Source organism: Cololabis saira, chromosome 3 (assembly GCF_033807715.1).
Source record: "Cololabis saira isolate AMF1-May2022 chromosome 3, fColSai1.1, whole genome shotgun sequence".
Classification (NCBI taxonomy): Eukaryota; Metazoa; Chordata; class Actinopteri; order Beloniformes; family Belonidae; genus Cololabis; species Cololabis saira.
This window is the reverse complement of record NC_084589.1, coordinates 36,866,780-37,155,137: the sequence shown is the minus strand read 5'-3', so window position 1 is coordinate 37,155,137 and position 288,358 is coordinate 36,866,780. Positions and strand designations below refer to the sequence as shown.

Sequence of the window (288,358 nt, the reverse complement as noted above, 5' to 3'; positions counted from 1 at the left end):
AAGTAATAAAGAAACTCTTGAATAAACACAAAGCACGATAAAAGGTTGCAGCAGAGCGACCTTTGATCCGGAAAAGGAGACAGGAACATAAATAAAGCCAGACAGATCAGACTTTTAATTACAGTTGATGGTTGACGCCACATTTCAGAGGAAAATCCTCACTTTTGATTCAAACATATGCAAAGAAGCTTTACTTTTTATTCTATCTATTCTGGAAGTTACTGCTGAAAACTAAGGATTTATGCAATAACTGTACCGGAGGATGAAGTCTTAATCAGCAGTGTTTAGCATCTTACAGATGTGGAAGTGATAACGGCTCGCCATTGGCTGAGCCAAGTGTCAATCATATGCATAAACTCTCCTGACCTGGTACAAAATAATTCACCTTCCTCTGTGTTTTCATGGGTGTGAAATCGACAGTTTTTTGAATCAGGCTTTGGGGGAGTCAACAGAGATTGACCCACATTTGCAACCAGCCTCCAGTGGTCAGTCGAGGAACTGCAACAAACCGTGGTACCACATGAGACTCGACCGGAAGTATAGTTGGCACTTGGTTTGTATCAACCCAGCGTCACAGTAAATTCTGATTCCTAGAATCCATCCATCCATTTTCTTTACCCGTTTTTATCCTTTGCAGGGTCACGGGGCTCCATAGAGTCAAAAAGCTGGTGATGTCACAGTTTTCTCATGTTCTTTCACCAGAAGCATCCGTCTGTTGTTTGTACGCTTTTTAAATCTCTACATCGTTTCACAACATTTTGAAATTTCATCAAAATTAAATATGGTGACATCCGGATTTTTTTTTTTAACCTTTTAACCTTTGTATGGATTCAATCGCCCAATGAATACTATTTAATAAGTACACTTATTCAGTTTTTGTATTTTTATTTTTTATTTTTCATACTTATAATGTATCTTTACCGTCCATGTTGCCCTGAACATGTATCTGACTTTGAACTGCTGTAACCCTTGAATTTCCCCAGAAATTCCCCTTTAGTGTCGCTGCCCTACGTCTTTGGAATGCTCTCCCTGACAACCTATGGGCACCCAAAACTATGGACAATTTTAAAAGAGGACTAAAAACCTTTCTTTTTAGCAAAGCTTTTTATCACTAAACAATGCTGTTGTTTTTTTCTCTAGTTGCTGTTTTTAATTGTTTTATTCCCCTATCTGCTATGTCTTGACTTTTTATCCCTTTTATCTCTTATCTAGATTTCATTATTTATTTTTATTTTTTATTTTTTTCGTCTGCACACATATTAATGGTTAATACCATGTTGGTAAGAACCTAAGGCATATATATGTGCATTGTTAATATAAAATACATATGGTATTTTTTTATTGATATTATATATATATATATATATATATATATATATATATATATATATATATATATATATATATATATATATATATATACACACATAAAAACCCAGGTTTTTTTAATTATTTCTATTTCCTTTTGATTATCAAACTGTAGCACTTTGAGATTTTCAGTAATGTAAAGTATATTATAAATACAATGTATTATTATTAATAAAGGACTATATTTAGTCTTAAAAGTTTCAAATCACGTTATTTTATATACAACATAACTGTAGCAACGTGTTGATATGTTATTCACAAATTGACAAACCTATTTTGTTTTTTATTCTAGCGAAAACACGGCGTCTAGTGGCGTCAGCAATAATCTCCGGCTCAATAACTACAATTCCCAGAGTGCATTGCGAAGGAACCACCAACCGGAAATGGAGAGAAAAACACCACAGAATCAGCTGACTTGACTGCGTTGATGAAGGGTTTGCTGCGGTAGAAACATCTGTGTTTATTCATTTAGAAACATCGTTTAAAGGTGGTTTTTGTTGGGTCTCGGGGTCAGATATGCTGCGACCGAAGGCCCTGACGCAGGTCCTCAGCCAGGCCAACACCAGCGGAGTCCAGAGCACCCTGTAAGTCCTGTTCTGTAACACATCCATGGTCCTGTTAGCAGCACAGCTAACTGAGCCCCAACCTGGTTTATTCTGTTTATCTGGTTAATCCGTTTCACCTTTGAGCTTTTCTTTTTTGTGTTGAACAAACGAGAACATACAGGTTTGAAGGCGCTGTTTGTTGTTGTTAGTCATTCCTGGCCAAAGCTGAACTAATATTAGTGTTTCTAGCATCATGTGTTTCACAATGATGTGTTAAAAGTTTAAGTCTGTAATTTGAATTTATTTTATGCCCAAATCTTAATCAGAATCAGAAAGGGGGTTTATTGCCAAGTTTGTTAACACTCACAAGGAATTTGTTGTGGTGATTGGTGCAATACAGTAAAAGTAAAAATAAAAATATAAAAGCAAACAAGTGTATGGAGATAAAATAAGAGATAGAATAAAGTAAAATGTATAAACAGAAATGTACAATATGAGGATTAAAAAGTGCCGGATATGAATCTTTACAAAAAGTGACGAAGGATGGCAGATGACAGATAAAATGTATAAACAGAAATGAACAATATGGGGTTTTTAAAGTTTTAAAAAAAAGGCAGTTTATTGACAATTAAATAAAATGTGAAGGGCCTTGCAGCCAACACTTCTTCTTTATTCCTTTTCTATTGGTTTTATTATTTAAAAGTTGACTGTACAAGACTCTACCAGGCCTGCTCTCAGTAGTTTAATGACAATAACACCTGCAATAATAACAATAAGATGTGCAATATCTGTCTGTCTACCTCCCACACATTTTACCTGCTTTTTTGCACTGTTTTTCTCTCTCGCATTACCTCTACTTCCATTGCAATGTACTGTATATATAGTTTTTATCTCGTAATTATGTATATTTTCTACTTTTTTACTTTTTTTTTTACCCCTTCCCTGCATGTGTGTGTTAAGTGTACTGCTGCTAACAAGTGAGTTTCCCCATTGAGGGAGGAATAAAGGATTATCTTATCTTATTTTAAGTTACACAATAATTCACATGCTAATAATGTCAGTAGGGATGGACTAAAAAATTGATCACGATAATTTCTGGCATTTATCCCAATAACGATTAAAAATGACGATAAAAAAAATACCAATTCAACTCCACCTTTTTAACTATAAATCTATCACCACATTCAGTCTTTGGAGCCCCCAAAACACTGCTCTAAAAGAATACTAAATGCTACTAAACTACACCAATTAAATTGAATTAATAAAAACCAATTAAATTAGTACACCTGTACTGCAAAACTGTAATGACCCCTCGCTCTCAGATCCGCCATGTTTGTTACAAAAAAATGTCATCAACTTGATTCTTTCTTTCTTTCTTTCTTTCTTTCTTTCTTTCTTTCTTTCTTTCTCGCATACGGAGGAGCTACGAGGACCAAGTCCTATTAGAGCAAATACCTTGTTGTTGCTTCAACTTTCACGCAAACACAGTGACATAACTGACGTTTGCAGCGACGTAATGATGTGGCTCCCCTTAGCACCCGAGCTGTGGAAAAACAAACCGGTTCTCAGCTGGTTCCCAATTTGAACAAACTTGTGAACCAGAACCAGCCCTGAAAACCGGTTTGGTGGAAAAGGGGTACTAGGGACTAATGTGATGCCGTCCAATGAGATGATGCTCGATGGAAATGTGATAATCTTTGATTAAAAGCATCCGATGTTTCCACCAGACTACTGAACAACGAAGGTTCCCTCCTGGCGTACTCCGGTTACGGAGACACGGACGCCCGAGTGACGGCTGCTATCGCCAGCAACATCTGGGCGGCCTACGACAAGAACGGCCACCAGGCCTTCAACGAGGACAAGCTGAAGTTCATCCTCATGGATTGTATGGTACGTATTCACGACTCGCTCTGGTTACTAAATGAAACAGGAATCAGAAATGTTATCGTAGGGTCTCAGTTGTCTCATTGCATGACACAAGACCGGATTGGGGCCCCAAGGGAAATGTTTGGAGGCTCCCCACCCAAATGTATCATAGGTACAAAGGTACAAAACAACATGCTATTTAACTTGACAACCTTTATCAATAATAACAAATTGTACTGTAAGTATAGATACAGTAGTTGGACTCTGAGTCAAATAAAAAAAATTAAAAAAGTTCAACCTGACATGAATAAATATTAAATTAAAAAGTTCAACCTGAAATAATTAAACAATATTAAATTAAAAAATTAAACCTGAAATATAAAAAAAAATTACAGTAAAAACTTCAACCTGAAATTTAAAAAAATTAAATAAAAAACTTCAACCTGAAATAAAAGGAAAAATATTAAATTGAAAACTTCAACCTGAAATAAAAAAATATTAAATTGAAAACTTCAACCTGAAATTAAAAAAAATATTAAATTGAAAACTTCAACCTGAAATAAAAAAAATATTAAATTGAAAACTTCAACCTGAAATTAAAAAAAATATTAAATTGAAAACTTCAATCTGAAATAAATAGATATTAAATAAAAAAACTTGAAACTGAAATAAACAAATCCTAGTAACAAATTGCCATCAATTACTCATCAAAAGAAAGTTACTTCCACCACCTCAATCCCCCACAAAAACCTCAAAGCAAGTCTGAAATCAGGACTAAACACACACTTGCACTTTACAGATGCACACGTCTCTATATATTTATATTTGAAAACAACTAGTACTTTACAGACAGAAAACGAGTGACAGCGGTTCTATCTGACCTATCGGTAAGCCCCGCCCCTCAAACGCAGCTGAACCAATGGCTGCTGGGTTAAAGTGATTAAAGTCTGATCTTCTGCTCTCAGGAGGGACGAGTGGCCATAACTCGGGTGGCCAACCTGCTGCTGTGCATGTACGCCAAAGAGACCGTGGGCTTCGGGATGCTGAAAGCCAAGGTGAGAGCTTTTAACCCCTAACTCTTCACTGGTGACAGGGAACCGTACGACTGTGTAAAGTTTTCTCCCGGCGTTGAGTGTGGTGAGAAAAGGATTTTTTCACAATTGAAGCCTGATGCATGTTGGCATCGTTGCGATGAAAGATGTCTGTCTGGAGCCTTTTCTTCCCTGAAAAGCTGTTTGCTTGTTTCTAAATACTGAAACATTCCTTCTATAATCAGATCTCGTCAAACACTGAAGCGACTCCTGGTCAATCGGTCCTTCTAGACCAGGGGTGTCAAATGTGCGGCCCACGAGCCGCATGCGGCCCGAGAGAGGTTTTCATGCGGCCCGCAAGAAGTTTCCAACGCAAAAAAAAACGAAATGTTAATTTACTAAAAAGGAAGGCATAAATAATTGCCATGAATCGCAGCATATCCGATAATATATTTCTTCTACAAATCCATCGTTATTCCACAAAGAAAGCCGTTTTCGTCATTTTTTTTTGTTTTCTAGCATTTGCCGATTTTATTTCTTTGTAAACGGTCGTTTATTTTTATTAACTGACTACTATTATATATTTTCGCAGGAAAAATATCTCTGCTAAAAAAGATGATTGAAGATATTTATTCGGAGAATTTCAGTTTTGAATACGAGGATAGTGACAAAGTAAAAGAGTTAAAAAAGAAGTGCTGACTTTTTTGGCACACTGGCATAAATATCCGCGGCAATTTGTAAGATAAATACACTTAATTGTACTGGAAAAATCTCTAAATCACAAAGAAACACTCTGATGTAATAAGAAAGATTTTGCTTTTAATTAAATTTCCTATAAAAAAGCAAAATATAAAAAAAACATACTTGTTTCTGTTTATCTTTGTAAAATGATAGTAAAAGTATCTTACATAATTTGAAAAAAAAAACAAGAAATTTCAAGAAAAGATCCTGAAGAAATGTATTTTACATAATTAGAGTCTAAACAAAGTGCATATTTCCTTTAAAATTAATTAAACTGATATTGGATTAGATAATAGTAAAAAAAAAAAAGAATTAGAAAAAAAAAATTCGCACCGTTTTTGTTATTTTGAGCGTGTGGCCCGCAAGAAAAAAATTGGTCAAATCCGGCCCACCAAGCAAAATGAGTTTGACACCCCTGTTCTAGACTCAGACCTAGTTTCTTCCTGGAAGCTGTTGGTTCACCAGGTTCATTCTGGGCTTTAACCAGATGTTGGACGTAGTTTGAGTTAATCACCTGAGTCGTTTAAGTTTTGAGGCTGACTGATTCACTAATCCACTAATCAAAATAATTAATTGGTAGTTTTCCAATTAATTATTTTTTAGCCTCTATAAAATACTTTAAACTGGAGTTCGGTGGATTAATCAAGCTTTTTTTTTTTTTTGTGAACACAATTTGTAAACAAAAAACACACATTTATACAAACTGCTAGTGGAGGAAATACAATATAAGAAAATATAACATATTTTGGGAGGTATCATGAACAAGAGACATACACACAACCAATAAGGTAAACATAAATAAACCTAATAACAAAAACAGCAAGGCATTTTAAGGCAAATGGCATCAACACTTCAGAAAGAGATTAAAATAAAAGATACTTTGATACATCAGCTAATAATTTATTTGCAGTTATTTTGACTTCATTTTTTTAATAGAGACAAAAAAATGTTTGAAATCATTTAAAAAACATTGGAAAGAGGGGTTCATTTTTCTCCACTTACAACAGTGTATATGATTTTTAGCCAGTAGAAGAATGACATTAACCAAGAGAGACACTGATTTGTCAATTGTATCTATGTAAAAACAATATTGGCTATTTCCAATTTTGGGATGTCGTTCATTTTTAAAGATGGCCAATTTCTAATTTCACGCCAAAAAGTTTGTGAGACAGGACACAATAGAAAAATAATTAATAATAATAATTAATTGGTGTAGTTTAGTAGCATTTATATTCTTTTAGAGCAGTGTTTTGGGGGCTCCAAAGACTGAATGTGGTGATAGATTTATAGTTAAAAAGGTGGTGTGGAATTGGTATCTTTTTATTGTCATTTTTATCGTTATCGGTATAAATGCCAGAAATGATCGTGATACATTTTTTAGTCCATACCGCCCATCCCTAGTCTGGACGAACTGGCTGTGTCCCGCCTCCGGAGAACGCCCCGCACCCAACAGAACCCGGCGCCCGTTTGCCGTGTCCATGACCCGTGACTGCTGTGTGTTTGTAGGCGGAGGCGCTGGTCCAGTACCTGGAGGAACCGCTGACCCAGGTGGCGGCATCCTAGTGAAGATGGACCTCTGAGTTCGACTGTCTGCCTTCTGATCCGGGTCGTTCACGGACTTCTTCAACGTTCTGCTTGTTCACTGCGCGCTTCAAGTCTTTGCAGTCCTGAGTGAGGTTGTGAATCAGGGCCGGTCTGAGTGTTTCTGTCTTCAACCGTCCTCAGAGTCCACTCGGTCCCCCGCAGCGTTCCTGATCAAAGCTGCACGGAAACGGAACATTTTGGATCCTTGTCATGACCCTTAAAAATGCACAAGGTGACGGAGTTGTGTGAATGTTCTGAGAGTTTCTGTTTTAATAATGAAGTTCACTTTTTCTTTCAAAATTGTTCAATAAATTATCATTTTAAAAGCTTGTTTTACGTCTCTCTCAACTAATCTGTGGTAAGAACTGTATCAGGTCCGAACCCGTCCTGGGTCATCAGCTATTGGGTCTCGGTGATAGTGACGACCTGGTAGGATCCACTGAATTAGTAAAACTACGACTTTCCAACCACCATTTATTAAAAAAATAAATAAAAGCAATGAAACATCTAAATCTAGCTAAGGATTAACTGGGGTTGCCCAGAAATCCAAGTAAACATGCGCGACAAGACAATCGATTAGTGAGTGTGCGTTTGACTCCGCGACGCTAGGTGGCGCCACACGCACTTTTGCGTTGGCGTTTTTCTGGTTCCTTCTTTGTTGTTGTTCGTCTTCTTCTACTGTGTTGATATTCTGGGTTTCGCAGCGTCATCACTTCCGGAAGGGGCAGTCGCTAGCTCAGTTAAGCAACAGTATTTACAAACATGCCGGAATAACTCTGATTAGGACGCATTATCTGGCACCAACAGCTCAATCTCAAGAGCTTCAGTTCGGTTCTACTTCACTAAGGTGTTTACAACTCCGATATCGATCGGATTAAGACAGCAATTTGACTTTCTCTCAGTTCAATCGTACTCTTGACTCATTTTTCACCGAGTTCCCTAAAAAACGAGAAGTAAATCAAATTATTTGCGAAGGGATGTTTTTCACGTGGAAAAGCCTCAGCCCCCCAAACTTTAAAGCACTACCACATCTATTTTAATGATTAGAATAATCAATGACTTTTAATGATTGAATATAATAATAATCAATTTTAATGACTTATTACGAGTTTAAGACAGTTAAAGTCGAAAGTGCCTACAAATATGACTCATGCATGTGATATAAAGCAAAACCTCCCAGATTTGGATGTGAAGTTAAGTAGAAGTTGAATAAATGTAGAATTTTAAGGGGAAAATCATTGAATCCCTATTTTATTTCAGGCAAGAAGCCTATACGCCAGTTTTCTCATCATTGTATGATTGTATTTAATCCCATTTTTAGAGACGGAACGTCGACTGATTTGATTTTAGCCTTTATTTTACTCCTTCCATCCTCTCTGGTCCCGGTCCGATCCAAAGCTTCAGGTGGTACCGGGGTCTGAGAGCAGCACCCCGATTCACCTTTACTGGTTCCTGAGGTTTGTTTGTTTTATTTAGGATCCCCATTAGCATTAGCAACAGCATTAGCTATTCTTCCTGGGCTCCGACATACACACAACACACAAGTTAAAGGGGACCTATTATGAAAAACACGTTTTTTCTTGCTTTAACATATATAAAGTGGTCTCCCCTCAGCCTGCCAACTCAGAGAAGGAGGAAAGCAACCAAATTCTGCAGTGTCTGTTTTGCCGCCCGGATGAGCCGTCCAGTCTGATGTGGCTTCTACGAGCCAGATTCTGATTCAGATTCTGCGCCTTTTTGTTACGTAACCAAAATGCAAACCACGCCCACAACTATAAAACCGTGTAACTGCATGCGAGCGTCCGACTATCACATCGCACTGCATGACATCGCTTTCTGTCCATCTCCCTCCAGCAGCTGCCACTTTATTGAGGTTTTTGTAGTGAAATGAGGAGGAATCATAGAGATAACTTCTCATTTCAACTAACTGGATCAACCGTTCCTCATTCGTGACTGTTTCCTACAGCGCTTTCAACCGGCTTTCAACGCAAGCGACAGGAAGAAAATAGAAGCAGGGCGCCCGACAAATGTTCAGCTCAAAACGGCGCAGCGCTGCGGCCAGTTTTGTACAGTCCAATAGAAAATAAAGCAAATGGATGGATGGAATTGATTTTGTCGCTGATGCTCGCTCGCATTGCATGCAGTTATGACACGGCGCGGGCCGGAGCTTCCACCATTTTTTCGTAGCGGTGTATCGCGTCATTCAGGCAGCCAATCAGCACAGAGCCTCATTATCATAGCCCCGCCCACTCAGAATCCCTCATAGATAATGAGGTTAGAAATGGTAAAGATAAAGACATGGCCCAGAGGCTGAATTTCTTAATTTTATATAGAAAAAACAATCAACAGCTTGTTTTTAAGACATTCAAGGCCTGTTTAAAATAGGGATTAGATGCCATAATAGGTCCCCTTTAACACTTAATACATAACAGACATACATTATACATGACAAACAAAACAATAATAGAGTAATCGGCAGACTTGGCGTGCTCACTTAAAAAGAGCAAAAGTGTGTCACCGGGTGCCAGTCCAAAAAACATATCAAAAAATCAAAATCCGACAGCACTCACTTGAAGTACAAAACTTTAATATATGGTTAAATCACTGCACACAGCAGCAGGAAATCGGACGCGTTTCAGCTTACAGCCGTCCTCAGCGATGATTTAACTATATATTAAAGTTTTGTACTTCAAGTGAGTGCTGTCGGATTTAGATTTTTTTAAAACAATAATAGACACAACTCCCTTAGTCACAAACAACACAGAGGAGAACTAAACCACCATCACTCTCAGACATACAGTAAATGCATAGACATTAAATTAAATAAAACGGCTTCATAAACAATACCTGCCTGAAATGACCTTATCTTAAAATCTTTGACCACTTTTCACCTTTATTGTGATAGGGTTTACACTACCTGTAATTCTATTCAAACTTCATTCTATTCCTTCCAAATGTCACATGATAATTCATTACATTTTAAAAGATATTGTTTCAACTGAATCTTAAACCAATCTTTGCTACTGTACCTACATGAGAAATCTGAACTGGTATAGAGTTCCAGCCAACCATGGCTCTAAAAGAAAGTGTTTCCTGAGGTTCGGCCGTCACAGCTCCGGTGCAGCATCTGATCTGCGGTTACAGCCTCCACCAGGGGGCGCCTGGCAGACTTTACCTGCCGTCCTTCCCACCTGTCCAACCTGCAGGGCGATGACATCACTGCCGCGGCACGCCTTCCTCCCCGCTCCGCTGCTGCCGGGCTGAAGATCCTCACGTCCTGTTCAAACAGGCTCCGACGGGGAAACGGGGCAGAGCGCTGGTGGCCGAGCAGACCGAGCAGACCTGCACCGTCCGTCTTCCTGCTGCGAGGGTTCCAGTGCCATCAGGGGTCAGCGGGGTCAAGTCTGAGCCGGTGTCACGTTCCATCCCGGGGTCAGAGAGCAGGAGGACGCTGAATGGACGGAGGATGGGGTCGGATGAAGCGTACAACTTTGTCTTCAAGGGTGAGTAAATGTTGTCGGGACTTCTGGATTCATTCCATCAAAACCTTGACAAGTAACTGGAGAACTTGTGCGTCCTTGTTTATTATTAACTGCAGTTTCCTGGAGAAACTTGCAGGTGGCAACAGGATGCAGACGCACAATACGAGTCATTGTTCGGGTCAGGAACTGCTGTACCCAACACGGAGCGTTTCTCTTCTGCTTTCATGTGTTTTCTCACAAATGCAACCAAAAAAACACACACGGCAAACATAAAACCCTGCAGATGCTCCCGCCGTGAACGTTCAGTGATGTAGTAACACATTTATACACATTTGCAAACTATTTCATGAAGTCTTACAGAAACAAATGTGAAAACATCACCAGTGAGCAGCTGAAAAGCTCCCTGTTTGACCATGTTTCTACAGCTGTGTTGATGACAGCTGGGTTTGGGGGCGGGGTCAGCAGATAAGCTCCACCTACCTCTTTGAGTTCCCCCTAGATCTAAACCCCTTACATCTAGGGCTGTGCGATTAATCTATTTTAAATCTAAATCGGATTTATTAATCAAGGCGATGTTAAAAAAAGGAAAATCGGAAAATCGATTTTCCTCTCTCTTTTTCATATAGCTGGAAAAGAAGAAGAGAGCTGTCTGCATTACAGACAGAGCTCGTCTAGTCATCTTTGTTTGGTCAAGAAAATTGTAAATGTTGTCACTTTACTAAACTCAAGGAGAATTTACAGTATCTTTCAATTGCACTTCATTCCCAATAGGGAAATTTGTTTGCTATTTTTCTTTAAAAATAAAGATAAAATATTTGAAACAATGTATTCCATTGTCTTTTGTAGTTTTACCAAAAGAAATCAAAATCGAAATCGAAAATCAGGTTTTCAGAGAAAAAAATTGGGATTTTATTTTTGTCCAAAATCGCCCAGCCCTAGAACCCCTTAGATCTGAATCCTGTAAGACTGCGTCGATTAACAAACAGCGGATTGAACTGGCAGAAATTCAATCATCATAATTGGAGAATACGGTGAATTTTCAAAATAAAACACCACCAGCTCTTTCCAACATTGACATAATGTTATGCTGTGGAGGATGTAGATAAACAATTCTGAATCCCTTCTGTAAACTCATAACCTAATGATTTCAGCTACAGTCATCTGCCTTTTGCAGATGATGTGGTTCTGTTGGCTTCATCAGGACCTTCAACTTTCGCTGGAGCGGTTCGCAGCCAAACATGAGTTGGGTTGAAAATTAGCATCTCTAAATCCAAGACCACGGTCCTCAGTCAGAAAAGGGTGGAGCATCCTTTCCGGGTCGGGGATCAGGTCCTGCCCCAAGTGGAGGGGTGCCAGTATGGTGAGGTCTTCTGGGCATGAGACCTCGGGGAAGTTTTATCAGTATTTTTATTTTATTTTGAAAAGAAAATCTTTCTAAACTATAGTGGCTTTTCCATTACCAGTAGAGGGAGAACAACCTGCAGTGGAAACACCTGGAAAAACCTTTATACACTTTCTGGAGGTGGTTTTTCAAACGTGTCGTCCAGTTTGGTGCAAAAGGATAAGGGATAGACTTTTTTTTGCTTCTTTTGCTGGATATTTTCACAACAGGATAAATGACTGCGATCATTTATCCAAAAGTAAAGATGTTCGTCCATGTTCTGGAAGACGAGATCTTCTTCTTTGTTTTGAAGAGAAGTCTCTTAGGCCCCGTTTTCATGCGTTTTGGCCGTTCGTTTACACGAAAACGAAGCTCAAAGTCACCAAAAACGATCATTTCTGAAAACTCCGGCCAAATTGGAGATTTTCAAAAACCCCGTTTTCACGTTTGCTTGAAAACGGAGGGAAACGGAGATTTAGGCTTCAGAACGTCACATTATGAGACAAAAACGTCACCAGCATCATTTGCGACCTGTGTTTACAATTTGTTTGGCCACCGTCAATATTTTCTTGTATTTTACCTGTTTTATATTCTAAAGTCACACTTAAAAGTAACTCCACTTCTCTGTCACTCCAAACGAAAGACTCTCGTTCATCTTGGAGTAACTGGCAGTCCAGGCTGATTTATGGTTCCGCGTTACACCAACGCAGACCCAACGGCGTAGGGTACACGGCGACGTGCACCGTACGTAGGCTACGCCGTTGATTTAACGCGGAACCATATTATTCAGGCTTCACACGTGTCATTTGTTGACGGCTTTTTCCAGGATTCTGATTGGCTAGCATGACTTTACGCTTCTCGTTACACTGCCCCCTGCAGGTTTGGATGCTCATAGCACTCTTAACAGCGTATTTATGGGGGTTTGTGTAAACACGGATATTTTTCAAAACGTAGAGGGGGAAATATCCGTTTTTGTAAATACCCGGCTATGTGTAAACGTGGCCTTAAAGAGATTCTAGGAAAGTTATGTCCATTCCTAAAACACTGTTCAATGGAAACTACCCCCCCCCCCCCCCCCCCCTCCCAAAAAAAAATAGTGTAATGGAAATCCAACTGCAAAACATGTTTCCCTTTTGCTCAGAAATTTCCCCTGCCTGCTCAGGATTTGACATAACACAGCAACCCACTCGTTTCCTGCTGGGGTCCGTGTCCTCGGACCTGGACGTTTTCATTTTCATTGAAACTCCTGTCTGACTCGGTTGCGAACCGTCCCAGTACCAGCTGTCGAGGAGGCCCAGAGACGAGTTCTACTGCAAGGAGCAGTAATCTGAAGTCAAGCTGACGCAATTTCCAGAGGTATTAATAAAACATCCGAGATATGCATATCACAGATGTGCAATAAAACATCTTTGCAGCTCAGCTCTATCCACGGTGGTTCAGCCTCTTTTAGGAGGGCCGTCCTACATCTTTCAGCTTGTGAGGAACATAATATTGCACCTAACAACCCCTGAAGGAACCACCGAGTGGCTTCCTCTTCATACCCCGTGGGGACGTGCAGTTCCTGGAATGACCCCTAGAGGCCAGGCGTCTGGAAGTGGTTTTGATAGTGTAAATTACCTTTTATATGAGCAGAGTATTTCTATAAATGTGTTTTTATTAGCGCTGTCGGGCGATTAAAAATTAATCTAATTAATTACGGGATTTATAATGAATTAATCTAATGAATCGCATTTTAATCTCATTTATTTTTATTTAACCTTTGTTTAACCAGGAAGTCCCATTGAGATACAAGATCTCTTTTGCAAGGGAGACCTGGCCAAGACAACAGCAGCAATAAAATACACAATACAAAATACATGACTCAAAAACCACATCAAACAGTATATCCATTCTACAGACAACAACTACATTCTTCAAGTAAATTGTTTCTTAACAAAGATTTAAATTCGCCAAGCGAAACCAGGGTGTTTAAGTGGGTGAGGTCTTGCAAACCATTCCATGCCGATGTAGCAAAGTGAGAAAATGCAGTCTTACCTAATTCGGTGAGTGCTCTGGGAGTTTTTAAAAGTAGCCATCTAGTGGATCTGGTATTGTAGCCTACCTGCTAGAGGCTCGACAAATGAGACTACAAAGGTAAGGAGGAAGCTTACCCAAGATGGTTTTATATATGAAGATATACATGTGTGTTTTCCTCCGTAAATAGAACATATCAACATATTAACATATCTGCTAAAGGTCCCTAAATAAAGAATTTGAATTCTAGGACATTGCAAAATTGCAGTGCATGACTAATCAATTGAATACACTAAGAAGAGAAGATTTGAAATCCACATTTTTATTGGTTAAGTGTGTTTCATAATTGAAATTCAAAAATAAAAGCTCAAGCACATCAGCAAACCAATTAGGCCAGGTGCATTATTCAAAACTGCAATACAAATACAGTTAAATAAATAATATTCAGAAATAAAATAAGGCTGAGTCTCAAATAGACACTTAAGCAGACTCTCAATTCAAAATTAAAACTAAAGCTGACTCAAGACAGCAATTCAAGTACTAGCACCTGTAACGTTTACAGTGGAACTTGTCCGGACATGTTTAGCGTTTAAATGATAATTCAGTCTGGAGCAGCTCCGGTGAGAGGAAAATTCTTCTTTACAAAATGTACAAATCACTGCGTTCTTGTTGATAGTCCCGTCTTCTTTCTTTTTATACAAAAACTTGCCGTTCAAAGGCCCTAGCAAAGATTTTTTTTTTAAATTAAAACTTTTCTCGGAATTCTGAGATAATTATCTCGTTAATTCAGAAAAACAGGGCAGATTTTTTTTTTCTCAAGTGAATGCAATACGCTTCCGTATTGCAGTGTGTTTACATCCAAGGAATGACAAACATTGTGAACCATCAGTTTGAGAGTTCAACCATCATTCAGTCGGGGATGCTACACAGAGGGCCCGATTTACTAAGATTCTAAATAAAGAGTACTAAATTGCGTGTGCACTGAAAAAGTTTGCGCATGCTGTTGTTGTGTGTTTTGCGGGTGATCAACTAAGATTGTGTGCGCAATTGATAACAGGTGCAAACAGCAGTATTTAAATGAGGTGTTACGCGTCTTACGGTTTGCGGTGCAAACTTTGCGCCATGGAGTCTGGATGGAAAGCAGGATAGTCGCAAGCGCAAAATGAAATTTGACGAGTTGGAGTTATAGAGATATTAGTGGACGAGGCAAATTGTTGTATTCAGCACCCCTGCCGTGAAAAGCACCCCCTCGTATATTCAATGATAAGTAGACCAAGAAAAAAAACAACACACTGACACTTCAATATATTTATATATACACACTCACACAAACACATACTTAGGAGTTTATATTATATATATTTACAAATATTATGGAAGACAACACAGTAAGCAGGCTATTATAATGACATCAATAACCATTTACCCGATTTTTGTTATCTGTGACTGTGATTGTGGGAAAGTATGACTATTGTGGAATCCATGAGCGCATTTAAACATGAATCATTAACACAAAACTGGACGCTAAACAGAACGTGACACGGAATGAGAATATAATTTTTGTCAGACGAGGGGGTGCTTTTCACGGCAGGGGTGCTGAATACGGCACAACACCGGAGTATGAAGACTGCAGAACAGGCGCACAATAAGAAACACTTTTTTCTCCATGAAAACACGTGATTTATTTATTATCACAAATAAAAAAATGAATGTGCTTCCTGTGGCAACCTTTTGCTGAATAATACTCGATTTAACATTCAAATAAAATATTTCTCCTTTTGCATGTGGAGATTAGCACCTTCCTTTCGAACGTATTAAATACAGACGCGATCACAATCCCCGCAATTACTTTCAGGATTGGTAAATCTCATTGCGCGTGGTAAATGGAGCAATTTGCATCTTCCCCTCCCAGTATTTAGGATTTCTGGTGGGTACGTCCCATATTGATTATTCATCAGGGCAAAAGTACTAAATGAACAGCGTGTGCTATTTTGCGCATTTGAGAGACGCAGTCCTCTTTGCACGCTGTTAGTAGATCAGCTTGCACATTGGTTTGCGGGTGATGTCAAGTTTGCACACGTTTTTACACACGCAAACCTTTCGTAAATCAGGCCCAGAGAGTCTTAAGTTACAACCAAAACAAACTCATTCACGACTGCAGCCTGTTTGCCGGAGCATCGTACACAAGTGTGTACAAGGTTCATGTCACCCAGCGATTCACTGCAATATCAGTGAAACTAATCAGTCAAATCAGATTGTGTGAAGTTTGCTTGGAATGCAAGTCAATCCGCTCCCCCACCTTAGTTTTTAACACTTCTGCACTCCTCATTGTGCCTAAACCCTCTGCTGCGTAAAACTAGCAGCATTGTTGTTTACATACAGCAGTTACCTGCCCTGAAGGTCGTGAAAACACAAACGAGGAAAGTCTGAGCCTCGCCGCAACACGTCGGGCTCTTCCAGCCCTCAGACACATGCGGCGTCCTGAAGGCCTCTCGTCTCGTCCCGACTTTCCATAGAAACCAGAGGTATTGTTTGCTTAAGAAGTTACTCAGTAGTCGAGGAGGAAAAAGCAGAGAGCGGCTCAGCCGCTCGGAAAGACAGCAGTGATCCAGTAACCTGGAGCAGGCAAAAGGAGGTCAGCCTGTGAAAAGCTCAGGTTAAACATACTCCAAGTTTAACCCAGTCGAGTTCATAACAACTGGCAAGTGTTCGTGCGAGCAGTCGGACTACGACAACAGATGCTTCGTAAAGTCGATCCTTGGAAACATTTAAGAGCTTTTCAAGGGTTTTCAGTCGCACTGTAAATCTTCAGCGGTATAGTTTCCCAGATGTTAACAGCTGCTCCTCAAATTTCCTTTGTTTCCTTAACATGTCAGGAGCTTCATTTAAAACCCTCAACAGGAGGTTAATTTCGATACTTTGAGCCATATCAGCGTGAGATGCTCACGTCTCTGGGGACGACCTCAAACCGCTGGCACACATCATGTGATCTGATTCAAAGCTCATTGTGTGGGAGGAAGTTTTCTCACCAGCGGTGGACCAAGATTATCTCTTTCTTCATTCAAAACCTCAAAAACTGCAAATATCAAGGCAAAGTGCACCTGAAGTATCACGCACATATTGAAGCTAGCATTAAAGGAACTATACTTGCCTATTCTCCCATTTCACTGACCTAATCTTTAACCAGATTACTTATTTGTGGCCTAACCATGCAGTTCTGTGTCTGAACAGGCAAATGTTGAGGTTTATGTGCTGATAAGAACGAGTCATTTGGATTTTACAGTAACTCTTTTGTCTCATGACGTTTCAGCGACTCGAGACTCTAAACGAGCTCCTATCCGTTGAATCATGAAGGGCACCACTTTTAATTTGACATTTGGTTGAAAAGGACTTTGTTACGTGTGAGTCAGCTTGAAATCCGGTCTTTTTGGGCCACTGGCCAGAAACTCTGCCCAACCCAGGTTGTTTGGGAAAATTGGCGAATGGGTGAAGCAAACGAGCCCGGCAGCTGGCTGGAACGTGGCCACCTAGCTTGGCTAATCTCATACTAGACTACGACACTAACGAGCGTTCATTTTGATCAAATCTGCAGCTCCATCCTCAGGTCTGACGTCTCTGATGAGATGAAGTTTGAATCGAGTAGCAGAAACAAGACCCTCGGGAGCACCGGCCTAGTTGCCCCGGGACCTTCGACTAGCCCAGGGGTCGGCAACCCACGACTTTAGAGCCGCATGCGGCTCTTTAGCGCCGCCCTGGTGGCTCCCTGGAGCTTTTTCAAAAATGTTTGACCTTTTTTTTCCCCTTTTTTCTTCTTTTTTTCCCTTTTTTTCCTCTTTTTTTCTTTTTTTTTCTTTTTTTCTTTTTTTCTTTGTTTTTTCCTTTTTCTCTTTTTTTCTTCCCTTTTCCTTTTAATCTCGACATTTCGACTTTTTTCTCAACATTTTGACTTTTTTCATGAGATTGTACTTTGATTTGATTTGATTTGATCTTTATTCATCTTGAACAAAACAATTAAAAAAAAACACACCATACATCAACAACATTAATAAAGCACAACCAGTTTTGTTCAAGAAGGGACAGGAAGAAGCAAATGCTTATCTAGTCCAGCCCCTTCTTGCAATATAAGAATATCCGATATATAAAAGAATAATAATAACAATAATAACAACAATAATACATATATACAGTATATAACCTTCTTCTTGACATATAAAAGTATGTAAATATAAAAGTAATTAAAAGACAAGTGAGTCAATAATAAAAGTAGCTAAAACGAAAAGGCATCAAGCACAGTAGAGAAGAAAAAAAGTCAATGAAAAAAACAAAAACAATCACCATAATAAAAGTAGCTAAAAAAGAAAGAAAAGCATCATGCACAGAAGAAAAAAAGACAATGAAAAAAAAATAAAATAAAAAATCATTACTTCAACATTAATCTTGACATTTCGACTTTTTTCTCAACATTTCGACTTTTTTCTCGAAGTTCATAATGAAAAAAAATCTTCCTCCTCTAAAATATTATTTTATTTTTCTCCTGCCTGGCCCTAATACGCTTCCGTAGATTCGCGTAACAAAAAGAGTCACGTGGAAAGACATTAGCAGCTACATTTGCAGCCGAGGACCCAGTTCTAACCAATATAGATACATGCAGCATGTGTTGCCTTCATTCTAAGGCTTATACAATACGGCTCCAGACATATTTGTTTTTTGGGTTTTTGGTCCAATACGGCTCTTTAACATTTTGTGTTGCCGACCCCTGGACTAGCCGATGGCGTTGGGTTCCCAGAGGTTCTCGGTCGCGGCGGAGGGCCCTGCAAAGGTCAACATTGGCTAGTTAGTCAATCTAGAAAGGTCCAGGTCCAATGTAAGAGGTGTTACTCCATCTTCAGCATCCCTCCACCAGTTTCCTCTACTATCCACCCCAGATCTTTGTGTCCATCTCAGTCTAGACCCCCCTGCCCCCCCCCCATTACATTATCTCCAAGCTATCTCCTCTGATTCTTCATCTTATCCATCCTCGTCACCTGCGAGGAACATCTTCAACTCTGCCTCCTCCATCCTTTGTAACCATTTGAGAAATTTAGACACCTCCTGATTATTGATTTTTGTAGGTTTATATGTCTTTGCACCTGTCAAATTTGGACGAAAAGTGTAAGAAGTTTCATTGTTTGAATTTTTTATTATGATTTAGACTTGCAGTTCTCAAGATCGGTCTTGGTCTCAAGAACACTTTTTTGTGGTCTTGGTCTTGTCTCAGTCTCTCCAGGTCTCAGACTCGGATAACTGAGATGCCGTTGCCACCAAGGTGACAGAATCTTGTATCAGCAGTTCTTCAGTGTAATCTGGCTACTATAATGGTAAATAATGCAATTACAGGTCGATAATTGTGTCTTTAATATTTAAAATTCAGGTTTCATCTCCAAATTAAGTCCAATTTAAATCAGTAACATTTACTTCATTAGACTTTTCTGAGGTGGAGGGGGGTGTTGGAGCTGGTTATTCTGTTAGATACTTTGGGACTAGTTAATAGTCGTGTCAATCCTTAAAAGCGCTGGAGTCAATCCTCCAATAGTGTAGAAACAGCGGTAGTGCAGTCGCCACACATATCTGATCTCAGCTGATGGATGAAAACATTTATAGTGAGTTCAACATCATCATCCACTTCTCTGTGTTATTGTGCTGCAGTTGAATACAAGCTCATATGGAAACTAGCTGAACCAGGATGGACTGATGTTCTACAATCATGCAGGATCAGGAAATTACTAGGTTTGTTTCTGGTCTTGAGCTGAACTAGTCTTGGTCTTGATACTCTGGTCTTGGTCTTGGTTAAGGCAGTCTTGATTACAAGTCTAACTCATGCCCATACCACAATCCTGCCTCCACCATGTTTTACACTTAATACAAGCTTTTGATCAAGTGGTAGATCTTTATTTTCACCAGACTTTTCTGTTTCCATCATTCTGATACATGTTTATCTTGGTTTTATTGGTCTAAAGAAGTCTGGCAGAACAATACACCCGTGACTGCATTATTTCTCAGGGAGCTTTTAACTTGCAGCGACTTTAACTAAAACTACTACACAAGTGACTGAGGAGCAGTGGCGTCAATTCAGTCTAAGCTAAGGTATGGCAAGGTTACGAGTCACAGAACTTAACTAGAGTATCAATCAAGAAAATTGGAACTTTTTCAAATGCAGTCTCGCTCACTGCAAAAACTCAAAATCTTACCAGGAATATTTGTCTTATTTCTAGTTAAAATGTCTCATTTTTAGTCAAAAAATCTCATTACACTTAAAACAAGAGTCATCACCAGAAAAATAACTTGTTATTTGACCATTTTCACCTGTTTCAAGTAAATTTTCACTTGAAATAAGTAGAAAAATCTGCCAGTGGGACAAGATTTATCTTCTCATTACAAGCAAAAGAATCTTGTTCCATTGGCAGATTTTTCTGCTTATTTTAAGTGAAAATCTACTTGAAACAGGAGAAAATTGATGTTTTTGAGTCTTGTCTTAAATGTAATGAGATTTTTTTTTAAAAGAGACTAAAAGTGAGACATTTTAACTAGAAATAAGACAAATATTCTTGTTAAGATTTTGAGTTTTTGCAGTGTAAAATAACTAGTGAAATCGATCATGTTGTTCTTATTTGCATTTGTAGTTATTCCATAAATGTATTTAAAAAAAACAAACATTAACATTTAACCCTTGAAGCCAAGGTGTGGCGGCTGCCATACCTTGCCATACCCAATTGACGCCCCTGCTGAGGAGCAACAGACACAATATCAAAACACTAATAGAAATGGAACAACTGTCCAAATATTCATTTAAATATAAGATTCAAGTTTCGTTTTGAACAGAAACATCAGCAAATTGGTGGTGAACTAGTCTTGGTCTTGATATTCTCTGGTCTTGGTCTCAGTTTAGGCATCTTGACTACAAGTCTATTATGATTGAAAGGCGATGATTGTTGGTAAAGTGTTAGTTCCCCAGATATTGTTTTCAGTCGTCTCTGCTGTCGAATATTTACCAGCGGAGGAAGTCGTACGTTTCCCACCAGGAAACCAAACCACAGCTGCTTGAGCAGCAGATGTTTCGCTGCAACACCCGCGGCTGTTTTTCACTGTGCCAGTGTTGCGTTGTGCTAATTATGTTTGCTGTAATATCCAAACACCGTTTAGTCCAATCACACCCAAACGCCACAATTAAAGGCTTCGAGATGTGTCAAGAACCTGAGCTCCTTCGCAACACACGTCTGAGCCCAGAGCTGTAACCAACCTCCCTGTCTGAGCCCATTAAGCCCAGTCTCTCTCTGTGTCTCTGTCTTTACTAGTGAAACCCAAACATTAGTCACAGAAATGTGAGCAGGGGTTGTGTTTACCCAGGATGGCTCCAGCGTCCACGATAAAGGGAAGTTGTGGCTGAACTCGTTCCACCTGATCTGGAGTCGCCCTCCGCTCATGAGGGCTGTTTGATTATCAGAAACGGAGGATAACAGGTTTAAGGGGGGGAAGGGTCTCCGGTCTCTGTAACTGACCGATGCAAAGCAAATTACATGCAACAGAACATTTTAAAAGTATATATAAATGATCCTGTGGACATTACTTATGTTTCTTTTTCTTTTTTTCTTTGTCTGCATATACAGGACTGTCTCAGAAAATTAGAATATTGTGATAAAGTTCTTTATTTTCTGTAATGCAATTAAAAAAACAAAAATGTCATACATTCTGGATTCATTACAAATCAACTGAAATATTGCAAGCCTTTTATTATTTTAATATTGCTGATTATGGCTTACAGCCCATTAAGATTCCCAGAATATTCTAATCTTTTGAGATATGATATTTGAGTTTTCTTAAGCTTGCAATATTTCAGTTGATTTGTAATGAATCCAGAATGTATGACATTTTTGTTTTTGCAATTGCATTACAGAAAATCACAATATTGTAATTTTCTGAGACAGTCATGTATATTAAAAATCTGAGGTATATATATATATATATATATATATATATATATATATATATATATATGCATTTTTAATTTTTATTTATTTTAATTTTATTTATATATATATATATATATATATATATATATATATATATATATATATTTCTAAATGTGAAGGGGAGCGGGGGTCGGGGTGAGGGGTGACATCCGCTGCTAGTCTAAAACACGAAAAACACAGGGAAACGCACAACGCGCGCACAAGCCTTGGAGATCTGTAAGAGAAAAAACAAACAGACGCGAGAACAGGCAGATACACAAGCAGCAAATATTTCAGGTACCTGGGACTGAATCAAAGCTAGACTGCTGCGATTATCTGTCCCTCAAAACTGCAGCGTGAGTATGTACAGTAGGTGAGTGAGGATAACAGGTTTGAGGGGGGAAAGGGTCTCCGGTCTCTGTAACTGACCGATGCAAAGCAAATTACAAACAACAGAACATTTAAAAAGTATATATAAATCATCCTGTGGACATTACCTATGTTGAAAGCAGGGGCGGTTGGTGCATTTCACGCTTGGGCCTTCGATGTCCAACTTAGTCAATAAATACCTTTCATTATGCAGCATTTATAACACCAGGACTGGGGGGAAGTTAGAAACACACTTAAGCTTTAATAAAAAAGAAAAAAAGAAACACACTTAAGCACTACGAGGCAAAATGGCTGTTACATGGCACATTTTAAAAATCAACAAACCTGCATCAGCAATTAAAACCCTCGCAGGTTGGAATCCCGGCCTGTGCACCTTTGCTGCATGTCATCCCCATTCTCTCTCTCTACCCCCTTCCTGTCTGCAACTTGAATAAAGGACCACTAGAGCACACAAAAAATATCTTTCCAAAAAGTTTTATTAAATGAGCAGCTGCAACCTGCTGCTTTGAGTTTAACCACACAGTTTTAGATTATTTACTTTTTACATTTTTTCATTCCATTTTCAGTATACTTGTCATTTCAGTTCGTTTGATATGAATGAAATAAATTATAAAAACATATTAAACGTGAAAAAAATAAATAAAATGTTTGCGCTCACAAAAACTCTATTGATCTGCATCGCACTGCCGTGGCTCAAACTAGTAAGTATCGATATCCAATCACAGGACACGTAAATGTTCAACGTGAGACTAGCTAGAGGGCCTTACTGACACAACCCGTGATCTGATTGGCTATCGCAACTATCAATCAACTGTATTTGCCCATTACAGTCCACAGCATTGTTGTTTCTGAAGGCTGAATTCTGATTGGATAAAAACTCTAACCTAAAAACAACAGCACTGGAAGGAGAAGAATATGACATGAGGTGAATATGAATACTTTGATATTTAGGGAAAGTAAATCAAAAAGTGAATGAACCTTTATCATAATCATGATCATGAGAAGGCCTTGCTGGCCCTGACGGAGCACCACTGGTTGATAGTGAACTAAATTACCCCCCTACCAATGTGTGGATCTATTCCTACATGTTTATGAAGATGTCTGGTGACATTTCTTTGACTTTCGCTTGAATCTTGTTTGGATGTTTCTTCAATGACAATTATTTAATCAGAGTTAAAAGTCTACCTTGGAAGAAATGTAGCCTGGACAGAGGAAAACTGCTGCGTAGATGCAGAAAACCAGACATTAAATCAATAAAACATCCATAAAAATCCGGCCCAATAAAAAAAACAACGTGCATTGTTAACGTGCACCAAAGTCTTGCATTAAAACTGGTCGTAAAAGCGATCGTAACAAACCCACAGCGCCTCAGTCCTTTAGGACCTCGTGTGTTTCTCTTCATCCTCCATTTGTTCATTGATGAGCTTAACCGAGGGAGGAATTAATGTTTATAGGAGTCGTGTTTCCACAGAGGGACCCTGGTCGTTCAATAACAAGTACTCAGGGTGAACTATGGGCAGGGTGTTGATGTGATGACGGTGGCTTTAGGATCATTAAGGTCCCGAGGAGACATTATGGGGATCCCCGAAGTCTTGCCTTCGGTCTTAAACTCATCAACTACGATTATGTTCAACTAAAGGCCCTTTTCCACTAGAACCTACTCGGCTCAACTCGGCCTGGTTTCTTTTCCACTACAATTCAGCACCTGGAGCAGAAGTAGGAGGTTGGAGAGAAGCTGCTGTGACGTATTTGATTGTGTGATCTAAACAAAGAAGACAACAAAACTAAAGATGTAGAACCTGGAGGAGATGATAGATGTGCTGCTGGGTCTGTGGCTTGTGTTCGATATCAAGTTAAAAAATGAGAGTGGGAGAAGCTTCAAGCGGCAACGGTTTTTAATTTTTTTAGTTTGTCTCTGCCACTGAAAAATCCATTGGGAGCCGTGAGCAGCTATGAAGTGACAGAACTCCTGGTAGATCTGGTTGTTCCTTATCGCCCGTCTAGATCTCTTTTTAATTCTCTCCTCAGCCACCAGGTTTATGAACATCTGCACCTCAGAGTTGGATCATGAAACAGACTTCTGCTGCCGTTGCTGGTCGAATAAAATGAACAAGAAGCCGTCAGAGTCGCTCTTTCGCTGATGTCACATCCTGATTCAGACGTCTGACTCCAACCCCCCGACCAATCGGTGGCCTGTAGTGTGATGATGTCAGATACAGCCAGTACTGGAGTTGTAAAAAAATAATCAGGGGGGATGGTGGATTTTATCATATGGGGACAGATAATTTGTGCTGATTACAAATAATATAATATATTACAAATAATAGCACTGACCAAAACACCTGCAGAAATACTGCAGGAATGACATAGCAGCAGTTAAATGCAGCCTTCTGTAAGCTTTAAATATCCACTGGGCTTACATCAAATACATCAAAACACAACAATAAAAAACAGTTTTCTGAACTTATCAATATGACTCTGTCCTTCACAGGATAAGTAAAATGATCATTGCAAAAACTCACAATCTTAACAAGAATATTTGTCTTATTTCTAGTTAAAATGTCTCATTTTAGTAAAAAATCTCATTACACTTAAAACAAGACCCATCACTGGAAAAAACAATTTTCACCTGTTTCAAGTAGATTTTCACTTGAAATAAGTAGAAAAATCTGCCAGTGGAACAAGATTTTTTTGCTAGTAATGAGAAGATAAATCTTGTCCCATCTTGTGAAATCTTGTGAAAATTTACCTGAAACAAGTGAAAATTATCATATTTTTCTGGTGTTATTTTTCTGATGACTAAATGTTGAAATAGCAGTAAAACCACATTCATTGATGAAATGACATAAGGGATGGAAAGGGGGGATGGCGGTTTTACAGAGGGGATGATTTGGACCGTTTTTATTTCAGGAGGGGGATGCCATCCCCCCTCATCCCCCCTCAACTCCAGTACTGGATACAGCCGACTCAGCCGCTTAGAACCTCGGCAGAATAGAAAAAGTATCTACTCTGCACGTTAGACCCCTGGTGGGAAAGCGCCAAACCGGGCCGGGCTGAGTAGGTACTAGAGGAAAAGTGCCATAAATGATGTAATTCCCACCCAACATCTGTATATGTGGCCCAGCTGAGACTCATGTGAGCATAACCACTGAAAACACACGTCACATGGGGTCAACAATATGGGACCCATGTTGGTCCCATGTGGACTTGCTCACAAGGGACCCGGTTAATGAATGGACTAGGAATGGGTGATATTTTACCGTTCACGATATACCGTCAAAAAAATTTCCCACGGTAAGAATTTGTCATCTCGCGGTAAAAACGATAAATTCCCGTTGATGACGTTTTTGTGTAAAGCTGATTTATGGTTCTGCGTTCTGGGAGGGAGAAAAGAGGAAGGGAAGAAGGAAGGAGAGAGCAGGAGGAAAGAAGGAAGGGAAAAAGGAAGGAAGGAAGGAAGGAAGGAAGGAAGGAAGGAAGGAAGGAAGGAAGGAAGGAAGGAAGGAAGGAAGGAAGGAAGGAAGGAAGGAAGGAAGGAAGGAAGGAAGGAAGGAAGGAAGGAAGGAAGGAAGGAAGGAAGGAAGGAAGGAAGGAAGGAAGGAAGGAAGGAAGGAAGGAAGGAAGGAAGGAAGGAAGGAAGGAAGGAAGGAAGGAAGGAAGGAAGGAAGGAAGGAAGGAGGAAGGAAGGAAGGAAGGAAAGAAAGAAAGAAAGAAAGAAAGAAAGAAAGAAAGAAAGAAAGAAAGAAAGAAAGAAAGAAAGAAAGAAAGAAAGAAAGAAAGAAAGAAAGAAAGAAAGAAAGAAAGAAAGAAAGAAAGAAAGAAAGAAAGAAAGAAAGAAAGAAAGAAAGAAAGAAAGAAAGAAAGAAAGAAAGAGGGAGGGAGGGAGGGATAAATTCCCGTTGATGACGTTTTTGTGTAACAAACATGGCGGATCTGAGAGCAAGATAGATTTATAGTTGAAAAGGTGGAGTTCAATCGGGATAAATGCCAGAAATTATTGTGATACATTTTTTAGTCCATACCGCCCATCCCTAGAATGGAAATGGGCCTAAAGTGGGTGTCCCATCTGGGTCCCACTTGGATGAACCACCTCAGTGAACCCAAAGTGGGTTCACAATCCCATAACGGGCCCCCTTGTTCGGCCCGTTGATGATCCCCAGATGTTGGCCGGGACCCACTAGTGGGTTTTTCTCTGTGAGTGGTTTTGCAATGACGATGAGCCCATCTCCAACCCCCTTCTGTGTCCTTCGCAGTGGTTCTGATAGGAGAATCGGGTGTCGGAAAGAGCAACCTGCTGTCCCGCTTTACCAAAAACGAGTTCAACCACGACAGTCGCACGACCATCGGCGTGGAGTTCAGCACGCGGACCGTGCAGCTCAGCGGCTTCACCATCAAGGCCCAGATCTGGGACACGGCTGGCCTGGAGAGGTACCGGGCCATCACCTCCGCGTAAGTACCGACCACCATCGCAGCCTCGTCTGGAGAGACAACACTATTCCTTAAAAGGACCAGAGAGCAGATTTATGGCCTTTAATGAGCCCCTTTTAACACATCATCTGTTAATATAGCGCTCCCAAAGTTCCCCAAGGAATAAACCCTTTGGGGCCTTTTGGTTTTATGAGGTAGAGGTAAAGTTGCTGTCGTCAACGAAAATTATGACTAAATATAAACCTTTATCACCGGAGGAAAACGAGACGCAACGAAAATGCTGGTCATGTGACAATAACGATAATTAAATATTTAATGCAGTATCGTTGACGAATAAAAACGAGACTAAAATGTTGATTACAAAATAAAAACTCGGCTAAAATGTGTCTTCATTTTCGTTGATCAAAACGAGATGAAATATTCAAATAAAGATCCTTAATGTCCATGTTTTCAGTTTCCTCTGGTTTAGTTCTGCTGGGTGACGTCTCGTCCTCAATTCCAGTCTCAGCCCGCGGGGAATCAGATCCAGAAGATGCAGCTGCAGAGTTAGAGGCTGATGCCGTAAACGCAGAGCTCTAGTTAACGTCCATTAAAAACAAAGTTACATAGAGAAAGGCGGGGATCTGCTCTGGGGCTGAGAGAAGAAGAAGAAGAACCATCTTTGGATACACTTTCCTACATAGACGTGGAAAAGAAAACCCAATGTGTTGTCGAAAAAGAAAAAGATGAGGAGAAATGCGGAAAAATAAATATGTTGTAAACCAGAGGTGTATAGTCCAGGTGCCATAAAGTAAAAATCCTGTCCAGCAGTTGTTCCAACCCTCTGAAGAAGCATGTGAAGACAATGCTACAGCAGTTTCTGCTGTTTGCAACATGGTTGTTTTTTGCAGAGGTGTTTAATCCAGATGCCATAAAGTAAAAACCCTGCTGTGTTTCTGGATCAGCCTGTACATTTAGAACAGGTGTTTTCACTGAGGACCTACCATTTACCTGCAGAAGAGCTGGTTTAGCTTTGGTTGGAACAACTGATGAACAGGATTTTTACTGTATGGCACATGGATTATACACTTCTGCTGTAAACTCAAATTACAGTCTTCTGTATCTGGAATTAATGTATTCTTGAGTCTATGAGGTAACAATAATATAATGATAAGATTACCTTGTTTGAATTGTAAAATGGGTTTGGCTGAATACAATCTTTGACTAAAACTAGACTAAAATGAACAATTCTGACTAAAATAAGACTAAAATGCTCAGACTTTTAGTGGACTGAAACTTGGCACAACTAAAAGGAGAATGAACGTGACTAAAACTAATAAAAACTAATATAATAGCTCGACCCAAAGACTAGACTCAAACTAAAATTGAAACAGGCTGACAGAAACAACAGTAGGTGGGGGTCACGGTAGACCAGGCAGACACAGCCATTCCTCCACTCCTTTCACAAACGATGACTCAAACAGGAGAAATGCCCAAGAACAAGATGGCTGCAGAAGTGTAAACGACAGGTTTTTACTACTAAATCCCATTTTAGATGTTTTCTTTTGACACAGGCCTGTTTGCCAGAACCAGTCAGCAACCAGGTCCCATCACTGTCCCATCTCTGAGCTTTTAGTCCCAGCTTTTCTGGCCGGTTAAACGTGCTCTCTTTTCTCTAACATACTTTTTGAAATTGCTCAAAGATGATTCAGTCGGCGTGGAAACAGCCTGCCCTGTTAAACGAACCCGTTTAATGCAACTTTCCAAGATCGCGTTTCTTCACTTTCTAACCGACACGCAAGAGAGCTGCTTCTCTTGCTCCACGGCTGTTGAGCAACCTGCATGTCGGCATCTCCAGGCGTTGCTGTTGTGAGCCGCAACGCAGGCAGGGACAGGCGCCGATCCGCGGCTCCTCCCACTCAACCTGGGAAAGAAAACCCACCTGCACGTTCTTGTCTCCAGTCAGGCAAAGTTCATTTGTATAGCATGATTCAACACAAGGTAATTCAAGGTGCTTTACATCAACATTAAAAGCAGCAAGACACAATTAAACAGTAAATAACAAATACAATGATAAGAAAAGAGGTAAAATAATAAAAAGCACAAGTTGTTAAAAAGTAAGGGCAGTAGAGTACAGCAGGTACATCTCATTCTTACAATGGCAACAATTACGTTTCTGTACGGTCCAAACGTACAAACACCGTGTCAAATACAGTATTACAAAAGTAATCTGTGACAATTCGTACGGTGAATTAAACCAATTTGACAATTCTATGCCCCAATGCCTGTTTCCAGGTCTTATTTCACACAACTGACGAGAATAACGTTTCTATACGGTCGAATATGTACTTTGTTATGTCTCATGTTAAGACGATTGTCTTATTTCTTTCTTTTTTTATATGATTCATATTCGAAATAAACACTACTACTACTACTACTACTACAAAACGTACAAAGATCGGGTCAAATAGAGTATTACACCGTGTCCTAACTGCATGCGACGCGAGCGATCGTCAGCGACAAAAACAATTCCATTGCCCTATTTTCTGTTGGACTGTCCAAACTGGCTGCGAGTGACGCAGCGCGACGCGTCGTTTTGAGCTGAACATTTGTCGGACGCCCTGCTTCTTTTTTCTTCCTGTCGCTTGCGTTGAAAGCCGGTTGAAAGCGCTGTAGGAAACAGTTATGGATGAGGAACGGCTGATCCAGTTAGTTGAAATGAGAAGTTATCTCTATGATTTCTCCTCATTTCACTACAAAAACCTCAATAAAGTGGCAGCTGCTGGAGGGAGATCGCCAGGGAGCTGGAAGATTCTGATAAGATAATAAATAATATGAAGATAATAATAGGATAATATTTCTTTCTGCCACTTTATTGAGGTTTTTGTAGTGAAATGAGGACTAATTTCAACTAACTGGATCAACTAACTGGATCAGCCGTTCCTCATCCATGACCGTTTCCTACAGCGCTTTCAACCGGCTTTCAATGCGAGCGGCAGGAAGAAAATAGAAGAACATTTAAATATCACAATATCAAGCTTGTTTTCTGTTTAGAAACTACAAACGTAGGAAGATTACAAGTACTCACGCATCCTTTACTTGTCTCTTTACTCTTTTAGGAGTTATTTTAGGAGTTTCTTTCAGGAGCGCACGGGCGAGTAGTGCGGTGAATAAAGGCTGATTTATGGTTCCGCATAAAATCGACAGCGTAGTCTACGGCGTAGGGTCCACGGCGAGGCGCACCGTTCGGTGCGTGCGCCGCGTAGCCTACGCCGTAGGGTCTACGTTGGTGTAACGCGGAACCATAAATCAGCCTTTTAAAAAGCGAGTTTCAGCTGTCAATCAAAATAACGTGGGGGGCCCATAACGCGTTCAGTGTGGACAGAGAGCGTCCGATGCCACGCAGTGATAGTCGGACGCTCGCGTGCAGTTAGGACAGGCTGTTACAAAAGTAATCTGTGCCGATTCGTGCGGTGAATCAAACCAATTTGACAATTCTATGTCACGATGCCTGCATTCAGGGCTTATACATAATTTTGTTTAGTTTTCAAAAATCATAAGTATTTGATTTAAGAGTACGCTTAAATAACAAATAAAATGGTAAGAAAAGAGGTAGGATAATAAAAAGCACAAGTTGTTAAAAAATTAGGGCAGTAGAGTCCAGCAGGTCGAGGCCTCCGTTAAACGCTCGGAGGGCCGTTGCTTCATCTGACGTCGCCACCTGATTCCTTCCTTCCTTTCTTTTCCTTTTGAATTACACGAGAAGGATTAGCGCTAGAAACTGGTTTTAAAACAATAAAGCCGTGTCAGTTTTATTTTCAGGACAAGGAGGAATCGGAGGACACGCCGTAACCGCTGGATTAGCTCTTTTCTTGTCAGTCGTGGTTTTTGGGTAATTACTTACCGGCTTATTCTGGTATGCAAATTCTGTCCCATGGAAATTCCCATTTATCCTGTAACAAGCAGTTAAAACCTATTAAAGTGGAATTAATTATGCTGCTGGAAGACGGGGGATGAAATGTCTCAGTTTGTAACTCATTAATTCAATTAAAATTTGACCACAGGACCAACTAGCTATTCTCAATCATGTAGCCGTCACCTGCTCAGATAAACATCTCGCATATTAAGAGGGACACTTTTATGACAGAAGTACAGACAACTATCACTCTAGTCTCTGGACTGAGGCGCTTTGGTGCAATTTCAACACTCTTTGCATCATTTTGGGGGATTGCAGAACTATGAAGATACCAAATATGGACAGTTCTGTGATGGGAAGTTTCTGAAGAGAAACTCAGATGTTAGAACTGTAAGAGCATCTGAAAGAAGGACAGCTGGAACTGCAGCTTATAAGAATGACTGTGTTCTGTTGGGTTTTTATTGACAGCTAAGAAGCTATACTCATATTATACTAATATCTGAGTACCGTACTATGTATAAAGTCATTAAAGATCATTCAAATGAAGTGAAGTTTTCATGCTTCCTATGGCTGATTGGTTTTGGTCTCGACCCCAGTTGCTGAACCTGATCAATACGATCACCAGCTCGTCTCACGCTTGATAGTCCAATCCTCTCAAAACCAGTCGTAAATGAAGTTCTCTAAGGCCGGTGTCCTCTAAAGTTGCCTTCGTCAACGGAAATTATGACTAAATATCGTCGTCAACGAACCTTTATCACCTGAGGCAAATGATACGAGACGCATCGAAAATGCTGGTCATGTGACGATAACTATAATTAAATATATAATGCAATATCGTAGAGGAATAAAAACAAAACTAAAATGTAGATTACAAAATAAAAACTCTGCTAAAATGTGTCTTCATTTTCATTGACCAAAACGAGACGAAATGTTCTACCAAAGATCCTTAATCTCCAGGTTTTCAGTAGTTTCCTCTGGTTTAGTTCTGGGTGACGTTAGTCCTCAATCCCAGTCGCACCCGCGGGGAATCAGATCCAGAAGATGCAGCTGCAGAGTTAGAGGCTGATGCCGTTAACGCAGAGCTCTAGGTTCACGTCAATTAAAAACAAAGTTACATAGAGAAACGTGGGGATCTTCACTGGGCTGGGAGAAGAAGAAGAGACCATCTTTGGATACACTTTCCTACATAGACGTGGAAAAGAAAACCCAATGTGTAATAAGGGGAGAAATGCGGAAAAATAAATATGTTGTAAACTCAAATTAGAGTCTTCTGTATCTGGAATGAATGTATTCTTGAGTCTTTAAGGTAACAATAATATAATAATAAGATAACCTTCTTTGTAAAATGGGTTTGGGTAAATACAATCTTTGACCAAAACTAGACTAAAATGGACAATTCTGACTAAAATAAGACTACCGGTAAATTGCTCAGACTTTTAGTCGACTGAAACTTGACACGACTAAAAGGCGCTTGAACGTGACTAAAACTAATAAAGTTTTAAATGATAGCTTGACCCAAAGACTAGACTAAGACTAAAACTGAAACCGGCTGACAGAAGAAGACAGAGGAAGCTGAGAGAAGCTCTTTAATCTCTGCATATCATTATGCACTTTTGAGTATGCAGCGTTTTAGTTTTTTGCCTAGTGTCCTTATCTTTTAGTGTTTAGAGTTTTTAGTGTTTTAATTGTTTTTATTGCTTGCTTTGAGCCAGTGGCAATGAAATTTCGTTCCACTTGTATTTGGACTTTTGGAATAACAATAAGTGAAACTTGAAACAACGCTCGTGTCCCCCACCAGGTACTACAGGGGGGCCGTCGGAGCCCTGCTGGTCTACGACATCACCAAACACCTCACCTACGAGGGCGTGGAGCGCTGGCTGAAGGAGCTGTACGACCACGCCGACCCCCACATCGTCGTCATGCTGGTGGGGAACAAGACGGACCGGGAGTCGGACAGATCCGTTCCCATGCAGGAGGCCAAGGACTTTGCAGGTACAAAGATTAATTTGTGATTCTGTAGTGGCTATTTGTCCTCCAGGTGAATTATTAAAAAACTCCAAAGTATCAAATTATTATAAACTGAATCAAATCAAGTCCATTGTCCAGCAAAAAATAAAGTTTTTTGGAGTTTATTCCATTGTACGGAAGAGTATTAGGGCCAGGCAGGAGAAAAATAAAAATAATATTTTAGAGGAGGATTAGGATTAGAAGGAAGAGGGAAGATTTTTTTTTCATTATGCACTTCGAGAAAAAAGTCGAAATGTAAAGAAAAAAGTCGAAATGTTGAGAAAAAAGTCAAAATTTCGTGAATAAAGTTGAAATGTTGAGAAAAAAGGCGAAATTTCGACTTTATTCTTGAAGTTGTACTTTTTTCTCGAAGTGCACAATAAAAAAAAAATCTCCCCCTCTCAAATATTGTTTCTCCTGCCTGGCCCTAATACTTTTCCGTACCATTGGCAAACAAACAAACAAAGAACAATGGCCCTTTGCCGCCTCTCTTGCCCTGGTAAAAACCTGCCCTCCCAGGTGTCTGCCTCACCTGTCTCCCACTAAATATCATAAACAAACTAAAGGTGTGTTCCCAAAACTAAACCACAAAAACTAACTAAATAATAAATGATTAAATAATGCAAAAGTGACAAATAGCTCCAACAGATTCTGGTAGCGAAAGCATCTTTCTGATTTCTCATTTGCTGATTAAAGACGTGTTTCCGTAGAGAAGAAAGGCGTGCTGTTTCTAGAGACGTCAGCTTTGGCATCGACCAACGTGGAAGCTGCGTTCAACGGCGTCTTAGAAGGTATTTCCTTTCTTCTTCTTTCTTTTCCTGCTCTCATTTTCCTGCCTTTCGTCCCCAAATGTCCATTTTTACTAAGGCTCCTGCTACTGTGGAGAAATTGTGACTGATATAACATCCTGCCATCCTGAAACGGTCATATGATCGACATCTCATCCGGGGTGTTGGTTTCTGCAGCCCTGGACCTTCTGCTTTGGTCCAAAATTGTCAAATTGGTTTAATTCACCGTATGAATTGTTACAGATTACTTTTGTAATACTGTATTTGACCCGGTCTTTGTACGTTTTGCCGTACAGCAACGTAATTCTTGGCATTTTAAGAATGAGATGTGAACCTGCTGAACTCTACCGCCCTTACTTTCTAACAACTTGTGCTTTTTATTATTGTACCTCTTTTCTTATCATTTATTTCATTTTATTTGTTATTTACTGTTTAAGTAAACTGTTTAGGGCTTCTTCTTCTTGGTATTAAATATGTAATATGTGTCGATTTCAATGCCGCAGAGATTCACAAAAAGGTGAGCAGCAAGACGGTGGTTCGAGGCTCCATTAACGCCGTCTCCCTGAGCAACTCCAGAGAAGAAAAGGCAGAGGAGAAGAAAGCGTGCTGCCAGAACATCTGACCGGCGTCCCTCGGTAGCTCTGGCGTAAACCGGGCAACCGCATCCCCCCTGAGGTCGCCCGGGTGACGCGGAACCCTCGGAGGGCCAAAATAAATGGCTACGTGACGGTAGGGTTGCCAACTCCCTGAAAAATAAACCCGATGGCCTTCACCCTTCCTGGCGTGGTGATTTTTTTTAGCCCCCTTTTTTGTGATTGAAATGATTTTTTAACTATTTGACCTGAACCTGAATTGAATTAGATGCATATTTTTGAATGCCATGAACACATGGAAAACAAATTATTATCCAGCAATTCACTTTATTACAAAATAACAAAATGAACTGAATAAAATAAGTATCTTTCTTAAACAGAATTGTGTTCTGCTTAACTTAAAATTGTATAAATTAATATAAAACAATAGAAAGAAAGCAGAACATCCATTCTGTAATAGTGCACATTTTTAGTGCAATAACAAAAGTGCAAACAGAAAGTCTGTAGAAAACTTGTAAACATATTTGTTCCTCAAAGGCCATGACTGTAAGCTACAGTTGTAGTAAAACAGAGAAAAATAACTTATGAACTCAACAGCTCAATGCCATTTTCCATTGGCGTTTTATGACTATTTTTTGACTCTCACAGTAATACAGGACAAAGTCCGTCCCTTTTCAGCTCAATACGGGACGCATACTTTAGTTTATAAATACGGGACGATTCCGTTTTTCAAGGGAGGGTTGGCAACCCTACGTAATGGTGGTTCGAAATGACTGATTTGTGAGTTGCGTGATGGTAGGATCAAAAGATTGAGGATGTGTGTGGACGATGCAGGAAACCTGCTTCAAATACTTAAAAGCTCTTGATAAGAAAAGCTGCTACCTGTAAGGTTCATCACCTGTGGAGAAAATTAGAAATATGTAGAGGCCTCGTGGTTTGTGTGACGTTTAAACTGCTAGCACATGACGGTTTCAGGGATTTTTGGTATAGAAGTTGCGCGTGTTGAGCGTGTCTTTGCGTGTCTTTGCGTCGATGAGACGGACTGCATTTGTACCGAGAAATAAAGGATGTATGTAAAACCTGGTTCACCTGGTGTGTTTTATTCATGGCAAAATACTGGCAAAATGTATAAATATTGATTTCTCTTACGATGATAATCAACAAGAATTTTCATTTCATTTATTTATTTAAAAGGGACAACGCACATAAATTAACATGAGCACTTGAGTCCAACACTCCGAATAATGACAAACAACATAAATGAAGAACAAGAGCACACAAACACATTAGCTCACACAAAAGCACAAACAGGTAGTAAAAACAATAACCTGACCCCTATACCAGATTATAACAGCATGTTTGATTATCAAGTAACCACTGTTTTGTGTTTTTAGAGAAGGAATAAAGAGATGTGATGTTCCTTAGTTCTATGGGTTTAGTGTTCCAGGTATGAGCTGCTCGATAGGAAAAGGCTGACTGCTCAAAGGCACTTTTTCCTGTATGCTGTTTCGGTGAATAATATTATCATAACAAAGAAAACAAGAAAGTTTAGCTAAAAATCTTCCCTAACTGACTTGCACTATGAAATTACCTGAATGCCTTTTACAGATATCGTATGAACAAATAAATACAAAGTAGCTTAGACAAGATTTTATGTTGGGTTTATGTTTTGTTCATGTAATATTGTACAGTTTTGTTCAAGAAGACATGAACTTACATCCTTATTTTACTTTTCAGCAGGAGGAGTGTGGAGAAAGGGATATTCTAATTATTATTTTTTACCTTTATTTAACCAGGAAAATCCCACTGAGATCTTTTTCAAGGGTCTCCTGGCCAAGATGGGCAGCAGCAAGTACAAAACATAGTTACTAAATCACGCAGTTATAAGTCACAAGCAAAAGACAAATTAGATAAAAAGATGAAAAAGATTTACTTTTACAAGCACTTCTCTGGTCAATTAAGGTAGGCAGCAGTAATGAACTTCAGGTAGACGGTGTCAATCATTCAAAGACATTAAGCTGAAGCAATATAAAGTACAAAAGATCTCCATAATCCGGCCGCTTTTAAAGCTTTTTTTCTTTTCACATTTTATCGGTATTGGCCCGGTTTCCCAGATCAGTTAAGTAGTTCTTAACAGCGAAAGACTTCTTTCACAGGCTCCTTAAGATGGTTTGAAAGAAGTCTTTCGCTGTTAAGAACTACTTAACTGATCTGGGAAACCGGGCCATTGTCTTGTTTTTATCGTATTTCTACTTTTATTGTAGTGTTTTATTTGTGTTATTATTGATGTTTTATTTTTGTGAAGCACCTTGTGACATTCTGCTGTCTGCGAAAGGTGCTATATAAATAAAATGTACTTACCAACTTACTTACTTACAATTTGTTTCAAACTTAAAAATCCAACTTTACAAGTTAAGCTCCTTCCCAAGTTTCTCCACATGCGGCCTGAAGGTGAGGGAGTCATCGATCAAGACACCAAGCTATTTATCCTCTATTTAATTCCCTCAAGAGTGGACGTTGGGGGAGTTTTTTAATTCACATCAGTGTTTGTGATCTCAGTCGTTGTTCATGTCCTTTCGGCTCTGTCACACCCTGTGGATTCAGCCAGCGTATATCGACGCAGTTTCTCTAGGTTGCTGGTATATGCTGAGCTATTACTGTACATAGCATATTAATAATAAGTTTGAGATATTCATAATGTATTAGTAACCTATGTAGAACGATTTGATAACATATAAATGAGTTATACCAATGAATGCTTTGGGTGTCGCCGGCGTTCACAACTTACAAACCAACGACAGTCTAAATCATCCAATGTGCGTGGCGGCATATCGCCGACAACCCCCAGTCATTGTCCCAGTATCAACATCACAGTCATGCTGAAAACGCAGAAGAAACGCTGCTAAGAAGTCTCCTGGCCGTGGCCGTGGGCGTGGACATGGACCAAGCAGTATCATCACCTACCATCACCACCAAAGCCTCTCTGGCATCCAATAAATTGCGGATTTGCGGATCAAGCTGCAGATATGACATCACATGGAAGCTGTAAATTGGAAACACGTTCAGTAATGTAAGATCCTCGTGTTCGTTTGTCTGATAAGAAAACCAGGGAACAGAATCAAAGTTAATACAAGCTTTTATTATATCATGCACAATGTTTTCCAGCCAGAGGTACACTTTTTTCAAACCACATAGGTAGAAGAAAAATGCACACTGTGGGCATCAATCAAGTCATGTTTATACTGAAAAAGGGAGGTGTTTTGTACGTTATAGGAGCCGATGTTGAACCTTATCTGTTGAACCTTATCTGGGAGGCCAACTGCAGGGAAAGAAACTTAATCATGTCACACTTTCGGCCATATATTTTCTGTTGTCTATCTCTATTCCGACATGCCAACCCAGCAAAGATCTACGACGACCAAAAACCAGAGAAAAACAGGAGGGGAACCATCAATTTTAAACATCCGTTCCTATTCACTGTCGTCACCTAAAGAAGAACTCAGCTAATCAGTCTGGTCATAAAAACAGGAGGTTGTTCTGCGCTGAGAGCAACCATCAGAGATATGGTCCGCATAAACTACACATAATTTCAAAGCATCAACCGTCGCCATATATCAACAGTTTCCAGTTACCTCACTGTTTAACAACATACAGCAATGTGCTTCATCGCGCTCTTGACTTTTCCTTAACTAATTCAACGTAGGCGCCAAATTTTTCATAGTTTGGCATACACTGCCTAAATTTTCATGGTGTGATAGCGCCTTTAAAAGGTCCATCCCACCTGTAACTGCTGAATTCAATGCAGGGTCACAGGGCCGCCCCCGGAGCCTATCCCGGCGCACTGCAGGCGAAAGGCCGGGGTACACCCTGGACATGTCACGGGTCCATCGCAGGGCCACGTATACAGATAACCATACACGACCATATTCACCCCTACAGGCTTTTTGGCAAGTTAAAGGAGCTTGAGGCTCCTTTTAAGAAATGAGACTCTCTAGCGCCACCCTTCACCACGACGGCCGTCAGGGGTACTGCAGCCAACAGCGAAGCCGGCACGGGAGAACGGGGAGAACGCGCATGCAGCGTCATGTGACGTCACATCCGCAGGACAGCGCGGGAAATTTGGGCCCGAATTGCAGCACATTTTGCAGCACACAGCCTGTTCAAGGCAATGGAGAGATACACTAGAGGAATCATTCTTTTTGGTTTGGAACGCTTCATCTGACATTATTACTAGAAAACTTAAAACGTATACGAATTTTTTTCATAAATTCTGCCTCAATCCGGCCTCAAGCTCCTTTAAGATTCAAGATTCAAGAGGGGTTTATTGTCGTTCCACCCATATACACAGTAAAAATTGCAATGAGATAATGTATCCTGAGAAGTGCAGACAAACGTCAATAACATGGGACAACAACAACAATAAACTTAATCCAACATGTAACTGCTGGTGTAGTCACTAAGTCAACCTAACAAACATGCTTTTGGACTGCAGGAGGAAGCCGGAGTAACCGGAGTCACTACGAAAACCAAAGCAGAACATGCAAATTCTAGATAGAAAACCTCCCGCTCGTAGTCGAACCAGGAACCTTCTTGCTGTGAGGCAACAGTGCTAACCACTAAACCACCATGCTTCCCCATTTGGGTCTACTCAAACCTAATATACACTATCCAGACACTTTATTAGGTCAACATGTTTAGGTGCTTGCAAACACGGTTGATGGGGTCAGAAACAAGAGGAAAGTATGGGTCCAATCTGCTTCGTGTGAACACTTCAGACTACTGGTGGTAGTACAACGGTGTGGGGATATTTCCTTGCTACAGTTTGGGCCTCTTAGTACCAAGTGAACACCATTTAACGACCTGAGTATCATTGCTCACCATGTTTATCCCTTTATGACCACAGTCTACACATTCTGATGGCTCCTTCCGGTAGGATGATGCACCATGTGTCACTAATGTCAAAACATCTCAAACTGGTTTCTTGAACAAAACAATGAGTTCACTGTTCTCTCTAATGGCCACCACATTCAAAAGATCTCAATCCAGTACCGCACCTTTGGGATGTGGTGTTGCGGGAGATCCACATCAGGTATTTGCAGTTGATAAATCAGTACATCCATGGTACTATCATGTTAGTATAATACTATTGTATATGATGTGTGTATGTGTGTGTGTATATTAGATTAGTTATGATTACAGTAGAGTACAGGTACAGAGCCAATTAAATACAATTGACATCCAACCAGAAGTGCAAAGAAGCATTAAGTACCAGGTGCAGGTAGAGTATGGTTGTGTAGACAATGAGATTCATGTACAGTGTATACTTGGATAAAAACAGGTTTTCTACAGAGATAAATAGAGTATATATGTTGAATATAAATAGACATTCTATATAATTAATATATATATATAATTATATATATAATTAAAAACTTTATATATATATATATATATATTTATATGGAAAAATATATACATTTTTTATATATACATATATATATTTATATAAAATAAATATATATATATATATATATATATATATATATATATATATATATTATTTAAAAGAATATGTTTAGTTTGTATTTCATATATATATATATATACATACATAATTAAAAACTTTATATATATATATTTATATGGAAAAAATATATTAATTTTATATATATACATATATAATTTTTTAATATATACATATATATATTTATATAAAATAAATAAATAAATAAATATATAAATATATATATATATATATATATATATATATATATATATATAATTTTATTTAAAAAATATGTTTAGTTTTTTATTTCATATATATATATATTTAATGTATATATATATATACTTATATTTATATATAAAATTAAATAAATATATATATTATTTTATTTTATATATATATATTTAAATATATATATATTATTTGTATATATATGTATTTCTTTTTTTAATATATATGTATATTTAAAAAAACATATATATAAATATTCATATATATATATATATATATATATATATATATATATATATATATATATATATATATATATATATATATATATATATATATATATAAATATTCATATATATATATATATATATATATATATATATATATATATATATATATATATATATATATATATATATATATATATACCGGTATATATATATACACACACACACACACACATATGAAACTGAACCGTAATGAAAAAGAAAAAAACAATAATAATAATAACCTGAGGCACGACTTTACCTGTTGCAGCTCGTGAACGCATACGTCATCCATGTTAATAACCGGCGGCTCAACCGTTGAGCGACAGCGCAGCGGACCAATCAGGGCAGCGATCGTGACAGGTGTCGATCAGCCATTGACCAGTTGGAGCGGGCAGGGGGCGGGGCTAAGCGGTGACGTAGCGCCGCAGCCTCGGCAATGGCAAGTGACAGAGCGTGAGGGAGAGACGGAAGTTTTCCTGCCGCAAGTTGTCATTTTTCTGCTCTTTATACGGCATTAAAACCCGCCCCGCAGGAGTTTATACTCCCAACCCGCGAGGGAGATCTGAGATTCGTCCAGGAAGAAGTGAATCCGGGTCGGTGTCGAAGTGAATTGAAGAGACGACAGAAGTTTTTGTCGGCGTTAACTATGACGAACAGAGAGGATGAATACGACTATCTGTTCAAAGGTGAGAGATATTCCCTTACCTTTCAGGTCCCCCTTCACCTGCGAGCAGGTGTCATTTGATGCCGTTTGAAGCGTACCTGACGACAACAGGACAGGAGCAAAAAGTCGTAACTTTTAAGTGTGTTTCTTTGTTTTAAAACTCGTAAAAATGGCCTTGCAGATAAAATAACATGTACTTTAATCTGCATCTGCTGCGGAGTCATCATCTTGAGGGCGATGACGTAATCACCTGGGGGGACGACAGGTGGTCACGTGATCGACCACAGACCCCAACACTCACCTGGATTAGTTTTACCTGAATATTCAGGCTTTACTGGCACACATATTCCTGGAATCTGGGTGGAAAAACGTCCCATAATGACTTTTCTAGTAATTACACTCGTTTAAAAAGACCTTCTACCTGTCCAGGTGCTTTGAAAACCGTTTTAAAGGAAGTAAAAAGGTCACTTTTCCACTTTGCCATCAGATTATTTAACCTTAAACATAGTAATCACTGGCCTAACGAGTTTGACCCCTTTAGGAAAAAGGAAAATGTGACTAATACTTGGACATATTTCTCATTTCCTCACTTAGTTATAATGTAGGAGTGATTTAAAAAGGTCGTTTAAGTACATTTTCCTTTTTTGTCGTTTACTTTTTATTGGTTTAGATTTTTACATGTAAACAAACAGTCAAACAATCAACATGAAGACTTATAAATCTGTACAAAAGTATCAAGGGGAAAGTAAAGGCGTACATAAGGGGACTGGTAAACACCTCCAGGAAAAGACAAAAGTAAATGCATAAAAAATATTATGATAATCCAGTCAGAAATTACCTGAAGTCCGGTTTTATGGTAGAGTAACGCCTCTTTTTGTGTTCTTAAATTAAAAGTAATTCTTTCCATTACATAGATGCTGTACACAATATCAATCCATTCATCTACACTAGGTGCCTCCCTCTTCAGCCATTTCTTTATTGATTTCTTACAAGCCAGCAGTAATATTCTCATTAAGTACATTTTTCATCGACGTTAAAAGAGTTCAAGAGGATTTGAGAATACAGTATGGAAATTATCCCTCAAAATATTGCTACAACATAAAAAAAGACTGTTTATTTTATTATTTAATCAGCAAAACGGGCCAAATCAAGTCTTCTGAAGAGGTTGTTAAGTCATTTCTCCACTATAAACCGAGAGGCAATCCCACGGCGTGTCATGTGGTCCTCTCATAAGCGAAGGGGGTGGCCTTCTCAAATGTAGATCACTAACACAGTCATGTGTTGCCAAACTGGAAATACCTGCCGGCCGGGAGAGAGTGCAGGGACAGGTCGGCCTCGCCGGCGCTCGGATGCCGTGACCTGGTTCCTGCCGGCCGGACCATTTCTAATCATTTTCTTCTAATCAGGACGCTGATAAGCTGCCGGTGGCTGAAATCAAGAAATCTCGTTGTCACTGAAGCCTCCTCCTCCGACATCCAGGAAGTCGTCCCAGTCGACTCCTTTCCATTTCCATATACTACTTGTCGTGATTTCAGACGCTTTTACGTGGCGTTATTCACTCAAACGAGATATGATCCGATAATGTCAGTAAACATATAATAATAATACTAATAATAATCAATTTTATTCATAGAGCGCTTTTAAAAGATCTCAGATGCTTACTTTTTTTTTTACCGTTTCATTATTTATGTAACAAAAATAAAGACAAAAAGAGCAAAATCAGATCCACCTCCACCAGCAGGAACCTCAGAAAATATCTTAATTCCTTATGAATTACTGGAAACAGTTCTTTACAGATTGAGGTGCATTACCGTTGCTTCTCTAAGACCACTGCTGATGTCTTTCCTTGTTATTGTGTTAACACACACCTCAACAAACTGCCAAAACATCTGCTTTTCTGGAGTCTGAACCCCTGAAGATGATCAGTGATCAATGATGATGATCTGGAACTAATAAGGCGGTATTGCCACATGTTGTTTTTTCTTTTGGACTTTTGGATCTGCTGTTTTTTTAATAAATAATCTGAGGTTATATTTGTCGAATATTCAAACTCAGGATCGTAGTTGTTGCACAAAGAAACGAGATTAAGAAGAGGAGACAAACTCTTGCACAACTGTACTCTTTTATTGTTTATATATCTATATATATATGGACTCTTTATCACTTATTTCTACTCTTGCATCAGTTAAGTCTCTGACGAGGGTGTAGAACTGGATGCAGGAGTGTCTGAATGACTGACATGTCATAGTTTTTTCTGACGCTAAAGAATTTAAACTCAACAATAGGTGATTGAATGGGTGTGTGACGAAGCCTCGACTTTACCAGTCCGGTGGCAAAGGACCCAGGAAACGTTGCATAATGACTTTTCTCCTCCACCCAAGATCCTTTTGTCCCGAATGAAATTGAAAACGTTGTGAGAGCGAAGGTCTAGGCTGCTGTTACGTATAGCCGCTTTGCTTCCTCTGGTTTCATTGTTGTTGTTTCTTTGTAGGGCTGCAACTAACGACTATTTTAATAGTCGACTAGTCACTGACTATTAAAACGTTTAGTCGACTAATCGGATAATTAGTATTTTTTTCTTAAATTTAGTATGAGGTTGCTTTAATTATGTGGCAAATGATAATAAACGCAAGAATGATGGGTACTTCAATGAAAAATAAATATTTTATTCAACTTCTTTGGACTGCATGCATTTAATTTAAAATACTTTTGTCAGGCAAAACGTTAAAGCTCTCTTTTAAAGCCAAAATACGATTAATATCTTACCAAGGCGAGTCCATTTCGTTCAACACTCCGACGTGCTTTCTCTTCAAATGCTCGTGCATTACCGACGTGCTCCCGTGATAAGCAAGGTCTGCTTTGCAGACTTTGAAAGTGATCTTTTTATTCGCCATATCCAGCCTTAAATGCTCCAAAACTTTTGAAGTTTTATTACGCACAGCTGCTGCACAGGACGCCGTTATTTTTGTTTACCTGCTACCGCTCGGCGGAGACGCTATTTTGCACGCGCGACTCTTGGCCGAGATTGTATTGAAGTGAGACATTTCACTCCGTTGGAAAAACACGTCTGGCGACAATTGTCGACAATGGAATTCATCGTCGACAATTTTGGTTATCGATTTTTGTCGACAACGTCGATGAATCGTTGCAGCCCTATTTCTTTGTAAACTTTGTTGATTGATTTTTAATACACAAATTGACAATGATAAAGTGCATGTAAATGACAGTAACATAAGAGCCAAAAAACAAACAAAGAAACAAAAAAAAAACAGACAGTTGGCTTGGCCATATTTCACGTATTACAGTGACAATAACTTCACTTTTCAAATCAAAATAGAAATAAATAAATGAATGACAAAAGGTAAATAAAAATAAAGTGGAATCTTATTCCGGTGTAACTGGGATTGTGACTTTCTCTGCATAGGCAAAGAAAGGTCCTCACATTTCACTAAATATCTGGAAGAGCCTCTCGGTGTGTATCAGATTTTTTCAAGCCTCAAATTGTTGAAAATCTCTTTTATCCACAGTGTATGTGATGGCGGTGTTTGTGATTTCCACCTCATTAGGATAAGACGTCTAGCCAATAATGTCACAAAAGCTATCAAATCTGCTTGAAGTTTAAGCAAAGGCAGTTGAGAGATGCCAAACAAAGCAGTAATGGGATTAGGCTCAATAAATGTCCCAGTTACCTCTGTCAAAGTATTAAAAATTGAAGTTCAATACTTATACAGGCAGAGGTGTCAAAAGTATTCACATTCATTACTCAGGTAGAAGTATAGATACTAGAGTTTAAAAATACTCCTCTAGAAGTTGAAGTATCAAATCAGTTTTTTACTCAAGTAAAAGTATAAAAGTACTGGTTTCAAAACTACTTAAAGTATAAAAGTAAAAGTAATGTAAGGGGGAAAAAAGCCATTAAGGACAAAAGCCATTGAAAATTAATGCATCTTAGTATAATGCAAATATATTAAAGAACCATATATGTGTACTATTGAGCATTAACATGTGTTTCAGAGAGCAGACGCGTACAAACCAATAGGGTGTCGGAATGGTATTATGTTTATACTTCTCATCCAACCACAACCAAATTCACTCTATCCGGATGGCGCAATTTAACTGGATAGTTTTTTTTTAAAGGCCGAAATGAAATAGAGTAACGAGGCTGTTTTTAAAATGTAAGGAGTAAAAAGTACAGATAATTGTGTGAAAATGTAAGGAGTAAAAGTAAAAAGTCGTAAAAATAATTACTCCAGTGAAGTATAGATAACCAAAATTTCTACTTAAGTAAGGTAAGGATCATAAACCTTACAAAGTCTCTCTGGTTTCATTGTTTGGGGGTGAAGTTTGTTTGTTTCTAAACGCACTGTTTCTCTACATCAATGGGATGGAAGTGCAAACACGGCGGCCGCTCGGTTGGTTAATGCCGTTTCAACATTCCTAAGACGACAAGTTCCTGTTTCCCAACGAGCAGGGCGATGAGTCGGTTCCCTCCGCCGGGCCTGACTCACCTGACTGATGTGGAAGTGCAGCTCAGACTGACTCCCACCCGCCATGAAAACAGGCTGAGTGTGTCGAAGGGGAAGATCAGGTCTTCGTTCCTGCTCTCGTGAGTCAGTAACGAGTATCACGAGAGAACAATGGCTTCCAAGCAAAACATGGATTTTAATTAGTCTCAGCTCGTGGTGCTGGTTCGACCGGGTTGTTTCCTCTTTTATTTCAACTGTCAGAAAATCTCTCGGGGCTTCAGTTAAAAAACATCAACAAAAGCAACACGAGTTTAAACCCAAATGAAATGTGAGTTTCAGTGTAACAATAGTTGTTATATTTCAACAGAAATCCCCACAGTCTTACTCAAAATAAGATCAACAGCAAAATCGGACAGGAAATTCAACAAAACAAACTGCCTCGTTCATCTGTCAAGCCTCAGACAGATGCGTGGATGTGTCTTTATTTCTTTTTCCTGGTGATGATGTACATCCCTTTAAAGTTAAATCATTAACTAATGAATTGCATTGATCCCTAGAAAGGAACATTAACAGATGTGATTGGTCCTCTAGTATTCACCGCTACTACTTCTCCTTCTTCTTCTTTTTCTTTGTTGTTGTCAAACTGGATTTGGAGGAAAGATTTCTGCAGCGTCAGTAAAAACTGCCGTTGCTCAACATTTATGAGCTCCAGTGCTCACGAGATCTGCTTCCGCCGCGCCGTTGCTTTCTAGGAGCTGCTTCAAGGACGTAAAAAAGGAATTAAACTGCAGGAAAAACAAACCTCTGCCACCTAGTGGTCAGTGGTGTCATTCCAAAGGAACGACTGCGTCAAAGGAAACTACGACGTTTGTCCTGCGCGTTCGTTTTGTTTGTTTTATTTAGGATCCCCGTTAGCATTAGCAACAGCATTAGCTATTCTTCCTGGGGTCCGACATACACACAACACACAAATGAACACTTAATACATAACAGACATACATTATACATGAGAAACAAAACAATATTAGACACAACTCCCTTAGTCACAAACAACACAGAGGAGAAATAAATCACCATCATTCTCAGACATAAATACATAGAAATGAAGTCAAATAAAATACCTTCATAAACAATACCTGCCTGAAATGACCTTATCTTAAAATTCTTGACCACTTTTCACCTTTATTGTGATAGGGTTTACATACCTGTAATTCTATTCCTTTCCAAATGTCAAATCATAATTCATTACATTTTAAAAGATATTGTTTCAACTGAATCTTAAACCAATCTTAAACCAATCTCTCCTACATGAGAAATATGAACTGGTATGGAGTAGGACTGGGGATCGATTCAAATGTCAAGAATCGATTTGATTTCGATTCTTAAAATTCAGAATCGATTTATCAATATTTAATTTGATCCGATTCGATTCCGATATTGATTTGGGTTAGTGTTTTTTTTAGCTGTTGCATGAATTATATGACTGTGTAGTTATGCAACATATTAATACCAGTATTATATTGAGATTCAACAGCAAGTATTGGCAACTAATGTAAGGACCAATCACCCCCCAGAATGCTGATAGAACTGCTTTCAGAAACCTCGTGGGGCAGAATTACCAAACAGATCCAGGGCAGCAAACAGAGTCGTATGAAATCGCTTTTATTTTTTCCTACATTCCGTTTAAATTTTTTCCTTTTTCGGTCTATTTCGGTTTTTATTTTTGAGAATTTGGTTTTTCAGCATTTTATGCAAATGTTACCCCATGACAGTATATAAAGTAATGAAATACAGACAATTTGTCATGGCAGACATGGCACTAGTTATTCTCCTGTCCAACAAAACATTCCTTTTTTGGACATAAACAAAAAAAATTCCAAAAGTTGTAATGTAATGATGAAAAGAAAAATCGATCTTTAGACATATGAATCGATTTTTAGGAATTAAGATGAGAATCGATTTTAGAATCTGAAAATCTTTTTTTTTTTTTTCAACACAGGCCTAGTGTAGAGTTCCAGCCAACCATGTCTCTGTAAGAAAAAAAAGTTCTCTGTATCAAACCTGTTCTCACCCTTGGTAGTATGAACCTCCTTTCTGAAGTCATTCTTGTTCTGTAACCATGGTGAGCAAAATGATAGTATAATCTGTCATACAGTTGTTTCAGAGATCGTGTCACCAGTATATTTACCAAAGTATAAGTAGATCTTTGTCTTATAGATAACCAGCCTAGATTCTTATGCGTGCTGGACACATTAGATCTATAAGGACACAATAGAGCACAACGTGCAGCTTTATTTTGTGCCACTTGTAATTTCTTCACATTATTAACTGAAGTATTTGACCAAACTACGAAACAATAATCCAGTTGCGACAAAACCAAAGCATTCAAAACCTGTGCCCTAACATCTAGAGATAAAAACTTTGAAATTCTTGACACGCCGTAAATGGCAAACTATTTTAATGTTTTCTTTGCTCATAAAAGCTGTCACTTTGTGTTTTACTGTATTATTTTTTGGCAGTGACCCATAAAAATGAACGTAGAGATTCTGATTAATCATTGATCACCTGTATGATCAGAAACTATTGTTTAACCGTCGTAGCAGTCCTTCTCCCACCGCGTTTTGGTGGAAACCGTCAGCAGATACAAATCTCTACATGCACAAATTCCTTTTCCCCAAATGGAGATTTGAGTTTCTCCGGCGGATTAATTTTTGCAGGGTGACAGCTTGATTTATGACCACAATGTCTGGAAAGCATTTGAACATTTATTTACAAGCTCAAACTCTGACGTGCGTTGGCTTCGATCCGTACAGTTGAGCAGATTTTAGTTATTGTATTTATACCGGACTTCTATCTAGACAGTTTTTGTTGCTTGTGGTGATGGTGGCCACCTTTCATTCAGTGTTTTAGGGGGAGAAAGATGAAAGATGCACATTAAACACTAATTAGGAAACAAAATTAACCAGAACAGGTGTAATTCTCTTCTGAATTTCCAGTTTCTTGGCAGTAATATTTCATCTTTGCTTCCTAAACATGTATTTTGCTGCGATTTTATTCAGACGGATGCATTAAATGGAGGGTCTGCTGCCCAAAACACTGTGGTCCCACCCATGTGGTCCCACCTGCGTCCAGCCAGACCCCATGGGGGTAACTGCTCGTCCACCAGAAAACCGTTGAGCTCTGGTTCCAGGTTGGAGTCTCAACGCCCCGAGTGTTGGGGAGGGATGTGAAGCCCCTGATCTTCCACGGTCCACATAAGTGGGTCGACTTGCCTTCAGTCTGCCCCCCCAGGACCAATCTGTCTTGGGAGACCCTACCTGGGGAAGTTAGTTAGTTAGTTAGTTAGTTTTCAAATTATTGTCCTTTCGGAAATTCTTTTTGCATCTGTGGCAGTCAGAATACATGGTCAAAAAGTGCAGTATAGTACAACACTATACAATAACATAACTTAACACAATGATCCTAAAGTGCTTCACACCAAACCTAGTGGATTATGAAATTAATAATGCATCTATAAGTTGCCCGAGTCAGTAAAGCTCATAGGACCATTTGTGTACAGAAAACCCTCTCCCCCAATGAACGGTTCCTTTCACTCCACTCTTCTTGCGCTTTTCCACCAAACCGGTTCCAGAGCTGGTTCTGGGCCAGTGCTGCTGCTGGTTCACAACTCGTTTAACTTGGGAACCAGCTGAGAACCGGTTTGTTTTTCAATAGTTTGAAATAGGGTGCTGAGGGGAGCCATGTCATTACGTCGCTGCAAACGTCAGTTACATCGCTGCGTTTGCATGAAAGTTGAAGCAACAACAAGGTATCTGCTCTACTAGGACTTGGTCCACGTAGCTCCTCCGTGGACACATCTCTAAGGTGCTTTCACACCTGTGGCCCGTTTTTTTTTGTTCCGATTCAGGGGCTAAATCGATACAGTCGTTTCGTTTCTCGTTTGTGGGGTTTGTGTTCACATGGCAAACGTCTGTAGCGGTTCAAAGCTGTTAACAAATGCCATGCGTGAACCAACTGTTCTCTGATTGGTCAGAAATTAACGCGGAAGGAGTTTCCTCTTCTGTACCCCGGGAAAAAAAACAAGGCCCTTTCACATTGAGGGTGCAAAGCGCAGACCGCAGCCGCCGGCTTTCCCATTCATTTATATGCAACTGCTCTGCACCAAGCTCGGTGCAGAGCGGAGCTCAGCGGCGGACGAGAGGCCGCCTGCCGCAGGGTTTGTGCTACTCAAACCCTGCCCGAATTGAACATTTTTTAATTTCACCGTGCCGCGCTGGGACGACATCTCTGCACGTCCAATAGGAGAGAAGGTGGTGGAGGCTGCGCCGACTCTTCTCCTTGTGCCGCGGTCGCACATACACATGAATGGAGTTGTGTCGGTTGCTGTCGATTATGTTCTCACTACAAATAAAAAAAATGAACCGTTTCAGGTCTCGAATGGAATCGGGCCGAGACCACCTCTCCTAGGCGATCTCGGCTCGCTTGTTTTGTCCAATTGCTGTGTTCACATATACCAAACGTTCCGATCTTTAGGGGGAAACGTTCCCTTTTCCGGAACAACTGCTCCAAACGGGACAGGTGTGACCAAACAGTTGGTTCACGCATGACATTTGTTAACAGCTTTGAACCGCTACAGACGTTTGCCTTGTGAACACAAACCTCACAAACGAGAAACGAAACGACTGTATCGATTTAGCCCCTGAATCGGAACAAAACAAACGAGCCACAGGTCTGAAAGCACCCTGAGATCAGGTCGTAGTTCTGCAGACTGAGTCCAGTTCCAGATGTTATTTTTCCTATATTTATATTCATGTGTTAGCAGTTCTTTCCTCTAGCCCAGCAAAGAGTTGGTGCTAACTTGGAACCGGGTTTTCTGGCCCGGAGCCAGTTCTTTATCCATGGAAACAGAAAGGCCGGTTCCAAACTCAGCCCTGGCCCAGAACCAGAACCAGCCCTGGAACCGGTTTGGTGGAAAAAGGGTTCAAGAGGAGCTGGTGGGGGAAAGGGAGGTCTGGGTCTCGGGTCGGGCTGGTTTTTCCTTCTCCTTAACTCCCCTCTTTCCGTCTGCAGTGGTGCTGATCGGAGACTCCGGCGTGGGGAAGAGCAACCTGCTGTCCCGCTTCACCCGCAACGAGTTCAACCTGGAGAGCAAGAGCACCATCGGGGTGGAGTTCGCCACGCGCAGCATCCAGGTGGAGGGCAAGACCATCAAGGCCCAGATCTGGGACACGGCCGGGCAGGAGCGGTACCGGGCCATCACGTCTGCGTGAGTCCACCACCACCGGCGCTCCTCCAATCAGCCCTCGTCTGGTGGCTCTTTTCATCCTAACAGGATATTTCTCAAAGTGCTTTACAAGAGCATAAAAAGCTCTCCACACACGACGCACTCAATCACCGTGTTCGGCGTTAAACACTCAATTACAGGCGACCGGAGAGGAGACATCAGCCTGAATTGATGGCAGTAATTTGTATGCGAGAAACACAAGAGGCTGAATAAAAGAATCGCTGAAATCGGTGGAAAAGAAAACGTTTAATGAAATGAATTCTGTCGCTCCAGAAATCCAAACCGGAGGAAATAAATGCTTGTTCCCGATTCTGAGTTCGGTGAATATTTAATTCACTACAGAACAAAGAATAAATCAAACATTGAACGTCAGACACCTTTTTCTGTGAGATATTTAGGCTTCTCTTGAGTTTTTATCAGTGTCATGTTTGTCAGGGTGAAACTGCAGATTATAGATAGATATTCAAACCATCCAAAGAATCTGCGTGAAACAAGGATGAAAATCAAGGTTGGACCCTCGTGATGTTCAGCGCCGCAGACGCCGTTAGAAGGCCGTGGAAGACTGGAACCATCTAGTACCAGTCTGTCCTGCAAAGGTGCTTTTATTTTGAAATGATGCAGAAACGCTGCCGGAGCTGGTTTTTAAACGACCCGAGGAAGAGAGGGAAACCGTCCGACTCGTTATCAGCGCTCAGGTCCGGATCCTGCACCGGAAACGAAGCAACACGTGTCCCATTCAGGCGGCGTCTCTTTCAGGGATGATTAGTGATTAAATGATTCAGGAATTCAGATTTTTATTTGTTTTTGTCGTCCATCGTCTTACTGAAAGATGAAGAGTCCACGCCCCAACCTGGTCTGAAACCGGAAACCATCAGACGAGAACAGGACAACATCCAAAAAAGTCTTAAATCCCATTTTCCTAAAATAAGGCCTTTTTAAATGTCTTAATTTGTCTTAAATCTCAATCCAAGGGTCCTCATTTTTAAATATTAATTTCAGAGGGAATTTATCCAGTCATCATTAAGAAGTTGTCTTACACTCTGAAAAGGAAAAGTTTATTTCATCGTTTTGAGGAGAAATAAATCTGTTTACCGGTTGTTAGACGCCTCAGTCAGTGTTGCCAGGTTGAGCCGGTTTCCTCCCAATTGGGCTGAAAAATACGGGACTGAGCAGGTTGATACAATTTGTACTACTTTTCCTGGTTTTTACTAAATATTTAGGAGAAATTATTAACAAAAAATGTTCCATTATTACAAAGAAAGGTAGAAACGTACACAATAAACTCACTGATATTTGATTTGCTTTAATCTACTCAATTTAATTGTAGTCTTTGTTTGGAGCCTGAACTTTTTGGAGGCTATTTAGTGGTGTTATGAAGCTTAAAATGTATTACGCATTTAATAATCAACGGTTTTAACATAGAGAATATGATTCGGGCTGGTTTTTCATCATTTCGGTGGGTTTTACATCATGTCTGGGCTGGAACCTGTCAGATCTGGCAACCTGACCTCAGCGCTGGATTTCTTAGTGAAAATGGTAGATGGTACATTTGCTCACTTGCAAACGGAGGCGGGTGTACAGGACTTTCTCCGAAAATTAGAATTAGAATATTGTGATAAAGTTCTTTATTTTCCGTAATGCAATTTATAAAAAAAAAAAAAAAAAAAGTCATACATTCTGGATCAACTGAAATATTGCAAGCCTTTGATTATTTTAATATTGCTGATTATGGTTTAAAGTTTAAGATTAAGATTCCCAGAATATTCTAATTTTTTGAGATAGGATATTTGAGTTTTCTTAAGCTGTAAGCCATGATCAGCAATATTAAAATAATAAAAGGCTTACAATATTTCAGTTGATTTGCAATGAATCCAGAATGTATGACATTTTTGCATTACAGAAAATACAGGACTTTATCACAATATTCTAATTTTCTGAGACAGTCCTAGATGATGGATGGGTGGATTTAACAGCGTCCCAGTCGCACGTTCTGTCCCAGTTAATATCAAACTAACTAGAAATAAAGAAACGCATATTTTAATTTAAATGACGGCTTAAAATGCTGTTGAAGAGGGCCAGAATGATTTAAAGCGATGCCTTACTCTGCTTCTTCTACGTCGCTGTGAACAGATGATGAACAGATGATCCTCAGTAGTTTTTAGCTGCAGGGTTTATTTGTTTCTGGTGTGTCGGAGCCGACTGAGAGCATGTGACCCGGTCATGACCAGAACTGTGTCTAACTCACGGTAACTCTGGTGTGGTGGCGTCCAGGTACTACCGCGGGGCCGTCGGAGCTCTGCTGGTCTACGACATCGCCAAGCACCTGACCTACGAAAACGCCGAGCGCTGGCTGAAGGAGCTGCAGGACCACGCCGACAGCAACATCGTCATCATGCTGGTGGGCAACAAGAGCGACCTGCGCCACCTGAGGGCGGTGCCCACGGACGAGGCCAAGGGCTTCGCAGGTACCGCCTCCGCCCGGCCCAGGAACCTTCCTGTGTAAAACCAGAGCTCCAACCTGCTGCTGACTGTTGTCCTGTTTCTCCGTCTGCTGTTTCACAGAGAAGCACGGCTTGTCTTTCCTGGAGACGTCAGCTCTGGACTCCTCTAACGTGGAGCTGGCTTTCCAGACCATCCTCACCGGTGAGTTCCTCCTTCCTTTACTTCTGTGTTTTATTTAAAAACCAAGTGGGAGTTCGGCCTCTTTAGAGGTCTGATAACTTATGGCACTTTTCCACTAGTACCTACTCAGCTCGGCTCGGTTTGGTTCTTTTCCACTAGGGGTCTAACGTGCCGAGTAGATACTTTTCTGTAACTACTCTGCCGAGGTTCTAATCGGGCTGTTTCTGACGTCATCACACTACAGGCCACCGATTGGTCGGGGGGTTGGAGTCAGACGTCTGAGTCAGGATGTGACATCAGAGAAAGAGCGACTCTGACGGCTTCTTGTTCATTTTATTAGACCAGCAACGGCAGCAAAAGTCTGTTTGGTGATCCAACTCTGAGGTGCAGATGTTCATAAACCTGGTGGCTGAGGAGAGAATTAAAAAAGGGATCTAGACGGGCGATAAGGAACGACCAGGGGCCGGATTCACCAATATGTTCTTAAGAACGATCCTAAGAAATGTCTTAAGATCTAAAATTAAGAAGTTCATAAGAAAGTTCTTAAGTGCAATTCCTCAATATTTTCTTAAGAACTGTCTTAAGAACTAATTTCTTATTTTTCCTACTTAAGAACTACTACAGTATTACATGCTGCATCAGTATGTACTGTATACTGCATACTAAATGAAGGATTCAGTAGCTGCTCCACCAGACCGTTCACACAAGTATCCCAGAATTATATTATATTATATTTATAATATTATTATTCTTCTTCATTTCATTATATTCAGTCATGCAGCTGAAGCGAGACTTCACTACACCGATGCATCGCTCCACAATATTGCGGGTCTTTGTTTGTGCAAATTTGTTGAAAAAGGTGATATAAGAGGCTTACCTTTTCACAGAAGAAATTTTAAGACAGGTCAAGGTTGTCTTAAAGTTAAGAAAAAATTCAAGAACTAATTTGAGAACTTTTATTTCAAGAATATCATTTATTCTTAAGTTTAAAATACTTAAGAACTTTTTTGGAGAATATGACTTCTTCTCTTTTTCTTCTTAAGACTGAACTTAAGAAAAAAATGACACTTAAGAAGATTTTCTTTCTTAAGAATGTTTTGTGAATCCGGCCCCAGATCCACCAGGAGCTCTGTCACTTCATAGCTGCTCGTGGCTCCAGCTGACTTTTCAGCAGCGCTGAGACAAACATTAAAAAGCACAAAACAAACAAAATTAAAAAGCGTCGCCGCTTGAAGCTTCTCTCACTCTCATTTTTTTAACTTGATATGGAACACAAGCCACAGACCCAGCAGCACATCTATCATCTCCTCCAGGTTCTACATCTTTAGTGTCGTCTCCGTTTAGATCACACAATCAAATACGTCACAGCAGCTTCGCTCCAACTGATTGTAGTGGAAAAGAAACCAGGCAGTACAGCCGAGTAAAGCTGAGTAGGTGCTAGTGGAAAAGTGCTATAAACATCTTCAGCTGACACCTCCAGCCTGGCTGGGGTGGATTATGTGGCAGTACCGCTCTTCTGTCACTAGATGGCAGCAGCAGCCATGAAATCCGTCTGATGAGCAGCTTGTTGCAACAAGACCTGAAAGCTGGTGCTGGTTCCTGGTGGTCCAGGTCCTGCTAGTCTCCAAGGAAAGACTGTTAGATAGATAGATGGACAGATAAGAAGAGGAAAATAAGCAGAAGTGTCTTCTGGGACGATCCCATAGCGAGCAGCGTTCCCACTTGAATTACCCAGAGTGCTCTCCGTCTGCAAGCATGCGCTTCTTTCGAGTTCTGCCTAAACTTTACCGGGGTTTCAGCCGTTCTGCTCAAGCTGCAGATTCACCGGCCTTTTATGATTTATAAAAACTCCAAAGCAACAACCCCGCAGAGTTAACTTTGCTCGTAAAGGCGGGCCGACGGGAGCCGGACTCTGGACCCGCCGGCCCAGGGCGGAGAAGTCGTTGCTTGTGTGGCAGGAGCCGGATCCCGGGTCACGGCAGGTCGGCCCGGCGGTTTATTGTCTACATGTCTATAATGAGTCATGATTTCACCTCCTGACGTGTCTCAGCTTTAAACGCTCTTCTCTGCCGAAGCCCAGGGTTTTCTCTTCTTCCTTTCTTTCCTTTTTAGTATTTTTTTTCTTCCACATCTGGCTGCAGTTTAGTTTAGTTTAGAGAGAAAGTGGTACGGCAGGATAATAAGTCAAAGTGGTGCTGGATCCACCCATCAGGCCTGTGGCATCTGAGCCAGGAGAGGACCTGGACTCGACCCCGTGTCGCACCCCCCCCCCTTTCTTTTCCTCCGGTAGTTTCCGTTAGGCCTGATTCTTCCACAGGCGTGACGATGCCAGTTTGGGGTGGAAAGAATCCTCCGCCGCTGCTGCCAGTTTTGCCATCCAGTTTGTCGATATATGTCCCATGATCCCCCTCTTTTCTCTCTCCCTCTTTCTCTCAGCCATCTACAACATCGTGTCGCAGAGGCAGATGTCCGGCCGCGCCGACTCCGACTTCTCGCCGGCCTCCAACGTGGTGCCCATCAAGGTGGAACCCACGCAGAGCTCGTCCAATAAGGGCGTCTGCTGCCAGAGCAACTGAGACTCCTCCTCCGACTCCTCCCCCTCCGACCCGGGAAGGACGGACGGACGGACGGAACGAAGAGGCCGGTAAAACCTGTCTGGTTTAGGAGAACCACAAAGAGGGGGACCAGGGATCGGGGAGGGGAGGGGGGGGTCTGTAGGAAACATCATCAGAGCTAACTCACAATCCAACATCGAAATCCCCCGGGTGAACCGTCGGTTCGTCCTCCCCGCGAACGCCGTATTTTACAAGCTGATAAACGCTTCCTCCTGGATATTAGGCAGTAAAAAAAAAAAAAGAAAAGAAAACATTAAAAGGACTGAATTACACTCGTCTGTCACCGCTGTCCTTCCTGGTTTTTCCACCGCGGCGGAATATTTGGATGATTACGTCCCTCGCTGTATTTATTGAACACTAGATGAATGTTCGTCCTGAGGGTTTGTTTGCCTTAGATTTCCCTCCTTGATTTATCCTCCTTTTCCTTTCTTCTTTCCTCTTTCCTCCGAGTCCTTCGCTTCCCCCCCCCTTCGCTTGCAGCCGTATATCTGTGTTTATTTTTTTTCCGGAGGAAAAGTTAGCGCCTGATTCTTTTCCTAAGTGCTGGAATCTGGTCGGTGTGTCAGTCGGGTCTCGGTCCGACGTCTCCGAGCGATTTCCTCTTAGCTGTTCGCCTGGTTCGCCTTGTTCGCCTCGCTGGGATGGAGGGATGATATTTCAGAGGGAGGGGGGGGAACTCAGCCCTGCCGTCTCCGCTGCACCAGAGGAGGAACCACGTTTCCTGTAAATCCTCCGCTGCCGCTCGTCTAACCGGAACAGCACCCCCCGTTCCCTCGCTTCACCTGTCTTTACTTCCTGTCAAAGGGGCGGGGCTCATTAGTATCTGATAGTTTAACAGAGGAGGGAGCGCTTGATTGATTGATTGATTGCATCCAGAGGTGGTGGGCTCTGACGGTGGCCGCCGTGCCGACGTTCCCGCGTCGCCACGACGACCCCCTGATGGTTCCGCGGGTCTGAACCCGGGTGGTGAAGGTTGGGGATTTTTAAACCTTTATTCTATTATCTGTATATTTGGACTGCATATACATATATATAAATAAATCTCCTTTGTTATAGCCGCTCTCGTTTGTCTGATTAATCCTCATCACACCTCAAGTCGGCGGATCGGTGTCAAATTTCGAAGATACTATGTTTTTTGGGGGGAAAAGGGTTTTAATCATTATAATTATTATTATTCCAATAATTAGTCTTCCCTGCTCGAGAAACGTTTCACAAACTTCCATCACCGGGTCTGTTTCCTCCGTTCCTCTGGGTCGGCTGGCAAACATTTATTTATTTGTTGTTTTTCATATTTCCAGAGTTGCAGTGGAGGATTTTTGAATTTAAACCTGCGCTTTTATCCTGTTTTCATGTTCGTTTTTCTCTTAAATTCACCGTTGGATGAAGTCTTGATCACACCCTCAAATTAGTTTTATTATTTTTGGGACTTTTATTTCTTATCGGTGACATAAGTTTGCTCTACAGTTGAACTATCGTGGTTTTTTTCCTTTTTAAACAGCAATTATTCAGATAAATTAGCAGAATTACGGTTAATTAATGTCAAACATCGACAAAGATCCTTCCAGGTGGGGATCCGTCACCGCAGAGACGGTTCTTCGCCCAGTCTTTGCTGCAGTGGTGTTAGATGAGGATATAGAGTTTGGTCGTGCCGTATCCGGCGCTGGATATTTGATAAAAAGGGGGGGTTGCTCAGCTTTCTAATAGAAACCAAATCCAAGCAGAACCTCTGAGGAAATCTAAAGTCTGTTGACAGTTTTTTACTCCTCAAACACAAACATCACACCAATATTTGTGAGCGCGCCTCGCGCCGGAGTCGCACTTTCTCTTCAAACAGCTTCAGATTTAGTGCATTTCCGCTTCAGGTCACGACCTTGGGGTCACCATGGCAACCCGCAACTGGACTCTTTCCCAGACAGAAAACCAAAACGTACTCTTTCGTTAGTTGGAGATCATTTTTGTTTTATTAGAAACATTTACAATACATCTTGAATCTTGGAAAAATAACAAAGAACCAGAACTAACATGGCGCAGATACAATAATAATAATAATAATAATATTAATTGATAATAAAAATGTCTCCAAAAAATGTAATTCACAAAAGAACATGTGCTATAAGAAATAAACCTGCAATATCGCCCACCCGTGCACGGGCGTGGCACACTGTAACAGATCTCAAAAACATTTTTATTTCTTTTTTTTTTTTGAATTTTTTGTCTTTTTTTTCTTCCATCCATCAAAGTTGAGGATCAGCCGCCTCCTCCACTGTTCACAGAGAAACCAGAAACCAGCGCCGGCTGCTGCCGGCCCCAAAAAACTAATGCACTACAACCACTATTAGACCGGTATGAAACACCTCTACTGTGCTGGAAAAGTTGGAAACGCTACCAAGAGACGAACTGTCGAACTGTTATCGGCCCCTTTTTTTTTCTGGAAAAAGGTCGTGAGTTTCACCAGCGAGCGCCACGTCAGTCCCCGGCCTTCGCGGGGGCGCCGGAAAAACGCGCCCTCGACGCTTTCGTGTCGACTTTAGTTTTAGTGTTTTTTTTTTATCTCGTTAACAAACGGAACTTGTAGTTAATCCCAATGCGGTTGCTAACCAAACGGGAGTCTGAGGATACGAGGTCGGACTCTGACTCGGACTCGGGACGGGTCGGGGGGGGTCGGGTCAAGGGGGGGAGGGGGGACTGAAGTGGTCTTCGTCTGGCTCCAAACTCGTGTCAGCTTTCCACTTTCTAAAGAGACTCCAACTATGAAAATCTACAGCGGAAAGACGGTCGCCGCGCGCCGCCAACGCCGCCGCTACGGGGGGCGCCGCCGCCGCCGCGCTCGCGCCGTGCCTCCTGTCTAAGTGACCATACAACATACATGCAAACTAGTACGGTAATGAATCTGTCGTGTGTCTGCGTGTGTGTTTGTGTGTGTGCGCGTGTGTGTGCGTCTAGTTACATAGATCTACACAGTGCCCTGTTGTCTGCTCCTTTCAGTTAACGGTTATATACGCAACGCCCCTCTCATCCGGGTGGCCACGCCCCCTTCTGGGTGAAAACAGTTATTCGTAAACAGGCGGGAAGTTGGACGAGACGGATAGCGCTGTGTCACGTGACGTAAATAGAAAGGGGAAAAAAAGTAAACGGTAAAAGTAGCCTGGTCAGCCGTCCCGACTAAGACATACGACCAATCAGAGAAATGAAGCATGTGTTGTGGGCGGAGCAACTATCAGACTCGAATCAACAAGAGACGTCCAAAGCGGCGTACCCTGTAGTAGCAACGCAACAGCGTTCCTAACGGTTAAAACTTGAGTTAAGAGGTATATTTGCCATCTTGGTTGCGTTGCATCATGGCTCTTGGACGCTCCTGTATGAGTCATCACATAAAGCCCCGCCCACTGGCCCTGTGGTGATTGGTTCGGTATGTATTGTACCAGTGGAAATGGCTACGAATGGGAGGGGAACCGACATGTTTTGCAAGAGTTTTCACAAAGTGGATGAGTCGGTACGGCTGGCCGGGCTAACCGCGGAGAGGTCTGGACGTTTTTCTACGCAGACGACATGCAATTGTTTGCACAGCCGTCTTATCTACCTCCACTAAAGTCCTATTCACCGCCGGTCACGTCTGATATCCTGTTTTCACCCAAAGGTAAAAGGGGGCGGGGACATGTCCTCATCTGTCTGGGCTTTTCTGTCAAAGCCGATGACTCTGTCGCCATCTACCGAACGCAGACGGCGTAGCGGATGTAGAAAATATGTAAATGAAGGCGTCGTGTGTGGCCTTGCAGGCGAGAGGGTCGCGGCTGCCTCATTCATTCCTAGCCTTGCAGTTTTGATAAGAACATTTTTGAATAAGAAAAAGCGAGTTTTTAGATTACAGAGGAAATGAGTGATGCGTTTCAGTCAGTCAGTAACATGGGGTTAGTTGAAGAAAGGCGGGGGTGGGGGGGTCACAGCAAGCAGCACTGCACAAAGAATGCTGATGCAAGAAAAATATATAATTGAGGCACAAAATTGATGCTCTGTGACTAAAATATCTCCAAATTCTAAAAATATTCTATTATTTCTGTAATTATTCCCTTGTTAATGCACCGATGTTAAACTAGTGCACGTCTGAAGTTAAACTTTCAGCTATCGGAGATTTCGTCCAGTTGCTTCACGCGCCGCGGAGCACATGGAGAAAGTGTCCGTAACCTTTATAAATAAAACTTCTTTTCTCATTTTTACCTATTAGTAGAAACTGACTTCCCTGTGTTTAGAAATATATTAATTTATTGTCATTTTAATTAAAAAACAAAATGTCTTGAGGTTACTCATAAATATGTTGTTTACTTTTTTTTTTTTTTACTTTTCATAAATAACATCCAGATACTGACTTTTTTTTTTCCTCTGCTTTCTATGAAATAATAACCCATGTTAGCAAAATAGATTTGAGAAACTGTAATATGTTTTTTTTATTCATTTTTAAGTTACTTTCTATAAATGTATGCGGAAGAACTCAAATATAGACTTAAGTTGAAAAACTGTTGCAAATTCTTTTTAAAAAGAAAAACAAAAAATACATAAACTTAAAGCTCACTTGTAAAATTGGCAAAACAATAAGTGTACAGGGTGCATTAAGTTTTTTTTCTTTTCTTTTTACATTCAAATGCATTGCTTGTTCAATGTGTGACTCTGACATGTTGGTACAATTGCTTAAGTGCATCCATTTGAAAATAAGGATTTCCTATCACTCCTTAAATGGGAATCTACATAAATGCATAAAGACATTTTGATATTGAGAGAAGAAAAACATCTACTGTTGCTATAATAGTAAGCTTAATACAATATTGTAAATAATACTAAGACAAACGTAACGAGTCGCCCCCCCTCCCCCTCTGCAGCTCCACAGAGTTTACGTATTTCATACTGGGTGAGCCTGACAAATGAGACTTAGCATATTCGTATGAATCATAATTAAACTATGCATCGATTTGTTAAACTACGCGGTAAATATATGATTTTAAACCCATGTTCACTTTCAGGTCTTAAAGCTTTTATACACTTCAGATAATCAGGCTGATGAATTCTTAACTTTTTTTTTTTTTTTTACATTTTTTTTTCGGATAAATCTTACCTATCGTACTATATTTTTTACTAACATGCAGTTAAACTTAAGAATGCGATTAATGTCTCTCTTAAAGATATTGATAAAGATTACAACGTTTTGCTCACCGTGATTAAATCTAAAGTCATTTCTTATGGTTTACTATAGAGGGTCTGAACTTCTGATTCCATCGCAACCCCTTCGAGAACAACAACAAAAATCTCTTCATCATAACTTCTTCTGAATAGTCACATTTATTTTAAACTCCGGATGTGCTCTAATTCCAGCTCTTTGGGGAGAAGTATAAGTCTGTTAGCGTACGTTCACACTGCCGGCCGATATATCCGAGTTTTAGCCCGTACCGCAATGTTTCTTGGTTGTTTTTTTTTTAAATTTTAACAAAAAAACGTAATATTTTCTTCTTTGCAGACAGAAGTGGTTTCAAATTTGATCGGTGTCGCAGATGCGTGTCAATCCGAACTATGATGTCATTCACAATGAAGTCAGCCAGCGTAATGGAGGTTTCCTCCGCTAGCTGGCCTTGGCTATCGCTTAACTAACAACTACACCTCATTTCCACTTGACTTTCGTCCATCGCCCTGGTATTCAATGCAGCGAGATGCAGCTCCTTAAGTATGGGTTTAATCAATTCTAATACTAACACAATTTCCGTTGCCATGGAAGACTTAGTCAAACAACTGAAAGAAGTTCAGTTTGGCTTTGTTTACTGCAGTGACGGACGATGGTTCTAATGACTAACTCGCTGCCGCCACGTGAATAAAATTCCTCCAGTGTCTAAGGGCCTACAGATGCAACTCCACCTCGTTAAACAACTACAAGTTATTTTTTTTCAGAGGCCTGCTGCCCGTTTACACTGTGCTTGCTATCATTGGATGCCAGCACAGCGCACAAGTTCTCTCATACAAGTTGACGATTTTAAACAAATCAAATAACACTCCAGAAAACACTGGTCGGAAGCAAGTGGAAACAGAGTGCTACGCCCTCCATCGGTCCGTACGAAACTTTGTAGCAGAGTCAAAGTTCAGCCGAAACAAGTGAAATAAGTTAGTAATTCACGCTGTGCTAGCTAGTTGGATGCTAGCACAATTTATCCATCCTTTTATGTCATTTATAACACCACATAGACAACCATAGCAAGGACACACATATCCGATCGCTCGCAGAGTACAGTGCAATGTAAACAGTGAGTTCAGGAAGACCAGGTTCTGATCAGTTTTGCTGAAAACCCAGATTTGCGCTAGCAGTGTGAACGTAGCCTCAGCGGCGTCTCCGCAGTATTAAAGTACTAAACTAATCTTAAAACACTGAAACACAATATGCCTTCACTTTCACAGAAGTTGATTAATTGGACTTTTAGGGCGTAATTCCAGTTGTGGGATCGTTTCTTACTTCAGTTAACTGTAAACTGGGCCAAACTCGATGCTAAAACGTCTCTCCTTCTGTTTTGTTCTTTGGCTATGTCTGACCTTTTTTTCCTTTTTAAAAGTAACAAAAAATAAAAATAACAATAAAAAACGAGGCGGTGCAAAAATATCAAATGATAAAAACTAGTAACTTATGTAAACAGAACTCATCTTTGTTTTTTCATTAATTTTTTTTACAAATAATGTAGAGAATTGAAGCAGGCGGACAACACGAGGTTATTAAAGAGCGTCATCTCATGTCGTCCCGTCTCTTTTCTTTCTTTGTTCCCTCTTGCGTTTTAAATCCAAACCACTGAAGGCTGCCGGAACCACAGAGGCCAGCAGCTCACCGGACAGACGGGAGAGACCGTACAATGCTCCGGCTGCTCGTTTACACTCGAGTGATCACTTCTGCAGCACAATGCGATGGCGGGAAGTGCAGCCTCATCATTCCTGAAGGAAAGCGGGCCGGGACGTGATCGACACTCGGAGAAAACCCGGACAACAACCGCTCGCCCCGAAGCTGCTGCTAATTATCTGCACCTCTGATTCCCCGCTGGCGTGGATCCACACTGACTCTGAGGCCGGTTTTAGACAGAAAAGCGGTGACTTTATCGAAACAATCGAGCCATTTTCTTCTGAATATTATTTAAGGAACTGACCAAGCGGGCCGCTCTGTTTATCGTCCCATTATTGCTTTTCCTCCTCTTAAATAAAAACCGATTTGTCCTGAAGCGCTGAGCATATTAAACAATATTCACTCGAGATTGGATGTACACATCAGAGGTTTCATAAAAGGATATTTATTATTACAGTTTATAGTACTGTCTGGTTAATTTTTCCATCTCTATATTTGGACGAAATACTAAGTTAATCAGCTTAAATAATATTTCTTACATGTATGGATCTATCTAATATACTATAATAGTTAAAAGGATGACGGGGCGCATATATAAAAAGGATTTGCTCTCCCGCAACTCAAACACGTTGAGCTCTTTCTGCTAAAACATCCACAATGACACTTTTGAGACTGTAAAAATAATCAAAACCTCACTCGAAGCGGGCCCCTTAAAGTCTGGCTCCTAACCGATACAAATACTATATTTACATAGAGTGCTTTCCCATAAAGTACAATACTCATTAAGTTATACAGCGTCTAAAACCGGGAGAATCTCCAATAAGCCCTCTCTTCATCGAACCAGTGCAAAAACTCAAAATAAACCCCCGAAAAAGTCAAAAGCATTGACCAAATGGATGAGAGGTCTCCCAAAATTGCCACTACTGATAACAATAACCACCGTTACACACACATACGAAAAGAAATAATGATAGGGAATCCTTATGTGCATGTATCAGACTTTTTATGAAATATATTTCACCATCAGCGGTCGGTTTGGTATTAATCAAATGTGTGTTTTTGTTTTTTTTTCTTAATAAGGTGCTTCGCTTTTTACTTGTGGTGTTTTGTGAGCCTAATGTCCTGAATCCCCCGTCATCCCCACCCAAGCGGTTTGATTCACATTCGTCTTTTCCAAAAATAAGTACTTTTTTTGTCTTTTTGTGTGTTTTTCTTTTTTAACTCTTCTCTTTTTAAAAAGTCGTCCTCGGGAGCGGTACTTACTATCAAAGGCCAAAGTTTGCTACCTTGCAATGCCAAAAAAGCAGTGGCACTATTTCATAAAAAAATATTTAAGGCAGAAAACAAAAATAAAAAAGTTTATTCCGAGAGCAGCGCCACGCTGCCTCGGGTGTGACGTCGAAAGCTTACTGTGCAATTTTCCCCCGTAAAAAGCCCAACGGTTCCTCATTTCTGCCTCGCGTCACGCCGGCCGCCTGCTTTATATTCCTATTATTTTTTAAAGGAGGGGCCTTTTTTTCTTTCTCTTTCTTTTTGCTTGAATTATCCCCCGACGCTACGCCGGAGAGGGGCCTGCTGCATCATGGGAGCGCCGTCACCGCCACGCCTGGCCCACATGTGACGGCCGCTCAAAGGCTTCAGTCATCAATACAACGGTTCAGTCTGCAGGGGTCTTCGGGGGGGTCACATTTCTCCCTTTCTCCACCTCCCCCCCTCCCTTCATTCAACAGCTTAAATCCCTGCTGCCCCCCCCCCCCCCGAAACCCCAGACGCAGAGGGTGTGTAATTCGATTCAGCGTTAGCGCCGGTTAAACGGGGCGTTTCCTCCGCTTTCCTGTCAATTACAATCGTCTGATTTGGTTCTGAGGTCCAACGCTGGGCCTGCGGGGGGTTGGGGGGGCAGTCGGGGGGGGGGACAAAGTGAAAAGGCAGTTGTAGTCCCACATATCGGGGGTGGGGAGGTTGTGGGTTTGCGGAAATGTCGTCAACAGGGCCGCATCTGAATTTGGTGGTTGCCGGGGTCGAACCAGGTAACCGGTTGTCTGGCCACGCCCCCAAATCCGTCTTTATTTCAGCTCTTTCAAATCTGGTGTTTGCGGGTGTTTTGGGACAAAAGAGCCCCCTCCCCTGTCCAAACCCTTCCTGGTTGGAGAGTGGGGGGGCTCCTTTTCTAGCCCAGCTGCACCCAGCCCCCCCCACCCACCTACCCCGCACCTGTACCAGCCCATTTGCCTAATTGTGAATGAATGGACCCGGCCGTGTCCGGGCTACTCGCGGCCGACAAAAGGGGAATGGAGGGAGGGGGGTAGGACTGTGGCTGGGGGGTTGGGGGGGGTACCGAATCCCCTCCAAAAGAAAAGGGAGAAAGAAAGAAAAGGGGGGGGGGGGGGGGGCTAGCCGAGACCTCAAATCCGGGGTCAGGGCCGCGGCGGGCCGTGCAGCACCTGCTCCCGCGTTAGCGCCGTCGCTAACGGCCACGGCGACAGCAGGCCCCTCGCGGGCGGTGGTTCGGCTTTGTGCCGCCTCAACCGATTCTGGAGACGCTCAACAGTTTTCCTCAGCTTCTGTCCACGCGCTAATCAAACCCCCCCACACCTCAGAGAGACGCTCCTGCTTTCATTGTTCAGCAGCCAAAGTGACCACGCGGTTCAGGTGGCTTTTTGGGGGCCCGAGGGGGCGGGGGGGACGGATCCGGAGAACCGGCCAGCTGGATGAACTCCAGCGCTTTTTGGCCTCTCACAAATTAAATCAGTGCTTTAAGCCGGGCGGCGTCCGCGTGCTCCTCGAGTGGCACGAGCAGCGAGCACCGCCGGATCAATGGCCGCCGGGCGCCGCGTTTAACCACTTCCTGTCCACAATTAGCATCCCTTTTTTTCTGGTTTCTTTTACGGAACAAGACTTTTTTCTCCTTTTTCAGACCAGAACCAATCTGCTCCCACATTTATTCGTAATCAGTTTTTCCGGACCGATTAGGTCAAAACCACGATCAAATGAAAAAAGTGAAACGGGTTGAATCCACCTCCAGCGTCCGCTCCTGAAACGTGGAGGTCGTGATTGACTACTAAAGACCGAGATGATTGTAAGGTGCAATGAAGATGCTCGCCCCCCCACCCCCCCGCTAACGCCGTTCTGGGTCGGTCGGGGGCAGATCGGGTTCGTGGACGATCCTCCTTCAGTATAAACCCACTTCATGGTAAAATAAAAGATTTGAATAAGAAAAAGGTTTCACATTACTGTCGTAACTCCTGCCTTCGCCGCGATTCATGAATGAAAAACAGCAGCAGTCGAAAAAAAAAACGGAAAATCCAAAGGTACTATACTTCTCTTATAAACAAAACTTTTATAAAATATATATGCATATATATATAAAAAAAGAAAAACTTAAAAATATTTCTTATACTTTTTAGTAAAGCAAGCAGGACCTTCTAAAATATCTGCTTGATTGCTTTTAGATTTTTTTTTCTGGAAAAACAAACGTGTTTTATAATAATAATAATAATCGTAATCATAATAATAGTAATAATAATAATCATAATAACAGGAACTGAACACGGATAAAACGGAGAACTGACGTGGTTCTTTAGGAGAATATCCGGATGGCCTGCGTGACCTGGGTGTGGCACACGGGGCACTCGGGGTGGCTCAGCTCGCAGATCCGGATGGCGCACTCCATGCAGAAGAGGTTGTGGCCGCACGGCACCAGCGCCGCCGTCACCTTGCTCTCGAAGCAGGTCATGCAGTCCCGCACGGTGGCCGGCGGCGAGTCCGGCACGGGCAGGCGGCCCGGGAAGCCGTCGCCGGCCGAGGTGGGCTCGCTGTGGGCGCGGCGGGCCTGGGCGTGGGGCGAGCCGGAGACCGCCGAGGAGCCGGCGGTTCCCACGCTAACGCTGACGCCGCAGGACTCCGTCAGGCCCGGCGACAGTCTGGTGAGGGGCAGCGGGAGGCCGCCGAAGCTCTTGGAGCGCTGCTGGGCGTAGAAGGCCACCTGCTTGGGGTAGTCCGGGTCGCCCCAGCTGCCCCCGCCCTCCGAGCCGAAGTAGGAGCAGGTCTTCTCGCCGGAGCTGCCGTAGTTGCCCTTGCTGTAGATCCCCACGCCCTCACTGCCGCTGCCGCCGCCACCCACCATGGCGTCCGAGAAGTTCTGGCGGTAGCTGCTGGTGAGAGGTTTGCGCTGCCCCCCCTGCAGCCCCCAGACCTGCTGCAGCCGGCTCTCCAGGCCGCCGCCACCGCCGCCGCCCACCGGGCTCCCGCCGCCGCCGTTGGGCCCCAGGCAGTCGTTCTCGTTGTTGTGGTCGTGCAGCCCCCCCGTGCGGAAGGCGATGTGAGCCTCGATCTCCTCGCGCGCCCGCTCGGCGTTGCTGGGCGAGCCGGTGATCTCGAAGACGGGGTCGCGGTCCCGGCTGGGCGTCACGATGTAGGTGCAGGTCTGCTGCTGGATGCGCTTGATGGTGGAGCCCTTGGGCCCCACCACCAGCCCCACCACGCGGTAGGGCACCCGCACCTGGATGGTGGTCTGGCCCGGCAGCGGCGTGGGCGGCGAGCCGCTGAACGACACGCCCAGCTTGTTGCGCGACGCCCGCAGCATGGAGAAGTGCTCCGCTGCCGAGATGATCTCGCGCCGCGCTAGCGCCACGTCCTCCTTCCGGCCCGTGATCAGGAACACGGGCTCCTCGCCCCGGACCGGCGTCTTGATGTAGGTGTTGGTCTTGGCCCGCAGAGCTTTGATCTTACAACCTGCGGAGACACAACGAAGGTTCAGACGTTAGCGGACGTGACTCCCGCTTCAGATACACGACAACCGGTGAGAGCAAAAAACAGACTCCTCAAAAAGTCTTAAAAAGTCAATTTTTGCCAAAATAAGGCCTTTACGTGTCTTAATTTGTAATTAATGAAATAATTAATAGTAATTCATTTGTATCCAGTCATCATTCAAAAGTTTATTTCGTCGTTTTGAGGAGAATCTCCTGCCGAGGGTCTAAACCTGTGTTGCCAGGTTGGGCAGGTTTCAGATTCAGATTCCCGATTTGGCTGAAAATCTATGTTTCGGCTGCTTTTCCTGGTTTTTACTAAATATTTAGAAGAAATTATTGACAAAAAAGTTTCCATTATGTCAGAGAAAAGTAGAAACTTACACAATAAACTCATTGATATTTGATTTGCTTTAGTGGTGTTGTGAAGCTTGAAATTTATAACGCATTTAATAATAGACGGATTTAACAGAGAATGTTTGATTCTTTCATTATTTCTGTGGGTTTTTCATCGCCCCCCAGTATCTCACTTTTAAGCAGCCGGAGTCTGAAAACACCCGTTAGTGAGTCGTTCAGATTTGGCCGGGGGTCTGTGACATCACAGACCCAGATTAGAGGGACACATATCTCTTCCCCGTCTTCACCTCCGCCTAATTTCACATCACTTAGCTTCTGCTGCTCCTCCAAAGCAGAAGCCAAGACCCCAATTTCAAAAGACGCATCCCCTGCAGAGGGGAGGGGGCGGAGTCAGCTGCTTGGCCACGCCCCCTACGAACAGCTGCTATGACAACAACACGAGGAGAAACGTGCTTTTCTTCCTCCTGCTTGGTGTTTTGACCGTAGGAGATGACGTCAACCCCCCGTCTCTCCCGATGCCCCCCCCCACGGCCTGCACTCATATTACTCTGGTCAGCGTCAGCGCGACTCTGCTTATCCGTATCCCATCGCTTTGTTCATTAGGGCCTTTTATTCTTTTATCCACTGGAAGCACTCAGAGGACGAGCAGGAGGAGGGACCGGCAGCAGCGGTACCGGCTCTGATGGGTCGAGGGAGGGACGCCCAGGTGGGCGTGAACCCCGGATCAGCATCACCCTGCTGAACTAACAAATGCTAACCAGCTAAAAATACTGCCAGTCGATAGAGCTGAAACAAAGACCAAAAAATAAAGGAGTAAATCCTGTCGTTCCTTCACGTGGCGGGTGAGCGGTTCTGTTCTGTATTTAAAGGGGACCTATTATGAAAAACACATTTTTTCTTGCTTTAACATATATAAAGTGGTCTCCCCTCAGCCTGCCAACTCAGAGAAGGAGGAAAGCAACACAATTCTGCAGTGTCTGTACAGCCGCCCGGATGAGCCGTCCAGTGTGATGTGGATCTACGAGCCGTTCAGATTCTGCTCCCGTCTTTACGTAACAATTTACATAGGTTGGCCTCCAATGCGTGAAACCACGCCCACAACTAACCTTGGCCGGAACAACAACAAAAACTCCGCCGGCCGGAGCTTCTGCAATTTTATATATATATATATATATATATATATATATAATAGCGGTGTATCGCGTCATTCAGGCAGCCAATCAGCACAGTGTCTCATTATCATAGCCTCCCCGCCCACTCAGAATCAGGCATAGATAAGGAGATTAGAGAATGGCAAGATAAAGACATGGCTCAGAGTAGGGCTGGGCGATATGGCAAAAAAAGTGATCACGATTTTTTTTCCCATATTGAATGATCTCGATTTTTAATCACGATTTTTTTAAATCAGAAGATCCCCCCTCCCTTCTGGAATAAAATAGAAAGAAACCAGAGATTAGTTTTTTTTTTTATTAACAAATAAAGCAAATAGCATGTTTTAACAAGAATCCAGAATGCTACCAGTGGTACCCACCGAAAAAACTAGGGATGCACCAAAATGAAAATTTGAGGCCGAAACTGAAGCAGAATAAAATTTAAAGACTTGGCTGAATACTGAGTACCGAATAGCCTACGGAATGCGGTTGTTCACAGTTTTTCATTTATTTTGCCATTTTTTTCACAATTGCATAGATAAAATTGCAATGACATTATTAACAACAAAAACAGTAAACTAATGAGTTGAGCCACTGTCAAGCAGCTGGCGATGCTGTTGCTTAAATTGACCAAAAGGTGGCTCTCTAACATCACAGATTGTGTACTGTGCGTGACTCTGACGCTGGTTGGTAATTAAGGAGTTAAAACTCACTCGCCACTTACAGGACTCAGTAGCCAGCAGAAACGGCAGTTTTATTACATTTATTAACTGTAGTACCGCTATTATGAGAGGTTATTTCTCACAGTATTAGCCTAAAGGGACTTAAGGCTGATTTATGGTCCCGCGTTACACCAACGCAGAGCCTACGGCGTCATCATACTGAGCTCTGCTTGTTGCCTCCGCGCTCCGACACATTCACTCCGCTGAGCGCGCACACACACGCACACACACACCCATGTCGGGGCCGCGGAGTTTCTGAAGTCCGCGGTGATGAGTAATTTCTGGTACAAGCAGAGCGAATCACAACTTTAATGGGTGCGGTTCGAAAACACAATACATCCATCACGAAGGGCATTTTGTGAATCCATCACACCCTCCTCCTGTACGCTCGGAAGAAGTTGTCCGGCGAAATAAATAAATAAATAACCGCAAACCGCGAGTCCCGGTCGGCTCGAAGCTAAGCTAACGCTAGCCTGCGGTTGTTGTCTTGTAGTTTTATTTTCTCTGGTCACGCTTGCTCCCACCAGTGCAGGGGAGGCAGATGTGACTACTTTACTGCCTATGGTCATTCAACTTGCCGCGGCATGTCATGCATGATCAATTAATGCAAACAGCGCGGTGCCAGGAAAGCGGGTTGTGATTGGTTGTCGTGCACTTTGCTGCAGCATGTTTTGCACGTGATCGAGAAAGTAGACCCACAGCTGATCACCGTGATCGAACTTAATTTGATCGCGATCACAAATCGAGATCGTTAAATCGCCCAGCCCTAGCTCAGAGGCTGAATTTCTAATTTATTTAGCAAAAACCATCAAAAGCCTGTTTTTAAGACTTTCAAGGCCTGTTTAAAATAGGTATTAGATGCCATAATAGGCCCCCTTTAAAGCTCAGAAGACGTTCTTGCATGAAGTACCGGTTCCAGTCTCATCCGAGGGAACATAATAACCATGACATAACGCTGAACTCCCGCCCCGGCCGGCTCTCAGGACACCAGCGTATCAGCTCAGAGAACTCCTTCACACATCAACGCCGGCTCACGCCGGACTTCCTGGCAGACGGGACTCAGAGACTCGAGAAGGAGAACCGGAACCGACAAGTCGAAGAGTCAGAGAGTCTACGGACGGACCCACTAAGCCGAATATGACCAAAGTTTAACATCCAGGTCTGTCGATAAACGTGTATCAAAGGTCAAAGGTGGATAACCAGTTGAAACAGTTGTGATTTTATTTGTCTGAATGGTTGTTATGGTGATGTTTTACACCTGAACATCCCCGCAGGTGCAGCAGGAAGCCGCCTGCAGCCTCTGCTATGCTTCAGGGTCAAAGTGCACGCCTGCAGCTGAAGAGTTCCAGGAAACTGGAATCAACAAGTCAGAGTTTTAAGAGTCTGAACTTTGAAATGTTGCAACGGAAGATTTTACCAAGATTCACCAAGTTTCTGGAAACTTCCTCACCGCTCCTGCTGTTTCTAACACTGATTCCACATTTTGCAAATCAGCTTATACCCAGAACCGATCCAATACCAGCCCAATACCAATCCAATACTTTCCCAATAAACATCCAATACCAGCCCAATAACGATCCAATACTTTCCCAATTAAGATCCAATACCAACCCAATACTTTCCCAATTAAGATCCAATACCAGCCCAATACCAATCCAATACTTTCCCAATAAACATCCGATACCAGCCCAATACCAATCCAATCCTTTCCCAATTAAGATCCAATACCAACCCAATACTTTCCCAATTAAGATCCAATACCAGCCCAATAACGATCCAATACAGATCCAATACCAGTCCAATACTGATCCAATACCAATCCAACACTTTCCCAATACAGATCCAATACCAGCCTAGTACCTATCATATGGCTCACACCAATCCAATCGAATACAGAAAGCAACCAGCATCAATACGAGTTTAATACTAGTTCAATGCCAGTTTAATACCAGTTCAACACCAAAACAATACACGATACATGGGGTATCTAGTCCCATATTGTCCCATATATAGTCCCATATTGAGACTGGTATCAATCTAAACACTAATTTCAAAGTTTATTTAGACGGGACAATGCATATTCATGAACACTACATTAAGCAGTGTAAATACACCGGGTTTAGCAGAAATGCTAGTTTTCACCCGCAGTCCCCACAAACAACCAGACACACTCACACTCACACCTACGGGCAATTTAGAATGATCAATTAACCTAGCATGCATGTTTTTGGACTGTGGGAGGAAACCGGAGTACCCGGAGGAAACCCATGCAAGCACGGGGAGAACATGCAAACTCCACACAGATCACTAATCAATACCTGAACCAATACCCGATAACAATCCAATAACCAATAATCAAATACAGATATCAGTCCAATATCAAATACCAATCTGATACCGCACACTGTTCTGATATTGATCCAATACTGTTTATCGAAGAGACTAAAGTCATCAGATCTTTTCCAACGTTGTAAAACTAAATTTAACACGTTGCTATATCACCTCAATGTATAAATTGTTATGTCAACTAAATGTAATAAATTATAATCAGTCCGACTGATCAGTGGGAGGATTTATAGGAATAAATCAGACGTGAAACGCCCAACACATGAAAAGTAAACGGGGGGGGGGGGTTCCTTTAACGTTGTTACGGACGTTGACACGTTTGTGTGAAGTGATAGTTGTTGTGAAGATGAACCAGCTCCTTTGTTTCACAGCGCATCATAAATAACAAATGTTTATTTCTAGTTTCTGGGAGAATATTGATCAATATATTTGATTTTTATATCCCAGAATATCAGTCTTTGATCCCAAGGTCAGCTGGGCTGTAGCTCGTATTTATCCCTGAAATACAGAGGAGGCGTCGCCTCCGGGACCCGACTAGTTTCTGCTTTAATTCACCGTAAGATACGAGCTGATCAGCACGTAAACAAACACACCAACAATCACACGTTCATCCGTGTTTACGGAGGGGACCGGTTCAGAGTTCTGGGGAGGGGGGAACCGGGGCCCGGCGAGGCCTCGGCGAAGGTCCGATCCCGTCACGCGGCCAGTTTCTGCAGAAACCCGCGTTCCTCCACCTGGGTTTGTTTACGTTCCCCACGCTGGCCGGTCCTGGTGAACAGACCCGCCTGGTGGGTCCGGCTCGACCCCGGTACTCAGACAGAACCGGGCCCGGCGCCCCGGACCAGCCTGTGACCCCCGCTTGACCCCTGGGGGGGGATTCATCCTTCCAGCCCTCACGGGCCTCGTGTTGCAGTTCCGACCGGACCGGCAGCGTCCGGTGCACGCTGCTCCCCGTCACTCATCTATCCGGGCCCGTTCGGGTTTCCACGTGTACTGGTCGGTCCAACGGGCCCGTCCCGACCCGTTGCCCCCCCACCCCCCCACAGTACGACCGTCGCCGTGGCGATGAAAAATGAAAGCACCCCCGACAGCAGCAGCAGCTCCGACCCACTCCAACCTCGGCGGCGGAGGCCGGCGCCGCCACGGCCCGGTACCAGACCCGGCTCAGGGACACGTGGAGAGATTTCTTTCTCCTCAAACTACATTTAATAAAAAAAAAAAAAAATGTAAATTAAAGCCTTAATTAAAGAATTATCCGTAAAACGAATCGGCGGATCCTCCGCCGGCGGGAATTAAGGTCAGCGGAGACGAGTGCCGGCAGCGGCGGCTCGGCCGGGGAGGAACGGGGGTCACAACAAAGCCGGGGGCCGCCGCGCCGCCGCCGTCTCTGGCGGGAGACACCCCCCACCCCCAACGATGACAGGAAGCTGCATCCGCCAGAAAGAAGGGGGGGGGGGGTGTAACCCAGCGCCACAACCGTCTCAGAATCCCCCGATTCAGCACTTCTACTGGGTCAAACGTGAGTGGGGAGGTGGGGGGGTCTTAGGCTGGAAGGGGGGGGCTCCGTCTGCCTCCAGTTATCCTATTAAAATTCAAAACTTCTTCAGGGGAGCCGCAGTGGGAGACGAGGGGGGGAGTGGGGGGCTTGGCAGCACAAAAAGGATCCACGTTGGTGCAGCAGTGGAGCAGGAGAGGGGAGTGTCTGGAGACGGAGCCATCGCTCGCAGCTCCTCCGGACCCCCCCATTATTGACCCCCCCCCAGCCCCGGTGACACCACCGGGAACCTGTCTGCTCCACGTCCCAGCATGCACCTGGATCCAGGACCTGGTCCCGGTCCTGGTCCCGGAACGCTCTGCTGCGGCCTTTGTTCCGCCTCCCTCTGCTAGTGCTGACAGACGGCCATGTGGCTTCATGGGGGGGGCAGACGGGGGGCGTGGTGCCCCCCCATCCTTTACATCGATCAATACGGCAGCTCCAACGGTCCCGTCGGGTCCAGGCCCGGCCGGCCCGGCTGGCGCCGGTGAACTCGGTCCGAAGTGGAAGACGAGGAACTTGTGCAGGAGCATCACCTTTGTTTGTCTCAACTTCAGGTCTTTGTTCCCTCCCGGACAAGCCCCCCCCCGCCCCCAGCACGTGGTGCTGATCCAGGATCCAGGGGTCCGGATCTAGGATCCGGGGTGCACGGGGTCCGGATCAGAACTTTCCAGAGGGAAAGAAGAAGAAAGAGAAGAGAAAAACAACAACAATAACAAAACAAAAGGAGCTCCATCGTTCAACGACCATGTGGGTTGGGAGGAGGGAGAAGGGAGGAGGAGAAAGAGGGGTGTGTGTGTGTGTAGGGGTTTAGGGAGGGGGGTCCTGGTCTTGGTCTGGGTTCGGGGTTGGGGGTTCGGTTCTAGGACGGTCTGGCGCGTCTCAGACGACAAAGGGGGGGGAGGCGAGGCTGACACTGATGGCGTGGATGTTGGGATAATTCACCCGGGGGAGGAAGGCGAGGACGAGGAAAGCGAGGGGTCTCTCTCCTCCATCCATCCCTTCATCCCTCCATCCATCCCAGCAGGGAAAAGTGGGAGGCTGATGCCTCACACACACACTCACACACACACATACACACACACACCACTCCCTTTTCTTTGTCAAATAGCAGCAGGTAGAGTTGGTACAAGGCGGAAACAAAGGACGCAGGCGCGGCGGGATGGAGGAGCCGCATAAGTTTGGAGGGAAAAGCGTTTTCCTGCTTCTCTCCCTGCGTTACCTTGTCTGCCCACGATCTCGGCCACATGCTCGGAGCTGGGCACCGGGACGCACTCCGTGATGTTGCAGCCTCGTCCCTTGGTCTCCCCCTCGTACAGCGCGCACAGCTTGCTCTTCCCCTGCAGGACGGCCGAGTCCCCGCCGTGGTTGTGGTTCTGGTGGTTGTGGTGGTTGTTATTGTTGTTGCTCCGGTCCTGCACCCCGGCCGTTAGCGGGGCTCCGACCCCGGTACCTCCGCCGACACCGGTGCCGTCCTCGCCCTCGCCCCCCCCCAGCCCCAGCAGGGACAGCTGGCCCAGCGCGACCCGCAGGGCTCGGGAGTCGTCCTCCTCCTCGTCGTCGGGCGGCACCAGCATGGCGTCTCCCCCGCCGCCACCGCCGAAGCCCGAGCCGGAGCCGGAGGAGGCGGCCATGTCCCCGGCGAAGCCCCCGTTCTTCTCCATGATCCCCGCGAGCACCAGCAGGCTAGGCATGGCTAACAAAAGAGTGTGTGAGGAGACAAAGACTGGGAACGAGACTACTGGAGGAAACAGCAGCGTGCACGCCTCCTCCTCCTCCTCCTCCTCCTCCTCCTCCCAGACCCCGCACCCCCCTCTCTGCAATACAGTCCCGCCCAGAGCCCGACCAGAGCCCGCCCCGCTCCGTTATAGAGGCTGGATTATGGTTCTGCGTTAAAGCGACGCAGCGCCTACGCCGTAGGGAACGGCGTAGGCTCTGCGTTGTTGTAACGCGGAACCATAAATGAGCCCATAGCCGTGCGCCACGCCGCCGCCGCGGCTATGGCGAGCCACGCGGAGCAACATTCTGGTTCCTCTGGATCTAGTCCAGGGATCTGCAACCCAAAATGTTGAAAGAGCCATTTTTTTTGTCACTTTGTGTTTATTAGATTTTCAGTTTATTACAACTGCACATTTTTACCGGATCACAAAAATTATCTGTATATTCCAGAGCCATTTTTGACCAAAAACACAAAAAATATGTCTGGAGCCGCAAAAAATGAAAAGTCTTGTATAAGCCTTAGAATGAAGGCAACACATGCTGCATGTTTCTATATTAGTTATAACTGGGGGAAAAAAAATTTTTCATTATGCACTTCGAGAAAAAAGTTGAAATGTCGAAAAAAAAGTCGAAATGTTGAGAAAAAAGTCGAAATGTTGAGAAAAAAGTCGAAATTGCGAGATTAATGTTGAAGTACAATCTCGAGAAAAAAGTCGAAATGTCGAGAAAAAAGTCTAAATTTTGAGAAAAAAGTCGAAATGTCGAGAAAAAAGTCGAAATTGCGAGATTAATGTTGAAGTACAATCTCGAGAAAAAAGTCGAAATGTCGAGAAAAAAGTCGAAATTTTGAGAAAAAAGTCAATGTCTAGATTAAAAAGGAAAGGAAAAAGAAAAAAGGTAAAAAAGAAGAAAAAAAAAGAAGAAAAAAGGGGGGGAAAAAAAGGAAAAAACATTTTTGTTGCAAAATCTCCAGGAAGCCACTAGGGCGGCGCTAAAGAGCCGCATGCGGCTCTAGAGCCAGGGGTTGCCGACCTCTGATCTAGACATTTATCTCGTTCTCTGTGACTGCGTTTACATGCTGTCAATAACCCTTTTAAAACTGGAATATTAGCAATAACCTGGTTTTGCACGGCAATGTTAACACCAATAACCCCTTTGAATAACCGGAATTTGATCATATTACGGTTTTTAAAAACCCGAATATGATCCCTGGGTTACTCCTTTTCTAAAGCTTGAGTTATGGTTCCGCGTTAAATCGACGCAGAGCCTGCGTCGATTTAACGCGGAACCATAAATCAGCCCATAGCCGTGCGCCACACCGCCGCCGCGGCTATGGCGAGCCATGCGGAGCAACATTCTGGTTCCTCTGGATGTAGACCAGGGGTCTGCAACCCAAAATGTTGAAAGAGCCATATTTGACCAAACACACAAAAAATATGTCTGGAGCCGCAAAAAATGAAAAGTCTTGTATAAGCCTTAGAATGAACACATGCTGCCTGTTTCTATATTAGTTATAACTGGGGGAAGATTTTTTTTTCATTACGCACTTCGAGAAAAAAGTTGAAATGTCGAGAAAAAAGTCGAAATGTCGAGATTAATGTTGAAGTACAATCTCGAGAAAAAAGGCGAAATGTCGAGAAAAAAGTCAAAATTTTGAGAAGAAAGTTGAAAAGTCTAGATTAAAAAGGAAAGGAAAAAGAAAAAAAGGGAAAGAAAAAGGGAAAAAAAGGGAAAACATTTTTTTTGCAAAATCTCCAGGGAGTCACTAGGGTGGCGCTAAAGAGCCGCATGCGGCTCTAGAGCCAGGGGTTGCCGACCCCTGATCTAGACATTTATCTCGTTCTCTGTGACTGCGTTTACATGCAGTCAATAACCCTTTTAAAACCGGAATATTAGCAATAACCCGGTTTTGCATGGCACCAATAACCCCTTTGAATAACCGGAATTTGCTCATATTCCGGTTTTTAAAAACCCGAATATGACTACGTTTACATGCAGTCAAAATTCGGGTTATTGGTAATATTACTGTTACTGAAACATTGGGAATATTCCGTTTACATGGTAATTAATCATTCGGGATATCTGGATCAAACCAGCAACGTGCAGGCAACATCATGACGCAATTCCCGTCATTTCCGCTTCTTCATCCTGTATCCAAATTCAAAACAAATGCTGCTTCCCGCAACTTTTTGCTCACCTTCTTGTAAATCTCGCTATCCCGGTACTTTCTACCGTCTACAAATGCCAAAATGTTCATGTCCTTCATTACATTTATGAAGTGATTAGTCTCCTCCTCACTCAAAAAGTGTGGCGTGGTCTTGCGTTTCTCCATGTTTATAAGAACTTCCTGGACTCAAAAGACCAAGATTCCTTGCGAAAAGAGCATGCGCAGAAAACAAATTCATCTTCCGTTTGATGGGGATATTCCGTTTGGCGTTTACATGACCGAATATTCGGGTTTTAAAAGGAGTAACCCAGGGGTCATATTCGGGTTTTTAAAAACCAGAATATGAGCAAATTCCGGTTATTCAAAGGGGTTATTCGTGTTTACATGGCCGTGCAAAACCGGGTTATTGCTAATATTCCGTTTTTAAAAGGGTTATTGACTGCATATAAACGCAGTCATCGATACCCTGGGTTACTCCTTTTCTAACCTGAATATTTGGTCATGTATAGCCTAAAGCCTGGATTATGGTTCTGCGTTAAACCAACGCAGAGCACACGCCGCTGCCGTGACGCTGTCGTGAACCCTTCGGACTTTCTCCGTCACTCCATTTCGCCGCGGTGCAATACCCCCCCAGAGCGCTAGGGGGGGCGCGTTCTTTTCCTGAATGGTTTATCTGACTTTTCCGGTCACAGTGAATCAAAGAGATAAGGACAACTATTGTGCAAAAAAACAAAACAAAAATCACACACACACGAAGAAAAGAGCGCTGAAAGTTTACAGCTGCTTCACGAACCGGAACCGGAAATGCGTTGCTACCAAGCGAACCAATCACAGCCCTCTTGGTCTGCGTTGGTCTGCGACCTCTTGACGCGTAGTTACAATTTTTCGGAGGTGCGCGTCAGGCACGGCGTATGTTTTCTTTGCATGCCCTTTTTGCAAGGAATTTTGGTCTTTTGAGACCAGGAAACATTTTGGCATTTGTAGACGGTAGAAAGTACCGGGATAGCAAGATTTACAAGAAGGTGAGCGAAAAGTTGCGCGAAGCAGCATTTGTTTTGAATTTTAATACAGGAAGAAGAAGCGGAAATTACGGTAATTGCGTCATGATGTTCTCCGCGAGTCGCTGATTTGATCCAGATATCAAATGATTGATTAAATGATTAATTACCATGTATACAGGGATAACCCTGTTTGCTCACGCATGGAAACGGAATATTTCGAATGTTTCAGTAACCGGAATATTAGCAATAACCCAAATTTTGACTGCATGTAAACGTAGTCTGTGTCTTTGAACATTTCATCCTTTCTCTGTCTTTCTGTCTTTCATCCTTTCTTTTTTACTGTACTTCTTTCTTTTTTATTTTATGTATTTTATGTATTTTCTTTCTTTCTGTCTCTCTTTTTCTTTCTTTCTTTCTTTCTTTCTTTCTTTCTTTCTTTCTTTCTTTCTTTCTTTCTTTCTTTCTTTCTTTCTTTCTTTCTTTCTTATTCATCATTTCTTTCATTCTTTCTTCTGCTTATTATTAATAATGCTTATTCATAATAAGCATTATTATTATTAAATTATTATTTTCATCCTTATTAATTTTACCTCTTCTTTCATCCATTCTTTCTTTCTTATTTTATGTTCTTTCTTTCTTTCTAATTTTATGTACTTTCTTTTTTCTTTTTCACGAACCGGAACCGGAAATGCGTTGCTACCAAGCGAACCAACCACAGCCCTCTTCTTTCTTTCTTATTTTATGTTCTTTCTTTCTTTCTAATTTTATGTACTTTCTTTTTTCTTTTCATCATTTCTTTCTCATTTTATGTACTTAATCATTTCTTTCTCATTGTATGTACTTTCTTTCTTTCTCATTGTATGTACTTTCTTTCTTTCATCCTTTCTTATTTTAGTTATTTTTCTCTTTCAACATTTCTTTCTTTCTTATATTGCCTTTTCTTTCTGTCATTCTTGCTTTCTTTCATGTATTTTTTTTATTTCTTCCTTTTTTCTTTCTTTCATCCTTTCATCCTCTTTCTCTTCTTTTTTCTCATTTTATGTACTTTCTTTCATCCTTTCTTTTTTATTTCTTTTTTTCATCCTTTCTTTCTTTCCTCCTTTTCTTTCTATATTTCATCCTTTATGTCTTTTCTTTCATCCTTTCTTTCTTATGTCTTCTCTCTTTCTTTCTTATTTCATCCTTTCTTTTGTTTCTTTCAACCTTTCTTTGTCTTTCTTTCATCCATCCATCATCTATACCCGCTTTGTCCTTACGCATGTGTTTGGACTGTGGGAGGAAGCCGGAGTAACCGGAGAAAACCCACACAAGCTCGGGGAGAACATGCAAACTCCACACAGAAAGACCCTGCTGGTCCTGGGAGTCGAACCGGGAACCTTCTTGCTGTGAGGCAACAGTGCTAACCACCAAGCCACCGAGCTGCCCTTCTTTTCTTCTTTCTTTCATCCTTTCTTTCTTTCTTTTATTTCTTTCAACCTTTCTTTCTATCTGTCTTTCTTTCTTATTTCAATTCTTTCTTTCATCTTTTCTTGGTTTCTTTCTTGCATCCTTTTCTTTCTTGTTTTATGTCTTCTTTCTTTTTTATTTCAGTTCTTTCTTTCTTTCAAGCTTTCATTCTTTCTTACTTGTCTTTTTCTTTTACTCTTTTTTCTTTCTTTCTTTCTTTCATCCTTTCTTTTGTTATGATTGATTATATAAAGAATAGTTTAAAATCAAACTGAATATGTAAACTGCATGTGCTGATTAACTAAATGTTTCTGTATGTGAAACTAAGGTGCATCTCTGACTTTCACTGAGAGTACCATGCTGTAACAGGCACGAGATAAGAGAGGCCCCCAGCAATAAACTAAGGGGGGCCCCAAGCCACCCCCTCTCTCAAGTGTAATAAAACTTTCTCAGGAGAGAGACCGGCAGATCTGGCGGGACGATTGACCAAGCAGGCTGCAGGAGCGCTGCTCTGCCGATCTCACTCATGAGGCCTACTTTAATTCTATCCCAGTCTTGTGTCTTTTTATTTACCTTTTCCAGCTCAATTAAAGAACCCGGGGTGATTGAATTCGATCACAACAATTTGGGGGCGTCGTCCGGGATTGAGATCAGGAAAGAGGTAATTATGAAAAAAAAAAAAACAGCTTGGTGCGAAAAAAGGCGAGGACACGGCCCGCGCGGCAAATTCAGGGTAAGCAGACCGTTTATCTGCATTGGATATACTCAAATCAAGACCGTGTCCAAAGTCTTAAGTAAACACCCAGCTGCTGAATTTAAGAACTGTTAAATTTAAGGAATGATAACGGCTGAATTTAATAACTGCTAAATTTAAGGAATGATAACTGCTGAATTATAAGAATTGCTAAATTTAAGGAATGACAACTGCTAAATTTAATGAAGAAAGGACAAAGCTGGAATAGAAAATAAAGAGGAAATATATATAAGTTAAGAGGAATATTTGTTAAGGGTTTAAGTCCCAGGATGTTATTAGAAAGGGTTTATTAACGGTTAGAGTCCGAGGATGTCGGGGTTTGAGGCCCTTTTGAGGGACAGGGTTATTGGAGAATCCTGTTACCGTAGACATTCTGAAGTCTCGGGCGTGGCTGCCCCCCCGTGACGTCGACGGGCGCACGTATTTTTGCTGGGTTAGAGTCCCGGGATTGAGACCACCCAAATTCTAAGAAGCTGCCAAAGAAACTTAAAAAAAAAAAAAAGTTGATGGTATGCATTGAGGATGGAATAGGATTTTGGAAACTGTAGAGATGTTTTAAAATGCCCAAGAAACTTTAAATGTTGAGGGAATTTGGCTTTGTGAAGATATTATAAGACCTAAGTTGACATGAGCCTGAAAAACAGATATAGAGATGGTAATATTGTGGAATATATGTAAAAAAATTAAGCAGTGGCTGCTGGCCTGGCTATGAGAAAGGAGGGGCTGCGCTTGTGGGTGAAGCGCCTGCATTTACGTGTGTGCTGGTGTGTGTATGTGTGTATGTGTGTGTGACAGAGACAGAGACTGCGTGTGTATGTGTGTGAGAGAGAGGGAGAGAGAGATGTGAGAGATAATGTGTGTGTGTGCCTTTGTGTATTGTAGCCTATGTTATGTTCATGGAATTTTGTAGATATATTCTGTAATTTTAAGAGAAAGAAAAGTATGATTTAATTGACTTCGTAGTTGGTTTTAAAATCGGAGATTGGTTAGACAGAAAAGTTGCAGGTTCAGATGCCATGGTCGTAAAAGTCCTCTGTCAGATCATGACCTGCTCTGATCGTTAGCAGATTTTATGGTGCTTGGAGATGCAGAGAAGCAGAGATGCAGACTGTTGCTCCGATGGAAGGAGGAGGGGCTGTTTGGGTCTTTCGGCAGCACAGATAACCAGTAAAGCTTTAAAAAAGCTAGAGATTATGTTGATAATAATCTTATTTAGGGGTTGAATAGGTGACAAATTTTAGAATATATTTGGATATTATAAGATAAAATGTTAAGAAGTAAAAGGTTTAAATTCATATGAGCCTCTCTCTGTTGACTTGGTTAAAATAATATGAACAATGAGCTTCTTTAAATGATACATTCTGTGTCTATAAAGGAGACTTTTTATCTGTTAAAAATACATGAGCTTCAGCTTCTCTGTTGACATTTTTTAAGATAACATTAACAATGAGCTTCTTTAAAGGATGCATTCTGTGTCTAATAAAGAAGACATTTTTATTTGATAAAACATACATGAGCTTCAAGGAGAGGACTTTTTGGGAGTTTGTTTGTTTAGGTTAAGAACGTTTGTCTGTGTACTGGAGCGCCCCCCCTCAGCGAAATATGGTGAATTGGTTAGGGGCGGCTCACATTCACAGTTTCAAGTGAGGTCATAATAATATTAACGTCTTAGTTGATATAAAGGAGTTGATGAATACAGATTTTGGAATCTGTGATAGTAGGGACATTGTAATTTCTGTCTGTAATTTGTATAGTTGAGGTTACTGTCATTTTTGGGAAGTAGAAGTGCTTTTGCAATTTTTATTTTATTTAGGAAAAGGACCAGATTGAAATGATAAATTACAGATATGCGTTAGAGGTTTTACAATGTTATTTAGGACTTTTCTATGGTTATTAATATTAGGACAGTCAGTGGATAATTTACTTTTACATTTTTGAACAGGGTTTGTCATTTTGTGTTTACTGTAACTGTTGCTGAGAGAGGAAAAATATATAAAGATTATTTTCTTTTTACAAACATTGGTTAGTTCTCCATTAGCGAACCAAGGATTTTTTAAATAAATTCGGATTAATTTGAACAAGAAAAGAGGAGATTGGGAATTTAGAAGGAGTGAAAACTGAAACGCCACCTGGAACACAGGGAGGGGGTCGAAAAAGATAACGAAGGAATGTAGGGGTACGGACAGATCAGACCATGTCGTAAACATGTTGGGTGAAACAGAAACAGAAAAAAAAAAGAGGGGAAACTTTCAGCGCCAGGCGCGGGGTCAGTGGGCTGGGGTCAGCCCAAGAGATACTGTTAGTAAATCAGCATTAAACACACACAAATTTTATGAACCACCTTGAGCACCCAACCTCCACTACCACATACCATAGAGGGATGGGTGGACAAGGAGGGGCCCGGGGGATTTGGCGAGGGGGTTGCCATAGAGACCCAGGAGACACACGCCCCACAAAGAGACAACAGGGGACTGGCTGCTTTGGAGAAAAAACAGACTTTACCATTCACACGACCCCTCAGGATGAGGGTGAGGCGTAAGCCCTGAGCTCCCTGTGACCTGATGGGGACAGACCAACTGATCATGTTGGGGGTGATGATTCAGTGTGGTCCCGATGGTTTGACGCTGACCTTTCTGGACGGGGGACACGGAGTCAATCAACCATCTGAGTGGACATTGCATGTTATCTCCTCAGCCAGGTCTGGCTGCAGCAGTACAGTATGTTGGACTTTGTTTGAACCAGAAACATCGGTTACTCCTGGCCCGATATACGGTCTATCAACAGTGGCGCCCCTGAGTCGCACCTGGTGTCCTTACGCTTGTTCCCCCAATCCTTTACATATCACATTATTTTACGATACACCTAATGGTAACATGATGCCTTGCACTCACATTATGACACGACTAAGGTGGTATGAAATTATCAAAAGGCTTGCCCTCATGTATCATTGGTTTTTGCGTCTGGCACATCAGGCTAAGGATTTAATGCCTCCAAAGCAAAATTATTATCACCACCCAATAGTTGTACGACATGGTGAAACAACTAGGCGTTAGGATTTAGAATTTTCTGTAACAGGATCACCAACAAGTGACCCTGTTTCAGAAAAGGGGGAGTAAGGTTGGTAATTATGTGACGTGTAAACACGACCCTACATGTATACAGCATGTAGCAGTTAAAAGAAATTAATCAAAAAGAAATTAAGAAAATGAAGCACCAAATATTTCGTACACACACGAAGGATATCATAGGGGAAAACCACACAAGTGCATGCAAAGAATCGTTCGTGACGATAAAGTCAGGGAAGACTTAGTGAAAACACCATTTGACAAAGTGATTAATTTGTTTGTAGACGGATACTGGTTTGAGATACTGGAACGAAGGGTTACAATTAGCATATGCGATAGTAAACGAGGAAGACGAAACATGGGTAACAGTAGATGCTAGAAGGAAAGTAGGAATTAGAATCAGAATCAGATTTATTAGTCAAGTTTGAATATTGCCCAAGGAATTTGACTCCAGTTATTTCGCTTTCCACTCAGATTGGAAAGAAGCAACAGTAAATAACAAATGTACGGTAGATAAAAGAGTGGTACGTATTAAAATATATACGATTAAAAAGTGAAAGGTGCAACAGTATAGAGGTAGACATGGTAAAGACAGCTCTTAATAAGAAATATAAATAGTAAGTGGCCTTGAGATGGGAAACGGAGATTGGAATGAGTAGGATGAAACCTGAGACAACCTGATATATTGTACAAGCATTATGGGAGTAGTTATATTCTTTAAGGTAAAGAATACCAGAATGGGCAAACAGATGGCGATTAGATGAATTAAATTCAGTCCAGGAATGGCACGAGTAATTTTTCTTTTTTGTAAAAGGTCAAAATTTTTTAGATAGCTGGGATAAGTATTACAGTAAATAATAGTACAGGAATTTAGATGTTGTCCAAACAAAGGTTGATAAAGAATAAGAAGAGCAGAGCGTGGAAGCAGGTGTCTCGCTTTGAAAAGCAGACTGACATTTTTAGATTCTTAGATATTTAGTTTTGCAAAAGTGATCTATATGACGATTAGAGTTTAGACAGTCATCAATGAGGAGTCCAAGGAACTTTGTAGAGTTTACTTTCTTGATTTCTTTATCTTTTATTTTGATCTGAAAGGCCAGATTTTCCATATTCTTTTGTTCTTTATTGAAACTGAATGATATATAATTTGTTTATCAATATTAAGAGAGGTTTTGTTCATTTTTGATCCAAATATCCACCTTAGAAAGCACATTGTTAAGGAGCTTTTGAATTTCATGGATGTTGTTATGTGATACAAGAAAGGTTGTTTCATTGAGCATTCCTAGAAAACATGTCAGTGTTTAGCCCCTGAGGCAGATCATTTTCAACTTTATTCTGTACGAAGATATGTCTTTATGTAACATTCAATAGTGAACTACGGAGGAGTTTAACAAGAAGGAATACGTTTTTCAGTTATTGTAATAATTCATTTGATCATCAACCAGTATTTTGGGGCAAATATGCCATAGTTTCATGAGTGAATGGTTTTTACTTTTTGTTACGTAGAAATGTCACTTTTCTATAAAGGAAATGTTAATCGTGTGGACAATCCTGAGTATCCCCTCAACGCGTAAAGGATTTAACAGAGTAATTTGCATGTCTGGATTGTTGACGTGGGTGTACATACAGTGCCCAAAGGGATAGAAATCAGTAATGTTCATAAATAAGCAATTATTGCTCCACACCTATCTGTATGAAATTGTAGGATAATGTATTGAATCATCTGGAGTTGAGTATTGTGTAGTGGGTGACATCAGGAAGGCGTTTGGGAAACGCTGGATGGGACATGCGATTATGAAGACTGAATTGGCAAAAATCTGTGCACAGACCAAAATGACATGGGTGGACGCGGGCCACGGACTGACCCGTACGAACTACAGACTGGACGACTTTTTCTAGGGCCGTGATCGTATAGAATGCGCCCTACTTGAAGGAGACTGACGAATAACAATTTGGTCAGAAAGCTCACTTCTCCGAACTGCAAAGTTTGGTCTCTGCTTACTCCAAACAGGTCGGAGACGGACGGACGGACACGGACCTCACAGACAGAATGGGTTCCCCTGTGAGTCATCCAGGGACAGTGGTCGGAGCCGAGGTGGACAGGACCCAGAACGGACCTCCCACGTCATCCGACTCCACAGGAAAGGTGACACGTGGTGTCAACGATCGCAGTGGGCAACACCGGACCCCCCCCATGAAGATTAAGACCCCAGATCCGCTGGATCTGGTGCAGGAGCGGACATCAGACCTTAGCTCTCAAGAGAGGGGCAGAATAATCCCCTGAGCAGGGTCCACCGGGTGATCAGAGTAGTCTACCTCTGACTCCTGAAGAGGAACAATAAAGAAGAAAGAAGATACATAGGGTGATCTCTGATTAGAGATCAAAAGGGGGATTGTTATGATTGATTATATAAAGAATAGTTTAAAATCAAACTGAATATGTAAACTGCATGTGCTGATTAACTAAATGTTTCTGTATGTGAAACTAAGGTGCATCTCTGACTTTCACTGAGAGTACCATGCTGTAACAGGCACGAGATAAGAGAGGCCCCCAGCAATAAACTAAGGGGGGCCCCAAGCCACCCCCTCTCTCAAGTGTAATAAAACTTTCTCAGGAGAGAGACCGGCAGATCTGGCGGGACGATTGACCAAGCAGGCTGCAGGAGCGCTGCTCTGCCGATCTCACTCATGAGGCCTACTTTAATTCTATCCCAGTCTTGTGTCTTTTTATTTACCTTTTCCAGCTCAATTAAAGAACCCGGGGTGATTGAATTCGATCACAACACTTTCTTATTTTATGTCTTTTCTTTCTTATTTTGTCTTTTATTTTCTTCTTTCATCCTTTCTTTCTTATTTTCTTTCTTTTCTTTCTTTCTTATTTTCTTTTTTTCATCCTTTCTTTCTTTCTTTTTTCACCTTTTTTCTTTGTATCCTTTCTTTCTTTCCTATTTGATGTGCTTTCTTTCTTTCTTATTTTGTGTTTTCTTTCTTTCATCCATTTTCTTTCTTATTTTATGTCTTTTGTTTCTTTCTGTCCAAGTTTGTACTTGTGTTCTGTAGCTCGTAGCCAGGACCGGTGCACGTCTGTCTTTCTGCAGCTGAAGAGGTTCAGAGCTCCACAACGGGTCCAGAACCCACATCCTACGGAGGCCCAACGGTAACCCAGGTGCGGTGGCGCTGACCCGGATCACAGCCCGCACCAGAAAACTAACTCACCTTATACCCCTTTTCCACCAAACCGGTTCCAGGGCTGGTTCTGGTTCTGGACCAGTGCTGAGTTTTGAACCAGGCTTTCTGTTTCCACTGACAAAGAACTGGCTCCGGGCCATAAAAAACGGTTCCAAGGTACTCTGTAGTGATGCACCGAAATGAAAATTTGTGGCCGAAACCGAAATCGAAAATAATAATAAACACTTGGCCCAATACCGAACAATACCGAACATTCAGCAGCAGTTTTTCATTTATTTTGCCAATTTTTTCACCATTGCATAAATCAAATATATTTGATTTAGGCATGCTTTTCAAAGAAAAAAATCTTTTACAAAATTACAAGGTAGAAAATATTTATTGAACATAAAAAAATTAAAAAAATTTAATTTCCCAGCATTATGTTGTTTTGGTTCCACCTCCTGGTGAATGTTAGTTAAAATTCTTATGGGGTTAGTTTTTGGTTGGCCAACGATTTATTACGGGAGCGGCCAGTCTATTAGGTAAAATTCTTATGGGGTTAGTTTTTGGTTGGCCAACGATTTATGTAGTGCGCAACGTTACGGGACAGAGCGGCCAGTCTATTTCCTTATTTTACAACGCCGTTATTATTGTTCGTTTTTTTTCCCCACTTATTCCACCGAACACCGAAAGTGTTTTTTTGCCATTTTCGGCCGAACAATTTTGGTTACCGAACAATTGGTGCATCACTAGTACTCTGACATAAGAACCGCTTATGTCAGCGGAGGGCGCAGAGTTATTAAGACCAACGGCAACAGCAAGACTGGGAGACGGAGACATTTTCAAATAAGAATTAATCTGGATGCAGCAAAGCAGCAGTGGTCTGAGGAGGGGACAACCTGTCTTTAATGGCAATTTTACACTAGTACCTACTCAGCCCGACTCGACTCGCCTTGCCCTCGTTTCTTTTCAATACCCAGATCAGAAGTAGGCGGGGTAGAGCGAAGCTAATGTGACGTTTGTAGCCTTGAGCAGACATGGACTGAGAAAGCTCCTGGTATATTTTTTCATTCTTCGAGGCCCCATCTAGCTCTCTATAGATATTTTCCTCAGCCACCAGATTTAAGAACATCTCCACTTCAGAATTTGACCATGGAACAGATTTCTGTGCTGCCGTTGTTCTTCGAAAAAAATGAACAATGAGCAAGTCGCTTTTGAAATGATGTCACATCCTGACTCAGACGTCTGACTCCCACCCCCCCCGACCGGTAGCCTGTAGTGTGATGACATCAGATGCAGCCCGACTCAGCCCGACTCAGCCGCTTAGAACCTCGGCAGAGTAGAAACAGAAAAGTATCTACTCTGCACGTTAGACACCTAGTGGGAAAGAAGCAAACCGAGTAGAGGCGAGTCAAGGCGGGCTGAGTAGGTACTAGTGGAAAAGTGCCATTAGAGATGTGTCCACGGAGGTGGTACGTGGACCAAGTCCTATTAGAGCAAGTACATTTTTGTTGCTTCAACTTTCGCACAAACGCAGCGACGTAACTGATTTTTGCAGCAACGTAATGACGTGGCTCCCCTTAGCACCCGAGCTGTGGAAAACAAACCAGTTCTCAGGTGGTTCGCAAGTTGAACGAGTTGTACCAGCACCAGCACTGGCCCAGAACCAGCTTTGGAACCGGTTTGATGGAAAAGGGGTACCAGAATAGTGTATCCAACACAAGTAATCAGAATTTACTCCGGGGGGGGGGGGGGGACATAAACACGACTTGGACTCTTCTGGTACCAGCGTTTATAACCCGATACGATGTGTCTTTGACGGGTTTTATGTGTTCTGTTCATCAGCCGAGTTTTAAATAAAGTTCAGTGGAAAAAAAACATCAAAGAAATTTAAAACCACCTTTATTGTGACGAGTTTTATTCTGGAAACAAAACATCTGAAAATGAGATTCTGTTGGCAGCAAAGTTCTAATTTTATTTTTAGCTGCTGCTTGTTTGGTTGAAATGCATTCTGGGATATTCTGCCAAGGCTCCACCGGCTGCATCCTGAAGGACAGGACCCGGACCAAATCGACGAGATCCGGACTTCAGAACCGGAACAGAACTTCGTCTGCTGATGTACGGAGACCCGGTCCAGAGAGAACCGGTCCAGGTTGAAAGGGTTCAGAGATAACCCGTCCGGGGAGAACCGGTCCAGAGAGGCCCTGGAACGTGACGCTGGGGCCTGGCGACCTGTCCAGTACCCCTTTTCCACCAAACCAGTTCCAGGGCTGGTTCTAGTTTTGGGCCAGGGCTGTTTGGAACCAGACTTTCTGTTCCCACTGACAAAGAACTGGCTCCGGGCCAGAAAAACCGGTTCCAAGGTAGAACCAACTCTTTGCTGGTCTAGAGGAAAGAACCACTTACGTAAACGGAGGGGGCGGAGTTGTTAAAACCAACAGCAATAGCAAGACTGAGAGACGGAGACATTTTCAAATAAGAATGAATCTGGATGCAGCAAAGCATCAGTGGTCTGAGGACGAGACAACCTGTCTTTTAGAGATGTGTCCACGGAGGAGCTACGTGGACCAAGTCCTGTTAGAGCTTATACCTAGTTGTTGCTTCAACTTTCACGCAAACGCAGCAACGTAACTGACGTTTGCAGTGACGTAATGAGTTTGCTCCTCTTAGCACCTGAGCTGTGGAAAAACAAACCGGTTCTCAGCTGGTTCACAAGTTGAACGAGTTGTGAACCAGAACCAGCACGGAAAAGGGGTCCAGGTAATGAGCTGGGGGACCTGGGGGCCTCTAGCAGACTAGATTAGATTTAGATTAGATTTGGAGCCTGTTTGTGGCAGCAGGATAAATCTCTTAGATATATACGTGTGTCACGTTCAGAACCGATGTTTTATTCGTAGATGTGTTCAAACTCGACATCAAAGGTTTTGGTGCGATTTGTGTTTTTTTTTTTTCATTTTTTACAAATAGAGGAAACGTGTTCTATTTTATTTTTTTAAAACAACAACTGTAGTAACACTTTTTGCAATAAAAACAAACTAAAAAGTTACATCTTAACTCTTTGCAGGCTAAAACAAATCCCACAAAATGTGGCGTAAAATGTGCAAAGAAAGTGGTGTTTTATAGCGTCACGGAAAGAGTGAAAAACACACAGCTCAGTTTTCAGAGCAGAGTGTTTTTATGTCATCTTGAGTGACTTTTCAAGCCTTGAAATTTAAAATAAAGCCATGAAAACCTCCAGATAATCCTACAACCTCATTATGCCAATTATTACAGTATCTGAGATGTTGAACTTTCAATTTTTTTTTAAATGTCAATTTGACTTTGAAACACTTATTAAGCAAAGGACATGGTCGATTTAATTATTTTATTTTTCTATTAAAAGCCATGAAAATAAAAAAAATACTTCTAGCACTGGCTTGGCAATCTCTGTGTCCAACTGGACTCTGAGCAGTTTGACTGCTGATGTAAGTCGATTTGGATAAAAGTCTGGATGTTTGGACACTTTTGATAACAATGAATGTAAAGTGATAATAATTAGCATCATACGTTTGGTTAAAAAAGGATAAAAAAGACCAGAAAAAAAACATTTATAATGAAAAAAGTATCTTTTCCACCACCGATTTGTCACTGGAAGCTCCGCTGGGACATGTTTTCCTCCAGATATGAGCGACTCTGCTCTGTAAGGTCTTTATTCACAACTCAGTGGTAAAAACTATTCAAATTTGTTTATATAGCATCTATTACAAAAGAAGTTGTCTCTAGAATCTTTCCAGATACCAGAACATGACCCCAAGAAATTATTACATAAACATAATATAAACAATGGGAGGTAAAAACTCACATAGTGGGAGAAAAACCTTAAGCCAAATCACAGTTGCCAATCAATAGTCCACTTAACTGTACATAAATGCAAACCTGTCAAGTCTTCCGTTTTGGCCGGGAAACTGCTGTATTTTATTCCTCTTTCCCCCTGTTCTCCCATATTAATATTTTCCTGTAAATTTCCCGTTTTATCATTTTTAAAAGCATTCCTGTGCCTCTCCAAACTGACCCGACGTCAGCAGCACCAGGGCGGCGTTAGAGAGCCACATGAGTGAAAATGACAAATTAAAAGAAAATGTAAATGTTTCACTTGAAGATAATCAATGTGTATATAAACTGAACATATTTAAAATAAATAAATGTGCTTTAATTCACATTTGTGTTTTCATTTAGGCTCTATTATAGGAATTACAAACATAGGAATGTCCACAGCATTACAGTGTCAACAAAGTTAGAACTATTAGATTCTTAGCACATAATTGTACTTTGTACGTGGTTTAAAGTTATTTTAGCATCTATTACAACAGGAGTTGTCTCTAGGATCTTTCCAGAGACCCAGAACATGACCCCAATTATTAACTAAACATAAACAATGGCAGGTAAAAACTCCCCTAGTGGGAGAAAAACCTTAAGCCAAATAACAGCTGCCAATAGGGCTTGGTCGTCTTGATGTCATCACTTGGCGGAGCTGCCATGTTGGAAGCTACCTTAGCTGCTCTTCGAACCACTGTGTACAGACGTTCTCCCTCTTCGTCGTTCTTCGGTCCCTGGCTTCCTTGTTTAAGGTATCCCGGTAAATTCCAGTTCCTACCCGGCATTTTAACATTTTTTTTTGCGTTCCGTCTGTTCACTTGGTACTACACTGCTATTACACTGCTGTTTGTTTACACTCACGAGGCTGCCAACATGGCCGCTGCGTCCCAGAATGCACCAAAAAACAAAAAGTGATAATAATTAGCATCATACTTAAAGGGGACCTATTATGAAAAACACGTTTTTTCTTTTGCTTTTATATATAAAGTGGTCTCCCCTCAGCCTGCCAACTCAGAGAAGGAGGAAAGCAACCAAATTCTGCAGTGTCTGTACAGCCGCCCGAATGATCCATCCAGTGTGATGTGGCTTCTACGAGCCGTTCAGATTCTGCTCCCATCGTTACGTCACGACAGGAGCGATTTACATAGGTTGGCCTCCGATGCGTGAAACCACGCCCACAACTAACTCCGCCGGCCGGAGCTTCCGCCATTTTTTCGTAGCGGTGTATCGCGTCATTCGGGCAGCCAATCAGCTCAGAGGCTCATTATCATAGCCCCGCCCACTCAGAATTCTTTATAGATAAGGAGGTTAGAGACTGGGATGGTAAAGACGTGGCTCAAAGGCTGAATTTCTAGTTTATTTAGCAAAAACAATCAAAAGCTTGTTTTTAAGACATTCAAGGCCTGTTTAAAATAGGTATTAGATGCCATAATAGGTCCCCTTTTAAAAAAAAGAAGGTTAAAAAAGAAAAAGGTTAAAAAAGGATAAAAAAGACCAGAAAAAACATCATTTATAATGAAAATATCTTTTCCACCCAAGACCAAAACTTGACAGTTATGCATTAATGTATTTTTTTATGTGATTTTGTGTGATTTAATGTGATTTGATTCAATTTGGTGTGGTTTTTGTGTGATTTGATGTGATTTTGTGTGATTTGATGTGTTTGTGTGATTTTTCAGAATCAGAATCAGCTTTATTGGCCAGGTTCGAACATTGTCCAACAAGGAATTTGACTCCAGTAATTTCGCTCTTTGGTAGTAAAATAAACAATAAAACAAATGTGGTATTTCTATGATACAGAATAAACATTTAAGGTGCAGCAGTTTGAGGTAGAGAAAGAAAAGAAGAGAAAAGAAAAGGAACAGTTCTGAATAAAATAAAAATAACCTATTTACAATTTTACAATACAATTATACAAAAAATACAAAAAGATTATACAAATTATACAAATAAATACAAAGTGAGAGGTGCAGCAGAGTGAGGCAGACATGGTTATCAAGGAAGGTGCTAGATGATTTTTTATTGCACGTGATTGGTTTCTCTGAGACTATTAGTTGTGGGAGTTCATCAGAGCAACCGCTTGGAGGAAGAAACTGTCCCTTTTTGTGTGATTTTAATGTGATTTGGTGTGATTTTAATGTGATTTGATTTGATTTTGTGTGATTTTTGTGTGATTTTGTGGACCGTAAGCAACCTAAACCAACACAAAGCTCCGTTTCTTGTCCCGGGTGTCTCTCCATAGCCCCGGTCGGCGCGGCCGTCTGCGCGGTGGACGGGGGCCGGGCGCTGCGTCGCTCCACCCAGTCTGGTCTGCAGCCCCCACCCCCCCCACCCTCAGCCGAGACACAAAAACCAGCCGCCCTCCCGGCGAAGCAGTCCGTCTCGGGTTCAGCCCGCATGAGCACCGCGCTGCTGCGGCCCCGCGGCCCCCGCAGGAGCAGCGCTCTCCCCCCGCAGAGGGGCTCGCAACGCGCCGTGGAAGAGACGCGTTTTCCTCTTTTCCTGGCGACTTATGTAAGAAACATCCATGCGGGATGTAAACATCTGCGGCTCCAGCGCCACATGGTGATGTCAACTTCCATCAAGGGGAGGGGGGAGCGGCGGGGGCCGCGTCTGGCGCGCGTCTCCGGACTGGGGGAGGTTTATTTTAATTTCTGCCTTTTTTTAAAAAGATTTTTTTATTTTTTTTTTAAGAGTTAGAGGGTGAGGAGATATTTTTTTGGGGGGGTTCCGCCCACCTCCGTGCGTTGCGGCAGGTCACCGCGCCGCTGTATCTGGCGCCGCTGCGCATGAGGATGTTATGTATAGGAGGATGGGGGGGGTGTCTGGGTGGGGGGGTGAGAGGGAGGGGGGGTAGTTGTCAGACAGGCGTTGCAGACCCTCTGCGGTGGGGGGGGGGGGGGGGGCATCAGTAAAGCCCTTCGCGCACATTTCCTGCTTTGGAGGAGAAAGAAAAAACAAAAAAAAAAAAGGTTTTTGCAGCAGTGAACAAAAGAGGCACGCGCACGCGCACACTCCTCCCAGGCGCGTGCCCGCGGCCGGTCCCGACACAAAGATCCCAAACTGCAGTGGTGGGTGCGTGCATGTGCGTGTGTGTGTGTGTGTGTGTGTGTGGGGGGGGCAGATCCGCCTTTGTGTGGATCCGCATCTCCAAGTACCTGCAGCTCACGCACGCGTGCAGGGGTGTGTGTGTGTGTGTGTGTGTGTGTGTGTGTGTGTGTGTGTGTGTGGGGGGGGGGGGGGTATTTATTTACCACCAATAAAGATTTGAGGAGAAAAGTAAAGTGTGCACGCGCACGGGTGCGCGCGGGGAGGGATGCCTGCACAAGTCCGGGACGCAACTTCCACGCGTTTTTGCTCATGAGCCCCTGGAATAAACAGCAGAGGGATCACATCCTCCTTATATATATATATATATATATATATATATATATATATATATATATATGTGTGTGTGTGTGTGTGTGTTATATACCCCTGCAGGGGGAGGGGGGTTTGGGGGTGTAACTGGTCTAACTGGGTTACAACCGAGACGCCAGCAGCAGCAGAAACCTCAGCATGAATATTTCAGCTTCCTGTCTGCCTTTTAATCACGTGGTGGGGGTGTGTGTGCTGGTACGACGGGAGTGAAGGACCAGCGGGATTATGGGATGGATGAACGGGTCGGGGGTCGGGGGTCGAGGGTCCAGGGTGGGTGCGGGGCGTCCCCCCATCGGGGAGTCCGGCTCCATCAGGGCGGCCCGCCGGGAGGCCGAGGACAACGATCGGTAGCAGGCAGGGATCTGGGCCGGGTGCCCCGCCCAGACCCCCCACGGACCCCCCGGACCAGACTGGACTAGACTGGACTAGACTAGATCGGATCAGACTAGACTGGACTGGACTAGACTGGACTGGACTAGACTGGACCAGACCAGACTAGACTAGACTGGACTAGACTAGACCAGACTAGACTGGACTAAACTGGACTAGACTAGATCGGATCAGACTAGACTGGACTGGACTAGACTGGACCAGACCAGACTAGACTAGATCGGACCAGACCAGACTAGACTAGATCGGACCAGACCAGACCAGACTAGACTGGACTAGACTGGACTAGACCAGACTAGACCAGACTAGACTGGACTAAACTGGACTAGACTAGATCGGATCAGACTAGACTGGACTGGACTAGACTGGACCAGACCAGACTAGACTAGATCGGACCAGACCAGACTAGACTAGATCGGACCAGACCAGACCAGACTAGACTGGACTAGACTGGACTAGACCAGACTAGACCAGACTAGACTGGACCAGACCAGACTAGACTAGATCGGACCAGACCAGACTAGACTAGATCGGACCAGACCAGACCAAACTAGACTAGACCAGACTAGATCGGACCAGACTAGACTAGACTGGACCAAACTAGACCAGACTAGACTAGACTGGACTAGACTAGACCAAACTAGACTAGACTAGACTAGACCAGACCAAACTAGACTAGACCAGACTAGATCGGACCAGACTAGACTAGACTGGACTAGACTAGACAAGACTAGACTGGACCAAACTAGACCAGACTAAACTAGACTGGACTAGACTAGACCAAACTAGACCAGACTGGACTAGACTAGACCAAACTAGACTAGACTAGACTAGACTAGACCAGACCAAACTAGACTAGACTAGACTAGACTAGACCAGACCAAACTAGACTAGACCAGACTAAATCGGACCAGACTAGACTAGACTGGACTAGACTAGACTAGACAAGACTGGACTAGACTAGACCAGACTAAACTAGTCTAGACTGGACTAGATCGATATTTTTTTTGTTTTGGTGTATATGTTGAGGTTGGTGTCTGTCTTATGTCTATATATGTATATTAGTTGTTGTTTTTTTTTTGTTATTGTTATACAGAACATCACTATGGTGTGGCACATAGAAAAATAAAGTATATAAAAAAAAAAAAAGACTGGACTAGATCGTACCAGACTAGACTAGACCAGACCAGACCAGACCAGATTAGACTGGACTAGACCGGACTAGACTAGACCTGGTTTCATTCAGACCCGTGCGGCGTAGGCTGAGGGCTACAGTTGTCACCCCCCCGAGGGTGTGTGTGTGTGTGTGTGTGTGTGTGTGTGTGTGTGTGTGTGTGTGTGTGTGTGTGTGTGTGTGTGTGTGTGTGTTTGTGTGGCAACAGGACACTTGTGAGGGCCGCCGAGGTCGTGTTACTCTGGCATAAAAAAAAGAAGGAAGAAAGAAAAGTAACACCTCTGTGATCTGGACCATCTGGTCGTCACCGAGGAGACGGGCATCGCTGCACCCACACTCACACTTACACACACACACACACACACACACACACACACACACACACACACACACACACACACACACACACACACACACACACACACACACACACCTCTTTGTCCGGCACCTACGGCCGGTGTGTCTTCTCCAGGAGGCCCTGAAGGACGCCACTGTGCCCCCCCCGGCCCAGATGCCCCCCCCCCAGACCCCCCTACCCCCCCCAGACCCCCCCTACCCCCCCCAGACCCCCCTACCCCCCCCAGCGGGGCGAGGCCTCGCCGCCACAAAGGCTCGGTCGGCCACCGCCACGTGCTGAACAGCGATGATGTCAGCGCCTCACATCCCGGCCTGCAGTCGGAGAGACGGATCCCCCGGGTCACGGTCGGTGGGTCGGGTCCTGGGGGGTTTGGGGGGGGGGGGGTCCTCCTCCTGCACGGCTTTGTTTGTTTGCGGTTTTGTGTTTGTTGAAAGTTGTTTTTGTTCCTTTCTTCATGTTCCACAGCGAGACGGAGGACAAGAAGCTGCAGCAGATCTGGTTACACGTGTTTATGTGCAGGAGAACCCGGGTTCCCTTGCAGGTTCACTTTCCCCAAAAACTAAATAAAAAAAATTATGTGTATATATATATATATGTGTGTGTGTGTGTGTGTACAGTACAGACCAAAAGTTTGGACACACTTCCCCATTTGTTTGAATGAGAAGGTGTGTCCAAACATATATTCTTGCCCACTTCTCTGTATGTTGTTCCCTTCCCTATATATATATATATTTATATATATATATAATGTGTGTATATATATATATATATATATATATATATATATATATATATATATATAATGTGTGTATATATGTATATATTTATATATATATATATATATATATATATATATATATATATATATATATATATATATATATATATGTATATATGTATGTGTATAAATATTAGTGTGTCCAAACTGGTCTGTACTATGTATATATATATATATATATATATATATATATATATATATATATATATATATATATATATATATATATATATATATATATATATATATTTTTTTTTTTTAAGGAAATCTGAAGTGAAATAAAAAAGCAGATTAAAATGAGCGCGACCTTGGGAGCATTAGACCACCATCAGTAAGTGGATAGGAAGGATGTCTACGTTTACATTCGCTCATTTGTCTCACAACTCCTGAATGCATCCTCAGTTAGGGGTTCATGACCCCTGCTGGTAGTTCTGGGAGATGACCACGGCCTGCACCAAGACCTGGGTGGGCGTACCGAGGTGTGTCGGGGTCTATGTGGAGCTGGAGGGAGAAATATGGTCATCTAGTTCCCAGAGGTGGCGGGAGGTGAAGTGCCAATAAGAGCCAGTTAAGGTCCGAAGGTGGAGTTCCTTCAGCCGAGAGGCGATAAGGCAGGCTGAGACGCATCTTCAGCGTTAGCCACCACGCAAGCAGATAATCGAGCCCAGAGTGATGGAGCGCCCAGGAAAGAGAAGGACCTCCAGCACTGAGCCCTGGGGGACGCCTGTGGAGAGGTGGCGGTGTGAGGACGCTGGTATTTCCTACGAAGATGATCACGTCAGCGAGCAATAACAAGATACAGATGTTAACTGTCATAACAAGATACAGATGTTAACAAGATACAGATGTTAACTGTGTCACTACAAGATACAGATGTTAACTGTATAATATGATAAAGATGTTAACTATATTTCATAACAAGATACAGATCTTAACTGTGTCTTAACAAGATACAGATGTTAACTGCATCACGAGATACGTTAACTGTGTCACAACAAGACACAGATGTTAACAAGATACAGATGTTAACTGTGTCACAACAAGATACAGATGTTAACTGTGTCACAAGATACAGATGTTAACTGCTTCACAACAAGATACAGATGTTAACTGTATAAGATGATACAGATGTTAACTATATTTCATAACAAGATACAGATGTTAACAAGATACGGATGTTAACTGCGTCACAACAAGATACAGATGTTAACAAGATACGGATGTTAACTGCGTCACAACAAGATACAGATGTTAACTGTGTCAAAGGCAGAACTTAAATACTTGACTAAAGGGGAGTGTTTGATTGACACGTGTCAACAGACAAAAGTTCCAGCGAGTTCCAGCAGTGGACTTCTACAACATGGAGACGCCCTTTTATACAATTTGTCCAGAAACAAACGTTTACTCCATTCTAACTCAGAAATCTACTTTAATTGAGGGAAAGTTTACATTCTTTAACATTTTCTGAAAAACCTTAGACGTATCTCAGAGTTCCCTGAAGAGCGGCCCAGGGAAATCGAGGATGCCACCAAAGGCAGGAATACGACAACAGGCGACGCCTGTGCTGGGTCTCCGAGGGTTAGTTTGGAGAACATACCGGGGACATGGGGGCTTTGTGGCCACACCACGTCTGTTTTTAGGTTTTAATTTAATGAAAAATAACGTGAATATCTTGATTATTCTGGTTTTCCAGAGGCCTTGTTAAGTATGATATATGTGCCGTTACAGGGTTGATAGTTGGTCGTAATCAGGGCTGGGGATCGATTCAACTGAATTAATTCGATTCCGATTCTTAAGATTAGGAATCGATTATCAAGATTTGGTTTGATTCGATTCCGATATCGATTTGGGTTAGTGTTATTAAAACAGTTTTTTGACCTGTTCCATGAATTACATGACTGTGTAGTTATGCAACATATTAATACTAGTATTATATTGAGATTCAACAGCAAGTATTAGCAGCTAATGATGCTGTAAGGACCAATCGGCTCCCAGAATGCTGATAAAACTGCTTTCAGAAACATCGTGGGTCAGAATTATCAAACAGATCCAGGGCAGCAAACAGAGGACACATGAAATCGTTTTTATTTTTTCCCAGATTCCAGTTTTCTTTTTTTCCATTTTTGGTCTTTTTCGGGTTTTTAATTTTCTGAGAATTTGGTTTTTAGCATTTTATGCAAATGTAACCCCAAGACAGTATATAAAGTAATGAAATATAGACAATTTATGCAATTATAACTGAAAACTTTAATGTTTCCTTACCTTTAAACATATTTAAAGGCAACAAAACATTCTTTTTTGGGCATAAACACAAAAATACCAAATGTTGTAATGTAGTGATGAAAAAAAAAATTGATCATACGAATCGATTTTTAGGAATTAATATGAGAATCAATTTAGAATCGGGAAATTGATTTTTCCATTTTTTGGTCGGAATAATAACCACTTGCATGTGTATAAAGCTGTTGACCACCACACACACACACACACACACACACACACACACACACACACACACACACACACACACACACACACACACACACACACACACACACACACACACACACACACACACACACACTCTCGTGCTGTTGAGATGTTGTGATTGGGAGAGCTGGTGTCAGCAGGGAATATGAGTCAGGTAGCATGACTTCATTGCTTTATGTGGGTATTAGGTCATCTTTCTCCCTCACTTTCCCTATTTCCACCCCCCCGCCCCCCGCCCCTCCCCCAGCCGTCTGCCCTGTCTAATCACATTGATGCTGTACAGCCAGTGACACGCCTCACGATGAGTAAGGCTCACCTCCCTCCTCGCTTCCCGTACGGCGGTGATCTCAACGCAGCGCTTTGAACTCCGGCGTCCTGCTCGCTTTTCCCTTTATTCTCGGCTGCCGCCTCTTAATTTACCACATAAAGAGTCGGTTGATTAAACGGACGATTACACTTTTCCATCTCCAAGGAGGGGGTTTCGAGTGACAAAACTGGGTCAAATTTCCTTTAAAAAAACAGATTTACGACCTCGTGTTGGAGACGCGGCGTCTCCCGCCTGATCGCTCAATTTGAGAAAATTGCGTCAAGGTTAAACGGCAAAGTGCTGCTTCACCTTTCCTCATTTCATCATCGGTGATACGGCGCATGATAGCCGGTATCTTCACTCTGCTCGTGCGCTTTCCTCCGTCACGTCTACAGGTTGTGTAGATTATCCACACAAGCAGATAAGATTAGCTCCACTCGCTAAGACTGTGAGAGAGAGACGTTTTACCGTTTCAGGGAGAAAATCTGCTCTTTTTGAATTTGATAGCGGCGACTTGGACATCTGAGAATCGGAAGAAATATCTGTGTGCTTGGGGGCAAGGTCAAAAACCACTGTTACCTCCCTACTCCTCACGTTGAACATTTAACCATCAACGGCTCATAGTATCACCAAAGACATGGGGTCATGGATATTTACGTAGCCTGGGGACCCCGTGCTGGTCTCCAGGGGTTGGAAACACCTGAAACACCTCGCCAAGGGCCACACCTTAGATCTGGCTAAGCCTGGTGGTGCCCCCTGGGTAAAGGCCCAGCCGAGTAGGCGCCTACCAATGAGGCGCGCCCTCATCCTTAGCTTCAGGGGAGCGGGGTTGGCTGGCCTCGGCCAGGTGATGGATATGTGGCTCCTTCACTCTTATCGTTTATTTTTGCCCAGATTCGCTCCACCAGAACAGGCTGGTGGCTCCACGAGGGCCCCCCCTTTTTAGTGCAGCGTTATCAGCATATTTCTCCACGTGTTTGGAAACACCTGAAACACCTTGCCAAAGGCCACACCTTAGATACGGCTGAGCCTGGTGGCACCCCCTGGGTAAAGGCCCAGCCGAGTTGGCGCCTACCAATGAGGTGCGCCCTCACCCCGGGGAGGGCCCTGCTATAGGCCTATGCTGCAGGGGGGCACCGACATGATCCACTGGACGGTGCCTCTCACCCTTCTCTTCTCCTCATCCCTTCCTCTCTTCTCCTCTTCCATTTTTATTTTTTTATAAGTATCTCATAGCCATAATTTTTGCCCATCGCTCCTGTAGTTTCTTGTGCTGGCCCCTTTTTTTTCTCTTTTGTGCATGTTTGCAGGCCGGAGCTTCAGGAGCTGCGTGCTGGCCTGCGCCCCCCCCCCCCCCTCTGGTCATCCCGCTACTGCTTCCACCTGCCTGCTGTGCTGCTGACGTCCCCGACCCCACCAGTCTGGCCCTCGGCAGGAGGGTCCCCCCTTATGAGCCTGGTCCTGCTCAAGGTTTCTTCCCTCCTAAAGGGGAGTTTTTCTTGCCACTGTTTGGCTTAAGGCTTTTCTCCCACTAGGGGAGTGTTTACCTGCCATTGTTTATGTAATAAAATAATTGCTCGGGGGTCATGATCTGGGTCTCTGGAAAGCGCCTAGAGACAACATTTGTTGTATTAGACGCTATACAAATAAAATTGAATTGAATTAAATTGGTAACCTCTGCCAGGCGATGGATATGTGACTACTTGACTATTATTGTTTTTATTTTCTCATATTCGCATCGGCATATTTCTCCACGTGGTTGGACACACCTTAGATCTGGCTGAGCCTGTTGACCCCCCAGGGGTAAAGGCCCAGCCGAGTAGGCGCCTACCAATGAGGCCCGGGCTGGAGGCTCCAGGAGAGCTGTCGGAAGTCGTCCTGCTAAAACTTCAGCAAAGAGATCAAAATTACATAAAAGAGACTTTTGCTTTCTACTTCCACCCACTCATCAAGATTCTGTAGTTTCCTACTTCATCTGAAATATTGTAGATTATGGGATGGCCAGTGTTAGAAGCCCTACTGCTCTTATTTATTGTTGTTGGTTTGTCGATTTTGCACATTTCTTTTTACCAACATGTGTTTATTTGCTGGATTATGCAATCATGTCTAAGATGAGTGACCCATTGTGCCCCGAGGTCCGAGTGCCAGTGTCGGTTTGTCACTTTTCTCAGGGAGGCGATGCCTCCGTCATTTATGAACATTAAGAATCCAAACAAAACCGTTTACAGCTCGCCAACACGGGTCGTGCAGCATTCATGTTCAGCTGTTATGCAACGATAAGCGCGTCCAGGAAGAGCTCTGCAGAGAAGCTCCAGCAGCTAATTGTTGCAGATTTGCGCTTTTTGTTTGTATTTAGTGTGGATTTGGGAATTAAACTGACGGCACCGTTCAACCGGGCCATCTGCGCGGCTTGATAATGGCGCTCGTGCTGCTAGCGCTGCCTTGAGGAACTGTTGTGCGATGCTCCCCGGCTGCCGCTGTAATTAAATTATCAATTCATGTGCAGCCCGGCGCAGGTCAGCGTATCCATCACCGGCTAAGTGGAGGCGGTGGAGTCGGAGCAGCCTCCCGGGGCCCTCCGGGGGGGCCGGAGCGAAGCCGCCGCCTCGGTTCTTTCCCTCTTTGTAAGCTTTTGCATCTGAGATGTGATGGCAGGTGTCTCATCTGTCAAGTGGAATCACATTTTCTTACAGCGAATCCATTATTTACGTCTCCTCAGACTGTATAAAAAGAACTGGACAAACCCTCTGTGACATCACACCCGGGTCGTCCCCCAACATAGACAGAGAGCAAAACAAACAAGTCTGGCAGGTGGCGGGAGACCGAGGGGCCACTCTTGATTGGCTGGTTTGACACGATCCAGGAAGTGGGGATGGCTGCAGTTCCTAATCTGACCATTAGGGGCCAGCTTCAAAAGGGCGCCGGCCTCCTTTGACTCCTGGGGGCGGGGCCAGAAAGACGGGGCCACAAGGACGGGGCCAGAAAGGCGGGTCTAGAAAGACGGGACCAGAAAGACCACAAAGCGACAAAAACTGTAGAACAAGGACATGGATGGTCCAAAGGAGCCAAGAGGCCTAACTTTGATTGACAGGAACTGGGCGTGTCCCAGGAGACGGGTGACATCACAGATGACATCACAGATGACATCACAGATGGTCTATCCAGTGATGTTATTTATCAGCTTGAATTTACACCCTGCTCAGATAATAATGACGTCATCTTCCATCTTCTGCAGCAGCCACCAGTAGTTTCTCCATCCGGCTGAAATCAACCTAATAAACCTAATAAAGTGTTTGTTCCAGTTCCTCGGAGACCAGGATTTACAGGGGACCTATAAGGAAAAACAAATTTTCGCTTGCTTTAACATATATAAAGTGGTCTCCCCTCAGCCTGCCAACTCCAGCCGTCCAGTGTGATGTGGCTTCTACGAGCCGTTCAGATTCTGCTCCCGTTGTTACGTAACCAAAATGCGATTTAGATCGGTTGGCCTCCGATGTGTGAAACCACGCCCACAACTAACTCCGCCGGCCGGAGCTTCTGCCATTTTTTCGTAGCGGTGTATCGCGTCATTCAGGCAGCCAATCAGCACATGCCTCATTATCGCCCACTCAGAATCCTGCATAGATAATGAGGTGAGAGAATGGGATGATAAAGACATGGATCAGAGGCTGAATGTCTAATTTATTTAGCAAAAACAATCAAAAGCTTGTTTTTAAGACATTCAAGGCCTGTTTAAAATATGTATTAGATGCCATAATAGGTCCCCTTTAAAAAAAGAAGGTTAAAAAAGACCAGAAAAAACATCATTTATAATGAAAATATCTTTTCCACCCAAGACCAAAAGGTATGCATTAATGTATTCTTTTATGTGATTTAATGTGATTTGATGTGGTGTGGTTTTTGTGTGATTTGATTTGATTTTGTGTGATTTGATGTGTTTGTGTGATTTGATGTGATTAAGTGTGGTTTTAATGTGATTTGGTATGATTTTAATGTGATTTGATGTGATTTTGTGTGATTTGATTTGATTTTGTGTGATTTTTGTGTGATTTTTGTGTGATTTTGTGGACCGTAACCAGCCATTTTTTCGTAGCTTTCGTAGTTTTTCGCGTCATTCAGGCAGCCAATCAGCACAGTGCCTCATTATCGCCCACTCAGAATCCGGCATAGATAGTGAGGTTAGAGAATGGGAAGATAAAGACATGGCTCAGAGGCTGAATTTCTAATTTATTTAGCAAAAACAATCAAAAGCTTGTTTTAAAGACATTGAAGGCCTGTTTAAAATATGTATTAGATGCCATAATAGGTCCCCTTTAAATTTGATTGATTTGATTGATATTCACCAGATAAATAAAGGTGGTACAATCAAAGCTGGTGCAGTATTTTCTTTATTTGCCTCTAAACCGAGTGATTTCTTCTCCTCTCCAGGTTTATTGTCTCCACCTGCTTTGACCGGGTGACCTTGCGGGGGAGCCGTGCGCGCTCTGGCCGCCAGGGGGCGCGCTCGGGCAGCCTAATCAAGGCAGGTGGCAGCTGGCTGGCTCGGTTCGGCTGGGCTGGAGCTGCAGCAGCATTGTTAATAAAAACACGGCGGCCGCAGGAGCCGGTGATGAGCTCGGAGGAAGAGACGCGCCTGGAGCCGCTGACGGAGGACTGGAGGACTGGAGAGCTGGAGGTAGGAACCGGGACCCCGGGGGGCTCGGGGCTTGGGTGTGGGGGGGAGGTGAGGCGGTTCATGAACTCTCTGACCCGACAGTGAAGAGTTTCCCTGCCGGAGGATGGCGCCGCGCGTCCTCGCTGCGCGGCTGCATGGGACCCGGGGGCGATGCGGCCGTCCGGCCGGCAGGGGGCGCCAGAGAGGCCGTCTGGTCTGGCCGGTGTTCTGTCGATTTCTGCTGTCGAAAAATGCTCCCTGTCCAGCCTGGGATAGTGGATGTTGGGGTGATAATGGTGTTCATAGACTGAGGGACTCACAGGACTTTCTCAGAAAATTAAAATTAAAATTCAAGAACTAATTCAATGAAAAACACTGTTGTATATAGAGCAATTTCATCATGGAACACTTCCTTTTAAATATTAGGAGCATTCCAAACAAGAAATCATTTAAAAAACATGTTAAGTCATTTTTTAGATTGGAGAGTTAATAGTGTTATGTTATCATTTTGGGAACTGTGATTTTTTTCTTTTCTTTTTCTTCTTTTCTTTTCTTTTTAATTGCAATTGGATCTGTGTTTTGTAACTGGAATTGTATGTTATTGTGTATTGTTGTTTATATTGTACTTTTTAAATAGGACCCCAGGAAGACTAGCCTGGCGTTTGTGCGTCGGCTAATGGGGATCCTTAATAAACATAAAACATAAAACATAAAATTAGAATATTGTGATAAAGTTCTTTTTTTTATGTAATGCAATAAAAAAAACAAAAAGGTCATACATTCTGTATTCATTACAAATCAACTGAAATATTGCAAGCCTTTTATTATTTTAATATTGCTGATTATGGTTTACAGTTTAAAATTAAGATTCCCAGAATATTCTAATTTTTTGAGATAGGATATTTGAGTTTTCTTAAGCTGTAAACCATGATCAGCAATATTCAAATAATAAAAGGCTTGCAATATTTCAGTTGATTTGTAATGAATCCAGAATGTATGACATTTTTGCATTACAGAAAATAAAGGACTTTATCACAATATTCTAATTTTCTGAGACAGGCCTGTACTCTCTGATAATATGGTTATGACATTTGAACAAATGATGGAGAGATATTCTCTCCACATGACTTCTTTCGTTATTTACAGATAAGGCACTATATCTTGCACAGTACTGCCTTGGTTGAGAACCATAAAAGCTCTCCTATTGAGAAATTATTATTTTTAACAGGAAGACGGGTATCTGTAAGCCTGTTTTATAAAGCTCTGTGTTTCACACCCCCGGTTGGGCTGGACAAGCTTAAAGGCACATGGGAGAAGGAGCTAAACATCATAATTGATGATGAAGAATGGAAGGATGTCTGGAGAGATGTTAAATCAATTGCACCCAAGCAATACAGTTCAAAATTATACACAGAATGCACATATCCCCCAACCGTAGACATAATTTCAATCCTACTCTCTCACCCATGTGCCTTAAATGCAAGATAGAAATTGGTACCCTTACTCATTGTTTTTGGTCATGTCGTAAACTGCAGGTGTATTGGTCTGATGTGCTTTCTGAAATAGAAAGGATATTGGGTTTAAAACTGGAGATGGACCCCGTATCTCTTGTATTGGGCGTCCCAAGGCAACACTTAATATCAAAATATAATCGGAGGCTGTATTGTATTCTGATTTACGCAGCAAGGAAGAATATTTTATTGCAGTGGATCAATGAAAAAGTACCAACTGTTAAAGGCTGGCAAAGAGTGGTGTTTGATCTGGTGCCATTAGAGTACCTTACATGTGTATTACATTCTAAAACAGACCAATTCTATAAAGTTTGGGAGCCCTACTTGAACTATGTAGAGCCTGATGTCTCGGTCATACTATACATTTTTATTGTAACCCAGGGTATTATTTATATGGATCTGAGCTGGTGTTTTTTTTTTTTTTTTTTTGTTCTGTTTATTTGTTTGCCTGTTTTGGTTGTTATTTCTGTGGATCATACTACGTATACATTCTTAACTTGTAAAAGTGAAAAATTAATAAAAATATTGTTAAAAAAAAAGAAGCTACCTAATGGTTTTCTACCTTTTGTAGAGCTACAATTTTACTGTGTTTTACTCCCTAGCCCACGTCCTTTTCCCCCAATTGGTCCTTGTCGCTTGCCAGGCCGTCATTTTAAATAAGAATGTGTTCTTAATGACCTGCCTGGTTAAATAAAGGGGAATGAATGAATCGATATCAAATAAAGCGATAGAATTGTTTTTCTCTTTATCGTATAATGTTCAAAGTGTAATGCAATTCATGTCAAGGGTAATGTATTTTGAAGGATCAAATACTCAAAATCCCATATTATCAATTTTACATCAATATTTCAGGGGTAGCATAATTTGATAGTCCAGTAACGTCCTATCAAATGATGCTCCCGTCACTTAATGCATTCAGATAAGATTACTAATCACCTCACTGCCACTGTAGGATGAAGCAGCATCCTTACACCCCCAATTTATCAATTTTTAATCAATATTTCAGGGGTAGCATAATTTGATAGTCTAGTAACATACTATCAAATAATGCTCCCGTCACTTAATGCATTCAGGGCACGGGAAGCATCTAAAATTATCTCTGCTGGCTTGATATAAATATATATCTTCTTGGGATGCATAAAATTATGGGCGTGGCAATCAAACTTTGAAAATGGACTGTGCAGAACCACAAAGTAGCAGTTCTGGACGGGTAGCATGGATTGACAGAACCCCGGCAGGGGGCGCCAGAGAGGCGCGGCTGCAGCCTGCATCACGAGGCGAGCACGCTGCAGGATAAAACACACACCCCAGTGTTTATGTGTTTTATGTCCGACACCCAGCTTCACATCTGCGGGGGAATAAACAACCTGGTGTTTCTGCACCACAAAGGTTTACGTGCAGCAAAAAAGAGAGAGAGAGAGAAGCTGTACTGCAGATATTAAATCCAGCTGGGATTCCACCCCTGATGGGTAGATTTGTAGGTCTTGAACTACTTCTTTGTGTTCTTGGTCTTGTTTCTCGGATAATTGAGATGTCGTTGCACCAAGGTGAATCTGGGGATCAGCAGTTCTTCCTCTTGTTAATGTACAGTTTTGTAAACTAATTTTTTTTGATGCATCTGCATGTGTGTCTGTATTTAATTACAGTTTTGCGTTTATAACGGCCTTGTTTGAATAAATATATGAATAATATTTGCATATCGTGGTTGATTAAGCATCAGGTCCATTTCAGTGATGCTGATATACGGTGTAATCTGATTACTATAATGCAATTTTGATCTTTAATATTTCAAATTCAGGTTTCATCTCCAAATTAAGTCCAATTTAAATCAGTAACATTTACTATTCATGACTTTTCTGAGGTGGAGGGGGGTGTTGGAGCTGGTTATTCTGTTAGAGAACTTTGGGACTAGTTAGTAGTCGTGTCAATCCTTAAAAGCACTGGAGTCAATCCTCCAATAGTGTAGAAATAGCGGTAGTGCAGTCGCCACACGTATCTGATCTCAGCTGATGGATGAAAACATTTATAGTGAGTTCAACATCATCATCCACTTCTCTGTGTTATTGAGCTGCAGTTGAAAACAAGCTCATATGGAAACTAGCTGAACCAGGATGGAGCTGATGTTCTACAACTCTAGGTTTCTCTTTGCTCTTGAGCTGAACTAGTCCTGGTCTTGATGCTCTCTGGTCTCGGTTTAGGTGGTCTTGACTACAAGTCTACTGATGGGTGAGAACAAAAAGCTGAAAATGTCAGCCATCCAGGCCCCTGCGGGTGCAGGTAGAGGTTCCCTCCTGGTGTCCTCTCCAGCCGCCGGTACCAGCCAGTATCAGACCACAGGAGCATTTGCATCCCCGTATCTTCACCTCTGCTGTCGGCCTCGGTGGATTTATGGGCCTCCGGTCACCGCGTGTGAATCCGGAGGACGAGCATTACAGATGTAGACCAGGGGCCTGTACTACGAAGCAAGTTCAACATATCCAGGATATCTTTTCCTTATCCAGATTCACTAAGCGGGACAATTGCAATCACGCTAAGCGGTCACACGACGGTGGTTATCAACTCGGTATATCAACCCAGGTTTCTCCAATCTGGATATGAGCGCGTGCACATAAAAGGGGCAGTGTTTTCAGCGCATGACCAATCGCAAGCATGGAGAAGTCCGCTGTCAGAGCCGCTTATTTCAGTAGCGAAGAGCAAACTATAATTTTACGGAAATATGATGAGTATAGGCATATAATACAGGCAAAAAGCAACACAGTTGCAGCTGCAAAATGCAGGAAAGACAGCTGGCAAAAGATCGCTGACTGTATAAATGCGTAAATTCATAGGGATATAAACATATATTTGAATATTCTGGGAATCTTAATCTTAAACTGTAAACCATGATCAGCAATATTAAAATAATAAAAGGCTTGCAATATTTCAGTTGATTTGTAATGAATCCAAAATGTATGACATTTTTTTTGTTTTTGTGTTTGCATTACAGAAAATCACAATATTCTAATTTTCTGAGACAGTCCTGTATATATTGGTTCTATAACTATTGTTGTTGACCGATAACTTGTGCTGATGCTGTACCAAAGAATTGGGTTTTTTTTATTTTTTTTATTTTTTTTATTATTTTTTCAGGAGGGGGGTATTTAGTATTTTAAAGTGACTTCTCAGAATGTTCGAGGGACGAAATTGAAAATCCCTTTTTTGCTATCCCCTTACAAATGCATCTTCTTTTTCATTTCTTCTTGATTTATTTATTTAATTGGTATTAGTTTTGGATTGACTGTACATCGGATTTTGGGTGATGATTTGTTTTATTTATTCATTGATTGATTTATTTTTTATTTTCTCCTCCACCTCTTTTTTCTTTTTTTCCTTTTTTTTTGGATCGTTCATAGGTACTCATCAGGGAAAGCAAAGGGGTTTTGGTGGTCCCTGAATACGCGTTCTCTTCGGAGGGATCCTCTCACGATCCGCGCACCAAGCTCCACTTCACCAAGCTTCTCTTCGAAAGGGCATGTCATTTTCCAAGAGAGCTGATTGGTCAGTGGGCGGTGCTTTTACACCCGGCGATCTGTATCTCGAACATAACCTGCTCCGGAGCAGGTTAGCGGTTCAGCATAAGTTACCATGGCGATGTGCCCCGCTAAGAAGTGAACCACCGTCGTAGTCCTGAAAACCCAGGGTTAAACCTGAAGTTACCTCGCTAACCCCAAATCCCGCTTCGTAGTACAGGCCCCTGGTGTGATATTTCTCGCCGTGTTCGCACATTCAGCGTTCAGTGGGCTCATGATGATTCAACCTCATTTCAAGACTTATTTTATGAAGTTTCCACTGGTTCAGATCATACTGTATAAGAAGAACTGGACAACATCCCTGTGATGTCACTCAGGTTTTTGAAGCCTGTTTTTTCTCCTTGAATGTTACATAACATTTATCTTGAAATGCTTAGTTCCTGGAAGTCCTCGACCCAGAAACAGTGATGCTGGAACTCAATTGTTCCGACTTCAGCTGAAATTAGCCCGGATCGTCCCTGAGGTACCTGTTTCATTTAACGTTATGGTCATTTTGGAAGCTGCAAAGCATCATGGGTAGCTTGTACAGCTATTCACAGCAACATCAGGAGTTCTTGATGGAGAAAAAAGAGCAGATGCTTATTTTAACTTGTGCGTCCAGTCGCTAGGGCTGGGCGATATGGACCAAAAGTCATATCTCGATATTTTCTAGCTGAATGGCGATACTCAATATATATCGATATTTTTTCTGTGCCATAATTGGGGTTTCCCCCAAAGCATTATAGCATAGCATCTCTGTTAGCTTCATTTTTTCTGAGGCAAACCCTTAAAAAAACAGTCAGTTTTAATACTAAGCCTCGTGCCAAATGTCACACAGGTTCCTTTATTAACAGAGGTCTGCACAATATCAAAATGTATAAAACAAATGAAATAAAAATAAACTGCCTGCATATATAGAATAAAAATGCTTGTTGAATAAAATAAAACAAATATCCCTTTCCTGCATAACAATTGAATTAAAATACACTGTGCAATTAATACAATGTAGAGTCTACATTGTAGACAGTAACAGGCAGACTTTTCCACTGAGGTTGACAAAAAAAAAGATTTATTATTTTTTTTTTAATAATCGATATAAATTATATTGTCTCGTACCATATTGCGTTTGAAAATATATCGATATATATTAAAATCTCGATATATCGCCCAGCCCTACCAGTTGCCCCAAGTGGGAGGTTGTTGACGTTGAGCCGTTTGGCGTTTTGTTGCTAGACACGCCCCCTGTGACATCATCACCCACTGGTTTTCTGAAGACTCCTTATGAGTGTGAGCTACTTCGATAAACATTTGAAGCCCCAGAAATGTGGTTTTGAACTCTGCCACGGTCGAGTAGTTGAGGATGTGGCCTCTGACTCCCTCCGTAAACGCTCCCTTCCTCTCACGCCGCTGATTGATGTAATGAGACGCGGATTATCTGCTTGGACCCATCTACGACCTTCATGTCCGATGGCACCTCGTGCTTCCCATCATTTCCCATCATTTCCTTCATCGTGTTAAATAACGAGCGTCCTGCTCGGCTGTAATTCGATTAGCATGCTAAGCAAAACAGAAGCTGGCAGAGACGTTTGAAGTCTCTGGGACAGGAAGCCGGACTGATGCTGAAACAGACGCAGAAGAAGCTGCACGGTCAAAGCTTTGGGGGGGCAACAGGTGTATTTAAGAAACATGATTTAATTCAGTTAAACACTTCTGTTTATGATAAAATGTTCTGTTTGAGGGAGTTTATATTTCCATGTAATGATCATGTTGCCGGAGCTGCAGCACCTGAGTTTCAGATGACGGATATTGGACCGCCGACATAAATGAGACCCCCAGAGTTAGGGCACTAGCCCTAGTTTCAGCTCTGCTAGTCCTCGTTTCGTCTCTGCTGCTACTTTTGTTTCCCTCCGTTTACAATAAAATGTTCTGTTTGAGGGATCAGAGGAGTTTATAATACTTCCGTGTACTGATCATGATCATGTTGCTGGAGCTGCAGCACCTGAGCTTCAGGTGGTTTTAAGATGACGGACATCTGCACATCTAAATAAACAAGACTTCCGAGTTCGGACACGTGATCCGTAAACGTTTCTGATGCAGGAACAACGGTCCGAGGTCGCAGGTCGGGGGAGGAGCCGGAGCTGCAGGTGATGTCGCCTCCAGCTGGACTCCGTCGGCTCGGGGGAGTTACGCAACATCCTGTTATCTCGTTTGTTGTAATAACAACATTAATCGTGTTATGCTGTTTGGGGAAAGGTTAATCCGATCTTTACATCTCAAGGACACAACGTTTTGTGCTGTTAATCTGGTTAAACGGGTCGTTTCAGCCTTGGATCGGCTGAAGGACCCGGAGCCCAGAGTGGATAAACTTGGGGATCCCTGGAGACCCGGGCCTGCTGGGACCTGCAGCCAATCAGGGCTCTGCTAACTCACGTTTTGCCTTTGCTAGCCGTCGTTTCGGCGTCAGCTAGCCCTCGTTCGGGCGTCTGTTAGCCCTCGTTCCGGCGTCTGCTAGCCCTCGTTCCGGCTCCTGCTAGCCCTCGTTCCGGCGTCTGCTAGCCCTCGTTCCGGCTCCTGCTAGCCCTCGTTCCGGCGTCTGCTAGCCCTCGTTCCGGCGTCTGCTAGCCCTCGTTCCGGCGTCTGCTAGCCCTCGTTCTGGCCCTGCTAGCCCTCGTTCCGACCCTGCTAGCCCTCGTCTCGCCTCTGCTAGCCCTCGTCTCGCCTCTGCTAGCCCTCGTCTCGCCTCTGCTAGCCCTCGTCTCGCCTCTGCTAGCCCTCGTCTCGCCTCTGCTAGCCCTCGTCTCGCCTCTGCTAGCCCTCGTCTCGCCTCTGCTAGCCCTCGTCTCGCCTCTGCTAGCCCTCGTCTCGCCTCTGCTAGCCCTCGTCTCGCCTCTGCTAGCCCTCGTTCCGACCCCTGCTAGCCCTCGTTCCGACCCTGCTAGCCCTCGTTCCGACCCCTGCTAGCCCTTGTTCCGACCCCTGCTAGCCCTCGTTCCGACCCTGTTAGCCCTCGTTCCGACCCTGTTAGCCCTCGTTCCGACCCTGTTAGCCCTCGTTCCGACCCTGTTAGCCCTCGTTCCGACCCTGTTAGCCCTCGTTCCGGCGTCTGCTAGCCCTCGTTCGGACGTCTGCTAGCCCTCGTTCCGGCGTCTGCTAGCCCTCGTTCGGACGTCTGCTAGCCCTCGTTCCGGCTCTGCAAGTCCTCGTTTTTGCCTCTGTTAGCCCTCGTTTCCCGTCCTCGCTTCGGCCCTGCTAGCCCTCATTCCGACCTCGGCTAGCCCTCGTTCCGGCGTCTGCTAACCCTCGTTCCGACCCTGCTAGCCCTCGTTCCGACCCTGCTAGCCCTCGTCTCGCCTCTGCTAGCCCTCGTCTCGCCTCTGCTAGACCTCATCTCGCCTCTGCTAGCCCTCGTTCCGACCCCTGCTAGCCCTCGTTCCGACCCCTGCTAGCCCTCGTTCCGACCCCTGCTAGCCCTCGTTCCGACCCCTGCTAGCCCTCGTTCCGACCCTGTTAGCCCTCGTTCCGGCGTCTGCTAGCCCTCGTTCCGGCGTGTGCTAGCCCTCGTTCCGACGTCTGCTAGCCCTCGTTCCGGCTCTGCAAGTCCTCGTTTTTGCCTCTGTTAGCCCTCGTTTCCAGTCCTCGTTTCGGCATCTTCTAGCTCTCGTTTTGGCCCTGCTAGCCCTCGATTTTGACCCTGCTAGTCTTCGTTTTTGCCTCTGCTAGCCCTCGTTTCCAGTCCTCGTTTCGCCTCCTGCTAGCCATCGTTTCGCCTCCTGCTAGCCATCGTTTCGCCTCCTGCTAGCCCTCGTTTCGCCTCTGCTAGCCCTCGTTTTTGCCTCTGTTAGCCCTCGTTTCCAGTCCTCGTTTCGCCTCCTGCTAGCCATCGTTTCACCTCCTGCTAGTCCTCGTTTCGCCTCCTGCTAGTCCTCGTTTCGCCTCCTGCTAGTCCTCGTTTCGCTTCTGCTAGCCTTCGTTCCGACCCTGCTAGCCCTCGTTTCCAGTCCTCGTTTCGCCTCCTGCTAGCCCTCGTTTCGCCTCTGCTAGCCCTCGTTTAGCCTCTGCTAGCCTTCGTTCCGACCCTGCTAGCCCTCGTTTCCAGTCCTCGTTTCGGCCCCGCTAGCTTTCGTTTCAACACTGCTAGCCCTTGTTTCGGATGTTGGTTTGATAGCGACACTTGAAAAAAGCTAAGCCAGGCAAGGTAAAATGGATAACCTTCAAATGGGAAAAAAGGTGGGCGTGTCCCCGCCGGCTGCCAGGGCTGTTGGGTCCTCCTCTTTACAGCACGTCGCTGTGCAATGAGAAACCTCTGGTGTCACGAGGGAGTTGTCCAGTTCTTACTAGACAGCCTGCGGTTCCATCCAGTGACTCAGCTGGAAATTCACACCAGAACCAGGATCCTCCCTCAGCCTGCGGGCCCTGCCCCGCGCCCAAAACCAGAGGTGCCGTCCGGGCCCTCGTTTAACCACGACTCGTACTTACACACATACAAACACACACACACACACACACACACACATGAATGGACCTGCTTCCATTTCCATGGTGAGGACTAAACACACACAGAAAACGTCTTTTTCCTCTGCTTCAGAACTTGATTGGACCTGTGACTCCATTAACTCCACCCCGACCAAATAAATATAAGCCCTTCGCCAGTTTCAGACTCAGACTTTTGGACTTTGGAGATGACTTGTGGGAATATTTCAGACATTCGCTCGGAGGACGACGCCTCAGGTCTGAGGACGGATGTGCCGGACTTGGACCCTGGCGGGTCGGCTGGTGCCAGAGAACCGCTACGAGGTGGTCGAACAAGACTTGCATGAGTTGTTTACCTTTGCACGTGTTTGTGGATGTCAAGGTCACCGCTGCCGGCTTGGCCTGGTTTCTTTTTGTTTCGTTTTCTTAGATTCAACTTTTTTTTTTAGATTCAACTTTATTGTCATTGCACAGAGACACGTACTGAGACATGAAATGCAGTTAGTATCTAACCACAAGTGCAAAGAAGCAGAATGTGAGGAATGTAGAGTCGTAAAAAATAATGAGGTACACTGTGTGCAAAGTGAGCAGCAGTTTTGTAAACAACTATGAAAGTGTACAGTATGAAAGATATGCTATATCCTTGCCACTGTTTGGCCTAAGGTTTTTCTCCCACTAGGGGAGTTTTTACCATTGTTTTGTTATGTTTATGTAATAATTGTTCGGGGGTCATGTTCTGGGTCTCTGGAAAGATCCTAGAGACAACTTCTGTTGTAATAGACGCTTTATAAATAAAATTGAATTGAATGTACAATACAGTAAAGTAGTAAATTATGCTGAGACTATAATAATAATAATACATTTTATTTATAATGCACTTTACATTACTGAGAATCTCAAAGTGCTACAGTCTGATAATTAAAAGGAAACGGAAATAATAATAAAATCAAGATAAGAGATAAAAAGGATAAAACGTCAAGTCATGGCAGAAAAGAGAATAAACAATAAAAACAGCAACTAGGGGAAAAAACAACAAAAAAACAGCATTGTTTAGGGATAAAATGCTTTGCTAAAAAGATATACATATATACAGTAGAAAGAATTATGTGCAGTCCGATTGGAGACAATAAAGAGCAGCAGTTTGTTAAATAGCAGATGTTTTTTTTTTTTTTTTTTGCAAGACTAAAAGAGAAATTCACCTTTTTCAAAATGTATTTATATTAGTGGTTTCACTCAATTAAAAAATGTATCTAATTAATTAGAGGCTTTGTTAATAATTAATCGCATATCAATATTTGACACGAGAAGCAACATTTTTCAATTTATATGGATTTTGGTATATGACTGAATCATTGAATTGACACATAAATGAGCTTAAACAACAAAATTGTGTTTATTTTGATAACAGTGTTAACATAAAGTGAAATATGAATAATAGGAATATGATTGCATTGTCCACAAGGCACACATTTAAATTCAAGTTAACTATATTCAAGCTTTTTCAGGACTTTTTGTAAACTTTCTATGTCTTAAACACATTTGTTTTTGTTTAGTAAAATTTAAAAAACAGCACTTTCAAGTACATTCCAGAAAAGTGAAAACTGAACATTGGTTTGGGTTTCCATTGTTGTCTTTCTCATGTTGAGTACTGTGCATCAGTATTATGGGTAACTTATACCGGGAACTCGTGCAATGAGAAACGTTCCGCACTGTCTGAAGTGCAAAAGTAAATTGCGATTAAATGCATTTTAATTTTTTGTCTCGTTGGGTTGTGACCCAGAGAGGACCGAGGTGTGATGGTCATGTCTGGGCACTTTGCCCCACCTGGGACTCGCTGGTATTAGATTAGATTAGAGATTAAATTGTCCTTTATTTCTCCCTCAATGGGGAAATTTTCTCTTCGTGCAGCAGCAATAAACTCAACACTATGGAGGAGTATTAGGGCCATGAAGGAGAAAAAATATTTGAGAGGGGAAGATTTTTTTTTTATTGTGCACTTCGAGAAAAAAGTTGAAATGTCGAGATTAATGTTGAAATACAATTTTGAGAAAAAAGTCGAAATATCCAGAATAATGTTTAAAATACAATTTCGTGAATAATGTCGAAATTTTTAGATTAATGTTGAAATACAATTTCGGGAAAAAAGTCGAAATTTCGAGAATAAAGTTGAAATACATTTCAACTTTATTCTCGAAATTTCGACTTTTTTCTCAAAATTGTACTTAAACATTATTCTTGACATTTCGACTTTTTTCTTGAAGTGCATAATAAAAAAAAAAATCTTCCTCTAAAATATTTTATATTTCTCCTGCCTGGCCCTAATAATCTTCTGTACAACACACATGCAGGGAAAGGGTAAAAAAAAAAGTACAAAATATATAATTACAAAATATAAATAGTATATGCGTTGGAATGAAAAATAAAAAGTAGTGCAGTACGGGAGAGAAAGAAAAACTGTTTCTGAGGTAGCTGGTCGGAGCCGCTGCATATTCATTGCAGCGGGGAAAGAGTGCTGTCTGCAGCGATAACGTGGAGGGGGGGCAGACCCGTTGACACAGCGCTCCCTGTCAGCCAGACTCCTCCTCACGGCTCCACCCTCCTCTTCCTCACGGCCCGCCCCCCCTCCTACATACATGTGCAGCAGCGGCGGCTCTTCCAGTTCAGGGCTCAAGCCAAAGGTGTGCGATCACACACCCACCTCCATAGACTGCTGCTGCTGCACGGATCTGCTTCCCTCTGGGGTACGTCTCACTCCCTCACCCTCTCACTTCCCCGGGGCAGACTTCTAGAAAGGTCCTGCTCTCTCTCTCTCCTTCTCTCTTTTCCTCTCTGGTCCCTTCATTCTGACATTCCTGCTGCTGCTTCCCTGACCGAGCGGTTTTCCGTGCGCGTTGGCTGCTCGTTTAACTTGTTCAGTCAGCTCTGAGCCAGTTTTTTTATTTATCTTTTCTCCTCCTCCCCTCCCTCCCTCCTTTTTGATGTGGACTTTGATTTTTATGCTCTTACCGGAGAAGAGAGGGAGCTTCATTTATCCAAAGTTCGTCAGCGGGTGCTGGTGTGTGTGTGTTAGTGTGTGTGTGTGTGTGTGTGTTAGTGTGTGTGTGTGTGTGTGTGTGTGTGTGTGTGTGTGTGGGCGTGTGCACACATGGGCGTTCGTGTGCGTGCTTGTGAACGGGTGATGAAGGGGTTGGGTGGCAGAGTTTGCCGGGTCCGCCCACCTCCCGGGGCCAAGTGGGCTTTTCGGTCGATTCTTAAGATTCAGAATCGATTATCAGGATTTGATTCGATTCCGATATCGATTTGGGTTAGTGTTATTAAAACTATTTTTTTGAGCTGTTGCATGATTTATATGGCTGTAGTTATACAACGTATTAATTACGGCTGGGGATCGATTCAAATGTCAAGAATCGATTCCGATTCTTAACATTCACAATCGATTTATCACGATTTGATTCGATTCCGATATTGATTTGGGTTAGTGTTATTAAAACTATTTTTTTAGCTCTTGCATGAATGATACGACTGTGTAGTTATGCAACATATGAATACTAGTATTATATTGAAATTCAACAGTAAGTATTGGCAGCTAATGATGCTGTAAGGATCAATCACCTCCCAGAATGCTGATAGAACTGCTTTCAGAAACATCGTGTGGGGCAGAATTATCAAACAGATCCAGGGAGGAAACAGAGACGGATGAAATCGCTTTTATTTTTTCCATTTTCGGTCTATTTCGGTTTTTTGTTTTTGAGAATTTGGTTTTTAGCATTTTATCCAAATGTAACCCCAAGACAGCATATAAAGTAATGAAATATAAACTTACATTTTCATACCTTTTAAACATATTTAAAGGCAAAAACATGGCACCAGTTATGCTCGTGTCCAACGAAACATTCATTCTTTTGGGCATAAAAAAAAAAAAAAAAAAAAAAAGTTGTAATGTAATGATGAAAATGTAGTATTATTATTATTATTATTATTATTATTATTATTATGATGATGCGCTCTCGGCCCCCCAGAGCATCCCGGAGCGTTTGTTTACACTCCGAATCATCGCTGGTATTCTATGCTGTTTGCAGCAGCAAGTGTTTGTGGGTAAAGGGATGGCGGCGGAGCTTCGGTCTCAGGAGTCGAGCCAATTAGCAGCTTTCCTGGTTCCTTTTCTCCATTTAAGCAAAAACTCTGGAGATTAGTGGCGCTGCAGGAGGAGGAGGAGGAAGATGTGTTTATTTACTTTGCTGTCCTGGTTACGGCTGCGTGTTTTAAGGCTAATTATAGTCTAAAAGCCCTGCGAGGTGGCGGAGGTTCGGGGGAAGTCTTGTTGAGCGACGGAGGGAGCTGGGAGAGACCAGGGCGGGTTGGAGCAGCGGGAACACCAATAAGGAGGGTTTTTCTCTATTTCTGAATCAAAGTTGGATTAAAATCCAGTTTAAAGAGGAAGACGTGTGCTAAAGTTGCGGTTGGTAAAGGATCTCCGGCTGGAGGCCGATGATCCGGAGGTTCAGGATCCGGCGGAGGTGTGGGCGAGTTTATCTCCCGGATCATTTACTCAGAACTGAGATCAGTTCCTCAGAACTGATCCGGCAGGGAGATGCATACCGTAATACTATCTGCCATCTTGCGCAAACTCCTGTTCACACTATTGTTGTGATTTAATGTCACACGGCCACCTGAGCGTAACATTTACTATCACCTGCAGGCCTTGTTGTTGTTTGCTCTCAAACTCCTCAAAACGAAAGCACCTGGACTCATAATGAAACTCCTGAACGTCGGTTCAGAACCTGAGAATAGACTGACGTTAGTTATTAGATCAACTTTACTGTTTTAAATGGAAGAGGAGGAGCCTGTCTGGCCTCCAAAGACTTCATCTGGTACCCTTTTTCCACCAAACCGGTTCCAGGGCTGGTTCTGGACCAGAGCTGGTTCTGGTTCACAACTCGTTCAACTGGGAACCAGCTGAGAACCGGTTTGTTTTTCCACAGCTCGGGTGCTAAGTGGAGCCACGTCGTTACGTCACTGCAAACGTCAGTTACGTCGCAGCATTTGCATTGGTGTGAAAATTTAAGCAACAACAACGTATTTGCTCTAATACGGACCACCTTGGACCGCTTTTTCTGGCCCGGAACCAGTTCTTTGTCAGTGGAAACAGAAAGCCCGGTTCCAAACTCAGCACTGGCCCAGAACCAGTCCTGTTTCGGTGGAAAAGGGGTATGGATCCACCGTTGCCTACCAGGGAGCATCATGGGAGGTCATGTGACCGTAGGTCTTTGAAGGTCCTAAGATGCTCCATCAAGTCTTCAGAGCTCAGAAGTTGCTGGTCTTCCTCTCCTACTGACCCCCAGTGGTCAGTAGAGGAACTGCATCGTTTCTGAGCTCGACCCGTTTGGGTGGTACCAACGGACCCAGACGAAACTGCTGCTAGCCACCAACCAATCAGAAGTGAGCGTGTGTAGCGCTCGTATCGATAAATGATGGCAGTGCAGTGGAGTCGTGATGACGTCGACTCACCGGGGACAGTTTTTTATTTTAGTTTGTTGTTTTTGAACCATCTTGCAAGTGTTTTGTCGGCAACCAGAAGTTTTTGACACATTTCTCAAGTTTTCATCCACGTGTGTCTAAGAACTGGTTTTATCCCTATTTTCTATTAATGTTTTTATCGCCACCAACAGCGTATTATTATTTATAATTGTATTATTTATTTATTTTTATTTTATTTTATTTATTTCTATTATTTATTTAATTTAATTTTTTCATTATTTAATTTGTTTTTATTCATTTAATTGTTTTTATTTATTTCATTTTTCATTATTTAATTTATTTTTATTCATTTAATTTATTTCATTATTTATTCTAATTAGTTATTTATTTTTTATTTTTTATAAAATCTTTATTATGTAATTCATTTTCATTTATTTTATTCATTTTTATTAATTATTCATTCTTATCTATTCTATTTATTTTAATTTATCGTTATTGTTTCCATCTCTTGATTTCTGTCTCCATCTCCGCCCCCACAGCCACTGAATCACCCGTCCACACCTTTCGCTGAGCCACCGTCGCCATGGAAACCCCCAGCCATAAACGCAGCAGCCGCGGCTCCTCGGTCGTCTCGCCGGCCCGCATCACGCGGCTGCAGGAGAAGGAGGACCTGTGCAACCTCAACGACCGGCTGGCCGTCTACATCGACAAGGTTCGCTCGCTGGAGTCGGAGAACGCCGGGCTGCGGCTGCGCATCACCGAGTCCGAGTCGTCGGTCACCCGCGACCTGTCCGGCATGAAGGTCGCCTACGAGACGGAGCTGGCCGACGCCCGCAAGACCCTGGACCAGGTGGCCAAGGAGCGGGCGCGCCTGCAGCTGGAGCTCGCCAAGGTCCGCGAGGAGCACCAGGAGCTCAAGGCCAGGTAGGAGGGGCTTCCACCGTGACATCACAACAGCAGGGGGCGGCAGGAAGTGGCTCCTGTTTGGTCGGAATTACATGTTTAACCCGCGGTTACTGATTCGGGTCTGATCTGGGCCACCTGTGGTACTTACGGGTCAGTTATGGGACTGGCGAGTGCAGTGGGGGCCGGACGTGGGACGGGCGTGTCCCAAAGGTCATGAACCCTACCAAACCTTGATATTCTGTGACTTTTATAAACTAATGTTGGCATGTGATACAGCAATTTGGTTGCTTTCCTCCTTCTCTGAGTTGGCAGGCTGAGGGGAGACCACTTTATATATGTTAAAGCAAGAGAAAACATGTTTTTCATAACAGGTCCCCTTTAAGTCCACAGGCCCAGGCTTGGTCCAAAGACCCAGGTCCAAAGCTTAAGTCCAAAGGCCCAAAGAGAATGAAGGACTGGTCCACCTCCTGTTGAACGACGACCAAGTTTGGTCACAGTCAAGACGAGTCACTGCTTTCAATCAAAACCAAATGTGGGCCTAAGAGAACTGCAGATGTGGACCGGGTCTTGACCAGGTCTTGACCAGGTCTTGACCGGTTCTGGACCCTGTCTGGGCCAAACTCTTATCTTTCTGTCTTGTGAAATTTCCAACATTTTGACTTCCTGATGCGGTGGTTATTTATTTACTTTACTTTCACTGAAGTTGCTTCACGTTTCCTCGTCCGGCTGCACTTCAGAGGACATTCGGCCTTTGAGACACTTTTAGAGATAAAGGGAGACAGAGAGTTGGGAGTGACTGGAGTCGACCCGGCAGCACCCGGCGGGGGCGGGACAGTGTCGTAACTGTCTAAGAGGAATGTGGACTTGGAGCTGACGATGCTGTCTGCGGCGTTCCTGGAGCTTGAGTTGGCTTATCAGTCGGTGATGAAACTTTTAACACTTTGAGGGAACGGCCTCTTCTTTTCAAAAGAACCGGCACCTGGAGACTTTGTTAAATACATGCAGCTCGCAGGCCCCTCCCCCTCCGTCCCTCTCTGCTGTGCTTCAGCTCCGCCTCCAGGAGTCGCAGGATGGTCGTTATCGTTAGACGGCGGCGCTGCAGGTGTTTTTGCAGCCAGACGCTGGAATCTCAGCTCTCAGCCAAGGAATGTTGATAAGGTTTCGGTTCGCAGGTGGATATCTGCAGATAAACTTCCTGGGAATCTGCCGGCATCTTTCTCAAGTGGAGTCGGAGTGTTGTGAGGTTTATATTTAGACGTTTCTGCACCCTCGCTGGAATTGTTGTCATTACTGATTCAAACCATCCGCATACTTTTAGACGTATTTGCACGGCAAACCTGGCTGGGCTAGCGTTAAGCCCCGCACCCCAAGTGCTAACTGTAGCTCTGAGTTGGTAGCTTTAACTTCAGGTACTTCAGGTTGCCTCTGATGTGAAGATAAACCCCATCAGGGGAAGAAAAAGAAGAAGCAAACAAGGAGTTTCCGTTGCAGTTTTGTCAAAGATTCCTTTTTAAAATCATCAAAAAGGGCCACTTGTGTCAGTGTAAAAACTAAATTACATGCACTTTTGATAGACTTGTAGTTTTCAAGACCGGTCTTGGTCTCAAGACACTTTTTTTTGGTCTTGGACTTGTCTCGGTCTCTCCAGGTCTCGGACTCAGATGATCGAGATGCCGTTGCACACCGAGGTGACAGAGAAATAAATTCAATTCAATGTTATTTATATAGCATCTATTAGAACATAAGTTGTCTCTAGGATCTTTCCAGAGACCAAAACATGACCCCCGAGCAATTATTACATAAACATAACATAGAAAGAAACCTTAAAAAGCATCTTAGTTTGAAATGTTCACCAGCCGAGCTTGAAACTGGATTTGAACAAATGGACACCGCTCACTTTCACGTCCGTGGCCACTGGTACAAAACGTACCGGGCCACTGGTACAAAACGTACCGGGCCACTGGTACAGAACGTACCGGGCCACTGGTACAGAACGTACCGGGCCAATCGTAGCGGCGCATTCAGAACAACCAAGCAGCAGTTCTGGATATTTGATCATTCTGTCACATCACATGCTTCATTTCTCTGATTGATGTGTTTTTTGGACGTCAAAGTTGAATCTAGAGGAACCGGTCCGGTTCAGGACGACTGATCAGGCGCAACATTCAAGTTATTAATTGTATCTATAATTAAGTCCAATTTAAATCAGTAACATTTACTATTCCTTCCTTTTCTGAGGTGGAGGGGGGTGTTGGAGCTGGTTATTCTGCTAGATACTTTGGGACTAGTTAGTAGTCGTGTCAATCCTCCAATAGTGTAGAAATAGCGGTAGTGCAGTCGCCACACATATCTGATCTCAGCTGATGGATGGAAACATTTATAGTGAGTTCAACATCATCATCCACTTCTCTGTGTTATTGTGCTGCAGTTGAATAAAACCTCATATGGAAACTAGCTGAACCAGGATGGAGCTGATGTTCTACAATCACGCAGGATCAGGAAATTACTAGGTTTGTTTTTGGTCTCTGTCTGGAGCTGAACTAGTCTTTTGTCTTGATTCTCTCTGGTCTTGGTCTCGGTTTAGGCGGTCTGGACTACAAGTCTAACTTTGGATGTACTTTCCAGCTGGCGCTGAGCTGCGAGGCGGCGTGGAAGTCAGGAAGTCTTTCATTGTGGCTCTTTCATGTCCTGCAGCTGTGCATTCTGGGGCTTTTCCTCGCGGTGTCAGATCCAGGTGGGTGAGGGCAGCGGCTCGGGCAGCGGCTCGGGCGTGGCACCGCTGCCGCGTTTGCCTCGTCGTCCTGCCACTCCCCGCCTGCTTCTGTGCTGCCGCCCGGTGTTTTTCCGAAGGAAGCGGCTCCTCTGAGGCGTGTAGTGGAAGAGAACCGCTGGGCCTGGTTTCATCTGGGTGTTTGGTGTTTGGTTGCCGTGGAGATCCCAGAGTGACGAGTGGTGACTCAGAGGTTTTCTCTCTGAGGCCTCTGGACCAGAGCTGACTGGAAGCCAAGCTTCATTAACACCTGCCACGTCTCACGCCGCGTTTGTTGGTACGAGTCTCTGGTTCCCGCTAACCTGATGCCCCGGATAGGGCTGGGGATCGATTCAAATGTCAAGAATCGATTAGATTCCGAATCTTACAATTCCAAATCGATCATCAGGATTTGATTTGATCCGATATGGATTTGGGTTAGTGTTATTAAAACAGTTTTTTGAGCTGTTGCATGATTTATATGATGTTATGCAACATATTAATTCTAGTATTATATTGAGATTCAACAGCAAGTATTGGCAGCTAATGATGCTGTAAGGACCAATCACCTCCCAGAATGCTGATAGAACTGCTTTCAGAAACATTGAGTGGGTCGCTTTTAGTTTTACCCATTTAGGAGAATTTGGTTTTTAGCATTTTATGCAAATGTAACCCCAAGACAGTATATAAAGTAATGAAATATAGACAATTTATGCAATTATAACTGAAAACTTTAATGTTTTTATACCTTTAAACATATTTAAAGGCAAAAACAATGCACTAGTTATTCTTGTGTCCAACAAAACATTCCTTTTTTGGGCAAAAAACAAAAAAATACAAACGTTGTAATGTAATGATGAAAAAAAATCGGATCTTTAGACATGATCAATCTTTAGGAATTAATATGAGAATTGATTTAGAATCGGAAAATCGATCTTTTCAACACAGGCCTAGTCCCGTGGACAGGTGGGCTCCACGGGTCGGCAGCAGAACCGCTGCCGCTCAGCGCCGGCGGCCTTGAAACACTCCTCTGTTCCCCGGCTGCTGCTGGGAGGAACACATGTTTCTGGGAGGGGTGGGAAACGCACAACCGGCAGGCGTGTGTGCGTGTTCATGTGGGGAATGTGGATTGTAAACTTCCCACTACGAGTCGGAGTGAATCTGACGTGTGCTGGAGCTGATTAGCTTCCTCGTAACGAGCCCCGAGGAGGTTTTATGGCACAGGAAGAGAAACAGAAAGTGGATTTCTGTCGTCTGAAGAGCAGCTAGCTGGTTGTCTCGGGTCAACGGTACCGAGCCGTAAAAAGTGTGTGTGTGTGTGTGTGTGTGTGTGTGTGTGTTTTTTAGCACTGACTGATGGAACTTTTAATTTTTGTTTTTACAAAACAATGACAATAAAGATCTAATCTGCCGCCGGACACGAAACCCCCCCCCCCCCCCGGTCGTTTTATGTGGAGCTTCCTGGACTCTGACAGCTCTTGGTTCAGGTCTGGGAGGAACTGGAACGTCAAAGTCAAGAAATGGGTCTAATTATCCTAAATCTGGTTTAAAAATTATCTTTTTTTAAAAAGTAAAATCTAAAATAAATTTGCAAATGTAACCAAAATGCTACAAAAACATCTAATTTTCCTTGAAACGAATTCTTGCAGTGTGACGGCCGACCCGAGCCTGAGGGCCCGTTCAGGCCCAGCAGGTCGTGGCTCTGACCGTTTAGCTCCGACCTGCACGGACCGGGGTCTCTGGAGTCTAATGGGTTTGATTTTCGGGTTTTCTGTCTGCTGTTGTCTCAGATGTTGCTATGGAAACGAGGTTGGGTCTAGCAGGAACTAATACACAGTGGCATTGTGGGTAAACATGAGCTGGGACTGCATCCGACTGCCGGGCTTATCTGCCACGCCCACTTTTGGAAGGGGCGGAGTCAGTTCCTGGTGGCTCCAGTGCGGCATCAGAATCCTACGGGACCAACGTCCAGCTCTCTCCGTTTACGGTTCCAGGAGAGATTTCAGAAACATTCGAGGAACTAATTCTTTTAAATAAACTTCAGGGTTCAAAAACCTCATCAGCGGTGCAGCGTCCTCGGCTCCCATAAACCCTCAAAATGAGAGTTTATCTCTTGCCCTCGTGGCGTTGGGTTGCTGCTGAGCGGCCGGCGGCCAACGCCCTCGTCTCGCACTCAAACTCAGCCGAAGGTAAACAGCCGAGCCCCGGCTGCTGCGCCGGGTCCTGGGCGGGGCTTTGACTCACCTGTAGGTGCAGTTAGGGGGCGTGGCCCCGGGTGGGCGTGGCCTTTCCTGGAGCCTGGTGGAACGAGTTCCTCGGGTGTGAAATACGAGCGTGGCGGTTGAACATGTCCGGCTTTTCTTTGGTTTTGTTTGTTCTTTTTGAGTTTTTTCCCCCCAATATAATAAGAATAATTAAAGCTGCAAGCAGCGATGAACGGGCCCTCGCACCCTTGTGCACGTTCAGGCTGCAGTGGAAGCTTGTATGATTTGCATGTAGATTCTTCAGGTCTGGACATTTAGCGGATGACATCACCCACGACTCTCAATATCAAACCATTCAAACGTTATGGCGGAAAGTAGGAACTATCAAATATGGACCAATCAGATGAAGGTGGTCGCGCTTTTTGGCATGTATCATCGCCACGGTAATGCTTTTGACGGAGAAAAGTAATGCACGTCGTCGCAGGATGGAGATGCACATTTTGATGTATAACACACCTGGGTGCACGTTACGGTTCGGGCTCTGAAGCGGCTGAAGAAATGGCATACATTTCGCCAAAATGACACGATTAATTCAAAATGGCCGACTTCCTGTTCGGTTTCGGCCATGACGCCAAGAGACTTTTCTCTAAGTTGCGACATGACACAGGTGTGTACCGATTTTCGTGCATGTACGTCAAACCGTATTGTGGGGCTTGAGGCACGAAGTTTTCTAGGGGGCGCTGTTGAGCCATTTTGCCACTCCCATTAATGCAAACCATTAAATATCACATTTTTCGCCAGGCCTGGCTTGGGTGCAAAATTTGGTGCCTTTTGGGGCACGTTTAGGGGGGTAAAAAGGCCCTCATTTCGTCGGGAAAAATAAAAAAAACGAGAAAAAAAAAAATTCCTACAGATACAATAGGGCCTTCGCACTGTCAGTGCTCGGGCCCTAGTTAATAAATAATGATCAATATGTTCCATTAATATTCTACACAAGTCAAATTTAAAAGTAGCACGGGGGGGAAGAATAAATAAAAGCAGACGTCTGAGGTGGTCGGAGATTAGTCACCGCTTGAGTTTCGATGAGTGGAGCGTTTATGTTTAACTCCGGGGAAGTTTCCGTCTCCGTGGCAACAAGTTTACACATCAGAGGAGGAGAGGATTCATTCATGTCGGCTCTGTTGAGATAAAGTGTCGCTCGTAAAAGTTTCTTCCTAAAATGGAGAAGAGGAAGCCTGCGGCGGCCTCTGATCAGTTAACCCTCCTCTTCCTCTCCCGAGGCGGCGGTGAGGGACGTCTGACCGGCTGCGAGATGCTGCGCTGGGTTTCCCGTCTGCAGGGACGCAGCAGTGAACAGCTAGCGGCTCGGTGGAGTCGTCTGGAACAAAAAGCTCCAGCTGCATTAATCTCATTAAACGTAAAGCTGAACATTTTCCCTTCGAGAGACGGCAGAGCAGATCCGGTCGTAAAACACAACTCGTCCCCGTCATCAGGCCCCACGGGACTTCACGACTCAGCAGAAACAACACAAGAGACGGACGAGATGTTCAAAGAGAATCAATTCAATTTTATTTATATAGAATCTATTACAAGATAAATTGTCTCGATGATCTTTCCAGAGACCAGAACATGACCCCCGAGCAATTATTACATAAACATAACATAAACACTGGCAGGTAAAAACTCCCCTTGAGGGGGGAGGAAACCTTAAAGAGCCTCTTAGTTTGAAATGTTCACCAGCCGAGCTTGACACTGGATTTCACGTTCAAATCTGTGTCCACCGGTACAGAACGTACCGGGCCACTGGTACATAACATACCAGGCCAATTGTAGCGGTGCATTCAGAAAAACCAAGCAGGAGTTCTGGATATTTTATCGCTCCGTTTTGTTTTCATTTGGACAACAAACTGGATTTGACGCCGTCGTGGCAGATGTGAAGTCCACCGGTACAGAACGTACCGGGCCAATCGTAGCGGATCATTCGGAACAACCGAGCATCAGTTCTGAAAATGTTATCGCTCCGTCACATCACATGCTTAATTCTCTGATATACTGGTGGGTTTTTTTTCCCTTTGGACATCAAAATGAATTTGATACCATCGTGGCAGATGTGAAGTCCACCGGTACATAACATACCGGGCCAATCGTAGCGGCGCATTCAGAACAACCAAGCAGCCGTTCTGGATATTTTATCGCTCCGTCACATCACATGGTTAATTTCTCTGATTGACTGGTGTTTTTTTTTTTTTCCTTTGGACATCAAACTGGATTTGACGCTTTTGTGGCGGATGTGAAGTCCACCGGTACAGAACGTACCGGGCCACTGGTACATAACATACCGGGCCAATCGTAGTGGATCATTCAGAACGACCAAGCAGGAGTTCTGGATATTTTATCGCTCCGTTTTCTTTTCATTTGGACATCAATCTGGACTTGACGCCGTGCAGTCCACCGGTACAGAACGTACCGGGCCAATCAAAGCGGTGCATTCAGAACAACCAAGACGGCTCCAGTTGTTCACCGGTGGTTCTGCTCCACCGCAGAAGTTATGGATATTTTTATTGCTTCGTCGCATCAGGCGTTCATTTCTCTGATTGATTGGTGTGTTTTTTTTTCGTTTGGACGTCAAAGTTGAATCCAGAGGAACCGATCCGGTTTAGGACGACTGATCAGGCACCCAAACATCAGAGTTACTCATAACTGCTAATAAAGAAGGTACAATTAATCACTTTAGCAAAAACAAACAAAAAATTACCCACAATCCTTAGCATGCATCCTGCTGGCTATTCGCGGCTGCGTTCCAGGCGTGGCAGGAATGTTGACAGAAATAACGCCAGCGTCCTAATTAAGCTGCAGCGGAGAGCTGTTGGTGGTCAACTTTCCTTCGGTGGACTTTAAACACTTGAAATGAAAAATACTTTTAATACGGTATCAGCCGATACCTGATCATTAATGTTGATCATCTCTGTCAGAGATCCCACATATGCACACTGGGAAATAACGTTTAAACACTTCACATTCAATACGCACCAGTTTGGATAAATAATTACAGATAAAATAATCTATTTCTTTACTGCAGGAAGCTTACAGGAGAATCTTTGATGTGGAAAGTTATAACTTTAACTTCCTTATATGACGTTTAACGGATGTTGAGTTTTAGCGTCGGGGGCGTTTCACCTTCAGACTGACAGACAGATCAAACGCAGCGTTTCTTTCATTTCTGAAGCGGCGAAAAATTAATCACAGTGATTTTAAAATAAGACCACGCCCCCAAGAGAAGGTGGGGCTGCCTGACTCCGTCCCCTTGTGGTGACCCGAGCAAAGACGTGGTCTAAAAAGGGGCTGTTGGGATGTTTTTATTTATTTAAAATCAGAACAAGTCTCAGACGAACAAAAAATATCAAAGTCACTAGTAACGTTTTTAAATCTCCAACACGAGTTGTTGATTTTACGCCATTGATGCTTTTTGCGACTCATCCAAAGCGTTTAGGTGGATCTCTCAAGGTCTTCATGCGTTTTTATGATTATTTTTATTAGCCGTGAAAAATCAGGGGGAAAAAAACCTTGAATGGATCCATTTTATCTCTTTTCAGAAGTACGAGAGATGATGCAACATTATTATGAAGACAAAAAGAGTTAACTAATTAAATTGTAACTCCACGGACAAAATGATCTTTATTAAATCAATATTACTTAGTTTCAGCAGATAAAGTGGACTTGTGTCTTCATTGGACCCCTGAAGGAAGAGGAAGGCTCGTAACGGTGAGAGAAGTGACGAATAACGAGGTTAACGGCTGTGAAGTGTCAGGAATGGAGCAGTTTCACGCCGCCGTTATGAGTCCTTCATTCATAATTGAGCGCTTTCAACATCACATGACGCCGGCGGCCGTTACGACCCATCGCCTCGCCGCGGCAGGAAGGAGCTCAGGTGGCGCTAATACCTGTAATGATGGACACACACACACGGCTATGTATGTGTGATCAGGACTAATCTTATTACAGCCATTGATGCTGCAGTTATCTCTTTATTTGGAAGCGTCAGATTTCATTTCATTCGTCTTTTTTAGGGATGGGAATTGATACGATTTCTACGATTCCATTTTCGATTCCGCTTACCGATTCGGTTCTTTAACAATTCCCTTATCGCTTTCCATTTGGGAAGAAAAAGCACAACAATGAGGCAAATGGCACTAATATGATAGGGAGTGTTCAGTAGTTAATTAGTTACCTGCAGTATTATTAGCAAAGGACATGCAAATGTTGCTGATGCTGTTGGAAAAAGCAACATTCCTTCATCATTATTGCTGCTGTGTCTGCAAATATTTAGCATTTCCTCCCTTTGATGAAATATTCACTTAGCAAATATTGCAAGTTACCCTGTTGTTGTCTTTTTTACTGAAATATAACCATACTTTTGTGCGTCTGTTTCGCTTGGGCGCCATGTCTACTATCGATTGCTGGCTTGCGCACGTTACACAACATGCCTGATGACGTCATTCATGCTCACTGGAATCGAAAAGGGAATCGTTTGAAAAATATGCAAACGAGTCCAAGGAATTAAACACTGGGAACCGGTTCTGAACAAAAAAACGGTTCTCGGTTCCCATCCCTAGACTTTTCTCGGGTCGTTTGATCTTCAGCTGGGTTCCCCGCCAGCCTCCGAGGACGAGGATCACTTTGTTCCTCCGTGAACCGGGTCTGGAGAGGAAACACTCACCAAGTCCTCCACGAATACGACTCATCCAGACCCGAACGGTGCCTTCAACTTCTTTGTTGATCTAAAAACCTGAGCAGGAAGTTGCATAAAACTTGTTGCTCTGGTACGACTTTTAATTTCAAAAACTTCTTGGAGAAAAGCCACAAATCCTGATGATATTTTATTCTTCAACCCGAGGAAGGAGCTCCTATGGCGGTGAATTTAGGCGCGTTTCCACTAGCGGGAGTTCTGGGCAGGATCTGGTTAGGATTGGCCTTCAGGAACCTCTACGGGGCCAAAACGGCCCGGTAGTGGGAGGGGTACTCAGGCTGGCCGGCTGGAACCTCCTGGTTTCAGGATTTCTACATTTAGAAATTGAAAACAAATCGTTTAAGCGTTTGAACCGGTGACATTTAGCAACGAGTACATTCGATGAAGTCGGAGATTACAAGAAAGAACGATGGGTGGACCGACGAGGTCTTGTTGGAGTATACGAGGTGTTGTCATCAGTCATCTCATAGACCTCGCCCCCACAGGATTGTCCAAAGAAACCTTTGCTTTTATTTATCACGTTAAACTTCTAACTTGGTGTATCTTCATGTTTGAAGCTGCAGCTTTCCCGGGATTATTGTGCGTCTCTTCGGGTTTATCTTCACCAATGTGTCTTTTAATTACAAGTTTCTTCTAAAAAAGTTGAGTTTGCAAAGCGGAGAATTGCAACGACGGCTGAAGTCGACTAAATACGCTAAATCGTATCACTTGCATAAGATTTACGAATCAGGAATAAAAGTTCAGAAGACGTCTGTGACGGAGACTCGGATTAGTCTAATCTAATCTATCAATCTCATCAATAGTCTTTATTAGTTTATTACTGTTTAAGCTTCGTGAGTTTAACATTTGATCCTTCTTTCCAGATGTCTTTGGTCCTCGGTGGTTGAAAACATTTACAAACATCTCAAAGTTAATACCCGTTAAACCCACAAACCCCTGATACAGGGGGGGGGGGCAAACGCCATATGTGAGGGTTGTTTGAGGAGATGGTGACTCGTTCAGAGGTAATCCGAACTATTTTGATCAGGTTTAGCTTCAATTTTGTGGTTTTCTTCCGGGTTTGTACCTGAATTTCAAACACTATCAACAGATGATGGAGGAAACCGGTGAAACCTGAAAAGCAGAAAAAGTTGAAGAGGAAGTTTGATTCTGCACTTGAATGGTTTAAGCCCCATTTAGCTGAAGGTTTTTCTGTCCAGCTTGATCAGTTTTCTTTTCTCCACTTAAATATGGGGTACCTCAGGGCTCTAGTTTAGGCCCCTTTTTATTTTCTCTCTACCTGCTTCCACCAGGCAGTTAATTGTTATGCAGATGACGCCCAGATGTACGTTTTTAAAATCTGGTGGAGCCCAGAGTGTAGAAAATCGTGTCTGCGAGATGTCAAAGTCTTGATGGAGCTGAACTTTTTTTGTTTAAATGAAGATAAAACGGGTATCTTTGTTTTGGGAGAACTGACCTGCTGACAGGACGTCTTTGGATTTTCTCTGACATTTGTGATGAATCTAACGTCATCTTTTAACTTGAAAGACGAGTCGGTGCAAAAGTCTAGTTTTTATAGTCTGAGGCTGATCCGCAGAGTTGAGCCTCTTCTTCCTCACGCTGCCACTCGGAACAGTCTCCTCTCCGCCGTCTCCGGCTGGTCCAGAACTCGGCTGCCGGCCCTTTAACGTGGACGGTGCGAGCATATTACCCTGATCAAGCGCTCTCTTCACAGGAGCTGCTTTTAAAATGTTCCTCCCAGCTTTTGAACGCTCGTGTGGCGCCTCCTCATCTCTCTGAGCTCTGAGCTCTGGAGATCCAACCCTCTCGGTGGTTCCCTGGACCCGACTCGTGCCTTTTCAGTAGCATCTCCTCCTCTTTCTGGGAGGTCGGCCAGAACTCTCAATCACTCAATGAATCTCCTAAAAAAATATATTTTTTTTACAGACTTAAGTCCAGTGAGCCCGATGAGTAGGCCGGTCCTTTTTATTTATTTCAGGGATGTGTCTTCCTGCTTTATTTGCATCTGCAGTCTGTTGCCTAAGTGTTGAAGCGCTTTTATAAATAAAGTTTAGACTGAGCTGGAACACGAGAGAGAGAAAAAGGGAATAAAGGTGACGGATGCCTTTCTCTGTAGATGATTCCAGCGGTCGGCTGGACTCGAACCCGTACCGGAGGGCAGCCCGGTGGCCCGTGAAGGTGCTCGGCTAATGACAGAGCTGCTCTCGGACTCCTGAGCCGAGCAGAACCCTGGTAAGGGCGCCGCGCCTGTTGTGGGTTTGATGGAAATGGAGTTTCCATGGAGCCTCGGGGGCCGAGCCCTCGATGACTCACTCGCACAAGGCCGGTTAAAGATGGAGGCCTCATTCACTCCCATCAAGCATTTCATTGGGTTTCCAGACCTGCAGGAGGATAATCTAAACACTGAACACGCCGTTCAGCGCTCCTCCTCACGTGTTTGTGCATCAACTCACATCTTGATGTGATTGTGCGAGAACTGACGGTTTTAACTTTTGAAAACGACGGCAGGAGAGACAATCACAGGATAGCTGCGTGAAGGTCGAGGCGGTTTCTTTCCCGCTGCTTTACGGCTCACCTGAGGCGACTTCTCTCTTTCCTGTTGATCTGCCGCTCGTCCCAGAGAAGCTCTGCCTCTGTCGTGCGTGAGAAACACTCGGCCGCCAGGCGCCGAGCCTCAACCGCAACTAGCTCCAAACATTAAAATCCTTTCTCTCTTTTCCTTTTCAAGAGGCCAAGTGGGAGCTCAGAGAGGCTCATAAAATCCACATGGGTTTCATTTAGCCGACGAGAGCCGCCTTCTCAGTGTTCTGGAGGGTTTTGGTTTGGTTTTGTGTAACTTGATGCAGCTGGAAAACGTTCGGGACTTGTAGTCAAGACGCTTAAACCGAGACCGAGACCAGAGTATCAAGACCGAGACTTGTTCAGCTTCAGACCAAAAAGAAACCTAATTATTTCCTGATCCTGCGTGATTGTAGAACATCATCCTGGTTCAGCTAGTTTCCATATGAGCTTGTATTCAACTGCAGCTCAATAACACAGAGAAGTGGATGATGATGTTGAACTCACTATAAATGTTTTCATCCATCAGCTGAGATCAGATATGTGTGGCGACTGCACTACCGCTATTTCTACACTATTGGAGGATTGACTCCAGTGCTTTTAAGGATTGACACGACGACTAACTAGTCCCAAAGTATCTAACAGAATAACCAGCTCCAACACCCCCCTCCACCTCAGAAAAGGAAGGAAGAGTAAATGTTACTGATTTAAACTGGACTGAATTTGGAGATGAAACGTGAATTTTAAATATTAAACATACAATTATCGACTTGAAATTACATTATTTACCATTATAGTAATCAGATTACACCGTATATCAGCATCACTGAAATGGACCTGATGCTTAATCAATCACAACGATATGCAAATATTATTCATATATTTATTCAAACAAGGCCGCTATAAACACAAAACTGTAATTAAATACAGACACATGCAGATGCACCAAAACATTAAAAGAGATGCAAAATACAAATAGTTTACAAAACTGTACATTAACAAGAGGAAGAACTGCTGATGTCACCTTGGTGCAACGGCATCTCAATGATCCGAGTCCGAGACCTGGAGAGATCCGAGATAAGACCAGGACCACAAAAAAGTGGTTTCAAGAACTAGTCTAGGATGGAGTCCCTGCAGGAACCTTGCAAGTGCACAGGAAGTGGATGAAATGTACCAATAATAACGTAAGCCTCTTTCAATAGATGCAAATGTAGCATTCACGGCCTCCGTTTCCTCGTAAATATCCACCAACTCTGCCCCCCTTTTGCACCCGACAGAGGATTGAATGAACGTACTACCAGGAAGCCGCGTCCTGCATCAGATTTCCGTCCTTTTTAAAGAGTATCTGTCGAAGTTAAAATTGGAGGCTTAAAAAAAGCAATTTATTTTTGACGCCACGTCATGTGGCGCTTACTGTAATAGCTATTTCAGTTAGCAGGGTTCTGGTTGGAGTTGAACAGGGTCCCCGGTCCCTGCAGCCGTCGCGGTTCCGTTAAACGGTGACTGACCCGGTAGGATCTACTGAGTCGGCACATTACCACCCCACACCACAAGGGGGTGCTGGTTCCTCACTTTCTGAACCAAATCTGTTGATGGAAACACATTTAATTCTCTTTAATCCGCCAATTCTTTTTTTCCGCCAAAGATTTTGCAGGTTTTTAACTTGCCTTACTTTGATGAAGACGAAAGCAATCCAAAACATGTAAGGTAATTATTATATATATTAATGAACACTACATTAAGCAGTGTAAATACACCGGATTTTAGCAGAAATGCTAGTTTCCACCCGCAATCCGAACAGAAAACATAAAAACAATTCAGTCAAACAATACAATAAAACAAGGGAACAAACATAAAACATGCATAGTAGCAAAATAGATTTAGCAGCATTTAAAAGCAGTATGGATTGTATCTAAAGTGACTTGAGCAAAAAATGCATATTACAATAATGTAATAAAGAATTCTCGTTCAAATCTCAATCAAAGCTTCGATTATTATCATTTTTAGACCGACAGTCATTTTATCAACCAAAAGGAGAGTTTAGCTCCTGGTTCAACGTTATTTATTTATTTGTGTGCAGCTCCTTCCACTGGAATGTCGTGTGTTTCAGGTTTGAACAAGACTTTTAGGAGGAGGAACTCTGAACCGAAGGTCCAAAGTAAACTCATCACTCATTATCATTCTTTATCTTTACGGTCAAAGTCATAAAAACGAGTAAACGTAAAACCAAAACTGTGCAGCCCCTGAGTCCAGGCTCGCTCCCGTCCGTCACATCAGATTTCCTGCCGTCGTGGACTTTAAAGCTCGCCGCAGAGGCAAGGCAGCGTCTGACTCACTCTCTGACTCATCAGATAACCATGCAGGGAGCAGCGGGGCCGCTGCATTCGCTGGTCTGCACAGCCCGAGCGGGAGGGGCACCTTCCCTCGCTCTAATCCCTTTTTATTTCTGCTGTACTTTTGATTGATGGTGTGTTTGAGGAACTATGTAAAAAAAATCAATGTAAATGTTTGCATTTACATGGTTACGAGGGGGGGGGGCATGATTCTTTACAGCTCATAACGTTTGCTTTGGTGACGCGTAAACAAAAGGACGCGCTTCCCATCAGTGACACGACGGCTGTTACGGCTGCAAACACTGAGAACTGTGTTCCCATCAGGCACGAGTCTGGGTGGGCCCTGGCACACACACACACACACACACACACACACACACACACACACACACACACACACACACACACACAATCCCTCCAATTGTGTTCTCCGTCTACAAGCGAGACGGGAAGAGTCATGTGTCGGCCTGTCATACTTATTTTAGTGCATTTTTCTTATTCTTGTGTGTGTGTGTGTGTGTGTGTGTGTATATTTGTGGGTGTGTGTGTGTATTTGTGGGTGGGTGTGTTACACTACTAGCTCCAACCTGCAGGTTTTCACCTCGTCGTCTCATTAACAGTTTTGAAGAAGCTCGTCTGCTTCTTGTTCATTTAACGCTTGTATCTGAAATTGTTTAAATTATGAGTTAGTTTTTTTCAACAAATATGTTCAATATGTTGAACATGATCCAAGCTTTGACGGGAATAATAAATCCCATACTTCCCTCCCATTTTAATTTCTCTTTGGATTGATGTGGAAGAACTCTTAAAGGGACAGAACGGGATTTTCCAGCAGTTTTGGGACTTAAAGCCTTTTTAAATCAAGGCTTAGAACCTATTTATTCAGACTGGCTTTTAATACCCAGTAGTGTGGTGACACTTTTTACTCTTTTTCTTTTATTCCATTTATTTTTTGCTCAGTCTTATGATTTCATGTTGCATTTCTGTATGTTTTAGTCTGTAAAGCACTTTGGCTCACCTAGAGGTGGCAGGCTATATAAATAAAGTACATTTACATTTAAAACTTTAGTGAGGATTTAAGAGCAGCTGATGAAAGTAAAGCAGAGTAACCATGACGACAGGACTGATGATAAAAGGATAATGGTTCATTGTCTCATCCATCAACTGGAAACCTTCAACAAACAAAACTGTCACAATGACTTTGGTAGAAAAACTATTAAGAGCTGGTGACGTGATGATCCTGTTTCAGCCACTTCAGGTTCTTGGCGTTAGTTTTATTTCAGAGATTTGCTGGTATTATTAGAATTGAAACTCAGACGCTGGATGAAACACGAGTGGAAAGAGGACGTCCTGCAGGAGTTCGGGGGAACCCCCTTTAGTTTCCCCTCCGCTCTGTTTGGGCAGTGAGTCATCAGGAAGCCCCGCCCACACCAGGAAGCCCCGCCCACACACCAGGAAGCCCCGCCCACCCACACGACATCCACGTTCGGGTCAGAACCAGATGTTTGCTGCTGCAGGAAATGGTCAACATGTATTTTACATGTGGACCAGGTCTCTGCAGAGGTGGTTCTGAATTAAATGAAACGGGGAAATCTTGAGTGGGTGAAGGGGGCGTGGTCATGAGGGGGCGTGGCCGTGAGGGGGCGTGGTCACAGCTGAAGTTGACAGATTCCAAACCCCTCCCACGCTTCTTTTTCTCTCTCTCTGTTCCTGGTTCTGGTCCAGGTTCTCAAATTAAATCCAGGTTTTTCTGTTTCCACGGCCAAAGCTGCGGCTTCAGTTCCTGAACCGGGTCCTGGGGGGGAGGGGAGAAGGGGGCGTCGCCTCATCAAAAAGATCCTGATCAAAACGACGATGTTTTCTTCATATCCTCTGTCAGCTTTTGTCTTCTCTCGGGTTTGCGTCTGAACTTCTTGGGTTTAAGTCCGAATTTATAGGTTTTGTGTCCGAATTTCTCGCCTTCAGGTCCGAACCTCTTGGGTTTTGTGTCGGAACTTCTCGGGTTCAAGTCCGAACTTTTCGGCTTCAGGTCCAAACCCTTCGGGTTCGTGTCAAAACTTCTGGGGTTAATGTCGGAAGTTCTGGGGTTCAGGTTCGGATTTCTCGGGTTCGTGTCAGAACCTCTCGGGTTCACGTCCAAACTTCTAGGGTTAATGTCCGAACTTAGATCCGAACTTCTCGGCCAACAACAGAGTTGGTTAAAGGAGCATGAGGCCGGATTGAGGCAGGATTTATGAAAAAAATTCGTATACGTTTTAAGTTTTCTAGTAATAATGTCAGATGAAGCGTTCCAAACCAAAAAGAATGAGCCCTCTAGTGTATCTCTCCGTTGCCTTGAACAGGCTGTGTGCTGCAAAATGTGCTGCAATTCGGTCCCGAATTTCCCGCTCTGTCCTGCGGATGTGACGTCACATGACGCTGCATGTGCGTTCTCCCCGTTCTCCCGTGCCGGCTTCACTGTTGGCTGCAGGACCCCCGACGGCCGTCGTGGCGAAGGGTGGCGCTAGAGAGTCTCATTTCTTAAAAGGAGCCTCATGCTCCTTTAACAGAGTTAAAGAGGCTAACCTTTAGATGAGAACGTTTATTGAAATTTTCTGGATCTATCGGTCTATCTGGGTTTCCTGTGGACCTCCAGACCAGATCACTGTTTGGGTTCCTCCCCTCTACTCCGCGCTCACCCTGCTGCTGCATCCTGAACCATCAGACGAGTCACTGCCGGCCTCGTTGCCACAGCGACGATCGGAGGATGTTTCTTTATGAACTGAATCAGATGTAAAAGGGGCGGGGCCCCACCACCCACGTGGCTCCACAGATTGATCTGTTGGGGTTCAGGTCCACTGTGGAGATGCCAGTGGTTTTGGAGGAGACCAGCTCCTGGTTCCTCCTGGTGGCCGTTGGAGGAAGTGCACGTGTGCTCGTGACCTCGCCGCCGGGACAAACATTTGATTTGCAAAGCGACACAAAGCCAGACTGCGGTCGCTAAGGTCAGGTGATGGAGCCGCGAGGGCTCGAGTTTCCTCGTGTTTCTGTTTCAAATATCCGGGGGAAGTCCAAGAGACCAGAACCAGAACCAGAACCGTTCCTCATCCCGACCGGCTCTATAATGATTATTATTATTATTGTTGCTGTTTGAATTCCATCACATCTACAGCGTGTTGTAGATGTAAAGGTACGAGGCCTGACGACGGGGCTTTGGTTGTCACGGTAACGGCGCAGGAAAACAAGGGGAAGGCGGGGGGAGCCCCCCCCCCCCCCCCAGACCACGAGGCGGAGTTTGCTTCTCGTTACTCGGCTGGACAAAGATAGCTGTGAGTCATCGAGGAGCTCGGAGCCGCGCCAACATTCCTCCTCCTCAGATTTCTGTCGTCCGTCTCCCTCCTTCTCTTTGTCTGCCCCCCCCCACTCCCAGCCCTCCTCATGTATCACCACCGCCGGCTGACGGCTCCCATTTCTGTGGCTGGAAACGGGTTTTCATCTCTGGAGAGAAAAAGCTTTAAAAAAAAAAAAAAAAAAAAAAAAAAAAAAAAATCTTGATAATCTCCATGTTTTTCCTCTTTTGTCTTTTAATTTTCATTTAGAGAACAGTCGTTTATGCCTGGGGGGGGCGGGGGATGTCCCAAATCCCACATCCCACTTTTGGTTTCTTTTTGTGGCTCCTAAACATCAAATGTGCAGTTCAGCTTGTTTTTATTACTTTACCCCCCCCGCCCCCAAACATAATCTTTACTTATAACCATTAACCATTTTAACACCGTGTTAATGACCTCCTGCTGATTGGACACTTCACGTTGTCGTGGTTGCCGGGGCAACGCTCCAAGGGAACCTGGGGTAAACAGAGTAAACAAATCCGTGCACGAGTCTCACGGTGCGTCCAAGATGCCAAACTAAACGGTATATACTCACAAAGTATACTTAAATTCGGCACACTTTTGAGTTAATATCAGTAGTATGCATTAATTTGGACGTACCACTCAGAGCCACACGGCACTTCCTGCCGTTGGGAGGGGGAGCCGTTACCATGGTAACAGCTCCTGTCACAGCAGCAGCAGCGCACCGCTCCGCTATTTCCCATTTATCCTGGCCCAAACAAGATGACATTTCTCCTGCGTGGTGTGGTTTTATTCTTACCTCTTCAACTTCTAACGAGAAACAGAAGAAGAAAGCTTAACAGGCTCCGACAGGGAACTAGCTCATTCGTAAACTTTGCAAATACATCTACCCACACAATAATGTGATAAATGATGAACTCATCTGGTTAATATCTTATGGAAACCAAAGCGAAATCACACCTAATTATTCGCATTTTAATTGTAGCGTGATGGTGCTGCTGCTGCAGCTTTGCTTAGCTAGTGCCCATCAATCCATACTAATAAATTTATCTGGAATGGGTATGGATAGTGAATACTATTGTGTACGTACTAATGTTTCGGACGCACTAAAAAATCTCATACTGTTCTTCCATACTCATTATATAAGTATGGAATTTCGGACGCAGCTTCTGTTAGAAACGTGAACATTTCATAACACGTCCTGATGTCGCTCCTAGACGTCGGGGTCGACGCCCGTTACCGTGGCGACGCTGCCGCTTTCTGAGATGGAGCTTTAATGAAATGACGATAAAATACCACGAATATTATCGGTTTCAGCCATTGATACGTCTTCCAGCACTGCGACGATGGCGGGAAAAAGGAATGTAGCTTCAGTTAATAAGCGATTCGTCTTCACGTCCAAACGTCGTGGTTCTGCTCGTCTACCCGAGGACCACCTGTGTCTAACAGGAAGTTGCGTAATGCTGCCTTCCAGCTTCCTGTTTTGAATGAATGAAAATATATTTATTTCGGCCAGGTCATTCAGAATTTAGACACCAATAGGAAGCATTAGTTCACATAATAAAGAGACCTAACCGAAAAGGAATAGGCTGAAGCTATTGCTTATTTACGCCTACCCTTCTCACATGATCAACTTATTCAGATCGCAACATACAAAACATCATACAAAAAAATCATATTGTTTACACAATCCCGAACCTAATTCCGTAATAGTATCATCTACTGGATCCCTCATATTTTTCAAACACATTAAACTTAAACAAACGTTTGAATGCATGAATCGACTGGCACATCTTCAATTTTTCATCAAGTGCATTCCATAGATTTACACCCCTTACAGTAATACATTGATCTTTAATTTTAGTCCTAGATTTTGGTTTTTCAATCATATGTTTCCCTCGAAGCTCATATCTACTTATGGTTTTGGTTTTGAGGTTGCTGCTTTAGCGTTACGGGGCCAGTATACGCTTATTATGGGCTGGAAATCCCACCAGGGGAACTACGACGTGCTACAGCAAAGTCCTGAAACCATAGCAGCGATGGACAAAACTGGAGAATTCCTCGTCCGAGATTTTCCTAATCGTCATTAAAAATGTCGGACTCGGCTCTGTGATTTAACACCTGCAGCGGCGGGTCGTGTTTTGGGTTCCACTTCACGATGTTGGGAGGGTTTCTGGACCCGAGGGTTTCGAGCCGCCGAAACTGGCGTCATGAACGCTTCTCCAAACAGGAAGCTGGGAGGCGCCGCAATGGTAACTACGGCAACCAGGAAGAAACCGGGGACGATGTGGTACAAGTTCCTGCATGTAAACGCTTGAGCTTAACCCAGTTCTTGTGATGCTGGGACCTTATTTTAACACAAGGCCAAGTAGGAAAGACATCAGCAGTCATCTCAGAGACGCAGCAGGCGCTGCTGGGGAAGGTGTCGAGACGATACAGAAATGCATCGCCAGTTTTCCAGAGAGAAACTAGAGTCTGGATGCTAATAAAATTGTTTGGCTTAAGGCTTTTCTCCCACTATGGGAGTTTTTACCTGCCATTGTTTGTGTAATAATTGCTCGGGGGTTTATGTTTATGTTCTGGATCTCTGGAAAGCGTCTAGAGACAACATCTGTTGTATTAGACGCTATATAAATAAAGTTGAATTGAATTAATAGTGTGGGGGGAGGGGGTGTTCTCTGTGAAGAGATTTCAAACCAGCATGTGAACATGCTTCTGACCATTAATGCACAACGGGAGGTGGTCCGCTGGGTCCACTGGCCCCATTAAAACACACACACTCTCACACACACTCGGCTTCAATCATCTGCAGAATCAGACCGTTAAAACGGTTTATTGGTGGAAACAGTAATCTATCAGGTGTAATATAAAAGTGTGAACGCCCCGAACACATTCACGCTATGAAAACACTCCCGGCCCCTCCGTTACCCAGGGTTCAGCGGGGCTAACGAGCCTTGTGCCGGGTTTATTTACAATAACCTGCATGTTTATAACGGCGGCGCTGGAATATGAGTTGCTTTAATCAGGAGTTAAACGAGCAGAGGAGGGAAACCTTCATGAGAACAGGCATTAAAACATTTAACAGCCGTCGTCACGTCTTACTCAACACCAGCCCCTAATCCGCCCGTCTGGTGGGCGTGTCCGAGGGGCGTATCCGAGGGGCGTGTCTGGAGTGATTGATGGCGGACGTGTTTGGAAAGGGCAACTGTTTAAGTCGTCAAGTCGAGTCAATGTTTAGTCAGGAATTCGGGGAACGTTTGCAGTTTTACAGTCATAGTCCCACCTGGGTCATAAAGACTCGAGGAATTACTACAAAAAAGTACTAAGACCAGTTGTTTTGGTTGTCACCTTTTCCGTTGTGAATATACTTCAATGAGACGCCACCAGACAGAAGTGGCTCCAATCAATATCTTGCACGTATCTCTGCATCTGCAGCTCTTCATGTAGCTTTATTTACTCAGCGTTAATCTGTCCGGCTGCAGGGCTTTGGTTATGTTTCTGCCCTTTCATCATGTAGTTTTCCACAGAAGCGAGACGTTTTCCACGAGGGGAGGAAAGTCGACATGTTGGAGGGTTTTTTTCCTGAGAAGTTGCTCAAGGAGCGATGACCTGAGTGGATTCACTAGAATCAACACTGGCGTTAGACTGATGCGGAGTGTTTATCTTTTCACCAGCTGAGTGAGGTTTTCCTTTCACCCTGTAAGGAGTTCTGGCCGGGTTTCCAATGGTGGGACTCTGGTGTAGCTTCACTAAGCCCCCCGCCCATATCCTCATATGTTTATCATTGTTCCAGTTTTTTCTTTTTTTGGGCAAATAGCAGAAGTTATTGTACATATTACATACTCGCATACATATATGCATACTTTTTTGACTTTTAAAAAAAAATGTATTTTATTGCTATATTGTAAAATATTTTATAATAATAATAATATAACACTTTATGTTATTGCTCTATTATAAAATGTTATTTTATTATAACACTTATTTTATTGCTTTACTTTAAAATATTTTATTTTTGTTATTATAAGAACATAACACTTTATTTTATTGCTCTATTATAAAATATTTTCTTTTATTCTAATTAGCACTATGTTATTGCTCTTGTAAAATATTTTATTATAATATCACTTTTATTGCTCTATTATAAAATATTTTATTTTTATTTTATTTTTATTATATCACTTTTATTGCTCTATTATAAAATATTATTATAGTAACAAAAGTAATAAAATAAAATATATAACACTTTTATTGCTCTATTATAAAATATTTTATTTTATTACTTTTGTTACTATAATAATATAACACTTTATTTTATTGCTCTATTATAAAAAAATATTTTTATTGTTATAATAATATAAGTCTTTATTTAATTGGTGCTGCTTTTACCAGGTCAAATTCCTGTGTAAATTTGGTGAAATAAAGCGATTTCTGATTTAGACGGCAGCGGCTGACTAGATCTCAGATTAGATTAGATCTTTATTGTCATTGTTTATAAAACAACCAAAGAAAGATTCTGAAGTTGTGCACCAGCGCCACCAAGTGGTCAGGAGGGTCAGTAGGATCACGCTCAGTGGATCCTGCCAGGTCCATCACCGCGGTGGAGGCCGGTCCTGTAGCCCCCCCACCCCCGACCTTCCTAATGGAAACTCGTCTCAACAATACCAGGCGCATGATGCAATAAGTGAAAGATGATTAAAGCTGCTGTGTTTGTGCTCCGTTAGCTTTTATTTTTAGCCTCAGCCTTTAGCAGAGCGATGACTGTAATTGTTGTATTGATTAGATTTGTAGTTGCAGAGCTTGTTCTTCTATCTTATAGCTCCAACTGCAGAGCTGCAGACGGATCAGAGGGTTTAGTCTTAAATCATTTCTGCTTCTTGTTTCCTTGTCTCCGTCTGAATGGGCCGCCGTGTCGCGGCCCGCTCGTTATCGCGGTCATAAATGAGTTTTTATCACGAGCAGCGATGGAAATCGATTCAGGATAGAAAACAATTTCAGCTTTTAGCTTGGCGACGCTGCCGTTTGCTCTCGGTGTTTGTTCTCTCCCGTCGTCGGCCGGGTGACGGACAGCCAGCTGCCGGAGAACCAGACCAGCGCTAGCTCTGCGTGGGCGGCCTGGAAACCATCTCCCCCAGCAGATGGCTATTATTAGTGACAATGAGGACCGAATGGAGTTACAGGCAGCCCATTTCCTCCTCCGCTGTGCACCAACCACCTATGCTGCTCTGCACCTCCCTCCGCCTCCTCCTTTTGTCTCCACATTCAGCCTCGAGCGCTCGCTTTTTCCACTGGCACATCCAAGTTTTTTTTTCTTTCTTCTTTTTTTGTTTAATTTTCCAACGAGCAGCTCTTGGAAGCGAGAGAGATGTGACGGCGCAGGAAGGGCGGAGCACATGTGCAGCGAACATGAGGCCTCTTAGCTCCTCGCAGGTTCCCCAGAGATGCAGCTCAATGGGCTCTTATTCAGCAGCAAGTGTTCAGTTAACGTCTGAGGACAACTGCGGCGCTCGCTGCAGCGACAGACGCCGCCGCCAGCGTCAGCTGCCCCTGGATCTCAGTCTGAGCGCACGCTTTGTTTGTTGCTCCGGCAGATCCTGCACATGTGTGTGACCTTTGCAGAGAGCTGGAAGTAAAGGTCATCAGAGAAACTGATCCACTGGGGGGAGAAAGGGATTGTGGGGAAAAATGAAAGCTCAGGAAAAGCCAATAAAATATGTTTTGTGGAAAAAAAGGGGAAAAAAATCTAGGATGTTCAGAGTGACTTTGTGCCACGCCCACAAATTTGATTGGCATGTAAGTTTGAAAAATGTCTTCAGGTTCCATCGCCGTTTATCGAGTTAGAATCAGGTGTAGATGTTCCCTCTAAACCTGGACCGGCTGGCAATCAGCCAGATTTATAAGAAAGAAAAAGGCATTGGGCACCTGAGTTACAGATGAAACCTTGTGTTTCAAGAGATATTTACATGCACATGTTTGTTTTTTTAATTATTTTAATTATTATATTATATGACTCTTTATTTTATTGGGGCTGCTTTTACCAGCTCAAATTCCTGTGTACTTTTGGTGAAATAAAGCGATTTCTGATGGCGGCGACGTCTGTTGCTGCAGGACGACGGCGTCAGCTGCTGACTAGATCTGATTAGATTAGATCTTTATTGTTTATATAACAACAAAATTAAGATCCTGAAGTTGTGCACCAGCGCCACCAAGTGGTAAGGAGGGCAGTTTTGCCAACTCAGTGGATCCTACCGGGTCCGTCACCGCGGTGATAAAAGGACCAAAGAGGAGGCCAGTCCTGTAGCCCTCATGGACTTTTGCAGAGATGATGATTCTTACAAAATACAAAAAGAGTCCTCCAGCAGCTTCACTGCTCAAACCACTAATAAGAGGTATAAATACAGAGAAAAAGTCTTTATGCTTGGAAAATTAATGTTTATACTTGGAAATTCATTTTTTAAATTACAAATGTTTGTTACATTTGCTTAAAATGTAAAAGGAAAGAAGGTTCTGTTTGTCTGATTTGTTTTCTTTAAATAATGTAAATTATTATTATTCTATTCTTTAGAATCTTTTTGTCTGACAAGAAATGTTTAGGTTTTTTAATACTCGACATGTTTCGCCTCTTCCTTTCGCCTTCATCAGAGTCACAAGATGGTGTGTGTGACCCGCCATTTATCAGCTGATTCTGTAATGAAATGTAAATTATTTACATTCCTTTATTTGCAGTTGCTTCTTAGTTTAACGTTGGTAAATTGATATTGTCATTTGTGTCCAGACGACACCAAGTTGTGGTTCTGGGACGTTACTGGGAACGTGACGGCTGATACGGGTCACTGTATTATTATTATTATTGTTGTTGTTTTGATTATTGTTAGGAGGGCCTAGCGCTGCCCCGTGGGTCGTTACCACATGAACGTATTTAATCTCATTTTGACGCGTCGGGTGTTCTGACCTCCTGTGGACCCTTTGTTGATAAGAGTCAGTTTGAACAGTCGGGTCTCGTTAACCAGCGTCTGGTCCCGAGAGTCTGGGCTGGTTCATCTGTGCCGTTTCAGGTTGAGAAGAGAGGAAAGTCAAACATGAGGCAATTAAGTGCCAACCACTCTTACATTTTCGGGTTGTGTAAGAAAATACAAGCATTTTGGGATCCTAAGAGCCATGGAGAAAGTTTTGGGATATGGGATTCCTAAAGATCCCCGAGTTATTTACTTAGGACTGATACCAGAGGATGGAATAAATAAAGACATATACATTTTTAAAATTCTATCTCTTGCGGCTCAATGGAACAAATTACCTCCTGTACAGCCTACGACTTAAAACAGAGATGTACTTGGCAAGATGGACAAAATGGCATTATTATAGAAGACAGTAGTGTCTCCCCCCTTGTTTTCTTGTATTGTTGTATACCTGTTTTGGTTGTTCTTTCCATTACTGGCTGAAAATTGAAAAATAAAGTTAAAAAAAAAAAGAAGAAAAGTCAAACATTTAAATCTCATTTTACCAACCCGGCCTCATCATCTGTCCTGTCATCCTGGTCTCGGCAGGAACTCCAAGAAGGAGTCGGACCTGGAGGCGGCCCTGATCCGGCTCCGGGACCTGGAGGCTCTGCTCAACTCCAAGGATGCTGCTCTCAACACGGCCCTGGGGGAGAAGAAGGGGCTGGAGGCCGAGCTGAAGGACCTGCGGGCCCAGCTGGCCAGGGTAAGACCTCCCCGTCCCAACCGACGGCCCGTGTGGCGCGGTAAGGCCCGTCCCGGGTCCTCGGAGCAGGTCCAGACAGCAGATGAGAGGCCGGCGTGTACGTCCTTATATGTAGAGGGTCTGCATTGACGTCACTTCCCCACTGGACCAGCCCCCTTACTTGCACTGAGTGGCAAAACATCAGCAAAAACAGCTGCAACTAGTGGAGAAGACGAGATAACAGACGATTATGGGCTTAAATTAAAGGCAGTTGGACTTGACAGTGACCCGTACAGTTACCAGAAGAACCAGTGGTTCATGGACATTAATATTTGGCCACGAATCAAGTTTCCTGATATTTATATGTAGTTAATTTCTACGCCGGGGAAATACACGAAGCAAAGCTTGAAGACTTACAAAAGTCTTGACGCTTGGTCCTACTTCACGGCAGGATTTGTTGTAGAAATTAAAGTGATGAGGACACCGAACTTTATGATTTGACAGTTTAACGTTAGCTACCCAAAAATCCAACATTACCTGATACAAAATGGGAACCGCAGATCCACGTTTCGGTGCCTGGAATCCAGTTGTTTCTGCGAATTGCAGCGAGCGATCCATTTGTATTATTTTTCGTCAGTCTGTAAAACTTTAACTTTACAGTAGTAAAGTTAAAGTACAGTCGATCGCACAACAGCTCTTTCCCATTTTAGATGTTTTCCAGTTGCTCAAACTGAAAGTTTACGCTGCCACTCAGTCTTTCTGCCACTCAGTGGGCGTAACCCGCGGTGAAGTCGCATCTTTGACGTCATGCGCATTCCCTCTATACGGTGGGCCCAGAGCCACCGCGGCGTCCTGTACGCTGTCAGGTCCCGAGGGCGGGAACCTTTCCAGAGAAATCCCCCCGTCATGACCTCAGAGGTCGATTCAAATCACCAGAAGCAGCCGGTCGTTGACGAACACGACCTTCAGGGTGGTTTCATGTGAAAACCCTTCATGACTGAGGTCAAGGTGGTGAAACGGGGGTGGGGGCGGCTGAGGTCTCTGCTGCTGCTTTTATCAATGACTCCACAGGACCCAGAGCTGCACGTGTGACGATACTCCACCTGCTGGCCACAAACAGGAACTACACGCTCTTTACTACAAGAGGAAGCCAGTTCTCTGCTGTCCAGGTCCAGGTGGTGGGGGGCTTTAGGTGTTTCCCTGCTCCAGCAGACCAGAGTCTAACGAATGGATCTACTTCTGTTAGCGGCCTTCAGCTCGTTAAGACATGAGCTTATGGACCTTTTTCCACTAGAACCTACTCGGCCTGGTTTCTTTTCCACTACAATTCAGCACCTGGAGCAGAAGTAGGAGGTTGGAGCGAAGCTGCTGTGACGTATTTGATTGTGTATCTAAACGAAGAAGACAAAAACACTAAATATATAAACTTTATTTGCAGACACTGGGTCCAGAATACAAAACAAGATACACAGACATTAAACACAAAGAGAAAGAGATTCACTTGTGCCATTCAAATTAGTTAAAAAACATACAAACATTTCCTCCAGTGTTTCCAGAAACGGGAGGAGAACCTTGTATCGCTCTGTGTCGTGTCTGTTAAGGCCATAATTAAAACATTCTTTGACTCCTTCAGTCTACACATAAATCTAAACATAAAATTCCTCAGTACAGCATGGAAAGTGGGAACATCACTGGTCACAAACATTACACTTGCACTAAAGATGTAGAACCTGGAGGAGATGATAGATGTGCTGCTGGGTCTGTGGCTTGTGTTCCATATCAAGTTAAAAAATGAGAGTGAAAGAAGCTTCAAGCGGCAACGCTTTTTAATTTATTTTAGTTTGTCTCGGCGCTGCTGAAAAGTCCCTTGGTAGCCGCGAGCAGCTATGAAGTGACAGAGCTCCTGGTAGATCTGGTCGTTCCTTATCGCCCATCTAGATCCCTTTTTAATTCTCTCCTCAGCCACCAGGTTTATGAACATCTGCACCTCAGAGTTGGATCATGAAACAGACTTTTGCTGCCGTTGCTGGTGGAATAAAATGAACAAGAAGCCGTCAGAGTCGCTCTTTCACTGATGTCACATTCTGACTCAGACGTCTGACTCCAACCCCCCGACCAATCGGTGGCCTGTAGTGTGATGAGGTCAGATACAGCCGACTCAGCCGCTTAGAACCTCGGCAGAATAGAAACAGAAAACGTATCTACTCGGTACGTTAGACCCCTAGTGGGAAAGAGCCGGGCCGAATAGAGGGAATGCGCAAGACTGAGTTTGAGCAACTGGAAAACATCTAAAATGGGAAAGAGCTGTTGTGCAATCGACTGTAGTCATAGATTTAGCAAGAAAATTGAGTTATCGTTTTACAGACTGACGAAAAATAAGCTTAAGAGAGACAAATGGATCGCTGCAATTCACAGAAACAACTGGATTCCAGGCACCGAAACGTGGGTTTGCGGTTCCCATTTTGTATCAGGTAATGTTGGATTTTTGGGTAGCTAACGTTAAACGGTCAAATCATAAAGTTCTGTGTCCTCATCACTTTAATTTCTACAACAAATCCTGCCTTGAAGTAGGACCAAGCGTCAAGACGTTTGTATGCCTTCAAGCTTTGCTTCGTGTATTTCCCCGGCGTAGAAATTAAGTTCATATAAATATCAGGAAACTGGATTAGTGGCCAAATATTAATGTCCATGGACCACTGGTTCTTCTGGTAACTGTACGGGTCACTGTCAAGTCCAACTGCCTTTAATTTAAGCCGATAATTGGCTGTTATCCTGTCTTCACTAGTTTTAGCCATTTTTGCTAATGTTTTGCCACTCAGTGCGAGTAAGGGGGCGGGTCCAGTGGGGAAGTGACGTCAATGCATATCTTCTATAAATACTAGTGGAAAAGCACCAAACCGAACCAGGCTGAGTAGGTACTAGTGGAGAAGTGCCATTAGAGGTCACGTCAGGTCACCTTGAGCTGTGGTGGGTGTTTCTCTTTGCCTGCAGCCTCTGCTTGAGCATCTCATTTATTTCTCTCTCCCTTCACCCCCCTATTCTCCCCCCAGGTGGACCTGAACCTGGCTGATGCCAAGAAGCAGCTGCAGGACGAGATGCTGAGGCGGGTCGACGCGGAGAACCGCCTGCAGACCCTGAAGGAGGAGCTGGAGTTCCAGAAGAACATCTACAGCGAGGTCCGTGCTCCTCACCTCGGCCCGTCTATTTTTACCCGCCCGGCCCACCGCTCAGCGTTTCTGCAGGATATTGATCCGCTTCCAAACACCTACTTGTTTTTTTGTATTGTTTTTTTCCATGCGCCCCTCCAGATGTGCCTCCGCTCGTGCACTTTTTGCTTTTCCTCCGGCTCTCAAGGGGATCGTTCCTTCTTTATCCTTTATTTCATTCATTAAAAGAAAAACTAAACAGTTCAATATAATTACAACAAATCTCTTTCCTTGAATGAAAGGGAAAAGAAAGACAAAGCTTATTTTATCTGTCCCTTTTTACTAAGAAATCAAATTTCAATTCATGTAATAATAAAAAAAAATTACAAATTACGCAATTTAAAAAAAAAAAAAACAAACACTTTCAAATAAACGTAATTTAAAAAAAAAAATACAACAAAGTTATAAAATAACACAAAATAGCTGTCGTCAAACACAGACAGTCGTATTCTTTTTTGATTCAAAGAAAAAAAATATGATAATGGTGCTAAAAAGAGAGAGAGGAAAAAAGAAAACCAACTTAACAATTATGATATTTCTTCATCAAACTGGATTTTATTATTCTTTTAAATGTAATGTTTGATTTGCATTCTTTGGCTTCTGTATCTAGATTGTTCCATAAATATGATTATACCTTTTACAGAAACGCAACGTTCCATGAATTTTGTCCAGAATTTTGTTTTTTTAAAGATCTCTGTTCCTTTTAAGTTATACTTATTTTCTCTTTCTTCAAATTCTTTCTGTATATTGATTGGCAACATTTTCTTGTGAGCGTTCCACGTCGCCCCCTCCTAGAAGTAATGAAGCAGTAATTGTTGTTTTGGTTTCGGCTGTAATTGAGCCAGACGTGGACGATACCAGGGGCTGAATTAGGAGACGGTTAAAGCTCAGAATAAGTCATTACGGCACAGTAACGCACCGATCAATACGATTAGACTCATCGACGAAGTGTTTTAGTGTCGTTTTCAGCTGGAGAAAATGACCCAAATGTGGTTATCTGGGGTCTGATGAGGTGATTTGATGCTGTGTGCAGGAGCTGCGCGAGTCCAAGCGCCGGTACGAGTCCCGCATGGTGGAGATCGACAGCGGGAGGCAGATGGAGTTCGAGAGCAAGCTGGCGGAGGCGCTGACGGAGCTGCGGGCCCAGCACGAGGACCAGGTCCGGCTCTACAAGGAGGAGATCGAGAAGACCTACAACTCCAAGGTAGAGCCGCTCCAGCGCCCCCTGCTGGTTGTGTGGGTTGTTGTTAAAAAGCACAGCACAAATTACAGGATTACAGGAGTATTGATCTGTGTCTCAGATCATCCGTTTATTCTTCTCTCACACACAGATGTTAATTTAACAAGCACGACCTCCGCGGGGATCATGATGAGGAAGAGTATTAAGGCCATGCAGGAGAGAAAATATTTGAGAGGGGAAAGATTTTTTTTTTTTTTATCGTGCACTTTGAGAGAAAAAAGTTGAAATGTTGAAATACAATTTCAAGAATAAAGTTGAAATTTCGCCTTTTTTCTCAACATTTCAACTTTAATCACGAAATTTTGACTTTTTTCTTGAGAAAACATTGAAGAAAAAAGTAAATTTTTCTCGAAATTGTACTTGTTTCTCAACATTTCGACTTTTTTCTCAACATTTCAACTTTATTCATGAAATTTTAACTTTTGTCTCAACATTTCGACTTTTTTCCCAAAATTGTACTTCAACATTATTCTCGACATTTTGACTTTTTTCCCGACATTTTGACTTTTTTCCCGACATTTTGACTTTTTTCCCAACGTTTCAACTTTATTCACAAAATTTTGACTTTTTATCTCGAAATTGTACTTCAACATTAATCTCGACTTTTCCACTTTTTTTTCTCGACTTTTCCACTTTTTTTCTCGACTTTTCCACTTTTTTTCTCGACATTTCTACTTTTTTCTCAAAGTGCATAATGAAAAAAAATCTTCTTCCTCTAAAATATTATTTTTATTTTTCTCCTGCCTGGCCCTAATACTCTTCCGTAGTCATAACGAGGAATGTGGGCGAACATGAAAAGAGTTTTTCTGATTTAAAACCTGCAGATGAAATGTTTATTCTGTTTTTATGGATCGCTGGAGAGATGTTTTAGGTTCCAGTGGTTCTGACCGTCTGTCCGTCTCTGACCCTCAGCTGGACAACGCCCGGCACTCGGCTGAGAGGAACAGCCACATGGTCGGCGCCGCCCACGAGGAGCTGCAGCAGACCCGGGTCCGTCTGGAGAGCGTGTCGGGCCAGCTGAGCTCGCTGCAGAAGCAGGTACTGAACCGCTGGACCGGTCCCACCAGCACCAGTCTGGGCTTTCCCCGGTCCAGAATGAGATTTACTGACTTACACAAAGAAAAAGTGAACGGAAGGCCCCGTTCGGTTCAAATTGATGATTTGACCAGGGGTGTTTCTAGACCCTCTGGGGGCCCTGGGCAGGAGAGACCATGGGCCCCCCAGAATCATGATGAATGAGGTCCAGGACCACAGATCATCAACAGAATCTTTTATTAAACATATAAAATAAATAATGAACATAAATATCTTAATGCAATCTTTACAAATCCACTAACTTATTATGTTGCTATGAATGTGTTTAGAAGAAAATGGCTGAATTCACTTACAATGTAACACACATAAATTACACATTCTTACCACCGTCACCTTTTTTCTTTTTGTGTCTCCAGAGCGATATGTTTGCTTAATTTTTATCAAATTGTGAATCACTATTGCCGCACGTTGATGCTGGCTAGTAATGGGGCCCCATTAGGGAGATTCTTGACTGTAATTGCAGTGTCTATGGGGGTTTCAGGTTGTGTCGCTGCTATGGAGCGATATGAGCCGTCTGTCGGGGCCCCTACTCTCAATTAGCCAGTGACAATGTGGAAAGGGCCCCGTGAGGGGGGTTTCTGATGCGTTGTCGTTGCCTCGTCTAAAGTAGTTTCATTATCTAGTCCTCAGGGCCCCCTTCAGCTTGGGGCCCTGGAATTGCCCGGGTTGCCTGCCCCGTTACGGCTCCTCTGGAGTTAACATCATGCCTCCGCTCCGTCAAGTGCCATTCTTGGCACTTTCATGAGAAAAAGTGCCGAGAGCGGAGAGAAAAGAACGAATTGGCAGGGATTCAAAAGAAAATGAAAAGAAAAATGACTCGGGGAGGTTGGCCATCTGCCAGAAAAAAAAGAGACAGAGGCAAACGATGTTAATTACAATAAACAAGATTGGAACAAGATTTTTTTGCTTGTAATGAGAAGATAAATCTTGTCCCGCTGGCAGATCTTTCTACTTATTTCAAGTGAAAATGTACTTGAAACAGGTGAAAATTGTCAAATAAGTTATTTTTCTGGTGATGACTCTTGTTTTAAGTGTAATGAGATTTTTTGACAAAAAATGAGACATTTTAACTAGAAATAAGACAAATATTCCTGGTAAGATTTTGAGTTTTTGCAGTGTGGCAAAAAATCCAAAGTAGTAAAAAACATCTCCAACAGAGATTAACATGTACAAACACTGCCCAGTGAATCATTAACCACCTGAAAAGGCTACTAAGCATCTGAAATTTTTATTAATTAACAAAATGCTAAATGTAAACCACGTAAGTTTCGCTTACCGGCCGGAAGTGACGCTGGCCGCCGGCCGGAAGTGACGTTAAATGCAACGATATATATAACACAATTTAATATATATTAAAAACATTAATAACAAGGTATGTCCCGATACTTTTTTGGCCGATACCGATGTTTTGAAAATGCTGTGATCGGGCCGATCGATCGGGACAACACTACTTTCCCCCCCTTTTTGGAAATATGACCAGGGGCCACATAAAAGCTCCTGGCGGGCCCCAAGTGGCCCGCGGGCCGCCAGTTGAATATCCCTGAGCTAAACGGCCCCACAGCATGAAGCTCCCACCACCGTGTTTCACTGTGGGAACTGTGTTTTGTGTTTTCCTCCGCCCAACCAAACCTTCTCACGCTTGGTACCCATCATTCCCTGCTAAAATCCCGGCCGGTGGCTCAGGTGCCGTTTCAAGGCTAACGTCAGTTTGCGGCTAATAAACCTTAAATCTGTAGTTGGTGGAGAAAAATAACCAGATATTCTTCCAAAGGAAATTTAAACTGATATTTTAACCTGGGGGAAAAAAGTAGGAGGAGGAGCAACAAATGGTTTTCAGGTGGAAGTGGGACCTGCATCGGCCCCACGCCCCTCCTCGCCATGGTGATTAGGGCTGGGGATCGATTCAAATGTCAATAATCGATTCGATTCCGATTCTTAAGATTCAGAATCGATTATCAAGATTTGATTCGATTCCGATATTGATTTGGGTTAGTGTTATTAAAACTGTTTTTTGAGCTGTTGCATGAATTATATGACTGTAGTTATGCAAAATATTACTACTAGTATTACTGTATATTGAGATTAAACAACAAGCATTGGCAGCTAATGATGCTGTAAGGACCAATCAGCTCCCAGAATGCTGATAGAACTGCTTTCTGAAACATCGTGGAGCAGAATTACCAAACAGATCCAGGGCAGCAAACGGAGACGGATGAAATCGGTTTTATTTTTCCCACATTCCGTTTTTATTTGTTCCATTTTCTTTCTATTTTGGTTTTTAATTTTTGAGCATTTGGTTTTTAGCATTTTTTGCAAATGTAACCCCAACACAGTATATAAAGTAATGAAATATAGACAATTTATCCAATTATAACCTAACACTTTAATGTTTTCATACCTTTAAACATATTTAAAGGCAAAAACATGGCACCAGTTATTCTCGTGTCCAACAAAACATTCCTTTTTCGGGGATAAACAAAAAAATAACCAAAAGTTGTAATGTAATGATGAAAAAAAAAATGCATAAATAAATAAAAAAAAAAAAAAGATCTTTAGACATATGAATCGATTTTTAGGAATTAATATGAGAATCGATTTAGAATTGGGAAATCGATTTTTTTCAACACAGGCCACCTAATGGTGATGGATATGTTGACGGATAAAGCTAGATTGAAGTCTGACGCTATGCAGATGACACTGTGCTCTATAATGAGAGAGGGAGCGGGGGGGATGAGGTGAATAGAGGTGGAGAAGGGGTTCAGGTGATGGGAGGAAGACCGAGCAACAACCCGGGTGGGAGGTCTTGGAGGTGAAGTGAGGGGCTGCAGGGACGAGTGTAACGCCAACCTCCTTATTCTTCTCATCCGTCATCTTTTGCGTGTCCTCTGTCCTTCAGATGTCGAACAGCGAGGCCAAGGTGCGGGAGCTGGAGGAGACTCTGAGCCGGGAGCGGGACGTGATGAGGCGGCGTCTGGAGGACAAGGACCGGGAGATGGCGGAGATCCGAGCCCGCATGCAGCGGCAGCTGGACGAGTACCAGGAGCTGCTGGACATCAAGCTGGCGCTGGACATGGAGATCAGCGCCTACAGGAAGCTGCTGGAGGGCGAGGAGGAGAGGTGAGGCCGCCCGGACGCCTGTGAACTAGGGGTGGAACGATACACTGATCTCACCATACGATACGGTACGATACACGATACTGAGGTCACGATAACGATACGATATTATAGCAGTATTTTTACAACCTTGAATGAGGAACATATGACTGGAAAAAATGGTCTTTTATTAGAAAGACACAAAATACAAAACAATGCTGAGTGTTTGCCCTATTGTTACAGTTTGTAATGCTTTATAACTGTTTAAGTTTTAAAGAGAAAGCCAGGCCAACCAATTTTCCACAAACTGAACTAAAAGTAAATGTCAGGTTTGCATTATGCATCTTCAGTTTCATACAAGTAAAAATATTTTGCTACAAACTGAATAGTTTCTCTCATGTATGACTTGATTTTTTTTCTTTTCCAGAAATTTAACAACTAAAATTAAATAAAAGTTAATAAATGAACTATGAAAAGTCCCAAACTCAAAATGCAACATGACTGTTATTTATCTTCTGCCAGAGCTAAGAGCTTCAGCCACATGCTCCCAGCCTGAGGCCGTAAGCTGAACCCAGTTATCGTTTCATCCCTCACACCTTTGGGGACGACACAATCTTTACATCATAAAAAAGATTGATTCATGCTCAACTTTATAAGTAAAAGTTCGGAGCTCAAAACCTCCCAAGAGTTCTGTGATTGGGACCGCAAAACAGTACTAGTTTTTTCTGAGCGTAGTAAGATTTTGGTCCGCGGGTCGAGGCGCGGTCGTCACGTGATCCCGCTGCACCAATAGGATGCGCGTTACTAGTAAACACAATATATTAATAAACTAATATCGCTACAGTTTGTCACCTCCACGACACGTATCGTGACATTTTTGTATCGTCAAATTTTGTGGCACGATATATTGTTCCACCCCTACTGTGAACCCACTACCATCACCCGCCCGTCTGAACGAGTCTTCCTCCCCCCCAGGCTGCGTCTGTCCCCCAGCCCGCAGCCCCCCAGGGTGGTGGTGACCCGCACCTCCGGCTCGGGCCACAGCAGCAGCAGCCGCCTGATCCAGTCCGCCGTCTTGGCGTCCAGCAGCCGCAACTCCTCCGGCGGCAGCGTCAGCAAGAAGCGGCGCCTCAACGACAACGACAGCGAGACCGGCAGCATGGTGGGGGGCACCGTGACCAAGACCCGCGTCCGCCAGCACGCCTCGGCCAGCGGCCGCGTCACCGTGGACGAGGTCGACCTGGAGGGGAAGTTCATCCGCCTCAGCAACAAGACCGAGGAGGTAACGGTTCACCCGCGGGCTCCTCGAAGCCCTGATCGTGACTCGTAGTTCCTCACCCGTCCACGACTGATGCTTTCAGTAGAGACGCACCTGTGGTCCTCAGGGTCCAAGGTCCTGCAGGTGCGGATCCGTCTTGCAGGTGCGGATCAACCTGATCCGTCTTGCAGGTGCGGATCCATCTTGCAGGTGCGGATCAACCTGATCCGTCTTGCAGGTGCGGATACGTCTTGCAGGTGCGGATACGTCTTGCAGGTGCGGATACGTCTTGCATGTGCGGATACGTCTTGCAGGTGCGGATCCGTCTTGCAGGTGCGGATCCGTCTTGCAGGTGCGGATCCGTCTTGCAGGTGCGGATCCGTCTTGCAGGTGCGGATCCGTCTTGCAGGTGCGGATCCGTCTTGCAGGTGCGGATCCGTCCTGCAGGTGCGGATCCGTCTTGCAGGTGCGGATCAACCTGATCCGTCTTGCAGGTGCGGATACGTCTTGCAGGTGCGGATACGTCTTGCAGGTGCGGATACGTCTTGCAGGTGCGGATACGTCTTGCAGGTGCGGATACGTCTTGCATGTGCGGATCCGTCTTGCAGGTGCGGATCCGTCTTGCAGGTGCGGATCCGTCTTGCAGGTGCGGATCCGTCTTGCAGGTGCGGATCCGTCTTGCAGGTGCGGATCCGTCTTGCAGGTGCGGATCCGTCTTGCAGGTGCGGATCCGTCCTGCAGGTGCGGATCCGTCCTGCAGGTGCGGATCCACCAGATGTGTCTTACTCAAACACACCTGGTTGGTTTTGATTCGGTTGAGCAGCATTTTCTTTCTTACTGAACCAAAAACGTTTATAAGTATTTTTCTTACACATTTTTAAGGTTATCACATTAGTATCAATACCTTTTTACCAATAAATCAATCACCTTCGATTAGCCGGTGATCAGAGTCAGACACTCACTGGGTGCGTTGCTGATTTCTTGCCTGGTTGGACTTGTGTGTTGTGTGTTTGGGTGTGTGTGTCCTCACCGTCTCATGTCTCTGGGCAGGACCAGGTCCTGGGGAACTGGCAGATCAAGAGAACGGTGGGGACCGGGACGCCCATCGCCTACAAGTTCCCCCCCAAGTTCACCCTGAAGGCCGGCGGCAGCGTCACGGTGAGTCCTGCTGCAGACGGAGGAGCTCTGAGTCTCCGAGGACGTGTGAACCCGTGACCTCTGACCCTGCTGTCTCCACAGATCTGGGCCTCCTCCGGCGGGGGAACCCACAACCCCCCCAGCGACCTGGTGTGGAAGAGCCAGGCCTCGTGGGGCACCGGGGACCTGCTGCAGACCCTGCTGATCAGCGCCAGCGGAGAGGTCTGGCGCCGCCTAGCGTAGCTCGCCTAGCGTAGCTCGCCTAGCGTAGCTCGCGTTTCCCCCGTCCGACCCAGGGTTATAATAGTTTAGAATTTTTCATTTTAGTTTAGTTTTATTTTGTTTTGACTTTTCCTCCTTCAATTCCGTTAGTATTAATTCGTTTTTAGTGTGGGTTTTCTAGTTTTTATTAGTTTTTATGTTTTCAAAAATGCTTAGTTTTAGTTTAGTTTTTATTAGTTTTAGTTTTAGTTTTGACGTCACGGACCGTGAGGCGTTCAGGTGCCGTAGCTGCCAGTTGGAGATAAACGGCCAGAGCGGAATAAATTGATCATACCAAGAGGCTTATATTGACAGGGACGAAAACGGAGGAAATTATATCTATAATTTCAGTTAGTTTTATTTAGTTTTCTAAACACGCAATATAGTTTCAGTTATCGTTTTTGTCTTTTAATTTTCGTTTTTATTTAGTTCAGTTAACAAAATTGTTTTTTCAATTTTAGTTTTCGTTATTTCGTACGTTTTCGTGAACGATAATAACTCTGGTCCGACCCGCCGTGACCTCATGCTTTTGTCCTCCGCTTCTCAGGAGATGGCCATGAGGAAGGTGACGCGCACGCTGTTCGAGGACGACGACGATGATGACATGGTAAGCCCCGCCCCCGCTAGCCCGGAGCGCGTTTCTCCGCGCCAGTGAAGTGAAGTGCGTGTCGCCCCCTGCAGGAAGCCCACAGCACCAGCGGCGCCGACAACGAGTACAACCTGCGCAGCCGCACGGTGATCTGCGACTCCTGCGGCCAGCCGTCGGACAAGGGCGGATCCTGCGGCGGGCTGCCCGACGGCCTCGTGGGACATTCCTACTTCATGGGCTCCAACGAGCCCAGACAGGTACTTGGACCGCCGAGTGAGCCGTTAACGGAACATACATTACTTACGGTGTGGAGATTTGGGAGAATTCATTTGAAACAATCATACAGGACTGTCTCAGAAAATTTGAATATTGTGATAAAGTTCTTTTATTTTCTGTAATGCAATTAAAAAAAAACAACTAAAAAGTCATACATTCTGGATTCATTACAAATCAACTGAAAAATTACAAGCCTTTTATTATTTTAATATTGCTGATTATGGTTTACAGTTTAAGATTCCCAGAATATTCTAATTTTTTGAGATAGGATATTTGAGTTTTCTTAAGCTGTAAGCCATGATCAGCAATATTAAAATAATAAAAAGCTTGCAATATTTCAGTTGATTTGTAATGAATCCAGAATGTATGACATTTTTGCATTACAGAAAATAAAGGACTTTATCACAATATTCTAATTTTCTGAGACAGTCCTGTAAATCAAATTATTCTGCTCAAAAAAAGAGATAACAGAGCTGATTATTGGGAACCAACAAATAATTATTTACTCATTGTCAGATGCTCAAATTTAATGAACTTTTTATTTCAAAATATCACTGTTGATGTACAAGGTTTATAATAATCTGTTGCCACACTGTATCCAGAAGCTTTTTCAGCAAAGACTAAGCTGATATGAACTGAGAGGAAGCTGTATGTTCACAAAAACAAAGAACAGAACGGATGTCAAACATACATGTGTTTCAGTTTATGGGGTTAATCTGTGGAATGTTTTGGAAATGGAAATTAAAGAGTGCAGTACATGCCAAATATTTAAAAAAAAGAAAAAATGAAGCACAAGATGCTTATTAAGTATGATTGTATTGTATGAGTGTTTATGTAAGTGTCAGAACTTAAATAGATAATAGGTTTATACAGTATATTGAATGTTTTAATATACAAAAAGTATATGAAAAGTATATGTTTTTCTTTTAATTGATTTACTGCTCTGTATGTAGGAGCTGACAGAAATTGATTATAAAAGGGTAGGCGTAATAAGCTAAGCTCCCGCCTACACCTTTTCTGTCTTGTTTTGTTTATACATTCTGGTCTAATGCAATGTTAGCATTAACTTCATGTTTATTTGATGAACAAACGAACAATTTGTTTCCATCACAACGTGCAAATTTCAACCTGGTCCGATCGTTAATCCGTAATTCTATTGATCGTCCGGCTCCGCCAGCTTTTGATTGATTTTGTGTGGAGACGCACGTGATCGGTTTCACTTCTTCCTGACGTGTAAAGTCCCATCATGCAGCGCTGCAGCCTGGAGAACGAAGGAGCTGCAGCTTCATGGATTAACCAGCTAAACTTGATCTTTAAAATGTACTTTTGGTGTTTCGTCACCATAAATCGTGTTCCAGGGGAAAACTATGCCGGGTGTCTTTAATGTGACCCGTAGAAACAGTCAGGACCCGTGCCGGAGGTTCAGGTTTACAGTTCTGAGTAACTAAAGTCATGACATTTAATCAACCACCATACCCTCCCATCAATTAGAAGATAACACAACGAATTATGGATAAATATATTGGTTTAAGTTTAGCAGATAAACCAACGGATCATGTTTAGACGTCGTCCTCTACTCCTCTAACTCCAGGTCACTGGAGTTACTGGACCCTGCCCCCTAGTGGCAATCAGTGAAACTACAGGTTTATGCTTCCGATTGGTCTAGTCTAGCGAAGTCTAGTTTATTGTAGTCTAGTTGATCATAATCTGGTCTATCATAGTATAGTTTATTATAGTCCAGTGTTGTCTATTCTAGTCTTGTCTGGTCTGTTGTAGTTTTATAGTCTAGTTTATTATAGTCCAGTCTATTATAGTTTAGTCTAGTTTAATATCCAAAGAATATGGCAAAATTCAAAACTCAACTTGAAACTATATCATGGGAGACTGTCTACATGCAAACTGATGCAAACAGAGCATATCAGGTCTTTATCCAGTCCTTTAATTCCGTTTTCCACAAATGTTTTCCATTAATTACTGCCAAGAACAGTGAAAGGCAGGAATCTTGCAAACCATGGTTTACCCCTGGATTGCAAAAATCCTCCAGGAAGAAAAACAAACTGTATAAAATGTTTATTTCTGATCCCACACCGGAGAATCAAACAAAATACAAACGATACAGAAATAAATTCAACCATCTCCTCCGAGCGGTCAAGAAGAAACATTACAGTGATAAATTCAAGGCCTCTGCAAACAATATCAAGGAAACATGGTCAGTCATTAACCAGCTACTCTGTCGAAAGAAAACCAGAGCCAAGTTCCCACATCACTTCTATGATGGAGGGAAAACCATCACCGATTTTCACGAAATAGCCTGTAAGTTCAACCATTTTTTTGTTAATGTTGGTCCCTCCCTCAGTAAAAAAATAGCAAAAATAGATGGAAGTCCACTGGACTACATTGATGGGTCTTACCCTGTTTTTGATCATTTTGACTGCCCTGATTCTCAGGAAGTACTAGACATCATAGGAAAATTGAAGCCAACTGCAGCAGGACATGATGAGATCCGTACAACACTCATAAAAGAGGTAAAAACAACAATCATTGACCCACTAACTTATATATGCTCCATCTCACTGGCAACTGGTAATGTACCAAATGACCTTAAAATAGCCAAAGTCGTCCCCATCTTTAAATCTGAGGATCCAATTTATTTTACAAACTATCGTCCAATATCAATATTACCATCGTTTTCAAAGATTCTAGAAAAACTTGTATACAAAAGAATGCTTCAACATATAAACAATAACAACATACTCTACAATCACCAATATGGCTTCCGTAAAAAACACTCTGCCTATATGGCTTTACTTGACCTCACTGACAAAATATCCACCGCATTGGAAAATAAGGAATTTGCACTGGGAATTTTCCTAGATCTTTCCAAGGCTTTCGATACTGTAAATTACACTGTACTACTGTCAAAGCTGAAAAGATATGGTTTTCAAGGCATCGTCTTTGATTGGTTACAAAACTACATTACTGATAGACAGCAATATGTCACTGTTAAGAACACTGAATCCTCCAGAGCAACATTATCTTGTGGAGTGGCACAAGGATCAATACTTGGGCCCTTGTTATTCCTAATTTATATTAATGATTTACCTGCAGTATCACGTACCATGTTTTCCATTCTGTTCGCTGACGACACAAATGTCATTCTTTCACATAAAAATTTCAAAACCCTCGTTAATGAAGCCAATCAAGGTCTTATTTTATTGAGCAAGTGGTTCCAACTTAATAAACTATCGTTAAATATTAAAAAAACTAAGTTCATAATATTTGCAGGAAAGAAGAAATACAACCCTGGGGAAGCTAGGATCTCCATTGAGGGTAATGAAATCAGTAAAGTTGCTTCCACACCATCCCTGGGAGTAATGGTTGACGAGAAGTATTGCTGGAAAGAACACATTGACACGATAACAAAAAAGGTTGCGAAATCAGTGGGCATCATCAAGAAAATTAGTAGACTTCTTAGTAGAGCCTGCTTAAAAACCTTATATTACAGTTTAATATATCCATATCTAACCTATTGTAATATTGTGTGGGCTAGTACCTATCCTTCCTACCTCCAAAAACTACATGTACTACAAAAAAGGTTTGTCAGATTGGCAACAAAATCTGCCCCATTGGATCCCTCTGCACCTCTATTCACAACCCTCAATATACTAACCATTTTCAATATAAACATCCTTCAAACTTGTATTTTCATCTATAAAACAAAATACCAGAATTCTGAACTACCTGAACATTTCCAGCAATACTTCCAGTCTAACTCTAGTCTTCATTCATACCAGACTAGACAATCCAACCAGCTGCATGTCCCACTATATAGTACCACCAGGGGTCAGTTCTCCTTAAAATACAAAGGTGTCTCCCTATGGAATGCCCATTCCCATCCAATGACCAACTCATCCTCTCTGTCCACCTACAAAAGAAGTATAATTAATAAATTAATTACCCAAGTAAGAAACTAAAGGAAGATACCATTGATATGATGATTATGCCTTACCTGTGTTGCTTTGCCAATCTTTTGTCTCGTTCTCTCTGTTTTAGTATTCACTTTTATTGTATTAGTATTTTAACTTTCTGCAGTTATTTTTATTTACTGCTTGTTGATTGTTTTTTTCTTGTTTGTCTTCTTTTGCTGTTTATTTTGTTTTTGTTTCTGTTCTAGTTTTACTTTCTAATAATAAACAAGTCATGTAATGTCCTGTAAACGGCGAGGACCTTGCATAAGCCCCTCTAGGGTTTCTGTCCTCACGTGCACAACCACTACCTGTTATCCTTCCTCTGGAAATGAATTATCATGTCATGTTTATGTATACATTCATGTTGTGCAAATTAAATAAAAAAAAAAAAAAAAAAAAATATAGTCTAGTCTATCATAGTCTAGTTCAGTGTCTCCCAACCTGGGGGCCGCCCCCCCCCAGAGATCTCTGGGGGGGCACGAAACTTTGTCTGCTTTGAAATTATGCAGTTGTAAAAATTATATTTGCGAATGAGTCATTCATACGACGTTGTTAGGAATAATTTATGAATGTCTTGAATATTTTTTGTGTTTTTTATACACTGGTGCCAAACACAGGAAATTATTTCATTCCTTATTATTATATCATTACTCAACATTTAATCTACTCCGACAGGTTGTTAAAGGAAAAATGTAAAAAAAATGTTGGTCTCATATTAAAAGAGACATTTTTCAGAAATATTTTTATGTCCTTTTATGTCCTTTTGTGCATATTTTATACATTGGTGACATTGCAGAAAAACAAAGTCATATGTATACAGAGTAAACCAAAGAGAAATCTATCAAAAAAACATAATTAATGTTAATTTTTTCAATTAAAGACTATTTTGGTGCTAGTACGTACGGGTCGGGGGCCCGGCTGGTCTTAGACACAAGTAGGGGGGGCTCCAAGGAAAAAAGGTTGGGAACCGCTGGTCTAGTTGATTATAATTCAGTGTTGTCTATTCTAATCTATTGCAGTTTTATAGTCTAGTGTAGTCTAGTCTATTATAGTCCAGTCTATTGTAATCTTATAGTCTAGTTTATTATAGTGTAGTTTATCGTAATCTAGTCTATCATAGTCCAGTCTAGTTTATTGTAACTATTATTAGACTATGATAGACAACGCTGGACTATAGTGCCGTGTTGTCTATCATATTCTAGTCTAGTTTATTATAGTCTAGTCCAGGGCTTTTCAATTCCGGTCCTCGGGCCTCCCTGTCCTGCATGTTTTAGATGTTTCCCTTCATCATCACACCTGATTCTAATTAATGGTCCTAATTAGCTTGTCATCAAGGCCTGCACGATTCTGTTGATGACACAGCCACTTGTATCACGGTGTGCTGATAGTCTGGTGTAGTCTAGTCGATTATAGTCCAGTCTATCATAGTCTAGTTTATTATAGTTTATTGTAGTCTTATAGTCTAGTTCAGGGGTATTCAATTGGCGGCCCGCGGGCCACATGCGGCCCGCCAGGAGCTTTCATGTGGCCCCTGGTTATATTTAAAAAAAGGGTGTGTTTGTTGGAAAAAAAAAAAATAATTTTTTTTTTTTTTTTTTAAATAATATTTTTATAGCTGGCTACTATGGACTAAAATGGTTGTGCTCAATGCTTAATATAATATTCAAATAAGGAAATCTTGGTGGAAAGTGGTGCTTTGTCATTATGGCGTGTTTTATTCAAAGTAGGTCAATATCAATTTCATTAAGTTTGCACAATGCATGGTTTCAAAATGAACTTGCATTCAAAATAATATTTCTTTATCTGAATATTATATTTAACATTCACAATTACTAAATCTGGAGACAATTAATACATAATTCATATGTAAACTAGATATATTCAAATGTATAATACAAATGTATTATATTTACATAAGTCTTCGTCTTTGAGTGCAAAATACATTTTGAAAACCCCCACATTTTCAAATTGTGCGGCCCTCTCCATACAGTCCTTTTGCAGATGTGGCCCCCGGCCGAATCTAGTTGAATACCCCTGGTCTAGTTTATCATCTAGTCTAGTTTATCATAACCCAGTCTATCAGTCTAGTTTATTATAGTCCAGTGTTTATTTTAGTCTTGTCTAGTCTATTGTAGTTTAGTCCAACATAATCTAGTGTAGTTTTATAGTCTAGTTTATTATAGTTCAGTCTATTATAGTTTAGTCTATTATAGTCCAGTGTTGTCTATTATAGTATAGTCTAGTCCAACGTAGTCTTATTGTGTAGTTTATTATAGTCTAGTCTAATCTATTATAGTGTAGTTTATCATAATCTAGTCTATCATAGTCTAGTCTAGTTTATTATAGTCCAGTGTTGTTTGTTTTATAGACTTGTTTAGTCTACCCTAGTCTAGTTTTGTAGTTTAGTTTATTATAGTCTAGTTAATCTAGTCTAGTTTATCATAGGCTAGTCTAATCCAGGGGGTCAGGACCAGCTCCGTGATTTAGAGGTGATGGATGTGGAGCTACTGTGGACCAAAGGCCAGTTGAGAAAATAAAAACAGGAAGTGGGAGCCGTTCCTGGGATACGGCCTCGCTCAGCCGAAGCTGTGAAACTGCTACAAACGACCCCCAAACTGTCCCTTCTGGAGGAAAGAAGCCCCACGTCAGTAAAATGAAGCTAGTTTCTGGTTTGTTCCTGACGAGCCTCAAAGTGGCCGTTAAAGCCGTACAGATTTATAGACGTTTGTCCAAACGTGTGACCTCTGACCTCTTTGCTGCACCTGACCAAACTTCTCCTCACTGGTCATTAAGTGTTTGTTGCTTGTGTCTCCTCAGGGCCGCGTGAAGCCGGAGAACTGCTCCGTCATGTAAACCCCTGAAAGCACCGCCGCCTGCAGACCAGAGGACCGTCGTTTTCTACCGTCGTCGGGATTTTTGTCTTTGTTGTTGTTTTTTTTTTTTTATACAACTGTTTTGTACTCTGAATAATCTGTAGTTTAGATTTTATCCCTGGGTTTCGGTTAAAGGGCACAGGACCATCATGTTCTGCTTTCATTTCGTTCCCACGCTTCGCTCACGCTAGCTGTCACGCTCCGACGGGAGACGAGGTTTCACGTTCGGGCGTCTCCGCCGCCGGACAGACGCGAGGGGAGTGACTTCTCTCTCTCTTTCTCTCTCTTTTTTCTTAGAATTGTCTTAGAAAGTCTGCGTTTACGATTGATATTTGTTTGGTTTGGGATCTGCGTTCGTACGCGACAGAGTGGGGTCCCGTACGTAGCCGTGGTGCGCACAAAGACAATAGTTTGGGAGGAATGTATTCGTATGTCGCATCTATAGAAATGCTGGATTGGGGGGGGGGGGTCGCCGCCTGGTACCTGCAATACCACGTCCGGCCACACGGCGGCAGCATCTCAAACCTGTTATTCCAGCACCGCCGTGTGGCCGGAGGTGGTATTGCAGCACACGGCTGCTCCCAAATATCTATTTTTTTACCATTTTGTTTCTCTCTAAACGGCTCTTTTTATCCTAATCATGACATCAGAGTATTTTTTTACGTGCAGCCTCGTCGTAGCGACACACACAGGTCTGTATTTGACGTATTTTTTCATGCCGTCGAACCAAATCAGCGACAGATAAAACTGTCCCTGTAGTCGTTCGCGTTGGAAAGCACTTATTTTTCTTCCCCAGATTGAAAACACGAACGTGCCTTCGGAGGACGGACGAGGCCTCGGCCGCCTCACATGCTCCTCACGCGGCCGTCTTGTGACTCAGCCGCTTCGCGCCGCTTCTGAGAGAAAAAGCGCTCCCTTTTTCCCCCTTTTCCTTCCCTTTTCCGCGTCGTGGCTTTGCAAATCCCTCGGCGTGATCGTGTGGATCGAGGGGGTCGGGGCGCTGCTTTTAACGGGGGCCTCAGCAGTTATTATGCACAGCCGCTAGATCTGTACTCTAGTCCGGCAGCTCGAGTCGCTTCTGCTCCGCCGGAGAGCTCACCAAAGCATTTATGGGAGATACTTGACGGCACTCGGGTTGTTTTTTGTCCTTTAAAATCCCCAAAGTGCCTTTAAAAGTCCAGACTCTCTGCAGTTTGACCTCCGTCTCGCCTCTACGGCACAAAGCGGAGAGTGAAGTTTTCAGGAAATCCTCCGACCGTTGCACAAAGGTTCTCTAAACTCCTCCCACTCCGCGTTCAGGGTTTCGCGGAGGCCGTTTTGGATTCGTCGTAATCTTCGTCCTGTACAGCTTTTTTTAGTTTCTGCCTCCGCCGTCTCCTGAACGCTCCGTCTTCACGTCTCCGCCGAGCTCTCGTCTCTCCGCGACTCAAAACACAAACCCAAAGCTTTTGATGCCAAAGTTGTTCTGGGGATGGGGGGGTTCGTCACATCATGACTATTAAATGCTATTAAATAATGGAAAAGTCATAAGTTTGAATTGATGTATTGTTTCTTTTTCTAAAATCCTGATTAAAACCTATTTTTTCCAGTGATTCGTGGCTGTGATTGTTTCCCTGGATGCAGAACGTTCCCGTTATGAAAAATGCAGACGTCTTTTATTTACACGTTACACACTTATCCACAGTTACATTCAAAAATACATGCTTGTATTTAAAAAAAAAAAAATAGGAAAAAATAGCATTTACAGCACAAAGTACATTCTTACTCATTAATGCCTTGAACTCATCAGAGTCTTGAACAAACAAGTCACAGCTCTCGTTTTTACAAAAGACCAAACCGGCTGATGGAGCCAAACTAAACCTGTTGAACGTTAAAGGTCAAGAATTAGGACGCAGTGCCATCTAGTGGCAGAAACGAGCAACACGTCCTCCCCACAAACCCAGAGCTCCAGCAGACCCTGAAGACGGTGCTTGTGCTTCCCAAGTCCTGCAGCGACACACGGCGTCTTCACAAACCACGTAAAGGAAAATATTCTTTATTTCATCGTAAATGTTACATGATTGGAGGTTTACTGATGTCTCCTCTGGGTGAAACTGTCTCTCTTACTGCCAGTGGCTTTAAATATGGATTATTTTGCAAAAAAATGGGAATTGAAGGATGGAAATCACTTTTTAATTTGAAGGAGACGATTTAAAACGTCAGCTGGAGAGATTTAGTGCAGAGGGGATGAAGCAAATAGTTTGGTGAGGACGAAATTCACCGTAGTCCATCTGGGAGCAGTAAAGGTGTACTTGTTTTTTTTTCTCTGCATTTATTTAAAATAATGACACCGCGGACCTAAATGTTTGACCTGCTAATGACCAGATGATTGACAGCATCAGAAAACTCATTTTCCAGGTTATGAACGTGTCACGCATCAGTTTTAACCATCTGTTCCAACGGAGCGACATCACGATTCGTTACTCGTCCTTTTTCTTGCCTCCTTTGGGTGAACTGGCAGTGGAGATGCTTTCATTGGCTCATAGTCCCATTTTTGGGGAAGTTTAATTACAGAGGACAGAATTTGTACGATCCCTTTACTGTAAATGATTTTAATCCAGTTAAAGCCATTCTATTTAGTAATTCCACTTCTGACCACATGGAGGCAAAGCGGTCTGTTGCGTTGACGACAGCGCCGCTAACCATCACTACTTCTTCCTGTGATGTGCTGCCCCCGTGTGTCCAGAGGTGGTACTGCCACATAGAGCCGCTTTAACCCTGTACAACATCCTAAACTACGGCTAATCCTCTACATTCACGTGAAGCTGAGAGTATATTCATCTCTTTATGTACAAAGTTCTGCTCCGACAGCAACAACAGAGCCGGTCTGGAAGCAACACTGGAACAAATACACGGAAAACTCTGCCGTCGTGTCACGACCGCAGCTGAGTTTTTCCAGGAGCAGTTCAACGTGGAGTTCGTCCAAAGCTGCCAGATGTTGTTTTTTTCTTTCCTCAAAGCGTTTTGGAAAAAGTAATGAACCCAAATAAACTCAGAAAAGCAGAAAGAAAACTCAAAACAGTTGCGTTAGATGATGGAAGCAGGAGAAACGTGCCTGAAGGCCGCCCTCCGTCACCGGCCGTGTGTGGAGGGGGGGCCGGTACCGCTCAGGTACCGCTCAGGGCCCACTAGGGGGCGGCGTCGTGTTAAAGGAGGGCGACCACAGTTCACGCCTCGGCCCCTGCACCTGCAGAGCCTTCGGCTCCTCACTGTCCCAGAGACGAGGAGGAAACGCTGCCGACGGTCCGACGCCCCGACCGTCACTGAAGGGCCCGTCGGGGGGACGGGACCGGGGAGGGGGGGCGGCGCAGCGGCGGCAGGTCGTAGTGGCCGGGGATGTGGCTGTTCACCGGGAGGTCGTAGTGGCCCTGGGGGTCGTCGGGGGGGGCGTGGCCCAGGGAGCTCTGACGCTCTGCACAGAAACAGTCACGTCTTTTTCAGTTTTTGAACCAGTCTGTGCCTTTTTAAAAAAAAATCTAACACAATTTATAAACAAGAACACACATTTATACAAACTACTAGTAGAGGAAATACAATATAAGAAAACAGAACATATTTTGGGAGGTATCATGAACAAGAGAAATACACACAACCAATAAGGTAAACATAAGTCAAATTAATAACAAATTAAATCTGCAAGCAGCGATGAACGGGCCCTCGAGCATGCAATTTTCACCAATAAAGGTCAAGGACTCAAAACTAAGTCCGATGACACCACCCATGACTCTTTATGTCAAACCATTCAAAGGTTAAAATAGGAAACCAAAGAAAATCCCCACAATTGTCACCAATCTGACACAATTTCTCACCCGTCATCGGATCAGTTATTGATTATAGGAACTTAAATCCTCTATAAATCTGCTGCTTCTGTGTCTAAAAGTGGGTGTTAAACAGAAGAAGCTTGTAAAAGTGTGCGTCTCACCTCTGCGCAGCGCGGCCGCGTGGAAGGGCGGCGGGCTGATCTCGGTGTAGGCGCGCTCCCGCGGCACGGCCGCCTTCATCTCCATGTAGCTGCTCTCCACGGGCCCGAAGGGCGGCCCGGGCAGGTCCTTGATGGTGGCGTACGGGTTCTCGCTGTTCAGGGAGCTGCTGCTCGCCGCCAGGCTCTCCTTCAGCTCTGTGAACATGGTTAGCAGTTAGCGGTTAGCGCTCACGTCTCAAAAGAGTAGAAAACAAAAATGCAAGTAAAATAAGTCTAGACATTGCTCGTTATTTGTTATTCTAATGTAATAATTCCTCTCCTTTTCTATGCTCCATTATGTGAATTTAAATGCTTAGTTTATTTTGTTATTCAAATGCACCTTTTAATTCTTAGAGTGCCTTGTTTTTTGTATTCCTTACAAGAATTCCCTATTTTTATTTTACTTTCTTTTCATATTGCATTTAAATTTATATTTGTCCATTATCCTCTTTGAGAGTTTGTATATTTTCAATAAAGTTTTGTTAAAAAAAAAAAAAAGTTAGCGGTTAGCGATCATGTGGCGCACTGCAGCCAAATTCCTCAATAATTTCAAGCTTTTGTTTGTCCGTTTTTTTTTTTTTAATATGGAAACAAAAATAAAGCTGCTCCGTTTCCCAGATCGAGACACTTAAAAGAAAATCGAACTTTAATTTCATTTCAAAACATCTGTCCTTGTTTCTGTTCAATTAAACGTCTGGGGAGATTTAACGAGCTCAAACCTGGGAAAACAAACGCATGTGAAAAGCAAACACGGAGACGCGCATGCGCCGCCGACGTCATTCCCCAGGTCGTTTCTTTGCAGCGCTTGTTTTCCTGCTCTCTGTTGACATTTCTGTTTACTTTTTTGGCCTGAGAGGAGCTGGTGCATCAGCCCTCCAACATCCTGCAGCAGCTTTCTGACTTTATCCATGTCTCTTGTATTGTAATGTTGTCTGGACCAGCACCTGTCGCACATATCTGCACAAACTTTATTTACTTCAAAAAAGATTTGATGAATAACATCTCAAACCTGGTACCCAGCACTCCATCCCTCTTTGTTTTTAAAAAAAAGATTAAAAAACAAACTCATAGCTGAGATGTAAACAGCTGCTGACCCAGTACCATCAACGTCTCTACATGTACATTATACAAGTACACTGTATATACTATATATCCAGATGCTCTTTGTTTTGGTTTATGCTACATTCTGCTTCTTTTACCATATTTTTTATGTCTATTTTAACTATTATTTAATCATCTTGTTTTTTTTCTAAAGTATTTTTTGTTTTACTGTCTGAAGTGTATCATAGAGGGGCGGTCACTCGATAAGCCCTCTCAGGTGTCTGACCTCTCCAGCACATTTTCTTTTCTTTTTTTTTTTATTTTCTCTAAACACATTCCATTGTATTTTTTTGTTCTCTTCTTCTTTCAAAAATGTGTAAATAAATAAATAAATAAATCAAAGGACTTTCACAGTGTTTAAAATGTTCATAACTTAATCAGCTGTTACAGAGAGTTAAATAAATGCTATTGTTTTTATTCCGAAAGGAAATTAAAGTGCCGATTTTGAATTGTACGTAGTATCAAAGTCAGCACTTCCAGGTCTGATTGTGTCACCTGTGTCTTAATTTACCGTCCCGTTATTATAATTTAACAACCATGAAGTTAACTGAGAGACTGGAGGGCAATACCAAGTATCCCTCCGCCTGCTGCAGCAGGATGTGAGAGGGAAAGCTGCTGCCAGTCATTTACCATTTTGGTTTGACTACAGTCTCTGGTCCTGGTCTTGTCCCGGGTCTCTCAGTCCCGCCAGGTCTCAAACTCGGATAATTGAGATGCCGTTGCACCAAGGTGACAGAATCTTGTATCACCAGTTCTTCAGTGTAATTTGACTACCATATTTTCCGCACTATAAGGCGCACCTGTAAGCCTTTAATTTTCTCAAAAACCGGCAGGGCGCCTTATATATGATCATTACGGTAATTTCTGTTACTGTAGTCAGGGGGATTGTGGGTACTGTAGTTGGTGTCGCCGAAGTAACGGCTCTAAAAACGTCAGGAATCGTCACAGACGTTCAAGACAACAGCAGCAACGCTCACTCGCATAATGGCGACTTTGAAGAGACGGAGCAAAGCTGGTTTTTATTTTGTTAATAAAGTTTGACATACAGTACTTTTTATTCTTGTTTTTTTTTTACATTTGCTGTAGGATTTTGCATTTCCTGTAGCGCAGCTCCATCAGGTAGATATGTAACTCAACCCCAGCCACTATAGTACGGTATCTTACCATATATTTAGGTTTCATCTCCAAATTCAGTCCAATTTAAATCAGTAACATTTACTATTCATGACTTTTCTGAGGTGGAGAGGGGTGTTGGAGCTGGTTATTCTGTTAGATACTTTGGGACTAGTTAGTAGTCGTGTCAATCCTTAAAAGCACTGGAGTCAATCCTCCAATAGTGTAGAAATAGCGGTAGTGCAGTCGCCACACATATCTGATCTCAGCTGATGGATGAAGACATTTATAGTGAGTTCAACATCATCATCCACTTCTCTGTGTTATTGAGCTGCAGTTGAATACAAGCTCATATGGAAACTAGCTGAACCAGGATGGAGCTGATGTTCTACAATCACACAGGATCAGGACATTACTAGGTTTGTTTCTGGTCTTGAACTGAACTAGTCTTGGTCTCGGTCTTGGTCTCAGTTCTTGACTACAAGTCTAGGAAACGGAGGGAAAATGGATGAAATACGGCGGTGAATTACCTTTGTTATAATACTTTCCGAGGCTGGCGCTGTAGCTGTAGCTCCGGTCGATGCCAAACGCTCCTGCAGACGGTAAAACACAACGTTTTTCATTCAGGTTCGAATTAATCAGGAGCAGGAAAAGCTGCTTCGGATAAACAGACAAATCAACACCAGGTGAGTGTCTGCTCCTGCCAGCGCGGCGCGCCGTTTATACGAGGTCGTCGGCGTTTACGGCCTCATATCAGGGGATTTATGGGAGAGAGAGAGAGGCCTGATAAACTGGAGGAGAGAGAGGAGGTAAAACCTCAGCTGACAGATAACAGATCTGCTTCTGCTGTTCACTTTCCTCTTCCTCTACCAAGAACCAACGCACTAAAGAGGCTACGATGTATAGAGCAGGAACATACTGGAATAAGCTTCCACCACATTTAACCATGATAAACAATAAAGCTAGATTCAAAAATAAATCAAGAAAAGCAGTAGCAAGGAAGTCTATGGAAGAGTATTATAGTATTATAGAGTATTAGAGTATTATATTATTAAAATAAAAATATTTTAGAGGAGGAATATTTTTTTTTTTCATTATGCACTTCGAGAAAATTGTCAAAATGTTGAGAAAGGCGAAATTTCGAGAATGTTGAAGTAGAATTTCGAGAAAAAATCTCAGAAACAAACACCAAATACGAATCTAAAACTACTTCAATATAATTGGTTAATGCAGACATACATAACTCCTATCAAATTAAATAAATATAACAGTAATACACCTGACAATTGCTTTAAATGCAATGAGGTTCAAGGAACATTTTTGCATTGTGTTTGGGAATGTGATAAAATTAAAAAATTCTGGAGGGAGGTGATTATTAAAACTGTGCTTATTCTGTCCTGCATGAATATCCCACTGGAGCCTACCTTGTTATTGCTGCATTTATATCCAAAAGATCTTAATTTGAAACCCCAAGAACATAAATGTATTGATTTCGCTATATTGCAGCGAAACGGATGCTCCTACAATCGGTGCTTGGATCAAGGCACTGGCACAATGTAGGTCAATGGAGAAAATAACTTATACACTAAAAAATAAACTTGGGATGTATGAAGAAATCTGGAAACCATTTGATCAATTTATTAAAAAAGGAGACATAGGGGCGCTTCTACGGGAGGACAATGCAGGGCAGGATACCTAAGAAGGAATCTGGAGGATGACAGGAAAAGGGTAATTTTTGATTATTTTGTTTAGGTTATGTATATCTTTATATATATATATCTTTATATCTTTATCTTTTTCCTACAGGTACCACTGGACTGTGTTGTTATTTGGTACTGTTATTAGGTACCAACTTTGGATTGTATAACAAGAAATATGTAAAGAGAGAAGGGATGTGGGATGGGATGGGGGGGGGTTAAAACTGTTAAGTCAGAACTATATGTGAAATGTCCTTTATTATAATATTCTGTTTGTAAATGAAAAAACAAAGATATTGTTAAAAAAAAAAAAAATTTTGAGAAAAAAGTCGAAATGTCGAAAATAATGTTGAAATGTTGAGAAAAAAGAAAAGAAAAAAGTCGAAATGTCAAGATTAATGTTGAAGTACAATTTCGAGAAAAAAGGCGAAATTTCGACTTTATTCACAAAATTTCGACATTTCCTCTTTTTTCTCGACATTTCCACTTTTTTCTCGAAGTGCACAATAAAAAAAATCTTCCCCTCTCAAATATTCTTTCTCCTGCATGGCCCTAATACTCTTCCGTATAAGTTAGTTGGTTTATTCTGAAATTCTGAGTGTGTAAAATGGAATAATTTAATAAATAAATAAATAAATGGCGGACGGACCTGACTCTTTGCGGGACTCGTGATGCTTCCAGTCGGCGGGCAGCGTGGCGTTGGTCTCCACCCCGAACAGGCCTCGCCGCTCCCTGGCGGCGTTCTTCACGCTGCAGAACAGCTGGTTGTTGGTGTTCTGCAGGAACGACAGAGCGACATGAGCCAGGGAGGTGTGGAGCATCACCTGAGGAGGCGAGGAGGAGGAGAGGGAGCCCACCTTGATGACGCGGTCGTGGTTGTTGGGCAGGTGCGGCAGCGGAGGCCGGTTCTGGCTCAGCGTGTGGTAGCTGGGGTTGGAGTAGTAGTGGTGGTAGCCGTGAGGAACATCTGCAGGACGGAGACGGATATCTGCAGCTGTTAAATTACGTACGAGGAGACAGCTGCAACATCATCATCACAGAAACGCTGCATCACCGCTGGTTCATGGGAAAGAGCCTCGCAGCCCAGTTTACAAGGCAAATAATCCTGATAATGGTTCAAATTGGCTGGAATCACACGCTCCACCTGGAAAAATGTTTATTTATCTGTTTGTGTTGTCAGGGAATACATCATCTTGGATTCTGTTGTTTTTATTATTCCTATCGGTCGTCTCCCCCCCCCAAGATTACGAAAGAAAATAACTTGGAACAACTTTTCCACCAAACCGGTTCCAGGGCTGGTTCTGGTTCACAACTCTTTCAACTAGGAGCCAGCCGAGAACCAGTTTGTTTTTCCACCTAAGGGGAGCCACGTCATTACGTCACTGCAAACGTCATTTACGTCGCTCCGTTTGTGTGAAAGTTGAAGCAACAACAAGATATTTGCTCTAATAGGACTTGGTCCACGTAGCACCTCCGTGGACACATCTCTAATGGCGCTTTTCCACTAGCACCTACTCAGCTCGCCTCAACTCGGTTTGGTTCTTTTCCACTAGGGGTCTAACGTGCAGAGTAGATACTTTTCTGTATCTATTCTGCTGAGGTTCTAAGCGGCTGAGTCGGCTGTATCTGACGTCATCACACTACAGGCCACCGATTGGTCGGGGGGTTGGAGTCAGACGTCTGAGTCAAGATGTGACATCAGTGAAAGAGAGACTCTGACGGCTTCTTGTTCATTTTATTTGACCAGCAATGGCAACAAACGTCTGTTCTGGTCTCTGAGGTGCAGATGTTCATAAACCTGGTGGCTGAGGAGATAATTAAAAAGGGATCTAGACGGCGATAAGGAACGACAAGATCCACCAGGAGCTCTGTCAATTCTGTCAAAGAAATTTAGACAATCTAAAATAAATTAAAAAGAGTTGTGCTTGAAGCTTCTCTCACTCTCATCTCTCACAAGCTTCAGACCCAGCAGCTCATATATCATCTCCTCCAGGTTCTACATCTTTAGTGTTGTTGTCTTCTTCGTTTAGATACACAATCAAATACGTCCCAGCAGCTTCGCTCCAACCTCCTACTTCTGCTCCAGGTGCTGAATTGTAGTGGAAAAGAAACCAGGCCAAGTTGAGCTTAGTAGGTTCTAGTGGAAAAGTGCCATAAAAGACAGGTCGTCTCCTCCTCAGACCACTGCTGCTTTGCTGCATCCAGATTCATTCTTACTTGAAAATGTCTCCGTCTCCCAGTCTTGTTATTGCCGTTGGTCTTAACAACTCCCCCCCCTCTGGTTACATAAGCGGTTCTTTCCTCTAGTCCAGCAAAGAGTTGGTGCTACCTTGGAACCGGTTCTTCTGTCCCGGAACCAGTTCTTTGTCAGTGGAAACAGAAAGCCTGGTTCCAAACTCAGTACTGGCCCAGAACCAGAACCAGCCCTGGAACCGGTTTGGTGGAAAAGGGGGTATGAGAGGGGGAATCCGAGGTTCGGGTTCGTCGTTAATAACGTCGTTATCAGACCTGCAGCACATTCCTGAAAATGTGATTTAAAAGTATTTAAAGGGAGATTTCAGAGTTAAATCAACCCCAGATCGATGGTAAAGAGTTGAAACTCTCTTTAGAGACCGAAATGATGCGAACTGAAGCAGCTTTGGGGTCAAATGTAGAAAGTGTTTGCAGCAGGAATCCGGTTGCCGTGGTAACGGAGCCACGTCCCGGTATGTTAAACCTCGGACAGACATCCCATCTATAGATGAGTGGTATAATATAATTCATGATATATTTGTGATGGAAAGAATTACTTTCTCAATGAGGCTGCAGCAATCTAAATTCAAAGACATCTGGGAGCAATCGAAAATGTATATTTCCCTGAAACGCCCTGCTTTTGTTTAATTTCCTTTTCTCTTACCTTTTAAATAAGATTTGTTTAAGTATCTATTTTCTTGTATTACTATAATAGAAAAAAAACACATGTTCATGTGTTCTGTTTATAACAGGTTTTGTGAATGGGAAAAAAAAAAAAAAAAAACAACCCTCGGATGAGGCTGAAAGACAGTTCTAGTTAGATCACAGACACAGGTTTGTAACGGACCCGGACCCGGACCAGGACCAGGACCAGGACCAGGACCCGGAGAGGAGGACCCACCTGGGACGGCGTACTCGGAGTTGACGGTGCGGCTGGTGGAGAAGGACACGGTGGGCGTGGTGTTCTGCTTGTCCTTCTGCCGGCGGCGGTAGAGCAGCAGCAGCGTCAGCAGCAGCACCACCAGCAGCACCAGCACCACGATGCCGCTGATGGCCCCCCACGACTCCTTCTCCCCGGGGGGCAGGGGGACCATGACGCTCCCCGCCAGCTCCGACGAGTCTGAGGAGACCATGTAAATGACTTATCAAGACAACAAATCCCACAAACAACAACTCATTGCTTATTTAACCAAAACTGAAACGAGGTGTGAAACCTCTGAAACAATCTCAGTTCTGCCAAACCTGGTTCTGTCCGCCTCGGTCAGACTTTTCCACTCTGGTAGATACAGAAGACTCTAATTTGAGTTTACAACATATTTATTTTTCTGCATTTCTCCCCGTCTTTTTCTTTTCCGACACATTGGGTTTTCTTTTCCTCTCTGTAGGAAAGTGTATCCAAAGATGGTTCTTCTTCTTCTCCAGCCCCAGAGCAGATCCCCACGTTTCTCTATGTAAGTTTGTTTTTAATGGACGTGAACCTAGAGCTCTGCGTTAACGGCATCAGCCTCTAACTCTGCAGCTGCATCTTCTGGATCTGATTCCCCGCTGCAGCGACTGGGATTGAGGACGTGACGTCACCCAGTAGAACTAAACCAGAGGAAACTACTGAAAACATGGACATTAAGGATCTTTGGTAGAACATTTTGTCTCATTTTGGTCAACGAAAATGAAGACACATTTTAGCAGAGTTTTTATTTTGTAATCTACATTTTAGTCTCGTTTTTATTCGTCGACGATACTGCATTATATATTTAATTATCGTTAACGTCACATGACCAGCATTTTCGTTGCGTCTCGTCTCGTTTTCCTCCGTTATAAAGGTTCGTTGACGATGATATTAAGTCATAATTTTCATTGATGAAAGCAACTTTACACTCTGGTCTCATCGCTCCAGAAGCTCGGGGGACATCGGAGCCGTTCAGGGCCCCCGGGAAGGACAGAACCAGGGAGGTTGTGTTGGAAAAGATGGAAAAATATCAACCCCTCTAAACTGATGACTGATGTCTTTCCTTCTTAGCATTGTGTTATTAGACAGCTGGAGGCTCCCGACCAAACCGTCTGTTTACATAGAGGCGCCGTGAGTCTGCATCCGTCTGGTTTTCGGACCCGGTAAATGGTCTCCGTGGCAACACTCAGTGAGTTTACATGGGAAGTTTAATTCCTCTTTAATTCAGAATTTAAATTAAATCCAATTTAAAATGAGTAAAAATTACCATATAAACACCTAATTCCGAATGAAAATGGCCATTCTGAATTAAACTTAATTCCGCAGTAAGTGGCTGGTTTATTCCGATTTTAAATCCGAATAGAATGATTCTGCGATCATGTAAACACTGGCTGCGTCCGAAATCGCATACTTCCACCCTAATGAGTATGCAAAATGAGTATGCGAGATTTTTTAGTGCGTCCGAAACATTAGAACATACTCAATAGTATGCTCTATCCATACTCATTCCGGAGAATTTTTTTAGTGTGGATTGATGGACACTAGCCGAGCAGAAACTTCCCACAATGCAATGCAGCGGCGTTTGGTTGCTAAGTGATACGTATAAGTATAACATTAAATAATTTTATTATATAATATTAATAATTATAATATTCGTATATAATAATATTATATAATGTCCTCTTGTTTCGGACAGAATAAACGGGAAAGAGCGTGCTGCTACTGCTGCTGTGACCCCCCCTCCCTACGGCAGGAAGCCGATCAAATGTGTTTTCAATGTAAACCCCAATTCTGAATTACTATTTCCATGTAAACTCAAAGGAAAATAGTTTAATTCGGAATTATTTAATTCGGAATAATCGTTTTCCGAATTAAAAAACATCATGTAACCGTGGCCACTTACTGTTCAGGCAGGCGGCCCCCCAGTAGCCGGGGCGGCACACGCACTCGCCCGTCTCCCGCAGGCAGGTGTCGCTGTTGGGGCAGTGTCTGGAGCAGCTGTGGTTGCAGCGCGGGCCCCACAGGCCGTCGGGGCAGGGGTCGCTGCAGCGGGGCCCTGTGGGGAGCAGGAGGTGAGGACCTGGTCTCTGGTTTATGTCCCCCCCACTTCAGTCCTGGTTCTGCTCTCCTTGATTGTTTTCATAAAGCTTCTGTCTCGGATTTACTCCGAATTTACTGTATTTTCACGAGTTTCCCATATTTGTTTTGGCGTTTTTGGACGTTTGGGGTCACGCTTTTCCGTGTCGCTACCTGTTATTTGACTCCGGCCACAGGAATAGTTTTGATAAGTCATTCCAATTTAAAGCTTTATTAGGTTTGTCAATTTTAGGGGTCCTTTATACTGCAATGTCTCCCCCTTCTCCTCTCTACCCATTTCCTGTCTATCTCATTTCTCAATAAAGGCCACTAGTGCCACAAAAACCTTTAAAAAAAAAAAAGATTTTTCAACGTTAGAAAAACCAAACACACATTTAAGGTTTAGAAAGTTTTTAAGAATGAGGTGAAATTCTGATTAATGCTGATTTAATGCTCATAATCCCAATATCAATGCTCTGTTGCTCATTGAAAGGTGTATTTTTTTTTCTATAAATTCTATTTATGGCACTGCATTTTTATTTTTATCTTTTATCTTAAAATGGGTGTTTTATTTGTATATGACAGGCAAGCCCGGATTACCCAATGGGCATTATGGGCGGGCGCCCAGGGGCCCACGCGCATCAGGGGGCCCATGGCCGAGCCTCTTTTTTTTTTTTTTTTTTTTTTTTTTATTTATTTAATTTATTTTTTTTTTAGGGATTGGGGCAGCTAGAATTGGAGAAACCCGTAGACTGTATATAACCAATAAAAATCACGTTGATTTTTTATTTACTAAAATGGAATGTTTTGATTGGTCAAACAGCTAGCAGTCGGACGTCACTGTCCTTATAAACGCAGCATTGACAGCTCCGAGTTGTGGGAGTGTAGGAGTTTGATTGGAGAAAGATGAGTGAGAGAAGCGGTTGTAGTAAAAGAAAGCAGAAAAGAGAAAAGGAGGAGAGGGAGGAAACTTTTTTAAAAAGTGTGCCTTCCATCCACAACTTTTTTTCAAAGAGAAGCAGGGATGAGGAGGAAGAGCCGTCATCGGCTCCGCCGGTACAGCCACCACCGCGCCAGCTCCGCCGGAGCCGGTCCTGCCGCCGGGTCCTCCGGAGGAGGATGCCGGACAAAGCGCGACGCAGCCGGTTGCTAGTTGTAGCCACAGCGCGCCGGGGGATGCTGCTTGTTGGATGTACAAGCCTCGTACATCCAACAAGCAGCATCCAACAAGCAGCATCCAACAAGCAGCATCCCCCGGCGCGCTGATGGCCATTGAGTCTCAGCTCGTCAAGAATTTGGACTTTGATGAGATTGTGACTGAGTTTGCTAGTAAGAAAGTCTTTCTGAGAGAGTGATCATGAGAAAAGAAGATGGGAGTAAAATGGACAAAGAGCTGAGAAGGAGAAAGAGAGAGAGAGAGATGAATGTGGGAAAAAACATTTAGAAAAAAAGAAGAAAAAAAGAGAGATGAACCAGAAATGAGAGCCACATTGAAACACAGAGGAGGAGGAGAAGAGAGAGAGAGAGAGAGCGAGAGACATTGAAACACAGAGGAGGAGAGGAGAGAAAGAGAGACATTGGAATAAAGAATAGGAGGAGAGGACAGAGAGAGACATTGAAACACAGAGGAGGAGGAGAGGAGAGAGAGAGACAATTAAACACAGAGGAGGAGGAGAGGAGAGAGAGAGAGACAATTAAACACAGAGGAGGAGGAGAGAAAGAGAGACATTGGAACAAAGAATAGGAGAAGAGAGAGAGAGACACACAGGTATTATGTGTGTGTGTGTGTGTGTGTGTGTGTGTGTGTGTGTGTGTTTTAGTGTGTTAGGACAACCTATATTACATTTATTTTTCATTTTTATTTAATATCATAAGGCTTTTAGTCCAGTTGACCAGTGCTATTTTGCATCCTTTTAGTATTAGCAGAACATGATGACAGCCACACTGAAACAGAGATGAGAAGGAGAGGAGAGAGACAGACAGGAATGAGACAGCCACAGGTATTTTGTGTGTGTATGTGGGTTTGTGTGTGAATAATGTAGGAATCTGACTCTGAATCCACAATCTGGACTTGTGGAGATGAAGCAGCTTTTGTTTGCAAATGGTAATGAGTAACAATATGCTGATAGTCTTGATATTGTAGCTGCTTGCTGAGGAAAGCATAGTTGCAAGTATGTGTAAATCCTGTATGATGGAGGATATCTACAGGTGCCGATTTTGTCCATTGTAATCATACAGACAGTACCCTATCAGTGTAAATCCTGTATAAGCTACAGGTGTTTCCAACAAATAGCAGTCCAGAATTCAAAACCCAGTTTGTTTGCATGTTTGTGTGTGTTTTCGGGGGAGAGGGGGGGCCCATCAAGAATTTCTGCCCAGGGGCCTCTGCCCTCTTAATCCGGGCCTGATGACAGGGCTGAGTAAATGAGATGGAGATGTCAATTTCCCAGAAGGAACCTCCCAGAGGGATTAATAAAATCGTCTGAATCTGAAATAAGGTCATTTTTGTGCTGTTTAAATATTGGGATGTGCACATTTAGATTAGCAAGACATCCCAACGCACTTTTTATGGCCGCAGCAGCAGTTTCTGCAGGAATCTTCTACAATTTCTACAGAAATATTTTTGCATATTTGCACTTTTCTTTTATCAAAAGCATTCCCAAAACATATCCTAATAATAAAAAATTAGCTCCCAAAAAAATTCTCCTGAATTTCCCCTCTGGGGATCAATAAAGGACTAACTTAAAGCAAACTTGCATTAACCAGGAGGGGGATCTGACTTCAGACGTTCTTCTTTCTCGAAATTGTACTTCAACATTAATCTCGACATTTTGACTTTTTTCTCGACATTTCAAGTGCATAATGAAAAAAAAATCTTCCTCCTCTAAAATATTATTTTTATTTTTCTCCTGCCTGGCCCTAATACTCTTCTGTAAAAACCTGTGGCTCCCTCCGTTCTTCATCTTCTTCTGTCCTCTGTGATGCAGAGCCGGCGGGCCGCGGTCACTTACCCCTCCAGCCTGGCAGACAGTGGCACTCCCCGCTGGTCGCCTGGCAGCGGCTGGCGTGAACACAGTCGCACCTCTTCAGGCAGCCGGGTCCGAACGCGCCCATCTGCACAGCAGAACCAGAGCCAACGGGCAGAGAAACGGTCAGGGGAATCTCTCCGACACGCCGCCAACTCAGTCACGGTCGGAGCAAATACTACAAGACTCGGGGGGATGTAGATGAAAACATTACAGACGGGGAGGACGGGCCGGACACTAAAAAGTCCTGAATCATCCCCACGGTGTGTGAATAACGTGATTTAGAAGGAAGGAGGTTTGTCTGCTTTCGTGGAGTTAATAATGTTTGGTTTACGCTCCAAGGTGACATCTGTTTTCTGGAGCTCCGGTGGCTCCGGTCCAGGAGTCAAACTGGGAGGAAGTGGAGGAGTAATTAACACTTAATGCTGCTGCTGAATAATAATCCTCTCATCTGCTTGTAATAATGTAAATTATTTCACTAGCACTTTATTTTTGCTGTTTTGGACTCCGACATGTGAATGTAGCTGCTGTCCCTGGAGGATGCTGCCCAACAAAATGTTGTTGTACACTGTACAATGATAATAAAGCTTCTTCTTATTATTATTCTTATTCTGCTTTGAGGTTTGTTCTCGGCCGACAATGTAAATGCAGTGTTTTCTGTGATGTTTTCACCAAATAATGAAATAAAACAGCAAAACAATGAATAAAAAAAGAACAATTATCACAAAATCATAAGTGTACCTTCTTGAACAAAGTAGACGAGAATTAGTAAATATAAATACCAAATGTGTTCACTGTCATGCTTGAAAAGGAGTAGAAGCAATGTGGTAAATAAATAAATAAAATAAAGTTTGATGTGATTGATGTATGTGTGTATGTGCGTAGGTATGTATGAATGAGTGTGTGTGTGTGTGTATGTGTATGTATATATACACACACACACACACACACACACATACATATATATTTATGTATGTGTGTGTGTATGTGTGTGTGCGTGTGTGTGTGTGTATGTGTATGTGTATGTTTGTGTGTGCGTGCGTGCGTGTGCGTGAGTGTGTGTATGTGTGTGTGTATGTGTGTATGTATGTATGTGTATGTGCGTGTGTGTGTGTGTGTGAAAGCGCTGCCTTCATGAACTCTGAGCACAGTGGGATTTCTTCTACCTCTGTATGTGCAGCATTATTGTGTAATTATACTTCAGAAGACGTTTCAGCGATGCGTCAGAGGACTTTATACAGTCAATGACCTCAACGACCTTCAAAAACTGTACAAGGTCAGACTACTGAAGAAAGCCCAGGCTACTCAGTAATGCGCAGTAACAGTTATTTGTATCTAATAGTTATTGTTGTATTCATTTGTCTACATTGTTTACTAATGTATGTGTACTGCTTGCTGTAAAGCAAATTAAAGCAAGCAACAAAGATCATTTTTGCTTTCGGGGTTTAGCTCATCTTTTCAATAGAACGTGTGAATACAAAAGTGACTCTTGGTAGAGAAACCTTGTAACACTTCACAATGGTTGACAGGGATGTCCTTTTACTTTGCTTTAGAAAAGATAAGCTACATCTCAAAGAACAAGCTGGTTGGAATGATGAGTCGAACTGAAGACTGATTACTGATTTATCTTTTCATATTTTTCCGATTTATATATATATATATTAAGTGTTTGTATGCACAGGTAGTGGAACTGGTATCTTCTGACTTCTAGTTTTTTTTTTTATATATATTTTTCTATTACTATTAATGCTATTATTATTATTGTTGTTGTTGTGCCTTCATGTTCTGTGTTGTTCATTGCTTGTAAAATATCAAAATGTGCAATAAACAGATGTTTAAAAAAAAAAGTGACTCTTGGTATCTTTGGACTTTATACACTGGAACTAAACTTCCTGGTCTTTTAAAGTCTTTGTTTTTTGCATCAACACAAATGTGAGTCTGTGGCGTGCGGCACTCACCGGGCACGGCTGGTCGCAGCGCCGGCCCTGCCAGCCGGCGGCACAGATACAGGATCCATCTGCGGAGTCGCACTTCGCCCCGTTGGTGCAGTGGCAGGTGGCGTTGCATCCGGGGCCCCAGGTTCCCTCGGAGCAGGGGGCCGAGCAGTCCGACCCTCGCCAGCCTGAAGGACATGAAGGACCAGTCTTTACCTTCCTCTCTAACATTCACCGGCTACCGTTGGACCACTCGGTCTTCGTTGAGGTCGTACCCTCTTTGCAGAAGCATGTGCCGTCGATCGGTGAGCAGTCCACAAAGTTTTCACAGTTGCACTCCCGGGAGCAGTTCTTCCCGAAGGTGCCACTTTTACAGGGACTCTCGCAGTGAACCCCCTGAAAAACAAACCCCATAGGAAAAGATCATCACACCAGTGGCGGCTGGTCAGTAGAGGGCGCTATCGCCGCCCCATCAAATCAAGGGAAGAAAAAGAAAAGAAAAAACATGTAAGATGCAAATAATTATTAAAAGAAGGTGTTATTTAAGTCTGTGGGTGACTCCCGTAGATTCCTCTCCGGGTTCAGAGACTCACCGTGAAGCCCGGGGTGCACCGGCATCGCCCCGTTGCGCCGTCACACACCCCTCCGTTCACGCACAGGCACGGCTCCAGGCAGCCGTCGCCATAGAAACCGTGAGCGCAGGTCTCGTTGCAGTGAAGCCCCGCCCACCCCGGCTGGCACGTGCACTCGCCTTTCATTGGGTGGCAGCTGCACAATACAAACACAGTGATAGGATTAGAGTTCTCGGACGTGTTCGCCAGAAAGAGAAAAGAAGCAGCAGAAAGTGCCGGAGAAACGTCGGTGAACGTCCTCCTCGTGGTGACGGAGCCTCACTTCTAACATCAACACATCATACTCCCCTGGAAACAAAAATAATCTCTCTGTCTGATGACATCCCAGCTGGTGGAGTCTCTGATCATAAATAAATAACCCGAACACTTGGTTTTATTATTCTTTCTGTCTCAGTCAGGGGAGCAAACCTAAGAAAAACAAATCTGCTGGTTATCAGAGCTGGGCTCAAGTTTAATCTCAAGTTTCCTCTGGAGAAACTTCTCTCTTTTCTTACATGCTTTTCTTACATCCATCATCCATTCATCCATCCATCCATTTATCCATCCATCCATCTATCATCCATTTATCATCCATTTTTCCATCCATTCATCGATCGATGCATCCATCCATCCATCCATCCAAGATGTACTGAGAGAAGTGATGTCTGCAGTCGGAGTAACAGAGGGGTTTCAGGTGAAAGTGGGGAGACTGCGTCCCTTTCTCGTTGCTATGGTGATGGACATGTTGACGTATGAGGTCACACAGGAGGACTAGGATGTTTGCGGATGACACTGTGATGTATATTGAGAGGCGGAGATATGAGATCACATGACGATGCGCTGCACGGACGAAGCCTTGCCCCGGACACTCACCTGAGAGTGTGCTTGTCCTGACAGAGGCAGCTGTGCTCGCAGTGCATGCCGTAGTTCCCGGGCGCGCACATCCTGTTCCTGCACTGCGGCCCGCTGAAGCCCGGCTCGCACAGGCAGCCGCCGTCGATGTTGTAGCAGCGCGCGCCGTTGGCGCAGTCGCACACGCCTTTGCAGTCCTGACCGTAGGTGCCGGCAGCGCACTCCTCGTTACACCTGAGACGAAACAGGGATACAACCACACGCAATGTCTGAAGTCTGATTTGTGTTACCGTCTCTGGATTTATAGATTTTGATAGTTAATGATGAGAAATCAGTGTGTGGTGACGAGCTCTGCACACCTGCTACCCGTGAAGCCCTCGGCGCAGCGGCACTGTCCGTTTTCAGGGTTGCATTTGCCGCTGTTGTGGCAAACACACTCTTCGGCACAGTTGGGTCCGAACCTTCCCGCCGGACATTTTTCCGTGCAGACGGCACCCTGCAGAGCAGCAGTGACATGATCATAATCTGGCATTTGTTGTTTTTGATCATCAGAACCTTAAAGCAGCTCAAAGGAACGTTTTCAGGTTTTAATATCTCCTCTTTGCTTGGCTGAACTCCTCTCTGGTTTCCTTCATCTCTCACTCAAAAGTCATATATACACTTTAGCCAGAGTTATCCGGCATTTATACGCAATCCACGCTTAGTGCCCATCCATCCATTTATCATCCATCCATCCATCCATCCATTTATCATCCATCCATCCATCCATCCATCCATTTATCATCCATCCATCCATCCATCCATCCATCCATCCATCCATCCATTTATCATCCATCCATCCATCCATCCATCCATTTATCATCCATCCATCCATCCATCCATCCATCCATTTATCATCCATCCATCCATCCATCCATTTATCATCCATCCATCCATCCATCCATCCATTTATCATCCATCCATCCATCCATCCATCCATCCATTTATCATCCATCCATCCATCCATCCATCCATCCATTTATCATCCATCCATCCATCCATCCATCCATCCATCCATTTATCATCCATCCATCCATCCATCCATCCATTTATCATCCATCCATCCATCCATCCATCCATCCATCCATCCATTTATCATCCATCCATCCATCCATCCATCCATCCATTTATCATCCATCCATCCATCCATCCATCCATCCATTTATCATCCATCCATCCATCCATCCATCCATTTATCATCCATCCATCCATCCATCCATCCATTTATCATCCATCCATCCATCCATCCATCCATTTATCATCCATCCATCCATCCATCCATCCATCCATTTATCATCCATCCATCCATCCATCCATCCATCCATCCATTTATCATCCATCCATCCATCCATCCATCCATTTATCATCCATCCATCCATCCATCCATCCATCCATCCATTTATCATCCATCCATCCATCCATCCATCCATTTATCATCCATCCATCCATCCGTCCACCCATACATTCATCCATCATCCATCCATCCATACATCTATCCTTCCTCCATCCATCCATCCATCTGTCCATCCATCCATCCATCCATCCATCCATCCATCCATCCGTCCATCCATCCATCCATCCATTCATTTATCATCCATCCATCCATCCATCCATCTATCCGTCCTCCATCCATCCATCCATCCATCTGTCCATCCATCCATCCATCCATCCATCCATCCATCCATCCATCCATCCATCCATCCATCCATCTGTCCATCCATCTGTCCATCCATCTGTCCATCCATCCATCCATCTGTTCATCCATTCATTTATCAGCCGTCCATCAATCAGTCCGTCCGTCCATCCATCCATCCGTCCGTCCGTCCGTCCATCCATCCATCCGTCCGTCCGTCCATCCATCCATCCGTCCGTCCGTCCGTCCGTCCGTCCGTCCATCCGTCCGTCCGTCCGTCCGTCCATCCATCCATCCATCCGTCCATCCATTCATTTATCATCCATCCACCCATCCATCAGTCCTCCATCCGGCCATCCATCCATGATCTGTTCTCGAGCATCTTCGCCGAATCTTTGAGCTGTTCACACATAAGGATCTCGGACTGACTCCTGACTGCAGTCTGGAGGAGCTTTTAAGCTCCACATCTATAGGAGGACCTTTTTTGAGCTCAAAAAAAAGAAAGCAAACGTCTCTTTGTGCCGCCTTTATGGATGTCTGAAACAAAGGTGCAAACTGGATGTGGGAAACGTACCGTCCATCCGGGGGGGCAGTCGCAGACCCCTTTCCCCTTACAGATGCCTCCGTTCTGGCAGGAGCACCGCGGCTGGCACTTGTTCCTGCACACCTTCCTGCAGCTGAGAACAGAGCAGAAGAACCGGGTCAACGACTCCCTCCACCACCGACCGACGTGTCCCGGGGACATTCCTGAGAGCTTAGGCAAACGTTTGCCTCGGCAGTGAAAGTGTTTGTGAACTTGGCCGATAAATCTTGCTCGCAGATGTGGAGCTGCTGATGTCACCGGGTTTCTCAGAGCACAGAAACATCAACCCTTCGGGACAACGACTGAAAACTCAGGCAGATATTACGTAACGCAACCTGCTGCAGCAACGTGGGAGTCATCAGCTCAGCTGGAACGCATCTCCGGCCAATCAGAGGAGAGGTTCCTTGGCCGACTGGACCTGTGAATCAGCCATTTCAGAGATATGATATTCCAGATTGAACCCTGGAGGCAACGGGGGACGGTTACAAATCCATCCCATCTTTTCTTTCCCGTCACTCCCAGAGAAGTGCTGAGCTTTCACATAGATATGCGGTAGGATGTATCCATCCATCTATCACCCATTTATCCATCCATCCATCCATCCATCCATCTATCATCCATGTATCCATCCATTTATCTATCATCCATCCATCTATCATCCATTTATCCATCCATCTATCCATCCATCCATCCTCCCATCCATGTATCCATCCATGTATCCATCCATCTATCATCCATCTATCATCCATTTATCCATCCATGTATCCATCTATCTATCTATCTATCTATCTATCTATCTATCTATCTATCTATCTATCTATCTATCTATCTATCTATCTATCTATCTATCTATCTATCTATCTATCTATCTATCCATCCATTTATCCATTTATCTATCATCCATCCATCCATCTATCTATCATCCATCCATCCATCCATCCATCTATCCATTTATCTATCATCCATCCATCCATCCATCCATCCATCCATCCATCTATTTATCTATCATCCATCCATCCATCCATCCATCCATCCATCCATCCATCCATCCATCCATCCATCCATCCATTTATCTATCATCCATCCATCCATTTATCCATTTATCTATCATCCATCCATCCATCCATCCATCCATCCATCCATCCATCCATCCATCCATCTATCATCCATCCATCCATCCATCCATCTATCATCCATCCATCCATCCATCCATCCATCCATCCATCTATCATCCATCCATCCATCTATCATCCATCCATCCATCTATCATCCATCCATCTATCATCCATCCATCCATCTATCATCCATCCATGTATCCATCCATCTATCATCCATCCATCTATCATCCATCCATCCATCCATCCATCCATCCATCCATCCATCCATCCATCCATCCATCATCCATCCATCCATCCATCCATCCATCCATCATCCATCCATCCATCCATCCATCACTTCCTTCAAGGGGAATGAGTTTTCGCTGCTTCCTCATCCTCTAAAAAACAAAAAAACGCCGTCAGGGACTCTTTAGCATCTTCAAATTCAATTGTATAAATAAATAACAGCTGGTTCTAAGAGACCCGGGTCCGACGTGCCTCCTGAGAGACTTCAGATAATCAAGTCTTGTGTAATGAAGCGTCCATCAAGGGTCTCTTAAAACAAATAATTACGCTAGAAACGTCTCGGACCACAAGGGGAAAGTGTGTCCATTTTTAGCCAGATAGTTACTAAAAATGGAGCTGAACGCGCCGCTAAAACCCCCTCCGAGCCTGAGTAAAGCCAGAATAGATATTCATCCTGAGCGTCTCATGTGACGGAAGAATGTTGCCTGCAAGTCGGGCCAAACAGGAGCAACCGAAACCGCCGGCCAACGTTTCAAACGACGCTCCGACACAATAAATTGAGCAGCGTCGTCCACTGAAGCGAGCTCGCCGGTTGACAGGACTTCAGATGGACGTAGACGAGTGTTTCTTCACGCAGCTGAGATGACGAATCACAAACGCTGACTGGAAATATTCAGGGAGCATTCTGGAGTCAAAACAACCCCAAACCTATTATTAGTTAAGGAGCGTAAATGTTTTATAAAGACTTAAATGGAGGCACCTTCGACTGGGAACAGAACACTTCAGTGTTTATAGGAAAGTCAGATGAGTTGGTATTTATGCCTCTGACAGGAGCGGTGGGGTCCATTCTCTTCTTTAATCCGCATTTAAACATTTTAGCTGCACAGAAAGTGTATTAAAAGGAGTTTGTGGAGTTAATTATTATTATTATACGTTGATATAGTTGGAAATAGAGGTTGGGACTCCACAACCAACAACAACGTCAGTAAAAACCTAGAAACAACCCAGTTTTCATGGTAAAAACGTTGGCAGGACCAGTCTCGACCCAAACACACATGCCAACCCAACCCCGGTCGCCACAAACTACCTATTTTAACTGATTTAAGAGAAAAAATGAAGGCCAGGACCCTGAACTCCACCTAGATCTTCAAGCAGCCAACGCTCAGCCGACTGACTGCGATTGGGGGCTTCCTGGACCTGGTGAATGAACCGGGGTGACCTCAGTTAGCCTGATCCCACTCCTGTAACAGGCGCCCAAAACGCCTATCTAAGCCATAGCCAAAGTAAATTGAAAGCTGTTCTTGAACCGTTTGAAGTACATGGATGGTTTTGGTCTCTTTTGAAAGGTAACACCCTGAAGTTTTTCCCCCAACTGCCAGAATCACTGTAACTGCTACTAGAATTCAGTAATCTCAGTTTGAACACACTGAAATAGAAGGTTTTTATTTCAGCCGGAAATTTGTTTTGTAATTAGATGTCTGCAGATGAGTGAATCTGTGACTTATTAACTGGAAAACACAATGAGACCACAGCATGAAGCCGTATCTAGTGAAATTTAAAATTTGACAAAACAAAACAACAAAAATTTTACACATGTTTTTGTTAGATTATGTCTTACAAAGACTATTATTATTATTATTAGACATTTGATTATGTCCCATGGGCATAACTTCAGTCATAATTTCGGTCTCTAATGAAAGCTGACACTTAGAGGTATCCTATCATATATCCAGATTCACTATAAATATTGCTGAAGCATACATGTATATAAATACATATAAAGAGTCAAAACACGGACGCGCGTCTGATCCGAGCAGTGATTTTCACATTCTGATTGAATTTCCCGCTGTAGGATTTATCCCCACCCCCTGAAGCGTCATATTGTTGTTTTCAGCATTTCATTGGCTATACAATGTGCCAGTCATCAGGGCGATTGCTGCAATTGTCTCATTTTTTTTCATGAGTGCGCGTCATTTCCATACAGGCGCTCATTCGCTATGAGGTTGGTGGAGGGGACAGGGAAGCTCCTGTATGGTCGGATGAATTGTCAATCAAAAGGAGAAGGTGCAGGCTCCATTTTGAGACCGTGGTCTCTTGGATCAGACGTGCAGAACGGAGTTACAGACGTAAACATGTGAACATGTGATCATCCGATGAGGATCACAATGAAGCAGCGGCTGTTTGTGGATATTTATTGGTATAATAATGTATTTTGGACTAAATACTTTACTGGATTGGATCTACTGGACCTTTCTGACTGTAACCAGACCATTTTTGTGGGAATATGTTTGACTGGACGTGTTGTCTCAGGCATCATTGGTGAGTTGCGTCATCTGCGGAAATATTTGTTTGTTTGTAGTGTCGATATGTACCAGCTGCTATGATTATAACCCGAAATGGTTTATAATGCTGGAATCACGAGAATCTTACCTTTCTAAGCAAGATTTGTAAGGTTTGTACAAGATTTGTAAGATTTGTAAATGACCTAGTTTTGTAGATTTTGGACTGAGTGTGGACTGAATATGGACTGGACGTCAGAGCGGCAACGGGCTTTAGCCCGCTGGTCAGGGCTCAGCAACCAAGGAATCGGCTATCAGTTTAGCTGCACCATATGGAGAGAAAATCGACTCAAGACATTTGTGTGTGCATATTATCTAAGCTCAGTGGAAAAATTGACAGTCAAATCGGGAGGCAAGAAGACAGTGATGGCGTTAATTATTATAATAATAATAATAATAATAACCACAATCATATGCTATAACAATACACCTTTCAATAACCATGTTTACCTCATACTGCTGCACCTTTCACTTTTTAATTGTATATATGTTAATAAGAGCCATTTGTCTATTACTGTACGTAACTATTTTCACTGAATGTGGGTTCAGTGAGTGAAAAAAAATGTTCATACTTGGCCAATAAAGCTTATTTTATTCTATTCTATTCTATTCTATTCTATTCTATTCTATTCTAACTGACGTGGTCTGAAGTAGGTTTACCTTCTTAGGTAACTAAGTTTTGAGGGAAATAACGGAAGATTCAGATGAAAACTCAGATGTCCCAGCTTTCCACCAGTCCTTAAATGTACCATGAACAGGTGAATCTGCGAAGCGTGAAGAGTCTCAAACCATTTTGCGTATATATAGTTTTTTGCCTGTGTATCAGGCGATTCTTACACACGTATTTAACGATGTGTGTGTAGGACGCTTTTTGAATTCATAATTATCGTTTTGTCCGTAACTTCCAGCGAATTACTCACGGCCAAATCAAGTACTACGCAGAAATCAGATAATACACAAATGTTTTGAGTTTCTTTCCATAGTACCACCAGACACTTCCAGGCCAGAACCAGAACCAGCGGCCTGTTTGTACCGTTAACAGCACCAAACCGTTGGTATCTTTAAGCAGATAAAGCGAAAGTGAGCCTTTTGTCTCCTACTCTTGGTGTTGTCTTTGACACAGAAATGTCATTAGAACAAAACTCCAAGCAGCGGACGAGGAACTGTTTTTACCATTTAAGGAATATCTCCAAACTAAGAACAGTTGTTTAAAAAAATGATCTGGAGCTAATTATTCCTGCTTTCGTGTCGCCTTGTTTGGACGACTGCAACAGTTCAGAACCGCCTCGTCTTCAGCGAGTCCAGAACTCTGCAGCTCTGATAGATGGTTCACATCTCCACTGGCTGCCCGTCCCTTTTAACTTTAAATTCTATGTGCTTACAGTGCGCCATATATTTAAAAAAAAAAGATCAAACATCTTTAGAAGTAGTAAAATGTCTGACTACAGTGAAGTGACACACCGATAAGATAAATCACAGGCAAAGAACCAAAGGATTAAACCTCCAAGAAGAACTAAATGATTTTGAGTGGTCAGGCCCAGGATCTACTACCCCCCCCCACTCCACCTCAGAGGCTGAGGTCATGTGACCAGAGCCTGCTCATGGTGCCTCATACCCGCTTTAAGATGCGAGGAGATCAGTCCTTGCAGACTCTGGAACGATCTCCTCGTCGTTCTCTGGACTCCATCGATGCTTTTAAGAGCAAACTAAAAACCCACCTGTTTCTCTGAGCTTTTAAACATGAGTAGTGAGACGGATGTTTTATGACCATCATGTTGATTTTATTCCAGGAGCTTTTTATTTGTATCGTCTTGTTTTTATTGTATCCAGATATGTATGTATATATATGTATATATATATATACATACATATATATGTATATATATATATATATATACTTTTACTGTATTGTTTTATTCTTTGTGAAACACCTTGTGTAATTCCCTTGTCTGTGAAAAGTGCTCTAGAAATAAACTTTACTTACTTACTTACTACTAATGTATTTCCAACAGTTTCAAAAGTTGTTTGTCCCTTGAGGTCAAGTATGTTTGGAAAAAAATGCAGTTCCTTGGGTCACTGACGTTAAAACCGCCAACTTTAGAGTAGAAATAATATACTATATATATATATATATATATATATATATATATATATATATATATATATATATATACAAACATGTATATAAATACATATACAGTACAGACCAAAAGTTTGGACACACTTCTCCATTTGTTTGAATGAGAAGGTGTGTCCATATATATATATATATATATATATATATATATATATATATATATATATATACCATAAGTATTCACTTGGTTCTTGGATGTCGCTGTGTCCGACTGGTGGAGCCTTATCTTATTTCCACCACAACCTCAGCGATGAACCACCAAACGGCCTCCAGCACGTTTCTACTTAAAGAGTTTGTTTTCCCAAGATTTGGATCAGATATTATCTCATTGTTTTTACTTCTCCTGCACTTACAAGGTCCAATGAACCACCACACGGCCTCCAGCATGTTTCTGGAGGCCGTTGGTCTGGTGGTTGCTGGTGGAACCTTCCTGACTCCTCATGAACTTGTGAAGATGAAAAGAAGATGAATTTGGATCAGATCTATTTGTTTTCGATCCTCCTGCACTCACAAGGTCCCGGTGAAGCCGTCTCGGCAGGTGCACTCGCCAGTCGCCTTGTCGCAGGATCCTCCGCTCCCGCACTCGCACTTCTGCTGGCAGCGCCTGCCGAAGGTCCCGGCCGGGCAGGCGTCCTCGCAGAGGCGGCCCGTGAAGCCCGGGGGACACTGGCAGGTTCCCCTCGCCGGGTCGCACAGCGCCCCGTTCTCACACTGGCACCGCTGGAGGCAGCGAGGGCCCCAGTGTCTGTCGTCACAGGCTGAAACACAAGGAACAGGACGGAAGAGTATTAGGGCCAGGTAGGAGAACAAATATTTGAGAGGGGAAGATTTTTTTTATTGTGCACATTGAGAAAAAAGTCGGAATGTCAAGAAAAAAGTCGAAATGTCAAGATAAAAGTCGAAATGTCGAGAAAAAAATCGAAATGTCGAGAATAATGATGAAAAACAATTTCGAGAAAAAAGTCGAAATGTCGGGATTAAAGTTGAAATACAATTTCGAGAAAAAAGTTGAAATTTCGAGATTACTGTTGAAATACAATTTCAAGAATAAAGTCGAAAATTTCGTGAATAAAGTTGAAATTTCGCCTTTTTTCTCAACATTTCAACTTTATTTCACGAAATTTTGACTTTTTTCTCAACATTTCGACTTTTTTCTCAAAGGGCATAATAAAAAAAAATGTCCTCCTCTAAAATATTATTTTTTATTTTTCTCCTGCCTGGCCCTAATACTCAACACTAATACAAGTATAAAAGTAAAAGATTCTGGCAAGAAATAGTAGTGTATTCAAGGTCTGGTCTCCATTCCAATACCCCTTAACCCAAAGATTATTATACTAGGTATATACCCAGCTAACCATAAAATTACACAATTCTTATAGACATATGCCTTTTATTAGCGACATATGCCTTTTATTAGGGAAAAGAATAATAGCCCTCACATGGAAAAACATCTGTGGGCCGAGTCTACAGGAAAATGGATTTCAGAACTTTCTTCCACCGTGCCACTTGGGAAAATGACGTACATGATAAAGGGCAAACAGTCATTATTTGACGATGTTTGGGGGCCTGTCATTTACTTTTTTGAAAGCATCGTCTGATAGATGAATCTGGGGAAACTCATTATGTGGCTCTCTGCAGCGGCCGAATCTCAAAGCCATTTAATCTGAAATTCAATGCAAAATGTAAGCACCTCAAAATAATATGATCCACCATAAATATTGCTGACAATCTGTTGTTGTGTTGAGAGTTGTCCCTTGTTTTAAATTTTTTTTTTTTGCTTGTTGTCTGTTAAATGTGTCGATTCTAAAGATGTATACATATGGAGCCAAGAGCGAGAATGACATTTGTATGTAAATGCAACATGTTAAAACAATAAAGACATTGTTGGAAAAACAAACACTCAAGTAAAGGTTCTACTCAAATTGGGGCCCTAAGTGAAATGTTATTTGGATTACAATTACTCAACAAAAGAAAGTTACCTCAATCCCCCCCAAAAAACTGAAAGCATGTCTGAAATCAGGACTAAACGTGCATGTGTCTCTTTAACAGATGCACGTCTCTATTTTCTGGATACAAAGTCATCAATGAGGTTGAACACTTCTTAACAACATGAATTGATACAAAACGTTAGCCAGTTTTTTATATATCAGCTAAAATGTGTAGCTTATATACGACCAACTGGTCATTTTAACACTCTTTTTCAGCAGAGGTGCATGCAGAGGGTGTTAACAAATGTTCATCAGGGCCGCTGGAAAAACACAGTTCTCCAGTCTAGACAGAGATTTGTATCTAATGATCGGCAGCTCAGGTGTTTGTGCTGCAACGTTTTATTTCAACAACACACCCACATACAAAAAGATGAAAGATTGTGTCAATTATAAGCAGTTTGTGACACATTGCAGGTCGATGTGAAGCTGGAGTTTCCCCGTGTTTTGGCTTTTTTTCTTCTTCTCTTGCTACCTCCTGATTCGTGATGTCTTTTGGACGGCATGTTGAAATCTAACCTTCTGTAGCTCTGCAAGAGTCAGCCCTCTGATTGGTCAGATGTCCAGCTGTCAATGAATGCACAGTCAGATTAGAGGTATTATCTCTCTTCTGCCTGACAGTAGCGCATACGCACATCCATAGCTCATATGCGCTACCATTGAAATGCGTCCCCTCGCGCAAAATGTGGCCCACGTTTGAAGATGGGGCCCTACGCACAGCACGTTTTCTGCGTTTAAAGAGGGGCGGCACTGGTTCTACGTGACTGGTGCATCTCGGGTGGGGATAGTTTGGTCATTTGAATGTGATTTGATGATGATGAGATGATGTGTTGACAGTCAGATAAACAAAAACCCGCTCTGACGGGTCTGCTGCCATGGTCTTCTCAGCCCCCCCTTTAGATTGGGAGGGTTGGGTTTCAAACAAATAACTGCAAACTGGCAGAAGGGATTTGCACGGAGCTCACGAGATGGACATGTTCTACGAGAGAAGAGAAGATGACGGCGCCTGATTGGCTGATTTACAGGAGGTTAGGGTTTCAGTCCGCGATGAAGAAGATCCCAGTCGTCACGGTTTCATTCCTCAGATTTCTTAATGACTCCAACGATTTTAATGCTGGGAGTCCTCTTGTGTGCACAAAAGTCTGAGCTGCACAGCTTAAAAAAAAAAAAAGAAGCACAATAAAGTTAATTGAACTTTATTCTACAAATGAAAACATAAATACAAAAGCCAGAAATGTCTAAAAGATATAGAAACTCCTACAAAATAAAGTTAAAACCAATTAAAGCAGAAGACTTTGAGTAGAGCCAAATTTGGCTCGGAGCAAACCGCAGTGCCGTGGATCGTCGTGTTTATCTCACCAGCGAGGATCAGGACCCTCGGCGCTTTTGTTTAAACGTAATCAGAACTTCCCTCGTTCCCTGTGTGGCCACCAAAGGCCTCGGTCGGGTCCTGTCGCGTTGAGTAATGAGGATCTCAGCCGGAGCAGCGATTCTGTTTACTCAGACGTTCTCCAGAGCAGCGGGGGGAGGGTGGGGGGTAGCGAGGGGCCCCGGGGGTCTACAACCAGCTAACGGGTGAAATCTACCGAACAAGAGTCGTTCAGAGAGCTGTGGCAGCATTTCTCTCTCTCTCCTTTCTGTGCATTCCTCCGTCAGCGAGAGGGAGAGGCTAATTACAAACCTACCGCAGCCGTGATAATTAGTTCCTCTTGACACGGTTCCTGAAACCACGGCCCGTTTTTCAAAATAACGCACCATAAAGTGCAGTATGTTCAGTATACTGATATTGTGCACGTTCACAGGGTTCCGTCTCTTTCCCTTAAATTATTTTCCAGGACTTTTCCAGGACATCTTAAGCCGATACTGTAATTAAGGGTGCTCCTCTTCCCCATAGTCTCTGTGAGCATCTCACTCTGTTGACAGCTACTGTTATTGGAAATTAATGAGGTTAAGTTGACGTGAAAAGTTATTAATCTCTAGTTTCTTCTCCCGTCTATCCGTGAACATACACAGTATTTTAATACACCAGAATTTCTAAAGTTTTTTTTTACTTTCTATTGTCAGACAATAAAACAAATCTAAAATACTGGATAAAGCCCAGCCCACTGAAGATTACCTGTTACCTGTAATTAGCTCTGCTGGAGTCAGAGTTGCAGCCAATTCAGTAAAGGCCACGCCCACTCCAGCTCTCCTCTACCTGTCACTCAACACGGGAGAGGGGGCGGAGCTTATGGCAGCGGGAGATAAAAACCTCACATCTAACGACACTCTTCAACTTTCAGTCGCTAGTTTTGTCTCCAGGCGTTTCGTCCTTAACAGTGTCTGAAAAGTTGCTAATTCCAGCTACAGCCAACCGGGAGCTCTGGGTTGGACAGATGTACATATGAAGAACTTTTAAACCGTTTACATTCACTAACAAGGCAGGGGGGGGAGACTTTTCCAGGTAAACGTAACCGTTTCCAGGACATTTGACCTCTTTTTCCTCATTTTCCATGTTTTCCAGGATGCGTGGGGACACTGTTTTCACCATAAACACGATATACTATGGTGTACGCGGATGCCAGACTTCCATGACCAACATTATGGGGTACAGTATGAAAGATTATTTTTTTCCAGAAGTCGCACCATTCGGTTACTTTTTACAAACCGAAAACTGTGAACTTGTTCAAATCCTTTTTTCATGGGTTAAAACATTTACCTGAATATCTATATATTTTGGATATTGGAAAGGTCTGTAAAGAAAGCAGTCGGTGCGTCCGTAATGCCATACTAAACTGTACATACTCAAAAAGTATACTTAAGTTTGGCACACGTTTGAGTAAATATCATTAGTATGAATTAATTTGGACGTACTACTCAGAGCCACACGGCACTTCCTGCCGTTGGGAGGGGGAGCTGTTACCATGGTAACAACTCCTGTAACAGCAGCAGTAGCAGCACCGCTCCCTTCTTTCCCGTTTATTCTGGCCGAAACAAGATGACATTATATAATATTATTATATACGAATATTATAATATTAATAATATATAATAATATTATTATACTTAATATTATACTTGCACGTGCAAATGTTTTTTTGTTCTCTTTTTTTTCCTCATTTTCCAACTGACGGAAATCCGTCTAGAGACGGAGAACTTTAATACCTGCAGTTATGCTTAGTATTAGTTATATTAATGATTAATATAACGCAGAATGTATCATGTGTGTGTTGGATCCCCCCTTAAGTGTCCACTAAATTGGATCAGTCCATCTTACTGCACATGTGCAGAACAGATCCAAAAAAACGGTGGCAAAACAAAAAACAAGAGGCGCGAAGTGGCGAGAGAGGAAGAAGAGAGTTATCGAGAAGACAAAACACAACACAAAGCTCTGTGTGGCATAAGGGTCGGTCCAGCGGACTCGATACCGGAGATGGTACCACAGGCAGAATTTACTGCTTTATTCAAACGGGACAGGAAAGGAGAGCAGCTCCTCTTGTTGCTCTGGGAAAACCTGCATCCTGCCGCTCACACGGCTGCGAGCACCTAGAAAAACAACCGTCCTGCAACGACGGCAGGAAGCGCCCGGAGAGCCCGACAAAGGGTCCGGGGCGTCCTCTCGGCTGCCAAACTCCTCAGATATCAATCTGGTGGCATCAGTGGGAAACAGGTCCAGAGATACCCCCCCCCCCACAGGACCACAGGGTCCACTGCTCACTTCCTGGTACCAGACGCTCCAGGATGTCCCCAATGTTTCTGTCCCTGACGACACGGCTGATTGCGGAGGTCTCAAAAAAAGATTTGACCTTTGACCTTTCGGGTTATCGACCTATAGAGGGAATGAGTATGACGTCACAGATGCGACTTCACAGCAGGTTACGCCCACTGAGTGGCAGAAAGACTGAGTGGCAGAAAGACTGACTGGCAGCGTAAACTTTCAGTTTGAGCAACTGTAAAACATCTAAAATGGGAAAGAACTGTTGTGCGATCGACTGTACTCATAGATTTAGCAAGAAATTGGAGTTATCGTTGTACAGATTGCCGAAAAATAAACTTAAGAGAGACAAATGGATCGCTGCAATTCGCAGAAACAACTGGATTCCAGGCACCGAAACGTGGATTTGCGGTTCCCATTTTGTATCAGGTAATGTTGGATTTTTGGGTAGCTAACGTTAAACGGTCAAATCATAAAGTTTGGTGTCCTCATCACTTTAATTTCTACAACAAATCCTGCCTTGAAGTCGGACCAAGCGTCAAGACTTTTGGATAGAGCTGGGTATCGATTCAAATGTCAAGAATCGATTCGATTCCGATTCCGATTCTTAAGATTCAGAATCGATTATCACCATTTGAGTCGATCCGATCCGATTCAATTCGATATTGATTTGGATTAGTGTTGCCTGGATTATATGACTGTAAAATAACTATTGAAATAATAATTTCACAATAATTATTGTGAAATAACTAAAAAATAAATAACTCAAATAGGCATTTCAATATCCATTTAAAGTGCAAAAAAAGAAAGAAATTGCAACAGCTCAAGCAGTAAACAAATTATTTTAGCTTGTCTGATTTATTCTGTCACCAGACACACTGTTTGCCATGAAGCACCTGGCATTTTTATATTTTTTTTAATAAAAAATAAAAAATAAAAAAAAATCGATCTTTAGGAATTAATATGAGAATCAATTTAGAATCAGAAAATCGATTTTTTTCAACACAGGCCTACTTTTGGATGCCTTCACGCTTTGCTTTGTGTATTTCCCTGGCGTAGAAATTAAGTACATAAACATCAGGAAACTCGATTCGTGGCCAAATATTAATGTCCATGGACCACTGGTTCTACGGTAACTGTACGGGTCACTGTCAAGTCCAACTGCCTTTAATTTAAGCCGATAATCAGCTGCTATCCCGTCTTCTCCATTGGTTGCAGCCATTTTTGCTGATGTTTTGCCACTCAGTGCGAGTAAGGGGGCTGGTCCAGTGGGGAAGTGACGTCAATGCATACGCTCTATTGTTGACATCTCCATGACGATCCAGATTAAACCGGATTGAAAAGATCTGATTTACGGACCTAAAACCGGGAAACGTAACTAAATCATACGTCTCACAAGAACACAGAGCTTTAATGTTCATCCTCCCTTTTTCCCCTCGTCTGACTTTCCAGGGATGGGGTTGGTTGTCCTGGAAACGGGCCTCAGGTGCCGATACACCGGACCGGACCGACTACCTTTAGAGTTCCTCGTCCCAATAACTCAGAGTCGGGGAGGACAGATGTTCTGTACTTTGTAGCTTTATCATATTTATGTGTTGGACTCCCTCAAGTCGGAGTAAACCGGACCAGAATCGTTTACGAGACGAGGATCCGAGTCCGTGAACACGAGGCTGTAGCTGCAATCCAAACCAGAACCAGAACCAGCTTCGGGGGCTGAGTCAGAGCCGGGCATCTCTTCAGAGGAATGCGCTCCGATACGGTGGGAAAATTCCTCCGTTTCCCGGGTGGATTGTTCACGGGCTGGGTTCGAGGTTTAACTCCGTCCAGAGTCCACGAAGCGACCCGTTGGTGCTGGTTCTGATCCCGGCTCTCACAGTCCTGCCCTGAAAACGGGATGAGGAGGAGAAGGTGACACACACACCCCCCCCCTTCCCCGATCAAGCCCTCTCCTCTTTCCCACAGTCGACGAGCTCAACGCTCAAGCATCCAGGAAGCGTCTCTTTCCTGCCAAAACAGGACTCCAGGAGAAGGAGACAACTTAAGTGAGGGGTTCGGGCAGAGAGAAATGTAAGATGAGCCTCGGAGAAGGAGAGCGGGGTAACATTTTCCACTTATTCCCCTTCCTGTCCTCCCCCCGTCACGACATCAGCAGCCACCCGTCAGCGCTGGTTTGAGCTCTCTGCAGAAGAAGAAACGAGGGGAAAACGGAGGAGGACGGCTGTGTACTGTTGACCCGGAGAGACGGAGGGATGGAGGTAGTGGAAAACTTCATTTCCTCGAGGGGCCCAGCTGTGAAATGTAGCTCGGGGCTTGGGGGGGGTCACACTTCACACTTTTGCTCAATAAAGCTGAATATTTCAGACAAGACAGAGGAGAGTCTGCCTGCAGGATCTTTTATGGCGCTTTTCCACTAGTACCTACTCAGCCCGACTCGCCTCGCCCTCGTTTCTTTTCAATACCCAGATGAGAAGTAGGAGGTTGGAGCGAAGCTGCTGTGATGTATTTGATTGTGTATCTAAACGAAGACAACACTAAAGATGTAGAACCTGGAGGAGATGATAGATGTGCTGCTGGGTCTGTGGCTTGTGTTCCATATCAAGTTAAAAAATAAGAGTGAAAGAAGCTTCAAGCGGCGACGCTTTTTAATTTTTTTTAGTTTGTCTCGGCGCTGCTGAAAAGTCAGCTGGAGCCGTGAGCAGCTATGAAGTGACAGAGCTCCTGGTAGATCTGATTGTTCCTTATCGCCTGTCTAGATCCCTTTTTAATTCTCTCCTCAGCCACCAGGTTTATGAACATCTGCACCTCAGAGTTGGATCACCAAACAGACTTCTGCTGCCATTGCTGGTTGAATAAAATGAACAAGAAACCGCGAGTCGCTCTTTCACTGATGTCACATCCTGACTCAGACGTCTGACTCCAACCCCCCGACCAATCGGTGGCCTGTAGTGTGATGATGTCAGATACAGCCGACTGAGCCGCTTAGAACCTCGGCAGAGTAGTTACAGAGAAGTATCTTCTGTGCACGTTAGACCCCTACTGGAAAAGCACCAAACCGAGTCGAGTCGGGCTGAGTAGGTACTAGTGAAAAAGCGCCATTAGAGGAGCCGAATGTTCCTCTGGACCGGGATGTTTGTGACTCACTGCGGCCAGCTTGCCATTTCCTTGCCATTTCCATTTGCAGAGGTCGTCCCGTGTTGTGGAACAGAGATCTGAAGCTCGGCCGTTTCCTGTTGTGTACATGTAGCGTATACGGGCGCCGGCCGGCCGGCCGGCTGACAGACACACTCGCTCAAGTGAGCGCTTGCAGGAAGGAGGGAAGGAGGGAGAGTGAGGAGAAGAGTGAGGAGAAGCCCGGGGGACACTGGCAGGTTCCCCTCGCCGGGTCGCACAGCGCCCCGTTCTCACACTGGCACCGCTGGAGGCAGCGAGGGCCCCAGTGTCTGTCGTCACAGGCTGAAACACAAGGAACAGGACGGAAGAGTATTAGGGCCAGGTAGGAGAACAAATATTTGAGAGGGGAAGATTTTTTTTATTGTGCACATTGAGAAAAAAGTCGGAATGTCAAGAAAAAAGTCGAAATGTCAAGATAAAAGTCGAAATGTCGAGAAAAAAATCGAAATGTCGAGAATAATGATGAAAAACAATTTCGAGAAAAAAGTCGAAATGTCGGGATTAAAGTTGAAATACAATTTCGAGAAAAAAGTTGAAATTTCGAGATTACTGTTGAAATACAATTTCAAGAATAAAGTCGAAAATTTCGTGAATAAAGTTGAAATTTCGCCTTTTTTCTCAACATTTCAACTTTATTTCACGAAATTTTGACTTTTTTCTCAACATTTCGACTTTTTTCTCAAAGGGCATAATAAAAAAAAATGTCCTCCTCTAAAATATTATTTTTTATTTTTCTCCTGCCTGGCCCTAATACTCAACACTAATACAAGTATAAAAGTAAAAGATTCTGGCAAGAAATAGTAGTGTATTCAAGGTCTGGTCTCCATTCCAATACCCCTTAACCCAAAGATTATTATACTAGGTATATACCCAGCTAACCATAAAATTACACAATTCTTATAGACATATGCCTTTTATTAGCGACATATGCCTTTTATTAGGGAAAAGAATAATAGCCCTCACATGGAAAAACATCTGTGGGCCGAGTCTACAGGAAAATGGATTTCAGAACTTTCTTCCACCGTGCCACTTGGGAAAATGACGTACATGATAAAGGGCAAACAGTCATTATTTGACGATGTTTGGGGGCCTGTCATTTACTTTTTTGAAAGCATCGTCTGATAGATGAATCTGGGGAAACTCATTATGTGGCTCTCTGCAGCGGCCGAATCTCAAAGCCATTTAATCTGAAATTCAATGCAAAATGTAAGCACCTCAAAATAATATGATCCACCATAAATATTGCTGACAATCTGTTGTTGTGTTGAGAGTTGTCCCTTGTTTTAAATTTTTTTTTTTTGCTTGTTGTCTGTTAAATGTGTCGATTCTAAAGATGTATACATATGGAGCCAAGAGCGAGAATGACATTTGTATGTAAATGCAACATGTTAAAACAATAAAGACATTGTTGGAAAAACAAACACTCAAGTAAAGGTTCTACTCAAATTGGGGCCCTAAGTGAAATGTTATTTGGATTACAATTACTCAACAAAAGAAAGTTACCTCAATCCCCCCCAAAAAACTGAAAGCATGTCTGAAATCAGGACTAAACGTGCATGTGTCTCTTTAACAGATGCACGTCTCTATTTTCTGGATACAAAGTCATCAATGAGGTTGAACACTTCTTAACAACATGAATTGATACAAAACGTTAGCCAGTTTTTTATATATCAGCTAAAATGTGTAGCTTATATACGACCAACTGGTCATTTTAACACTCTTTTTCAGCAGAGGTGCATGCAGAGGGTGTTAACAAATGTTCATCAGGGCCGCTGGAAAAACACAGTTCTCCAGTCTAGACAGAGATTTGTATCTAATGATCGGCAGCTCAGGTGTTTGTGCTGCAACGTTTTATTTCAACAACACACCCACATACAAAAAGATGAAAGATTGTGTCAATTATAAGCAGTTTGTGACACATTGCAGGTCGATGTGAAGCTGGAGTTTCCCCGTGTTTTGGCTTTTTTTCTTCTTCTCTTGCTACCTCCTGATTCGTGATGTCTTTTGGACGGCATGTTGAAATCTAACCTTCTGTAGCTCTGCAAGAGTCAGCCCTCTGATTGGTCAGATGTCCAGCTGTCAATGAATGCACAGTCAGATTAGAGGTATTATCTCTCTTCTGCCTGACAGTAGCGCATACGCACATCCATAGCTCATATGCGCTACCATTGAAATGCGTCCCCTCGCGCAAAATGTGGCCCACGTTTGAAGATGGGGCCCTACGCACAGCACGTTTTCTGCGTTTAAAGAGGGGCGGCACTGGTTCTACGTGACTGGTGCATCTCGGGTGGGGATAGTTTGGTCATTTGAATGTGATTTGATGATGATGAGATGATGTGTTGACAGTCAGATAAACAAAAACCCGCTCTGACGGGTCTGCTGCCATGGTCTTCTCAGCCCCCCCTTTAGATTGGGAGGGTTGGGTTTCAAACAAATAACTGCAAACTGGCAGAAGGGATTTGCACGGAGCTCACGAGATGGACATGTTCTACGAGAGAAGAGAAGATGACGGCGCCTGATTGGCTGATTTACAGGAGGTTAGGGTTTCAGTCCGCGATGAAGAAGATCCCAGTCGTCACGGTTTCATTCCTCAGATTTCTTAATGACTCCAACGATTTTAATGCTGGGAGTCCTCTTGTGTGCACAAAAGTCTGAGCTGCACAGCTTAAAAAAAAAAAAAGAAGCACAATAAAGTTAATTGAACTTTATTCTACAAATGAAAACATAAATACAAAAGCCAGAAATGTCTAAAAGATATAGAAACTCCTACAAAATAAAGTTAAAACCAATTAAAGCAGAAGACTTTGAGTAGAGCCAAATTTGGCTCGGAGCAAACCGCAGTGCCGTGGATCGTCGTGTTTATCTCACCAGCGAGGATCAGGACCCTCGGCGCTTTTGTTTAAACGTAATCAGAACTTCCCTCGTTCCCTGTGTGGCCACCAAAGGCCTCGGTCGGGTCCTGTCGCGTTGAGTAATGAGGATCTCAGCCGGAGCAGCGATTCTGTTTACTCAGACGTTCTCCAGAGCAGCGGGGGGAGGGTGGGGGGTAGCGAGGGGCCCCGGGGGTCTACAACCAGCTAACGGGTGAAATCTACCGAACAAGAGTCGTTCAGAGAGCTGTGGCAGCATTTCTCTCTCTCTCCTTTCTGTGCATTCCTCCGTCAGCGAGAGGGAGAGGCTAATTACAAACCTACCGCAGCCGTGATAATTAGTTCCTCTTGACACGGTTCCTGAAACCACGGCCCGTTTTTCAAAATAACGCACCATAAAGTGCAGTATGTTCAGTATACTGATATTGTGCACGTTCACAGGGTTCCGTCTCTTTCCCTTAAATTATTTTCCAGGACTTTTCCAGGACATCTTAAGCCGATACTGTAATTAAGGGTGCTCCTCTTCCCCATAGTCTCTGTGAGCATCTCACTCTGTTGACAGCTACTGTTATTGGAAATTAATGAGGTTAAGTTGACGTGAAAAGTTATTAATCTCTAGTTTCTTCTCCCGTCTATCCGTGAACATACACAGTATTTTAATACACCAGAATTTCTAAAGTTTTTTTTTACTTTCTATTGTCAGACAATAAAACAAATCTAAAATACTGGATAAAGCCCAGCCCACTGAAGATTACCTGTTACCTGTAATTAGCTCTGCTGGAGTCAGAGTTGCAGCCAATTCAGTAAAGGCCACGCCCACTCCAGCTCTCCTCTACCTGTCACTCAACACGGGAGAGGGGGCGGAGCTTATGGCAGCGGGAGATAAAAACCTCACATCTAACGACACTCTTCAACTTTCAGTCGCTAGTTTTGTCTCCAGGCGTTTCGTCCTTAACAGTGTCTGAAAAGTTGCTAATTCCAGCTACAGCCAACCGGGAGCTCTGGGTTGGACAGATGTACATATGAAGAACTTTTAAACCGTTTACATTCACTAACAAGGCAGGGGGGGGAGACTTTTCCAGGTAAACGTAACCGTTTCCAGGACATTTGACCTCTTTTTCCTCATTTTCCATGTTTTCCAGGATGCGTGGGGACACTGTTTTCACCATAAACACGATATACTATGGTGTACGCGGATGCCAGACTTCCATGACCAACATTATGGGGTACAGTATGAAAGATTATTTTTTTCCAGAAGTCGCACCATTCGGTTACTTTTTACAAACCGAAAACTGTGAACTTGTTCAAATCCTTTTTTCATGGGTTAAAACATTTACCTGAATATCTATATATTTTGGATATTGGAAAGGTCTGTAAAGAAAGCAGTCGGTGCGTCCGTAATGCCATACTAAACTGTACATACTCAAAAAGTATACTTAAGTTTGGCACACGTTTGAGTAAATATCATTAGTATGAATTAATTTGGACGTACTACTCAGAGCCACACGGCACTTCCTGCCGTTGGGAGGGGGAGCTGTTACCATGGTAACAACTCCTGTAACAGCAGCAGTAGCAGCACCGCTCCCTTCTTTCCCGTTTATTCTGGCCGAAACAAGATGACATTATATAATATTATTATATACGAATATTATAATATTAATAATATATAATAATATTATTATACTTAATATTATACTTGCACGTGCAAATGTTTTTTTGTTCTCTTTTTTTTCCTCATTTTCCAACTGACGGAAATCCGTCTAGAGACGGAGAACTTTAATACCTGCAGTTATGCTTAGTATTAGTTATATTAATGATTAATATAACGCAGAATGTATCATGTGTGTGTTGGATCCCCCCTTAAGTGTCCACTAAATTGGATCAGTCCATCTTACTGCACATGTGCAGAACAGATCCAAAAAAACGGTGGCAAAACAAAAAACAAGAGGCGCGAAGTGGCGAGAGAGGAAGAAGAGAGTTATCGAGAAGACAAAACACAACACAAAGCTCTGTGTGGCATAAGGGTCGGTCCAGCGGACTCGATACCGGAGATGGTACCACAGGCAGAATTTACTGCTTTATTCAAACGGGACAGGAAAGGAGAGCAGCTCCTCTTGTTGCTCTGGGAAAACCTGCATCCTGCCGCTCACACGGCTGCGAGCACCTAGAAAAACAACCGTCCTGCAACGACGGCAGGAAGCGCCCGGAGAGCCCGACAAAGGGTCCGGGGCGTCCTCTCGGCTGCCAAACTCCTCAGATATCAATCTGGTGGCATCAGTGGGAAACAGGTCCAGAGATACCCCCCCCCCCACAGGACCACAGGGTCCACTGCTCACTTCCTGGTACCAGACGCTCCAGGATGTCCCCAATGTTTCTGTCCCTGACGACACGGCTGATTGCGGAGGTCTCAAAAAAAGATTTGACCTTTGACCTTTCGGGTTATCGACCTATAGAGGGAATGAGTATGACGTCACAGATGCGACTTCACAGCAGGTTACGCCCACTGAGTGGCAGAAAGACTGAGTGGCAGAAAGACTGACTGGCAGCGTAAACTTTCAGTTTGAGCAACTGTAAAACATCTAAAATGGGAAAGAACTGTTGTGCGATCGACTGTACTCATAGATTTAGCAAGAAATTGGAGTTATCGTTGTACAGATTGCCGAAAAATAAACTTAAGAGAGACAAATGGATCGCTGCAATTCGCAGAAACAACTGGATTCCAGGCACCGAAACGTGGATTTGCGGTTCCCATTTTGTATCAGGTAATGTTGGATTTTTGGGTAGCTAACGTTAAACGGTCAAATCATAAAGTTTGGTGTCCTCATCACTTTAATTTCTACAACAAATCCTGCCTTGAAGTCGGACCAAGCGTCAAGACTTTTGGATAGAGCTGGGTATCGATTCAAATGTCAAGAATCGATTCGATTCCGATTCCGATTCTTAAGATTCAGAATCGATTATCACCATTTGAGTCGATCCGATCCGATTCAATTCGATATTGATTTGGATTAGTGTTGCCTGGATTATATGACTGTAAAATAACTATTGAAATAATAATTTCACAATAATTATTGTGAAATAACTAAAAAATAAATAACTCAAATAGGCATTTCAATATCCATTTAAAGTGCAAAAAAAGAAAGAAATTGCAACAGCTCAAGCAGTAAACAAATTATTTTAGCTTGTCTGATTTATTCTGTCACCAGACACACTGTTTGCCATGAAGCACCTGGCATTTTTATATTTTTTTTAATAAAAAATAAAAAATAAAAAAAAATCGATCTTTAGGAATTAATATGAGAATCAATTTAGAATCAGAAAATCGATTTTTTTCAACACATGCCTACTTTTGGATGCCTTCACGCTTTGCTTTGTGTATTTCCCTGGCGTAGAAATTAAGTACATAAACATCAGGAAACTCGATTCGTGGCCAAATATTAATGTCCATGGACCACTGGTTCTACGGTAACTGTACGGGTCACTGTCAAGTCCAACTGCCTTTAATTTAAGCCGATAATCAGCTGCTATCCCGTCTTCTCCATTGGTTGCAGCCATTTTTGCTGATGTTTTGCCACTCAGTGCGAGTAAGGGGGCTGGTCCAGTGGGGAAGTGACGTCAATGCATACGCTCTATTGTTGACATCTCCATGACGATCCAGATTAAACCGGATTGAAAAGATCTGATTTACGGACCTAAAACCGGGAAACGTAACTAAATCATACGTCTCACAAGAACACAGAGCTTTAATGTTCATCCTCCCTTTTTCCCCTCGTCTGACTTTCCAGGGATGGGGTTGGTTGTCCTGGAAACGGGCCTCAGGTGCCGATACACCGGACCGGACCGACTACCTTTAGAGTTCCTCGTCCCAATAACTCAGAGTCGGGGAGGACAGATGTTCTGTACTTTGTAGCTTTATCATATTTATGTGTTGGACTCCCTCAAGTCGGAGTAAACCGGACCAGAATCGTTTACGAGACGAGGATCCGAGTCCGTGAACACGAGGCTGTAGCTGCAATCCAAACCAGAACCAGAACCAGCTTCGGGGGCTGAGTCAGAGCCGGGCATCTCTTCAGAGGAATGCGCTCCGATACGGTGGGAAAATTCCTCCGTTTCCCGGGTGGATTGTTCACGGGCTGGGTTCGAGGTTTAACTCCGTCCAGAGTCCACGAAGCGACCCGTTGGTGCTGGTTCTGATCCCGGCTCTCACAGTCCTGCCCTGAAAACGGGATGAGGAGGAGAAGGTGACACACACACCCCCCCCCTTCCCCGATCAAGCCCTCTCCTCTTTCCCACAGTCGACGAGCTCAACGCTCAAGCATCCAGGAAGCGTCTCTTTCCTGCCAAAACAGGACTCCAGGAGAAGGAGACAACTTAAGTGAGGGGTTCGGGCAGAGAGAAATGTAAGATGAGCCTCGGAGAAGGAGAGCGGGGTAACATTTTCCACTTATTCCCCTTCCTGTCCTCCCCCCGTCACGACATCAGCAGCCACCCGTCAGCGCTGGTTTGAGCTCTCTGCAGAAGAAGAAACGAGGGGAAAACGGAGGAGGACGGCTGTGTACTGTTGACCCGGAGAGACGGAGGGATGGAGGTAGTGGAAAACTTCATTTCCTCGAGGGGCCCAGCTGTGAAATGTAGCTCGGGGCTTGGGGGGGGTCACACTTCACACTTTTGCTCAATAAAGCTGAATATTTCAGACAAGACAGAGGAGAGTCTGCCTGCAGGATCTTTTATGGCGCTTTTCCACTAGTACCTACTCAGCCCGACTCGCCTCGCCCTCGTTTCTTTTCAATACCCAGATGAGAAGTAGGAGGTTGGAGCGAAGCTGCTGTGATGTATTTGATTGTGTATCTAAACGAAGACAACACTAAAGATGTAGAACCTGGAGGAGATGATAGATGTGCTGCTGGGTCTGTGGCTTGTGTTCCATATCAAGTTAAAAAATAAGAGTGAAAGAAGCTTCAAGCGGCGACGCTTTTTAATTTTTTTTAGTTTGTCTCGGCGCTGCTGAAAAGTCAGCTGGAGCCGTGAGCAGCTATGAAGTGACAGAGCTCCTGGTAGATCTGATTGTTCCTTATCGCCTGTCTAGATCCCTTTTTAATTCTCTCCTCAGCCACCAGGTTTATGAACATCTGCACCTCAGAGTTGGATCACCAAACAGACTTCTGCTGCCATTGCTGGTTGAATAAAATGAACAAGAAACCGCGAGTCGCTCTTTCACTGATGTCACATCCTGACTCAGACGTCTGACTCCAACCCCCCGACCAATCGGTGGCCTGTAGTGTGATGATGTCAGATACAGCCGACTGAGCCGCTTAGAACCTCGGCAGAGTAGTTACAGAGAAGTATCTTCTGTGCACGTTAGACCCCTACTGGAAAAGCACCAAACCGAGTCGAGTCGGGCTGAGTAGGTACTAGTGAAAAAGCGCCATTAGAGGAGCCGAATGTTCCTCTGGACCGGGATGTTTGTGACTCACGGCGGCCAGCTTGCCGTCACGCCTCCTTGCCATTTCCATTTGCAGAGGTCGTCCCGTGTTGTGGAACAGAGATCTGAAGCTCGGCCGTTTCCTGTTGTGTACATGTAGCGTATACGGGCGCCGGCCGGCCGGCCGGCTGACAGACACACTCGCTCAAGTGAGCGCTTGCAGGAAGGAGGGAAGGAGGGAGAGTGAGGAGAAGCTGATTCATACCGCTGGAACAGTCGTCGCCTCGCCAGCCTCCCTCGCACTGGCAGCGGTCCGGGGCGACGCACCGGCCGTGGACGCACTCCTTGGTGCAGCGAGCTGTCGGGGAAAAGCACAAACATGACCGTCATCCGAGGGCCGAGAGGCTGTTCACAAGCAGATCATCTACAACCCGCTTAAAACACATGAGTGGAGTCCCCCCTGGACACGTCCCGGGGCACCGAAAGCTTTTATTTGTAATGTGATGCACTTATATTTATACAGCACTTTTCAATAGCCTTTCGGTGTGCCAAAGTGCTTTACAGCAAGTAATAGATAAAAGGAGGATAACTACATTTTCTTCATTTTTTTTCCATTTTTCAATAATTCAGTAGTGTTTTTCTTTTTCATGTTAAATTGTCTTTTTCTGTCTTATATTATCTATTTCTATATTGTGTTTTTACTTTTGCTGTTGTATTTTCATAAGCCTTTTTGGCTTCCACCTCTCCTGCACCATGCTTCATTTGACCTTTGTTTTTTACTGTTATGTTTTATGTGCAAAATATAAACTAAACTAAAACTAAACTAGAACAATAAAATTCAATTCTATTCAATTGTATTCCTATAGCGTCTATTACAACAGAAGTTGTCTCTAGGCGCTTTCCAGAGATCCAGAACATAAACCCCCGAGCAATTATTACATAAACATAAACAATGGCAGGTAAAAACTCCCCTAGTGGGAGAAAAACCTTAAGCCAAACAGTAGCAAGGAAAAACTCCCCTTTGGGAGGGAAGAAACCTGGACCAGGACCTGGATCATAAGGGGGATCCTCCTTCTGGAGGCCAGCTGGGCAGAGCAGGAAAAACAATAACATACAGCAAAATCTAGTAAGGTAAAAGTTTAATCACACTACAGGGTGTTAAAAGCATCTTAAATAGCTTTATAACCTAGATTTAGGCAACGGAGAAGGCTCAGTCCCCCCATTGTTTATATTTGGACATCGGGTTTCCAGCAAAAGTTGATTAGTTGATCTCAGAGCTCTACTGGGATCACGGACAGTCAAAAGCTCAGATAAATACAAGGGTGCAAGGCTGTTAAGAGCTTTAAAACCGGACATCAAAAGTAAAAAAATCAACTCTATAAAGGACGGGAAGCCGATGAAGGGATTTAAGGACAGGAGCGATGTGCACATGTCTGTTAGTGTTGGTTAGAAGATGACAGCAGCATTTAAGACAAGTTGAAGGCGACTAAGAGAAGACTGGGAGTTGCAGGAGTCCAAACGTGAGCTAATTAGGGCGTGGACAGCTTCTCCTGGTCACGTCAACATTTTAACTTTGACCAGGAGACGCAACTGGAAAAAACGAGTCCTTGTTTTTACTTCATGAAAAAAGAAAAAACAAGATGAAAAACCATATTAGGGTTAATCTAAACGAATCCAATCTGATCAGACCCTGGTGTTGGGTTGTTGATTGTATCACCGGCCGAGGGCTGGTCTGGAAGGATCCTGGGACGAAGTTTAATCACTACCTTCGGCCATATACAGCCGTCATTTCTGACCTCACCACTAAAGGGACCTTTGACCTTTGAAACGAGAGCCGACCGGGTATCAGCTAGGGCTGAACGATATGGACAAAATTTCATATCTCGATATTTATGCCAGATATCTCGATATCAATACGATACGATATGACTTCGGTTCGGTGAAAACCAAGCATTTTTCAGAAAAATAAAAACATCAGAAATCAAAAGAGTGCAGTTTTATTGATTAGAACTCACTGCCAGTCATCAACATTAACATAAAGTCACTCAATAATAAATAATAATCAAAATATTTTACTGTAGCTCCGCTTTAACGATAAATAACCAATGCAGTTAGAGTTGGAGTTCAGTACATGTTATTGATTGGACGCTGCAGCTGAACGGACTGTGACAACATCACTGCAGTTTCATGACGGAGTGAAGACAGATTACAGATTAAACTCATGTTTCACTCCCATGTTTCATATTTGATTTATTTTCTGTTTCAACAATTAAATATCTAAAAATGTTAACTTTCAATCTGATCAACAAAAGAACCAGAAACAACTGTCTTAATTTATTACTGCGCATGTGCAATCCCCCCATTTGTCCAATCCTTGTTTTTCAGTATCCTCCAACGAATAGGAAATAGAGAAAAGAGTTTTCCACTCGCTGTTTTAATTCCCAATTTCGATTTTCAAACACATCAATGAATTTTTTATTATCAAAACAAAAGATGGGTAACGGATTATTTTGGTTTATTTCTCTATTTTTATTTTGTAATAAAAAAAAATAAAAAAAAACGGATGGCTGCGAAATACACGTCGCAATTTTCACCAAGCACGACTTGCACAACACCTCGCTCTGGTTGACATCATCCTTTCTAAATCCAAAATACCTCCAAATAATGGAGGATGATTTATGTTTTGGCACAAAATTAGATTCTGCACTGCCACCGGCCGCATTATCCTCCGCACTCATGTCTCCTGTATTCCGTTTGGATTTATCCGCTCTTCTCCGCTCTCCTGTGTGTGTGGCTGTGTGCGTCTACGTCTCCCTCCCTCCCACCCTCCTATGTTTGTCATTGGTTGGCTTCAGCTGTCGATCAACAGCGAGCATGAAATAAGCTTTGTGGTTGGCTGGCCGTAGTGGTGCGTTCAAGGGCAATCTTAAAAGTAAGTTTATGGAGACTGCTCGAGCTGTATAAGCAGGGCAAGCGGAAATATATCGTTTATATCGTTGCTTTTCCGTTATTAATGTCTTGAATGTTCATATCTCGATATAGATACGATAACGGTATATCGTTCAGCCCTAGTATCAGCCATCCCGCGATACTCGACTGCAACCCGGCCGGACCACCAACCGGAGCTCTGCTAGTCCTCATTCCTGATGTTGTTTCGGTAGAAAAACTTGAGATGAGGATGTTTGGTATATTTAAGAAATGATTGAGTGTAAAAATGTAAATTAGTTAGCATCACAAGTTAGCAGGACTTAAGTCATTCATTGACATTAGATGGGCGTGTCCCTCCTGGCTCTCCAGACCTGTTCGCTCACTCTTGCTCCGGGAAAAACAGCCGCCGCTAACAGGACAAGCTGGTGGTACCGGATGTTACAGGTGGGCGTGTTCCGATCAACTGCCAGGACTGTTCGCATTAACCGGGTCGGGCCGAGTCAGCTGCTGCCAGGATGGCAGCGCCCAACTGAGCTCAAGAGCTTCTCTTCAGAAAACTAAGGATGACTTTACGGACTATTTGTCCTGAATCTATTTAAACACGTGACAGCATTTTCAAAAGAGGCGCAACATTCAGAACCAGGGATGGGGTGGATGCAAACTCTTCCTTCAACCCCTCAGCTATGAACAGAACTGGTTTTGTATTTTACTCCATATCTCATGTTTATTAAGATGCCAGGTATTTGAGTGAAGGTTGAAAAAAATGAGGCTTTTTTAAAGCCACCCTATGTGGGGATTCCACTTCCGACCACACGGGGGCAGCAAATCACAAGGAAAGTCATATGTTACCCCCCCTGGCATAAGACACAACAAAGCACACCTCTAGTGGCACAAATACCCCTTTTCCACCAAACCAGTTCCAGGGCGGGTTCTGGTTCTGGTTCTGGGCCAGTGCTGAGTTTGGAACCGGGCTTTCTTTTTCCACTGACAAAGAACTGGCTCCGGGCCAGAAGAACCGGTTCCAAGGTAGCACCAACTCTTTTCTGGGCCAGAGGAAAGAACCGCTTAGTGGAGGGTGTGGAGTTATTAAGACCAACGGCAATAGCAAGACTGGGAGACGGAGATATTTTCAAATGAGAATGAATCTGGATGCAGCAAAGCATCATGGGTCTGAGGAGGAGACAACCTGTCTTTTAGAGATGTGTCCACGGAGGTGCTACGTGGACCAAGTCCTATTAGAGGAAATACCTTGTTGTTGCTTCAACTTTCACGCAAACGCAGGAACGTAACTGACGTTTGCAGCGATGTAACTAACATGGCTCCCGTTAGCACCCGTGCTGTGGAAAAGTAAGGAGGAAAAGGGGTAAAAGTGACGTAACGAGACGTGCTGGACAGTCCCTATTCACGAGACGTCCTCATTCACGAGACATGCGCCCCTATGTGGTCCAGCGTGGTATTGTAACAGAGTGGCTTTAAAGTCTCAAAGCTCTACCAACAACGCTGGAACAGACATCCGGAGACTCAGCTGTTACAAACACCAGCAGATATATATCGAACATGAGTAAATAAGAGTAAATAACAGCTAACGGTATATTTAAAAAAAGAGAGAAAAGTGACACTTTTCCTCATTTCACTCTTGTTTAAGCTATTTTGAAAGATTTAAAAAAAAAACACTGACTGATTTCAATAAAAGCTGAAGGTTTTATTCATTACACGTTGCACCTGGTTTGTTTTAATTTAATCTTTTTTATTCACTGAATCAATAATCTTTTCAGCTGAACTGCATTTCCCCCCGAACCCCCTCCGCCCCTCGACCCGCTGCCAGCGCGACAGCTGGACCCGGCTCCGAGCAGCAGCGCAAAGATGCCGATCATACCGTCCAGCAGCTTCCTCGTAAAAAAAAAACGCTTCTCGGTTGCCAGCGCCATAAATGCTTCTTCTGTTGATTCATCTGATTCAAAGCGACTCGCGTCTGAAACTAATCATTTGCCACAAATCTTGTAAATCCTTATTACAAAATGACAAGTGTTTTCTGTCAAGAAGCACGAGCTGTGAATGCACCGTTCAAAAACAATAAACATAATTTCACTGATTATGCTCCGCTCTTTACCCGTGTGGATACCGGAGGAGGGACCTTGGGGATCCACTGTGTCATCAAAACGACGGAGGTAAGTATGATTATATGTAATTACAGTATACATGTTTGGAATATTGAAAAACACTTCTTTGTGCTGAAGGGCTCTCTAGATGACACGTTGATGAGAGGGAGCGCTGGAACACAGCGATCTGCGGGCTCCGACTCAGCTTTTCAGGGAAATCAGAAGGTTTTGTGTTTGGTGACAAAAGGAAACACGTATACACGGAGACGGCGGGGCACGAGACGGCTGCTGACTCACGATACGCAGCCATAAATGCACATTTATCCCCCCTCCGGGGCGGGAATTTGTCCTCACAATTTCAGGTTTTCAAGCACGGAGCTCAGGAACCTTGTTATTACCGTCACACGCCTCTTCCACCGACGTTTACCGAGGTTTGTCAATCTGAGATGGAGCTTTCATCACGTCTGAGGGGATGCAAGGTTTACGTTGAGATGTTTCAAACATTAAAAAGAAAGCTCTTTCTTTCCCTCAGAGCAGAGACACCTTAAACGGATACATCAAACGGTTTCCTGGTGAGCCGGCCTGATTCTTTCCCTTTTTGTGTCATCGGGAGACATTGCAATATAAAGTTGTGTGTCATCAGCGTAGCTGTGGAATTGGATGCCATGTCTCCTGATGATATCACCTAGTGGTAGCATAGGTTAAAAAGCATAGGTTAAAAAGCATGGGGGCTAAAATTGGTCCTTGGGGGACACCTGAGGAGCATGTATCCATAGTTACCATAAATTTCCGATCTGTGAGGTAGGATTCGAACAATTTGAGGGCAGTCCCAGAGGCCCCTATCAGGTGTTTAAGTCTATTACCGTCACACGCCTCTAAGATCATCCACCAGCGTTTACAGAGGTTTGTAAATCTGAGATGGAGCTTTATCATCACGTCTAAGGGGATGCAAGGTTTAAGTTGAGATGTTTCAAACATTAAAAGGAAAGTTATTTCCCTTAAATCCCTTAAAGGGATACATCCAACATCAAACACGATTTCAGTTTAGAAAATAAAGCTGCTATGTTTTGACCATGAAGCCCGCCACGATAAAGCCCTGGTGAGCCGGCCTGACTCTTTCCCTTTTTGTGTTGTCAGGAGACATGGCAATATACAGTTGTGTGTCATCAGCGTAGCTGTGGAAGTGGATGCCATGTCTCCTGATGGTATTATATAGGTTAAAAAGCATGGGGCCTAAAATTGATCCTTGGGAGACACCACAGTTTATTTCACAGATCCCTGAGGAGCATGTATCCATATTTACCATAAATTTCCGATCTGTGAGGTTCGGAAGTTTATTAAGTTTATTTAAAAGAGTAGGGTGATCTACTGGATCGAAGACTGCACTTAAATCCAGTAGCACTAGGACGGATATATTGTTAGAGTCCAAATTACACCTGAGATCATTAACATTCTTAATTACAGCTGTCTCTGTACTTTGGTTCATCCTACAACCTGATTGATATTTCTCAAAAATATGGTTGTGTGTTAAAAAAATAATTCATTTGAATGAAAACAAGTCTCTTAAATGTTGCTTAAAAATGGTAAATTGGATACTGGGCTGTAGTTATTAGGATCATTTGGGTCCAAATTGCTCTTCTTCAGAAGGGGCCTAACCACTGCTGTTTTCTGCACTTTTCTTGGGATGTAAATCTGCATCTGCATCAACATTAATAGGAAAGTTCTTTCTTTCTGTCGCAGCGGCGCCACCTTACAGGGATACATCAAACACGGTTTCAGTTGACAAAAGAAAGCTGCTATGTTTTGCCGTGAAGCCAACCAAGATAGAGCCCTGGTGAGGCGTCCTGATTCTTTTTGATCCAAAGAATGAGTCTGGTTCCTCTGGATGTCTTTGATTTCTAGATGAAAGCAACGATAAACACAGAAGAAACTGCTTGTGGCCGTCATCAGACGGACGCCCAATCAGAGTAAGACAGCATGTGGCGTTTGAGTTGTGGTTCTTGGATGTTCCTGTGAGATTCACTGTTGTTACTGGTTCGGTATGTTGTGGAAAAGGTTGTGAAGGGGAGTGTGTGGGGGGTACCAGACTCATGAGAGATCATTTTAGAGTTGTTTTTTTTCACAAAGTGAATGTGTTATGGTTAGTTAGCAGATGCTAAAGATCCTCCACGTTCACTTACAGTAACTGTCAAAGAATTCTAATTGGTAAAAAGGAGCAGCGTACCACCGATATGAGCGGTGATCCGTTTTTTCCAGTACGTAATATGATAAATGAACACAGTCCATAAAAGTGATAGTAAAAAACAACCCGACATAGGCTACAGGATTTACAAATGGTTATAAAACTGAGGTTTTAGTTGCAGTTCAGTTCAATCTATGTTGCTGTTAGCTTAGCTCGCCAACTATCTCCCTTCCTACTTTGCTGAAAGTAAAACGGCTTGTAACATCATATTCTAGCGCTACGAGCTGTTAGCCTGTAGCTTGTGGGGTTTTGAATGCTGAAGCCTGTGTGCGTTGGTTAAAATATCCAAAATCCTGACAGTGTACTGGGAGAGATCAACACTTTACTGTAGATAACATATAAATGTGGTTCATCTTGCAACACCATGTCGGGTAAATTTCAGGTAGCTCTAGCTTTTCACCAACTGCTCATACCTCTAGCTGCTAGCTAACTGCTCCTAGCTGTAGCTACTATCGAACAGCTCCTAGCTCTAGCTGCTTGTCAACTGCTCACACCTCTAGCTACTAGCTAACAGTTCGTAGCTCTAGCTGTTCACCAACTGCTCATAGCTTTAGCTGTTTGCTAATAGTTTGTTGCTATAGCTTTTGGATAACTGTTCATAACTCTAGCTGTTTGCTAATAGCTCATACTGCTCACCAACTGCTCATAGCTCTAGCCACTAGCTAACTGGTCATAACCCTAGCTGTTTGCTAATTGTTTGTATCTCTAGATGTTTGCTAACAAATCATAGCTCCAGCTGCTAGCTAACAGCTTGTAGCTCTAGCTGTTCACCGACTGCTCGTAGCTCTAGCCACTAGCTAACTGCCCATGGCTGTAGTTGTTTGCTAAATTTGTGTATCTCTAGCTGTTTTCCAATTGCTTGTATCTCTAGCTGTTTGCTACCTGTAGGCCAAGACACAAACCCACCGGTAGAGTTGCCGTTAGAATCTCTTATCATAAATACTTTCTGATTCTCAAAACAAAGAGTAAAGTGACACCTGCTTATTCAAAACGGGATTCACAACTACAAAAGCTAATACAATTTTGTGGTTTTATTCACAGAAAGACCTGTGACTTCATAAGGTAATTAATGAATTACCAAAATAAAAGCATTAAGCATGATCTTAAATGTGCATAAAAACTGCTTTACACGTTTCACATGGCTCTAAATTTAAGTCCTGATGTGGCATTTTCTTGTTTTGTTTCTTGGTATGAAACGGACCACCAACATTAGGAAAGGAGTTTTGGATATTTTGTTTTACAGCACAGCAGTTAAAATCATACAGTAGTTAAAATCATACAGAGCAGAATTTCTTTCCTCCTAAGACCTGCACCTCAGAACTGGACAGATGTTTAGCTAATGAAACCAAAACTGCTGATATTATGTAAAAGCCATGAAATGCAAACGCATTTGATATGTTTTACTTTAAAATTCCAGCAAACACACCAAGTAGCACGAGAAGTCCCGGTGGACTCAAACCCATAATTTTGGTTATTCATGATCCACATGCTGCTCATTCTGACTGGAACAAAAAAAAAAAAAAAAAAAAACAAGAAAGAAAGAGCTGCCTACTGTGAGTAACGAGAACGAGTTGCTCTGTGAATGATTGTGACATTGTTTCAGCGACAAACCGCAGCCCTCACAAGAGTTTAGCGGTTGCTCTTGATTAATGCTGATGGGATTTCTCAGCACTATAAATAACCTTTATTAAGTTAGTGGGTTTTTTTTTACAGGACCTCTGCACATGTTATTTTGTAAACATGCGTCACTATATAGGTTAATTTCATGCAGTAGGCCTACTTCATATATGGTTAAGAAGCCGTTGTAAGATGACAAGTTGAAGTTGGAAATAAAAATTATATATAATACGGGAACCCGGCTCTCTTAAATTACATTTGCACTTGGATCTGAGGGCCACACACTAAACACTGAGTTGCATGGTTAAAAATGGGCCAATAACTAGCCAACTGGTCTACCTCTAATATCGCCGCTAGTGTTTTCCCCTTTGGATCTTTATAAAGAGACTGAAAAACTAAACTGGAGGGTCCTTTATGGAAGTAAATCTGTGTCATCGGATTTTGAAAGAAAAAAGTGATTGAATTTGTAGCGCTGAATATTTATCCATTGAAATTATGTATCTAAATGTTTTTAAATGTTAAAAAATTCAACTGCAAAAAATTCAAAGGCAACAACCCGGAACCCAAGGAAAAGCCATCGATTTTTTAGATTGAATATTCAGTAATAGACAGCTGACATCTATTATTATTACATTTTTGTGTTTTTGGTGGATTTTTTATGAAACTATATAATACATGACATCATACTGAGAGCTTGACTAAAACAAATAACCGAACATCATCTCATTTAACTTCCGCTTAGTTCATGTCCAATACAGTCTGTTAATGTACAAATGACAGCTGTCATTTGTGCTCCCTCCTTTTGCTTGAGGTACGCTCACGATCTAGAATCTAGAATCGAAAAGGTTTGAGGGGTTTTTCTATAAGATTTTACACTGGTGGTTACTCTCAACGCAGGAACACATCCTGGTTTGTATGACTAGATTGTTTAGCTGAGTTCTTCTTTAGGTGAAGACAATGAAGAGAAACAGATGTTTTAAAACAGAAAGGTTTTAGTGATCTTAGGTATTTGCTGCGTTAGCATCTCAAGTAAGAAACAATCAGCAAGATATATATGGCTGAAAGTGTGACATATTTAGGTTTCTTTCCCCACAGATTTCTCCACAGATAAGGTTCAACATCTGCAGCTATAACGTTCAAAACACCTCCCTTTTCAGTATAAATAGGGCTGGATTGATGAGCACCGTATGCATTTCTCTTCTACCTATGTGATTTGAGAAAAGGACCTCCAGCTGGAAAACATTGTGCATGATATAATAAAAGCTTGTATTAACATTTGATTCTGTTCACTGGTTTTCCTATGGCTTACCAGACAAACGAACACGAGGATCTTTCAAGTTGACTATTTGAATGTTAAAAAACCTTCAGATACATAATTTCAATGGATAAATAAATATTTAGTGTTAGAAATTCAATCACTTTTTTCTGATTTACTTCAATAGTCATTTCAACTCCGATACAGCACCAAGATACAGGTACCAGAGACTTGTGCATGATGGAACATCAGTTTTATGAGCAAAGCTAGATGTTTTATGAATTGGCATTAAAATTAACAATTATTATACAAGGCTTCAAATTGCGGAGATCAGCCCCGCCCCACCGCGACCCGATTAATTGGATTTGAACGGGAGAAAATGAAAAATGATTATAAAAAAAAATACAATAAGTACAGTAGAACAAATTGTGACTGGCCTGTATTTCACTGCTCTTCTGATGCCACTGCATCCCGACTCGCTCTGTAGCGTCTTTTTCTTCTAAAGCCCGCAGTGCAGGTGTGGTTATTCGAGAGAAGAACATAGTTATGGATCGTTGTTGTCGCTCTTGTTTCTTCTGGGCAAAAAGATTCTTATAAACCAACATGCCACCATCGATTATATTTGAGAACTGTAATGAACGATTCATCAAAGGGTCCCATTCTTGAGCTGCTGCTGAAGCTCATTGGCCGTTCTCAGCATTGTTGCTAAGCGACCAACGTTATTGACACAGAAGTGAAGAAGCGGGGAGACTGTTTAGCCAATCAGAATGCAGAACATGATGCACAATGCAAATTTGTGAAGCAGCGAGACGTGAAAGGCGTTATAGCGAGAGATTACTGTATATCAAATCATTAGTGGGCCAAATTGGCCTGTTTTTTTGGTTTTTCTCCGCCTGACCGTCACTTGTTCGAACGAGCCGGATACGTATGTAAAATGAACCAAACTCAATCTATCGGATTAAATTGAGCTGAACACTAAACGCAAGTTCTGGTCTGGGGAGGTGTTGGCTGTTCAAATATTTGCAGAGGTACTTACGGACGCATTTGTTGCCGCTCTCGTAGTAGCCCGGGCAGCATTGGTACCTCTTGCGGTAGTCGGTCTTCACCGCCTGCCGGTAGGCTGTTTTGTAGGTGATCCTGAAAGAAGTTTGCAGTCAAGACACGATGCCTAGACGGTGATGGACGGGGACGGGAAGTGCCGTCGGTACCTGTGACGCATGCATCTGTAAGAGGTCCGGGGGTCCGAGCAGGGCTCCTCCGTCACATGGTCGTAGGGATGAGAGTAGGACTCTTTGACGGAGGTGGTGAAGCTGAGAAGCAGAACAACATTCACGGTCAGAGAAGACGCAGGAAAGACCCCGCTAGTACCAACCTTGGCCATCCCTAGTAGATAACATATACATGTGGTTCATGTTGCAACACCATGTCGTGTAAATTTCAGGTAGCTCTAGCTGTTCACCAACTGCTCACAGCTCTACCCACTAGCCAACAGCTCATACCTCTAGCTGCTAGCTAACTGCTCCTAGCTCTAGCTACTATCGAACAGCTCCTGGCTGCTTGTCAACTGCTCACATCTCTAGCTACTAGCTAACAGTTCGTAGCTCTAGCTGTTCACCAACTGCTCATAGCTTTAGCTGTTTGCTAATAGTTTGTTGCTATAGCTGTTGGATAACTGTTCATACCTCTAGCTGTTTGCTAATAGCTCATAGCTCTTACTGCTCACAAACTGCTCATAGCTCTAACCACTAGCTAACTGGTCATAACCCTAGCTGTTTGTGAATTGTTTGTATCTCTAGCTCTAGCTCTAGCAGGAATGACCCCGCTAGGACCAACCTTGGCCATCCCAACAATCTGATCCTGACAAATACACATATTAAACTCTAGTTTTAGTGAAGTGTTGGCGCCGCTGGCTGGACTGATGGTGCAGATAAACAAGATTCCCGCAGGATGAAGCGAAATCCCGACCCATCTGATCCGTCGGCCATTTGTGGACCGGCCCCAGAAAGACTTCACTTATCTGTTCCCAGAGGGTGATGACAAATTAGTTTATTTAAACAAATTCTTGGTTTTAAAAAGAACTTTTCATAATTCTGCCTTTTATTTTAATTACCTAATTACACACAGATTTGTTGATGCCCTTCCATTAAGGACAGAAAACCCCAAATGTCCATGGAAATAACTTAAAACTGGCCAAAGTAATAATTTCTTTGTTGCAACAGAATCATTCAATCATCATCATCATCATCATCATCATCATCATCATCATCATCATCAAAGAAAAACCAAAAACAACTAAACAAAAATTATGAGACGCAGACAGACACATGTAGACAGGTGTTCTGGTCCTCATGGACACTAGTCCACTTGTAGAGATGTTTTCTGGTCCTCATGGAAGGTCTTTAGTCTTCAACATCCAGGTCTAGAAGGTTCTTCTGGTCTCCTGAGACATCTGTCTCCTCTGCTGTCTCTGGTCCAGGTCCAGGTGGACACCACGACAGCAGTGTCTGATCTTCATGGGTCAGTGTTCAGTTGAACTGCTGAGTGTCTGAACAACAACAAGTGTTTTTCAACTGACTCAAGCATGACTTGGCCACCTCCCTTTCTCTCTGTGAGTCACCACACTCAAGGGAACGTTTAGATTCTTTAACAAACTGAACCAAGATGCTCTCCTTCCCTTCCCAGCCACACGTCGGTCCACCTTTACTCTTACCACGCCCTCTTTCTGCAGTCTCATATAGTCTCAAAGTCGAACGGCTGCATCAGGGAGGACGTCCGGCGTAAAACAGCTTCCAGAATGTGTGTGCAGGCTGAGAAGCCTTTAACCCACGTCAGTTTGTTAAGATGTCTATCTATCTATCTATTAGGGGTGTAACAATATATCGTGCCACGAAATTTGGCGATACAAAAACGTCACAATACGTGTCGTGGAGATGACAAACTGTAGCACGATATTGGGTTATTAATATGAATCTATTGTGTTGACTAGTAACGCGCATCCGACCGCGCCTCGACCCGCGGACCAAAATCTTCCTCCGCTCGCTCCTGTCAACGATCCCCCTATCACGGGACTCTTGCAGGGTTTTGAGCTCTGAACTTTTACTTATGTAAGGCTGGTGTAGAGTTAAGCCTTACCTTATTAAATTAAACCTTTTTCTGGTCGTGAGTAGGATAAACACGGGGACAACTTCTGCTGAGCTCCAGTGTACTTTAATGTCCGCTCAACAGCGTAGGATTTTAGAACATCAACACAGCACCTAGTGCTGTATCACTCCGCCCAATCTAAAACAACTACAGATAAACTGACTAGTGTCATTATAGTCCCTGATTTACATCAAAATATAAAGAATATATTTATAAAATAATGAACCCTGAATTACCAAAATAACCTTCTTAACAAAAATAAATCTCCTCTTACACTTATAAGGTGAGCATCAATCTTTTTTATGATGTAAAGTTGTATGTATTTATTTACTTTTTTTAAATTTATTTAATTTTAGTTGTTACATTTCTGGAAAAGAAAAAAATATTTTTACTTGTATGAAACTGAAGATGCATAATAAAGTTCAGTTTGTGGAAAATGTTTGGCCTGGCTTTCTTTTTAAAACTTAAACAGTTATAAAGCATTACAAACTGTAACAATAGGGCAAACGCACAGCATTGTTTTGTATTTTGTGTCTTTTAAATAAAATACATTTTTTCCAGTCATATGTTCCTCATTCAAGGTTGTTAAAAAAATTCTGCTATAATATCGTATCGTTATCGTGACCTCAATATCGTGTATCGTACCGTATCGTGAGATTAGTGTATCGTTACACTCCTACTATCTATCTATCTATCTATCTATCTATCTATCTATCTATCTATCTATCTATCTATCTATCTATCTATCTATCTATCTATCTATCTATCTATCTATCTATCTATCTATTACTCTATCATCTATCTATTACTCTATCCTTCCATTTATCTATCCATCTATCTATCTATCTATCACTTCTAGGGGACATAGAGATGGAGTCATCCTGTCATGTCCAATCAGAGTCCACACCATTTCACCGCTTCATTTGGCCCCCGTTGAAACACCACTCCGCCAGAGTCTGCAGCTCTGCTCTTGAACCCTGCAGGTATCAAACCTTCATGAACACGTGTCTGTCACGAGGGCCGGGGCCCGGGCACTCACCTCTCCCACAGGCTGCAGACGTTGGGGTCCCGGGGGTCCAGGGAGCAGCCGGGGCCGGCCAGGAGGCCGAGGAGCAGCAGGACCGCCGTGGAGCTGTGCATGGTCCTGGGGGGGCACAAGGACAGACGCTTAAAACACCGTAGGTTTTAGCATTTTAAAATAATAAACTGATATATTTTTGTAGTTCTGATCAGGGCTGGGGATCGATGCAAATGTCAAGAATCGATTCGATTCCGATTCTTAAGATTCAGAATCAATTATCAAGATTTGATTCGATCCGATATTGATTTGGGTTAGTGTTAATAAGAGTGTTTGAGCTGTTGCATGCATTATTTGACTGTAGTTATGCAACATATTAATACTAGTAATATACTGAGATTCAACAGCAAGTATTGGCAGCTATTGATGCTGTAAAGCCGGATTTAAGGTTCTGCGTTAAACCAACGCAGAGCCTACGCCGTCGCCGTGACGCCGTCGTGAACCCTTTGGACTTCTCCGTCACTCCATTTCTCCGCGGTGCAATACTCCCCCAGAGCGTTAGTTGATACTTTGTTTAGCTTCCAGCTTTTCCGGTCACAATGAATCAAAGAGATAAGGACAACTATTGTGCAAAAAACCAAAACAACCCAAAAAAAAACACACGAAGAAAAGAGCGCTGAAAGTTCACGACTGCTTCACGAACCGGAACCGGAAATGCGTTGCTGATATAACTGCTTTCAAAAACATCGAATTATCAAACAGAAATCGGTTTTATTTGGTTTTAATTTTTACCACATTCCGTTCGAATTTTTTCCCATTGGCAGGCTTTTTCGGTTTTTAATTTTTGAGAATTTGGTTTTTAGCATTTTATGCAAAAGTAACCCAGAGACAGTATATACTGTAATGAAATATAGACAATTTATGCAATTATAAGTGAAAACTTTAATGTTTTCATACCTTTAAACATATTTAAAGGTGACCTATTATGGCATTTAATGTATATTTTAAACAAAGCTTGTTTTTTCTACATAAATCATAAATCCAGCCTGTGAGCCATGTCACTAGTTTTACCGCTTCTAACCTCTTTTTCTGCGCCTCATTTTTAGGGAAGGGGGGGGTATGATAATGAGGCTCTGTGCTGATTGGCTCCCTGAATGACGTGTAGCAGGGGAGGAGAATAAACCTGCTCCGCCAGAGCAGCCCGAGCCTGTAAATTATCACAACACTGAATTTTCACAAATGGAAACTTTATTGTTAAAAAAATAAAATATGAGTTGTATATAAATAACATTTATGCACTATTTAAGCCGGATCTACCCGGCGGATGCTGAACGCTGGCCCCGGAGCCACGCCGGGCTCCCGGGAGCAGCGCAGCTGGAGCAGCGCGCCTCACCGCGGCTTTAACGGGGGAATCTGACCGGTTCCGACCGGCCGGGACCGCAGGAACCCGCCTGGACTGGTAGCAGGGACTCCCGGGGACCGACCAGCGGAATTTCAGCCGGATCTGCCCGGCGGATGCTGCGCAACGGGCGCTGCAACCCCACAGCCGGCGCACAGATCGGCTCCGGAGCGCATCAGCGGCGCATCGTCGGTTACCGGGGATCAAACCGACAGATTTGCCTGAAAATCTCGGAGGGTGAAGCTGGTCCAGCCTGGGACAGATCCCCAAGGACCCAGCTCCCAAACCACCCGGGAACCTGGATGATTTAACCCGGATCCGCTCCGCCGCGGCGCCGTGTCCGACTGGCTGAAGAAAGCACCGCTCCAGCAGCGGAGAGAGCTGGTTGTGGGCGTGGTTTCAGCAGCGGAGGCTGAACCTATGGAAATCTGCTCCCGTCGTTACGTAACGACGGGAGCAGATTTTAATCGGCTCAAAAAAAACCACGTGACACTGGGGGACTCTGTCCGGCAGGGGTCAGAGACCGTGCAGAAATTCATGGTATTTTGTCTCCCCTGTGCTGGCAGGGTGAGGGGAGACCACTTTATATATGTTAAAACAAGAAAAAACGTGTTTTTCATAATAGGTCCCCTTTAAAGGCAAAAACATGGCACCTGTTATTCTCGTGTCCAACAAAACATCCCTTTTTTGGGCATAAACAAACAAAAAAAAATCGATCTTCAGACATACAAATCGATTTTTAGGAATTAATATGAGAATCAATTTAGAATTGGAAAATTTATTTTTTTCAACACAGGCCTAGTTCTGATGCACCCAAGCATCCTCCAGCCCACACAGAATGGAAAACATCGTCCAGCTGCAGATTTACATTAATTGCTTTTGGTTTTAATTCACTATAATTAACAATTCTCACTGCGGTGGAAGGAAAGAGAGAGACTGGAAAATGGTGCAGTTTCCCAACAGGATGGATTGCAGTTGAGATTTACCCTCCGACTATAAAAGAGTTCATTAAAGGCTCAGCAGGAGCGGAGCTCAACGCCGCCTCGGCAGAGATCGTGAAACGCACCGCTTTCACGGCAGAAGAGATGGATCCGAGACGGGAAACGTGACTCTGACCTTCGCGGCGACCCCCATCAGTCAGAGAAGCATCTGGATCTGATCAGGGCTGCAGCCGGCCGCAGCGTCCCAGCAGGGGGACCCTGTCAGGCTCCCAGGGAGCAGCAGGGGGACGGCTCTCCCCCCGATCTACCCCCTAAAATATCCGTGGAAATGAAGAGGAGTTCGGCAGGCCGGCCGTGCGAGTCCTCTGGGGAAAAGCATCATGGGAACGCAGCGACACGTCTTCAAAAACAGGGACATCGTGTTCCCTCGTTTGTTTTTCTCAGCGAGTCCCCCTGCTCCTCGGGTCACCGGTCCGAGGCTTCAGGGACTGTGACACAACGGCCTCGGATCGGGGTCGTCCTCAGTCAAACGGCTCATTTAAGAACTCCTCGGGTCGCTAATGGCCCTTTTCCACTAGTAACTACTCGGTTCAACTCCAGCCTGGTTTCTTTTCCACTACAATTCAGCACCTGGAACAGAAGTAGGAGGTTGGAGCGAAGCTGCTGTGACGTATTTGATTGTGTGATCCAAACGAAGAAGACAACAACACTAAAGATGTAGAACCTGGAGGAGATGATATATGTGCTGCTGGGTCTGTGACTTGTGTTTGATATCAAGTTAAAAAATGACAGAGAGAGAAGCTTCAAGCGGCGATGCTTTTTAAGTTTTTAGTTTGTCTCGGCGCTGCTGAAAAGTCAGCTGGAGCCGCGAGCAGCTATGAGGTGACAGAGCTGCTGGTAGTTCTGGTCGTTTCTTATCGCCCGTCTAGATCCCTTTTTAATTCTCTCCTCAGCCACCAGGTTTATGAACATCTGCACCTCAGAGTTGGATCAGGAAACAGACTTTTGCTGCCGTTGCTGGTGGAATAAAATGAACAAGAAGTCGCCGTCAGAGTCGCTCTTTTGCTGATTTCCGCCTCCTGACTCAGACGTCTGACTCCAACCCCCGACCAATCGGTGGCCTGTAGTGTGATGACATCACAGCCCGACTCAGCCGCTTAGAACCTCGGCAGAGTAGAAACAGAAAAGTATCTACTCGGCACGTTAGACCCATAGTGGGAAAGAACCAAACGGAGGCGAGTCGAGTCGGGCTGAGTAGGTTGTAGTGGAAAAGTGCCATAAGTTGGAACTTTGGCTGCTGAAGCTGAGAGAAACTTTGTTCGTGGAGTTGGAGTCTTTCTGCACAGCCCAAAAGAGTCGTCCACATGGGTCTAAAAGGCTTTTATATACAGCTCATATAGGTCATATGTGAAAAATAAACATTATAAAGACCCCTATAAAAGGCTCCAGAGTCGTAGATCTTGACTCAAATCTTAATTTTTTTGTTTATTTTATTTGTTATTTAAGCGTACTCTTAAATTAAATACTTATGATTTTTGAAAACCGCTATGGATAAGCCCTGAATGCAGACATTGTGACGTAGAATTGTCAAATTGGTCTGATTCACCGCACGAAATCGGCACAGATTACTTTTGTAATACTGTATTTGACCCGTAATTCTTGCCATTGTGAGAATGAGATGTGTACCTGCTGTACTCTACTGCCCTTACTTTTTAACAACTTGTGCTTTTTATCATTTTACCTCTTTTCTTATCATTTTATTTCATTTTATTTGTTATTTACTGTTTAATTGTGTCTTGCCGCTTTTAATGTTGATGTAAAGCCCTTTGAATTACCTTGTGTTGAATTATGCCATACAAATAGACTTGCCTTGCCTTAAACTTTATAGGACTTGAACATTGATGACTTGCACCTGGAGTCATGCATTAACTGCATTTTGACTCATAAACTAGTGGCAAGTCCTCAACTTTTATTTTTCAGATTAATTCGTAGTGAGATAACATCTGCATCTGCTTCCAGCTGCAGCCGGCTGACGTTATAAACGGTGCCAACCGGTTTATTTGTAAATTAAAGTAAGATTTACTGATTTCACTGGAACTCCCTTTGGACAAGAAGCTGATATTCAGCATAAGAACGAGAAAAGGTGTCCGTAAATTTGCTTCAAACGGCCTTTAAAGACGTGCATGTGCTTAAAAATGATTTGGACTAGACTCGGAGTCAAACTCTGAGGATGGACTCGGACTCGAGGTTTGGTGGTTCGATTCCACTGAATCGTAACAATACAAGCCAAGCTTTAATTCTATCGTCTGAACTAAACATATAAAGTGCACATTTGACTGTTTTTAACAAACAGATGGGTTAAAAAAACCAATGTTGCTATCATGAGCATGAAGCTGCCACCTTGACTTGAGAGAAACTTGAAGTAGTTTCTGATCGCAGCGTTTTCCACCGCATCACTCCAACACTCTGCCTGTTTCACTCGTGCTTCTCTCTTTCTCCGACATTTCAGAAACACGTTTTGCATCTTAGTTCGATGTGGAAGTTTCATGAAGCTCCCTGAGGGGGCCGAGCGACTCTGCCCTGAGCATTTCTCCAATTTCCCTTCTGCAGAAAACATCCCAGACCGAGTTGGAAAGGTGTCCAGAGCGGAGTTTAGGTTCAACACGGAAACAAACCGGGCTCCACTTGAACGATGGGAGAGTGTCGTGCACCGAGAGCTCAACGAGGTGAAGCCGTGGTCGAGGAGCGAGTCTCGGACGGCTGGGCGGCAATAGCAGAAGAGAGCAGCAGAAGCTGTACATGTCCAATTATCTACGAATGAAGTTCAGTTTCCTGATGATTAATAATAACGAGAGAGAAGAACTTGAAAAGATCTGAAATAAGCTGACATCTTTGTGGGATGTCAGCGACATCATTTTCAAGCACCCATTTACAGCTCTGTTTATAACAGATGTTTTTTGGAGGCGGAGTCAAACAATGGGTCCCACCCACTTCACAACAACACTTTACACTTCACTTTACGCTGCTTTATGGGGATCAGAAAACAGCGGATCTAATGTCTTTTTCAGGTTTTCAGCACACAGGGCTTATTTGAAAATGTCTCCGTTTCCCAGTCTTGCTATTGCCGTTTGTGTTAATAACTCCACCCCCTCCACTTACTGTACTAAGCGGTTCTTTCCTCTAGCCCAGAGACCAGTCCAATGGCAGCGTGAGGAAGAAGAGGCTCAACTCTGCAGATCAGCCTCAGACGATAAAAACTAGACTTCTGCACCGACTCGTCTTTCAAGTTAAAAGATAACGTTAGATTACTAAAAAATTTCAGAGAAAAGCCAAAGACGTCCTGTCAGCAGGTCAATTCTCCCAAAACACAAAGATATCTTCATTTACGCAAAAAAGTTCAGCTCCATCAAAACTTTCACATCTTGCAGACACAATTTTCCACACTCTGGGCTCCACCAGATTTTTAACGTACATCTGGGCGTCATCTGCATAACAATCAACTGCCTGGGGTAAGCAGGTAGAGAGAATATAAAAAGGGGCCTAAACTAGAGCCCTGAGGTACCCCATATTTAAGTGGGGACTCTGGGGAAGAAAACTGTTCAAGCTGGACAGAAAAAACCTTCAGCTAAATGGGACTTAAACCATTCAAGTGCAGAATCAAACTTCCTCTTCAACTTTTTCTGCTTTTAATCATCATGTTGCAGCTGATAGAATACTAATATTACTGGTCCCAGGACCGAGATCTACCAGGACCATTACTGGTCCCGGGACCAAACTATTCTTCTTCTCTGCGTTTTTTACCTTTGCTCATCGGCCCTTCTTTGCAGACCTGTCAGCTAGCAAACATCCTTCTGTTGTCATGGTTACAGCATCCAATGCAGAATTAAATGATGTTTAAGGGGTAACAGTAACTCTAGCGCTCTTTTTTTCTTTTTGCTCTTAATCTGTATTTTTTTATTTTTTAAGTTCTTTTCTCTATTTGTTTTCTTTTGTATTCCATTATTTTGTTAAGACCCCAGGAAGAATAGCTTCAGTTTCTGCTGCAGCTAATGGGGATCTCAATAAACAAATAAAAAAATAAATAAATAAATTTAGCAAAAAAAACAACTCTACTGAGATATGATTCATGGCCATTTTGACTGGTACAGAACGTACCGAACCAACCCCAGTGGCATCCGAGACTCAAAACAACCATGTTTTCTGCAGAATTACTAATAACAACTCGAGTTGACCGGTTTTGAGCTGCAAAAAAGTCGGCTTTAAAAGCACTCTGATAAACTACTGTGATGTCACAGTCCTCCACACATCTGAGCGGCTGAAAGAATTACAGATTTACCGACATACCACAAACAAAGTGTAGTTATTGTTTGGTATCTACGTGACTTCAACACAAAAAACCTCAGTCTTTTCTTTCTCATCCCGCCTGATCTAAAGTCACCACAGAGCTCCACCTCATCTCCACTGAATGTGCTTCACCTGGCTGATGTTATACATCTGCTGCACCCAGAACGGGCGACCGTACGCTAACTTCACCAGTCACAAAACATTAAAAACCAAGCCAAACTAAATCAGCGCAGATGTGAGTCACGCTGCCATGTCTCCTTCATGTCTGCCTCTCTTTTCATGCACACATTTGCATCTCAAGCCTCTGCACCGGGGATGTTGGGGGAAATTTCCCCAAATAAGAGGAACATTTTTCCCGTGGTTTGATGAATAATACATGGTTTCTAATAACTGCCAAAGTCAGCGGTTCAATTCCCATCACTAGGTTCACTTAACGTGTCCTCCAAAGCTTCTACGTCATCAAATCAAATCAAAGTTTATTTTAGACGGGACAATGCATATTAATGAACACTACATTAAGCAGTGTAAATACACCGGATTTTTAGCAGAAATGCTAGTTTCCACCCGCAATCCCCACAGAAAACATAAAAACAATTCTGTCAAACAATACAATCAAACAAGGGAACAAGCATAAAACATACATAGTAGCAAAATAGATTTAGCAGCATTTAAAAGCAGTAAGAATTGTATCTAAAGTGACTTGAGTTTAAAGTGACTTGAGCAAAAAAATGCATATTACAATAATGAAATACCAGCGATGGTAATATTATGGTACTGAGAGTATCCAAGTTGTAAGACCTCACGTTCGTGTTTGCGGATGATGCCCTCGTTTTTCTGATAAACCTCCTCTCACCTCCCTCCTCCACCAGGGGTTAATTCCCTCGCCTGGCACAAACGCCTCGCAGATCCGCGCCACAAAAACAAGGTTTTATAAGAACAGTCATGTGGCTTTTATTAGGCGGAGTCATCCACTTTACCCGCCACTTCATTGGGCTGGGGGTAAATATTTTTTCATTACCTTCTCTGCGTTTTAATTGCGCTTCATTAAGAGAGAGGCTTCAGACCGCACGGGACTTCTTAAATGCTGAGAAAATAAGGGCTAAAAGAGCTTAAAGAGTGCCGGCGGAGTTGTTTTGGAGGCAGCTGCTGTTTGCATCGCAGGCCTGGGTCACCTACGGGGGGACGGGGGGGGCAGGTAGACGTCTGGGAGTCCAGGTGGTCTTATCATCATCTGGAGTCTCTCAGGACGCCGCCGTGGGTTACGGTCGCTCTAAAGTCTCTTTATTCTTTATTCATTCATTAAAAGAAAAACAAAACAATTCAATATAGTTACAACAAATCTCTTTCCTTGAATGAAAGGGAACAGAAAGAAGACTAAGCTTATTTTATCCGTCCCTTTTTCCTAAGAAATCTAATTTCAATTAATGTAATAATAAAAAAAAACTAAATCAACTTAAAAATTATGCAATAAAAAAACACTTTTCAATAAAATAACACAACATAGCTGTCGTCAAACACAGATAGTCGTATTCGTTTTTGATTCAAAGAAAAAAGATATGACAATGGTGCTAAAAAGAGAGAGAGGAAAAAAAGAAAACCCAGCTAACTTAACAATAGAGGGAATGTGCATGATGCCACAGATGCGACTTCACAGCGGGTCTGCCACACTGAGTGGCAGAAAGACTCAGTGGCAGCGTAGACTTTCAGTTTGAGCGACTCAAAATCATCTAAAATGGGAAAGAGCTGTTGTGCGATCGACTGTACTCATAGATTTAGCAAGAAATCTGAGTTATCGTTTTACAGACTGCCGAAAAATAAGCTTAAGAGAGACAAATGGATCTCTGCAATTCGCAGAAACAACGTGGATTTGCGGTTCCCATTTTATATCAGGTCATGTTGGATTTTTGGGTAGCTAACGTTAAATGGTCAAATCATAAAGTTCGGTGTCCTCCTCACTTTAATTTCTACAACAAATCCTGCCTTGAAGTCGGACCAAGCGTCAAGACTTTTGTATGCCTTCAAGCTTTGCTTCGTGTATTTCCCCGGCGTAGAAATTAAGTACATATAAATATCAGGAAACTGGATTCGTGGCCAAATATTAACGTCCATGGACCACTGGTTCTTGGGGTAACTGTACGGGTCACTGTCAAGTCCAATTGCCTTTAATTTAAGCCGATAATCGACTGTTATCCCGTCTTCTCCACAGTTTCCTCCACTAGTTGCAGCCACTTTTGCCAGTTGGATGTTTTGCCACTCAGTGCGAGTAAGGGGGCTTGGTCCAGTGGGAAAGTGACGTCGATGCATACCCTATGTTATCATAATATTTCTTCATCAAACTGGCTTTTATTATTCTTTTAAATCTAATGTTTGATTTGCATTCTTTGGCTTCTGTATCCAGATTGTTCCATAAACTGATACCTTTTACAGAGACACAACGTTCCATTAATTTTGTCCTGAATTTTGTTTTTTTTTAAAGCAAAATAAGTGAGTGGAAGGATGGCGCCAGCTGGCAGTGATGTATGCGCACCTCCACAGTAAAGTCTGGACCCGGATCAGTAAAAACCCACAACACTAGACACTGCGCTGGAGTATTTCTGGGCTTATTTGTGATGAAAAAAGCAGACGATCTCACTAAAGGCCACCGTCTTTCATGTGGCCCCATAAACCGACAGAAAATAGACAAATAACCACAAACAGGGGCCGGCTCAACACTGATCGGGTCTTCTCATGTCGTTGAGAAATTAAACATCAAACGAGTCCCGAAGCCGGTTCAGACTATTTTTAGATGTTTCGTTAACCCTCCGTGCCCCCACTGACTCACGCCGGGCCTGGAGCGGCGGCCCACGCTCGGACACGACCGAACCCACCGAGGAATGCTGCGAGCCGTTTTAGGGGACCCGCAACGCTTTTTTCCAGAACCGCACAGGGGCTTCAGCGAAAACAAAAGCCAACTGGAAACAGATGCGCCGGATTTTATATGAATCTCGTTAAACACTTGTAGTCGTGTTACTGGCGTGTTCTGTTTCAATCGCGGGGCCCAAAGACGTGCCTGGTAGCTGACGACACAGGATGACGCACTCTGATCGTATTTCATGTCGTTGACCCATCTGACCGATAGGTTCCTCCCCTGGGCTTCATGATCCCGGTTGCCATGGAGATCTATGACCAACCTGGTCACCAGCTCGCTGCATTGGCCCTCGGTGGTACCCCAAACTAGAAGGTGAAAGGTGAGGTGTCTAAGGGTGCTTTCACACCTGTTTGGAGCAGTTGTTCCAAAACAGGGAGCGTTCCCCCCTAAAGATTGGTTCGTTGGTATATGTGAACACAGCAATCGCACTCGGATGCGGGACAAAACAAGCGAGCCGAGGAGAGGTGGTCTCGGCCCGCTTCTATTCGAGACCTGGAGCGGTTAATTTGCAGTGAGTACCTAATCGACACAGCACACAGAAACACACATAAACAAACTAGCCACACTCGCTTACGATGCTCCATAGTTGTTGTTTTTCCCGGAGTACGGAAGAGGAAACTCCTTCCGCGAACAGTTGGTTCGCGCATGGCATTTGTTAACAGCTTTGAACCGCTACAGACGGTTGCCTTGTGAACACAAATGCCACAAACAAAAAACGAAACAACTGTATCGATTTAGCCCCTGAATTGGAACAAAACAAACGGGCCACAGGTCGGAAAGCACCCTTAAGGCTGAATTATGCTTCTGCGTCAAAATGGCGCCGTGCCTACGGCGTGTGGTTTGGATCGACGCAGAGGACACGCCGTCACCTGCGGCGTCACTGACGTGCACCTCCCGAAAATTGTAACTACGCGTCGAGGAGACGCAGACCACACGCAGACGGAGAGGGCTGTGATTGGTTCACTTGGAAGCAACGCATTTCCGGTTTACGGTTTGAATCAGTAGTGAACTTTCAGCGCTCTTTTCTTCGTTTATATGTGATTTTTTTTTGTTTTTGTTTTTTGCACAATAGTTGTCCTTATTTCTTTGATTTACTGTGACCGGAAAAAGTCGGATAAACCATTCAGGAAAAGATCGCTAACTAGTGGCCGCGGGGGGTACTGCACCGCGACCAAATGGAGATACGGAGAAGTCCGAAGGGTTCAGCACGGCGTCACGGCTGCGGCGTGTGCTCTGCGTTGGTGTGACGCAGAAGCATATTTCAGCCTTTAGAGTCCGGTTGCCTTGGATTCAAGACTTTGAGGGTTGGGAACCGGTGGATTCTGAGTCCTAAAGGGTCCAATTTTGGTTCTAATGAACCGTAGCCCAGTTTAGGTTCTTATGCACCGTAGCCCAGTTTCGCTTCCAACAAACCGTAGCCCAGTTTAGGTTCAAACGAAACCTGGCCCAGTTCAGGTCCTAATGAACCGTAGCGCAGTTTAGGTTCTCTGCACCAAAGAGGACTCCCTCTGCAACGTAATAAAGGTCACTGATCTGGTGTTTCAGGGAATCTAAGATCTCATTAAACATATTAAATCTTCTTACTAACCTTTAAAACACACATTTCAATTAAATGTTTATTTACCTCAGAAACAACGGAACCTGCAGGTTGTTCTTTAAGTGAGGAGGCTGTTAGCTCTGACTCGTTTTCCTCTCGGCTCGTCGTCCCCGGTGCTATTCCCCGGTCGTGGGTGGGATCGGCTTCTTATCTCATCTCCACAGAAACAACTTTGTGTGTTTCAGACGCAACATCTGTCTTCTGACAAGAATGAAGTATAATGATGTTTCAGTGCCGGTAAAGACTCTTGAACATCAAGGCAGCCAGCTTTGTTTCAGTCCTCTTCCTCATAGTTTTGGTACAGCTAACTGGGTCCGTTGCAGTCGACCATAACGGAGCTTGAACTCACCACGAGCAACTTTGTTTACTCTCCCCAAACCAGATAAAAGAAACTTTTCCAATTTAAAAGAATGCTTCAAAAGTGCTTGACAAATGGATGGAAACTGCGTGACTGTGTTGTTGTATCCCATGTACTCTCCACGACGGCCCAGACAGGACCAAGAAGATTCCCTGAATCAGTCTCAGAGGGACCCCCGGATCCTCGGTGGAAAAAACAGCTCTTTTGGTTTATTAAAAGGCACTTTTACTAAAAACTACATCCAATCTAAGTCACAATTTCAATTAGAAACAATAGAAAATGACCTTGTAGTAAGGTAGAGTTTGGTACATCGATCAGAGTCCCCTCCTCCGGCTCTACTGGGCGGAGTCACTACAGGGTTCTCGGGACAAGAGTACTTCCCTTGGTGGTCTGGGAACCCTGACCGGATCCTCGGCTACTTTTTTTGGTGATTTTTTTAAATCTTTTGGTCTGAGGCTAATGGTCGTAGCTGAAACCGCCAAACCCTGACCTGATAGGTGGAACCACCAACTCTGGCAGCAGAAACATGCCGACCTTACAAGACGCGAGTCCATGATAACCTTGTTTCAAATGTCACTATAAAAATGACGTCTGAGACGAGAACCGCCAGAACTCCGAGGCGGCAACCGGCTAGCTGCCTTCAGTCTTTCGCCAGCAACTCCAAGTGAGACTGCTTCGCCCGCTAACTCCTCCCTCATAGTGGCGATTTGTTCGTACAATTTACAGCACAACAAGCCGTATTATCTCCAAAACAAGAATGACCTCTGTTAGCGCTTCGTTCACAACCAAAATGCTAAGCGATAAGTTGCTCAAGTGATGACAACAAGCAGGTGACACTCAGAGGAAAACGATAAACACCACTATTTATGCATACATTTGCTGTTTAATATATTTTTTTTTTAAACCGGGTGTAAATATGTTAATTTCCGCTGTAACGTTGGATCAGCTCCTAGTGGACAGTAGAGGAACTACACCTTCCTAATAATAACTACCCTAAAATGAGCTTTCCATTAATTTTCAGATTTCCTCAGGTCTGTCTTTGTTTTCCGTTTCTGGACCGTTGCCGTGGCGATGGCGGTAGAACTTATTAGTCCCACACTGCAATGGAAAGACGGATGGGGGGGAAAGAAAAATAAACTTCGATGGAAAAGCATATCGCACGGAGAGACAATGAGACGAACAGAGACGGACGGCGTTGCCAGAGTTCATTTATAATCCGAGATGCTCTGATGTCAGTCAGCGACTGCCGAGCCATGGTCCGTCTTCCAGATCGCGTTTTTTTTTCTCCTCATTCACTGCAGATGCAGACGTCCAGAATCAACAGCCGTTAACGTACAAATGCTCAGTATCTTAAAACCTCAACGGGGCGACAACAGAGAGTAATGCAGCTCCGCAGGAATCAGACGTCCGGTGATTTACGTCCACATTCGTACCGCCCCACGTTTCAGCAACAAGGCAAGGCAAGTCAAGTCTATAGCACGATTCAACACAAGGTAGTTCAAAGTGCTTTACAACAACATTAAAAGTGTCAAGACACAATTAAACAGTAAATAACAAATAAAATGATAAGAAAAAAGAGGTAAAATAATAAAAAGCACAAGTTGTTAAAAAGTAAGGGCAGTAGAGTCCAGCAGGTACACATCTCATTCTTACAATGGCAAGAATTCAATTTCTATACGGTCAAAACGTACAAAGACCGGGTCAAATACAGTATTACAAAAGTAATCTGTGCCGATTCCTGCGGTGAATCAAACCAATTTGACAATTCTACGTCACAATGTCTGCATTCAGGGCTTATCCATAACTTTGCGTGGTTTTCAAAAATCATAAGTAGTCACAACCGAAGTAGTCTTTAATGTTTCACATAAAAAAATGTCAGAGTAAAGGGCTGAGTATGGTTCTGCGTCACACACACGCAGAGCACACGGCGCACCCGTGACACCGTCACGAACTGTTCAGACTTCTCCGTCTCTCCTTTTGGTCGCGGTGCAGTACCCCCCGCGGCCACTAGTTAGCGATCTTTTTCTGAATGGTTTATCCGACTTTTTCCGGTCACAGTAAATCAAAGAAATAAGGACAACTATTGTGCAAAAAACAAAAACAAAAAAAATCACACATAAACGAAGAAAAAAGCCCTGGAAGTTCACTACTGCTTCAAACCGGAAACCGGAAATGCTTCGCTTTCAAACGAACCAATCACAGCCCTCTCGGTCTGCGTGTGGACGGCGTCTCCTCGACGCGTAGTTACAATTTTCGGGAGGTGCACGTCACTGACGGCGCATGTGACGGCGTGTCCTCTGCGTGTCCAAAAACCACACGCCGTAGACACGGCGTCGTTTTGACGCAGAAGTATAATTCAGCCTTAACACCACGCTGACAATGAGGGAAACTGTTTTAAGGCACAGGAGACGATTGTAGACAAAGCACCAAAATGAAGACATAGACGTATCTCATCCCCTCAATGCAGAATATATGTTGTTACCATCAGGACGGAGGTACAGGTAGCTGGTACCAGCTCTGCAGACCTCCTGGACCCAAAGATCTTCTATACCCTCTAGTATAGCTCTGCTAAATACATTAAAGATGCATTATTAATTTCATAATCCACTAGTTTTGGTGTGAAGCACTTTAGGATCATTGTGTTAAGTTATGTTATTGTATAGTGTTGTACTATACTGCACTTAATCGCGAATTGTCGAATTGTCTTGTATATTGTTCTGTTTTTTTTTGTTTTTGACCATTTATTCTGACTTCCACAGATGCAAAAATAATTTACAAAAGGACAATAAATTGAAATTAACTAACTAACTAACTGATTGGTCCCCCCAAGTGCCACCCCAGATGATTGACATATCAAGGCACCGCGTATGTCTTGTCGAAAGGAGCCAGTTGCGTTTTGAAATCAGTGACTCCTGACTGCTATGTCCCTCCTGTACAGTAGTTGGCGCTATGTAGCAAAAAGAGTTGTAATCCACTTTATTAGATTAGATTAGATTAGATTCAACTTTATTGTCATTGCACATGTCAAAAGTACAGGGCATCGAAATGCAGTTAGAAGAAGAATAAGAATCGCCACAGAACAAGAGGAAGATCTGAATTAGCGTCAGACGTTATCTTTGCTGGAGTGCCTGGAGCCAAATTTGAACTTAAAAACGGCTAAGAGATCAACAAAATAAAAAGAGGAAGAGGAGGAGAAGGATACATATCCTTGATGGACAGTGAAGTCCCCAGTCACTTTTTAAAATCACTTTTGTGTTCAGATAGGAGACCGTTTTGCTACAAGCCACGGGTATCAAGCTAACGTTACATCCCATGGCGTCTACAGACACCACTGTCAGTTTCCAACGGCCGCTCTACATTAACGTCTACATTTCGGGTTGCTGCTTATATTTACGTGTTTCTGTTTGTGAGTGAGTAACTGTGTGTGTGTGTGTGTGTGTGTGTGTGTGTGTGTGTGTGTGTGTGTGTGTGTGTGTGTCTGTGTGTGTGTAACTGAAAGGAGTAGGTGTGTGTGTGTTTTTTTACATTTTGTACAGTGTGAATAAACTTGAATTTATATATACACAAATCTCATCTCCTGTGCTTAATATGTACATTTCAACATTTAGAGACTCCGACTTCGCCCCTGGATGCATCTGTGCATCAGTCTGCAAGGTCAGTGTTTTCCTCTCCGGAGGCCTTTTCCAGCGTTGGGGGGGGGGGCTTTGCTTCAGCGCCGGGGTACCAGCTTCTACCGCGCTCTGACTCTTTACTGTAAACAGAGCAGAAACGCTGATGTGTCTCTCCGGTTGACGATGTGGAAAAGCTCCGTGAAATCTGTGGGTGTTGTTATTGAAAGCCTGTTTTCATTTTTCATTTCATGGGGTGTGGCGCTCCGTATCGACGCCTCTCCAAGTTCCTATGGCGATGTCACGGTTGGCGCTGGCTCACCCCCCCCCCCCCCCCTCCTCCTCACCCCCCACCCCCGGCCTCACCCAAACACCCACCCCAACCAACATGAAGCACCGCGGCGACTCGTGCGCCAGCCTCGTCCCACGCACCGGGACCATCACCCAGATGCAAGGGATTATGGGTTATATATCCAGTTTACTGTAACTCGGGTGGGGGGGGCTGTTGCTGCGGTCGGTGTGTCACACGCAGGAATCTGCCTAATCTATTCCATTTCTGTCAGTTCATGCCACCAAGCACTTTTCGTAGATTCACAAAACTGAATTGCAAAGTTTTGACGTTTGTCTCCCGAAGGCCAAACCTTTTTGTTTTTGTTTTATTGTTTGCACTCGTAAAAAGGAACATTACACAGAGGAAAAAAAAGTTAAGAAAAGATGTGCAGGAGAGGTCATAAAAACCTGAAGGGCTTATAAGCGACTCATCCCTCCTAAAAACAAGAAAAAAACAATAATTCACAAAACCATATAAGCACAATACATAGGCCTATACAGTATAACTGATAACTCAGAGTTATACGATACTTCAGAATACAATTAAATAGCTTAGAATTATATTTGAATAATGGTGAATAAAGAACACAGATAGTAAAAATCTATAAACTTTTTTTTCAGTTTTCTTTTGAATAGATAATGTTGAGCATGTTTCACTTAGATGTTTTAAAGGGGATATGCAAATCATTCCTTCTTCTTGTGGAGTATGAATGATAATAAGAATTAAACTCAAAATAATTATGAAAATGTCTGGGTAAAGGTAACGGAGAGCATATGACTTTATACATCAGGATTCCTGTCTTTCCCTCGTCGTCCTCGACGTCATCTCAGTCACGGAGAAACAAAAACAAGAAGATAAGCACTTAATCTCCTCCAGGTTGAGGTACACGCCACAACTTTACAGGCCAGCTTTCGAGAGTAATGGAGCGCAGCCGCGCTTTAATCGCGAGCAGCGCGATGGGCTCGATGCCAGGACATCTGACAGGACTTCTGTCCACGTTGGTCCACGTTTCTTTGTTTTTTTGGAGGAAGTTTCACCAGTTTATTGTTCGATTCATCATTTGGAAGATAAAATGCACAAACCCCCCTCAAACAACGGATGAAAAACAGCGGACGATGCAAAACACCATCTTCCCCAAAGATGTTCCCGAAAAAGTTACACCAGCTGTCTGAGACCAGATCCACTGAACAGAAGATATCTAAAGAGATGTATATTTGTGGTAAAGGATGTTGGATAAATGTAGAAATTTGTTTTCTTATAAATATATTCTAATTCTGAATGAAAGCAGGTTTTCTGTATCTATCAAGCACTTATTATTAAAAGCCTTCTCTTTATTTAATAACTACTGTAGGGCGTACATTGTAGATTTAATAGGTATACGTCTCTAAATATGAGGCCCCAATGTTTTATCAGAATGAATCAGATGATGGCGGTCTGCTACGTTGCAATACCACCCCTGACCACATGGAGGCGGTTCGTGTGTCGAACTCTGACGTGAAACTCAGCAGGCGGAGCGATGTGACAACAGTCAACACCAAAAGCTGCATGGAGGGGAAGTATTTTGTACGACATTATTATCTAAAGCAAGGCTTACTGAAGGAAATAGAACTTTAGCAAAAGGTAGCTAGTATAAAAACACCAAGCGGCGTTTTGCGGCTCCTCACGTGAATCGGTAAAAAAGGCTAACTGACCACGGGTGCCAGAGGAGCTCTGCTGGTCCTCCTATCAGCTTGTTTTCAATTCTGTTTGAGTAAAAACACTTGTAATTAGGATGTTTGGACAAATTTGACAAAAACAAATGTAAAATAATATGAATTAGCATCATAGCTTAGCATAAGCAAAGTCAGTCAAGCTAAAATGGGTAACTGCGATCAACATAATCTGTGCAATACGAGGAATAAGATTCTTCAAAACCGCCTGCTCGGTTGTCCGGTTTTTCTTACACAGTCGACTATCGAGTTCCCAGGGTGCATTGCAATGACAAGTCTGAGCAGGGTCAGAGAGATGAATATATCCAAACTAAAGCAGACAAATAAATGCGTAACCAAACTGCGTGGAACAATTACGCAAAATGAAAACAGTGAAGCACGATGAACTTAATAAGAGGCTCGTTTCCATTTCACTTTAACAAATCAAGCTCTCGGAGCAGGACCTGCAAATCCCTCGGGAGGGGGGATGGGGGGGTCGAACACTCGGGAGTCAGGACCGATAAGAGCGGCGATATCTCATTTCTGCTTTCATGTTGTTTTAATGGTGATTTAATGGAGTTTAACCACGATGAATGCCTCCCTTTGGGAGCCGGCGCTTGATTGAATCACTCCCTGAAGTTCAGCCACATGCCGATGCAGACGTGTCTTCTCCTCTTATTTTGGACTGGCTCCGACTGCTCACTTTAAAAGTGATCAAAATGAGAGAGAGAGAGAGAAAAACAGGAAACATACTGAGAGAATTAATCACTTTTTGGTCTTCATTCAAACTAGTGCAGCAGGGTTGAGGAAGTCATCTTAAACTCTATATATATACATACAACACCTGCCTTTATTTAAGCAGAACTTTCCTGATTTTATTTTGAAAAGGGTCCATCTTCCTAAGTTCATAAGGCCTCGGTACTTTATATTTAACTTGAAAAAAGCAGGATCGAATGTCTGCAACCTCGTCACAATTAAACTCACAACAGTTGAGTTTCCAGATGAACGAACGACGGACTGGCAGCAGATCTGAGGTCAGCTGATCGCCTTGAAAATCGCTTCAGCTTGTCTCCCGATAAACAGACCAACCATCAAAAGCCTTTGCTATTTAAAGATTTGAAGGCTTAAACCGTTTAAAAAGTAAATTCAGTCATGAGCACAAGTTGGTATCCTCGTTTAATCCTGAGTTTTATTTTTGTTAAAATCCTAATGAGAGCCTTCTGGTGGTGCTGGGTCTCGGTTTGGGGGAAATACAGCCTCAAAGGCAGCATCGGTGATGGAGAACAGTGTGTGTTCTTAACGGCAGCGATAAGGTCGCCGTGGTGACGTTACCTCATCAGCGTTAGATAAACTGACGAAAGGCCGACTTTGTGATGACTGTCTGAAACGGCAGGAACTGCAACAACACTGATAGAAGCTGCGCTGATTGTGCTTTAGAGAGGAAATTGTCAGCAAAACGCTGAATCACGATCCACTCAGAGGAAAATGAAGATGTGCTTCTGTTGTTGGTGGTTTTTTGGCCCGAAAGGGAGCCTGGATTCAGATTACTATGATGCTAATGATGACCTTCTCTTCAATCCTTTCAGCTGTCGCGGCTCAGTTTCCGGTGATGGACCCGGTAGGATCCACTGACTTACCGAAATACCACTCCATGCCACCAGGGGGCCAAAGCACGGAGGAAGGGAAAGACAATACTATGTGGAGAGACTATGATGAGACACAGGTGGTAGCCAGGAAAGTCAATCAAGAAGTAACATAAAAGGACGCAGAGTTTCAAAATAAAAGGTGAAACAAGTCATAAACACAAGGCTAGTGTTGTCTTTGTCAGCCGGTTTCAATCTTAGTTTTAGTCTAGTCTTTGGGTCAAGCTATCATTTTAGTTTTTATTAGTTTTAGTCACGTTCATTCTCCTTTTAGTCATGTCAAGTTTCAGTTGACTAAAGGTCTAAGCATTTTAGTCTTATTTTAGTCAGAATTGTCCATTTGAGTCTAGTTTTAGTCAAAGATTGTATTTAGCCAAACCCATTTTACGATTCAAACAAGGTTATCTTATTATTATATTATTGTTACCTTATAAACTCAAGAATACATTCATTCCATATACAGAAGACTCTAATTTGAGTTTACAACATATTTATTTTTCCGCATTTCTCCCCATCTTTTTCTTTTTCGACAACATATTGGGTTTTCTTTTCGACATCTATGTAGGAAAGTTGGTCTCTTCTTCTTCTCCCAGCCCCAGAGAAGATCCCCGCGTTTCTCTATGTAACTTTGTTTTTAATTGACGTGAACCTAGAGCTCTGTGTTAACGGCATCAGCCTCTAACTCTGCAGCTGCATCTTCTGGATCTGATTCCCCGCGAAAATGAAGACACATTTCAGCAGAGTTTTTATTTTGTAATCTACATTTTAGTGTTGTTTTTATTCGTCGACGATATTGCATTATATATCGTCACATGACCAGCATTTTAGTTGCGTCTCGTCTCGTTTTCCTCAGGTGATAAAGGTTCGTTGACGACGATATTTAGTCATAATTTTCGTTGACGAAAGCAACTTTACACAAGACCAAACCAGAAGAACCAACAAAAACCCTGCATCATGACACTGTTAAGTCTTTTATTCACAGCTCAGAAGTGAGATCAGAACAGTGCCCCTAACCATGCACAAGAACTGTGGCTTTAAAGTTTACTTGACGAGGGACATAAAAATCCACTTTCCCTGCAGTTGTCATTGATTTACCCAAAGCATCAAAAACATTAGTTTCCTTTTGATGTAAATATAGTTATTTCTTTTCCAAGGTTGCGTCAGACTAGAATAACGCCAGATGTGCTCTTCCCCACCCCCCCCGGCCCGGCTGGTTTGGGTCCTGCAGTTCGGCTGATGACAGAAAACAGACGACATCACTGAGGAAGATCTTTGCATCATCATCATCCTCACAAGCTGAGTCCAGTTTGTGAGGATAAGTCCAAAACAGATGATGCTTTAAAAGCAACAAAGGAGACTTAAAACAAGTGCAGCTGCTCTTAAGGGACGTTGACGGAGTAACTATTGAATGATCCCTGTTTTTTAGGGGTTTTTCTTTTCATTTGCATGTTTACTTTTTGCAGCTGTGTGAAAGCTGATGTGGTTTTCTCTGAGATTCAGTTGTTTTTTGTGTTTTTTTTAATCCCCCAGCTGCAGGCCTGTTCCCTTGAGGTCCGTTCCCTCCCCGTACATGGAGCCGCGGTGCGAACTGCTGCCTGGTCGTCCGCAGTCCAGACCAAAAACCACAGGCGGCACGGCTTGCGGCTCCGCTGGTCGCAGAGATCGCTGGGGGTTCCGCGAAAACAAACCCGAGCGGCGCCGTAAAAACGCCAGCTCACCTTCACGGAGAAGAAACAGAAGCAGGGGCCCCCGTTGCACCTCAGACCCCGAGCCACATCTGGCCTCCTTAAAACAAACGCTTGGTCCAAACTCCAGTGAGTGAAATGGTGGAAAACCCAAAATGGAGGCCCTGACTGAGGTTTGAGAGTGACATGACCATACAGCGCTGTAATTATATGTGTTCTAACGCTCTGTGGAGCACCCTGGCACCGAGACATAAAGAGGCCTTGTAAAAAAAAAGCACAGTCTTTGCATAAACTGGGATCAAAAAACACAACTTTGCATTGTGCTGTAAACCTTGAGGGTACGAACAAACCCCGAACCCGAACCCTGCAGCTTCAACCTTCACCACACGAGCAATCACCAGAAAATTGCTCCTTTTTTATGCCATTGGTCTTTAACCAGCAGCTCAAACATTACAACTAAAAGGCGATCAAAACTCCACCAGCAGTGAAACGAGAAAACACCAACGAGGCGTCCATCAGAGTCACAGCAGGACATCAATTAAACAGAACAATAGTGAAGGAGAGAAATAGAAATGACCCAATATGAGTCATCCACAGGTTAAAGGGGAGTTTTTGCTTCCCACAGTCGCCTGGTGCTGGACCAGAACCGGGGATGGTATCCAAGAAAATGCTGATGCAATCTCTCGGTGAACAATGATTGCTATTTTATTGGCTTTGTACGAATCGGACTAATTCAAATGAGTTAAACTGTTTTGTTGAAGTGCCTTGAGAGGACATTTCTGGTTATTTAGCAGTATATCATTAAAGTTGAACTGAATTGAACCAACGGACACCTGAAAGGTCCCGGACCAACATACACCCATGTGAAATGTATTTTGGGATAAAAATATGCAATATAAATACATAATATACAACTTTATCAGACTAAATTCAAGAATCTTCGTGAAAATAAATAGATAAAGAAGCTTCTTTAACGTTAAAAATCTCAGCTGGAGGATAAAAAAACACCCAAAACAACTGAATCTCAGAGAAAACCACATCAGCTTTCACACAGCTGCAAAAATGAAAAAACCCTTACAAAATAACAAGATGACGTTGGATGGAGATACAACCAATCAGAGACTGTGGAAGTGGGTTTGAACGGGTCGGTACCAGATCCATTTCACAAGAGAGAAGTGAGTTACTATGGTTGGTCCGGCTAACTCCAGGATCTTCTGAGACATGTTATCAACATATCCTTCCATCCATCTATCCATCCATCCATCCATCCATCCATCCTTCCATCCATTATTCCATCCATCCATCCTTCCTTCCTTCCTTCCTTCCTTCCTTCCTTCCTTCCTTCCTTCCTTCCTTCCTTCCTTCCATCCATTATTCCTTCCATCTATCCATCCAACCATCCATCCATCCATCCATCCATCCATCCATCCATCCATCCATTATTCCTTCCTTCCTTCCTTCCTTCCTTCCTTCCTTCCTTCCTTCCTTCCTTCCTTCCTTCCTTCCTTCCTTCCTTCCTTCCTTCCTTCCTTCCTTCCTTCCTTCCTTCCTTCCTTCCTTCCTTCCTTCCTTCCATCCATTATTCCATCCATCCATCCATCCATTATTTCTTCCTTCCATCCATCCATCCATCCATCCATCCATCCATCCATCCATCTATCCATCCATCATTCCATCCATCCATCCATCCATCCTTCCTTCCATCCATCCATCCATCCATCCATCCATCCATCCATCCTTCCTTCCATCCATCCATCCATCCATCCATCCATCCATCTTCCTCCTAACTCCTATTCATGGTGAAACCCGTCAGAAACAAACAGACTTTTAGACATTTCTTTCTGAGCTGGTGACCCTGGAAGGCGTCTAACAGTCACTCTTTTTCTTGGCTCTTGAACATGTTTCACCTTCCAGAGAGAAATCTTTGCCAATAGCTTTGACATTTATGTCTTTTAAAAATGTAGGGTAGAAAACCACCCGCTCTCCGGCTCTGACCAAAGCCTTCTGGATGGAGCCATGGATTCAAGCCTCCGGGGCCTTTCTGGGTGGACCTACTCCAGGATTATCAGGTCATATGAAGTGCAGAAGATCACAAAAACCTTGGTTATTTAAATGATCCAACATTGCCATTAACAGTCATAGTACCCCAGTTCTTCTAAAGCACCTCCAGATATTTATAAATGCTCCCTTTTAAAATCACTTCACGGCTACAAATTCTTTATGAAGAGAACCACCATATTTATTTAATTTATTTATCTGGATAAATCAAAAAAAGGAAGTAAAGTTTAGAGATTAAATCTGAGCTGAATGGCTGCGGCTTGTAATTAGCTTAATTTATCCAGCGACCACATAACCGCACAGGAATTTGAGACGTAAGTGGATCATGCTACAAGTATTTGTGGAAGGGATCCTGTAGGTTGCTCTGAGCAGGATATTAGTAATGTTTGTGGGGTTTGATTGATCTGCTGGAATGTCCTTTCTGCCATTGTTCCAGCCTGAATCACGGCCGGCTTGTTGACTCAGATGTTCGCTTCCTCCACATCTCTTCCTGCGCTTCCCTGTCAGACATCCAGGAAACCCCTCGCTCGTGGGTTTGCTGAGGCGGTAATGAGCCGTGAGCGTCGTACCTGCAGCGGAGAGCCGACCCGGCCGGGACTGTGTCAGCGATTCTGGGAGGTCTGATCTGGAGCTCGACTGACGGCTACTCATCATTTTTATCATCAAACTCAAACCTTATTAAGTGATGGATAACTCCTGAATGCAGGCATTGTGACGTAGAATTGTAAAATTGGTTTAATTCGCCGTACGAATTGTAACAGATTACTTTTGTAATACTATATTTGACCCGGTCTTTGTACGTTTTGACCGTATAGAAACGTAATTCTTGCCATTGTAAGAAAGAGATGTGTACCTGCTGTATCTACTGCCCTTACTTCTTAGCAACTTGTGCTTTTTATTATTTTACCTCTTTTTCTTATCATTTTATTTGTTATTTACTGTTTAATTGTGTCTTGCCGCTTTTAATGTTGATGTAAAGCACTTTGAATGACCTTGTGTTGAATTATGCTATAGAAATAAACTTGCCTTGCCTTAAACTTTATAGGACTTGAACATTGATGACTCGCACCTGGAGTCATGCATTAACTGCATTTTGACTCATAAACTAGTTGCAAGTCCTCAACTTTTATTTTTCAGATTAATTAGTAGTGAGATAACATCTGCATCTGCTTCCAGCTGCAGCCGGCTGACGTTATAAACTTTTCTTATCATTTTATTTGTTATTTACTGTTTAGTTGTGTCTTGCTGCTTTTAATGTTGATGTAAAGCACTTTGAATTACCTTGTGTTGAATTGTGCTATACAAATAAACTTGCTTGTGTCAGAAGTTTGGAAGTTTACCTTTTTAAACCAATTTTGGGTCCTTGTGTGCCACAATGTCAGTTGTGGTTGGATAAGAGAGGAACTGGACAAGACGGTGCCCAAAGTTCATAACTTAGCAGTGCCATGGGATGCGGTGAGTGTGGCGACCCGAAGAGTTGGTCCATGTCTGGTGGACATGTGGTACAGGTAGACTTGTAGGTCTCGTAGACTTGTAGGTCTCGAGAATACTTTTTTGTGGTCTTGGTCTTATCTCGGTCTCGGGTCTTGCCAGGTCTCTGACTCGGATAATTGAGAAACCGTTGCACACCAAGGTGATCACCAGTTCTTCAGTGTAATCTGGCTACACTAATGGTAAATAATGCAATTCCAAGTTGGTAATTGTATCTTTGACATTTAAAATTCACGTTTTACCTCCAAATTCTCACAAGCACATTCTCATGCTTGTCAAAGCGCTGGTTACTAAGTAAGCAAGTTTGCACACATTGTTGAGTATTATGTGAGTGTGTGTATGTGTCTGGTTATGAGTGTGGTTGAGGATGAGGATGATTGTTATCTGTGTATTGTATGTGTATGTGTTTGAATGTGTGATGAGAGTGAGAGAGAGTGTATGTGCTGTTGGTCTCTACTGTGCACTTTATGATTTGGCGCTCTTGTTTCCGTGCTTTTATTTATTAGTGCATTCTGTCAATTTTTTAAATATTATGGTTATTATGTCTTATTTCAATTAATTTTAATATTGTATCTGTTTAGCACTTTACCTGCCCAGGGACTACAGGCGGAAATTAGCAATTGTTGCTGTAACCTGGCTCAAAGCATCTCTTCTTGTTTTACAAGATTAATGTTTTTTTTGTGCATTGTCCCTGTTTTAAATAAATAAATGCAATCAATCAATTCAATCAATCAAATTAAGTCCAATTTAAATCAGTAACATTTACTTCATTAGACTTTTCTGAGGTGGAGGGGGGTGTTGGAGCTGGTTATTCTGCTAGAGGACTTTGGGACTAGTTAGTAGTCGTGTTAATCTTTAAAAGCACTGGAGTCAATCCTCCAATAGTGTAGAAATAGCGGTAGTGCAGTCGCCACACATATCTGATCTCAGCTGATGGATGAAAACATTTATAGTGAGTTCAACATCATCATCCACTTCTCTGTGTTATTGTGCTGCAGTTGAAAACAAGCTCATATGGAAACTAGCTGAACCAGGATGGAGCTGATGTTCTACAATCACGCAGGATCAGGAAATAACTAGGTTTTTGTTTGTTTCTGGTCTTGAGCTGAACTGGTCTTGGTCTCGGTTTAGGCCGTCTTGACTACAAGTCTAACTCAAGTCAAAACCAAATATGGACCAAAGAAAAGTCCAGATATGAGCCAAGTTTGGGCTCAAACATTCTGCTCAATCTGGGAAGTAACTCACATTCTTGAAATAAATGACCTTTAAACGGTTCAAAGCATCATTATTCACTGGGTGAATAAGTTTAGACAAACAAAACATTCCAACACAGAGTTTTAGTAACTAACTATAAAACTCCCATAAATATTCAATATTTTTTGGATTGTTTCGCAGCGACAAACCTATAAAACAGTTTATTGTCACACTTCAGAGTCTAAAAAACACAAATGAGTGCAGTTTTCAGTCTGTAATGTTGTGATGTTCAACACCAGCGTCTCTTGAACATTATCCCACCATGAAAGCCTCTTTCTTTGACCACACTGTCTTTGCTTCACTTGGCCTCAGAGGCTCCTCGTCTGCAGGGTCACGAAGCTGTGGGAAGCTGAGCTGAAGGAAAACAAGCTGCCGTGGGCCGCTGTGATCGCACCGAAGCGTCTTCATTCACATTTGTTATTAAACAGTGTTCCTCCATCATGAGAGGGGCAGGCCGGGAGGTCAAGAGGCTCTGAGATCTCCTGAGGAGCTTAAAAAAGCAGAGCAAACCTCTGGTGAACTCCGACAACAATCTCAGGCTGCCGAATCGGGAATTAGTCGTTTTGTTAACAGGAGAAAAAAAGACACTTATTGGATTAAATGGATAAATAAGCCCCTGCTGAACTGGAGCGCCCGTCTAGTCCTTATGTCTGATGTTTTTATTCACTCGTATTTCTACAAGACAAAGATGGTCAGGTCCAAAAGTATCATGATTTTACTTTACTACACCTCCACAATGGATTTAAAATGGAAAAATTGTATAAAGTAAAATAAAAACAATCAAGATGTAGACGACGTTGACCGTTTAGGAATTCCAGCTGTTTTAAGTAAACTCCATTTCCAGGGGATTGGAAGTACTTGGACAATCGACAGAAAAGAAGGTAATTATCCAGATGTGGTTCATCCCTCGTTACTTGAAGACAAACGAGGTACGGAGTTGGCAGCTGTTTGACTGGAGCTACAAAAATGAAGTTCAAGGAGATCTCGGTGCAAGTGAAGGAGGTCATCAGCATAAATCTACAAGTGGAGTAAATAAACGAGTCCAAATCAACAGTTTGGCTCGTTCTCAAAAAGAAAGAAAGCTCTGGTGGGCTAGAGAAAGCATCAAACATCCTGGAAGACGACTGGAGTGGATGATCACAGAACCGTTTCCTTGGTGAAGAAAATGGCCTTCACAACATCAACAAGTCAAAAATACGAGCACTAGAATATTCTTCAATGACGGTCAGTGATCAGATCTCAAGCCAACCGAGCAGCTTTTTAGTTACTAAAGACAAAGAAAAACCCATAAACAAGAACCACTGAAGGTTTCTATTGTGAAGGACTGGAAGAACATCTCCAGGGAGGAAACTCAGGACCTGCTGAGGTCCACGGACTCCAGACTTAGAGGAGTCATGGGTTCCTGTTAGCATCAGCTATTAGAGAGTCGGAGTAATTCTACACTGATCTCCAACGGTGGTATTACATTGGGCTGCAAACCTGATTGGCTCGTGAAAAACATTTTCACATACATGGTTGACCTAAACAAAAAGAGCAGGCTATGTTGTGGCATGGTTTAGCTGGTAGACACTTCACACGATCAAATATATGCACTTAAACACAGTAATCATAATATGTCCTCCTTATCATTATATTGTTCTTTCATTTTGGTTGTCATATGTCTATGTCATGTTTTACTTTACTGGTGAAGTTTGTTTCACAAATGAAATTTTAATCAACTAAGTAAACCTACAACTTACATGGTCTTTTGTGTTCTGCTGCAAACTTTGCTGTTCTCTATTGTTTAAATTGTGTTTTTGTATTTTGATCGTTAATGGCGACCTTGAGTGCCATGAAAGGCGCCTAACAAATGGAATGTATTTTTATTATTATTATTATTTATGTTCTAAGGTTTCTGGTAGGTTTTTCTTTTCTTGTGTTTTACTTCGCTGTTCTACTTACTTCCTGTTTTATTTTGAAAATCCCCGATTGTTTGCACCTGTGTCTCGTCAGCCCTGTCCTCACTTCTCTCTGTCTTTCCCTTCCTTATTGCTGCTCCGTTTATTCCGTCCGGTTCAGTCCGGTCCGGTTTGTCCAGTAGTGTTGCCAGATGTGCGATAATTATTGTATTTGTACGATAATTTCGACCTCTGTACAATGTACGATCAATAGTTGGAAGTGTAGGATAATTTCTTGATGCCTCACAAAAACGAGTATTTCTTCTTAACTATTATCCCCTATTAGTCTGATTTGGAATTAGATTCATTTGTTGGTAAATCATCTGCCGCTTTAAGTTGGGTTATATTTATTTTATCCTCACTTCTTCTCTAACAGACACGCCTCCTTAGCCCCACGCCATCAGCAAACAGGTTTTTCATTCGCTGTTGTTGTACCGTATGGTAATTTTAGCGGAAATACCATAGTTTCAGGTTCTTCTAGTTCCGGTTTGTCCGGTCTGTCCGGTCTGTCTGTTTTACCCAGCTGTCTTTTGGATCGTCTTTGTTTCCTGGTTGGCTTGCTTTTCATTTATTCTGGGATTCCTGCCTGTGCAGCAGTTTTTGTTCAAATAAAGAACTTTTCTGTGCTCTTGACGATTCACGATCTCCTGGATTTGGGTCCTCAGCTCACAACCCTTAACAGATCCAAGAATTAAGATTTATGGTTCAATCTTACAATGATGTCACTTTTTCCAAACACTTCTGACTTTGTTTAAAATGTTAAATGCCATATTTTTGTAAAAACCCATTTCAGTTATTTCTTCAATTACAACAGAAAAGTCCACACTTTGATCACTTTGTTTATATCTTAAAGTCATTGCGCTGTTGTAAAAAAGCAAAAATCATAAAAAAAAGTGCCATTTTCCAAAACAGTCTGGGCTGGAAGGCCGACGCGTTTGCTTTCCCGTCACATTAAAAGCCGTCCGGTAACTCAGTGGTGACAGAAAGGGCTCTCTCTGTGCAACATTTGCAAAAATAATCCTGCTCCCGGTTTAGTCTTCGGGGCTTCACGGTCTGCAGGTTCGATCTTTTGTTTCGCTCGTACTTTCTAACGAGGGGAAACAGACTCCAGCCGCTGAAAGGAAACGCTGAACCACCGCAGGCCTTCAAACCCGCCAACTCATCATAAAACGCGGTGTTGTTGAGCAGTCCCTCTCCTTTCCATGTGACCCGGGGAGCGTGCAGATTGTTTACTCTTATGGCTTTGGCCCTCACGGGCGCAGACTCCGCTGCAGAGATGCGGAACGACAACAAATGTGAAAACCAGCGCTAGCAAAGGCTCGTCGCTCGGCTCACATCTGCTGGGGCCGACTGGGGGGTCGATGCGTACGGCATAACACTGATCCCTCCGAACGTCTGCAGGAAGCATCATCCTCCTGTGAGCAGCACATACCTCGCTGCAGAGAGCGTTCCCATGCACCCCCCCCCAACACGAGTCTTTAAGTCATGGCTGTAAGAGTTTACCGTAACAGACTTAAACATTTCCACATCTGCCTCTGATTAAGACAACACTTCTAATGTGACTGGATGGCCCTTTTTCTTTCTTTTTTTTTTTTTTTCCATTTTGCAGCCGCTGCAAGCTGGAAACGATTTAAACTGCGATTGTGACCGTGTTTTTCTGTTGTTTTACGATGTTTTTCGGTGTCCGGGGATTAACCTGCAGCGTCTCAGCGAGCCTCGACGGCGAGGATGAGAGAGGCGTCGGACCAGGACAGGTACAGCTCAGCGCTGAAGTCACACCAGTCAGTTATTATCTCCCCTGGCTTCTCTTCTCCGTCAGCGTTTCCAGGAAGTCCAGCCTGGGACAGTAAATTCCTCAAAGCAAGGCCCACTAGATTTACAGACCAACCTCTGGCACACACTTTGCTGCCTTTCTGGAAGATGAGGTGGAAGTCTGCAACTGATTACCGTGATCATTTTGGAGCCTTTTGTTTTTTCGGATATTGCCCTGAAAAGCTGCCTCCGACTCCTTCTGTCCAGATGGGCCCCATCCTGCAAGCATCTGGAAGCTGCGGCCTGATTTTCCTCCCTTGCAAACTTGAGCCACGTGTGCACCCCGAAGGTGAAACCCCTCCGAGACGTCGCTGCGCTTTTCCCAGCAGCGTCGCTGGACTGAAACGGCTTCAGCCCCCACAGGTGGCGTCATTAACCCGCTTTATTTGGCCGTTATTTTGGCCTCGCGGCGAATCTGGAAGATGAAAGGCTGCAGAAAGAGGTCCAGCGCAAGTGAACAAAACCTGGCCTCTGCAGAGCTCATCTGTTATGGTCACCTGGAAAAACTAGAATCTCCACTTCAAATCCTCTAAACGTTGCAGGTCCTGGTATGAAGCAGACAAATCATACGGGCAACACTAAGTACCCCCTTGTTGCTCCAACAAATTACAACGATCAGAGAAATGCAAAAAGGCCTTAGACTTGTAGTTCTCAAGACCACTTTTTTGTAGTCCTGGTCTTTTCTCTGGTCTTTGTCTCTCCAAGTCTGGGACTCGGATAACTGAGAGTCCGTTGCACCAAGGTGACGGAATCTGGTGATCAGCAGTTCTTCCTCTTGTTAATGTACAGTTTTGTAAACTATTTGTATTTTGCATCTGATTTAATCTTTTGGTGCATCTGCATGTGTCTGTATTTAATTACAGCTTTGTGTTTATAACGGCCTTGTTTGAATAAATATATGAATAATATTTGCATATCGTCGTGATTGATTAAGCATCAGGTCCATTTCAGAGATGCTGATATACAATGTAATCTGATTACTATAATGGTAAATAATGTATGTATGTTATTCTGTTAGATACTTTGGGACTAGTTAGTAGTCGTGTGAATCCTTAAAAGCACTGGAGTCAATCCTCCAATAGTGTAGAAATAGCGGTAGTGCAGTCGCCACACATATCTGATCTCAGCTGATGAATGGAAACATTTATAGTGAGTTCAACATCATCACTTCTCTGTGTTATTGTGCTGCAGTTGAATACAAGCTCATATGGAAACTAGCTGAACCAGGAGGGGGCTGATGTTCTACAATCACGCAGGATCAGGACATTACTAGGTTTCTTTCAGGTCTTGAGCTGAACTAGTCTTGGTCTTGGTCTCGATACTCGCTGGTCTTCGTAGTATCTTGGTCGGTTTAGGCGTCTTGACTACAAGTATACTACATCTCAGACCTCACATGCCTCATTGGGCCTTTTGATCGTTTAGGACCAGGATGTTTGCAAGAGGAGCCTTCATCTGTGTGAAAAGAAAATGGAAACACAGTGACTGGATTTCACCAAACTGCATCTGAACAAATGTCCATAAGAGTCCAGCGTGGCGTTTTAACCCCCATACGCAGCAGAAAGCCCTCAGAGCCGAGCACGGTGGCGGTGGGGTGATGATCAGGGGCTGAAGCTAGCTGGAAACTGGTCCCAAAGACAGAAGCAAATCCACCTCAGAGGGGTTTCTGAGTCAAAGTCCAGACCTGAACCTGACCGAAGACCTGAGGCGGGATCTAAACGCTGGATGCCTCGTGTCATGTGATCCAGATATTTGTTTGACCTCTGCACGACCCCCGCAATCAAAACTGTAGTTTTAAAAACAACGCAAAAATGATGTTTTTTGTTTTCAAATATGTAATAAACACATCAAATAAATAATAATAATAATTTAATTTCAGGCCTTGAGGAGGTGAAAGAACTGTGATTGGTTAAAAACACCCAAATACGCGTGAAAGAGTGATGAAGTCACGCAGGAAACAACTACTTCCTGTCGTCGCTAATCACAGCGACTGAATCACGGGGGGGACAAACTTTTACACACGGCTGCATATCTGCCCGGCCCAGCAGGAAGTCAGAACCAGGACATCCTGGGCCTGCAGCCGATCGTCTTCCGTGGGTACGATGCCCTCGGCGAGGAGGAACCCGTGAGCTCTCCTGTGACTGCGGCGGCAAACAGAAGCGGCGGGAAGCCCAGCGGGTCGCCTGGGAGCCGTTTCTCATCACAGCGGGTCTCCACCCTGCTAAAAATCAACCGTTTATCAATTACCGTCCGTGTTAACGCGGCGGAGGAGCCGAGGCTACCGCTGAGAGCTTCGCCAGCGCCGTAATTGACGACCTCTTTGAAGAAAAACACGCCGTCCTCATTACTCCCTAATCGACAACAAACCCGGCTTCATTAATATCCCGTCTCTCATGTCTTCGCCACTATTTCATAATTTCCTCGACAAGAGGCTTTTGGCTAAATGAAACCCGGCCTCTGCAGCCCCGCAGGTCCACTTTCCCTCTCTCTTCTGTCTTCACTCATCGCCGCCGAGCACAAAGGGAGTGAGATGTGGGATCCACGGCTGCGTGCAGACAGGAAACATCTTGCATGTGCATTCAGGTCTGCATCTCCACAGCCTCTTCCTGCCATGTAAACACCGGCGAGTTCATGCAAACGGCCTTGAACGCTGCCATCAGACCTGCTGCTCACACTTTTTTCCAACATCAGGCCCAATTTGGCTTCAGATTTTTCTTTTTTTACAAATACCCCCCCCTCTCTCTCTTTCTCTTTTTTTTGTTTCTTTTTCCTGGCAGCGTTCGTGGTGTTTTGAGAAATGGGGACACTGACAAGCCTTGATAATCTTTCATTTCTGCCTTTTTCTGGGCCCTAAGTTTGTCTTTCAGAAGTGGCCTGGAAAATGGGAGCGTAAAAAAGAAATAAATAAATAAATAAAAAAAATGGGGGGAAAATAAGTCTCATAAAATGCAAAGATGGACGACTGTGAGTTCAGAACAGCTGGTGGAGTGGATCTGGGTCTGAGCTCAAGAAAAACATCAAGAGTTCTCCCAGTTCACGTCCGTCCCGCTGCCAAGCATGACATAAAGGCCATTTTGCTTTTTCCCGTGCGAAGCCCACATCCTGCACGGCGGACGCCTGATATCTGCAGAGCGTTGCACGTTCGGCGTTAACGGCAAACAACAACAACAAGGATGGGATGACTTTAATAACAGCGAACGAAGCCTCTCCGGGCCCTACGGTTTGGAGCGGGCTCCCCTCTAATAGTAGATATCAGGTTACGCTCGGTTCCATCCATCCTGCAGAGACACCACAGCGAGACGCCGGTTAAAACCCCTGAAATCTTAATGAACAATGTCTCCAGTGGGGCTCCACCCACCGCCCCGAACACCAACCAGCAGGAAAGACCCTCACCACAGTACAAGCAGCCTGTGGTCACTCCGCGGCTCCTCCTTCGTTTCCAGCCCCACCAAACTCCCCCCGAGTCCCCGTCCAATCTCTGCGTTTTATGACTGCTGCTCCGAGCCAAGGCCCAATGAAGCTGTTCATCACGCTGCGGAGCAGCGCGACCCTCTGAGCCGAGGGGCCGCCGTCCAATCTGCTCCAAATTATTTGCACGGCTGTAGAGCACATGCACTTGAAAGCCTTATATAAGCCTGCGGTGAGAGTTTTTCGACAACGTCACCTTCATCCGAGTTCCCTGTGCTCTTTGTCAGTTTCATCCGGGGCTATTTTTACATAAAAATAGGGAAACGTTTGTCGTTGATATCCCTAACCTTTTGTTTAAGTGTCTTCCTAAAAGGAGTCAGGTATCTAAAAGAAAGAAGTAATCAAACTCTTAATGGTTTACTTCCAACGTGCCAAGAAAAAGTAGAATAATGAGTCACAATATAACCCCATGCTTTTATTGTGAAAAACCTGTTCAATGGAAAATCTGAAAAGAAATAAACTGCCACTGCAGCGGTTTAAAAACACCCTCGTCCCTCATCAGCGGCGAAGAAAAAGGCACCAGGACTCTATGGAAGTACGATCCAAACACTTAGAGCAACATTACAAATCCATCCAAGAATGGAAACACTTTATACCTTTTATTTGAAAAGCAGGTGTGCAGGGGGGAAGATATACGACTCCAGAAACGACCTTGAGCGCCGTCCTCTCCAGTTACCGCTACTCTTTGAAAGCCGTGCGTTTGCAGCCAGGTCAGCTGCAGAAGATCCGCTAATCGCTTCAAGAAACCGCGTCTTTCACTCAAACTGTGAAGAACTCAACTGTTTCTTGTGATCCCCCAAATCTCCACTGGAAGTCCAAACGGACCACAAAGTGACTAAACTAGTCCTGCATAATTCATATCAAAAATAAATCAAGAAAACAGAGTAAATTAAAGTAAAATAAAGTGAATCAAAGCTAGATTAAATAATGCTGTTTGAACCGCAGAGCGGTTTGGGTTTCCACATCAGTATGGTTTAAAAGAAAAAAAGGCAGCGAATGTTGTTTTATTCTCCATTTTCCATCATTCAACAGGTCAAAATGTCAGAAAATCTTAGAACAAAATAACAAAGTTTAAGTGAATATCAGGGGTCCATCACAGGTCAGGGTTAATCTCAGATGACTAGTCTATCAAAGGTCAGGAGTCCACATCTTTATGATATAGGGATGGGCGGTATGGACTAAAAAATGTATCACGATAATTTCTGGCATTTATCCCGATAACGATAAAAATGACGATAAAAAAATACCAATTCAACTCCACCTTTGTAACTATAAAAATATCACCACATTCAGTCTTTGGAGCCCCCAACACACTGCTCTAAAAGATACTAAATGCTACTAAACTACATCAATTAAATTGAATTGATAAAAACCAATTAAATGAGTTACGCCTGTACTGCAAAACTGGAATGACTCAGATCCGCCATGTTTGTTACACAAAAACCTCATTAACGGGAATCTTTCTTTCTTTCTTTCTTTCTTTCTTTCTTTCTTTCTTTCCTTCTTTCCTTCTTTCCTTCCTTCCTTCCTTCCTTCCTTCCTTCCTTCCTTCCTTCCTTCCTTCCTTCCTTCCTTCCTTCCTTCCTTCCTTCCTTCCTTCCTTCCTTCCTTCCTTCCTTCCTTCCTTCCTTCCTTCCTTCCTTCCTTCACGTACGTTGTCATCAACGTGAATTTATCGTTTTTACCGCGAGATGACAAATTCTTACCGTGGGGAATTTTTTTGACGGTTTATCGTGAACGGTAAAATATTGCCCATTCCTATTATGATATGTTTGAATTATGTCGTTGACTGTAAACTTCTTATCTGATATGTCACATCGTTGACCTGTCTTAAGCCCCGCTCCCCTTAGTTACAGTTGCTAAGACAGCCCTTTGAGTTTCTGTCCAGCATCATCTGCAAACAAAATGCAGCATCAAACCACCTCTGCACAAACAGATGCCGGGGCTGTCAGATCTCCAGCTTGTTGCTTCTTGTCCAGAAGAAGAAGAAGAAGAAGCAGAAGAAGAATAAGAAGAAAAAAAAGAAGAAGCAGAAGAAGAATAAGAAAAAAGGAGGACACAGAAATAGAGTTGATGGCTGAAACAGTCGCGAAGAGAACCTTTCAGCTGATGGGGATCTCATGTGAGGACGCAGCCTCAGCTACCAGTTTCTTCATACTCTTACAGGCACGTAGGAGGAGTCCAGTCTGCCGTCGGGGTCGTCTCCCGGACATTTATGGACGCCGGAGACGATTCGGGGTCAAGAGTCCAGAGCAGGTGGTTGATAGTTTTCTCCGCTTGTTAATCACATCCATCCCTCCTCCCAGATACGGTCGCGCTCAAACGAGGTCAGGGACTTCTTAATCATAGAGATCTTCATTTCTTGTCACGGCGTGCAACAAAAATGAGTTCGCTGCAATTTATGGCCATTTTTATGGCTCCAGGGAGGAAAAGAAATGAGGTTTTTGTTTTCAAAACAGAACATTGACAGGAATTAATTATTCCAAAGCTATAATGTAGAGTATAAATGTGTGTGTTTGGCAGCGAGTGAGTATCAACAACAGCAGCAGCGGCCCGGCTTTAATTTAAAACTTTAACTGTCTTTCTTATTTTTTATTTCGGAGCTCTTCACCCCGAGCGTGGCTGAGCTCAACTGAGTCATTGACCTTCAACCGTTTGATTATTGTGTTGTGGCCTCTCACGCTTTCAAGGAAAACACAGTCTGGTTAACGTCACCGGCGCGGCGTGAAAGTGGAGCCGCCGGTACCCACGGGACTTCAGGCGTGGAGTCGCGTGGACCACAGCCGCGCCACGTTTCACCTCCAGCTCCTCCGAGACCAGAGGAGGTGTCCTGGATCCAGATCAGAGCCAGACGGAGGAGGAGGAGGAGGAGGATGAGAGGAAACAGCAGCGCTCTCCCGGCAGCTTCCTCCGCCACAGAGACTGACAACTTCTGATAGGAGCAGAGATGCCAGGAACAAAAGAGACGGACGGAAAAACACACAGCAGGGGTGTGAAGTAGTGAAAAAGGAGCCCAGAGTTCACCGACAATGTGATTCTTCATTTCCTTTTGACTTCTACTTGTTTACAGACAGAATATGATATATTTTCATATTTTACACTGACTGTATCAGAAGAATTGAAGTGATGCCACTCATAGGTTATCATGTAGCAAAAACGGTGGTGTTTTCATGCGTTTTGGCCGTTCGTTTACACGAAAACGAAGCTCAAAGTCACCGAAAACGATCATTTCTGAAAACTCCGGCCAAAGTGGAGATTTGCAAAAACTCCATCTTCACATTTGCTTGTAAACAGAGGAAATTGGACATTTAGGCTTCAGAACGTCACATTATGAGACAGAAACGTCACCACACTGCAAAAACTCAAAATCTTAACAAGAATATTTGTCTTATTTCTAGTTAAAATGTTTCATTTTTAGTCGAAAAAAATCTCATTACACTTAAAGACTCATCACTGGAAAAAAGTGAAAATTTACTTGAAACAGGTGAAAATTGTCAAATAAGTTATTTATCTGGTGATGACTCTTGTTTTGAGTGTAATGAGATTTTTTGACAAAAAATGAGACATTTTAACTAGAAATAAGACAAATATTCCTGGTAAGATTTTGAGTTTTTGCAGTGCAGCGTCATGTGTGCGACCTGTGTTTACAATTTGTTTGGCCACCGTCAATATTTTCTTGTATTTTACTTGTTTTATATTCTAAAGTCACACTTAAAAGTAACTCCTCTTCTCCGTCACTCTAGACGAAAGACTTGTTCATCTTGGAAGTTTTTAAATCTCACCTCAAAACCCATCTATTTAGGCAGGCTTATGATTTATGATTTGGATTAAACTCTGCTGTCGATAATGTGTTAAATTTTTTATACTTGTTTTTTACTGTTGTAATTTGTATTTTTATTGTTGTATTCTTGCTCTGTCAGGCGACCTTGAGTGTCTTGAAAGGCGCCATACAAATAAAATGTATTATTATTATTATTATTATTATTAAGTAACTGGAAGTTACTCGTGTCATTTGTTGACGTTTTTTTCCAGGATTCTGATTGGCTAGCATGACTTTATCTTCTCGTTACACTGCCCCCTGTAGGTTTGGTTGCTCATAGCACCTTAGCAGCGTATTTATGCGGGTTCGTGTAAATGATGGTATTTTTCAAAACGTAGAGGGGGAAATATCCGTTTTTGTAAATACCCGGCTATGTGTAAACGTGGCCCCAGAGTTCTTTTGAAGCCTCTAATTCACGACTCTTGCTGCACATGAGCAGAACAACCCGGCCCGAGGAGCCAGCTGGATCACATCCACCTTGAGTCACGGGCGGCCAGCCGGTTCTAGCATGGCTTATCTGCAATGCTAGTTGTTATCGCTCCACAATATTTCTGATCAAGTCTGAGACGAGTGCTGGCAGAGCCGAAATGAGCGCTAGCTGTGGCACGGCCCGCTGCTAGCGGAGCTCAGACCCGTTTAATCAGGCAAGCCGTCCATCATGGCAGCCTGAGATGGTCCGGGTCTTTGCTGACTTCAGTCTGTAAAATTATTGTCCTTAAAACGAGAATGATGATGCACCTTTAAGTATTCATATGCAGTTCAGAAGCCAATGCATCACGAGGCAAAACTGGATAACCAGCCGCCAATCACAAGACCACACCCCGAATTGTACTTTATATAATTTTACCCAAAGTGGCACCAAAGAAAACAAAACAAAAAAAACAAAACAGCCTCTGTACAGTTATCATGGATATAAAATCTACGGTAACTATGGAGACAAAAACTGTTTATTCTGTTGTAAAGTTGAACATTTGAAAATGTTCCGAGGCGGCCTCTAGGGGTCAGTAGAGGAACTTTTCTCCTCACTCGACCGGCTTCGGTCCAGAAGTTGCTGCAGGTAACGGATGAACCAGGTAACAGGTGCAAATGTAGCTCATCAACCTGGTCCTGAAAACGCAGCTCCTCACAACCCCTACTGGCTGTATTTGGGATTATTTCATGGTGATTTGTCCGAATAATGATCATTTGAGCTGGCAGGTTGATATGATTCAAAGTTTAAATCACATCTCTAAACACAAAAAAATATCACTCTGCAGGAAAAACCTTCCCCCAAAATGTTTTAGACACAAAAGATGCAAATTCAATATCTCACGGTTGGACATGTATGACGTCTAAAAATAGATCTGTTATTGATAAGGCTTAAATGGAGGGTTCACAGAAACCTCGTCTTACTGTCGCGACAAGCTCGGATGAAAACACCTGAGTGCGGAAAAAGATTCAATTAAGTAACTTTTAATGAGTTTACTTTGGAAAGGTACAACTTTAGTCATCTAGAAACAGATGTAAAGTTATAACTTTGCATCTGCTGCTTGGTGGCGTCATAATCAGAATTAAACAACTGCATAACTTGAGTTAAAAGCATTGTTGCTGTGATTTGCCTCAAACAAATGTTGACATGCTCGTTGGGCTTCTGGACATTAATTGGCAGGTTGATCCAAAGCAGACATTTAGCTATTTTTGTTTGAATATCGGAGATGAACTAAAACAAACTCCATCGTTTCTCCTCTCACAATGTGTGGAATCAGTACTGCATCGCTTCATGGAGCTCAGCTGGTCTGAACTTTACAGAAACCTTCAAAGAACCTTCCAGAAAAGATGTGCTGCTTCTCTAAAACCCACCGTCGCACCAGTCCCAGAAAACCAGTCCCAGAAAAACCGTCCCAGAAACCAGTTACAGAAAACCAGTCCTGAGACCAGCCTCAGAAAACCAAAGACAGAAAACCAGTCCCAGAGAACCAGACACAGAAAACCAGTACCAAAAAACAGACACAGGAAACCAAACACAGAAAACCAAACACAGAAAACCAGTCCCAGAAAACGGGTCAGGGAAAACATGTCCCAGAAAACCAGATACAGAAAAACCAGTACCAGAAAACCAGTCTCAGAAAACCAGTACCAGAAAACCAGTCCCAGAAAACCAGGCACAAAAAACCAGTCACAGAAAACCAGTAGCAGAAAACCAAACACAGAAAAAAAACAGTCCCTGAAAACCAGTGACTGAAGCATTTACCAACAACCAAGTGTTAAATCACCTCTTCAGCTGCTTCTTAAGTTTCCCAGTTTAACTTTAAACCATCAGTTCCATCACAACCCCCATTAAAACCAGCAAACACGAAGACTCACTTACGTTTACACATAAATCTGAACTCATACGTTGAATGGTTGTACATGAATTAACTGTACCTTCACTCTGGGGATGTAACACTGAAGAACACAGAAGTTAATACCAGATAAGAGACGATAAACAGAGAAATTAAACTCATTAATAAACGCACTGACTAGAGCATGCTGGGAAACTACAACAACCCTCACTGTTCTTTCCTTTTTTTTCCTTTTCTTTCTGGGACCATAAAAACAAACGTCTGTGGCTCCAGCAATAAAAAAAATACTTTCACCCATAAAAGATGCCAGATTCAAAAACGATCACATCTACTTTATAATAATAACAACAACAACAACAACAACAACAACGATAATAATAATAATAATAAAAAACAACAATGATGATAATAATATAATTGATGATGATAATCATAACAATAACAACAACAATAATAATAAATAATAATAAAATAATAATAATAATAATAATTATTATTATTATTATTGTTATTAATATTATTACTGTTATTGATTATTATTTTATTTTTAATTTGTTATTATTATTATTTATTTATTATTATTATTATTATCGCTTTTTTATTATTATTATTATTATTATTATTATTGTTATCATTATAATTATTATCATTAACATTACTATAATTATCATCTTGGTTTCATCTTTTGTTAAATAAATAATGGCAAAGTCTATAAAGTTCTATGTTTTATCAATATTCAGTTATATGTTGGATCCAAAATTAAAGACAGTAAAGGGTAAAGTTGTGCTGCAGAGCCGAAGACGCAGAAGTTGCGCACCGAGCCGTCAGAGCTGAAAGCGGCCAGAAACATCCTCTCATTTAAACGGGTTTAAGTCTTAAAACAAACAGCAGTAAAAAGCGAGTATTTAAGGTTCGGTGAGTTAAACTGCAGCCGCACCAGCAGATCCAGTCGGGACGAGAACCATCGTCGGTTTTTTTCACCAAACAAACAGCTTTTCAGACTTTCCAAGACTTTTCTGGGCTGGTTTTACTCACCCTGCCGGCCAGCGAGCACCGCGACTCCGCGTCCTCCTTAAAAACCCACGCCGGAGGAACAAACGAGGAGAAACTGGTTTATTTGTGACGAGTCTGTGACTCTCAGAGAGCCCTGGAGCCGAGTAAACACCCGGAGAGGAGCAGCATCCCGAGCTGAGCAGAGCCGGGGGCCGGGGGAGGGTCCCGGACCGGGGGAGGTGGAGGGAGGAGGAGGAGGGAGAGATGGATGGAGGAGGGATGGAGGAGGAGGGAGGAGGGATGGATGGAGGAGGGAGAGATGGAGGAGGGATTGTAGCACCCTATAATGTAATCATTTCCTGAAAATGTAATAAAATTTGCACCTGAAAATGTAATAACGCCTGAAAATGTAATAAAATTTGCACCTGAAAATGTAATAATGCCTGAAAATGTAATAAAATTTGCACTTAACTCAGTCGAAAATAATGTAATAACTTCACCAATAATGTAATCAAATATCCTGACTGATATTGTAATAACATTTTTACCGAAATGTAATACCTTATTACATCATTGGGAATTTATTACATTTTCAGGTGGGTCTTTTTTTTTTTTTTTTTTCCAAAACTGATAATGTAATACTTGACAAATAATGTAATATATATGTTCATTTTCAGTCCAGAGTTCTACATTTTGTGTTTTAAGTATCTAAAAATGTTATATACGCTGGATTTGAAACACCAGAATGACTATTGGGTTAAATTGCAGACTTTGAGTACCATGTAATAAATTCCCAATAACGTAATAAGGTATTACATTATTGGTAAAAATGTTATTACAATATCCGTCAGGATATTTTATTACATTATTGGTGAAGTTATTACATTATTGGGTTTTATTACATTTTCGATTGAGTTAAGTGCAAATTTTATTACATTTTCAGGCGTTATTACATTTTCAGGAAATTATTACATTATAGAGTGCTACAGGGATGGAGGGATGGAGGAGGGATGGATGGAGGGATGGAGGGGTGGAGGAGGGATGGAGGGGTGGAGGAGGGATGATGGAGGGATGGAGGGGTCTGACTGGTTCTGCATGCCGTCATCTCCAGGACTTTGGGAGGTTTTTATACCTAAGGGGGGTCTGATACCTGGAGGAGGCTGAGGACGCAGCAGGTGGAGTTGCACATCTTTTAAGGGACGGAGGCAGGGCCGGTGTTCTGCCAATGTCTGCTGCTTTGCAAAAAAAGGCTACCTAATAGTTTTCTACCTTTGTAGAGCTACAGTTTTACTGTGTTTTACTCCCTAAACCACTTCCTTTCCCCCCAAGTGGTCCTTGTCGCTTGCCAGGCCGTCATTGTAAATAAGAATGTGTTATTAATGACCTGCGTGGCTAAATAAAGGCGAATTACTGAATGAATATCAAATAAAGCGATGGAATTGTTGTCTTTTTTTCTCTTTATCGTATAATGTTCACAAAGTGTAATGCAATTCATGTCATGGGTGGTGTATTTTGAAGGATCAAATACTCAACATCCCATATTATCAGTTTTACATCATGCAAGAAATGATGCAAACTTTGAAAATCGACTGTGCGCATGCACAGAACCACAAAGTAGCATTTCTCGGCAGGTAGCAAGGATTGGCAGAACACCGGTCCAAGCCTCCATGGGGCCCCAAAAAAAATGTGATTTTGAGGCCCTCTATTACTGCCAATAATACTAATTATAGATCATTCACACACCCACTATAAACTCATTTCCTGTACTTCCCTGTCATTACAAACACACTTGTAAAACTAGATGTAAGAACTTTTTGTTGTAGTTAGATTGTAATCCACAGTGATTAAGACCATAAACTTAAACTTAAACTTTATTTATTTATATAGCACCAACTCATGCAGTGTAAGTGCAACTCATGGTGCTTTACATACAGAGATAAAATAACAATCAAAAGTACAGTTTAAAACATCCCATACGACCCCACCCCCCACGCATACACACACCCTCACTCACACTCATACACATGTGCATACACTCACACGCCCACACACACACACACACACACAATAAGTGGACTGGTGACATGGCTTAGCACTAACGATCCAGGTGAGGAAAACACTACCTATGGGTGGCCGTCCACACCGAGAGGCTCCACCGGCCACGACCACAAGGAGCATCGCCACAGAGACCCCCCCAACCCGGACAGACCAGGACAGACCCCACACAGAAGGTGGAGTCCCTCCCCCAGCTACCCAGGCCTGAGGGACCCCCATGACGACACCCCCATGGGCGGAGCAGGCACACCTCCCAGTGTGGACGACCCCCCTGAGGAAACACTGGAGCTAAAAACTAAAAGATTAAGAGAAAGTAAAAATGCCTAAAAAGTGTAAAATTTTAGAAAAATCTATACAAAACTTAAGATGAATAATAAATAACATAAAATACAAAGTCACTCAAATGGATTAAAGGTCAGATAAAAGCCAAGCTAAAAAGGTGTGTCTTGAGCCTCCTTTTAAAAGTATCAACGTTCTCTGCGGTCCTGAGGTTCTCTGGCAGGCTGTTCTATAAATAAGGGCCATAATGGCTGAATGCAGCCTCACCGTGGGTTTTGGTCGCGGTTCGGGGAATGGTTAAGAGGCCGGTGCCAGAGGACCTCAGGGTCCGTGAGGGTTGATACAGTAAAAGCAGATCAGATAAATAAGATGGCCCAAGACCGTTAAGACATTTAAAAACCAGTAAAAGAACCTTAAAATCAATCCTGAAGCGGACGGGGAGCCAATGCAGCGATTTTAAAACAGGTGTAATGTGCTCCCGCCCTCTGGTCCTCGTCAGCACGCGAGCGGCTGAATTCTGTAATAGTTGTAGGTTCTTAATACTCTTTTTAGGAAGACCAGAGAGCAGGGCATTACAATAATCTAAACGACATGAGATAAAAGCATGCATCAGCACCTCCGTGCTGGCCTGAGAGAGAAACGGGCGGACTCTGGCTATATTCTTAAGATGGTAAAAACCTATCTTCGTAATATTCTTTATGTGTGGAATAAAAGTGAGCTCAGAGTCAAAAATAACACCCAGGTTCTTTACACATTTCGAAGGTTTAAAATCTTGTAGTTTTGGTAAAAGTTTCTCTCTCTGGCCTTCAGGACCAATAACTAAAACTTCTGTTTTGTCCTGGTTGAGCTGTAGGAAATTATCTGCCATCCATGACTTAATATCTAAAATACAGTTAAAAAGGGCATCAAGTGGCCCTGTGTCATCATAGAACCAGACAACAGATTAACAGTCTTGCAGAAAAATCTTTCAATTCATATTTATCAAAGTCAGCAACTGCCCCTACTGGCCACACAGAGAAGCAACAGATAAAAGGTCGGAGAGCTGCACAGTTGGAGCAGTGTTGTTTCCATCATCCTATTGTCAGCCTGGCATGTTTTTACCCATCTATTTTTCTTATTTTTAATCTGAAATTTTTATTTTTTATTTTATTTTTTTTTAACTCTTGGGGGCCCCCTAGTGGTCACGGGGCCCTAAGAAGCTGCTTAGTTCGCTTATGTCTTGAGTCGGCTCTGGTTGGAGGGTTATCAGGGTTTGTTTGGGATCACTGGACACAAACACTAGGAGTTTTATTTTTTTGTACACTTTTACAGCCATTAATGTGTTTGTGTCCTGTTATATGATGAAAATCAGTCAACTGAAGCAGTTTTCCCAGCCGTGGTCCTGGGGGCCCGAAGCCCCCCAACCCCCCCATCCTGCGTGGTTTAGAGGTTTCCCCGCATCAACACACCTGATTGTAATCAACGGTCCTCATTGGTACGTCCTCCAGGTCTGCACAGCTCTGTTGGTGACGGCTGCTTGTATCACGGTGCTGAAGCAGGGCAGCATCTAAAACCTGCAGGACGGGGGGCCCGAGGAGCAGGGTGGGGAAACTGGACCAAAGGATGGAGGTCTCAGCTAAAAAACAAACAAACATTAACGTCCTTATATTAGTTTCTTAAAATTCTTTAAAAATATATATGATTCGCCCCATAGAGCTTGATGTATGTTATTATATATATATATATATATATATATATATATATATATATATATATATATATATATATACATTTCAGAGACATTTCTGAGACATCTGCACCACCAACACAATCAAAACAACAACAACAATAATAATAATATTCAGTTAGAATTATCTAAAAATAATTAAAGAATAGATGATATTACCCGTGGAATCCTAGAAGTGCAAAAAACATTAATTAGAAAACTGTGTGAGAAAGTGAGCAACCCCTCCCCTTCTCAACATCCCCGGACTTTTGTTTAATGTGTGTGGCAGAGTGGAGGATTGGGCGTGGTCTGCGGGGGAGCAGCACACAGGTGTACCTGGTTCTGCTGATTGTGGCACACCTGTGTCCAATCAACCTCTCCACCCTGCCTGGGTTTATAAACAGCAGCTGCATACCAGAAGAGGGGTCTGCTGAATGGAGGAAGCTTGTTGGGAGGCTATGCCCCATTGTGCCTTTTTTTTTTTTTAGAATACTGATTTTGCCCTCCGCCTGTATGTGTTTCTTTTTACATAAAATAAAAAGCCTTATTTTTTTTGGCATTCTACGCTCTGCGAGGTTTTTTTTTACACCTCATCACCCAGGTCCAGTTTTGCCATGTCCCCTTGTACGTGGGGAGGCCGCTCTGGTTCCTCACAAACTGTTTAAGGCTAATTGTGAGAGTTTTTGATTTGAATATAAGTAAAACCTCTGCATTACTTCATGTGAGGCATTAAAGGGTTAAACTATGTGGTCGAAGCTCTTGTGGTTATAAAAATGAAACGATGAATCCTTCACGTCTGACACGCTTCTGCTTCCTCCGTCTCCGTTATTATCTCATCTGTTTCTTCCGTCTTTATTTCTTTAATCCTGCCTGAACGGTTTTAACGTTTTCTAATATTCTACAGAGACGAATGTTTAAAAGTGTTTCTGAATTCATGTTCAGGGATGATGTGTGTCAAATGCATAAAGTAATAATTTTATCTTAAATAGATGATGATACTGTGTTAACAACCCTGAAAATAATGTGAAGTTAAATGTTTTTAGTTAAATGAATAAAGCTTATTACCTGAACGTGGCACTTTAGAAAGTATCCAGAGGGGAGGAGTACTGTTTTACTTTTTTACTTCAAAAGTTGTATTTATTCAAAAGAGTGAGAGGCAAAATCGTTTTGCAATTATGAGCCGGTCTCATTGAGAGGTTGTTTAGAGTTAAAGCTCCTTGGCTGAAGCTTTAATGACTCAACGGCCGATCCAGCTGGAACTGGTTCCACCTTCATGTAGTTACTACGTCGTCTTTAATCTTGGATCCAACATATAACTGAATATTGATAAAACATAGAACTTTATAGACTCTGCCATTATTTATTTAACAAAAGATGAAACCAAGATGATAATTATAGTAATGATAATAATAATAATAATAATAATAATAATAATCATATTTTTTTAAATAATAAAAAACAATAATAATAATAATTAAAAAAATAATGATAATAATAATAACAATAACAAATTAACAATAATAATAATAAACAATAACAATAATAATGATAATAATAACAATACAAATAATAATAATAATAATAATTTAAAAAAATAAATAAATAATAATAATAATAATAATAATAATAATAATAATGCTGGCCAGATGTGCAACCAACCAGAGAAACGAAGCGTGTGACGTCAGCCAAGGTCTGATATCAGTCAAAACAACCGGTGTAGAACCTCACTGAACAACTGTTGAGGATTTTTCAATAAAATCTTGTTGATCTGAGGTTTTATTAGCGATTCTGCAGCCGTATGTTTTGTTTTGATTTGTGGCTCTCTGATTCGTGTGTACGAGTCATCACATCTGAATGATGAACTTCTGTGAACTTCAGTCGTGTTTCAACGATGTCTTAAAGACCGCAGAGCTTCTAACTGTCGTGGACTCTGACCTCAGGGATAAATCTTCTGGCACACCGACTCTTGAGAGGACTGACAGCTGTTTTAAAAGCTTTATCGTGTGAGAAACATTTGTAAACGGAGAATAATGAACCGCAAATTGCGAGGGAATGGTTTTATAACTCTTTCTTCATTGATGCGCAGCAACAACCGCTTCTCTAGGCCTTGTGCTGATGTTTTTCCCTCTTGGCATTGTATGAACAGAACAGACCTCCCTCTTTTCTAACAGCAGGGAAACGTTGCCGTGTTGAGCTCAGCGTGGAGGTTACGCTGCTTCTCCAACGCCGTCCAAGATGACTCTGACTCAGCCACTGTTTTCTTTTCTTTTCCACCATTACTCGTCTCTCCTGCTATGATGTCAGCTGAAGCTCTGTGAGAAACTTAAATCCTTCTTCATGAGCGACATGCTACGCCCTGAAGTGGTTGTTTTTATTTTAGGGACAGAACACGGAAAGATGCGCCCTAAAAGTAAACAAATACTCCTTAGAGAGAAACTGAAACTGATATTTTAACATGAAAGAATATCTAATAAACAGCAGAAACTCTGCTGGAAAACTTATCTCGAGCCAGAATAATTACTTTTATTTCGGTGTTTCAAAGCTGTTTTTAAAAGGTTTAAAGGTAAAACAAAAATATATGAACTAAAAAAATAATACATTTTAGGTTTTAAAGATACCAAAGCCAGACTTTTCTGATGCTACAAGTCTGAGATGGTACAAACACCATGTCAGTCAAGAATTGAGTCTCTTTTCGGTGTGAAATGCTGCCACCTGATGGCAATAAGGTTTCAAACGTTTTCTCTCCGCACACTCAATAAAATATACTATTTTAATAACATTTGATAAAAATGATCGGTGTAAGCAAAAATATAGATTATTTATCTATGTCATCTTTATTTCACTTATCATTATATGATGTATTTTAATTATTATTGTATATTCTTCGGTCTGATCCGGGAGGGGGATTTGATTTTGGGGCCCTCTATTACTGCCAATAATACTGATTATTGATCATTCACACACCCACTATAAACTTATTTCATGTTCTTCCCTGTAATTACAAATACACTTGTAAAACTAGATGTAAGAACTTTTTGTTGTAGTTAGATTGTAATCCACAGTGATTAAGACCATGGAAGCAGACAACAGATTAACAAACTTGCAGAAAAATCTTCCAATTAATATTTTGCAAAGTCAACAACTGCCCCTACTGGCCACAAAGAGAATCAACAGATAAAAGGTCAGATAGCTGCACAGTTACAGCAGTGTTGTTTCCATCCTCCTATCGTCAGCCTGGCAGGTTTTTACCCATCTATGGTTTTTAATCTTAAATGGGAGCAAATTCAGCTACAAGAGCGGCCTGGGGTTGATTTACACTTAATATTTAAAGTGATATAGTACTAAGTGTGATACTGAGTGTCATCTACAGTATAGGCCTACTAAAATAAACAAAATAATCAAATAGATAATTTATAAACCATTTACTGTAAACACGTTATCAACTTTATTTTTGTTTTTAAATAAACTGCAACAGCAATGTGCAACAAAAAGTAGAACTATAATTAAAGTCACTCAACTTAGATAAATAGTACCTTGTCAGAGATGACAGTGGACTTCAGGAACCCCCCCCCCACCATCCTCAACAGCACTGTCTCCACCACAGACTCCTTCAGGTTCCTGGGATCCACAATCTCCCGGGACCTGAAATGGACCACCACATTAACTCTGTCTGGAAGAAGCTCAGCAGAGGTTGTACTTCCTGTGTTTAACCTGCCACAGCAGCTGCAGATCACCTTCTACACTGCCATCATCCAGTTTGTTCCATGCACTTCCATCACTGTCTGGTTCGGATCGGCCACCAAACTAGACAGGCACAGACTGCAACGGACAATCAGGTCTGCAGAGAGGATAATTGGGACTAACCTCCCATCTATGCAGGACCTGTACCGGTCCAGGACCAGGAAACGGGCAGTGTAGGAGCAGGGATGTATTGTCTCACCATATAGTGGGTGGAGGTGTGTCTGTGTGTGGGTGTGTCTGTGGAGGTGTGTCTGTGTGTGGGTGTGTCTGTGGAGGCGTGTCTGTGTGTGGGTGTGTCACTGGGGCAGAGTGGGTGACTGATTAAGATCACCTGCACCTGCAGTGGATCAGGTTTTGTGTGTCAGAGAGAGGAGCTGATAATTTCTGTTGACCGCAATATAGGCTACCCAATATACGAAATATACGCATTGCAATATAGTTAAACATCCATTAAATGCAAGCCACCATCAGACATTTGAAAGTGAAAAGGTTTAACTGGAGACCAACAAATAAATAACCAAAGAATGCATCTGTTTCATGTCGGTTTCTTGGATTCAGCGTGTCGGACAGATCTAAGCCAGTACTCTCTCAGCGACTAATTGTTTGAAAGATAGTCGCCTTACATTGTCAACAGAAATCGGCCACGGATTTCCACGCTTGGAGCCTTTCAGTTTCTTCTGATGCCGCACTGGATAAGTCCACGCAAAAGTCTGAGCACGCAGCCACATTGGAGTCACTCGTGAGTAAAAAAAAAAAAAATCTGAATGAACGGACGGATCGCAACGCAGCAAAACACGGTATGTGTAACCAATGCAGTTTGTTCATGCTGTGAGCTGGTTCTTGTTTGGACGCAGTTTGAAACTCGCGCTGCAATATTGGATGGATATGGATGCTGTGATTCCTCATTGATGCTGCTGACCGTCTCTCACGTGTTGCATTTCTGCGGAGTGAACATGGATTGTTGTGGACATTAAAGTGGCGAAGAAGGAAGTGGATAATTGACGCGTTTCAGTGATGATCAACTGTCATGTGGAGACAATAGTGGATTGCTTGGTCTATGGAAATGAAAATGGTGGAAAAAGTGGATGATTGACAAATTTCTATGACGTTGCTCAACTTTGATGTGGATGCAATATTGGATTGCTCTGTTTTGGATGAAAAGTTTCCATTTCAATGTTTTGATTGTTGAAGATCATAGAGGAAGCTCGCTGAAGTTTCACTGCATTGCTGCTGCTGCTGGTTGATGCCAATATGAGTGGATCAAATGTTAGTTCTGCTGTAAGAGGTGCTGTTGATGCTGAAAATGGAAAAAGGGTTGTTAAGCTCACTGAAAAGGCCCTGGCGGGTAAAATTGAAAAGCTTCAGAAGGAACGCAAAACCAGACTGAACAAAATGAAGAGTGTTATCAATGCTTTGAAACAGCTCATGGAAGATGAAGATAACGTCACACAAGTGCAAATTCAGCTGGGTGTTCTGAGGCCTCTACATCAGCATGTAACATCATTGCATTCAGAACTGATGGACTTAATACCTCTGGATGAGCAGATAAGACAAAATGAGTGGTTTGCAAGCATCAGCAACTACAACAATGGCTTTATTGAGGATGTGGAACACTGGCTCTCTGAAAATGACAGTTTGGTCTCAAGACGGAGGAGCAATGAGGAAATGGATGGACCTCCAAGCCAGGAAGTGGATGAGTCACTGCTCAATAGGAAGGAGTGGGAAAAACTTCCAATCATTGATGTAAATGAGCCTCATGAAGAAATTCTCTCGGATCAAGCTGCCGTACTTGGAATAAGACCTGATGAAATCAAGCCAAGCGACAGCATTTCAAATATTGGCAAGCAGCATGGTTCGAAATCTACAACAAGCAGTACTCGGACTTCAAGCACCTCTACTAGCGCTGCACGTGTTAAAGCTGAAGCTGACATGGCTGCTCTTCTTGCTCGTCAAAGATTGCTTCAGGACAAGCATGACCTGGAGCAGATGGAGGAGGAGCTTAGAAAAAGGAAGGAGCGATTGAATCTTGAAATGGAGATAGCTGCATCAAAGGCTAAAGTGGATGTCCTGAGAGCTTCAGGAAGCAGTGTGAGAGGCAGCATATGTCGCAAATCTGATGTTGTGCAAACCTATACTGATAAAACAGATGTAGGTGCCCATGCTGCTCTTAACGTTCATGCTGATTCATTTTTGCCTTCTGCTTCAACACGGAAAAACCCAACCTCAGCCAGTGCTCTCCATTCTCGTTTAACTAAACCTGATGAACCTCAAATACGCCAGCAGACATCAACCAAGTTCAAAATGGCTTATAGTGCTGCACCTGACATTTCCACATCTCAGTCTGGAGGCTCACACCTTCCTGCTAGTGCGGATAACAACATGGTGTCCATAATGGCACGGCAAAATGACATAACTGCTATGCTGGTCCAACAACAGAGGCTTTCATCTTTGCCAAACAGAGAGATTCAAGTGTTTGATGGAGATCCTCTAATGTTCAACACCTTCATGAGATCCTTTGAACAAAATATTGAGCAAAAGACAAGTGATGCAAGTGACTGCCTCTACTTCCTGGTGCAATACACCAGAGGGCAGCCACGAGAGCTTGTTAGAAGTTGCCAACAAATGCCTGCAGACAGATGCTACATCAAGGCAAAAGCCTTGTTGGGACAACATTTTGGAAATGAGCTGAAGATCTCTTCAGCTTATCTGGACAAAGCACTCTCATGGCCAATAATCAAAGCTGAGGACATAAAGGCATTCCAAGCTTATGGACTCTTCCTGAGAGGATGCTGCAATGCCATGGATGAAATACAGTACATGTCAGAACTCAACATGCCTGCAAATATGCTAAAAATAATAATGAAGTTGCCATACAAACTAAGAGACAACTGGAGGACGGCAGTGTGTGATATTCAAGAAAGACAACATCGCAGAGCCACATTTCCCGACATTGTGGATTTCATTGAACGTCACGTAAAAATTGCAGCTGATCCTATATTTGGAAACATACAAGATGTCACAAGAACAGTACAAAGCAAAGGCAGCAGCAAAGAAAAGCTTCAGCGTCACATACGTGAGAAAGGAAGTAGTTTTGCAACTACAGCCACTTCTGTGGATGGAAAGGCCCATAAAAGGAATGAAGGAGGCTCACTGCACAAAAGGGCTTGTCTCTACTGCAAGGGTGAACACACACTGGAGTTGTGCTCTCTATTGGGAAAGGGAGTGCATAAAGACAAACTCGCCTTCCTCAAAGACCATGGGATTTGCTTCGGCTGCTTGTGCACAGGGCACATGTCGAAGGACTGTAGGAAGCGGTTGTCATGCAAAGTATGTGGGGCCAGGCATCCTAGCCTGCTTCATATTCACCCAAAAGGCAAAGAAGAAGAGAAGAGTCAAGCCATTACAGCTGATAAGAACACAGCAGTTGGCAGTGCTGTGGTGGAAGTTCAAACTAGTGGCCTCACCGGGGCCGGTGAGCCGGACTGTAAACTCTCCATCGTTCCAGTCAAGGTTAAGTCAAAGAAAGGTCACAAAATTGTCCAGACTTATGCCTTTTTGGACCAAGGTAGTTCAGCATCGTTTTGTACGACAAGTCTGTTGGATAGGCTGAACATCACAGGAAGAGCAACAAAGATTCTCCTACGCACTATGGGCCAGGAAAAGGTGGTGGCAAGCTGTCTTGTATCTGACTTGGAGGTAGCTGGCCTAGAGAGTGGCCTCTACTGCGATTTGGCAGATGTTTTCACACAGAAGAGGATGCCTGTCAGCAGGAGCAACATACCTCAACAACAGGATCTGTTGAAATGGCCATATTTGCATGGAGTAAATCTTCCTGAAATTGAATCAGATGTCGAGCTTTTAATCGGCTTGAATGCTCCAAGAGCTCTGGAACCCATAAAAGTGATTCCAAGTGAAGATGGAGGACCATATGCAATTCAGACCATATTGGGCTGGACTGTTAACGGACCATTGTGTGTTGGTGGAGCAGGCTGTGGTCAATCTAGCGTCACTGCTAATCGTATTTCAGCTGTGAAATTGGATGAGCTGTGGAAGCAACAGTTTCAAATAGACTTCCCCGAATGCAGCCAGGAAGAACAACTGGGTCCTTCAAGAGAAGATTGTCAGTTCATGGAAATGGTGCAAAGCTCAGTCAAGATGGTAGATGGCCATTACACCATTGCTTTACCTTTAAGGAACAGGGACGTGTGCATGCCTGACAATCGCAAGGTAGCTGAGCAGCGTGCCCTGATGCTGAAGAGGAGGTTCCAGAAAGATGACACATTTCATGCAGACTACGTTGCCTTCATGCGTAATGTCATTGCTTGTGGGTATGCTGAAAGGGTGCCTGCTGAGGATCTGGTACACGGTCAGGGAAAGGTTTGGTACATTCCGCACCACGGTGTATACCATCCAAAGAAGAAGAAGATCAGAGTGGTGTTCGACTGTGCAGCATCTTTCCGAGGGAAATCATTGAACACAGAGTTGTTGCAAGGACCTGATCTCACCAGCTCATTGATCGGGGTTATAACCAGGTTCAGGAAGGAGCCTGTTGTTTTGATGGCAGACATTGAGGCCATGTACCATCAGGTGCATGTGCCATCAGAAGATTCCAACCTGCTAAGGTTCCTCTGGTGGCCTGGTGGGGACATTTCTCAACCCATGGAAGAATACAGGATGCTAGTCCATCTCTTTGGAGCAACTTCATCTCCAAGTTGCGCTAACTTTGCTCTTCGGAAGTGTGCAGAGGATCACAGAGATTCCTTCAGTCAGCAGGCGGTGGATACCATTATGCATAGTTTCTATGTTGACGACTGTCTTGCTTCAGTGCCCTCTGAGTCTCAGGCTGTAGCTCTCTATCGTGACCTTCGAGCCATTTGTCTCAGAGGCGGCTTTCAGCTCAAGAAATGGATAAGCAACAGTCGGAATGTGCTCGCTGCTATACCTGAAGAAGAGAGAGCAAAAGAAGTGAAAGAGCTGGACTTGGACTATGACACACTCCCTGTCGAACGAGTGTTGGGCGTGCAGTGGTGTGTGGAATCCGATGCATTTAAGTTCAAGATCATGATTCAGGATAGACCTTTAACTCGTAGAGGGATTCTGTCTATGGTCAGTTCAGTCTACGACCCACTTGGAGTGCTGGTGCCAGTGGTGTTAAAGGCTAAGTTGATCTTGCAAGAGCTGTGCAGGAAAGGCCTTGGGTGGGACGACGTCATACCTGAACCCACTGCAACAGAATGGACGAAGTGGGTGCAGGATCTCCACCTACTGGAGGACTTCAAGGTCTGCAGATGTTTTAAGCCTGTGAACTTTGGGGCTGTGACTTCTGCTCAATTGCACCATTTTGCAGATGCAAGTGAGGTGGGTTACGGGACAGTCACGTACCTGCTGATGCAAAACAACAGCGCACAGTCTTGCAGTGTCCTTATCATGGGAAAGGCAAGGGTGGCTCCCTTGAAGCCGATTACCATCCCCAGACTGGAACTCACAGCAGCAGTGGTTGCAGCACGCATGGATAGAGTGTGGAGAAAGGAGTTGCAGATGCCACTGCTAGACTCTGTCTTCTGGACGGACAGTACCTCAGTGCTGAAGTATATCAACAACGAGACCTCCAGATTTTGAGTATTTGTCTCTAACAGAGTCTCTGAGATCCGTAAAACATCTTGTGCAGCTCAGTGGAGGTATGTGAGCACCTCATGCAACCCTGCTGACCTTGCTTCCAGAGGACTTGGAGTGGAGTCATTCCTCAAAGATACAAAGTGGATATCTGGCCCACAATTTCTTCTGCTGCCGGAGGAGCAGTGGCCTGCAATTCCAGACAGTATGGAAGAGCTTTCAGGACAAGCAGATCCTGAAGTCAAAACAATCACCTTGGCAAACGCAACCTGGGCTGAGAAAGAGAGTGACTCATTGTCTCAGTTTGCTGATCGTGTCTCGTCATGGAACCATCTGAAAAGGGTGGTGGGTTGGGTCGTACGATTCAAGAACCTACTCCTAGGTCTTTCAAGAAAAAGAAAAGAATGTAACGCAGCACTGGAACACACAAGGCATGATGACAACAAGCACAAAGATATTTTGATGAAAGAGCTGCAGAGTGTCAAGCATTCATTCCACACTTTTCTCACTGTGGAGGAACTGAAGGAGGCTGAGTTGAAGATCATTTGGTTCTATCAGAGAAAAAGATTCCCAGAGGAATTTTCCAGGCTCCAAAAGGGACAGAGTGTGAAACGTACAAGCCACATATACAAGTTGAATCCAGTGTTTGATGATGGTGTCTTGAGGGTTGGTGGACGGCTCAGTAGGGCAGCCATGCCTGAAGAGTCGAAGCATCCAGTCATATTGACCAAAGATTTGCACATCTCTGACATCATACTAAGACATGTCCACCAGGAAGTCGGCCACTGTGGTAGAACCCACATGCTGGCAAGACTACGCCAAAAGTATTGGGTTACTGGGGCCGGCGTGGCTATAAGAAAGACCTTGGCGAAATGTGTTGTGTGCCGACGGATACAAGGACGTCCGGCCAGCCAACAAATGTCAGATTTGCCACTCAACAGAGTACGTCCAGATGAACCACCATTCACTTCAGTGGGAGTAGATTGTTTTGGTCCATTTGATGTAAGACGTGGAAGATCTCAAGTGAAAAGATATGGAGTTATATTCACCTGTCTAGCTTTGAGAGCTGTCCATATTGAAGTAGCAGCATCAATGGATACGGATTCTTTCATCAACGCCTTACGTCGGTTTATAGCAAGACGGGGCCAAGTCAAAGAACTCTGTTCAGACAATGGTACGAACTTCGTGGGCGCTGACCGAGAGTTGAAGAGACATATTGACCAATGGAATCAGTCTCAGATTCACGAAGAACTCCTACAGAGAGGGATTAAGTGGACCTTCAATCCTCCAACTGGTTCCCACTATGGAGGAGCTTGGGAGAGACTAATTCGCTCTGTCAGAAAGGTCCTCAACTCTATTTTGAGAGTACAAAGGCTTGACGATGAAGGTCTCCACACAGTGCTGTGTGAGGTAGAAGCTATTCTCAATAGCAGACCCATAACGAAGGCCTCCTTGGACCCTAATGACCTTGAGGCTCTGAGTCCTAACCATCTTCTGCTCCTCAAAGGTCAACCATCTTTACCACCTGGTGTATTTGTAAAGGACGATGTATACGCTGTCCGAAGATGGAAGCAAGTGCAATACATGTCCAATTTGTTTTGGAAAAGATGGACGAAAGAATACCTGCCACAGCTTCAGGAACGTCAAAAGTGGAACAAAGTCAAGCGAAACTTTATTCCTGATGACATCGTACTCATTGTTGATGACTCTGCACCCCGCAACTCGTGGATCATGGGGAGAGTTGTTGAGGCGGTACAAGACAAAAGAGGACTTGTACGACAAGTCAAGATCAAGACCAAGACAAGCTGTCTCGATAGGCCTGTCACAAAGGTTTGTCTTCTTCAGGAAGCTGGGTAGTCCTGAAGGATTTCTCATAGACTTCGTGTGTTTTTCTTCCTGATGGATTACTTTTTGATTTTTGCTTTTTCCGGAGATGACTTTATTTTTCACGGACTTTGTGTTTTTCTTCCTGATGGATTACTTTTTGATTTTTGCTTGTTCCGGAGATGACTAACGTCTGGCCAGGAGACATCAGAAGGTCATGGAAAGTCGGACATTAAAGTCAGACTGGACTTTGAACTGTACAGATTTAAAAAAAAAAAAAAAAAAAAAAAAAACACTGATCATTTGTATGTATCCTACATGAATTGTTTTGTGCTGTAATTATTCTGTTATAATAATTAGGGGCCGGAATGTAGGAGCAGGGATGTATTGTCTCACCATATAGTGGGTGGAGGTGTGTCTGTGTGTGGGTGTGTCTGTGGAGGTGTGTCTGTGTGTGGGTGTGTCTGTGGAGGCGTGTCTGTGTGTGGGTGTGTCACTGGGGCAGAGTGGGTGACTGATTAAGATCACCTGCACCTGCAGTGGATCAGGTTTTGTGTGTCAGAGAGAGGAGCTGATAATTTCTGTTGACCGCAATATAGGCTACCCAATATACGAAATATACGCATTGCAATATAGTTAAACATCCATTAAATGCAAGCCACCATCAGACATTTGAAAGTGAAAAGGTTTAACTGGAGACCAACAAATAAATAACCAAAGAATGCATCTGTTTCATGTCGGTTTCTTGGATTCAGCGTGTCGGACAGATCTCAGCCAGTACTCTCTCAGCGACTAATTGTTTGAAAGATAGTCGCCTTACAGGCAGGTAACATCTCTGCAGACCCCTCACACCCAGGACACAGTCTGTCTGAACTCCTCCCCTCTGGACGGCGCTACAGAGCACTGTACATCAGTGTGCTCTGATGAACTCTCATCACTCAAAGAGTCTCAGAGAATCAATCACTGTGCAATAATAATAATAACCACAATCACATGCTGTAACAATGCACCTTTCAATAACCAAGACTACTATCATACTGCTGCACCTTTCACTTTTAAATTGTATATATGTTGATAAGAGCTACTGTATATGACTTTTCTTGATATTATCTATCAGGAAATATCTACAGCCCAAATCCATAATGCAAAACGACAAAATATTTTATTTTGGTATATGGCAGCAGATCAAATTAAAGCCAAACTTGAAAGATGTATTTAAAATTGATAGAGACTACCTTGTTGCAGCTATCCTTGTCCAGTTTTTGATATTATTATGTTTTGCCTTTGTTTTATTTTGTCTTTTTTTTGTTAGTGCCACGGCTGCGCCACGTGGCACGCCTCCTCCATTGAGATGCGCAAGCTCAATGGAGGAGGAGTGCCTCGTGCGCAGCACGAGGCACTAATACTATTGCTCAGGCTTATTTATTTATTAGTGCCACGGCTGCGCCACGTGGCACGCCTCCTCCATTGAGCTGCGCAAGCTCAATGGAGGAGGAGTGCCTCGTGCGCAGCACGAGGCACTCATACTATTGCTCAGGCTTATTTATTATTTATTATATATTCTTCCGTAAAAACTTTGTCCGGCTACTCCTCCTACAGCTTTGAGAAAACGCGAAAAGTAAAAACGTAGAAACGTGCGCCTTAATCGGGAATCGATGGGTATGACTTTTATTAGCGATTGGCGTGCACGTTTTTGCGCAACGTGCACAAACGTGCGCTTTTTGCCCCATCCGGAACGCATTGCGTGAACTTTGGGGCCTCACCACTCGCACACCGTTACTCGAAAAATTATGAACCGATTTAGAAAGTTGTAGGCCCTGAATTTAACTACAGTCCTGTGGATTTTCAGAACGATGGCACGAATAGTTTTTGCACGAAGTGCAAAAACATTTCCAAATTTCCAAACTAATGGGGAGCTCATTTTCCCTATGTATTCCTATGGCGCCATTCAAAGCGGATGGGAAAATGTCGAGAAAAAAGACAAAATTCACCTTTTTTCTGAGTCACGTATCTTTCTCATACTTGCACGTAGAAACGTCATTCAAACTTCAAAACGGAGGAAAACTTCTCTTCTCTCTCCAAACCCGAAACAGTTTTTTCCTAAAATGTACACTTTTCAAGATATGAGCCCTCAAGCGAGGACTGGAAATCACTTTTTTTCAAATCTAGAGCACGGGAGTCAGTTTGCTAGAGTGTAGTTACACTGAAAAAAAAACATGATTTCTTATTTGTAACTCGAGGTCACGGCCAAACCGTAAAAGGTAGACAGATAATTTTTGGTCAGAATATAGACATAGGTGTTGTGATTTATAAAATGTGACTTTGACAGGCGTGGTGTGCACAAAATTTTAACGGGGGAGCCAACAGACACGCCAGTTCCTGTCTCTCTCTTCATTGACTCCCATGTTAAATGAAGTTTTCTTAAAAAAAATCTCATTTTTGTTTTCGAATTGCCGTTACTAACACATTTTAAGGAATATCTGTATGAAAATAACATTTAGATAATCTGGTAGGTTCTCTGTTTCTCAAAATGTTTTCGTTTTTCTGCTAAGAGCTACGGTTTGAGCGCAAAGTGGAGTGATTTCAGGTTTGTCACAACCAAAAATCCAGCTGAGTCATTCCTGCTCCCTCTGTATCAGGTTCTTGTTGCCCCTAGCAACCAGAGCTCAGCTGTTGACTGATTAGACTGACCCAGAACTGGTCACATGACTCACTCAGTACAGAATTCATAGTATAACCTGGAAAATGGAGAAATCTGAACCCTGACCTTTTAACCTTAGATGAACACACACACACACACACACACACACACACACACACACACACACACACACACACACACACACACACACACACACACACACACACACACACACGATAGGTGTTATTATGGGATGTCAGGTGTTTTTGGAGGATGTTAGTGTTATTATGGGATGTCAGGTGTTTTTATAGGATGTTAGTGTTATTATGGGATGTCAGGTGTTTTTATAGGATGTTAGTGTTATTATGGGATGACAGGTGTTTTTATAGGATGTTAGTGTTATTATGGGATGTCAGGTGTTTTTATAGGATATTAGTGTTATTATGGGATGGCAGGTGTTTTTATAGGATGTTAGTGTTATTATGGGATGTTAGTGTTATTATGGGATGGTAGGTGTTTATTATGGGATGGTAGTGTTATTGGTGTTAGCGGTCCCGTTAGCGGTTCTGTTAGCGGTCCTGTTAGCGATCCCGTTAGCGGTCCCGTTAGCGGTCCAGTTAGCGATCCCGTTAGCGGTCCAGTTAGCGACCCCGTTAGCGGTCCCGTTAGCAATCCCGTTAGCGGTCCCGTTAGCGGTTGTTAGCGATCCCGTTAGCGATCCCGTTAGCGGCTTGGTTAGCGATCCCGTTAGCGGCTCGGTTAGCGGTCCCGTTAGCGGTTCAGTTAGCGATTCCGTTAGCAATCCCGTTAGCGGTCCCGTTAGCGGTCCCGTTAGCGGTCCAGTTAGCGATCCCGTTAGCGGTCCAGTTAGCGACCCCGTTAGCGGTCCCGTTAGCGGTTCCGCTAGCGGTTGTTAGCGATCCCGTTAGCGGTCCCGTTAGCGGTTCAGTTAGCGATTCCGTTAGCGATCCCGTTAGCGGTCCCGTTAGCGGTCCAGTTAGCGATCCCGTTAGCGGTCCAGTTAGCGACCCCGTTAGCGGTCCCGTTAGCGGTTCCGCTAGCGGTTGTTAGCGATCCCGGTAGCGGTCCCGTTAGCGGTTCTGTTAGCGGTTCTGTTAGCGGTCCCATTAGCGGTTCCGTTAGCGGTTGTTAGCTGTCCCGTTAGTGAACCCATTAGCGGCTCGGTTAGCGGCCCCTTTAGCGGTCGTGTTAGTTTCTTGTTGCCCCTAGCAACCAGCAGCCAGCTGCTGACTCATTCAGCCAGAACTGGTCACATGACTGAAATATATGACCCTCCATCATCCCTCCATCCATCCATCATCCCTCCATCGTCCCTCCATCATCCCTCCATCCCTCCATCATCCCTCCATCCCTCCATCATCCTTTCATCCATCCATCATCCCTCCATCATCCCTCCATCCATCCATCATCCATCCCTCCATCATCCATCCATCCCTCCATCATCCCTCCATCCCTCCATCATCCCTCCATCATCCATCCATCCCTCCATCATCCCTCCATCATCCGTCCCTTCATCCCTCCATCCCTCCATCATCCCTCCATCCCTCCATCATCCCTCCATCCCTCCATCATCCCTCCCTCCATCATCCCTCCATCATCCCTCCATCATCCCTCCATCATCTGTCCCTTCATCCCTCCATCATCCCTCCATCCCTCCATCATCCCTCCATCCATCATCCCTCCATCCCTCCATCATCCATCCATCCCTCCATCATCCCTCCATCAATCATCCCTCCATCATCCCTCCATCCCTCCATCATCCCTCCATCCATCATCCCTCCATCATCCCTCCATCCCTCCATCCCTCCATCATCCATCCCTCCATCATCCATCCATCCATCATCCATCCCTCCATCCATCATCCCTCCATCATCCATCCCTCCATCATCCCTCCATCATCCTCCATGAGTCAGGAAGAAAGAAAGAAAGAAAGAAAGAAAGAAAGAAAGAAAGAAAGAAAGAAAGAAAGAAAGAAAGAAAGAAAGAAAGAAAGAAAGAAAGAAAGAAAGAAAGAAAGATATGAGGCAGAAAGGTATCATCTTTTTGAAGTATACATCCTACATATATATATATATATATATATATATATATATATATATATATATATATATATATATATATATATATATATATATATATATATATATATATACATATTTAACATATTTATTTTCACATACACATATATTGATTGACTTCTATATACATATAGAAGTCAATCAAGAATCTTATACACTCGTCACCTGTTGTCAATCTAGAATCTTCTAGACTCGTCACCTGTCTCCGGGCAAACTTCAGAATTGAGCAATTCTATTGGATGTTGAGCTGTTACTATAAACTACTACTCGGCGTGAAGCGTTTTTGTTTACAGTAAAGCCAGATTTGGAAAGTCTGAAAGTCTGATTGAGAAAGAAAGAAAGAAAGAAAGAAAGAAAGAAAGAAAGAAAGAAAGAAAGAAAGAAAGAAAGAAAGAAAGAAAGAAAGAAAGAAAGAAAGAAAGAAAGAAAGAAAGAAAGAAAGAAAGAAAGAAAGAAAGAAAGAAAGATATGAGGCAGAAAGGTATCATCTTTTTGATAAAGTATACATCCTACATATATATATATATATATATATATACATATTTAACATATTTATCTTCACATACACATATATTGATTGACTTCTATATACATATAGAAGTCAATCAAGAATCTTATACACTCGTCACCTGTTGTCAATCTAGAATCTTCTAGACTCGTCACCTGTCTCCGGGCAAACTTCAGAATTGAGCAATTCTATTGGGTGTTGAGCTGTTACTATAAACTACTACTCGGCGTGAAGCGTTTTTGTTTACAGTAAAGCCAGATTTGGAAAGTCTGATTGAGGAAGAAAGAAAGAAAGAAAGAAAGAAAGAAAGAAAGAAAGAAAGAAAGAAAGAAAGAAAGAAAGAAAGAAAGAAAGAAAGAAAGAAAGAAAGAAAGAAAGAAAGAAAGAAAGAAAGAAAGAAAGAAAGAAAGAAAGAAAGAAAGAAAGAAAGAAAGAAAGAAAGAAAGAAAGAAAGAAAGAAAGAAAGAATTATTTTTTTTTGATACATAGAAATCTTCAAATCAATGAAGCTCTCACAAAAAAGATTCTGTGCCGGTGTGGGTACCAGATTGTATCGGGCTGCAATATTTTCCCCGGAAGTGTGCATTTTTCCCCCGCGATGGTATTTTAGTCAGAAGCAGCAGATCATAGTGGAGGTAAAAGGGAGAAGAAACATATACAAGGAATTATCAGAATTATCAGTGATCTTACTGACATAGGCTAAAAAAAATATTAGAGTTAAAATATTTATTAGGGACTATTTTCATTAGACAATTGGAGATTCATCAGTGAGCTGAGAACAATAATAGCCTACTATATACAGTATAGGGTAAACAATCGTTTGCTTGCTGCATAGCAGTAAGCAGTTAAATATTTTGATCTTAATAGACATTTTAAATTATCGATTTGCTTTATTACATTTATTAATCATCAGTTTTCACAAGACGGAACGTCATCACGTACGATCAAAAGCCAATCACAAGACGGAACGTCATCACGTACGGGGAGCCGGGAAAAAAAAGCAGGTGGGAAAAAAAAGCACCGACACCGGCAGTATCGGGAAAAAAAAACACAAATTACTGACAAATAATTTCTGCACACGGCAGGTTTGAACCCTCAGCCTCTGAGACCAGAAACGGCAACACTACTGCTGAGCCACGAGTCTGCTCTGCCTACTTTGCAACAATGCCACCTTTTTTAAGCAGCAATATATGTCTTCCGGCAAAGAGCGCAAAGAGCCTGCTTTCATAGAATTAAATATTAATATTTCAGCTATACACCACGACCAGCCGTCTTTCGTATTTAAGTTTTCTCAGAATTCTGAGATATTATCTGGTTAATTCAGAAAAACAGAGCATATTTTTTTTTCATTAAACTTTTCTCAGAATTCTGAGATAATTATCTGATTAATTCACAAAACAGAGCTCTTTTTTTCATTAAAACTTTTCTCAGAATTCTGAGATAATTATTTATATATATATATATATATATATATATATATATATATATATATATATATATATATATATATATATATATATATATAATCCTGTAGAAAAATCTGTAATTTTCCACTGGCAGCTCGATCTGCCTTCCTATTGGAGCATAGTAATCACATGACGTGAATCTATAAAAAGCTCTTCGCGGCTCCGATCGTTCCCCGTCTTTCAGACACTCGAGCTGAGCAGACGCACCTGCAGTTCTGTGCTGAGATTTCGGACTTTTACTCGGAATTACAACCCCTGCTTCGACGAGTGGATTATTTTGGAGACTCTTGAATCATACCTGCCTGTCAGCTGCTACGTGGACTTGTTTTGAGAGGTAAGACATGTTTTAATTACCGAGTCTTTGTGTAGATAACAGGAGCTAATGCTAATTCTATTGTCTTTAAAAACCACGACCCCCTGAACTACGGCCGGTCCAGGAAGATAAAAACTCGAAATTATGAGATATAAAATCGAAATTATGAGATAGAAAGTCGAAAATATAATAATAAATGTTTTATTACCGAGTGTTTGTGTAGGTAACAGGAGCTAAGGCTATATTCTATTGTCTATAAATTACAAGTACTACTCAAGTTTCTTTCTGGCAGTAATAGTCAAAATGTTGAGAAAATAGTCAAAATGTTGAGAAAAAAGTCAAAATGTTGAGAAAAAAAAGTTGAAATGTTGAGAAAAAAGTCGAAATGTCGAGGAAATAGTCAAAATGTTGAGAAAAAAAGTCAAATTTTGAGAAAAAAAGTTGAAATGTTGAGAAAAAAAGTCGAAATGTTGAGAAAAAAGTCAAAATGTCGAGGAAATAGTCAAAATGTTGAGAAAAAAGTCGAAATGTTGAGAAAAAAAGTTGAAATGTTGAGAAAAAAAGTTGAAATGTTGAGAAAAAAAGTTGAAATGTTGAGAAAAAAAGTTGAAATGTTGAGAAAAAAAGTCGAAAATGTCGAGAAAAAAGTCGAAATGTTGAGAAAAAAAGTCAAAATGTTTAGAAAAAAAGTCAAAATGTTTAGAAAAAAAGTCAAAATGTCGAGAAAAAAGTCAAAATGTCGAGAAAAAAGTCAAAATGTCGAGAAAAAAGTCAAAATGTCGAGAAAAAAAGTCAAAATGTCGAGAAAAAAAGTCAAAATGTTGAGAAAAAATGACGAAACGTCGAGGAAATAGTCAAAATGTTGAGAAAAAAAGTCAAATGTTGGGAAAAAAAGTTGAAATGTTGAGAAAAAAAGTTGAAATGTTGAGAAAAAAAGTCGAAATGTCGAGGAAATAGTCAAAATGTTGAGAAAAAAAGTCAAATGTTGAGAAAAAAAGTTGAAATGTTGAGAAAAAAGTCAAAATGTCGAGAAAAAAAGTCAAAATGTTGAGAAAAAATGACGAAATGTCGAGGAAATAGTCAAAATGTTGAGAAAAAAAGTCGAAATGTTGAGAAAAAAGTCAAAATGTCGAGAAAAAATGACGAAACGTCGAGGAAAAAGTCGAAATGTCGAGAAAAAAGTCAAAATTCTGAGAAAAAAAGTCAAATTTTGAGAAAAAAAGTTGAAATGTTGAGAAAAAAAGTCAAATTTTGAGAAAAAAAGTTGAAATGTTGAGAAAAAAAGTCAAATGTTGAGAAAAAAAGTTGAAATGTTGAGGAAAAAAGTTGAAATGTCGAGAAAAAAGTCGAAATGTCGAGAAAAAAGTCAAAATGTCGAGAAAAAAAGTTGAAATATTGAGAAAAAAAGTCGAAATGTTGAGAAAAAAGTCAAAATGTTGAGAAAAAAGTCGAAATGTTGAGAAAAAAGTCAAAATGTTGAGAAAAAATGACGAAACGTCGAGGAAAAAGTCGAAATGTCGAGAAAAAAGTCAAAATTTTGAGAAAAAAAGTCAAATTTTGAGAAAAAAAGTTGAAATGTTGAGAAAAAAAGTCGAAATGTTGAGAAAAAAAGTCGAAATGTTGAGAAAAAAAGTTGAAATGTTGAGAAAAAAAGTCGAAATGTTGAGAAAAAATGACGAAACGTCGAGGAAAAAGTCGAAATGTCGAGAAAAAAGTCAAAATTTTGAGAAAAAAAGTCAAATTTTGAGAAAAAAAGTTGAAATGTTGAGAAAAAAAGTCGAAATGTTGAGAAAAAAAGTCAAATTTTGAGAAAAAAAGTTGAAATGTTGAGAAAAAAAGTCGAAATGTTGAGAAAAAAGTCAAAATGTCGAGGAAATAGTCAAAATGTTGAGAAAAAAGTCGAAATGTTGAGAAAAAAAGTTGAAATGTTGAGAAAAAAAGTTGAAATGTTGAGAAAAAAAGTCAAATGTTGAGAAAAAAAGTTGAAATGTTGAGAAAAAAGTCAAAATGTCGAGGAAAAAGTCAAAATGTTGAGAAAAAAAAGTTGAAATGTTGAGAAAAAAAGTCGAAATGTCGAGGAAATAGTCAAAATGTTGAGAAAAAAAGTCAAATTTTGAGAAAAAAAGTTGAAATGTTTAGAAAAAAAGTCGAAATGTTGAGAAAAAAGTCAAAATGTCGAGGAAATAGTCAAAATGTTGAGAAAAAAGTCGAAATGTTGAGAAAAAAAGTTGAAATGTTGAGAAAAAAAGTTGAAATGTTGAGAAAAAAAGTTGAAATGTTGAGAAAAAAAGTTGAAATGTTGAGAAAAAAAGTCGAAATGTTGAGAAAAAAAGTTGAAATGTTGAGAAAAAAAGTCGAAATGTTGAGAAAAAAAGTCAAAATGTCGAGGAAAAAAGTCAAAATGTCGAGAAAAAAAGTCAAAATGTTGAGAAAAAATGACGAAACGTCAAGGGAAAAGTTGAAATGTTGAGAGAAAAAAAGTCAAAATGTTGAGAAAAAAATCAAAATGTCGAGAAAAAAAATCCAAGGATGTTAAAGGTTCTATCCAAGGAATTTGAAGGAAAAAAGGGGAAAAAAAGGCAGAATTTGAGGGAAAAAAGGTGGAAAAAAGGGGAAACAAAGGCAGAATTTGA

The 288,358-nt window shown here is 42.8% G+C and overlaps 6 protein-coding genes across 8 annotated transcripts; 4 read left to right on the top strand and 2 right to left on the bottom strand.

Annotated features, from left to right (window-relative positions):
* Window positions 1-1,746: 1,746 nt before the first annotated feature.
* On the top strand, window positions 1,747-7,454 carry lamtor2 (late endosomal/lysosomal adaptor, MAPK and MTOR activator 2). The gene is made up of 4 exons (XM_061718540.1): window positions 1,747-1,952; window positions 3,641-3,803; window positions 4,745-4,834; window positions 7,058-7,454. Exons 1-4 carry the CDS (start codon window positions 1,885-1,887, stop codon window positions 7,112-7,114), a joined length of 378 nt encoding a protein of 125 aa, XP_061574524.1. The 5' UTR covers window positions 1,747-1,884; the 3' UTR covers window positions 7,115-7,454.
* A 2,925-nt stretch (window positions 7,455-10,379) lies between these two features.
* Window positions 10,380-35,175, top strand: LOC133438710 (ras-related protein Rab-25-like). The gene is made up of 5 exons (XM_061717412.1): window positions 10,380-10,638; window positions 26,640-26,835; window positions 32,508-32,701; window positions 33,427-33,507; window positions 34,008-35,175. The coding sequence occupies exons 1-5, from the start codon at window positions 10,602-10,604 to the stop codon at window positions 34,124-34,126; spliced, it is 627 nt and encodes a 208-aa protein (XP_061573396.1). The 5' UTR covers window positions 10,380-10,601; the 3' UTR covers window positions 34,127-35,175.
* A 5,355-nt stretch (window positions 35,176-40,530) lies between these two features.
* On the top strand, window positions 40,531-56,809 carry rab11al (RAB11a, member RAS oncogene family, like). The gene is made up of 5 exons (XM_061717411.1): window positions 40,531-40,789; window positions 50,304-50,499; window positions 52,789-52,982; window positions 53,080-53,160; window positions 55,576-56,809. The coding sequence occupies exons 1-5, from the start codon at window positions 40,750-40,752 to the stop codon at window positions 55,713-55,715; spliced, it is 651 nt and encodes a 216-aa protein (XP_061573395.1). The 5' UTR covers window positions 40,531-40,749; the 3' UTR covers window positions 55,716-56,809.
* Window positions 56,810-61,220: 4,411 nt separating this feature from the next.
* On the bottom strand, window positions 61,221-75,249 carry mex3a (mex-3 RNA binding family member A). The gene is made up of 2 exons (XM_061717410.1): window positions 74,691-75,249; window positions 61,221-67,344 (listed from the first exon to the last, which is right to left on the bottom strand). The coding sequence occupies exons 1-2, from the start codon at window positions 75,160-75,162 to the stop codon at window positions 66,191-66,193; spliced, it is 1,626 nt and encodes a 541-aa protein (XP_061573394.1). The 5' UTR covers window positions 75,163-75,249; the 3' UTR covers window positions 61,221-66,190.
* Window positions 75,250-104,111: 28,862 nt separating this feature from the next.
* lmna (lamin A) lies at window positions 104,112-166,316 on the top strand. Of its 3 annotated transcripts, none has more exons than XM_061717406.1 (13): window positions 104,112-104,235; window positions 119,761-120,145; window positions 145,593-145,749; window positions 148,779-148,904; window positions 149,968-150,138; window positions 151,087-151,212; window positions 154,166-154,386; window positions 155,338-155,644; window positions 156,671-156,778; window positions 156,860-156,979; window positions 157,566-157,625; window positions 157,700-157,864; window positions 164,669-166,316. In XM_061717406.1, exons 2-13 carry the CDS (start codon window positions 119,805-119,807, stop codon window positions 164,702-164,704), a joined length of 1,938 nt encoding a protein of 645 aa, XP_061573390.1. In that variant the 5' UTR covers window positions 104,112-104,235; window positions 119,761-119,804; the 3' UTR covers window positions 164,705-166,316. The 3 variants fall into 3 exon arrangements, with proteins under 3 accessions (XP_061573390.1, XP_061573392.1, XP_061573389.1); XM_061717408.1 differs by lacking the exon at window positions 104,112-104,235 and adding an exon at window positions 114,050-114,067; XM_061717405.1 differs by lacking the exon at window positions 104,112-104,235 and adding an exon at window positions 116,367-116,484.
* A 41-nt stretch (window positions 166,317-166,357) lies between these two features.
* On the bottom strand, window positions 166,358-263,669 carry pear1 (platelet endothelial aggregation receptor 1). The gene is made up of 20 exons (XM_061717409.1): window positions 263,524-263,669; window positions 223,850-223,954; window positions 220,878-220,979; window positions 220,706-220,806; window positions 209,794-209,886; window positions 192,898-193,144; window positions 186,559-186,661; window positions 184,672-184,808; window positions 184,334-184,546; window positions 183,443-183,617; window positions 183,125-183,245; window positions 182,874-183,037; window positions 180,901-181,003; window positions 177,717-177,869; window positions 175,769-175,987; window positions 173,493-173,602; window positions 173,285-173,411; window positions 171,469-171,531; window positions 168,686-168,880; window positions 166,358-168,175 (listed from the first exon to the last, which is right to left on the bottom strand). The coding sequence occupies exons 2-20, from the start codon at window positions 223,948-223,950 to the stop codon at window positions 168,024-168,026; spliced, it is 2,679 nt and encodes an 892-aa protein (XP_061573393.1). The 5' UTR covers window positions 223,951-223,954; window positions 263,524-263,669; the 3' UTR covers window positions 166,358-168,023.
* Window positions 263,670-288,358: the final 24,689 nt, after the last annotated feature.

Coding starts and splice junctions, on each gene's coding strand:
- lamtor2 (XM_061718540.1), top strand. CDS start 1,885: ATGCTGCGACCGAAGGCCCTGACGCAGGTCCTCAGCCAGGCCAACACC. Junction 1,953..3,640: donor AGCGGAGTCCAGAGCACCCT/GTAAGTCCTGTT, acceptor TGTTTCCACCAG/ACTACTGAACAACGAAGGTT. Junction 3,804..4,744: donor TCATCCTCATGGATTGTATG/GTACGTATTCAC, acceptor TTCTGCTCTCAG/GAGGGACGAGTGGCCATAAC.
- LOC133438710 (XM_061717412.1), top strand. CDS start 10,602: ATGGGGTCGGATGAAGCGTACAACTTTGTCTTCAAGG. Junction 10,639..26,639: donor GTACAACTTTGTCTTCAAGG/GTGAGTAAATGT, acceptor TGTCCTTCGCAG/TGGTTCTGATAGGAGAATCG. Junction 26,836..32,507: donor TACCGGGCCATCACCTCCGC/GTAAGTACCGAC, acceptor GTCCCCCACCAG/GTACTACAGGGGGGCCGTCG.
- rab11al (XM_061717411.1), top strand. CDS start 40,750: ATGACGAACAGAGAGGATGAATACGACTATCTGTTCAAAG. Junction 40,790..50,303: donor ATACGACTATCTGTTCAAAG/GTGAGAGATATT, acceptor TTCCGTCTGCAG/TGGTGCTGATCGGAGACTCC. Junction 53,161..55,575: donor TTTCCAGACCATCCTCACCG/GTGAGTTCCTCC, acceptor TCTTTCTCTCAG/CCATCTACAACATCGTGTCG.
- mex3a (XM_061717410.1), bottom strand. CDS start 75,162: ATGCCTAGCCTGCTGGTGCTCGCGGGGATCATGGAGAAGAACGGGGGC. Junction 67,345..74,690: donor CGAGATCGTGGGCAGACAAG/GTAACGCAGGGA, acceptor GTGTCTCCGCAG/GTTGTAAGATCAAAGCTCTG.
- lmna (XM_061717406.1), top strand. CDS start 119,805: ATGGAAACCCCCAGCCATAAACGCAGCAGCCGCGGCTCCTCGGTCGTC. Junction 145,750..148,778: donor TGCGGGCCCAGCTGGCCAGG/GTAAGACCTCCC, acceptor TTCTCCCCCCAG/GTGGACCTGAACCTGGCTGA. Junction 157,626..157,699: donor ACGACGACGATGATGACATG/GTAAGCCCCGCC, acceptor CGCCCCCTGCAG/GAAGCCCACAGCACCAGCGG.
- pear1 (XM_061717409.1), bottom strand. CDS start 223,950: ATGCACAGCTCCACGGCGGTCCTGCTGCTCCTCGGCCTCCTGGCCGGC. Junction 220,980..223,849: donor GTCTGCAGCCTGTGGGAGAG/GTGAGTGCCCGG, acceptor TCTGCTTCTCAG/CTTCACCACCTCCGTCAAAG. Junction 181,004..182,873: donor GCTGCGACCAGCCGTGCCCG/GTGAGTGCCGCA, acceptor TCTGCTGTGCAG/ATGGGCGCGTTCGGACCCGG.